General features: G+C 45.9%; 4 protein-coding genes across 10 annotated transcripts; all 4 read right to left on the bottom strand.

Annotated features, from left to right (window-relative positions):
* Positions 1–12,168: 12,168 nt before the first annotated feature.
* On the bottom strand, positions 12,169–51,794 carry SLC34A2 (solute carrier family 34 member 2). Of its 2 annotated transcripts, none has more exons than XM_038753013.1 (13): positions 51,759–51,794; positions 35,224–35,335; positions 34,995–35,132; positions 33,345–33,473; positions 30,326–30,469; positions 27,944–28,055; positions 25,309–25,504; positions 23,378–23,473; positions 22,014–22,134; positions 19,496–19,663; positions 17,178–17,294; positions 16,955–17,079; positions 12,169–15,701 (listed from the first exon to the last, which is right to left on the bottom strand). In XM_038753013.1, exons 1-13 carry the CDS (start codon positions 51,762–51,764, stop codon positions 15,081–15,083), a joined length of 2,085 nt encoding a protein of 694 aa, XP_038608941.1. In that variant the 5' UTR covers positions 51,765–51,794; the 3' UTR covers positions 12,169–15,080. The 2 variants fall into 2 exon arrangements, with proteins under 2 accessions (XP_038608941.1, XP_038608942.1); XM_038753014.1 differs by lacking the exon at positions 51,759–51,794 and adding an exon at positions 47,331–47,374.
* Positions 51,795–141,747: 89,953 nt separating this feature from the next.
* ANAPC4 (anaphase promoting complex subunit 4) lies at positions 141,748–177,358 on the bottom strand. 5 transcript variants are annotated; one of them, XM_038752784.1, is made up of 29 exons: positions 177,299–177,358; positions 175,266–175,384; positions 170,269–170,374; positions 164,343–164,475; positions 163,297–163,371; positions 163,124–163,150; positions 162,983–163,027; positions 162,185–162,269; positions 160,490–160,600; positions 159,266–159,349; positions 158,461–158,547; positions 157,775–157,839; positions 157,463–157,505; positions 157,278–157,354; positions 156,243–156,343; positions 156,106–156,157; positions 153,327–153,382; positions 152,495–152,544; positions 151,829–151,885; positions 151,168–151,224; positions 150,533–150,626; positions 148,555–148,652; positions 147,993–148,054; positions 147,872–147,910; positions 147,677–147,778; positions 145,425–145,499; positions 144,075–144,248; positions 142,490–142,613; positions 141,748–142,120 (listed from the first exon to the last, which is right to left on the bottom strand). In XM_038752784.1, exons 2-29 carry the CDS (start codon positions 175,371–175,373, stop codon positions 141,872–141,874), a joined length of 2,436 nt encoding a protein of 811 aa, XP_038608712.1. In that variant the 5' UTR covers positions 175,374–175,384; positions 177,299–177,358; the 3' UTR covers positions 141,748–141,871. The 5 variants fall into 5 exon arrangements, with proteins under 5 accessions (XP_038608712.1, XP_038608715.1, XP_038608713.1 ...); XM_038752787.1 differs by having other exon boundaries at positions 152,498–152,544; XM_038752785.1 differs by lacking the exon at positions 177,299–177,358 and adding an exon at positions 177,054–177,094.
* An 8,525-nt stretch (positions 177,359–185,883) lies between these two features.
* On the bottom strand, positions 185,884–226,064 carry ZCCHC4 (zinc finger CCHC-type containing 4). Its single transcript, XM_038751944.1, is given in 15 exon segments — positions 185,884–185,992; positions 185,995–186,021; positions 186,024–186,049; positions 192,309–192,453; positions 193,032–193,083; positions 195,205–195,280; positions 195,489–195,610; positions 199,255–199,355; positions 200,338–200,488; positions 204,087–204,159; positions 211,213–211,293; positions 212,091–212,366; positions 219,444–219,526; positions 223,386–223,504; positions 225,995–226,064. Coding segments are annotated over 15 exon segments (1,482 nt in total). The 3' UTR covers positions 185,884–185,912.
* An 8,085-nt stretch (positions 226,065–234,149) lies between these two features.
* On the bottom strand, positions 234,150–263,867 carry PI4K2B (phosphatidylinositol 4-kinase type 2 beta). Of its 2 annotated transcripts, none has more exons than XM_038752363.1 (10): positions 263,536–263,867; positions 254,187–254,344; positions 248,717–248,917; positions 247,057–247,188; positions 245,898–246,051; positions 245,612–245,679; positions 244,635–244,734; positions 242,900–243,033; positions 241,544–241,603; positions 234,150–236,668 (listed from the first exon to the last, which is right to left on the bottom strand). In XM_038752363.1, the coding sequence occupies exons 1-10, from the start codon at positions 263,780–263,782 to the stop codon at positions 236,489–236,491; spliced, it is 1,434 nt and encodes a 477-aa protein (XP_038608291.1). In that variant the 5' UTR covers positions 263,783–263,867; the 3' UTR covers positions 234,150–236,488. The 2 variants fall into 2 exon arrangements, with proteins under 2 accessions (XP_038608291.1, XP_038608292.1); XM_038752364.1 differs by lacking the exon at positions 263,536–263,867 and adding an exon at positions 258,661–258,732.
* Between the last annotated feature and the right edge of the window lie 2,673 nt (positions 263,868–266,540).

Raw genomic sequence — 266,540 nt, 5'->3', positions numbered from 1 at the left:
TTTCAAACGTATTCATTAAGCGCCTATTACGTGCCGAGCACTCCACTAAGCGCTGGGGTAGATACAAGGTAATCAGGTGGACACCATTCCTGTGACCCATGGGATTCACAGTCTTAATCCCCATTTTACAGATTAAGGTAACTGAGGCACAGAGAAGTTAAGTGATTTGCCTAATGTCACACACCAAACAAGTGGCAGAACCAGTATTAGAACCCAGGTCCATTTGAGTTTTTCAGCCTCAAATTCAAGTGCACTAACTGAAGGATTGGCTGCTGGAGTTTCTTTTACCAGCTGGAAGCCATGTGTTTGTGGCTATACAGGCAGGGTTTTGTTGGGGGATTTTTCCCCTCGTATGTGAGATTGTATTCTTGTGGATGGTTCCTGGAAACCACTGCCCAAGGATTGGTTCCCCCTCCCTTTATTTACAAAGGAAATGTTGTGAAACTCAAAACATACCTTGACCTTTCTTCATTCAGAATTCAACTGTTTCATTGCACCCAGACTCTCCATCCAAAGATCACCTAGATTAGAAGCAGCATGGCTTCGTGGAAAGAGCCTGGGCTCGGGAGTCAGAGGTCGTGGGTTCTAATCCCGGCTCTGCCGCTTGTCAGCTGTGTGACTTTGGGCAAGTTGCTTAACTACTCTGGGCCTCAGTTACCTCATCTGTAAAGTGAGGATTAAGACTGTGAGCCCCACGTGGGACAACCTGATCAACTTGTAACCCTCCAGCACTTAAAAAATAATAATAGTAAGTGCTTAACAAATACCATCATTATTATTATTAAACTTCTGGCAAAACACTTGGAGCACCAGAATCTTTTTAACTTAGGAAAAAAAGGGGTGAGATCAAATAGGAGGATATCTAAATTGCAAATGAGATTATTAGCCCTTTCCATTTTTCTGTGAAGGCAGTTATTCTTCCCTAGGATGCTTCCTGAGAGCAGATTCTCCAGTTTTTTTCCTTCCCTCCTTCCCACTCCACTCTCTTCCCCTTTCTCCACTTTCCAGGCAGCTCGGCCACCGTGATAGGTGAAGTAAAGTGAAGGAAGGAAGGAAAAGGTAAAAAAAAAAAAAAAAAGCCAACTGAAACTATTGTCTGCAGTATTAACCCACAACGTGACCTAAAGGCAGAACAAGAAACTAGTCAGAGTTGGGGGTCCTCTGGCAATAAAGCCCATTGTGGGCAGGGATTGTCTCCCTTTATTACTGAATTTTACTTTCCAAGGACTTAGTACAGTGCTCTGCACACGGTAAGTGCTCAATAAGTACGATTGACTGAAAGAATGAATAATTAAGCGCTCAATAAGTACGATTGACTGAAAGAATGAATAATGCTGGAGTGCCAACAGCCAGGTTCTGGAGGCAGATTTGTCATATGCTCCTCCAAAACCATTTTCCTCATCTACATGACACTATGAGTTGTCCTTTGTCCCAGAGAGATTCAGGTCAAAACCAGATGTTCCCCCAAAAAGTTCTTTTTTTTATGGTATTTGTTAAGTGCTTACTATATGTCAAGGACTGTTCTAAGCAGTGGGGTCTCGTCTTATGCTGTCGAGTCATTTCCAACCCTTAGCGACTCCATGGACACATCTGTCTCGGAACGCCCCTCCTCCATTTGCAATCGTTCTGGTAGTGTAGCCATGGAGTTTTCTTGGTAAAAAAATAGGGATGTGGTTTACCATTGCCTTCTTCCGTGCATTTAACTTGAATCTCTGCCTTTGACTCTCCTATGCAGCTGTTTCCTGGCACAGGTGGGTTTTGACTTGTAGCAGATTGCCTTCCACTCGCTAGCCACTGTCCTAGGAATGGAATTCCTCTGCTTGACTCTCCTTCCCATAGCCGAGACTGGTAAAGTACTGGAAACTCTCCAGGTGCAATCCTTAGAGGGGAAGTAGTGGGGTAGATATGAGAGATGAGTTTATCAGGTTGGACACAGTCCCTATCCCAGTTGGGGCTCACAGTCTAAGTAGGAGGGATTAAGATTTAATCCCCGTTTTACAGTTGAGAAACTGAGGCAAAGAGAATTTAAGTGACTTGCCCAACGTCACACAGCAACCTGTTGGCAGAATCAGGATGAGAAACCAGGTCGTCTTACCCCCAGGCCCTTGCTCTTTACATTAGGCCATGCTGCTCTTCTCACATAAAGGGTTGTCTTGTGTAATCCTGGCCATCGTTTAGCAATAGTGAGGCTGGGTTGTTCCCACTGGTGATCCCCAATATATTTCAGGACTTTTGACCTCAGGAGTCCACAGAGGAAGGATTTGAGAAGATCAGTGGCTGGACTGGCCGTATCCCTCAGGAGCCCAGAAGTGCAGGCCTGAGGGATCATCTCTGGTAGCTGTAGATTGGAGACTCCTGGAGGGCAGGGATCATGTCTACCTTTGATTGAGAGTGGCCCCAAGAGGCCAGGCTGATTCCAAAGCCACCAGCGTTTGTATCTGCTCCGCTGAGGGCCCATGGACCAGGTTAGGTCTTTTGCCACCTGACGCTGCCCTAGCATGGACCCAAGCCCCTGGGTGACTCTGGCACTGACCGCTGGCTGCTCCAGACCAGAGTGACCCTCACAGTCTTGTCGGCTGGGGGCCGGGGGGAGATTTAAGATATTCAAATTGGACACAGTCCCTGCCCCACGTAAGGCAAAGAGTCCACATTTTACAGATGAGGAGACTGAGGTACAGAGAAGCTGAAGTTCACGCACAGGCCAGTGGCGGAACTGGAATTAGAACACAGGTTTGTGCTTTTTCTACTAGGCCGTGTTGAGTTCAATTCTGACCTCTCCCCCTGAAGGTTTCTTTGAATTCTAAGATCGCTCCACTCTACCTGTTTCTGTCATCCTTTAGCCTGAATTTAAGGTCCCAGAGGGAGTGCTGTGTCAACGAGGCGTGTGAGCATATGGCTTGGATTCAACACTTCCTAGGTCCATTGGTCTTGTTCTTTCAAACCTCTCTCTTCCTTCCTCCTCCCCGGATTTGGCATTTAAGAAGGCTTCAAGTGTGGGCTTCAGTTCACAGGAGAAGGAGCAGAGGCTCAGAGACCCTAGGTGGCTTGTGAGACATCCCAGGGCACCGGCACCACCCCAGAATCCCAGAATCCCAAGTCTCCAGAGTCTCCAGAATTTCCAGTCTCCAGTCTCCAGAGGTCAGGCCAAGTCCCCCTGTCCTGCTCCCAAAACCACCAAAGGCAGCATGCCCGGGGCCTGCTTTTTAACCGCTTCAGCTTTCAGCACTTCCCCCACGTAATAACATGCAGCCGTGTAAGGTTACCGTACTTCACAAAGCTCTCCGTTTCAGGTCGCTGGGGTGAGGCTGCACTTAAAAGTAGCTGAGGGCCGGCAGTGCCAATCTCCTGGCCCAAGAAGTTCCCCGAGTCCGGTGGTACGTGGCGGATTTCAGCGCCAGGCAGGCAGCAGGAACAGCGGCTGGTGGGGATGGGTGTCCTTTTTCCAGTTGTTAATTTCAGGGAGTTTGGCTGAAATGACTGGGAGTTCCCATCGTCATTGGCAGGAGGGGACTGGAGTCGGATGTCCTGGAAAGATCTGCCCCATCAACCCTCACACTGGAAGACCCCCAGGTGAGACAGGGACTGTGTCCGACTGAATCATCTGGTATCTACCTCAGTGCTTAGTAGAGTGCTTGGCACATAGTAAGCACTTAAAGATACCACAGTTATAATTATGTGCTCAAACACCTCAATGTTCAGCCTCTCTTAACAATGTAGGATGGTACGAAGATGGGGGAGGTCCCTCGTGCAAAGGAAGGCAGTGAGTATAGACCCCAGATATGAGGTTCCTGCCGTCGGCTGCCACTTGAGCAGTCCAACCAGAATGGGCCGACTTTCCGAAACAAAGTGGGACTACAAAGACACCTTCCTTGAAAGACTTGAGCAGCCCAGCCAGAAGAGGCCGGCTTTCCAAAAAGTCAGACTACAAAGCCAACTTCATTGAAGGACTTCAAAGGGCTGCTTGGGTCGGTATGTATTACTACAGGGAAGCACTCAAAAAAGCCATCCTTCTCAAGCGTAGAGTCAGTCAATTAAAGGGAATTAGGGACAATAAAGAGTGGCTGCCATCCAACACTGAGGGAAACAGCTTAATTATTCTTCCAAATCATGGAAACTTGGGCCTGTGACCCACTTACCCCAGGAAAAAATTTTCAGAATGACTGCTGGCTTGCTTTGATTCAATGGTTTCACTATCATCACCATCCTCAGCAATGGTATTTATTGAGCACTTGCTGAATGCAGAGCACTTTACTTAACGCTTGGGAGTGTACAGAGCTAGTAGACACATTCCCTGCCCACAGAGAGCTTACAAGCCTAATTGTTCTTTTTTCAAAAAGACTGGGAAGAAAAAGTGTTCTTCTAAATGACTGGTTCTTGACAAAGGATAATCATCATCAGTTGAGTACTTACTCTGTGCAGAGTACTATACTGAGCACTTGAGAGAGTACAATGCAACAGAATCAAAAAGATTCCAGCCTTTTTAACACCCTCCAAGACACAGATTGTTGGGGCATTAGCTAAGCACTTACTTTGAACTACATGATGGGGTAGATACAAAGTTCCCATCCCCCATGAGGCTCACAATCGTCTCCCCATTTCACAGATGATGAAACAGGCTTAGAGAGGTTAAGTGATTTTTCCAAAGTCACACAGCAGGTGTAGGCAGATCTGGGATGAGAATCCCTGTTTTCCTACTCCCATTTCCTTGCACCTTCCATTAGGCCACACTGCCTCCCCATGTAAAATATGGGGGCCACCACACTCACTGTTTCCTCAATGGGACTTGGTCTAGGAGGGAGAGATGGACAGATTGAAATGCTTCTGTCTGCCGAGACACCTGAGTGAATTTGGGGAGGAAATGGACGCTCCCAAATTCACTGAACACGGATGGAAATCAGTCTAATTCCGTCTTCAGAACTTCTGTCATCCTCCTCCTCAAGTCTCGAAAGAACACCTACCGTTTGGAGAACAATTTAGTAGGCAGTTGGGGAGCATATAGTAGAAGTAACAATTGCCTAGTACCATGCTAAGCACTTAGTACAGTGCTCTGCACACAGTAAATGCTCAATTAATATGATTGAATGAAAGTATCAGAAATTACCTTGTCCCACAAGGAATTAACAGCCAAGCAGACATAAAGTGGCCACTAAACAATGGTATTTTGAGAAAGAAGATTACACTTGTGTGTGTGTGTGAGCAAAATATTATATATTTTATAACAAAATAAATATAAATATATAAATATAATATAAAATATTTCTATAGAATGTATAATATAAATGTAATAAATATAATAAAATATAACATAAATTGATAACAAGGCAATCAGTACAGAGGAGTGCCAAGGTGGTTGATCGGATTGAATGATCAAAACTGTGGGATCGATCAGTGGTATTTATGAGCACTTTATGTGTGCAGAGCACTGTACTAAGGACTTGTGAATACAATAAATCAGGGAATGCTTTCCTGGAGGAGGTGTTTAAAAAATGGATATGAACGAGGGAAACTGTTATGAGCTGAGTGTCTCAGATCCCAATAGCTTTGATTCCTCTCATTACCACTCACAAGCCTAAAGGAAATTGGAATGGAAAAGTTCCATTTGAAGGCAGAATCACTTACAGCATCATGGCCGATTCCTGGTTGATACCAGCATTATGGGTCAGAAGGTTTTCTCACCTGTAAAAATAAAAAGATAAGATACCTGTTCTCTCCCTTGCCTAAACTGGTGAGCCCCAAAGTTGAGTGGGGACAGTGTGCAACTTGTTTATATTGTATAAACCCCAGTGCTTAGTACTGTGCTTGGCACATAATGTGCTAAACAAATACCACAATTATTATTAAAGCCTGTATGAAGCATTGCGTATGCCAAGGCAATCATGAGAAATAGTGAGAAGCAACATGGCCTAGTAGATAGAACACAGGCCTGGGAATCAGAGGACCTTGGTTCTAATCCCATGTCCGCCACTTAATGATGGCATTTATTAAGCACTTACTATGTGCAAGGCCCTGTTCTAGGCGCTGGGGAGGTTACAAGGTGATCAGGTTGTCCCACAGTCTTAATCCCCATTTTACAGATGAGGGAACTGAGGCCCAGAGAAGTGAAGTGACTTGCCCAAAGTCACCCAGCTGACAAATGGCCGAGCCGGGATTTGAACCCGTGACCTCCGACTCCAAAGCCCGTGCTCCTTCCACTGAGCCACGCTGCTTCTCTACTTGTTTCCTATGTGACCTTGGGCAAGTCATTTAACTCCCCTTTGTCTCAGTTTTCTCAACTATAAAATGGGGTTTAAGACTAAGCCCCATATGGGATATGTACTGTGTCCAATCTGATTAGCTTGTATATCCCAGCATTTAGTACAGTGCTGGGCACATAGTAAGTGCTTAACAAATACCATTTTAAAAAAAGGGACAGACAACCCTGGAACAAAGCAATATGGGACCAATGTATTAAGACATCTTGGCAATTGTGGTCATGAAAATAGTTAAATCTGCTCTGTTTTCAGTGCCAATGGCAACAAAACTTTAAGACGTTTTGTTCAAGTCCAGAAGTATTAATCAGTCAGTCAGATTGATTGATTAGGAACACTCCATCCATCAATTACTGAGGGCACTGTAGTAAACATTTGGAAAAATATAATAGTAGTCATGAGCCCTCCCTCAAGGAATTTAAAATCTAGCAGGGGAAGAAAGGAACTAAATGAAATTTCAGTTAGGTGGAAGCAACCGAGCTAATGAACCGAGCTAGAGAAGCAGCGTGGCTCAGTGGAAAGAGCCTGGGCTTTGGAGTCAAAGGTCGTGGGTTCAAATCCCATCTCTGCCAATTGTCAGCTGTGTGACTTTGGGCAAGTCACTTAACTTCTCTGTGCCTCAGTTCCCTCATCAGTAAAATGGGGATTAAGACTGTGAGCCACACATGGGGCAACCTGATCACCTTGTATCCCCCCCAGTGCTTAGAACAGTGCTTTGCACATAGTAAGCGCTTAACAAATACCATCATTATCATTATTATTATTATTAATGAAGAAAGCCCAGGAACATTACTATGTCAGCTCCCAGCAGCTGTTGGATGCCACCTGAGCCAGCCCAGCCAGCCTGTCCCCAATCTGCTACCCACCCCGGCCTAACTGCTCTTGCTGAGAGAACTGGTTCCCCAAGTATGTCGGCCGGACAGATTTTCACCCGCCCAAGCCCAGTTTGGCAGGATTTTTATGCAGTTCAGCAGGAGGAGCTCAACCAGCCCAGCTCCACGGTGATCCCACAGCCCGGAACTCAGCAAGAAAAGGTGTCTCCTCCGCTTTCCTCCCTCCTCTTCCAGCAGAGTGTTCCCTCTTCAGGTGGACACGTCTTACCTGGTCTCCTCCCTGGAACGACTGGGGAACGGTTCGCCCTTGGATGTGGGTGCTATGGCTATGTTTGATAAGATTAGGGTTTATTGAGAGCCATCAAAAGAGAAGTCAAGCACAAAGTCTTAAAGAAGGCTACTCTTTAAGAGGCCGGACTCATTGACCTCAGAGCCCCAGGTCTAGAAGCTGCCCGACTGGAGCCATGTGGAGAGAGGATCCTGGCCTCAGGGACGGGAATTTCACCCCTTGTATCTGTTCTCCTTCCTCACCGTGTGTGACCCTACCCAGGTTCAGGGGCCCTGAGGAGAGTGATTAGCCAGCTGAAGGGATGTTAGTGCCCTTCATTCAATCATAGTATTTATAGATCACCCACTGTGCGCAGAGTACTGTACTAAGCACACAATAGAATTAATAGACATGATCCCTGCCCTCAAGGAGCTGACAATTTATTGGGACACTTGGGAGCTTTACCTGTGCCTTTACTTGTAGTAGAGGTAGTAGAAATTTTACTTGAGTGCCCTCTGGGTGCAAAGCACAGTTCTAAGTGCTTGGGGGAGCATGATAGACTACAAAGAATTGGTAAACAAATAGAATCGGTAGACATGCTCTGTGCCTTCAAGGAACTTACAGCCTAGTGAGGGAGAAACTCGCAATGGTGGAGAGATAGCTCCATATATATAGACATATAAAGATAGAAGTCCTGACCTGAAGAGGAAATGGCAGGAGCCATTTTGGAGTGGCCGGTGGGGTTCAAGGAGTGACCCACAACTGAAGAACCATTTTGGAGAAGGCATTTGGGGGTTCCCACTCAGCTGGCAGGCAGAGAGCTTCCAAGTATGGCATTTCCCCGGGCCAAAGATGCCCCATGAGGCCCGGGTTGCTACCTTGAGAGTGGTACAACCAACCATCAAAAACATCAGCACTCAATGCCCATGCTGTGCCCCTGGGAAGCAAGATGGCGGTGGGGCAATGAGGTAGGGAGTTTGGTGGGATGCTGGCTCCATCCGCCCGCCAGAGTTTGGGGTAGTGGAGCCAGTGCAGGGCACATTCAAGCTTTGACTTCCATGTCCTCCGCAGAGGGAGGGGTGTAGGAATCTTCCCCTCTAAACTGTAAGCTTGTGATAGGCAGGAAATGTGTCTGTTATACTTTATTGTACTCTCCCAAACTCCTAGCACAGTGCTCTGCACACAGTAAGCTCTCAATAAATACATTTGACCGACTGACTTCCCCTTCTTCCTTCAACCAGGACCTCCAATCCCACCCCTTCCTTCAGGCCTGGACAAGGCAGCCCACCTGTTTACCATTGTGCCTCATCCTTTCCCTGCTGAGGAGTTAGAACTAGGCCTGGAATTCCTTAGGGGGATTGCTACCTTTATGTAGTCTTGTAACTCCAAATCCTTCAGGTTAGGAGAAGTCCCGTCTGATGTGAACTTTATCCTTGGGTGGCCGACGCCAGGCTCCACTGGTATGGGTCTGTACCACAGTCACCATCCTTATCATCATCACCTGCAGGATTTGCCGAGCACATACCGGGTCCAGAGCACCGTCCTGGTCACTTGGAAACATACAGGAAAGTGAAGAGAGCACAAGCCTGGACATCTGGAAACCTGGATTCCAATCCTGGTTCCATCACTTGCCTGCTTTGTAAGCTCTGACAAGACATTGAAGTTCTCTGTGCTACAGTTTCCTCATCTTTAATTGGGGATTCAATACCTAAAGGACAGGGACTGTGTCTGACCTGATTATCTTGTATCTGCCTCAGTGCAGTTTGGCATATAACACTTAATAATTACCATAACTATTATTACAGTAAAAATGGAAAATCCGGCCCTCACCCTCAGAAGAGTTGACAACCTGAAGGCCAATACCAGGGCCCCGGTTTGTGCCTAGACTGGGGCGCTTTGCCAAAATCTGGGACGGTAGAGGGTGGAGGGGGAGGAAGGAGAGGCGAAGGCTGGGTCACCTCACTCAGCTAGCCCACAATTCTTTCCTATCCTGCCCCCAACCAGCTCTGTCTCCAAACTCTCACCTTCTGGGCCCCCCGGGAGCCCTGGTTCCCAGTTTAAGGCACACAGGCTGGGAAGAAATGTCTTTCACATTAGGTCCACCCGCCCTGGTACAGGTTTGGTGTGAGTGATTAGGACTGTGACCTTGTTGTGGGCAGGGAATGTGTCTACCAACTCTGTGGTATTGTACCCTCCTAAGCACTTAGCACAGTGCTCTCCACACAGTAAGCACTCAATGAATATGATTGATTGACTGAATCAACCACACACACAGCAGCGAAGTCAACGGCTGCCCCGTCCCTGAGGAACACCCTCAGCTCGTCCCCTGACCTCACTCAAAAGCCCCACCTTTCCAGCGCAGTGCAGGTGGAGCGAAAGGGTCCACAGCCACCTCCTAAGAGTCTGACATCAGGCCAGGTCTGAAAGCTGGGTCTTGAGCCTCAATCGGCCCTTGAAATGGAGACAACATCTTCCTCCTGGCTGGCCCTACGTGGTGATTCAAACCCGTCCCCTTGAGGGAAATCTACACTGCACAATCAGAACTTCAGTCCTCCGCATGTGGTCACACTTAGAGTCCTCTAAGGGGAAGAAGAAACAACCCCTGATGAGGGAGGAGAAGCACTTGAGAGGTTGAGGGAAATGTGTGTAAGGAAAGATGAGCAGTGGTGGGGAAGACACGCAGAGTGAGGAGAGCCCTCGGGAAGAGGAGAGTACTGAGGAAGGAGCCTTCTGAGGGGAAAAGAATATTAAGGGGTAAATACTGAGGCGGGGTGGGTGGGGACACGGAGAGTGCAAGAGCTCTGAGGGGAAGAGTGTTGAGAGGAAAGCACAAAAAGGGAGAGGAGGTGCTGATGGGGAGGAGAATTCTGAAAGGAAGGAGAGCTCTGAGAGACAGAGGAGAACATGCTGAATTGGGAGGAAAACATGCAGAGTGGAGGAGCTCTGAGAGGAAGAGAGTGTTGAGGGGAGAGCATTAAGGAGAAGGAGAACAATAAGGAAGAGAACACTGAAAGGGGAGAAGAGAAGGCTGAAGGGAAGTAGAGCAATGAGGGAGAGAGGAGAATGTTAAGGGGAGATTGGTGAGGGAGAAAGGTAACGGAGAGGGAGAGCTTTGATGGAGTGTGTTGAGAGCACTGAGGGAGAAATGGAGATGGCTGAGGGGGAGGAGACTGCTGAAAGGGAGAAGAATGTTGAAGGAAAAACCCTAAAGTGTAGGCAAACATTGAAGGGGGAGAGAGCACAGATTTTGGCAAAATACAGCTCTGAGAGAGCAACTGCAGGAGATGATTGACAGGACCTTATGGATGGGAGCAAAGAATGGACAAAGGCATGGAGGCCTGTGGGGGAACAGCCAGCAGGAACCAGAGTTGGGGCAAGCCAGCTGGACAGGTATTCAGCAACAACCAAAGTATTGACCGAGGACCTGACAACCTGGAAGTAAACTCTCTGGAACACTGCCAGGAGGCTTGCTGAGTGCCCACTGCAAACCTGCTGTGTGCCCACTGCAAACCTGCTGTGGGATGAAGAGATAGGGGGGCTTTCCATTTAGATATCCCCCTGCCACTGAATACTTACTGTGTCAGAAACTGAACCCCTCACCTAATGAAACAAACATTCTACAAACAATCCCATCCAGGTCAACAGCAGTCCCTCCACCCTCCCTCTTTCCTGGCTCCTCTGATGACTTCATTAACCTCCTATTCATTTATTAGTGTGGATCAGATGGGAGGTTCCTGCTCATAATGGACAATTAGGGGAATTTCCCAATAGTTTTGATAAGCAGGAAAAAGGGGTGGAGATTCATCTTCCTACTACTCTACAGCTTCGCCTACCCCACCCAGTCCACCTCCCCCTCTTTTTTTTTTTAATGGAATTTGATAAGCATTTACTATGTGCCATTACTAGTGCTGGGGTAGATATAAGATAATCAAGTTGGACACAGTCCAGTCCCACATGGTACTCACAGTTTTAATTCCCATTTTACAGATAAGAGAAGTTAAGTGATTCACCCAAGGTCACACAGCAGATAAGTGGTGGAGCTGGAATTGGAACCCAGGTCCTTCTGACTCCAAGGCCTATGCTCTATCCATCAGTTCATGCTGCTTCTCTCTTTCCAACCCAGTCGTGGGCTACTGACTAATCCAGAGCAAATGACCATTCCTGCAGGTTCTCCAGGCTACTTACCCCGGGACCCTCCAGTTAAAAATCCCAATGTTAGAGAAGCAACGTGGCCTAATGGATAGAGCATGGGCCTGGAGTCAGAAGGACCTGGTTTCTAATCTGGTTCCGCCATTTGACAGCTGTGTGACCTTGGGCAAGTGCCCTGCACACAGTAAGCGCTCAATAAATACGATTGATTGATTGATTCACTGCTTTGGGCCTCAGTTCCCTCATCCATAACATGGGGATTAGGACTGTGTGCCCTACGTGGGACAGAGACTGTGTCCAACCCAACTATCTTATATCTAACCCTGTGCTTAGAATAGTAGCTTGCACCTAGTAAGCACTTAAATGCTGAAATTTTTATTATTATTGTTATTATTAACATACTGTACAACAGCCACGCAGATTAGTGCAGGCCCCCAGCCCTCAGACCAAGGCCCAGGCCCTGGGAAGAATTTGAAGCTACCTGCCCATAGAAAGTGAAGATGGGTCTGGCCAGGGGTGCCTCTATTTTCCCAAAATGAGGACAGCCCCTGGGCTCCTTAAGTCTCAGATCTAGAACCGCTCTCTGGGCAGGCATTTGAAGAGAGAGGAAGGGGAATCGTGCCTGTTAGCCGGGGCACCCTTGTCTCTGAACTCGAAAATCCGCACGCCCTTTTGGTTGGAGTATTTTGTTTATTGTTTCTCTCATCACTAGTATAAAAATCAAACTGTGTCCAAGAATCAGATTTATGATCCTCTGGGGAAAGATACCTATAGTGCAAACAGGGCTGTTTCGTGTGATGTTGCTTTAACTTAGATATGTACATAGAGCAGAGTGTGTGGAAACACAGATAACAAGTTTAAAAGATATTACAAAATATACAGGGTTTCCCTTTCGTTTACATTTTCCTTTTCAACGAAGCAATATAAAACAAGGATCGTACACGCTATTTACTATATAACTTATGAAAAATGCTGTACAGGTAAGGGGGGCTATAAATACAGAGTATAAATGGCTCTCTTGAGAAATCGGTCTATGCCCGGAAGAGGGGGGCAGGAATAGTGGCAGGAGCTGGGGTAGGGCAGGGGTAGAGGCAGGACAGAGAAAGGGGCAGGGCAGGGGAAGGATGAGGGCAGGAGCTGAGGAATTGGCAGTGGTAAGTACTGGACGACGGGCAGAGGCAGAAGCAGGGGCAAGGACGGGGCCAGGAGTTAGGACATGGGCAGGGGCAGCCTGGCATCTATCAGGATGCAGGGATCCCAGCAAAGAGGGGGTGATCTGAAAAAAAAAAAGGCTGGGTCCTCTTTCTGCTGGGAGTTGGAGGGGGGAGCTAAACACGAAGTAGGGGTGAGAATGGTGTGAGGGAAACGACTGTTTTGGCTAAGTAGCTTCACAGTTTTTAACATGGGGTTCTGCAAGTACCACATAGCTCTGGGCTAGAAAAAATGGGGAGAGGAGAGTTTGAGGGGAATGGAAAAGAGAGAGGTTGCTCCTGGGCACAAGCAATAGGAGGAGGTATGGAGAGAGCGTCTGGATTTCCTTCGTTGAGGAGTTAAAAGTATAACAGGCTGAGGAAGGCAACGGAGCCAGGGACAGGCCGGAAACAGGGCCTGTTTTTCTCCAGGGCCAAGGGAGCTGGCAATTGGCATGGACAGCGGTCCCAGGAGGCAGACAAACTCCAATATCCACTGAGGACTCCCACACATCTCCTACAGAGACACCGGTCCCAGGAGGCAGACAAACTCCACCATCCACTGAGGACTCCCACACACCTCCTACGGAGACACCGGTCCCAGGAGGCAGACAAACTCCACCATCCACTGAGGACTCCCACACACCTCCTACAGAGACACCGGTCCCAGGAGGCAGACAAACTCCACCATCCACTGAGGACTCCCACACACCTCCTACGGAGACACCGACTCACTCAATCTGCCCTTCCTGTCTTTGCCCAAGCACCTTCCAACCCCCATTGCCTGCACCCAACTGCACAGATCTACTCCCCACTCCACACCTCAGTCGGGAACAGTGAGGCTCCCATGGATTACGGATTCCGCTGAAACTCTTTAACTTGAAATCTCAGTGGCTTTGACAAGCTCCCCACACCTCCCCTCAACAAACACACACACAAATAAACAGTGCAAGGGAGTCAGCGAATGGGGATGCTTCCAGATCCCAAAATGTCCAGTGGGGTCTGGCGTAATGAGACTTGTTAATTGCCCATGGCCAGAATCCTAAGGGCTGATCTCAGGCGCCCAAAGTCCAGAGACCAGGCTGGGGGAAAAACACAGAGACACTGAAGCAACAAGAGAGCAAAACAACGAACCCTAAGACTGCAGGAAGTACAGCTCGGAGAACATAAAATAAGTTTGTGATGAGAGCCTGGAGGCTTCTAGAGAGCAAGCCAGAAGGCTTTTCCCCTTTTCTGGGGCCCAGAGGATTAAAGTCTGGGTTCACGGAAATATCCGCGTGCCTGGACTAACCGTCAAAATGCCACCTGTGGCTGGAATCGGCTGAGTCCCAAGCTGGCTGCCTCCCCGCCCGGGGGGGACCCCGCCCCGCTCCTGACCAAGAAACGGTTGAGAGGCAGGAGGCCGAGACCCGGCCAACCCGCTGTGTTTTTCTGAGTCTCTGATAGTGTTTCTGCCATCTCAGCAAGCTCGCTTCCCAAAGCAAAAACCGTCCCGCCCGTTGTGCCGCAGCCTACCCGAAAGCTGAGAGACAGTGAGGATTATGAGGCGGGGGGCAGGTGGGGGTGGGAGGCCAAGAAATCAAGACTTCCTGGGACTCCTGGGGTTTGACTCAGGGTGGGCGGTAGCAAGTTGGGGTGCAGGGGAGGGGGACGTCCCTGAGATGACCTCAGCTCCCGCCGCAAATCCACACCCAACAAGACCGGCAACCCCAGCCGTGCTGACCCAGTTCCTGCAGGGGATCGATTTCCCTCCCTGCCCCTGCCCTCTTGACTCCAGGTCCCTCAGCGCACCGGGCTCGGGCCAGGTCTTCCTGTCAGAAAGGGAAGGCTGCCTATCGTTGCCACCTGGGCCCTGGGGAGAGCAGTTCCAGCCTTCCTCCCTCCCTTGTAAGCTTAGAACGGCCACCCCACCCACCCCTCGGCATTTTCAGGGGTCCTTCACTGGGGCACCCAAGGCCTCTGCTGTTTGTCAAGAAATAAAATGTCCGTCAGAGAAAACGCTCCCTCGGGTCAGCTTCCTTTCCCCCAGGCTGGGGTCCTGACGGCCATCTGCCGTGGAGGGAGGAATTGTTGGCGTCAACCAATGTCCCTAATAAGCCTGCCAGCCCAGCTAGCCGGTCCAGGGCTTCCAGGGGCCAAGGCCAAATCAACACCCTGGAGGACTGGAGGTTGGAGGGCGGGGGGAGGAGTCCAGGTCCTGGCAGTTGGTGAGAGGAGCTGTTTTGGGGCCACTGAGCTCAGCTATGCTTCAAGAAGGGTAGGCAGGCAGGCAAGCAGGTAGGCAGGCAGTCCACCCTCCTGGGGAGAAGGCGGGGAGGCAGCAGTGGGGCAGCGGTGAAAACAAACTGCCCTCCCATCCCTTCCTTCTCCCACTCCCCTGGTCCAGCTGCCCCTACAAGGCCGTGCTGCTGGAGGTGGCCTTTGTCCCCGGGGCGGGGGCTTGGTTCCCTTCCTGGGCCTCGGTGGCCAAGGCAAGTGTGTTCTCGTACACCTCGCATGCCTCGATGGGGATGTCCTTGGTGGGCTCCTCGTCTTCCGCGTTCAAGTCCCGGCAGCACTTACTGCAGCGGCAGCACATGGGGCAGCCGCAAAGCGTGCAGCAAATGCGGCAGCAACAGCAGCACTTCCGGAAGGAGCCGGTTAGGGAGGTAACCACGTTGTCCCAGGGCTTCAGCGAGTGCATCCACTTGGGCAGGAAGTCCCAGTCCCGCAGCTTCTGGGGCAGGACGTTGCTGCAGCGGGACTGCAGAATCCGTAGCACCACCACCAGCAGCAACAGCAGGACGATGGGGCCACCCACGCCCACCAGCACCAGCCAGCCGGCCAGCGACAGCCCAAACACCGCCAACGGCGCCACAAAGAAGCAGCCGATCAGGTAGAAGACGGCGAACCAGCGGTACTTGGCCGTGATGTTCCCCAGGCCCTTGGCCAGCCGGATGGGCAGGCGGGTGAATGGGATCGGGTACCACAGCAGGATCCCCGAGATGTTGAAGAAAAAGTGGCACAAGGAGATCTGGAAGCCAAGGGGTTAAGCCCGGTGAGGGGGTGCCCGACTCGTCCAGCGAGGCAGGGGCTGGGTGCCCAGGGTTGTGGGGGAGAAGGGGCCCACTGCCTGCCCTCTTTTCTCGCTTCCCACTGGTCAGCGTGTATCAGTGGACCCTGTGGTGGACAGTTCCTGGCAAGGAGGCCAGGAGCCCCCGATGTAGATTGGTTTGTGGAGGATGGTAAGAAGAGCAGAGGAAGGGGCTTGGTTCCAGGGGCCTCACCGAGCCAAGCTGACTCACCTGGAGCCACAGCCCCCATCCTCAAACTGCTTCACCCTCGAGGGTCACCCCACTGCGGGGACCCTGGGCAGAGGCTGCTGAGGGTCCTTGTGGGCTGGCCGGCTTCTCAGTCGGATCTACAAGGCTGGCCCAGTGGGTGCCTCTTCCTAGAGGTGGGCATGGAACCCACCCTGGCCCCTACCCCCTGTGCAGGTCCACTCTGCCCATGGCTTTGGCCTGGGCTTGACCACTGGTTATCATTAAGAACGAGGGATGATGGAGCCCCTCCTCTCAGGTGGGCGGTAGCCGGGGGCGGGAGGGAAGGGAAGTGGTGCGGCCCACCTTCCTTCAGCATCCTGCCACCTCTTTAGGCCTGGGGAAAACCCAGGCTGGGCATATCTCCAAAGTGGCGACACGGACAAAGCCCAGCCAGGAGAAAAGCACCCCTGCTGAAATCCTCTGTGTCTGACAGAAATCAGGCAGTGAGCCTCACGGAAATCAGGGAGTGGGCCTAAAAGAGGTCCTCTGCCTCACCTCGCTATTTCCCGTGGATGAGGAACTCTGACGATGCTTACCACCTTGGGCTCTGTACTCCTAATGCTTGGGGAGCTGCTTTGTCTCACCTCACTATTTCCTGTAGATGAGGAACTCTGATAAGGTTTATCGCCAGTAGGCCCTTGGGTTCTGTATCCTTAATGCTTTGGGAACTGTGGGAAGGATGAGGCTGACGGGGGTGGAACTGGTCCACCTGAGCAGGGCTGACGCCCATCCTCAGGACCACGTAGAATTTAATGGTGCTGTTTTTTATAGTCCCCTGAAAGCTGTGTCTGTTGGAAACACAGTTTCCTCTCCCCTTCATTCTGGAGTGGAGCCTCAGTGTCCCTGCTCCCTATGGGGGTGATTGATAGTTCTCCACCCCAGAGAACCGGCCCGAGTGTCTGCAATGGGTGGATTTCCCCCACCCACCGGCCCCAACTTGGACACCCCTGACTCCACCTCTGACCTGTAGTGAATTCTTCAGAGTGTTCCCCGGGCTGGCCAGAGCTGCCAGGATGGCCGTGGTGGTCGTGCCGATGTTGGAGCCCAGAGTGAGTGGATAGGCTCTCTCTATGCTGATCACGCCGATACCTGGGGGGAGAAAAGAAGGGGCCGGGCTGAGCCGGAGAGGGGCTGGTGGGCCGGGGATCGGTGACGGAGAGAAAGACTAGGGCTGGGGTAGAACTCACCAACCAGAGGGGTGATGGCCGACGTGAAGACGGAGCTGCTCTGCACGATGAAGGTCATCCCCGCTCCCACCAGGATGGCCAAGTAGCCCGTGACCCAGGCGAAGGGGAAGGGGAAATCTGGAACACAGAAGGGCAGGGGTCCCGGGTGGACAGCTCCCCCAGGGCAGGCAGTGGGCAGGCCTGCCTGAGCCTTGTGACTCAGGGAAGAACAAGGTGTACAGGAAAATCATGGAGGTTGGATTCAAACCGTGGCTAGGCCGAGATTTCAGCAACAGAAAATTCATGTGGCAATTGCTAAGCGTTTACTATGTTCCAGGCACTCTATTAAGTGCCGGGGTAGACGCAAGATTGGACGCAGCCCATGTCTCACATGGGGCTCACAGCCTTAATCCCCATTTTAAGAGATGAGTAATTGAGGTCCAGAGAAGTTGAGTGACTGCCCAAGGTCACAGAGCAGACAAGTGTCAGATCCGGGATTAGAACTCAGGTCCTTCTGACGCCCAGGCCCCTGCTCTATCTACTAGGCCATGCTGCTGCCCTATTGTCCAATTCCCAAAAGCAGCATGGCTTAGTGGAAAGAGCCCGGGGTTTGGAGTCAGAGGTCATGGGTTCAAATCCTGGCTCCGCCAACTGTCAGCTGTGTGACTTTGGGCAAGTCACTTCACTGGGCCTCAGTTACCTCATCTGTAAAATGGGGGTGGAGACTGTGAGCCCCCTGGGGGACAACCTGATCGCCTTGTAACCTCCCTAGCACTTGGAACAGTGGTTTGCACAAAGTAAGCGCTTAATAAGTGCCATCATCATCAAATGCTGGGAGTTTTCCACTCTCTTGATGATAGTGTGAGCAGTTCTGGAAGTGAAGTATGAGAAAAGAGGGTGGGACGTGGCCACTGCTAGACCTTCCCAGCTCCTTCCTCTCCGGCCCCCACAGGGCTCTGAATATTCTCAGCATCTGCCCCCACCCAACCCCATATTTTCTCTCCAACAGATCCTGTGCACCTTCCCTACTCCCGCTCCTGTCAGCACTTCCACCTGGAAGGGGAAGGTGGTGAGGAGGGAGAAGGGGGCTCGACCTTCCATCGACAGGCACTGCCCAGGTGTCCCTGCTGCCTCCTACTCTCTACCCAGGCAGAAGCTCCAGTCATGGCATCCTAGGCCTCAGTGTTGGGGCGATCGGGGAGCGAAGTAGCATCTACAATATCCCCATGATACTGAGCCTTGTTGAAATGGTGCCAGCCCATCCAGAAGAATCCCCCCCACTGAGAAGCAGCATGGCCTACTGGACGGCGCACGGACCTGAAAATCAGAAGGACCTGACTCTGAACCTGGCTCTGTCCATTCATTCATTCAATCGTATTTTTTGAGCGCTTACTGTGTGCAGAACACTAAGCACTTGGGAAGTACAAGTTGGCAACATATAGAGACGGTCCCTACCCAACAATGGACTCACAGTCTAGAAGGGGAAGACAGACAACAAAACAAAACATGTGGGCAGGTGTCAAGTCGTCAGAACAAAAAGAATTAAAGCTAAATGCACATCATTAACAAAATAAATAGAATAGTAAATACATACGAGTAAAATAGAGTGATAAATCTGTACAAACATATATACAGGTGCTGTGGGGAGGGGAAGGAGGTAGGGTGGGGGGGTGGGGAGGAGGAGAGGATAAGGGGGCTCAGTCTGGGAAGGCCTCTTGGAGGAGGTGACCTTGGGCAAGTCACTTCACTTCTCTGTGCTTCAGTTATGTCACCTGAGAAATGGTGAGTCCTTATCCATCTGGGATAAGGACTGTGTCCAATTTTGTATCTACCCCAGTGTTAAGAACAGTGCCTGGCACAAAGTAAGTGCTTAACAAATACCATGAAAAAGAGAAAAAAACAGAAGATGTGTTTGATGACCCAACAGGGGGAGGCAAGACCAGGGTCTATGGAATATGTATCTACCCCAGCGCTAAGTACAGTGCCTGGCACAAAGTAAATGCTTAACAAATACCATAAAAAAGAGAAAAAAACAGAAGATGTGTTTGATGACCCAACAGGGGGAGGCAAGACCAGGGTCTGTGGAATTACCGGCTCAAAGAAGCCTGCCAATTTGCAAATATTTCATGTCTGTCTTCTTCGACAGCTCTCTGTGGGTGTGGAACATGTAGTATCCCTGTTGGGTTTTTCCCAGGGGCTTACTACAGTGCACCAGTGGGCACTTAGTAAATACAATGATTACTACCTCCGCCACCACTTCCACCTCAATATTCCAGGAAGGCCCACTGGCAGGAGCGGCGGGAACCCATTCCAATGAGCCCAAGGGGCCGAGCCGTTACCTGTGTTGAGGGTCTTTTTGATGACGTTGGCGACTTGCCCCTTGAGAACGGAGTTGAGGACCTTGACGATCATGATCAGACAGGTGCACAGGACCAGCAAGGACAAAGCCAGGAGGATGAGCCCCACGGCCAGATCCGGGAGGCTGGCGTTCACAAAGATGTGATTGCCTGCAGGGTGCCAGAGGGTGCGTGTTAGGGGTGAAGGTCGGGAGTGTATATCGGCTCGTCACATAGGGCTGAGCCGGGGAGCCCTTGAGCCTCCCTCCAACACCCTTCAACCTCACAGTCATCCTATTCTCAGCCACCTCAACCCTCTCTTGCATCTAGCCATTAATCAATCAATCAATCAATCAATCGTATTTATTGAGCGCTTACTATGTGCAGAGCACTGTACTAAGTGCTTGGGAAGTACAAATTGGCAACACATAGAGACAGTCCCTACCCAACAGTGGGCTCACAGTCTAAAAGGGGGAGACAGAGAACAGAACCAAACATACCAACAAAATAAAATAAATAGGATAGAAATGTACAAGTAAAATAAATAAATAAATAAATAGAGTAATAAATATGTACAACCATATATACATATATACAGGTGCTGTGGGGAAGGGAAGGAGGTAAGAGGGTAGGGTAGGGTAGGAGGTAATACTAAGAATTAGTATTCTCACTGGGCCTAACCTCGTCCTTCTTGCTGCTGAGCTCTCATTCATACCCTCCCTTCTTCCTGGAACTGTCCCCGTTCACAGTCACTAGGACCACTGATATCCCCATCTTCAAGGCCCTTCTGAAATGACATCTCCCCCAGCAGACCTTCCCTGAGTATTATTATTATTCATAATAACAGTTACAAGATTTCTAAAGAGCTTTCTTTGTGCCAAGCATTGTACGGATTTCTGAGGCAGGTAAAATATTCGGGTCCCGAAGCAGCGTGGCTCAGTGGGAAGAGCATGGGCTTTGGAATCGGAGGCCATGGGTTCAAATCCCGGCTCCGCCAACTGTGTGCTTTGGGCAAGTCACTTAACTTCTCTGGGCCTCAGTGACCTCATCTGTAAAATGGGGATTAAGACTGTGAGCCCCCCCTCGTAGGACAACCTGGTCACTTTGTAACCTCCCCAGCGCTTAGAACTGTGCTTTGCACATAGTAAGCGCTTAATAAATGCCATCATTATTATTATAATTATGGGGCTCACAGTCTAAGAGGGAGAATAGGTATTGAAGCCCCATTTGAAGATGAGGAAACTGAGGCACAGAGAAGTTAAGTGACTTGCCCAAGTTTGCAAAGGAGGCAGAGCCAGGATTAGAACTCAGGTCCTAGGCCTTTCCACTAGGCCACCCTGCTTCTCTCCTTCTCAGCTCCCCAACAGATTTCCTCCACTCCTGCCACTTCAGCACTTCTGTGTCTCCCAAACTTTTGGACACTCACTCAATCCTTCCCCTTCCAGAAACATTCTTCAAACTCTATGCCCCTTGCTACCTGTAATTTGTTTTCTTGCCTGTCTTTCCTCCTAGAATATAAGCTCCATGTGTGCATTAAACGTATTTGTACTCTCCCAAGCAATTAGTACAGTACTCTTGTACCTACAGTAAGTGCTCAGTAAATCCTACTGATTGATTGATTATTTGATGCTGATTTATTTCTCTGTATGGATTTATCACTCCGGTCTGCTCATATTGCTTTGAACTACTCCATATGCACTACTTTATATCTGCTTTCCTTCCTCAATGTACTCTAAGCTCCCTGAGGGCTGGGCTCATCTTTTATATCTCTTCTACAAATGTCCTCAAATGCCTAGTAAAGCGCTCCGCACACAATAGATGCTCAGTGAATATCGATGGCGTCAATGGGAATCGATGACATGGGTTCTAATCCTGGCTCTGCCACTTGCCTGCTGACTTTAAGCAAGTCATTTTCTCTGTGTCTCAGCTTCCTCATCTGTAAAATGGGGATTCAGTACTTAGTGAGCCTCATGTGGGAAAGGGAGTGTGTCCAACCTGATTAACATGCATATATCCCAGGGTTTATAACAGTGCTTGACACACAGTAGACACTTAAATATCATTATTATTATTATTATTATTATTATTATTATTCTGCTCTTCTCTTCCCTGCTCACTACTTGGCCAAAGCCCGGCTGCAGACACTGTTTAGGAGGTTCACCCACAAGGCCTGGTTGCCCCCAGACCTCACCAGACAGAAAAGAGAAGCGGAGTGCCTCAGTTTCCATTTACTCCCAGGATTCCTGATGCTTGTTAACCTGCAGGTCTGCTCAGATACTCCCATGCAACCCCGTCCCCTCCCAATCCAGCTTCTAAAGATGCCATGACCTAGGAACACACTCCCCAAAGTCTCTGGTGGAATCTGGCGATGAATTGCTTCTTCCACCCCCTTGGTTTCTTGCCCACCAAGAAGGGGGCACCTTGAGAGAACCAGTGTAAAAATCTTTCCTTTGGTGACCAAGGGCATCCTCCCCTCTGCGGTGCAGAGCAGTCTGCTATGTGCTGCCCATGTTCTACTCACACTTAGCGATGTTCTCTTTAACGGTCACATTCTGGATGGTCCAAGTCACGTTTCCATTTGTCCAGCAGAGCTGGGGAGAGGTGCAGTTGTCTTGCAAGGGGACAGTGACATTCTGCTCGGTCTAGAGATGGACACAGAGACTGCCATTCAGCCCACGCTGTCCTATCAACCCAGAGAGCCCGGCATCGCAATAAAAGGTGAATCCGGGCCAAAGACAGCATCAGTTAGAAGAGCGGATGGTTCAAATAGAAGCCAAGCTCAGACTCAGCTTGGCATGGGGTGGGCAAGTCCAGGAAGGCTTGTTGTGGCTGTCAGAAGAAGCTGGGGGAGAGGGGTGTTTGCTCTATGGATGGACAGAGTAACCATTCCAACCAGGAGGCCTCCACTCCCAAACCTAAGAAGCCAGGTCCAGGGTCCAACTCCAAGCAACTCTGAAAACCAGGGCCAGCCCTCATTTGCATTGAAGACAGGGTAGTAGGGAATTTCCCCCTTATTAAAGTAGAATTGCAGGATCCAAAGCTACATGAGGACCACTTGCCTACTTCTAAAATTTACTCTGAAATCAATCAGTGGTATTTACTGAGTGCTTATTATGCACAGAGCACTGTACTAAGCACTTGGGAGAGGACAAATAACAGAATTAGCAGGTACATTCCCTGCCCATAACAAACATATAGTCCAGAGGACGAGTTTACCATTAGAAAGGAAAAAGCACCTTCTCTCTTTCTTCTCCTTCCAAAGAAATCCCACAGCAGCCAGGCAGATTTTCAAGTAGATGTTTCAGCCCAAAAGACTGAGTTTTGCCATCGTGGGAGGGTGAAGAAGGGTCAGGATTTCCCTCAACATTTCAGCCCAGGAGACTGAGTTTTGCCATCGTGGGAGGGTGAAGAAGGGTCAGGATTTCCCTCAACAAATAATAGAGCCAATATTTTGCTTGGATTTAAGAGAGCTTGAATTAAATGGGGGTTTGGCTCATTTTCAGACTGCAGGGCAGATTCGTTGGACAGCCAAGCCTCCTCCTCTTCCCTGGGAAAGCAAGCTAGAAGCAGTGTGGTCTAGGGGAAAGAGCACAGGCCTGGGGGCCAGAGATCCTGGTCTCTAATCCCAGCTTCTCCCCTTGTGGACTTATGTGACTTTGGGCAAGTCATTTGACTTCTCTGTGCCTCAGTCTCCTCATCTGTAAAATGGGTTTTAAATATCTGTTCTCCCTCCCCTTTACACTATGTGTGAGAACAGGGCCTGTGGCTGACCTATCTTCTATCTATCCCAGAGCTTAGAACAGTGTTTGGCACATAGTATGCATTGTAGAAATTCCTTCATTATTATTACTTATTATTATTGGGATGGGCTGACAGGAAACTTACCGTGTTTTTCAATGTTTGGCACCAGATCTTTATCAGGCTCTTGTTCCTGGCTGCCTCATCTCCGGTAGCAATGTCGTTGATGACATTTTTATCGAGCTGAGGAAAGAAGCAAATACAGGAAAGAAGTTACTGGGGATGTGTGTGGGGGTGTGTGTGCGTGCGTGAGTGAGTGTGTGATTTAGCAGCCATCACTAGGATGCTAGTAGGGAGAGGGGGATGCCCGGATAGGGTATTGTTAGGCTTGGGTAGGATAGGGGCTGGTTAAAATACCTTGGGTGCACTGTACTCTACTGCTCTTGGTCTGTGTGGTTCACAAGACTCCACGAGGGGAGGGTATTAGGAATTAGGTCCCAGGAAGAGTCTCAGAGGGTGGAGAAACAGCAGCACGTCCTTGGCTTGGGGGGATTTTACACCACCAGAGGTCTAGGAGATCCCAGGCTGGGTCCAGACTAGGCCCAACACTCGTTCTGAATCTCTGAAGGGCCGGGTTAATCAGTCAATCAATCACTGGAACCTTCTGAGTACTTAATGTGTCCAGAGCACTGTACTAAGCACTTGGGAGAGAACGGTGGAAGCAACCAGAGAGGGTGGCCACTGACACATGAGGAACCACCTTACTGCTTCCAGCAGACAGCCACAGCCTGGAGTCTCTCAAACTGGGTGGGGGTCAGGACCGTGACGGGAGAAATCAGAGGAGGCTTTGAGGGGAAGAGATGTGGGACTGGGAACCAGTGCTTATTTATTTATAATGGCATTTATGATATTTGGCATTTATGATATCAGTGCTTATGATATCTAAAGCAGAGAATGCCATGGGCTGGAAGGAGTCCCACCTGGCTCCTGGCCGCACTTCTTAATAATAATAATAATAATAATGGCATTTATTAAGCGCTTACTATGTGCAAAACACTGTTCTAAGCGCTGGGGAGGATCCAAGGTGATCAGGTTGTCCCACGTGGGGCTCACAGTCTTCATCCCCATTTGACAGATGAGGGAACTGAGGCCCAGAGAAGTGAAGTGACTTGCCCAAAGTCACCCAGCTGACAAGTGGCGGAGCCGGGATTTGAACCCACAACCTCTGACTCCAAAGCCCGGGCTCTTTCCACTGAGCCACGCTGCTTCTCTTAGGTCCTGCCTCCTTTCTGTTCATTCTTTCATTCATTCAGTCATATTTATTGAGCGCTTACTGTGTGCAGAGCACTGTACTAAGTGCTTGGGAAGTACAAGTCGGTAACATAATGTTCATCCTTCTCTCCTCGGCCCCTCCATCTCAAGTCAATCAATCAGTGGGTATTTATTGAGCACTTGAGTGCCAAGTTCTGTACCAGGTGCTTTGGAGAGTACAGTGATACTTGTATTTGTTAAATACTTACTACATGGCAGGCACTGTACTAAGCCCCAGGGTGGATACAATCAAATTGGGTTGGACATAGTCCCTGTCCTGCATGGGGCTCATAGTCTTAATCCCCATTTTATTGATGAGGGAACTGAGACACAGAGAAGTTAAATGACTTGTCCAAGATCACACAACAGACAAGTGACAGACTCGAGAATAGAAGCCAGGTCCTTCTGACTCACAGGCTCGTGCTCTAGCCACCAGGCCATGCTGCATCACAAGATATACATTCCCAGCCTTCAAGAAGCATATAACTTTTCCCTCCTTTCTTCTTTCTCAGCCCTCAGACTCTAGATTGTAGAGTCTAGATTGTAGACTCCTTAAGTGTAGGGATTGTGGCCAGTAGTTTTGTAGAGTGCTCTGCACACAGTAAGTGCTCAACAGATACCACTGATCGACTGATTGGGGATTTTTTAGTGGAGAAGGGATATAGAACCCGGGAAGAATTTCTCTCAGTGTCAGTCACTCAGCAAAATCACTCCTCCTCGCACCTCTCCCCAAATCTCCTCAGAAAGCCCACCCTCTGCGGGCCCACCTGGATGATGAGTTTGGTGAAAGGATCCGTGATAACTTTCAGGAGTTCGGGGGCATCTTCCCCACTCTGGATCTGGAAGGTGTTCACCAGCGCGCTGGTGAGGTGATAGAGATAATGGGTGGCCGCCTCCAAAGGCAGGAGCACCAGCACCGACAGCCAGTTAAAGAAGTCGTGGACGGTCGCCCCGGCGAAGGCCCTGCAGAGCCAAGATGGCAGGAGGGAGGGTTAGTCGAAGGGGCCGTGATCTGGGGCCTTGGGGCCCGCAGTCCCTGGCCGAGACCCCCGGTAGGAAAAAGACTTTAGCCGAGGTCAGGGGAAGGAGGCAGCTGCAGGAAACTCCCCTCCCCAAAGCCCTTTGATGTCCTGCCATGACGGTGGCAGAGCACAGGCAGGCAGGCATGTGGGGCGTTTCCCAGCGTGTTTTGGGCATGTAATTGGCCCCAGCCGAGTAAGCGCCCGAATGAACCCTGAAGCCATCCTGCTGCGCCGTGGAACTGGCTGGGCTGTCATTTCCTGACGCACGGGCAGTCCCCTGCATCTCCGCCAGACCAGCCAGTCCAGTCTCCCACCCAGCTCCACCTCCCCGGGGCTTCGGGGCCAAGGTCCGTCAATTACAGCCACATTCAGCCAGCGAGCGTTGCAGAAAGAATGCGTGCTCATCACTGCTGACGCTCTCTGGGCTCGAATGCCTTGCCCGGCTCGCTCACTCATTCGCTCTGGACTGTTTGTGGGAGTTGGTCTGACTGACCCAGAGGCAAGACAAGAAGCAGCGTGATATACTGGCCTTAACCCCCAGGCATGTGGGGAAAGGGAAGGCTTCTTTGGCCTCTGGATCATCACCCTCAACCCCAAAATGACCTTTCTGATGAGTATTTCTGAATGGTGCCCACCTTGACGTCTCAACAGGATCCAGGTGAAGGATAAAGGGGAAGTGATCCCGATCCGGTCAAATGAGAACTTTACAAGTTGGAATTCTTTATAATTAAGAGGATGTTCTGGGATGGGGTGGCCTGGACCAAGTCATTCAAACAACTCAACTTCCGATGATGATAGCAAAATGATCTGACCAGGCTGGGACCTATCAGCTTCAGGAAGGTCTTTCCCGGCTTTAGAAACAATCGTTCATTCATTCAATAGTATTTATTGAACACTTACCGTGTGCAGAATACTGTACTAAGTGTTTGGGAGAATACAACAATAAACAGTAACATTCCCTGCCCACAACGAGCTTATGGTCTTGAGTAGGGGAAACAGACATCAATACAAATGAATACAATTACAGATATGTACATACGTGCCGTGGGGCTATAAGAGGGGAAGAGCAAAGGAAGCAAGTCACAGTGACCCAGAAGGGAGTGGGATATGAGGAAAGGTCTGCGGGAAGGCCTCTTGGAGGAGATGTGCATTCAACAAGTCTTTGAAGAGGGAAGAGTAATTGTTTGTAGGACTTCAGCAGGGAGGGCTTTCCAGGCCAGAGGCAGGACATGGGCTAGGGGTTGGCAGGGAGACAGGTGAGATCAAGGCCCAGTGAAAAGGTTAGCACTGGAGGAGCAAAGTGTGCGGGCTGGGGTTGTAGAAGGAGAGAAGTGAGGTGAGGTAGAAAGGGGCAAGGAGATGGAGTGCTTTAAAGCCAATGGTGAGGAGTTTTTCTTCGATGCGAAGATGGATGGGCAACCACTGGAGTTTTTTTGAGGAGCAGGGTGATATGATCTGAATGTTTTTATAGAAAATGGTCCAAACAGCAGAGTGAAATATGGACTGGAGTGGGGAGAGAGAGGAGACTGGGAGGTGTTTCTATATATTGCCAATTTGTACTTCCCAAGCGCTTAGTACAGTGCTCTGCACATAGTAAGCGCTCAATAAATACGATTGATGATGATGATGATGAGCAAGGAGGCTGACGCAGTAATCCAGGTGGGACAGGATGAGTGATTGTATTAACATCACTGCCAAGTACTGAGATAGCTATAAAACAATCAGGTCAGATGCAGACCCTGTCCCACATGAGGCTCATATGGGAAAACAGAGAACACAGGAACTGAATCCCCATTTTTGAGATGAGAAAACTGAAGCACAGAGAAGTTAAGTGACTTGCCAATGTCACACAGCAGCCAAGTAGCTGACCTGGGATTAGAATCCAGGTCCCCTGACTCCCAGTCCTGTACTCTATCCAGTAGGCAACACTGCTTCTCTGGCCCTTTCGGGCCCTAAAGCTTGGTAGCAGTTTGGATTGAGAGGAAAGGGTGGATTTTATCTATGTTGTGAAGGTGGGCCCGACAGGATTCAGTGATGGATTGAATATATGGGTTGAATGACAGAGAGGAGGATTCAAGGATAATGTCAGGGTTATGGGCTTGGGAGACAGGAAGGATGGTGGTGCTGTCTACAATGATGAGAATCCCTCCTCGTTAGACCGTGAGCCCCACATGGGACAGGGAATGTGTCCAGCCTGATCAAACTTTACCCCGGCACGGAGCACAGTGCTTGACATGTAGTGAGGGCCTGATAATTATTATTATTCAGGGAGGGAGGGAGGGAGAGGGAAAGGCTGGGCAGTGGGTTATCATTTGCAAAACCAAGGCATACAAGAGAGGGGTATGCAAGACAAAAGCAGAGGAAAGATAAAGCCTCGTACCTTCTAAATTCATTCCGGTCTCCAGCCTGCATGAGGGCCACCACTGTGTTGGTGACGGAGGTGCCGATGTTGGCACCCATGATGATAGGGATGGCTGCCTTGACGGTCAGTACTGTCACGGGAAAGGAAAATTAGCCAAGAAGCCCACATTTGTTCTCAAGAAGTCTCACGACATCAAACAGTTCATCGATGGTATATTTATTGAGCACTCATTCTGTCTGTATGCAAGACCAGAATGGGACAGACCAATAGTCCATCCAGTCGGGGGTTCCGTCTCCCACCTCTGACATCCAACCACTGGTTAGGAACGGATCGACTAGTGTCTCCATTTCCCTAGCTTTCCCTCTAGAAACTCTGGTGGACCTCCCAGATCTCCCCGTGAGCCCCACGTGGGACAACCTGATGACCTAGTATTCATTCAATGACATTTATTGAGTGTTTATCTACCCCAGCACTTAAGAACAGTGTTTGGCACGTAGTAAGTACTTAACAACTACCATAATCATCACCACCTCCCAATCTGGTCCCATCTACTGGGCCCAGAACATGTTCTTGTCCTAGTTCCAGCTTCCTGAAGCTCAGAAAAATGCACTGTGGGATGATTTCCTGGGAGAGTCAGGCCAAAGGAATTGTTGTGTTTGAACTGTCCTGCTAATTGGGGTAGCCTTACTCTGCCCCACCTTGAAGGTCTGCTCTAGAATGGGAAGTGAAGGGAGAGCAGGGCTAGAGTAGAGAAAGAGACAATTGCAGGAATCTCAGCTCCCCAAGCTGATAGTTCATCTCTGGCCCTTCCTCCTCCCCCTCTTCAAAAGACCCTCTTAAGAGTCCATCCAGTTCTATGTGGAGGATGTTTCGAAAGCAACTCAAAAGGAAGTCAAAAGACAGTGGAATGCAAAAAGAAATAGTCCACAAACCAAGAACTGACTTCCGAGTGCATATCGTACATACTCTACAATTTCGCCACTAACTCATTTATAGCGCTCCTTTTCCTTCTTCCTCTTAGCTGAACATTTTTTTGTGTCTCTCCTTACGGATAAGCACTCTGGACCTCAAATCCAGGGATCCAAATTAAAATCTCCGTGAGACCTCATTTATCTTCTAGACTGTAAGTTCCTTGTGGGCAGGGAACCTGTCTTCCAACTCTGTTACGCTGCACTCTCCCAAGCACTTAGTACAGTGATCTACATGCGGGAAGCACTCAATAAATACCATTGATTGGTTGCTGGATATATGGTTTCCTCAGATGTTGCCTCCTGATTAGTCTCTCATCTCCCCACTTCAGCACTTCCACATCACCTAAGTACTTCATTCATTCATTCAATCATATTTATTGAGCTCTTACTGTGTGCAGAGCACTGTACTAAGCGCTTGGGGAGTACAAGTTTGCAACATATAGAAATGGTCCCTACCCAACAGCGGGCTCACAGGCTAGAAGGGAGAGAAAGAAGTACTTGGCTACACACCCCCTCCAGGTAGAAACTTTTGTACTTATCTTTCTATTCTACTGCTGTCCCCTCCCTGAAATTTATTTTAGTGTCATCTCCTCCACTAGATTACAAACGTCATGAATTCAGGGATCTGGTCTACTAGTTCTATTATAGTCTCCTAAGCACTTAGTACTATGTTTCTGCATTCAGTAGGCACTCGGTAAACACTATCGATTGATTGACTGATATTGTCAGGTCTTTAGGATCCTGGATTGGCCTGGGCAGATGGAATGTGTGCAGAAGCATCACTCAGACCGTATTTCCCAAAAAGACATTTAGCCATTACTCAGCATTAGGGTTAGACTACCTCTGTTCGGCAAGCAGGGGACTTTCTCAGGAGACCAGGGCTTTTTGATTGTGAAATTCTGAGGAAGGAGGGGAAAGGACAGGGTTTCTAAGGATTAGTGCTCTCTGTTGAGGTGGCCAGGGGTAGAAACAGGGCTCAGCAGCCAATTTTTACATCAGCAGAGTGCTGGCTGCCCCATGGTGCCTAATTCCTTCTAGGGAACTCCAACCTTGCCTGGCTAGTCGACGTCTTTGAACTAGCCTAAAGAACAGTGGAATCTCAACTCCGTATCATGATGGCAACAGCAAGATTTTCTATAGCAATGGCAGGAGTGGACATTACAGGGAGTCTGACAGACAGACAGACAGGTGAAATAGGACAGCATGAAATAGGAGCTTCATTCATGTGACAGCTATAGCTGCTGCCACCACCATCAACAGGACAGGGGGAACGGCAAATGGAGAGACTAAGTAGCTATGAAGGGGCCCAAAGGCTAGGGCATATTTGGAATAAATGACCCACTCGTGGGATTTAAAGCAAAATAGCTGAAGGCAACCGGCCTCGGGGGGGACCCAACCACGGAGCTCTCGGGCATGGGGCCTGACTCACGCGAAGAGGACACCATGCTGACGATGATGGAAGACGAGGTGCTAGAGCTCTGCACCATCACCGTCACCAGCACGCCTATCATCAAGCCGGCGATCGGGTTGGAAAGCACGGACCCATCTCGGAAAATATCCCCAGCGGCTTTCCCTGCGGAAAAAGAAAAGACGAGCGGATCTGGTCAGTAGGGTAGAAAGAAGCACAGACCAATTGTAAATCACAGAGTGTGGCAGAGGCCTGACAGCTTCCAGGCTGGGCCAAGACTTCATTCACCTGTGGCACGATGACCTTCTTGGGGGTCCAGCCTCTCCCTATTCCAGTAGCAGCATGGAAGGAAGCTGCTTATGCTCCTAGGTATCTCCTCCCATCTGTGAATTGCACCCCCTTTCCCCTGTGGCTGATATCTGGGTGGTAGGATCGAAGCAGTCACTTCGGCTTTTCTGTCCCTCATTACCTCATCTATAAAATGGGGATTGAAACTGAGACACCCATGTGGTACAGGGATTGTGTACAACATGCAAGACTGTCAGCCCATTGTTGGGTAGAGACATATCATCTCTATATGTTGACTATTTGTACTTCCCAAGCGCTTAGAACAGTGCTCTGCACACAAGTGCTCAATAAATACAATTGAATGAATGCTTGTAACCACACCAGCTCTTAGTACAGTGCTTGGCATATAGTAAGCACTTAAATACCATCATCATCATCATTATTATTATTAATAACCCTTCTACCCTCTCAGGGTGGGCACCTGGGCTGAATGCCATCTTGCCAACCTCTCGGCATAATCCTGATGGTCTGATGGCATCAGACCTCTAGACTGTAAGCTCAATGTGGGCAGGGAACGTGTCTACCAACTCTCCTATATTGTTATATTGTAATAATAAAGATGGTATTTGTTAAACACTTACTATGTGCCAAGCACTGTTCTAAGTGCTGCAGAAGCTAAAAGGTAATCAGGTTGTCCCACCTGGGGCTCACAGTCTTAATTTCCATTTTACAGATGAGGGAACTGAGGCACAGAGATGTTAGGTGACTTGCCCAAGGTCACACAGCAGACAAGTGGCAGAGCTGGGATTAGAACCCATGACCTCTGACTCCCAAGCTCATGCCCCTTCCACTAAGTCATGCTGCTTCTACTTTCCCAAGTCATCATATACTGCTCTGCACACAGTAAGCACTTAGTAAATAAATAATCAGAAATAATGTGCCAGGAATAGCACTGAGACAGAGGAAAAGAAACCAAACCAATTTTGCTTTAGGGCCCAATAGGACCAGAGAAGCAGTGTTGTCTACTGGAAAGAGTACAGCACTGGGAGGCAGGAGACCTGGATTCTAATTCCAGGTCTGCTACTTGACTGCTGTGTGACATTGGCAAGTCACTTAACTTCTCTGTGCCTCAGTTTTCTCATCTAAAAAATGGGGATTCAATTCCTTTTTTCTCTCTTTTCCCATATGAGCCTCATGTGGGACAGGGTCTGCATCTGACCTGACTGCATCATAGCTATCTCAGTACTTGGCACATAGTCAGTGCTGAGAAAATACTACTATCATTATTATTATTATTATTATTATTAGAAGAGCAGCCAGATTAGTCCATCAGAGGAAATAAACCTTTCACACTCGCTGGTGATGCCTGGGACCACACTGATGACCTTAGGGAACAGGATTCAAGTTGATCTCCCAGTCAGGGGGCTTCATACATAAAGTAAGGGTTCCACCACCCTCCTCAGCCAGCACTGCCTCCATAGCCCAGAGTTCAAGCAGCCTCCAGAAGGGAAGAAGCAGAGTGGCCTAGTGGGTAGAACACGGGTCTGGGAATCAAAAGGACCTGCTTTCTAAACCCCAGCTCTGCTACTTGTCTGCTGCGTGACCTTGGGCAAGTCACCACACTTCTCTGTGCCTCAGGTCCTCATCTGTAAAATGGGGATTGAGACTATGACCTCCATGTGAGACATGGACTGCGTCCAACCTGATTAGCTTGTATCTACCACAGAGCTTGGCACATAGTGAGTGTTCAACAAATACTATTTAAAAAAAAAAAAAGAATGCCAGCTTGTGAGGAGGATGGACTCTTCTGGAAACTGATTCGCCTCCATGGGGTTCATTCGGTTAGACACACTGAAAGAGATTGAACATGCCAAAGAAACCGTGGTCAGTGGGCCAAGCAAGGCAGGGCGATCCAGTGGCCTTGGAATGTCTTAGCTGGCCCAGGGCATTCTCAGAGCTCACAGGGTCTAAGCCTTTTTAAATCAACAGCGAAGAAATCACTCTGCTGTGGGAAAGGGTTGGAGGGCGTTCAAAGGCTAGCCCTGTTCTTTGACCCTCTTAGAAGCTTGGATCTTGGAGTGGAGGTTCGACTTAGTTACATCTACATGAGCACTGTGAGGCTTTGAGTGTACTCTCCAGGTATTTCAGCCCCTCCCAAAATCACTTTAGCCCAAAATATCTGGATTACTGCGGAAAAAGTAGAGGTTTTACTTGAATTATTGTTAGCATTTAAGCTCCTTGTGGGCACAGAACAGGGCACTTTGTTAGTCTGCATTCTCCAAGCACTTGGTACAGTGCACTGCACCAAATAGGTGCTCAATAAATGTGACTGCTACTACTTCTTGAAGAACGGTCTCAACTCTTCATTCCAAAAGCTCATCTGGATCTAACCGGATGTTTTATATAGAGCCCTTTTGCTCCAGAGCATTTTATTGTTTTTAAAAGATTCCTCAGAAGGGAGAGACTTCTCCCCTCCAGTATGGTGAAAGTAAACAACGTCCTGGGTGAGGAAGAACTAAGGCAACAGCAGTCTCTGAAGATAAAAGGGGATTCCCAGACTCTCATGTTCACAACTCCCAGGAGCCTGAGCAGGTGCAATCAGAGCTTGGCCTGAGGACAGACCCAATGAGTTTTGGTAAGAAAGAGGAGTCTGGAGATTTGGAAATCCTTGCAGTTGAACCAAATGAGATTGGCTGGATTGAGCCCCCATCCTGTCCAAGGCTTGGTTCCTCTAAGGAATAAGTTTTCCTACCTCCAACCAGCTGGAAAGCAGAACTCAGGATGTCCAAGGAGCAGACAAATAAGTAGAGAAAGCCCAGCAGGAAAATCAACTTCCCGATGCCTTCGAGGATGCAAAGTAATTTCCCTTTGGTGTCTCGTTCTGCAAAACACACAGAAAGCTCAGTTGAAGTCCAGCTCGAAGCTCGTCTCCGCTTTTCTTGAGGCAGGGTGAGAAGGGGGACAACTAGGAGTCTGCAGAGAGTTCAAGGCAGCCAACCCAAGCCGCAGCAGCCAAGATCGAGGCTGTGGGTGCGGGGGGTGATCGGACCAGGGAACACAGCGGTCGATACAGCCTCCAAATGGTCTCTGGCAGAGACCGCTGGTTCTCTCCAGTTACCTGTGAAAAGCCTCGGTGAAGTACTCGTGTCTTGTGGAGATGCATTTGAGAGAAAGCTTTGGGGCAAAGGGGCCAAACCACGCGGCAAGGAGTCGCAGCTTGGGGATGTGATCCTGAGTGGCACCTCTGGCTTTTTAAAGTGTTGGGGCTAGTCATCCTGGCCACCTGCTTGGGAAGCGATCAGGCAATAATGGCTGTAAAAGCACTTTGTTCTCTTCAGCGGAACACTAATGGTTATTTTCTAATACTGGCTTCCTTTCTGGGCAGCAAAAATAGCCTTGTGTTTTTCAGAGCACTTTTCTCCACCAAAACAGACTACAGATGAATCCAGCCAGACCAATGCGACTCAGTCCTCATTCGGCCCATCATCTCGCCTCCTCCATAAAACCCTACGGTGATGTCCCATCCAAGTTAAGCCAAACCCCCTTAATATCAATTCCAAAGTTCTCCACTAACCCTCATTCTGCTCCTCCAGCCCCACCTAAGGCTATCTTTGCCCACCCTTTTGCCCAGTTTCCCACTGGTTACATGAGTGGCCTTCCTCTTGAACACCCACCAAACCCCCTCCCCACCACCTCATTGAAGCATTCACTGAGGATCTCGGGTGAGTCAAATTGACACCCTCCTCTCCCAACCTTCGTGATGACAAACACGTCGGCTACAGACCTGTAAGAACCCCTCCAAGAGGTGAACTATGTTTGATTCTTATTTTTACTGGCACTCAAGTTGTACCGTCTTAGCTCCACGTGATACACATTGTCTATGTTGAGTCGTACATCTTATTCTGTCTGCCCGGGTAGCTGTCAACTGTTAGGACATGAGAGTCTGTAAGCAGGGCCCAGGCCAGTGATGACTTGCTCGATTTTGGGCCTGTCAGAGAGCCTTGCACATGTGAAGTCCAAGTAAACATGGCTTGATGGTGTTGATGACGATGGCAATGCCCAACAGTGGTCCACCCTAAGCCTACGTGCGGCTATCTCCGGCCTCCCCATCACCAACCCCATCCATGGCAGGGAGAGACAGAGGATTTGGGGGCACCCACCCAAAGAATGTCAGGTATCGCCTCTTTCCAGAACCAACCTGAGGCTCCCGAGAAGACGGAAATGTGGAGAAATGACCAGGAGAGACCACAAGGATCCACCATGAGAAGGATTCCCAAGAAGGAAATGGAGGAAGCAGCAGCGGAAGTGGAAGCGGAAGTGGCGGCAGCAGCGGAAGCGGCAGCGGAAGCAGCCAATCAAGAGTCCTGCATTGGGCCGGGCCTGGCGAAGTTGTTGGCGTTACCTGACCACTTGATCCCTGTGTCCTGAAGCTCCGGCAGATTCCATGGGTCATCCTCAGGGGGCGGCTCGTCTATCAAAGCGATGGTGGAGTAAGAAGGAAGCAGTTCTATTTTCTTCACCGAAGCAATGGTCTCATCTCCTAAAACAAGCAATAACAAAAGCGTTGTGGGATGTGCCCGTTTCTCCAGTCCCCTTTTGCGGATGAAAGTCTATGGGAGGACAGTACTTACTGGTGGGGTTTTCTCCATCTTTTCCAGGCTTGCTGGGTTGTTGGCCGATGGAGCCGTCGATGAATTTACTGGGATCACGGGGGTTTCCCAGTTCGGGCCAAGGAGCCATAGTCTGTAGATGGGAAACACACAATGTAAAACATATGGCTGCTTTAAGGTCATAATTTGAGAAGTTGTATTCACAACTATGGTATCGACAGAACAATCAACCTTTGGTCTACCAGGAGTTCTCTTTTAGACACTGCCTTCTACATCCAGGATCCTGGAGTTCCCACTGTTCTTTCCCTGGCCCCTCAGCCATCTTGTCACCACATCCATCTATCCATCAATCTGTGGCATTTATTGAGTACTTGCTCTGTGCAGAACACTGAACTAAGGGCGTGGGAAGGTATGATACAACAGAGTTGGCAGACATGATCCTTGCCCACCAAGGAGCTTACAGACACTTCTTCCTTTACAACATCTATTAAACACTTTCTTCTCCATCCCTAAGTCCAATCATTGATCCAAGGCCTTGGTCAAAATCCCGCCACTAATCTTCTCCTCACTGGGCTCTTCCAGTCAACTGAAAAGCTGGCTATCCAAACTATCTTTTTTAATGGTATTTGCAAGCAATTTCTATGTGCCAGGCACTCTACTAAGCACTGGGGTAGATACAAGCTAATCAGTTTGGACACAGTCCCTGTCCCACATGGGGCTCACAGTCTTGGACGCCATTTTACAGATGAGGTAACTGAGGCACAGAGATGTGAAGTGACTTGCCCAAAGTCACACAGTAGACAAACAGGATTAGAACCCAGGTCCCTGCTGTATCCACTAGGCCAAGCTGCTCTTTTTTCTCTGTTGATTCCCCTCTCCATCACCTCTTCAAGATCCTCCAATGCCCCTCCACAATTCACATCAAGATGTGTCTGCTAATTCTGTTGTATTATGCTCTCCTAAGCCTTAGTACAGTGCTCTCCACATGGAAAGTGCTCAATAAATATGATTGATTGGTATTGACTATCTTTCTCACTGAGCACTCACCAGTCCCTGCTGACTCACCAAGCCAATTTCATCTCCCCCTCTGGAGATGGATGATGTGCTCGGCATGAAAGTCCTTGGAGGTTTCCCTTCTCAGAACCTCACCACACTGGTGACAGTATTTAACGGGAAGGGCCCTGCGGATCTCTCTGGAAGTCTTCTTCCCAGTGTTGTTTGGCTTTGGCTAACTACAGTTTTTGTCTCCTGCACCTGAAGCTTTGGCCCAAGTCTCTTAATCTTAATGTTGCTCTGAAGCCTTCATAGATTCGCAGTGCATTCACGGGGAGGGAGGGGCAGGAGCTGCCCTTACAAATGTAAGTGACATTGGAAGGTATAGGAATCCCTTTCCTGACATGGACAGAAATTAAGAAACCTCTAATAGCAAATGCAAAGGAGGGCACAGCTAATGTCTTCTGGAGAAGGTGCAGAGGGCTTCCTAGTGACTCATGTCTGAATGTCACAATAACCCCATTCAGTCCTTTTGATATGAAGACTGTAGATCAAGGGGGATAATATAGAGACTATGGATGGTTCACAGACCAACCATCCCACTTTTTTTAAGCACTTACTATGTGTCAAGCACTGTTCTAAGTGCTGGGGTAAGTACAGGTTAATTAGGCCGGATACAATCTCTGTCCCACATGGGGCTCTAAGAGAGAGAACAGGTATCCCCATTTAACAGTTGAGGAAATTGAGGCACAGAGAAATGAAGTGACTTGCCCAAGATCTCACAGCACTCAATTGGCAGGGCCGGGACTGCTCCACTAGGCCACGCTGCTTCTCCACTTCTAGAAAACCAAGTCGAACATGCCCTACAGCCTGTGGGATTCTCAAACTATGTAGGTCTGTGGGCTGCCCAATTTATTGGCAAAGACTTGATTGCTAAAGAGGCAAAACCTTACGGACATCTGAACCACAGGGCTATCCTGTTTCCTCCCCATTCAACCCATCCAATTTCACAGAATGGTTGACAACAACTGCAAGGTGTTGACCAAAAAGTAACCACGATGAACAAACACAACCAGAAGCAGTGTTACCTAGTGGATAGAGCATGGGCCTGGAGTGAGAAGGATCTGGTTCTATTGATAGCTCTGCCACTGGCCTGCTGTGTGACTTGGGGCAAGTTACTTAACTTCTCTGTGCCTCAGTTACCTCATCTGTAAAATGGAGATAACAACTGTAAGCCTTTTGTGGACTGAATCCAGCTTGCATCCACCCCGGTACTCAGTACAATTCCGGGCACATAGCAATCACTCACCAAATACAAAAGCAAAACAAAACAAACAAAAAACAACAGGATGCTCTGAGATAGCTGAACGGCAGTCATCCAGGAAGGAACATAGCCAAATTGCACATGAACTTCCCAGACACCCAGCTGACAGCGCTGGCCTGGGTGAAACCTAGCAAAGAACAGTTTCCTGGTAAAGAACAGCTCACAGAGAAAGATTCCGGCTACTCCTTCTTTTGGAAAGGTCTTCTCACTTCTGAACAAGGGATGTCACACACTGATTTGGCAATCGGAGCGTCACTTGTCTCAAAGTTCCGAGCCTGCCAGAGGCTTGAGTTTGACAGCTCTCTGCCATCAACAACAGTGGAACACACCCCTGCTGTGACAAGTGTCAATGGGGATTTCACACAAAAGCCCAACAGCTCCATTCCCACTAACCACCCTCCTCACGCTGAGCGAATGTCCTCGGCGTTGGTGGATGGAGGTGACCACAGGTCAGCTGGTGAAGCCCATTTCAGCACTGAGGATTGTATTTCTCATTTTTAATCAAGCTTGACTTGCTTGCCATCAATCAATCAGTGGCGTTTATTGAGTGCTTACTCTGTGCAGAGCACTGAACTGAGCACTTGGGAGACTACAGTACTACAGAGTCAGCAGACACATTCACTGCCCTCATCAAGCTTACAGAATAGAGGGGGAGACAAACTATGCTAAAACAAATAAATATTATATTTACGTCACCTGATTCCTCAGTTACCTATGCCAGACCCGAATCTGCAGGCAGTGGATGGAATCAACTGGCCGGATGGTACCTTGGAGCCTGGGATACCGTGGGGGCACAGACTGGTTTGGACCACCTGGCCATTGTGAAGTCCCACCCACAGAAACCGCTCTTCACCCCTCCACAGCGAGCTATAGTTCAAGCAACACTGTCCACTTGCCGGACTGTATCGGAGAAACCAAAAAGCTCCACCTCTTTCTGGCCCCTCATCCTGTGTGGGAGTCAAAGTGACCTTGTCAGGAATCTGTGCGAGAGCCTCACCTTCCGTGACTCTGACCCTGTCATTGTTTTGGTGCTCATTTGTGTGGCTACTGAGGAGGGCCTGGAGATCTTGCAGAAGGTACCATTAGCCTTGGTCATATAAGTCTGTCCACACATCCCATCTGGGGAGTCAAGCTTTCTTCACCTCACGGTGCCTTCCGGGAGGGTACAGGCATTTTCTTAGGTAAGGTATTTTCTGAGTCAGAAGAGCCCAATTTAGGGTAACTCTGGGCTTCTTTTAAAGTCACTAGATGCTTAGCAAAAGCCAGTGTGATTTTGGAAAAAGTCGCAGGATATGGTTGTTATCATTACTGGTGATTTCATTATGATTCCTAGTGAAGCATCCTGGGAGGACCAGGCCGGGGGCAACTTTCAACCAAATGCTATAGAGTCCATGGCCAGGCCTGGCAAACCCACTTTCTGGGACTTTGAGAAAGGGAACGGCTCAATCCTGGCAGAGGGGTCTCCAGCAAAATCCACGCCATGCCCCACAGATACCCACCCACCACAGATGCCTATTCACAGGGAATCCCAATTCCACAGCCCCAAGGTCTTTGACAAGACCTAAGAGTTTCCCATCAGGATTGAAAAAGGCCCCAAATGTTGGCTTTCTAGCCTATTTGGCTCTTTTCAAATCCTGTCCCTACCCAGTCCTTATCTCCCCTGAAATCCCTACCTCTTTTCGGCCCGGTGCTCAGAATGAAACATTTTGAGCCGCCCTCTCAGGTCGGAGTGCCCTGTACCACCTAACAATGTTGCCGTCTCTTATTACCTGAGGTGCCTTGATGCATTGAGTGAAAGTTCAAGGAAAGCGATAAGGAAGAAATCCTCTGCCACAGGATCCGTGGCTCCTTGGATTTTGGAAGGAAAATGGTGGTGACGTGAAATATTATATGTCTCAGCCGAGGCCAGGGATTTTTGATTTAGAGGGACTGGCTCACTTTCCTTACTCTTAAGGTGTCATGGAGAAGGAAGGGGGTGAGAAGTGACCCCAGTCAGGGCCCAGGAGAGGCTGGATGCTCCCCATCTTCCTCGGGAAGGGAGAGGGTTTTCTGGTCTGTTTTTGTAAATGGATCCAGGGTGATGGTTCTAGGAGGAAAATCCCCAAGCAGCCCAGCTTCCTATTTACAAAAATACCAGGCTAAAGAACCCCTCTGTCTCCCCGAGTTTGCACCGATTCCAGCCTGCCCCTGGGATGGGTGATCCCCATCTTTCCCTCCTGCCTTCTGATGGTTTGGGGAAAATATTTCCCACTCCGGGAGGAGATCCCAGGGGCAGCCAGGCAAGTAACTGACCTGATTGTTTCTCTCTTGGTCCTGGAATGATAAGAATAAATGGAACAGCATAGGCCTGGGAGTTAGGTCATTGGTTCTAATTCCAGTTCTGCCACTGGTCTGCTGTGTGACCTTGGGCAAGTCACTTTACTTCTCTGAGCCTCAGTTACCTCATCTGTAAAATGGGGATTGAGGCTGTGGGCCCCACGTGGGACAGGGACTGTGTCTAACCCGATTTGCTTGCATAATAATAATAATAATGGTATTTGTTAAGCACTTCCTATGTGCCAAGCACTGTTCTAAGTGCTAAGTTGGGGGGGGGGGGTACAAGGTGATCAAGTTGTCCCATGTGGGGCTCACAATCTTCCTCCCCATTTTACAGATGAGGGAACTGAGGCTCTGAGAAGTGAAATAACTTGCCCAAGGTCATATAGCAGACATGTGGTGGAGCCAGGATTCGAACCCATGACTCCACAGCCCGGGCTCTTGCCACTGAGCCACGCTGCTTCTCTTGTATCCACCCCAGCGCTTACTACAGTGCCTGACACATAATGAGTGCTTAACAAATACCATAATTATTATTATTATTTGTTCAGCTTATTAGATGCTAAGTCCTGTACTAAGCACAGAGGTAGATACAAAATAAGCAGATTGGATGCAGTCCCAGTAGCAGATAGGGCTCACAGTCTAAGGGAGTGGGATAACAAGTATCTACTCTCCATTTTTCAGATGAGGAGACAGAAGAAAAGGGGAGTTAGTGACTTGCTCCAGGTTGCAATGCAGGTAAGTGGCAGAGCCAGGATTAGAACTCAGGTGCTCTGAGTCCCAGGCCCATACCCTTTATATTATTGAATGAACTGAATGAATATTAGGCCATGCTGCCTCTTGGCACACAAATCTAAGAGTTTTTTATTCCCACCCCTTCCCTTCCCTTGAGGCCCTTTTGAAACTGAAATCAGGCCAATCCTAGATCAGCTTTTCGCAGATCGGGCATCTTTATTCTACTCAGCTGGTTCGCCTACTCGATGCCTGAACCCAGATGAGAGGAAAATAATAATAATTACGGTATGTGTTAAACACTTACTATGTGCCACGGACTGTACTAAGTGCTGGGATGGACGCAAGCAAATCGGGTTGGATATAGTCCCTTGTGCCACGTGGGGCTCACAATCTCAATCCCCATTTTACAGATGAGGTAACTGAGGCCCAGAGAAGTGAAGCGGCACGCCTAAGGTCATACGGCAGACAAGCGGCGGAGCCGGGATTTGAACCCATGACCTTCTGACTCCCAGGACTGCGCTCTATCCATACAGCATGCTGCTTCTCACCAAGCATAGGGTGATGTGAGTGGAATTACCTGGATTTTGGCTAGACGTGATTTAAGGGTGTGGGCAGCCTGGGGTCGGGTGTGAGACCTTTTCAAATAGGTGTTTCTATTTGTCTTGGTGAGCTGCAGTGGTCCCAGCCGGATCTGAACTCCTTCCCAACCGCTCCAACCAGCAGGGTTCCACCACCTCAGTAACCCCCTCCCTGGGGTGGGACAAGAAGCCCAAGGATTTTGGAGCCCAGCAGTGAGGGATGGGAGACGGCCCAAAGGCCACCATCGTTCCAGGACTGTAAGCTCCCTGTAGGCTTTAAACTCCTTGTGGGCAAGGATCATACCTACCAACTCTGTTGTACTGAACTTTCCAAAAACATCTGCACACAATAAGCACTCAATAAGTACCACTGATTGATTCCTCCTCCTGCTCTCACTATTTGTAAAACATTTATATTTGCCTGGGCTCCACTGTTAGACAAAGTTCCATAAGGGTAGAGGCCAGGCTTATTGATTCTGATGCACTTCCCCAAGTGCTTTCCACAGGCTCTGTGCCCAGTAGGCGATCCCTGAATACTACTACTCGACTGATTGACTGGGGACATGAGAGCTGGTCCCCGTGTGGCACAGAGCCTAGGATCGCTGTGCTGCCCTCCACCCTCCTCTACAGTGCCAACCCCAGAAGTACCTACCGGCATTGCTCAGGGGGCAGTGGTGGCAGGTGGGCCCAGGGTGCTGGTGGCTGGAGGCTTTTGCAGGCTGAAGGAAGAGGCCGAGGTGGGGTAAAGGAGGGAGAAGGAGAAGAAATGGAAGGGTGGGAGGATGGTCTTAGAAAAGGGACCTCGGTAGCCACTGACTTGGAAATAGCGGTAGCAGTCCGGCAGTCCTCACTCTGCTGAGTTTCCCAATGGGGCAGCCCAGCCGAGAGTCCCGAAACAGCAGGACTCTCGGGTGCAGGGGGGCCTGGGCCAGAGCTCCCTGCTCCCTCTTCCCATTCCTTCCACCTGCCCTGAGTGGAGCTCCACAGTTTGGCCCTTTCTAATTCCAGGGCAGAACCAATGATCATGGGTGCTCATAAACCTCACCTGGAAAACCAGCTGGGAAACCTAATGAATGACATCAGCAGCTCACATGGGGCACAATGGCCCTTTCAGAAGGTGGGCACTGGGCCCTCAGCGGGACAATCAGAGCCTCTGGGCAAGGGCGTCACTCACACTGGGCTGGCCCAGCCTCTGCAGAAATGGGGGGGGCAGGGGGAGAGCGGAGGGAATAGCAGGAGCAAGAACATGGGCAGTAGGGAGGGAGGAAGGGTTTGGTGAATACAGCCATGTAGTTCATCCGAGTGTTCAGGACTGTTCTGAGAGTGCCTCTGCTGCAGTTCTGTAGCCTGGAGGGCTCCAAAGCCCCCTTTCCTGGGTTTTAAGGCCTATTCCTGGAGCCCCTTTTGCTCCCTGCCACCCCCCAGAGTGGTATCCTTGTGTCTGGCTCAGGACCCGGGACCTATTCCATCGTGGGTTCCCAAAATCTCATCCTTATTTAAGGAGGAAAATCGGAATTTGGACACCTCCAGTGCAGGTTGGGCTCACCCTTTCTTTCCCACAGGGATCTTGAAGCAGTATCTTCTCACAGCCCCAAGCAGAGCCGGGAGGTCTCCAGCAGTAGCCAACTGCCCCGGGGGAGGGGGGACCAGCTGGCGAAGCCAGGCCTTGCCAGACAGAGGTGGGTAGGGCTGCCAGAAGAGCCACCCAATTAATGGAGCGGTTTCCGTGTGAGGGGAGAGATCGCAGGCCGAAATGAAGTTTACAAAAATCACAAAGGGTGTGGACAGGACAAACACGGAACTGTGGTTTGCCACATCCCACACCATCCGGGCCAGGGTGGGAAGGGGACGGCCCCATTGGTCGGCTCAAAGCCAACCACAGGAAACGCTTCTTCACCCAGAGTCAGAGAAGGATGCTATATGGGATTTCAGCAGGGTCGAGGAGTTTGGATAAATTCATATATGAGTGCTCCATTAACGGATCACTTGAGGGAGAGCTAGGGATGTATAGGGGAAGGTTAGGGGTGTCAGAGGGCACACGGTTGTTGTCCATGGTATACACCCAAAAGCAAGTGTGAGGGGTCCAAAGGATATGTGAAAAGGTAGCCTTTCAAATGACAAATCTCATTAGTTTACGGAGTTTCCCTTTCCCCATGCCCATTGGGCTCAGGAAGCTCTTCTCGGAAACTTCCACGAGGAATTAACTGGTGATTCCCCTCCCGCCCCCTCACTCCTGCTAGCCAAAAGGCCTTCCCAGAGCACGTGAAAAGCCTCTGTGGGCAGGCACAGATTGAGGTGGCAAGCAGGGAAAGATCAAGCTGGCCACTCGCCAATCCATACAAATTTCTGCTGCTGCACTGCCTCTGGCGTTCTCAGGGCTGGCTGGAACTGTCCTGCCCCGTCAGCTGATCGGCCCAGGTTCGAAAACCCAGGGAGGAGCCTCCAGAGTGGGGAATTCACCGTGTGGACTCTAGTTCAGCCCGCTGGTCCCTTCGGTGATACTCTATGCCAAACACCATGGCACACTGCACGTCGGCCACGAGGGCCGTCAATCAGGGGCCAGTGCCTATCACCCATTTGCCCCTCCGTGGAGCTAGAAAACTAGGGCCTAGGGGCTCAGGGCTGAGAATTCAGAGAGAATTTCTGCTCAACACTCTCTCCCTTGGGGATGACCCTCTGATGGCCACTGAAACATACCCGGACATCCCCTACTTTCTGTGCGACCAGACACTGGGGGCTGGGGATGAGGGCAGCCCTCAGGTGGGGCAGCGAGAATAGTGCTATGACGTCAAGAAACACCGCTGCTCTCTCAGAAATCCCAGGGACGCAGTAATTGGTGGTGAGTAGAAATACCGGGTAGAAACCTTCACATCCAGGACGTTTCACAGATTCAGGTTTCTCTGAACTTGGGAGCCTCCTTTCCTTTCTGGCTTCCTCCCTTCAGGGGTTTCCCTGTTGGCTGGGTTCTCCTCCAGGGAGTGGGCAGGGACTGGGGGAGTTTCCATGCTAGTGAAAAGTTTGGTGAGAGGTGCTGAGGGGGAGGATCGAAACTCCCCGCTAAACTGGAATTTGCAGGTAGTGACCTGTGGGTTTCAACTGACTCAGTAAAAGTACCCATTTTCTGGGTACTTCTGCTAAGAGTTGCATCATTTTGGCAAAGGAAGAAATCAATTGTTTCTTTGTATATATGTTTGTACATATTTATTACTCTATCTTGTACATATCTATTCTATTTATTTTATTTTGTTAGTATGTTTGGTTTTGTTCTCTGTCTCCCCCTTCTAGACTGTGAGCCCGCTGTTGGGTAGGGACTGCCTCTATGTGATGCCAATTTGTACTTCCCAAGCGCTTAGTACAGTGCTCTGCACACAGTAAGCGCTCAATAAATGATTGATTGGTTGATTGATTCTGGCCCGGCTGAGCACCTGAGTTTTCTATCCCCTCTTCTGGGCCTTCCCATACTTGACGGCTCCTCCCAAGGACCAACCCGGTCTCCCAGCCAAAACTTTAAAGCAACATCACATGGAGACACCAGAGGAAGAGGAAACAGGTGATAAGCAAGTGGAAGAAGGAGGAGGAGGAGAAGGAGGAAGAACTCTGGGGAAGGAGAAGAGCCAACATTCCTTGCTTCACCACCAGACGGTGAATTTTTCAGCCCCTCTGGGTTTCTTGAAAATCCCAGAGCAATTCTGAGCAGGTGCGACTCAGGCAGTCTGTTTGTCTGCGGTCTCTTTCACCTACCACTTTGTTCTTCAGACATTTCCCCACAAGCCCTCTGTGAGTGCTTTTAGTAGCAAAATGATCTCCATTTTGCTACTAAAGTGAGAGGAGCCTTATAAAGAGAAGGTCATCTCCCTCTCGGGTTGAGAGGAAAGAGTATGGGATTCGAAGTCAGGAGATCCGGGTTTGAGTCCCAGCTCTGTCACTGGCCTGCTGTGGGACCTTGGGAAAATCACTTAGCCTCTCTGGGTCTCGATTAATCAATCAATGGGAAAGCAGCGTGGAAAGAGCTAGTGGAAAGAGCACGGGTTTGGGAGTCAGAGGACCTGGGTTCTAATCCCGGCTCCACCATTTACTGCTGTGTGACTTCGGGCAAGTCACTTAACTTCTCTGTTGCCTCAGTTCCCTCAGCCACAAAATGGGTTTTCAAATCCCTGTTCTACCTCCTACTTAGATTGTGAGTTCCATGTGGGACCTGATTATCTTGTATCTACCTTGCATTTATTACAGTACTTGGTACAATCAATCAATCAATAGTATTTACTGATTTATTTATTTATTGATTGATTGATACAAAGTAAGGGCTTAACAAATACCACACTTAGTACTGAAGATGCAGCCTGGCCTGGTGGACAGAGCAGGGGTCAGGGAGTGAGATGACCTGGGTTCTAATACTGGCTCTACCACTTGTCTACTGGGTGACTTTGGGCAAGTCACAACTTCTCTGTGACTCAGTTCCCTCATCTGTAAAATGAGGATTAAAATTGTGACCCCTACGTGGAACAGTGACTTTGTCCAAAATGACTGGCTTGTATCCATCCCAGTGCTTAGAACTATGCCTGGCACATAGTAAGCACTTAATAAATACCATTTTAAAAAATCAGTGTTATTCATTGGAAGCTTCCTGTATGCAGAGCTCTGTACTTAAGTGCTTGGGAGAGTACAGTACAGCCGAGTTGGTTGACACATTCCCTGCCCACAGTGAATGTTGCCAACTTGTAGTTCCCAAGCGCTTAGTACAGTGCTCTGCACACAGTAAGCACTCAATAAATATGATTGAATGAATGAATCTGTAAAATAGGGATAAAATGGATTGTGAAGCCTGTGTAGGGTAGGAACTGTGTCCAATTTCCTATCTTGGGTCTACTCTGGTACATAGTACTCTAAGTACATAGTAGGTGCTTATTATTATTAATAATAATTACAACAATAACAATAAATCAATGGTATTTATTGAGCATTTACCATATGCGGAACACTGTACTAAACACTTGGGAGAGTACAATTCAACAGAATAAGCAGACACTTTCCCTTGCCCATAACAAGTAATAAAACAGTAAACTCAAATTTGGACTGGCATCCTGCCACCTTCCTGCCCCTGACACTAACAGAGGCTGTAGAGCAATGGCAAGGCCAGGGGAGGGACCTATGGTTAGCAATCACAATGTGTATCAAAGCTTCTCCACAAAGCATTACCCTCCTGCCAATAGCACCATGCAGTGCCATCCAATCATGACTCCATGGTTTCGGAGGTGGGCGACTGGCCAATCATTGCTTCGCCACTTGCGGCCCAGCTGTGGGCTTCAAACACCACCTTTGGGCTGAAGACCCCTTAACTCTCCCGGGAGACACCACGCAAAGAGGGTTAAAGAACAATCCAATCGACTCCTCTGCCAAGGGAGAACGTTTCCCAAGAATCCCGGACTCTAAGCGAACTAGAAATCACATCCAGCCCGGAACCAACGAGAGAAGGAATTCAACAGGTTTCTGTCTGACCTTTACATAGCAACCCAGATGGTTTCTAACCCAAACAGCATAGCCGAGAAGCAATGATGGTGAGGAAATGTGCTCCTCTGAGAACCCTTGAAGTTCCTCAGCTGATAGGGACTTTCGCTTTCACTAGGAGTTTGGATTGACAGGAGGCGCTTAACAGATACTCTCACTCTTACTTTACTTTCTGCCATGGTCCAGATGGGTGAATCAGTGTAACCAAATTCCACTCCCCCCAAAACTCAAAGATGCTCCATCCAAGCCTGCATCTGCCTCAATGCCGTAAAATTTCCTTAGTAAACAATGCGCCTGAGCCCCCTGCTCCTGTCACTGCCCTACACGATCCTCTTTCATTCATTCATTCATCCATTCAATTGTATTTATTGAGCACTTACTCTGTGCAGAGCACTGTACTTAGTGCTTGGGAAAATACAATACAGAAATAAAGAGTTACAGTCCCTGCCCACTACCAGCTCACAGTCCAGGTGTGGGGGGAAGACAGACATCAGTATAAACTTGTCAGATCAAACATTGCTTTCCACACTAATGGAATCATCCAACAACATTTTCCTTTAGGCAGGTAGCACATTTTCGAATGAACCCACTATAACGTGCTTGAAACCACCCCAGGAGTCAGTACCCCAGATAGAAAGCAAGTCCTCCCCGAGTATTGGAAAATCTCAAAGACAAACCGTCTGAAAGCGGGGAGGCTGGAAAATTTGGTTCCTGTGCCCTCGGAACCGGCCTGGGCACTCCAGCAGCCAGAGGTGACTGGGGAGAGCTAGGAATGTAAACTCGTTTAGAATCATCATAAAACTAACCTTTGCTCTCCTCTCCCAAGTCGCTAGTACTCACCAGGTCTTCCCTCCTCTCTTCCCAGACAATGAATCGAAGGAATCAACCAGGTATGTTGGGTATATATAGAGGGAGGTGTTGCGTAAAGGGCTGCTGCTGCTGTCATCACCCTCACTCGCATTCCAGCCCCGCACTCTGGAAGGACTGCCTACCTGTCTGCTTAATGATCCCATCAGCTCTTTCCAGCCACAGTGGGCTCTCTGAGAAAACCTCAAACGATTTTTCCCAGACTTCAGGAAACTCTCTCTTCCCTCAAACCTCGCCCGGTGGTTGGGGCAGTGGGGTGTGAACCCTTCTGTCAACTCCAGTTTGCCACCTGCTCCCTGGACAGGATATTGTTTCCAGTCCAAAAAGAAACTTTAGCCAAAAAGTTTGGTGGGATGGGGATCGGGTGGGGGAGGGAGGGAGGAAGCGAGCCTCTCTGTTTCTTCACCTCCACTATCTCCTAATCTATCCTGCATCTGTAGCTTGGGAGACCAGCTTGAAGAGGGAGGCAGAGGTGATTCAGATACAAATCAAAGCCCATTAGAAACCCTGTGACAAATCCCTCGCAAAACAAAGACAAGAATTTCACTCTTATCAGGTCGCTCAGGTGCTCATAATAGGGGAAGTTCAGCCTCCCGAGGCTAACTCAGCTGCTGGGTCAGGAAAGGAACTGGGATGATGGCAAAGCTGGCCAGATGAATCCAGTGTTACAAACATGATGGTCCTTTGATCAATACATCAATCAGCGGTATTTATTATGGTCAGTGGAAGGTCACTGTACCCCAAAGAGTGCAGTAATTTTATAGTTTAGACATTTATTGAGCACTTATTATGCACCAAGCATTACGCTAAGCCCTGGGGTTGACGCGGGATAATTCCCAACCCTCCCAGGATCCTATGGAAGGCCAGACCAACTAAAGACAGTGTTCCAACCTGCATTGCTAAGACAAACCGGGTGGGACACATTTTTTGTTCTGATCTTATGTGTTCTCGGCCTATTTGTGAAGCCTCTGTTCATTCCTGCTGCAATCCTCTTGAGGGTAAAGAGCTATCTTGCTATCTTGGGGGAGAAAGTGGCCCTACTGGATTCAAGGGGGCACTTTTCCCTATGGGGCCAAGTCCAGGCTTGGGGAGGATGCCCGGGGTTATGGTCCCAAGGCATAAGGGGGGTTTTCTGCAGTGCTTGCCTCTGTTGAAGGCCCACTTAGGGCCAAAGATCTTGGTAAGTGGTCCAAGTCAAAACAGACTTGGCCAGATGAACCACTGAACTAAAAAAGGCAAAATGGGGCTTTGTGGAATGAGACGAAACTGGGAGTCAGGAGTCCCGGGTTTCAACCCTGGCTCTGCCACCTGTCTGCTGCATGAACTTGAGAGACTCATAACCTCTCTGTGCCTCTGTTTCCCCTTTAAACTGTAATCCCCAGGTGAGAATAGGTCTGCATCTGACCTTATTTCCTTGTACTTACCCAAGTGCTCAGCACAAGGTAATGACTCAGTGTATGTCACCATTATTATTACTAATAATGATACTAATTACTAATAATAATAATAATTCTGCACATAATCACTATTATTATTATTACTAATAATAATAATTACTAGTACCTGTTCACCTTTGTTCTTAGACTATGTAGGACAGGGATTATGTCTATTCTGATTATCTTGTGTCTACTACAGTGTTTGGCACATAGTAATTGTTCAATAAATGGCATTATTCTTCGTTGTAGTAGTAGAAATAATGATAACAGCAGAGGGCAGTGAAATCTAGCCCGGTTTTCACTCAGTGCTCAATCATGGCCCTGGCACACCAAACCTACCCTATCCTGCCAAGATTGGGCTGGGATGATTTTTTTTTAGATTTCTGCATGAATTTGATCCCTCAACCATTGCTGAACAATGGCCATGTGCCCGGTGGCTAGAGATATGAAAAACCCAAGCAGTGAGGGCATTTTCCAGGTGACCATTTTTTTTCCCCAGTGGAAAAGTAAAGTGTAACAAGCTTGGGTTAAATGTTCGCCCCATCCTGAGCAAGTGCCGGGCTTGGTTTCTGAGAGCCAATTTGGGGCTCATGCTTTCTGATGTCATCCTGGGATTTTTCAGAACCCATGAAGGGTAGACATAAAACTGGGGAAAGCTCTCAGTTTCCCCAGTGAGTGTTTATTTCCCAGGGTATTACCTGACATTCACTCAAAGGTGTCTCTTGAAAAGATGAAGAAATTCTTTTAGCTGTCTACCCTCTGGGGAGGTTTGTGCCTTGGGCCCTGGAGGCTAGAAAGGACTAGAATAATAATAATAATAATGGCATTTATTAAGCACTTACTATGTGCAAAGCACTGTTCTAAGTGCTGGGGAGGTTACAAGGTGATCAGGTTGTCCCACGGGGGGCTCACAGTCTTAATCCCCATTTTACAGATGAGGTAACTGTGGCACAGAGAAGTGAAGTGACTTGCCCATAGTCACACAGCTGACAAGTGGCAGAGCTGGGATTTGAACCCATGACCTCTGACTCCAAAGCCCGGGCTCTTTCCACTGAGCCACGCTGCTCAATGTGCCCCAAAGCCCTGTCCAGCACCAGTTCAGTGAAAAGATTACTGGTCCAGATCAGTGACTCGGACCAGCGAAGACCGGAGTGGCTGGTCCACTTGTACTTGTAACTTGTACTTCCCAGGTGCTTAGTACAATGCTGTGCACGCAGTAAGCGCTCAATAAATACGATTGAATGAATGGTCCAGCCCCCACAGTTTGCCCAATTCTCCCATAACCATCCCGACCTGAACTTATAGGCTTCTTCTCCAGGATAGAGTGACCCGATGCCAGGTCGGAATTTCCAGATCTCTTGTAGCGTGGAGAAGCGGACCCCCAGGCTGGTTCAGGGAAAACAGGACAGGGGGCTACAGGTTTGTGCCCTTCTGTCTCCTGTTTGGGGCCACCCATTCACAAACGTGCCCTAGAACTGGCCCTCTGGCCCATAGCCCTGTCTGACCTCAGACTATCTGGGACAGGGTTTGAGCTGGGGCAGGACACCCGAGTCCTCAAAGGGTAAGAGATGGAGTGGATCCAGTGATGAGAGATAAGACCCCTCTCCCCACAGTGGTCCTATAGGTGAGCTTGGTGGGGTTGAATCCCACCTGACGAGGCTTACTGACCTTTGTCTGAGACCAGGGAACATTCGGGGGAATACTGGCCACGATGGTGGCTAGGGGCAGAATGGTTCCGGCTTCCCACAGACCCTTCTTCCAGGGTGATGTCAGCGGTGTCAGGTTAAAGTGAGAGACTTTGCACCCGTGCATCTCCAAGTGCCAATATCCTTTTTAAGGCAAAGTGAATCAGATGATTGGCCCTGGCTCCGGTCATGGAAAAATGCAGCTTTAAAAATTTTTAACCACGGGGATTTGGTGCTCTCTGTGAGGGGTTGGAGAACAGAATTCTGCACATAACTTTCCCTCTCAAATGCTTTACTCATTACTTAAGGAGAGAGATAGTGACAGCTAAGCTCCATCTGGGGGACAGCCAGCAGGCTGGGTCTTGATCCTACCTGGGCCATTTCAATCAAGCAATTGAAGGAATTTATTGGGTGTCTGTTATATTTGTAGCACTGTACTGAGTGCTTGGGAGTACAGTACAATAGAGTTTTTATGGCATTTGTAAGCACTTACTATATGCCAGGCACTGTACTAAGCACTGAGGTAGATTCAAGCTTAATCACGTTTAGGCGTCGTCCATGTCCCTCATGGGCTCACCCTCTCAATACCCATTTTAGGAACAGAGAAGTGAAGTGACTTGCCCAAGGTCACACAGCAGACAAGTGGTGGAGCTAGAATTAGAATCTAGGTCCTTCTGACCCCCAGGCCCATCCACTAGACCAAGCTGCTTCTCTACAAGGGTTCTAAAATAGAGATGGTAGACAAAATCCCTCAGCAGGGGAGAGAGATACTAAAATAAACTGCAGGCAGGGGAAAGGAGGTGACCAAAATTTCTGAGCCCCCAGACTCTTAGCTCTGTTGAGCCTCCAACTGGGAAGGAAGAGCTTATTGGATCCCTAGAGTCTTTGAGCTATAATCCCACCCTTACAGCGGGGTGGAAAAGCCATACTCCCAGGAAAAGATGAGCCCGCTAGAAAGGGCCTCCATGCTGGATGTTTCTGGAGGAATCTGGAGAGAGGGTGGTGTCCCTTCTTCTCCTTTCTCAGTCCATCCTGATATCACTCTCTCTCACCCTTCTTCTCCTCCTCCTTCTTCCCAGACACACACTATCTCTCTCCACTCACACTCCCCTCTTACCTGCATCTCGCTTCCCAGCCTCTGCAAAGAAGGTAAGCAAACAGGTTAAGGAGGAAGACCAGGCAGGACGAGACAGAAAAGGAAGATAAAGAGAAAAGTTAAAGTCGATATCAACTCCTGGACAGATCCCTGTCTGGTCTGTCTAACCTGGATTTTGCATATAACCTAGGCAAGGCACTTCCCTTGGTGAATCCAGGCCAGGATTTCCCACGGGTCCCTGTTCGTGCTGGGGCAACACTTTGGCATCTTCCAGCTGTGCACTGCCCTGGGGCTCTGTGGGGCCTCTGGGTAATGTAAGCAGTAGGAACATGCATCCTCATTCTTCCCAGGTTAATTCTAAGAAAGTACACTACTATCCTGAGACAGGTGGCAGCGAGAGGGGTAGGAGACAGAGAGAGTGGGAGAGCGGGAAAGTCCAGCCTCAGGGGCACCAACGCTCCTATAGCTGGGATGCCAGGACTGGCAGCAGTAGGGGTACCGACCTTTAGTGAGGCGGGCCCTTCCCTCACCCCCAAGCTGTGGCATCAGGGGCAGCCTGATTGTTGGCTGCCGGCCAGCCAGGGTCTCGAGCCAAGCTTTGGATTCCAGCTGGTGCCAGCACCAGAAGGCCAGACTTGCCAGGAGCCTCTGAGGAAGGAAAGAGAAAACTGTGGAGAGGCACAGTGATCTGCACACAGTAAGCGCTCAATAAATGCAACTGAATGAATGGAAGCTCCATATGTGAGCAGGGAATCGTGCCTACCAACTCTAATGGACGTTCCCAAGTGCTTAGTACACAGTAGGTGCTCAATCAATACCACTGATTGAGAAGGGGGTGGAGGGCAGGTCCTCCTGGAGCCATACCTCCCAGCCGGGCCGGAGCTGAGCCCTCAGTTTCCTCAGATGTGGGCAGCCGGGGTTTCTCTCTGGCCCTACGGCCCTCCATGGGAGAAGGCAAGCCATCTCTGGAAGGCTCATTTCCATACAGCAGGAAGCAGAGCCCCCCAAAACAGAGCTGCTGGGAGGAGTCTCCCAAAAATTTTCCATTCACTGATCTGGGATTGCTCCTACTGCCCCTGCCAGGCTTCTCATCACATGGCCGGGGCCACCAAGATAACTGGGTGTGGGGCAAGGATCTCCCCTCTGTCCCCACTCCAGGTCCCCAGAGGAGTAGGTTGGGGAAGGTAACGACCCACTGGAGGGCCCTTCAGTAGGGAGAGGTGGGGTGAGGGATCCCAGGAAAATCCAAGCGGGAAGTTCCTCTGCAGGTAATGTGTCCAGTGGCTCCCAGAGCAACGGACCCCTAGGGTTACTCTGTGGGTCCACGTGGTGGTTCAGACATCAACCAGGAGTGGCAGCTTCCATGTGGGAAGGGCTGGGGAACAAAGTTTGAGGGTCACAACCAGAGAGAACATCAACATGGCCTGGAAAAGCTCCCTCTCCCCACAATACCCCAAGGCCCCCGCCCCAAGTCTTCCTTCCCTGGGACCCAGTTTCACCTACTGCCTCCTCCAACCATGCGGGGAGGCTTAGGGAGGTGGCATCTCTTGTAGCAGTCTGACTGGGACGTCCAGGGTGTGCGGTTGGACATCCTGACCCCCAGGGCTGGGCAGGAGAACTAGGCACGCGTGATTGATGAATCTGTCATCGCGCGACTGCAGCCGCGGTTTCTGGAGGATTGAGGCCAACCCCGGTCATGGTTTTTGATGGATTGGGAAGGGGGTCTGGAACCCGGGATCCCTCAGGGGCATTGGCCTTTGTGCAGGCCAATCCCTCCCCTGGCCCCCTTCTCATCAGCAGCAAACAGCATTTTTGAAACACCTGGACATTAGCCAAGTCAGAGACAAGCCTATTAGGACTCAATTCAGCAGAGAGGAGATAAAACGATAAATATTTACTCCTCCGGCAAGCTTTGCTGGGTGGGATGCTGAGGGCGGCCAGGCTGGGAGATAGAGAGGGAGATTAAGGACAGAAAAGCCCCAGGAGAGCCCCAGGCAGGGAGGATGGGGAAGCAAGCATCTCCTGCACGATCTGGTCTGGCTGGTGCTGACCCCTCTGTGTCCCCCCTCCACCCCTGTTCCCTCCCCGAGCCGGCCTGCCTCGTGGACCAACCACTGGTTCCTTCCAGCTCTCTGGGTCCTGCTCTCCAACCTTCATGCCTTCATCCAGGCCTTTGCCCCCACTTCCCCGCTCTCAACTCAAACCAGAAATCCACTGCATGATAATAATAACTGTAGTGCTTGTTAGGTGCTTACTACGTGCCAAGCAATGTGCTAAGTGCTGGGGGGTAGATACAAGATAATCAAATCATACGCAGCCTCTCACCCACTGGGAGCTCACAATCTAAAAGGGAAGAAGAGTATTTCAACCTCATTTTCCAGATGGCACAGAGAGGTTAATTGACTCACCCAAGTTCACACAGCAGGCAAGGGGAGGCACAGAGGAGGCATTAGAATCCAGGTCAGCTCATCCAGGAAGCCCTCTCCGTTCCCATGCTGGTTATCACCAAAATCATCATCATCATCGATCGTATTTATTGAGCGCTTACTATGTGCAGAGCACTGTACTAAGTGCTTGGGAAGTACAAATTGGCAACATATAGAGACAGTCCCTACCCAACAGTGGGCTCACAGTCTAAAATCTATCTTCCACCACATCCCCACCCTTCCTCGAGATGCCAACTTTACGTCGTCAGGAATTCCAAATACCCAGGAATGGGTCATTCTCGATACCACACATGCATGCTCATCTAGTACCTTGGAGGACTGGGGACCAGTCTACGTCTTAGAAGAGCACCTGACACTGTCCAAAACCAAGCAGAGAGCCTGATGCCCCCACTAGTCTATATCTTCAACTAAAGGCCTGGCTGATTCTAGAATTGTACTTTCCAAGCGCTCAGTACAGTGCTCTGCACACAGCAAGTGCCCAGTAAATAAGAGAAGCAGCGTGCCTCAGTGGAAAGAGCCCAGGCTTGGGAGTCAGAGGTCATGGGTTCCAATTCCGGCTCCACCACTTAGCTATGTGAGTTTGGGCAAGTCACTTCATCATCATCATCATCATCAATCGTATTTACGTGTTTACGTAAATACGTATTTACGTAAATTTACGTAAATTTACGTATTTATCGTACTTCACTTCTCTGGGCCTCAGTTCTCTCATCTGTGAAATGGACATTAAGACTGCGAGCCCCACATGGGACAACCTGTTAACCTTGTATTCATTCATTCGATCGTATTTATTGAGCACTTACTGTGTGCAGAGCACTGTACTAAGCACTTGGGAAGTACAAGTTGGCAACAATCTACCCCAGCGCTTAGAACAGTGCTCTGCACATAGTAAGCACTTAACAAATACCATCAAAAAAAAAATAAAATCTCAGCTCCGCCGCTTGTCAGCTGTGTGACTCTGGGCAAGTCGCTTAACTTCTCTGTGCCTCAGTTGCCTCATCTGTAAAATGGGGATTAAGACTGTGAGCCCCACGTGGGACAACCTGAGCACCTTGTATCCTCCCCAGAGCTTAGAACAGTGCTTTGCATATAGTAAGCGCTTAACAAGTGCCATCATTATTATTATTATTATTATTATTATTATTATTGTTAAATATGATTGAATGAATGAATGAATGAAAGGACAGGGCCCGGCTAGCCTACTGGTGGGGCAAGGGAGAAGACAGAGGTTGGCATGTGGGGTTGGGGCTAAGGAGGAGGGAGCAGGGAGAGAGTCTAGGAGGGGCGGTGGGAAGAAGGACCATTAGGACCCACGGCACCTGTATATATCTATATATGTTTGTACATATTTATTACTCTATTTATTTTACTTGTACATATCTATTCTATTTATTTCATTTTGTTAGTACGTTTGGTTTTGTTCTCTGTCTCCCCCTTTTAGACTGTGAGCCCACTGTTGGGTAGGGACTGTCTCTATATGTTGCCAACTTGTACTTCCCAAGCACTTGGTACAGTGCTCTGCACACAGTAAGCGCTCAATAAATACGATTGGTTGATTGATTGATTAGGAGGGTTTTTGAAGTTTTGGACATCCTAGTTCTAATCTGTCTCCTGAAGGCTGATGGCCTTAAGAGACCGGTGCTTGGAAGCAGCAGTCCGGGGTTAACCTCCAAGTCCCTCTTATACTTGGGGCAAGAAATTGGGCCTCTCCCAGGTGCCTTAGTCTCTACATCTGTAAAATGGGAATGATGACAATTGCCACCAAGAAGGGTTTTGAATGTCTCAATGGACAGGAGTCCCATCGACAGAAAGGGCTAGAATGAACCCATCTGGGAGCCAATAACGTTGTCCCGGGTTCCCCAGGGGGCAGAGGGGGCCCTGCTCGCAACAGGAGAGACAGCCACCATCATCACACACGCTTACAGTCCCATGTAAGGTGTATTTCTGGGGTGGATCCAGCTCTTGCTGACCAGAGAAGCAGCCTGGTCTAGTGGCTAGAGCATGGGCCTGGAAGCCAGAAGGACCTGGGTTCTAATCCTGCTCTGATGTTTGTGTGCTGTGTGACCCTGGGCAAGTCACATCACTTCTCTGTGCCTCAGTCACCTCCTCTGTAAAATGGAGATGAAGACTGAGCCCCATGTGAGACTGTGTCCAACCTGATTAACTTGTATCTACCCCAACTCTTAGTATTCATTCATTCATTTGTACTTATTGAGCACTTACTGTGTGCAGAGAACTGTACTAAGCACTTGGGAAGTACAAGTCGGCAACATATAGTGACGGTCCCTACCCAACAACGGGCTCACAGTCTAGAAGGGGGAGACAGACAACAAAACATGTAAACAGGTGTCAAAATCATCAGAACAAATAGAATTAAAGCTATATGTACATCAACAAAATAAATAGTAAATATATACCAGTAAAATAGAGTAATAAATCTGTACAAATATATATACAGGCGCTGAGGGGAGGGGAAGGAGGTAGGGCGGTGGGGTGGGGAGGAGGAGAGGAAAAAGGGGGTTCAGTCTGGGAAGGCCTCCTGGAGGAGGTGAGCTCTTAGTACAGTGCCTAGCGTGTAGTAAATGCTTAACAAATACCATTAACAAAAAAGCCTTCTTCCTCTCCAGAGGGACTCAGGGCTGGGCCAGCAGCACCAGATAGATGTGACTGCCACCAAGGGTGAGGACACATCTCCTCAGGGCCCTCCACGGAGGAAGGGGTGGGAAGGGGAGAGAGGGCAGGAGCAGAGCGTCGGCTTTAAGCCTTTATCCTGGAATCTGGTACTCTCTCTTCCAGGCCTGCCTATGCCAACTTTCTTTACCACAGCCCCGACCACAGAGCCAACTCCACTCAGAAGCTATTGTTGCAGCCAAATCATCCGAGTTGTGGCTTTCTGACAGGTAAACCCTTCAGGACCTAGTCCTCTGCATTTCTCTCCACTTCTCAAAAACCTTCATTGTTCCCTGTCCATCTACACATCAAAAGAGAAGATCCTTATCACTGACTTTAGGGCACTCCAGTATCTCTCTCCCCCTTATTAGTGCACTCTCTTCTCCCAGTATACCCCAGCTTGTTCTCTCCATCCCTCCCAAGTGCCCCTTCAATCAATCAATTAATCATATTTATTGAGTGCTTACTATGTGCAGAGCACTGTACTAAGCGCTTGGGAAGTACAAATTGGCAACATATAGAGACAGTCCCTACCCAACATTGGGCTCACAGTCTAAACTGTCTGACCCCCTAACCCTACCTCCCACCCTTTCTCCTGCCCTGAACTCCCCACTTCTTCAAATCTGCCAGACCTTAGCTCTCCCCCATTTTCGAAGCCCTCCTGAAACCCTACCTCCTCCAGGAAGCATTCCTCAGTTTTTTTTTTCTTTTCCCTAGGTCATATCCTTTCCAACTGCCATCTCAGGACTTCTGCTCTCACAACCTCTCATTGTGCTTTTGTGTATATTGTTTAAATTATTAGTTGAGCACTTTTTCCTCCTATTTGTAATTCAACCCTAATGGGACCACTCCCTTCCCCTTGGCCTATCTGAGTGGGGGTCTCTAATGGGGAGAGAGGAAGTGGTCCCCTATACGTTGTGCCCCAGCCCCCATGGGCACCCTCCTGGCCCTCTCCAGCTGAAAAGGGGGATGAGAATCTATTCCCCACCCTCCCCAGTAGAAAGGGGTAGGCCACCTTCAACACCATACTCTCTCTATCCTCCGGACAGCAAGGAGATTTAGCAATGGGAAGCCCTTCGGGGACAGGAACCTTCTATCTTATATTCCCCCAAACCCACTGCCCTGAACACAGCAGGCGCTCATTACAGAGCTCTTAGTACTGTGGTCGACACAGCAAACGCTCACAGCAATGCTCTGGACTTTTTTTCTTAACTGTAAGCTCCCTGTGGGCAGGAATTTGTCTAGCAACTCTGTTCATTCATTCAATCGTATTTATTGAGTGCTTACTATGTGCAGAGCACTGTACTAAGCACTTGGGAAGTACAAGTTATATTGTACTCTCTCGCAAGCACTTAGTACAACGCTCTGCAAGCAGTAAGCATTCAATAAAGTAGTGCAGCGTGGCTCAGTGGAAAGAGCACAGGCTTTGGAGTCAGAGGTCATGGGTTCAAATCCTGGCTCTGCCTATTGTCAGCAGTGTGACTTTGGGCAAGTCACTGAATAATAATAATAATAATAATGGCATTTATTGAGCACTTACTATGTGCAAAGCACTGTTCTAAGCGCTGGGGAGGTGACAAGGTGATCAGGTTGTCCACGTGGGGCTCACAGTCTTAATCCCCATTTTACAGGTGAGGTAACTGAGGCCCAGGGAAGTTAAGCGACATGCCCAAAGTCACACAGCTGACAAGTGGCAGAGCTGGGATTTGAACCCATGACCTCCGACTCCAAAGCCCGGGCTCTTTCCACTGAGCCGCGCTGCTTCCCCTAGTTCCCTCATCTGTAAAATGGGAATGAAGACTGTGAGCCCCCCGTGGGACAACCTGATCACCTTGTAATCTCCCCAGCGCTTAGAACAGTGTTTGGCACAGAGTAAGCACTTAGTAAATGCCATCATTATTATTATAGTGGGTGTGCGGTACAAGACTCTGCATACTGTATAGGTGTGCAGTACAGTCCTCTGGACCCAGGAGGTGTTCAATTCAGTGCTCTGCAGCCAGTAGGTGCTGAGAACAGCGCTCTGCACACTGTAGTCATTCAGTATTGTGCTCTGCACCCAGTAGTTACCCACAGCAATGCTCTGTACACAGAAAACACTCAATCATCAATGGTATTTATTGAGGGTTTACTGTGGGCAGAGCACAGTGCTATGCGCTTGGGAGAGTACAACACAACAGAGTTGGTAGACGCTATTCCTGCCCACAACACACTTCCAGTCTCGAGGATGCAGTGCTCTGATGATGATAACAATGATTAAAGTCCTGGCTCTGCCCAGAAAGCATATAAGGGGACTATTGGTTGGGTGACCTAAGTAACACCGTTTCACTGTCTCGGATTTAAGTCAATAAAATCATAACCGCCTTCTTGAAGGTAACCACGGGCTAGTGGCTTTAACAACTCTGGGAAAAGACGGAGATGCTTGCCAATATTTAACTTTTATGTTATTTCAGTGAAACACCTTTGAAATAGTTCCTGCTTTGAGCCAGACATGCTTGAACATTATATGTGGGCTGACGGTCCTGGGAAGGAGGGGTAGGAGACACGGTGCTGATGGTTCCAACAAGTTTCATTGAAACCTGATTTCAGCAAGAAGCCTGCTTCTCCTTCTCCTGACCCATTCCCCCGTCTTCTAGACTGTGAGCCCTCTGTTGGGTAGGGACTGTCTCTATGTGTTGCCGACTTGTACTTCCCAAGCGCTTAGTACAGTGCTCTGCACACAGTAAGCTCTCAATAAATACGATTGATTGATTGATCTTGGAATGACCTTCCTGTTCCTCTCCATCAAATTTGACTCTTCCCTGCCACTCTCCCAGCCTCTGTCCTCCTTTATCCCCACTCCCTCCTCATAACTCTGCTATCATTATCACTGTGTTATTAGCACCATTATTGATACTATTATTATCATGTGCCCCAATCCAGCAATATTCCAAACCCCTGGGCTCCAATCACTCCAACCGTTCAGAGCTGAAAGGGGGGAGAGATTCAGGTTTGGGTCAAGAACAGTTTGGGCTGAGTCGGGGTGAGGACAGGAACACCAAGTTGGCCCACTCAATGAAAAGATTTTCCACAGACAAAATTATCCTCTGACAGTCCTGGGGGTCTGAGGAAGGCCTGATTTGGCTATATTTGCCTATTCTAAATTCAAGCCTGCATCTCTGGGGGAGTCAAGGGGAAACAGTATCTCAGGACCCTGCTGAATTCTCTGCCCATCAGTTGGGCTCTGAGGAGGGAGAGGCTGGGGAACAGAGATAGTTCCTCTCTCTCTCCCTGAAGTTTAAGGGTAGTTATGGATTGCCTTCAAAAACATCAGCCACCCCTTTGTCAACTTGGAAGCAGCCAACTTGCGTTGCTTTACAAAACCTGAAGAACGTGACTCAATAGCATTATAAACACAAATGAAAGAATTTTTTTTTTGGAAATACATGGACCCTAGAGATCGCTGTCTGCTCAGCCCCCATCTCTTGTTCTACAACTACTGCTTTTCCTTCCCAGGTCCCGGTAAACACAGGCACCATTTGCGAGCCTCAGGACTAGGAGGCAGGAGCTGGGGCTGATGAGGCAGGGGGTTAAAAATTTAAGTACCTGGCAAAAGGCATCTGACACCATAGCAGTTTGACACAAGGGATAGGCCAGCTGATAAGTGGGTGAAAAGCCATGTACTGTGCTCCTGAAGCCGGATTTTCAGCCTCTTGCCTTTCTCTTTCCTTTTCAGGGGATAAATTGGTCAGAGGAATCAGGAAAGCCATTGAGTAAATGTTCCATCTGTTCCCACCACCTCTGAGGGGTTTGAAGGAAGAAAGAGGGACCTAACGGATACCATGCTGGTGGTTGTGTCCAAAAATGGGGAATTGGTGCTACCACACTAATAACAATAATTCTTAGATGGAGAGAGTTGATGGAGTGCCTTAAAGCCAATGGTCAGGAGTTTCTGTTCAGTGTCAAGATGAATGGGCCTAGATGAATCAGTAACTGTGGCAGATTGGTGAGGAAATGTGTCTGTAGAATGACATTTTAGAAAGATGATCCAGGCAGCAGAGTGAAATACTGTCTGGAGAGGGGAAAGGCAGGGGGACCAGCAAGGAGAATGATGCAGTTGTCAAACCAGCCTATGACGAGCACCTAGGCTAGGGTGGTGGCTGCTGTTTGGATGGGGAGGAAAGGGAGTGTCCAGGAAATGTTGTGGAGGCCAAACCGGCTGGATTTAGCAACAGGATGGATGAGAGAGTTGAAGGACAAAAAGGATTCAAAGATAGTGCCATGGTTGAGGACTTTGGAAACAGGGAGAAAGGGTGTGTTGCCAACTGTGAAGGGAAAAATCGAGTGGAAGTGAAGATTTAGGAAGGAAGATCAGTCCAGAAGGAGGTTTAATGTGCTGGGGAGGCCAGTTGGTTCCCATCCCATCATTACCACCTGGATTCTCAGGACTTCACAGCTCCTCTGAGCATGACTTGCTGGCCATCTTGCCTCTAGACAGAGCCAATATCCGAATCCTGGCCTCCAAGGGAAAAAAAATCCCAGCTCCATAAATCAATTATATTTATTGAACACTTACTGTGCGGAGAGCTCATGCTGTGAGAGAATCCCCCTGAGAAAGAGGGAAGAACCAAACGCACAGAGCATTTCTCATTTTTAAAGAGCAGATTAGCCGTCAAGTGTTGAGCCCTTGGAAAATGGTTCCTGAAAAGTGTGAGGGGACGAAGGGCAGAAAGGGTGGCAGGGAAGGGGAAGGTGGAGGAAGAGGAGGACGAGGAGGAGAACCTCCGGAAAGGGAAGGCTTACAGGGGCTCCATCCAGAATAGGAAGGTTTACAGAGGTCCTTTATCCAGAATGGGATTTTTAAAAAAACCCTCATTGTTTGGAGAGTCACAGTATTAAGCGAGAGCCCTTAACAACAGACCAGAAATCCTGAACAGAGAAGTCTGCTTCAAGAGCACTGTGTCTCCTGCTGACTGGTGTGTTTAAGAAGACAAGAATTGACTTGCTAACCTGTATCAGAGGAATAATTTTTACCTAAGGGCAACTGGTGTGATTTGGCATATATTAATAGCTAAATAGCTGTCGCTGAGAGAACTGATGTGTAACTAAAGACTTGTAAGTGGGAAACCAGAATATGTGCACAGTATCTTAATGCTAATTAGAGTCGGAGAAATTTGCCTGCGGTGTTTGGTATCGCTGTATTCTGGAGTTGAAAACCTTAACCTGATGAGTTCTTACTGTAATGTTTCTCCATAGTCTGCCCAGAACCCTTCTAGAATGGGAATTTCACCACTTGCATTATCAATCTTTTCTTCAGTTAATCATTTCAAGCCTTCACTTGAGACCCAGGATCAGGATTAAGCAATTAAACCATTAAGGGTACTTTAAAACTTCAAGATTTAGTTATATTATGACAGATTCTGTTTTTCTCCTGAGATCTGAAGTTTGGCTCCAAGATTAACATCTGCTAAAAGTGTGAAGGAATACATTTAGTAACAACCAGTCAGGTAAAACCTTTTAAAATCATAAATTAATTTTTTTAAAGTTATTTGCATTAGACTGAGTGCTTTGTAGTGCAGAACTAGGTATAATTGAAAAACTTAAATTTCCATTTCACAGCGTAGGCTGTTTATTTTATTCCCTTTGATTTCCTGTAGACTGCAAGCCCCATGTTGGGCAAGGGCTGTGTCTGACCTGATTATCTTCTATCTACCCTAGTGCTTAGTATGATGCTTGACATCTCTCCCCCTCCTCGTCCCCCCTGCCCTACCTCCTTCCCCACCCCACAGCACCTGTTTATATGTTTGTACAGATTTATTACTCTATTTATTTTACTTGTACATATTTACTATTCTATTTATTTTATTAATATGTGTTGTTTTGTTGTCTGTCTCCCTCTTCCAGACTGTGAGCCTGCTATTGGGTAGGGACGGTGTCTATATGTTACCAACTTGTACTTCCCAAGCGCATAGTACAGTGCTCTGCACACAGTAAGCACTCAATAAATATGATTGAATGAATGAATCACACAGTAAACACTTGACAAATACCAGCATCATCATGCAGACTGACCAGCCTGCTCACAAGATTTCACTCCCTACTTCTCAAGCACTGCCATGGAGGGAATGACTTGTTTCTTGGGAGTTGTGAATGTAGTATTTAAAGTCTCAAACCAATTCTCCTTTCACCTTTTTGGGGAGGTCACATAATCACCCAGACTTCCTTTCCATTGACACAATCTATGTTGGATATTTAACATGATCGGTCTCTTTAACAGTAGGAAAGCCAGAGAAGGAACAAGGGGTTAGCCAGAGCTGGGCCTGTGAGGTTAGCCATAATCGTCCCTCTTGCCTACACTTACTTCACTCTTTTCTCCCAGCCATTCCCACAGCTCCTGGAGAAATGGCTATGCCTCTCACTGCTTTATAGACAAGAGACTGTAGACAGTAAATTCCTTGAGGCCGGGGATCACTTCTACCAGCTCAGTGAATACCACTGACTGATAAAGTTGTGTGACCTTGAGCAGTGGGAATAATTATCCTTTTCTCATTCGTTGGGGTGTGTGCCTGTGACAAGCCCCACCGCCACCACTTCCTCATCATGTTTGGGTCTGGTAGGTTAATTCTCACACTGTTTTAAAGCTACAGGGTGCATCACTGTACCAGAAAAACTTTAAATGTGACAGAACCACGCATACACTACTCCCCTGTGGACACCTTGAGTCAGGAATGGAACACCGTATTTACTATCCAGCTCCTCTGCTTACCTACTGTGTGGCCTTGGGCAAGTCATTTACCCTCTCTGTGCCTCAGTTCCCTCATCTGCAAAACAGAGATAAAATAGCTGTCCTCGCTCCCTCTTAGGCCACTGTCCCAGTGTTTAGCACAAGGCTAGGTACTCAGTAAGTGCTTAATAAATGCCACCACAATTATTTTTATTAAATATTAAAGTATTATAGTCTAAGGAATAAGGACCCAAAATAAAAATGAGGCTTGGCATTTAAGAGCTGTGAAGCCACTAACTGGGAAAACCTCACTTCCTATAATTGCATTCAAACTCAGAACCCACTTGGGTATGTTCCTCCCTGGATTCCTCCTTGGAGCCATGAGGGGGACTTCTGTGGAGGAGAAAGGCTACTCAGGTGGGACCTTATCCCATATGTGGAGAGGAACAACCAGGAATATTGTAGAGCCTGACTTTGGGATCTTTCCACACCTAATTCTCCCAGGGAAAAATCACCTTTTAAGTGCATGGCATATCCGAGGCAGGGGGTGCCTCGGGAGAGGGGGTTGCTGGGACATATCTGGGAGGTTTCCCAAACAAGATCTAATCTACAGGAATAAACATCTGGATGGATCTACCCTTTCCCAGCTTGGACTTCCATCAGCCTGCAGAGCCTGCTCTCCCAAGCCCCGGGAAAATGCTGGCAAGCTTGCTTCAACTGTCTGATTGAAGGGAAGTCCAGATGCCTCTCCCTGGAGGAATTCCGGCTGAGCTCCACGCCTCAGCCAAGGAAATTCAGTGGAGAGTGAATCAGTCATCAGGGCTTCAAATTCATTTGCTCACCCAGCTGAAGCTACTGAATCAGAAATAATGGAGATGAAGATAGGCCCTGAAGTCATCAGAAATCTCAGGAATGCTTTTCTTCCAGTGCCGCTTCTTGCATGGCTCTCTGGGTCTCGCGAAGACCGCCGACCCCAAGAAAGCATGGTTTCCTCGGCCACCCACAGGGTGCTCTGTCAGTTGACCTTGGGATCTGGGAAGCCTCCTCTGGGCTCCCTGAACCTTCATTTCCCCTTCTGAAACCAGTTGGCCTCTGCCAACAATCGATAGTATCAACCACCTTCTGAGTGCAGAGCACTGTACTATGCCCTTTTTATGGTATTTGTTAGGCACTTATTATGTACCAAGCATTGTTCTAAGTGCTAGAGTATATACAAGCTAATTAAATCAGACACAGTCCCTGTCCCAAATGGAGTTCAAACTCTTAAGTAAGCAAGAGGACACACCATTGAATCCCCGTATTTTACAGTTGAGAAAACTGAAGCACAAAGAAGTGAAGTGATTTGCCCAAGGTCACAGCAGGAAAGTAGTGGATTTGGGATTAGAATCCAGGACTGAATCCTAGACCCAAGCTCTTTCCACTAGGCTATGCTGCTCCTCACAGCAATCCCCCTGTTGGGTAGGGACCGTCTCTATATGTTGCCAACTTGTACTTCCCAAGTGCTTAGTACAGTGCTCTGCATACAGTAAGTGCTCAATAAATATGATTGAATGGCCCCTGCCCTCAAGGAACTGAAAGTCTAGTGGGTACTAGGGTGTGGGAGAGCTAATGAAAATAAACCCAATTGCCAACGGAGCCCAAAATGATGCCGGAAAGGGTACCCCATCCCAGGTGGGCTGAGATTGTTGCTTCTCTGTTCCAGTAGGAATCTCTCATCCCCAATCCCCCTTCCCCCCACATTCACTCTCTTTAATCCACACTAAATGATTCCACTCCCTCATCTTTCACTCCACTCAGCAGCAGCAGCTCACCCTAACCTCACTGAATACAAACCTTTCCTGTGTGCCTGCCACCAGTGTGAGTTAGGCACGATTTTTGCCCTCAGAGAATTTACCACCCTCATCCTCCAGTCCTGGCTTAGCCAAACCGCAGGCACCTTGACTCTTGCTCCCTTCAGGAATATTAGTATCAGGAGGATTGACAGGGCCCTGTACTAGGAGCTTGGGGGTTATACAATAGGGATAGCAGGCACAGCCCCCTGCCCCGGAGGAGATACAATCTGACTGGAGAGACAAATAAACCCGGTGTGGGGGGAAGATAGGGTTAGGTGAAGGGACTGCTGCCAAAGGCAGAGGGAGAAATTAGGGGAGCCTTCCTGAAGGCCGAGGCGGTCTTTTAAGGAAGCCATAAAGAAGGGAATAAGTGTAATTTGGTGAAGCTGAGGGGGAAAGGCGTTCCAGGTTAGTTAATGCTTGTATCTGATCTTCAGCATATGCAGTCCTTTCTGTAGGGAGGAAACTCAAATTGAATCATTCATTAAATGCCCTGATGTTCATACTGCCAAACAAATGAATAGGTGACTAGACAGATCTATACTGGTAAATAGACAGCTGGCTCCTAGATACTCTTTTGCCTCAGGAAGCAGTGTGGCCTTATGGAAAGAGCATTGGCCTGGGAGTGAGAGAACCTGGGCTCTAAATCCCTGCTCTTCCATTTGCCTGCTGTGTGACCTTGGATAAATCACTTCACTATGCCTCAGTTTCCTCACTGGCAAAAAGGTGATTCAGTACCTGTTCTCCCTCCTAGACTGCAGACCCCATTTTTTTTTCATTTATTTTTTGTTATGGTATTGTTAGGTGCTTACTCTGTGCCAGGCACTGTACTAAGCACTGAAGTAGAAACAAGCTAATCAGGCTGGATGCAGTCCCCATCCCACATGCAGCTCACGGTCTTAACCCCATTTTGCAGAGGATTCATCTGTTTATTCATACTTATTGAGCGCTTACTGTGTGCAAAGCACTGTATACTAAGTGCTTGGGAGAGTACAGATAACAACAAACAGGCACATTCCTGCCCACAGCAAGCTCACAGTTAAGAGGGGTAAACAGATTGTAATATAAACAGATAAATAAATTAATGAATAAATTATAAATATATACAGATAACTATATATACAGCTGAGGTAACTGAGGCACAGAGAAGGTAAGCAGTTCAGAGACTTGCCCAAGGGCACACAGCAGACCAGTGGTGGAGCTGGGGTTAGAACCCAATTCATTCTGACCCCCATGGCCCATGTTCTAGCCACTAGGCCATGCTGCTTCTCTGCCATGACTTTCTTCTATAATAATAATTGGCATTTGTTAAGCGCTTACTATGTGCAAAGCACTGTTCTAAGCGCTGGGGGGATACATGGTGATCAGGTTGTCCCACGTGGGGCTCACAGTCTTAATCTCCATTGTGCAGATTCTATCTACCCTAGCACTTAGTAGAGTGCTTGGCGCATGGTAACAATAAACACCATCCTTATTATTATTAGGAGGAATCCTCTTCAACGGCATCTACCTCTTTCACACAGGTCAGCTAGTGTCATGAAAGCCAGAAACCAGAGGAGACAGTGCCCGTTGTCACAGGCTCCAGACCAGCGGACAGCCCTCTGGTCTGGGTCTGGGGTCCTCACCCAGGCTGCCAGGCTGCCCTACCTTCCAGAAAGCTCTACCCCCTGTGACTTCATCCTAGGTGGGGATCCACCTGCTCCCCTTCCCGCCCCCCATACCTCTTCCTTGCCCAGGCCACATCCCACACGAGAACTGACAAATCCTTCGCAGCATAGCCTAGTGAATAGAGAGCACAGACATGGAGCCTAGCTAGCTCTCTTCCTCCCTTTAAAGCCCTACTGAGAGCTCACCTCCTCCAGGAGGCCTTCCCAGACTGAGCCCCCTCTCCTTCCTCTTCCCCTCCCCACAGCACCTGTATATATGTATATATGTTTGTACAGATTTATTACTCTATTTTATTTGTACATATTTATTCTATTTATTTTATTTTGTTAAAATGTTTTGTTGTTTTGTCTCCCCCTTCTAGACTGTGAGCCCGCTGTTGGGTAGGGACCATCTCTGTGTGTTGCCCTCTTGTACTTCCCAAGCGCTCTGCACACAGTAAGCACTCAACAAATATGAATGAATGAATGGAAGTCAGAAAGAAGTGGGTTCTAATCCTGACTCTGCCACTTGTCGGCTGTGTGATGTTGGGCAACTCACGTAACTTCTCTGTGCCTCAGTTACCTCATCTATAAAATGGAGATTAAGACTGTAAACCCCATGAGGGACAGGGACTATGTCCAACCTGATTAGTCTCTATCTACCCCAGTGCTTAGTACAGTGCTTGGCACATAGTAAGCGTTTAACAAATAGCATTTTAAAGAAAAGGACCCATGGAGTGATACAGTCACAACTGAGAGGCCTCGAGTCACAAATACCCCATCCCTGGAGTTAATGGGCCATCCATATGTCAACTTCTGGCTCTGGGGCAAGGCATCCTGAGAAGGGCAGATTTGGATTCAACTGAATTTTAACTAGCTCTCTAGCCAAACTAGCTCTCTTCCTCCCTTCAAAGCCCTTCTGAGAGCTCACCTTCTCCAGGAGGCTTTCCCAGACTGAGCCCCCTTTTTCTTCTCCTCCTCCCCATCACCCCCGCCAGCACTACCTCCTTCCCCTCCCCCCAGCACTTGTATATATTTGTACATATTTATTACTCTATTTTACTTGTACATATTTACTACTCTATTTTATTAATGATGTGCATATAGCTATTATTCTATTTATTCTGACAGTTTTGGCACCTGTTTACATGTTTTGTTTTGTTGTCTGTCTCCCCCTTCTAGACTGTGAGCCCATTGTCGGGTAGGGACCGTCTCTATATGTTGCCCACTTGTACTTCCCAAGCGCAAAGTACAGTTCTCTGCACACATTGAGCGCTCAATAAATGATTGAATGAATTTGAGCTCTCACTGTGTGCAGAGCAATTACTAAGCACTTGATCTGACTGGTCCTTTGATAAACCACTTTCACTGGGTAGACTGTTGTATCATACTTCCCCAAGAACTTAGTAGAGTGCTCTGCACACACTAAGTGCTCAATAAATACCATCAATTGATTGTCTCAAATTTCCTTTGGGCCACTTAAAACCTTTGGCTTATGATCTATTACCACACCCTGGCTTCTTCCAGAAGCCAGAGTCGCCTCTGCTGTCATGATGAATATTATTGGATCGATCACTCCCAAGATTCTCATTCTTGGGATAATCAAATGTTCATCGGGCCCCCACAACATTCTGGCCACCTTTGGTGGCCAATGCCATCAATCAAGGAACTTATTTTCTATACAGAGCGGACTTCCTTATTTTTCCTTTCCATGAGGTAAGAAGTGTTAGAATTTCACCCTCAGGCTTACAAACAGCCCATGTTCAAAACATGAGCGCCAGGGAGGCTGAGCTACTGCTATCCTGGCTGAATTGCTGGGTAGAGGAGAAACAGCTTTCCTGGTTATTTTTAGATACCCCTGGGGAACTGCTTATCCAGCAGCCAGCTGGCTGCCGAAGAATCCTTTTGGCAATCAGGAAGGAATTCTCCTTGGCGGGCTTAAATTCCCCTGCTGGAAATCTGTGTCACTTGCCATGGGAAAACAATCAGTCGATGGGCAGAGCACTGGACTGAACTCTTGGGAAAGCACCCTAGAGGGAGTAGACATAATCCCTGGCCTCAAGAAGCTTACAATCTTTCAGAAGTGTGGGTGACAAAACAGTCTTGCCTAATGATTCCAGGTTGGTATCCAGGAGAGTGAAGATTTCCAAGAGATGCTTGGGAAGGGTGAGGGAAGGACCAGCCCCATTACCCTATCCTTAGCACAGTATTTAGATCAGCTCTGCCCATCACTAACCCCTCCACCATGTGACCATCCGGGTGGGGCAGAGGGTTCAGCAGTTTAAGACAGGGTGGAAGAAACTTCAACAATTCACGGGGCTGATGTGGGGGAGGATCTTGATGTGGTGCCAAAGGGCACACAGAGTTTTCACAGCTGGGTCAACGAGGAATAAGTCTCCATCGGTCTCTGCCCCTAAATGTCCCCAGGCTTCTGTGAGCGCTTGGTTTGTAGTATATGCAGTTGTTTGCACATGCTCTGTGGACTAGAAATCCCATACATGCCTTCACCATCTTGTTCTGCTCTCAACCAGAGGATATGGTTGGCATGGGACCCTCCGTCAATACTTCATCTGGCCCTACAGCCATATTCATCATGAGCCCTCATGAAGGGGTCAGGCAGGTGGCATCTGACTGGCAAAGTTTTCCACTTCCTGGCCTTTCCTTTCAAGCCCTCTCTCTCCAAGGAAGGATTCTTCCCTCCCTCCCTCCCTCCAGGTCATCTTTCCCTTCCATATAATGGTAAATTCAATAGGGATTGATTGATTGACTGGATTTGTTAGTTCCTTGAAAGCAAGGATGGTGTCTACTATTTTTAGTGGTATTTGTTAAGCACTTACTATGTGCAAGGCACTGTTCTAAGTGCTGGGGTTAATCAAGATGGACACCGTCCATGTCCCACATGGGGCTCACAGTCTTCATCCCCATTTTACAGGTGAGCTAACTGGGGCACGGATAAGTTAAGTGACTTGCCCAAGGTCACACGGCAGACAAGTGGCAGAGCAGGGATTAGAGCCCAGGTTCTTCTGAATTCCAGGCCTGAGCTCTAGCCATTATGTCACCCTGCTTCTCTCCCAGGTGGTTAGTACAATCCTCTTCACAGAGAAGGTGCTCAATAAATACTCTTCATTATTCTTCAAAACATTGATGTGGTTTCCTCTGTGGCCTGAATTTTCTAAACTGGTCCAAGGTCCCTGATCCTAGCCTGAAATCAACACTGCTGCCCTCCTAAAAAGCTGATAGGGCTGTTAGCACTAAAGCTCAACCTGACAGGTTGCAATATATCTGTGAATGATTTTTGTAGTACTCTGTAATCCCAGTTGAAGAGGCCCTTTTCCAAGTGTGACACGTAACTAACAGTCTCTGGCCAATGTATTCAGACAACCAATTCCAGGTTCCTAAACCAATCGATTCAATCACCCCCAAGGTAGTCAGGCAGACACAACCAAGGGTACCCAATGACGTCCATACAATCCTGTCATTTACCACCTTCATTTGTAAAGTTCTACCTGCAGAAACTGGCAGACATATCCTCACACACTGAGAGAGGGAATCCAGGTATTTGCACAGGTGCAGATTCCTGCTCTTCAACTCTTACCAGCAGGAAGCCAGGCAATGCCAAGGAGACCAGCAGTCTGAACCTCGCTTATCTCCACAGGGCCTGAATTGGAGTCTTGACTAGAAGTTCCTGTCCCTCCCCTACCTCCTTTCCTCTCTGCTCCTTGCCTTTCAGTGGGGTCCCTGAACAGATTTGGTGAAGAAAGAGAGCGTTGTTATCCCCTTCAAGACTTGAATCAAGAGGCACAAGTAGAAACCTGTATCTGCCCAGTCCATAAACTCAACTTCTCTTCCTCTCTGTCTCAGCTACTCCACGCATCTGATTGCAGATTTGAACCGGTAGCTTCCGATCCAGTGGACACCACCACTGGACCGGGGAAACCTATGACACATTCCATTTTTGCCACGGACCAGCTGTGCCCTGGGACCAGTCAACCTCTCTAGTTCAAACGGGTCCTTCCCACAGTGGCGAGAGGGCAATTCTCGGAGGGCATTTAGAGATTCTCAGACGAAAAGCACTGGGTAGTTCTGCATCTAAAATGGGGGTCTGGCTTTTCTGTGGGATCCTCAGAGATTCCTAAATGAAAGGTGGCAGGGAAGAACACTATTATGATTTCTTTGGCTGCCGGAGGCTCTACGGCTGCAGCTGGCTCCACGGTTCTCTCCCTGAGGTTGTGGATTTAGCTTCCCTCAAGCCCGCAGGCCCTGGGTATGTGGATGATCGATGGTTAGACAGCGTTCACAGGCAGACACCTGCTGTTACAGTCCGACAGTCCTGCCTGGGTCCTATTGAACAACAGCAACCGGGTAGGGGTAGGGCCTCGAACGGCACAGGGAGAGACCGCAGGCAGAGAGATGTAAAATGTGGAGACCCAGGAGATACAGAAGTGGAGAGTTCCAGACCAAAGGCAGCAGGGGAGCCACGCTTTAGCTCTGTATACTCATAGGAAGCAGCCCTATATTAATCATCATCATAGTATTTTTTAAGCACTTACTAACTAGGTCAGACACAATCCCTGTGCCACAAAGCGCTCACAGTCTAATGGGGAGGAAAAACAGACATCTTATCCCTGTTTTAGAGATAAAAAAAACTGAGGCCCAGAGAAGTTAAGTGTCTCACTCAAGGTCACACAGAAAGCAATTGGTAGACTCCAGGTCCCCTGACCCCCAGGCCTGTGGTCTTTCCTCTAGGTCACACTGCTTCTCATGTGGAAGAAGAGGAAAAATCTCCAACTCTGGACACCAGTGATTTCTCCACAAAATGTATCCTGGCATCTTTTCTTTTTCCCATCTGATGCCTGCGGACTTTGGGCCTCCTGAAAAGAAGTTAAGCATGCCGGCGATAAGATAAAAAAATTCTGCACTGAAGACGGAAGAGTTGGCAAGACCAGAGGCTTAAACTCAAACCTCCAGAACAATGTTTAACTAGGACTAAAGGGTCGGCACCAGACCAGAGAGGCCCTGGGAGGGCTCGAACTTGCGCCAAAGATGGGGCCCAGACCCAGGCACCTGGTCATGTGATCTACTCTTGAGCACAAGGGAGGTTGAGGTGGGGAGAGAGAGACAGAAGGAAGAGGGACTCTGGGGAGCTGGAACATTCCCAGTGCCATAAATGGAAAGGTCCAGAGCCAAAGACTTGGCCCAGGTCATCTTGCTGGGGGTGTCAAACACAGTTGAGTCACGGCCCAGTTCCCAGTGGGGGGCCGTCATGGGAATCCACAGAGGGGCTGAGGGCATGGAGAATGGGGCCAATAAATACCAGCGAGGAAGTGACGTAGCATGGCCTAGTGGAAAAGAGCAAAAACCTAGGAGTGGGAGGACCTGGAATCTAATCCCAGTTCCGTCACCTGCCTGTTGTGTGACCTTGGTCAAGTCACTTAACTTCTCTGTGCCTCAGTTACCTCACCTATAAAATGGGAATTAAGACCGTGAGCCCTGTGTGGGACAGGGACTGTGTCCAACCTGATTATCTTCTATCTGCCCCAGCACTTAGTACTGTGCCTGGTATATAGTAAGCACTTAACAAATACAATTAAAAAAGAAATAGTGACCCAGAGCATGCTGGGCCCAGGTCTACGCTTCCCTCCCAGAGGGAATAACCTGAGTTGGGACCCTCATAAGATTGCAGATTTTTTTAATGGTATTTGCTAAGCACTTACTATATGCCAGGCAGTGTACCAAGCTCAGGAGGAGAGTCTTACTCCCCATTTTAGAGATGACATAAGAGGCACAGAGAAGTTAAGTGACTTGCCCCAGTATTACACAGAAAGTGATCAAACTGGAATTGGAATCCAGATCCTTCGGAATCCCAGGTCCATACTCTACTCCCTAGGCCGTGCTCACTCACTCAACTTTTCTCCAGTGGTGTTCACTGAGCACTTCTCATTGCATCTTATGGAGAACTCCCTTTGTCCTAACTTGTCACTTCTCTACCACAGTTCCCTCATCTGTATAATGGTGACTCCATATCTGTTCTCCCTCTTCTCCCTCCTAATTAGACTGTGAGCCCAACGAGGGACCTGATCATCTTGTATCTACCAAAGTGCTTAGTACGTCTTGGGCACTTAACCACCACAATTATTATTATTATTTGGCTCTTAATCCCCAAGGCCACAACCACAACCGATTTTTCAAACCCTGGAAGGAGTTACAAAGTCAGATCAGGGTTTGGACAGAGGGGCCTACCTACTCTGTTGTATTCTCCCAAGGGCTTACTGCAGTGTTCTGCACTAATTAAATGTGTTGTTTAAATGTTTCTTGCTGTATTGCACTTTTCAAGCCCTTAGTATAGTGCTCTGCATATAGTAAGCGCTCAATAAATATGATTGAATGAATGAATGTGTCCAGAGTCCTGATTGATTGATTGAGAGGGGCACGAGCCCTCTTGCAACCCAGAGAAAACCACAGGGAAGCTTGGAGTCAGGCAAAGCTTGAACCTTTACCAATTGGTAATTACTGAAGTGCCAGGCGTTGCTAGCCCCAGACCTAGAGCTATAATCCTTTCTTCTTCCTCCTCCTCCCTGTCCATGTCAAGAACCCAAGCAAGCTCCAATCCCGTAGTCTCTCCCATCTATGATTAACCCTTTTTTTATTTTAAATGGTATTTGTTAAGCACTTCTAATCCCAGTTCTGCCACTTGGCTACTGTGTGACCTTGGGCAAGTCACTTAACTTCTCTGTGCCTCTGTTACCTCATCTGTAAAATAGGGATTAGGACTGTCAATCCTATGTGGGACAGGGACTGTGACCTACCAGATTATCTTTTATCTACCCCTGAGTACAGTGCCTGGCACATAGTAAGCGCTTAACAAATACCACAAATAAACACTATGAGCAGGCACTGTACTAAGTACTGGGGTAAATATGAGCTAATCGGCTTGGACATAGTCCAGGCCATTCATTAATTCGATTGCATTTATCAAGCGCTTACTGTGTGCAGAGCACTGTACTAAGAGCTTGGGAGAGTACAGTACAACAGTAAACAGACACATTCCCTGCCCACAATGAGCTTACAGTCTAGTCAGACCCAGGTTCTTTCCACTAGGCCACACTGCTCTCAACCCTTTCCTTTCTAGTGGGACTTCCATCTCCCTCTGTTCAAGCATCAGTGTGTGACTCCATCTTAGTACAGTGCTCTGCACACAGTAAGCGCTCAATAAATACGATTGAATGAATGACTGAATCTACTACAAACCCCCTTCAGGCTTCCACTCTCCCTCCTCAAGCCCAATGGAGGCAGCTTTTCATGTCTCCTGAAGTCTGATTTACAGACTTATCTTAATACCTCAAGCACTGCTTCAAAGCTATCAAATTATTAGTAGCCATTCCAGCAGTAAATTAATATAAGGTACTATGCGACTTTCAAAACTAAAGAAAGGTGTGGGTTTTCAAGTATCCGGATATTGCAGCAGAGGTAGTCAACAGGGAAGCACTGAAACATACTTCAACCAGCAGTCATGAATGGCTCGCTAATTTTCATAACTACATTAGCGTAGTGATATATCCATATTAATGTCAGTTGAGGAAACTGAGGCCTAGAAAGGTTAAGTAATAATAATAATGGTATTTGTTAAGCGCTTATTATGTGCAAAACACTGTTCTAAGCGCTGAATGATTTGCCTATGGTCACAGAGCAGAAAAGTGGCAGAGCTGGGACTACAACCAGTCCTCGGTACTTTTCAATAAACCTCACTGCCTTCTACAGGGATGGTCAAATGTAGGTACTTTAGGAATCAAAATGCTCTTGAAAAACCAGGAGGAACGTTAAGTAGGAGCAGAGGCTGGTACCCCCTTCCACTTCAAATTTCAAGTGGAACTCAATTTCCTAGGAAGCTGGATACAAATATTTGATGTCCTCGGGGCCTAGAGCGTAGAGCCCTTCAAGGCCAACCCTTGGTATCCGGGAACACCGAGAGTGTCCTGAGATGCCACAGCTTTGGGAGGGAGTGAGGGACCAGAGGAGAAAGAGCTCAATCAAGTTTCCTTCATCATCATCACCAGTCAATCGCATTTATTGAGTGCTTACTGTGTGCAGAGCACTGTACTAAGCGCTTGGGAAGTACAAATTGGGAACATATAGAGACAGTCCCTACCCAACAGTGGGCTCACAGTCTAAAAGTTTCCTTGACAAGGGGGCACTGGCTGAGGTCCCAGCAATGTGGAATTCCGCAGGGCCAAGCGTGACGCTGGGACCAATAAATTATTCAGTGGTATTTATTAAGCACTTAGTATGTACAGAGCACTGTACTAAGCAGTTGGGAGTGTACAACAGACATGTTCTCCGCCCACAATGAGCTTAGAGTCTAAAGGGAGAGACAATATAAATGAAAAATTATGGATAACTTCTAGTTGGTCACTTCCAACGACCCTAATGGATCAGGTTGGGGGATCCCTGCTCTGGAAAGGGCTCCCCAAAATAATCCTTCCAGGGCTCCTCCTTCAAGCCTCAACTCTCTGATGAGACAGCAAGAAAATGATTTAACTGCTAATCTGATAGTGCAGCATTACTGAGCAGCCTTGAGAAGCAGAACAGTTGTAGCAGAGACAAACCACTTCCCCTCCCTGATTTCTCTTTGTCCATTACTGGATTCTTCCTTCTAAATCATGTTGGGTTTGGACAGACATGAGACATATTTCATATGGTTCGATTTCAAAATTCAGAATAAAGGAATGGAAATGTAGAGTGATATTTATGTTTAAAGAGATGCAGCAGAATCAATGAATAAGCTACATCAGACAGGGAGATGACACTCAGAAATGAATCCTTGTCATTATTAGAAGTAGCCCATCCATTCAACGGGGCAGATGGGTTTTTGAGTGTGGCATCATGTTCAGTTTATCAGTGAGCAGCTTGGACTGTACTCTCCTAAATCCTCAATACAGTGATCTGCACACAGTAAGCATTAAATGCCACTGATGAAATAATTTTATTGAATAGTACATTATTAATCATTTTAATTTCCAAGTGCATTTCTATCATAAGATGTGGAGGTAAAACTCCACAGGAGCGCTTTCAAAACATTGTTGGATTCATTCTTATAATATGCTATAATCTGTTCTATCTCTAAACCTCGATCCATTTGGGCAAAGAGCAGAGGAGTGTGGAGGCAATTATTCAATATTTTAGTTGGAGAAAAGCCTTCCAGAATCAAAGTGGGCTTTGACTTGACCAGAATATCTGCCTGCATTGATCAAGCTCTCCAGATCACCTTTTTTTTTCTTTTTATGGCATTTAGTAAGTGCTTACTATGTGCAAAACACTATTCTAAGTGCTGGGGAGGTTACAAGGTGATCAGGTTGTCCCACGGGGGGCTCACAGTCTTAATCCCCGCTTTACAGATGAGGGAACCGAGGCCCAGAGAAGTGAAGTGACTTGCCCAAAGTCACACAGCTGACAATTGGCGGAGGCGGGATTTGAACCCATGACCTCTGACTCCAAACCCAGGGCTCTTTCCACTTAGCCACGCTGCTTCTCCTGCTGTGTTCCCTCTGTATCACCCAGGGCCCCTGCTTCTGATACTCTCCACGTGTTCCAGGCTGCGAGGATTCAGGGGGCAGAGTGCCATTGATGTCCCTTCCACTGCCCATGACTACCCACATCGGTTCCCTGGGAATGCTCACCGGCTCTCCTTCGCATCAGAGGGATTCCACCCCATCCTGTCTTCCACCAGCCCAGCAGGAACAGGAAAAGCAGGAACTTATACTTCCCAAGGGCTTAGTACAGTGCTCTGCACACAGCAAGCGCTCAATAAGTATGACTGACTGACTGAATGAATGAATAAAAAGCAGCATGGCCTAATGGATCGAACACAGGCCCAGAACTCAGAAGGTTATGGGTTCTAATCCCAGCTCCAACACTTGCTGCTGTGTGACCTTGGGCAAGTCACTTCATTTCTCTGGGCCTCAGTTACCTCATCTGTAAAATGGGGATTGAAACTATGGGACCCTTGTGATGATGATGATGATAATGGTATTTGTTAAGCGCTTACTATGTGCAAAGCACTGTTCTAAGCGCTGGGGAGGTTACAAGGAGATCAGGTTGTCCCACGGGGGGCTCACAGTTTTAATCCCCATTTTACAGATGAGGTAACAGACACAGAGAAGTGAAGTGACTTGCCCAAAGTCACACAGCTGACAATTGGCAGAGCCGGGATTTGTCTAACCTGATTTGCTTGTATCCACCCCACTGCTTAGTATGGTGCCTGGGACATAGTAAGCACTTAAATGCCACATTTGTTATTATTATTAATAGTAATAATAATAATAATAATAATAAAAGCACACACTGCACAAGGCCTCTTCAAAATCCCATGTAGATTGGTGGCCTCTGGGGCCACTGCTATGACTCTGGCTGTGCCTTAGACTCTGAGCTATGGGGAGCCTGAAACTCTGCTCCTCTACCAACAGCACCCTACTGATTTTTGTCTTGGTTGTATGGCAGCCCTTGTCTTCTATGTGGCTCTAGTATTTTACTGTTTCAGCACATCTTATGTGTCTGCCACCAGTTCTTTCCTCCCCTCATGTTCTTAGCCTGTGAGTCCCATGAGGATCAGGGACCCTGCCTAATTTCTACCTCTGTGTACTTTCCCAGCCCTTGATTCAGTGCTCTGTACACTGTATGTGCTTAATAAAATTACTATTACAACTGCTACTACTATTAATAATTATTCCTGAGCTGAATTTTCCCTTTGCCCGTTTGTCATTGAGGGAATGTGAATCTGGTCCCCTGCCCTAGAGGGCCAAATTCATCTAGGTCAGGGGAATTTCCCCTATCCCTAAGCTATTATAATGCCTGCCTCTCCCATTAGATTGTAAGCTCCTTGTGGGCAGGGATAGCATCTACCAACCCTGTTGTATTGTACTTTCTCAAGGTGTACAGTATAGCACTCTGCATGCCACAAGTGCTCAATAAATATCATTGACTATTTGATTGATAGGAGCCACCGGGGAGAGCTGGTACCCAACTGGTAATGTCACTGGCAGAAGACTAAATCCATGCCCCATAAAGAAGGTGGATGGTAGGGACACCACAATGGGGGTGGTAATCCCATTTGTGGCACAGGAAGATGCCAGATTACTCACCCAACAGCTAAAATTGTCCCTCTACTCCTCCCCAGGGAGATGACACACTTCCGTACTGAATCAAATCAGCCCAACTGAAATATGCTTCCTACCAGTTCCCGCAGGTTAGGCAGGAGCAGATTTCTATCCTCTGCTCTATGTTGCAGGAAAACCTCTGGCCTGGAGAGTTTAGCCACTTGCACAAGGCCAGAAACTGAGGCAGCCAAGAAGAGGTCCTAAATTCTTCAGTGTGATTTCAACCCATGGGACTGTGCTTTCTACCCCAGAAAAACCAAGATGGGCTGCGAGGTTCCCCGAGGGGAGAGACGGAACTAAGCAAGAGGTAGAAAGAAAAACAAATGGCAGAAAGAGAAGGTGTGGCTAGCTGTGATTCACATGTGGAGATGAGACATCTCATTTCCTCAGCACCATCGGAGCTCAAAACACTTTCATTTTGCCTAATAACAGGCCTGTGAGGTACATAAACACTGTCCTAATTCCAAAGAAGAGGAGAACCAAGCATAGAATGTCAGATGACTGAGTCAAAGCCAAGCTTCTCTCTGCCTGGCATTTTAAAGAACTGTATCACCATCATCAGTGCTATTTACTGAGCACTTTACTGTATGCAGAGCACTCTACCAAGCACTCAGGAGAGTACATTGCAACAGAGTTGGCAGACATGTTCCCTGTCCACAAGAGGGGAAGACAGACATTAATATAAATAATTTGGAATATATACTATAGGCTGTAGACACCCACGCCCATAGCTGAATTAGCCCCCTGAACAAAGAGGAGATCCAAGCAGATACCACCATTGCTGCTGCTGTTGTCAACTCCATCTCCACAAGAACTTGACTTGTCTCTTCTAACTCAGGGGTGGACACTTCTGTTGCAACTTCATTTTAGGCAAGTTTGAATCTTTTCCCTCCAAGTAGCAAAAATTGATTTGACTTGCACCTTATTAGTACTTTTCAGTGTGGCTCAGTGGAAAGAGCATGGGCTTTGGAGTCAGAGGTCATGGGTTCAAATCCCACCTCCGCCAATTGTCAGCTGTGACTTTGGGCAAGTCACTTTAACTTCTCTGTGCCTGTTACCTCATTTGTAAAATGGGGATTAAGACTGTGAGCCCCCAGTGGGACAACCTGATCACCTTGTAACCTCTCCAGCGGTTAGAACAGTGCTTTGCACATAGTAAGCGTTTAATAAATGACATCATTATTATTACTTTTAATAGAAGATGACTCAAAAAGCCAAGCAGCTTTGGTCTATTTTAACCTTTTCTCTAATTTCCTCTTCATAACAAAAAATTTTTAGGCTACAAACAACCCTCCTAATAAAATATACCCTGGCCTAAATAACTTATTTTAATATGCATCTCCCACTTGTGGGCAGGGAAAATGAATACCAACTTTTACATTATACCTCCCCAAGCACTTAGTACAGTGCTCGCACCCTGTAACTGCTAAAAAAAATACCCTGATTGACTGGAAATTCCTCATACCCACCTCTCTCTCTCTGCCCCACTGCTAAACCCCACCCACTCTAGACTTCAACTCAAGCCTCTGAAAACTCTGGTCCTTTAGAAGGAGATGGAAGTCTTCTCAGGTGTCCTGCAACCTGCACCTCTCAGGGCCCCTTCCAGGCTACAAACCCCATACCCACCTGCTCTCTTCACCAATCTTATGGGGGTGTTTGTTAAACCTTTACTAGGTGCCAAGCACTGTACTAAGAGCTGGGATCGATCCAAGCCCATCAGGCTGAACACAGTCCCTGTCCCACATGGGGCTCAAGGTCTCAATCCCCATTTTCCAGATGAGGGAACTGAGGCCCAGAGAATAATAGTAATAATTGCATTTGTTAAGCACTTACTATGTGCAAAGCACTGTTCTAAGCACTGGGGAGATTACAAGGTGATCAGGTTGTCCCACGGGGGGCTCACAGTTTTAACTCCCATTTTCCAGATGAGGTAACTGAGGGCTAGAGAAGTGAAGTGACTAGCCCAAAGTCACCCAGCTGACAGTTGGCGGAGCCGGGATTTGAACCCATGACCTCTGGACTCAGAAGCCCGGGCTCTTTCCACTGAGCCACGCTGCTTCTGTACTACTAAGAAAAATAGGCAGCCTCATAATAATAATAATGATGATAGCATTTATTAAGCGCTTACTATGTGCAAAGCACTGTTCTAAGCGCTGGGGAGATTACAAGGGGATCAGGTTGTCCCACAGGGGGCTCACAGTCTTCATCCCCATTTTACAGATGAGGGAACTGAGGCCCGGAGAAGTGAAGTGACTTGCCCAAAGTCACACAGCTGACAATTGGCGGAGCTGGGATTTGAACCCATGACCTATCCCAGGGATAGTACGACTACTACTACTGCTACTACTACTAATACTAGTACTTTTTAAAGTGCTTACTATGTGCCCAGCGATAATAATAATAATAATGGTGCTTTTTAAAGCACTTACTATGTACCCAGCACTGTCCTAAACGCTAGAGTGGATACAAGTTAAAGAGAAGGGAAGTGACTTGCCCAGGATCACACAGCAGACAAGGGGCAGAGTCAGAATTAGAACCCGTGACCTTCTGACTCCCAGATCTGTGCTTTATCCAGCTGTTTCCTTTCCTGAAGCTGTGTGGAGGGGCAAACATCCATTCTGATGTTGAAATGAGAACTGATCTCCAGGAATATGTGTTGCTATATTGGACTCACCCAAGCACTTAATAGGTGCTTTGCACACAGTAAGCACTCAGTAAATACAAGTGAATGAATCTCTGCAGCCTTATTAACCCATAGCTGCCCTTCAATCTATTAATGGCATTTATTGAGTACAAAGCACTGTACTAAGTGCTTAGGAGGGTGTAATATAATTGAGTTAGGTAGAGACAATCCTTGCCCACAAGGAACAGTGAGGCGTATTAGAAAGAACACAAGCCTAGGACTTAGAGAACCTGAGCTCTAATCCCAATTTCACCACTTACCTGCCCTGAGACTTTGGGCAAGTCACTTCTCTGTGTCTCACTTACCTCATCTGTAAAATGAGGATGGAGACTGTGTCCAACTTGATCAGCTTGTTTCTACCCCAGCACTTAATATAATGCTTGGCACATGTTGCTTAGCAAATACCATCCAAACAAACAAACAAACAAACAAAAAAAGAACTTACAGACTAGAAGGGGGACATGGATGGATACATCCTGCATCCTTCCCACCGCTGAGGTCCTCTACTACCTACCCAGAAGGTCTGGCAAGAGAAGAGAAAAAAAGAAATCATCCCCTCAGCTGGTCAGCTTCATTCCACCCAGTGGATAAGCCCTTTTGGGGCGATGACTCCCACCTGTGTCTTAGTCAAACAGCTGGCCTCACCCCACTCTAATCTGTGGTGAGCCAGATGTAGCCTCCCTTGAGCCATCCCTGCCTCCACAAGACAGAAGCTACTATTCGAGGAGCAAACAAAAGAAATAACTGTTACAGGCCATGGCCTGTTTCTCTAAAGACGGACACCCAGCGGCCCAATTTCCTTTTTCAATTGTTTCTCTGGCCCCCAGTTCTAAGGTCATTTGGCTATTTAACAAGCTTGGATCTTTCTCCCTCTTCAGAGAAACGGCAGAGGGGCACTCCAGCTGCTCCTCATAGCTCTTCAGGTAAAAGAAGGAAGTGGTTGATATGTGCAAACTATACCTGCCTTTGAAATGCTTACAAATAGGTAACTCTTTAAGCATTTTTAAAGCAGCTTCTGGATTATGAGAATTCTCCATGACGCATGGTCGAGGAAAAGGCCTCTACGGTAAAGAGAGACTTTGCCAAGGGCTTTATTTCTTGCTCAAAAAGCATATATTTGTCTTTGGACTAGTTTCCATTTTGGCTTGGGGCTGATTATGTAATTCTGGAGGATGCTTTATCTCAGAACACTGTATGGATTTTGAATTATCGTGTGTTTTTTTAAAGGTTTTTTAAAATATCACCAGTCTGGAAATAGGCTGAGAGAGACAGACATCACCAGGTGAAAACACCCACATAGAAAATGAAAAATGACTTCACTGGGCTCTTTCCCTGGAGAAATCAGAATTTCCAATTCTCAAACTTTCCCACCTACTTTTTCTGCTGTTTTGGGTCTTTTCCATTGTGATTGATGATTATTCTTATATACACACGCACCCCATCCCCCACCCTCTGCTGATCGGTAAGAATTCTAAGGTGAGGGGGGGATGAAGAGAAACTTTCTCGATCTGAAAAACTCTTTCTCCTGCAGGGCTCAGTGATCAAAATTCCTAGGTTTAATTTGTAATCTGCTGTGTAAAACTGGGAAAAGTACCTTAACCTTTCGGAGCTTCCTGAATCTTAATTCAACATTAGTGACCCACTGCCAGCTGCCTTCATTTGCATGTACAGTCTCCTCCTTTTGAGCTAATGCCTCTTTCTCTTTGTCTTTCTCCTCTTTTACATCTCTAGACTCCATTTTCCTTTCTCCCCTCAATCAATCCAAAGTATTTATTGCCTGCCTATTGCCTGCAGAGCATAGCAGCAAGCTTTTGAGAGAGTCCAATAGAGGCAAAAGACACAATTGTTGCTCTTAAGGGGTTTGAAATATGAAACTATTAATTATCCCAAAGTGCTTACAATTGAATGGGAGAGATACATTTAGGAGGAAAAGAAGAATTGGAAAAATCATAGGTGAGTGTTTAAATAGAGTGTGTAAACTGATATTTACCAAAAAAAAATGCTGTAGGTGGGTGCATCGGCACTGAGATTGTAATCTTCCCGACTGGACTGTAAATTCCTTTAGAGCAGCGATCAAATCTACCAACTCTATTGTATCAATCAGTTATTGTGAGCTTACCGAGTGCAGAGCACTGTGTTAAGTGTTTGAGAGAGTACAAAAAAACAGAGTTGGTAGACACATTCCCTGTCCACGATGAGCTTGAAGTCTGGAGGGGGGAGACAGACATGAAAATAAGTCAATTAATTACAGATATGTACATGAATGCTTTGGGGCTGAGAGACAGGTGAATAAAGGGAGCAAATCAGGTTGACAGAGAAGGGAGTGGGAGAAGAAGAAATAAGGGTTTTGTCAGGGAAGGCCTCTTGGAGGAGATGTGCCTTCAGTAAGGCAGAGAAGCAGTGTGGCTTAGTGGAAAGAGCGCACACTTGGTAGTCAAAGGACATGGGTTATAATGACTTATTAAACGCTTACTATGTGCAAATCACTGTTCTAAGCACTGGGGAGGTTACAAGGTGATCAGGTTGTCCCATGTGGGGCTAGTCAATCCCCATTTTACAGATGAGGTAACTGAGGCACTGAGAAGTGAAGTGACTTGCCCAAAGTCACACAGCAGACAAGTGGAGAAGCTGGGATTTGAACCCATGACCTCTGACTCCAAAGCCCATGCTGATTCTGATCCTGGGTTCTGATCCTAGCCCTGCCACTTGTCGGCTGTGTGGCCTTAGGCAAGTCACTTAATTTCTCTGTGCCTCAGTTACCTCATCTGTAAAATGGGGATTAAAGTGTGAGCCCCATGGGGGACTACCTTATGACCTTGTGTCTATCCCAGAGCATAGAACAGTGCTTAACAGAACATAGTAAGCCCTTAACAGATACCATTAATATTATTATTATTATTATTATTAATGTGGGGAGAGAAATTGTCTGTCGGACATGAAGACGGAGGCATTCCAGACCAGAGGCAGGAAGTGGATGAGAGGTCAGCGGTGAGGTAGATGAGCTCAAGGTACAGTGAGTAGGTTGGCATTAGAGGAATAAAGTGTGTGGGCTGAGTTGTAGTAGGAGAGCTGCAAGGTGAGCGTTTTAAAGCTGACTGTACTCCCAAGGGCTTAGTACAGTACTCTGCACTTAATAAGCACTCAATAAATACCCTTGATTGGTAGTTGGGAGGATACATATGGGAGTAGAAAATTAATCAGGGAAGGTCTCTTGGAGCAAGTGAGACTTTAAATGGGCTTGAAGACAGGAGAGCTGAGGTTTGGCAGATTCAAAAGGGGAGAAATTTCCAGCCAAGGGGAGGCGGAAGCAAGGGGCTAGAAAAAGGAGAGGTGAGAGTGAAGGTTAGTGAGAAGATTTTCTGGGGAGAGCAAAGGGCATGGGCTCCAGAAGAGCAGAGGGAAATGGTCAGATAATAATAAAAATAGTAATGTTGTGATTGATTAAGCTCTGATTATTAATAATAATATTTATTTTATTTTGTTAGTATGTTTGGTTTTGTTCTCTGTCTTCCCCTTTTAGACTGTGAGCCCACTGTTGGGTAGGGACTGTCTCTATATGTTGCCAATTTGTACTTCCCAAGCGCTTAGTACAGTGCTCTGCACATAGTAAGCGCTCAATAAGTACGATTGATGATGATGAATAACAATCATCATAATAATGGCATTTATTAAGCACTTACTATGTGCAAAGCACTGTTCTAAGCGCTGGGGAGGTTACAAGGCGATCAGGGTGTCCCACGTAGGGCTCACAGCCTTAATCCCCATTTTACAGATGAGCCAACTGTGGCCCAGAGAATTGCGCACAGTCACACAGCTGACAAGTGGCAGAGCCGGGATTAGAATCCATGACCTCTGACTCCCAAGCCCGAGCTCTTTCCACTGAGCCACGGACAAATTCTCCCCGGGGGTCAGTCCCTGATTAAAGTACAGAGCCGTGGGCTGCAGAACAATAGTGGGCTTGGAGGTTTTATCAGCAACTCTGCAGAGAGAACAGATTATCTACGGGATGGCAGACATTGCCCTCCGTCTTGGGAAGGCTGCCCGTGTACCCGCCATGACCTGCAGAGTCACAGGAAGTCTGGGTCAGTGAGTTCACTCCACCCGGGGAGACCCAGCCAGCCATGGCACAAAGGACAGCAAGGCTGCTTCAGAGGGAAGGATCAGTTTGGGAAGGATCAGTTTGGAAAGAAAGCAGCTGCCAGAAGGGAGGGCTCACCAACGGAGTCCAGCAGGATCGCTGAACATGGTGGCTAGGAAAGCTGTAAATCCCAAGCCCCCGAAACTCAATCTGTCAATCAATAGTACTTATTGAGTGCTTTCTGCGTGCAGAGCATTGGACTAAGAATATTCAAAAGCAAATGGGCCCCAGAGCCCTAGCAAAGGGACTCCGGGGAGATGTGAGAAGCAACACGGCATAGTGGATAAAGCACGGGCTTCAGATCTAGAAGACTTTAGGCAAATCTCTTCTCTCTGCTTAAGTTCCTCTGTGGTTAAAGTAAGCTTAAGTTGAATTCCCACTGTTGGGTAGGGACTGTCTCTATGTGTTGCCAATTTGTACTTCCCAAGCGCTTAGTACAGTGCTCTGCACATAGTAAGCGCTCAAATACGATTGATGATGATGATGTTCGCCCCCCTACTTAGTTTGTGAGTCCCATGTGGAACTGGGACTGTATCTAGCCTGTTTAACTTGTATCTAACCCAGTGCTTGACACATAGTAAAGTGTTTAATTAATACCATTATAAAAAAAGTGGGGAATGGATGGAGGGACTAGGCAGAGATTCAGGGGGTTTCATTAAACCTGGATCGTTGGGCTCAGATTAATATTTTACCAGGGCAAGATTAGACGAGACTGAAAATGAAACCAAAATTGAGACCCACAGGTTTATTATTGTCTGTCCCCCCAACTAGACTGTAAGCTTCTTGAGGTCAAGGATTGTGCCTACCAACTCCATTGTATCGTGCTCTGCCCCCAGTAAGTGCTCCATGAACACCATTGATTCACTAATTGAAAAGAACTGTGAGGAAGGGGCCTTGCCAGAATCAGCTATAAAAACACCATGCATATACAAATGGTCATCATGACATCCAAGAAAGTGACCCTGGTCACTCCAGTTCTCCATAGACCTGGCCTTGCCTGGAAATGGTACACACTCATGATAGGATATCAGCATCTGCGGAGAAGCAGTGTTGTCTAGTGGTGTCTATCCTGGGAGTCATAAGACCCATTCCATTTCACCCTTCCCCCAGCATGGAGTTACCTCCGTTCCCATATCTGACGGACTCCAGGTCTCTCCACATTGAAAGTCCTCACAAAATCCCACCTCCTCCAATAAGCATTCAAGCATTCCCTGATTGATTTCCTAGCACCTAAGCCTTTTATCAATCCCTTTAGCTAACTGTAGCAGATAGTTTACTTATGCCCTCATGTACACATATATGCTCAGTGATTTATTTGGCCACTCTAGTTGTAAATGTTCTGGTGGTTTTTTCCCCCTTCAGCTCCTTGTGGACAGGGAATACATCCCTTCTTTATTAAGTGCCAGGTGGGAATGCAGTGTATCAGGTAGATACACTGTTCAATAAACACTACTATTCCTTCTACTACTACTACTAAATGTTTTTACCAAATGAGACAACAAATTGACAATGGGCCAATGCTCAATGAAGTTCTACGACCCTAAATTACCCATATAAATTCTTCTGGATGTGACATCATCAGTTTTGGGCATGGAATCATGCTGCCCACTGGGAACCGACCAACTCATCAGCTACAGAGGTAACAATCAGCTATGTCAGCCTGCAATGAAGCTCTTGGGAACAGGTTTGCCTGGGAGAGTTTTAACTAATACCAACACAGCCAGAGGGTGGCAAACCACGGACCCCCGATAGTATAAATCACTGGTCCCTGAAGAGCTGCAATGAATGAATGCAAGGAATGATGACTAAGATAAATGTGTGGTTTGGTTGCCGCTCTCACAGCAGGGAAGGACACGCAGGCACTTGGTGTTACTCTTCCAAGCACTTAGTGCAGTGCTCTGGACACAGTAAGCACTCAGTAAATACCACTGATTGAGCGACTGATGGAATCAAAGCCAGAACAGAAGATGTGTTCTGAAAATAATAATAATGGTATTTGTTAAGCGCTTACTATGTGCAAAGCACTGTTCTAAGCGCTGGGGGGATACAAGGTGATCAGGGTGTCCCACGTGGGGCTCACAGTCTTAATCCCCATTTTACAGATGAGGGAACTGAGGCACAGAGAAGTTAAGTGACTTGCCCAAAGTCACACAGCTGACAATTGGCAGAGCTGGGATTTGAACCCATGACCTCTGACTCCAAAGCCTGGGCTCTTTCCACTGAGCCATGCTGCTTCTGAAAAGAGTTGCAGCTCAAAAATGGCCTAAGATGAAAAGCTTGTGGGGCCAGATTTGGGGAGACTTTGAGGTTCTAGCCAGGAACACACAGAAATAGAAGGGGTAGTTTTACAAGGAAAAAGATTATCATTTCCAGAAGCCCCCAAGAGGCAACACTACCAAAGATCCATGAAAGTCACCTAGAAATTGAGGTGACTCCATGGGATTCAAGGGTGCAGCTAATCTCCACAGAAGAGGGTTCTTCTTACTTGAAATCAGCACACTCCCCCCACAAACAGCAAGTCAGGGTGAAGAGTCTGAGAGAGGCATGGCCCCGGCTTGGGTTTCACAGTCAAACAGTCATTCAATCGTATTTGACTATTCACTATGTGTGGAGGGCAAAATCATTCCCTTCACCCCCAAACTCTGGGGAAAGGATGGACAGCTGCAGTTATCCCGCCCCCCCTCACTCCTCGGGGTTAGAGGAGAGCTGAGAGTCAGGATGGTGGATTCTTGTTTGGTCCCTATGGGCAGGCTCTCGGACTCTGGCAGGTGCCCCCGGGGGTGGGCACAGGGTCCTCCAATCCAAATGCCTTCCCTGTTTGTGCCCACCCCTGCCTGAGGGTCTGAGCTATCTCTTCCCTGGACTCTGGTCTCAACATTCAAAGCTTTAAATTGAATTCTTTTTATGTAATAGCGGCTCTTTGGGGGATAACATCTGTTGCAAAAGCTTCAATGGTGTGAAGAGGAAAGAAGTAGCCAACTCACTATGTATGGATAATAATAATGATGGTATTTATTAAGCACTTACTATGTGCCAATCACTGTTCTAAGCACCGGGGTAGATACAAGGTTATCAGATTGTCCCACATGGGGCTCACACTTTTAATCCCCGTTTTACAGATGTGGATATTGGATATGGATACTTTACAGATACTGATGGTTCTTTGCATGGGATTTGGGAAATGGTACCTACAGTGTTATATTTGTTGAGCACTTACTGTGAGCACAGCTCTGTACTAAGCGCTTGGGAGAGTACTATACTACAATAAACACATTCCCTGCCCACAGTGAGCTTATAGTCTAGAGGATGAGCTTACAGTCTAGAAGACAGGCTGCTCCTCTCTCCCTGCAGGACCATTCACCCTAAAGGTGAACTGTCACTTCTCCTGTCAATAGCTGAACTCTAAAATCTTACAGGGAGCTCAGAAGATGAAGTAGGGAAATCTAGGGAATGACAGGGACTCATAAGCTCAATGTGGGCACAGAATGTGTCTGTTTATTGTAGTATACCCTCCCAAGCACTTAGTACAGTTCTCTGCATACAGTAAGTGCTCAGTAAATACAATTGACTGACTGATTGGGAGGCCAAAGTTAAGCTGCGCATTTTAATGAGCCTGAAAGTCAGTGTTCAGGCTTTTCAAGGCGTTGGGGAAATTTGAGGCCTACAGTTTAACTTCTGTTAATTACACTGACAGTTTACAGTTTAACTTCTATAAGTAGTAATAATAACAGCATTTTATTTAGTTCTCACTAAATACTCAGATAGATACATGGTTATGAGATAAAATACAATCTCTGTTCCACATTGAATTTACAGTCTTGTTTAGCCCTATTTTACAAATGAGGAAACTTAGGACCAGAGACTTTAAGTGACTTGTCCAAAGTCACACTGCACGGTAGTGGTAGAACCAGAGCTAAAATTCCTTTTTTCCAGGCTCTGTCCTGTGCACTTTCCACTTGCCATTGGTTGCCCAATGTAGAGACAATTTCAACAGAAAAGCTTTTCCTAGAATTGGTCAGAAAGGGGGAAAGAAAGAAGCTGGTAAAAATGTTTTTAAGACTGAATTAACCAAAAAAAAGAAATCACTTCATGAAATCGTCTAAAGCATCGCCTTAACCCAATACACAACCAGATCCTGTTTGAATTCCTTTTCAAGAAATGCCTTGTTCATTTAATTTCTCAAACAATAGGCTTTCACCTTTTTATCCCAAAAATAACGTAAAGAGGAAATCGAAAGAAAGGAATAAAGAATTCACCTCCGCCGGCGGTTCGTCCCCGCCGCGAAAAGGGCACCCAAGAGTTAAAGGCAATTCAGAACTGTTTGTAGTTGGCAACCATGACATCTTCAAATCTCAATTGATAAGGAAACTGGCCAATGGCAAAGTCTAAGGGGACCTAAGGAAGGGCTATTGGGTTCAGATAATGGAAAGATTGCTGACATGTTCGTGCTAGTGGTAAACTGGGGCCCCAGCCTCCAAGTCAGGCCCAAAGTCCCTGGAGAAAGGAGAGGGAAAAAGAGTTGAGAGAAGCATCAGGAGAGAAGGCGCGATAAAGGGTTGGATAACTATGAGATGCGGACAGGGAAGTGCAGGGCCAGGTCAAGATAATCGAGAGTTACACTGAATGCCTTCAAACCCCCATTCAGAGACCCCAAGCAAGTTCCATTTCTATAAGGAAACGAATAGTCCTGCAGACAGACCTCAAACTGCCCCACATCTGGTGTCTACTGATTTCTATGTTCACTCACTTCTTTCTCACCCTTGACCTCTTGCTCACACCCTCATTCCGGCCTGTAACTCCCTCCCTCTTCACATCTGACAGATCACTCTTCTCCCCATCTTCAAAGCCCTACCAAAATTATAACTCCCCCAAGAAGCCTTCCCTGACTAATCTGTCATCTCTCCACCCTATTTTTCTCCCTGCTGTGTCACCTGTGCATTTGAGTACAGAACCCCTAAGTACTTGGTCATCCCACCCTATCTCCCCACAGCACTTATGTGCAGATCTTTACATTTGGTTGCTTCCCTACCTGTAGTTTACCTGAGTGATCTTTGCTAAGTCACAGACTAAGGGTATCTCTCCTCAGAATTCATCCTCCTTCATACAAAAGCCCTAACTGTTTTACTTTTATGCCCCTTCTTTGTTCCCTCTGGATCCTTTCCTTCTGGAAATCTTGGCTCCAGGCAGAAAGATGTCTACCTTCTTCTCAGGCTCTGGGCCCAGTTGGTCTAGTGGAAAGAACACGGGACTTCTTTCCCGTGTTAGACCATGTCAGTTCTTTCCCATATTAGTTCTTTTCCATGTTAGAGGCCCCAGATTACACTCTTGCTTCTTCAAAGCTGTGTTTCATTTTTGGTTTTGTTTTTTTTAATGGTACTTGTTAAGCTCTTACTATGTGCAAGGAACGGTTGGAACAAGATGATCAGTTTGGACAGAGACCCTCTCCCATGTTAAGGCTCACAGTCTAACTAGAAGGTAGTAGGATTTAATCCCCATTTTACAGATGAGGTAACTGAGGCACAGAGAATTCAAGTGACTTGCCCAAGATCATACAGCAGAAAAATGGCAGGGCAAGGATTAGAAGCCAGGTCCTCTGATTCCCAGGCCCAAGCTCTTTCCATTAGGCCACGTCACTTGATGTTTAGAGGGAGGATTCTCAATGGGGCAAAACGAAGAGCTGGTGAAATAATTTACAGCCAATAGCAAGTCATGAGGGAGGCTCAGGGTTCCGTTTGGTGCTGAACTCGGAAGAGTGAGAAAGGATCTGATTGTTGAGGGTCATCCTTTTCCAGGTGGAGAAGCCACCTGAACGGGGACAACTGAGCGAGGACAACTGGCCAGGACTGAACAATGAGGTTCTATAGGTGTCGTGGCCATTGTCTTAACAGTATTGCCTTTGCTATGTAAGAACTGGGTTTTAAATAACTCAGTTCCAACTGAGGGAGTACCCACAGGCCAGCTAAACCCTGGCAGAACCCATAGATTAATGGGTAAAAGGTTACATGCATTTTACCTGTCTGGCCACCAGTATCGATCACTCACTTAATCAATATTTATGTGGGAGCACTTGATGGCAAGTTAGTCTGATTCTGACCCACATATTATCTGAAAACTGGAAACTGGACGAAAGCCACTAGGCTAAAACATGATCCACCTGTGCAGCCAGCTTCTGTCTGTGTGATGTAAATACAAAATTTGAAAGGTGCAAAGCTACCTGAGGCACGCAAAACAATGTGGGACTCCTATCCACTATCCACCCTAACTACTATTCAATCAATCAGTGGCATTTTTGAGCACATACCGTGTGCAGAGCACTGTACTAAGTGCTTTGGAGAATGTAATAGTTCTCTGTCCTAACTCTCTAGTTGGGGAGATAGCCATTAAAATAAATTATAAATTATTAATAATATAAATATATAATTATATACAATATATCATATAAAATATGACATATACACTTTTATATTTATTTATAAAAATATTATATGAATAAACGTGTTTATTTATGAATGATATAAAGATATAAATATAGAAAATATAATATATAAAGTAAATATAATGTAAATAATATAAATATGAATTATTTATGATAAAGAAATTATAGGTAGAGGAAGCCGCAAAGTATAAGGATAAGGGGGTGAAGATACGGTGGGTACCATAGTTCTTAGGGAGTATGGACCCAAGCTCATAGGCAACATAGAAGGAAAAGAGAATAGAGTGGGGAAATGGAGGTTAGTTGAACTACTACCTTCCCATCATGCAGTTTGTGAGAACTAAACCCAAGCGCTTAGTGCTCTGCACATGCTCAAAAAATATGATTGAATGAATATTAATGGGAAATGATTATATGGTCATAACTTCTGGCCACCATTTGCAATATTTAATAATAATAATCATAATGGTGGTATTTGTTAAGCACTTACTCTGTGCCAGGCACTGTATTAAGCACTTGGGTGGATACAAGGAAATCGGGTTGGACACAGTCCCTGTCCCACGTGGGGCTCACAGTCTTAATCCCCAGTTTACAGATGAGGTAACTGAGGCACAGAGAAGTGAAGTGATTTGCCCAAGGCCACACAGCAGAGAAGTGACGGAGCCGGGATTAGAACTCATTACTTTCTGACTCGCTGGCCTGTGCTCTATCCATTATGCCATGCTGCCTCCTTATGTGTCTCCACACACGTTTCTAACCTGAGCCACTCAGCTCCTAATTGTCAAGCTGTTCATAGTCAGCCTTCCAAGGCCCCTTAGCAAAGGAAGGGAACAGTGATGCGATGGGAGTACCTAGATTTTTTGGTCAATATTTCACCCGGCATTTTCATTTTAACAGTGAACAAGAGGAAATTATGTGTTGGGGTATGAAATTTGGGACTTTGACTGTCCACTGAACAGAATTACTCAAGGCATTGAAATCTTTCCATTGTAGCTTTAATAGGCTCTGTCCTTACTTCAGATTTTCTCTCATTTCCTTTCACTCTCAAAATCAAGGGTGAGTAAAGGACTGCATTAAAAATTTAGGTCAACTGGATTCTAAAGCTCTAAGTTAACCCTTCCACCATCAGAGTGATGAAGACAAGTCCCGCAATAATCCAAGTATTAAGGGACACTTCTTAGGGATAGAGTCCCCCTCGGAAACAGCCAAACCTGGGTATTTCCCACCTTCAAAGTCCTCCTCCAACAAGTCTTCCCTGATTAATTCTCAACATCCTGAGTTTTATCAATTCAAGAGCCACTTCTAGCACTTATGAATTTAGCACTTGTCTCTACATTCAAGTGTACATTCAATTATTCATTCTAATTCTTTTTTTTGTAAATATCATTATATCTGTCCCCATTAGAGTGTAAACCCCCAGTGGGAAAGGAAATGCCTTGTTCTTCTGCTGTAGTTTCCCACGGGTTTAATACACAGCATTACACTCGATAGTGTATACTCAACAGGTTCTTAATAAATAGCATTATTAAAAATGCTATGTAGCATTATTAAAAGTACTACTCTGGATGAGAAGCAGTGAGGCTTGGTGGAAAGAACAGTCGTAGTAATAACATTTATTAGTGTTTACTGTTTGCTAAGCACTGTACTAAGGGCTGGGAAGAAATACTCCAGTGGGAATTACACATAATCCCTGTCCTTTGTGGGGCTTACAGTCTAAAAGAGCACAGGCCAGGAATCAGAGGGCCTGGGTTTTCATTCTGGCTCTGCCTGCTATGATCATAGGCAAGTCACTTAACTTGTCTGGGTCTCAGTTTCCTCATCTGTAAAACGGGGTTTACATGTTCTCCCTGTTAGACGGTGAGCCCCATTTGGACCAGGGACCATCTCCAAGTATATCATCCTTTATTTACCCCAGCACTTAGTAACATGCTTGGCACATAGTAAGTGCTTAACAAAAGCTACAGTTGTTGTTATTCTTCTCGTTATTATTCCAATGACAAAAATAGAGTGGTACTATCAAATGCACCAAGATAAATGCGTACTATTACTACCCTATTGCCTGTTGACCCCGGAAGGGCAGAGAGTGGATGTTCTTGGGAACAGGTGAATAGCAGATGGGAAACTGAGTCACTGCCCAAGGACCTAAGATAACAGAAGGGAACCATCAGGCTGACTCAACCCACTCTTGGAATTACTGATACTCTGTCAGCTGAGAAGGATCCGCCTCCGTGTGCTGGTGACTGATCATTCAGCTATCAATTGACAACAGACCCAGAGATAAGGGGGTGGTAGGTGGATGGCGAAGGGACCCCCTCCCCCTAAAAATGGGACTGAGACCTTGTATCCCAGTGTTACAGAAAATGGCTACACCCTTCCAAATGAAATAGAGGAGAGAGGTTCTAGAGATAACACAGCAGGGACCACAGTAGGAGCAAAAATAATTAGCAGAATAGAACTGTAAACAAAAATAAGCATCCTTTTTATTAGTTGGCTTTATCACGATCGTGCTTTATTGGTTTACTAAGTTGAAAGAGGATAAAAGCCCTGGATATAAATTCCCTAGGGAACTTTGAAAGCAAGGTGTTCTGGAAGCAGAACAATCTATCTGATCACCATGTTTGGAAGACAGATTAAGTATTAAATTATAAATCTAATCTGCTCCAATAACTTGAAATAATGTCGACTTTGATAAAGCTTGGCTGGCACTGGAAATTGCTTTCAAAATGAACCGATCTGGACCGATGAATAATTTAAGAATTGATTTTCTGGCAGGGAGACTAAGGAATGGGAAGACCTCCCTCACCTGCCACGTGATTTCGGTGAGATGACTCGGTGAGGAGAGGTTTTACTCTGCCATATGGCTTTCTTTCATTTGGGGCTCATCTTGAGCGCGGAGAGTGGTGACCTTGCTTGGACATTACCGTTGTGCAATCCGTCTCTATTACTGCCCTGATGGGACTAATAGCCCTGGGTTGGCCGTCCAACCATTCATCTTGTTCCAGATAAAGACATGCCCCAGGAGTGTCCTTAGCACCGCTGAGGATGGAGGGATGAGACAGAGGAGAGGCAGAGATACGATGCCACCTTTTCGACCCTCTACAAAGCCATCACACGGACCTGGTCTGCCAGTCAGAACATGGGCAACAGTAGTCACAGAGCTTGGGGGCTCAGGCCAGATGTTAAGGGCTGCCTCAAAGACATCCTAGGGTCAGTGAGAGAACTGATTCTGAATAAGTGCCCTGGCCTGAGTGGGACACAGCAATTGGCTGTTTTTTGGACTTAATCAATCAATCAATCATATTTATTGAGCGCTTACTATGTGCAGAGCACTGTACTAAGCACTTGGGAAGTACAAATTGGCAACATATAGAGACAGTCCCTACCCAACATTGGGCTCACAGTCTAAAAATGGTATCAAATGGTATCAAAACTCACCTGCGCTGGGCAGCAGTGGCATGGGAGGGAGTTGAAGGCGGAGACTCAAGTTTCCTGCGTGGAAGGAGACAGTGGTAAACCACGTCTGTATTTTTACCAAGAATACTCTACGGATACATTCCCAGCACGATTGCAGATGGCGGAGGGGCGTTGTGGGAGAGTCTCTGTGGGTCAGAAACAACTAGACAGCATAAGACAAGAATTTATTAAGTGCTTACTATGTGCGAGGCACCGTTCTAAGAGCTGGGGTAGATATGAACTAATCAATTAGTTCACATAGAGAGAAACAGCGTGACTAGAGAAGCAGCGTGGCTCAGTGGAAAGAGTACGGGCTTTGGAGTCAGAGGTCATGGGTTCAAACCCCGGCTCCACCAATTGTCAGCTGTCACTTCACTTCTCTGTGCCTCAGTTCCCTCACCTGTAAAATGGGGATTAAGGCTGTGAGCCCCACGTGGGACAACCTGATCACCTTTTATCCCCCCTAGTGCTTAGAACAGTGCTTTGCACATAGTAAGCACTCAACAAATACCATCATTGTTATTATTATTAATTAGGATGCAGTCCATGTCCCACATGGGGCTCACAGTCTTAGTCCCCATTTGACAGATGAGGTAACTGAGGCACAGAGAAGTTCAGTAACTTGGCCAAGGTCACACAGCAGAAAAGTGGCAGAGCCAGAATTAGAACCCAGGTCCTTCTGACTCCCAGCCACAGTCTCCATCTACTAGGCCACGTTGCTTTACTTTGGCCTTCTACCAAATGCGGTAGGGAGACAGTGTGGCCCAGTAAAAGGAGCATGAGACATGGAATCAGAAGAGTTGGCTTCCAATTCCAACTTTGCCCCAGGCCTGCAAATCCTGTGACCTTGGGCAAATCCTCTAGACTGTAAACTCCTTATGGGCAGGGAATGTATGTGCTAATTCTGTTGTACTCTCTCAAGCACTTAGTACAGTACTCTGAGCATTGTAAGCACTCAATAAATACAATTGATTAACTGATCACTTAGCCAGCCTCTATGGGCCTTGATTTTCTTACCTGTGAAAGTTCCCTGGTCACCTCAGAATAAAGAGGACCAGCTATAAAGTGTCCAAGGGGACCTCAAGGATCCAGAGAAACCAGATCGCCTTGGCCACAATCCCCAGAGCAGCTCGGAAAATGCCCAGATTTCCAGGTTCTGTGATGGGAGTTTAGGACTCTGTCATTCCTCCAGATACCACCTTAGGACTGAAGACCTCAGGAGAACCATCCTTGTTTCTCATGCCTGCTCTGACACAAAACAGGTAGTGGGGGAGGCGATACAGTAATTCTTGTCCCAGGGTTGTGAAGCAATTTGTTTTACCCCAGACTTATCAATAATAATGATGGCATTTATTAAGCGCTTACTATGTGCAAAGCACTGTTCTAAGCACTGGGGAGGTTACAAGGTGATCAGGTTGTCCCATGGGGGGGCTCACAGTCTTAATCCCCATTTTACAGATGAGGTAACTGAGGCACAGAGAAGTGAAGTGACTTGCCCAAAGTCACACAGCTGACAATTGGTGGAGCCGCGGTTTGAACCCATGACCTCTGACTCCAAAGCCCGTGCTCTTTCCACTGAGCCACGCTGCTTCTTATCCTGCCTCTCCCACCTCTCCCACAAGACCCAACGTTTCCCCACAGTGGGAATGCTTAGGATTTTCATAAATAAAACAGAATTCATACTCTAATTTGGTTTTCACAAATAAAACAGAGTAAATTCATCGCCCAATTTTCTTCTCCAGCATCTATCTCTGGCTGAAAAATCACATCTTTGCTTCATCCCACTGGGGCCCAATAAGTGTCTGCTGTGCTTCTAATGTTCATTTCGTCTAAAAAATTGAGGAGTAAAACCAAGCCCCTTTGTTTTAAGGTGAGTCCCTGGGACTGTTTTCATTTTTTTCCTTTCAGAGCTGATATGTTTTCAATGCCTCTGCTCTGCGGCCGTCAGTCACCCTCATTACAGTTTTCTGCTCTCCGGGCTGGTTTCTCCTCAAGCCGCCCCCAACGCTGAACTCTAATGCCTCCCAGCTCCACTGCTTGTCTGCTGTGTGACCTTGGACAAGTCACTTCACTTCTCTGTGCCTCAATTCCCTCCTCTGTAAAACGGGGATTGACACTGTGAGCCCCACAGGGGACAGGGACTGTGTCCAACCCCATTTGCTTGTACCCACCCCAGCACTACGTACAGTGTCTGGCATATAATAAGAGCTTAACAGAAAAGCAGCATGGCTCAGTGGAAAGAGCCTGGGCTTTGGAGTCAAAGGTCATGGGTTCAAATCCCAGCTCCGCCAAGTGTCAGCTGTGCGACTTTGGGCCAGTCACTTCACTTCTCTGGGCCTCAGTTCCCTCATCGATAAAATGGGGACTAAGACTGTGAGCCCCCCGTGGGACAACCTGATCACCTTGTAACCTCCCCAGCGCTTAGAACAGTGCTTCGCACATAGTAAGTGCTAATAAATTCTATTATTATTATTATTGTTATTATTAACAAATACCATATTTTTATTATTACTTCACTTCTGTACTTCAGTTACTCCATCTGCAAAATGGGGATTAAAATTGTGAGCCACATGTGGGACAGGGACTGTGTTCAACCTAATTAGCTTGTAATAATAATTATAATAATGGAATTTATTAAGCACTTACTATGTGCAAAGCACTGTTCCAAGCACTCAGCACTGTTTGAAGCACTTGTATCTGCCCTAGAGCTTAAAACAGTGCTTGGCACGTAGTAAGCGCTTAACAAATACCATCATCCCATCAGCACCCCTGGGCCCCTTCCCAATAGCGATCCAAGGATGGTAATTCCCCAGAGATGCTTCCCCAAACCTCAGGGACCAATCGGCTGCCTGGCTCCTCTCTTCTCCACAGCCCTGTTAGTATTTCTTGGAAACGGAGTGAAGCTCACTTTGGAATGAGGACAGAGGCAGACAATCTCACTTGGTTGATGGAAATTTAACGATAGAATCAATCATCCTAATTGTGTATAAATAATCCAAAAGGCAGAAGGGCAATTAATATGAATCAGCTGGCTCTTCTGGGCCTGGTGACCAGCTCTGTCTGAGAAATGGAAAATCAATTATTTCTGCGGATGATCCTCTAGCTCTGAAGTCACCAACGGGGCTGCAGACTTGAATTCTTTCAAGGAATCTCTGAAGAAATGTTGTCGGTTTAATCCTCTAGACCGTGAGTTCTTTCTGGGTGGGGAATTTGGCAGGTTGTTATATTTTACTCTCCCAAGTGCTTAGTACAGTGCTTTGCACACAGTAAGCGCTCAATAAATACGGTTAAATGAATGAAGAATGCTCATTCTGGGGTTCCCAAAGAGCAAACACAGCTGGTTTTCTGTGCTTCCAAGGGCCTCCTCCTCGATGGTGGAACTGAGTTGGAATGATCCCAGCCGGGTTTCCGCCATCTCTGCAAGACTCCTTCTTTGTCTGTGATGTATCCAGTGACCCTGTCCAGGGGTGCTAGGATGGGTGGTGTGGTTGGGGCCTTATTAATTGTTATTATTATTATAGTTGTTAAGTGCTTACTATGTGTCAAGGACTGTTCTAAACACTGGAATACATACAAGTTAATCAGGATGGACACAGTCCCTGTCTGACGTGGGACTCAACAGTCTAAATAGGAGGGATTAGGATTAAATCCCCATTTTACAGTTGAGGAAACTGAGGCTCTGAGAAGACAAGTGACTTGCCTGAAGTCACACAGCAAACAATTGACAGAGCCAGATGCCCAAGCCCATGCTTTATCCACTAGGCCATACAGTGGTAAATAAAAGTCCTGCATTTGGTGGCAGTTAGCACAGTCTTTGATCTCTTTAGCTTTGGTGTCTTAGACCGCACATGTTTCTTAACTTGATTGGCATGTCCCATCACAGAGATAAAACATAAACACAAATGGAACATCAAGTGGAATTTCTGACCCCTTAACCCAAATGTCAGTAAAACAATGAAATCACAATTTAGTGTATCACAGGCCCAATTTAAGCTCCCAGTACCAGGAGGACCTGGTGTTCTGGGACACGGGACTATAGAAGCAGTATGGCTCAGTGGAAAGAGCACAGGCTTTGGAGTCAGAGGTCACGGGTTCAAATCCCAGCTCCACCAATTGTCAGCGGTGTGACTTTGGGCAAGTCACTTCACTTCTCTGGGCCTCAGTTACCTCATCTGTAAAATGGGGATTAATACTGTGAGCCCCATGTGGGACAACCTGATCACCTTGGAACCTCTCCAGAGCTTAGAACAGTGCTTTGCACATAGTAAGCGCTTAATAAATGCCATTATTATTATTATTACATGTCTCAGGAGCACTTGGGGCTCTGAATCCTGAAATCCATTGCCTATGATTTCTTTTCCACAGAATTGGAAATATTCCACCTCAAGACATTTTTAGCTGACTGAACAGCCTGGCTATCAATGGACTCTCAGTTCTACAGAGAAAGCCTAAAGGCTGGGTGTGTTTGGGAAGAAAAACTGGTCTGGTCTGTTGGCTGAGATTTGCAGTTCGACTTGATGATGGCATCTAATCATAATAATAATAATGGTGGCATCTGTTAAGTGCTTACTATGTTCCAGGCACTGTACCAAGCACTGAGATCAATATAAGAAAATTGGGTTGGAAACAGTCTCTGCCCCACATGGGGCTCATAGTCTTAATCCCCATTTGACAGATGAGGGTAAGTGAGGCACAGAGAAGTCAAGTGACTTGCCCAAGGTCACACAGCAGACAAGTGGCAGAGTAGGAATTAGAACTGTGGTCCTTCTGACTCCCAAGCCCATGCTCTACCCACTAGGCCATGCTGCTTCTCTTTCTAGATGGAATTGTAGAGGTGGCCCAGTGAGAATTTCAAAAACTCCCTGTTACCCTATTTATTTATTTATTTTACTTGTACCTATCTATTCTATTTATTTTATTTTGTTAGTATGTTTGGTTTTGTTCTCTGTCTCCCCCTTTTAGACTGTGAGCCCACTGTTGGGTAGGGACTGTCTCTATATGTTGCCAATTTGTACTTCCCAAGCACTTAGTACAGTGCTCTGCACATAGTAAGCGCTCAATAAATACGATTGATGATGATAATGATGACTGTGGGCACTGGGAGAGATTTAACTAATGAAACAGTCATTTTATTCCCCATTGGAGACAAGAAACTGATACGAATTTTGGCTGGGAGAGTCAGCTGTCCGAAAGAATTTCAGAATGGTGAATCCCTCAATAGCTAAGATCAGTTCACCTTGCCCAACCCCAAGACGCACAGCAAGGAGATGGTGGGACACTATGGAAGCTCACTATTCCTCTGCATGGTGGAGAATGTCTAAAACATCCACCCACCCGGGGGAGGATTATGTCTCGTCTTACGCTGCCGAGTCATCTCCGACCCATAGCAATTCCAAGGACACATCTCTCCCAGAACGCCCCATCTCCATCTGCAATCGTTCTGGTAGTGGATCTTGGTAAAAATATGGCAATGCTTTACCATTGCCTTCTTCCATGCTGTAAACCTGAGTCTCCGCCCTCAACTCTCTCCCATGTTTCTGCTGCCCAGCACGGGTGAGTTTTGACTTATAGCAAATTGCTTTCCATTCACTAGCCACTGCCCAAGTTAGGAATGGAATGAGTATGTTTCTACTTGATTCTCCCTCCCATAGCCGAGACTCGTAGAGTACCAGAAACTCGCCAGGTGCGATCCTGAGAGGGGAGCATTATGAGAGCATTATGTAACCATGGGGAATCATAGTGACAATGAGGATCATTCTTCTGCTAGGCCTTGTGGAAAGAACAAGGGCTGGGGAATCATAGGACCTGGGTTCTAATTCCTCTCTACCATGTGCCTGCTATGTGACCTTGGGCAAGTCACTTAATCCTCTGTGCCTCAGTTGCCTCATCCGTAAAATGGAGATTCAACTCCTGTTCCCCTTTCTACTTAGGCTGTGAGTCACATGTGGAATTGTGTCCTCCTGATTATCTTGTATCTACTTCAGTCCTTGGCACAGAGGAAGCACTTTAATACTGCAATTACTTTTATTATTCCAGCAAACAGCTCCAACCCTCACAGGTGCCTAGGCCATCTAGGGAGTCCTATTACTATATGGCCCCGGGGGTGCCCCTCCTTGCTAACCCCACTAAATATAAAAAGAGAGGAAATTTGAGGCACTGTGAGAACGGAACAGAGGTACTGATGTTCTAGGTGTTTGATCCCAACAGACTGGTTTGGTGCTCTGCTTGTTGCAGGTTGCAAATGGTGCTCAGAAAACCCTGATGATGTTGCTGAGCTGTTCCCCTCACATTATCCAATCCACCAAGTGAGATTTCTCTAGGGCATTTTCTTTATCTAATGTTCTAGTCAATGTCTGCACAGTTGTCCTTTGTCCTTTCTGCAATGCCTTAGATGCAATCCCCAGTGAGGTAGGGAGCAGGTCCTTTATTTTGCTGTCTGGTCTCCAATCAGGGCTGTCTCGAGGACAGTTTACCCAGACTGGCACATAGTAAACACTGAACAAACACCACAATTATCATTCATTATGATTAGGAGGACTAAATATCTATATACGTAGAAAGATAAAGAGGGAGAGATACAGAGACAGAGATCTTCCCCCACCTCCACAAAATGCCATCCCCTTCCCTGACAACTTTCCTAAGAAGCATGACCCAGAAACACTTGGGGTGTAGAAGCTGCCTGCTCCTCTCCCCTGGATCCATTCTTACTCGCCAGGCCCAGCATTCCACTGATGTGGGCCAATAAACAGCCTCATGGGCATCTAAAGAGGTCCCTTTGCCCATCTGCTTCCACGTTCAATCTCAAGACAAACTCTGAGACATCCATCTTCTCTAGAACATAAATAAGAATGGCAATTCCATTACAGACACACACCTATTAGGCAGAAAGGGGACTTTCCTCCACACCCCAATGTTTCCTTAAAGAACAACATTTTAAGCAGGGCTATCTGTGTGTCCATGTTCCTGCATACCTAAGCTCCCACCTCCAATCTTGTTCCTAGTTGAAAAAGCATTTCTATGCCAACTTAGAAACAGTGTGGCCTAGTGGAAAGAGCACGGGCCTGGGAGAAAGCAATATGATAGAGATGGTAGACGTGATCCCTGCCCTCAAAGAGCTAACAGTCTATCTTCCGCTGGAGCACTCTACAGAGGAAGAGAGAAACTCCCTCTCAGCAGGAGGTTAGTCATCCTAGAGTCAGGCAGGACTTCAAGACATCGTCCAGTTCATCCCCGCTGCCTCACAGGAGGCTTTAGGCATCACAGACCTTTCAGTGTGCACTGAGAGAGCGAGTTCTTTCTTCCAGGGGGGGAAACCAGAGAAATGAACATCACTTGTCTTCTGTATGACCTTGGGCAAGTCACTTAACTTCTCTGTGCCTCAGTCACCTCATTTTAAAGTGGGGATTAAAACTGTGAGCCCCATGTGGGACATGGACTGTGTCCAATCTGATATCTCACATCCATCCCAGTGCTTAGAACAGTGTCTGGCACATTGTATGCACTTAACAAATGCCATTAAAAACAAAACGGGGGGGGGGGGGCAAAGGGGAGTGTCATTTGGGTTTAATTCGGTACTGCCTCTAGTATAGATTCTCATGCACCTAAGTATTAATCAGGCCTGCTCAAATAGACAAAATAGTCATAGAATTCCTCCTGATGAAATTGGTGGTTGAGATTTGATGCGAATATAGAACTGGGGAGGGTCACGGGACAGTCTGTGAAGCTTTCAAGAGGGAAAATACACTCGTTCTGAAGATAATCTTAATGATCACCCCATTGAGCATTCATTTCTCTGGTTTCACTCCCTGGTAGAAGAGTCAGTCAGTCAGTCTCTCTCTCTCTGCACATTGAAGGTCTGAGATACCCAAAGCATCCTGTGAGGTAGCAGGAATGAACTGGGCAGTGTCTTGAGGGCCCACCTGACTCCAGGACCACTCCCCTCCCTCCGAGGGGGAGTTTTCCTCTTCCTCTGTAAACTCCTTGAGGTCAGGGATCGTGTCTACCATCTCAAGTGTATTGTCCTCTCTCATGTGCTTAGTACAGTGCTCTGCACACAGTGAGCGCTCAATGAATACCATTAATCAACTGATTGCTCATTCAAGGCTCTGGTGTCCATTAGCCCTTTCATTCCACTTTAAGATATAAGCCCTCTAAACTGTAAGCTCCTTATGACATGTTCCCTGCTAACTCTGCTGTATTGTATTCTCCCAAACTCTTAGGACAGTGTTCTGCATATAGTAAGTGCTATGATGGTGCTTTGAGCGAGGTTGTTTCCCCTCCAACTAATTTGGTTCCTCCGCCAGCACAGCTTGGCCCCAGGAAATGATTCACAAATCTTCAGGCTGCCCCTTGCTTTCTGAAAGTAGACCTAATCCACACCTCTCCAAAAGTGCCCACCTTGGGAAAACCCCGAGTATTCTGCCTGACCCGGTTTTAAATGATTTCCCAGCACCCAGTCTAACTGGATGATGGGAGCCAGCTAGAATTACCTCACTATTAAAACATTTGTCCTGGCCATCCGCCTAAGATTTATTTTGCTCTCACCTGTTCCTCTTACTTAGAGATCACAAGTCCCCTCCATACAAGTCAGTCAGTGCTGCCTCCCTTCCTCTCCTCCAGTGTTTACCCTCTTTCCACTGCTTACACAATACATTTAAAATTGCCCAATGACTCACCCTTGCTCTGGAGGAATTGAACCAGAGGCAGAATGGGGAGCCATTTTCATATCTCTGGGCATCCGGCTGATGCCAAGGAAAAAGTCCTTTAAGGATCTCGCCCACCAGCACAGACGTCAAACCAATTCTAGTGTCGAGTGTAAACCTTGGAGACAAACTGCTCTTAAGACAAGAAGACAAACCAGATTTCTTCCTGAAAGATCTATTTTGGCTTCAGTGACCGGGAAAGGCAATAGGCCCAGCTCTGCCTTAATATGCTCCTTGCTGAATGAGTGGTTGTGCTTTGAACTGGTGACTTCATGGGCCCATTACCCATCCCCAGTGGAGTGAAATCAATCAATTGTATTTATTGAGCACTTACTGTGTGCAGAGCACTGTACTAAGTGCTTGGGAAGTACAAGTTGGCAACACATAGAGACGGTCCCTACCCAACAATGGGCTCACAGTCTAGAAGACTGAAATGCCACTGAACAACCACATCACCACCACCATCATCATCAGTGGTATTTATTGAGCTCCTACAAAATGCCACATACTTTTCTAAATGTTTGGGAGAGAAAAACAGGAGCGAGACACATGACCTCTGAGCTTTGGAATCTTACGAGCTAATGGAGGAGACGGGCAGACAAAACTGTTTTCAGGACAAATAGGGCCAAGTCTTAATCACTATATAGGGGAAGTGCCGTGGCCGAGCGGAAAGACCACGGGCCTGGGAGTTAGAGAACCTAGGTTCTAATCCTGGCTCCACTGCTGGTTGCTGCGCTGCTTTTGGCACGTCACTTAACTTCTCAGTGCTTCGGATTCCTCATCTGTAAAACGTGGATTAGATCCTCCTCAGACTGTGAACCCCATGTAGAACAGGGAATGTGTCAAACCTGATTACTTTGTTTCTACCCTAGTGCTTAGCAAGTGGTTGGCACTTTAATACCAAAAATATTAATATATTTTGTTCAACCTTACACAAGGATTCAACGAGGAACCAGAATTTTGCTGTGTTAAATTTTACTTCCTTTATGAAGTCTCTGAACTTAACTTACAAACATTTAAAGTCATTAAAATCATCTTTCAGGAGCTGTTGTGTTGATATCTGCACTCTCAAGACACCTGTAGAAAACATTCAGGGGATCTGGGATCACTCAAGTCAAAAAAATACTCTGGACTATAAAATAAAACTCCAAAGAAACCCCTTATGACAAGCAAATATTTTCATTCACCAAAGGAGGTTTTCCCTGGAAAACTCTAGACTGTACTCATTGTGGTCAGGGAAATGTCTACCAACTATATTATATTTTGTTCTCCCAAGCATTTAAAGATGCTTGGGACCACAGTTTTAGACTGTGAGCCCAATGTTGGGTAGGGACTGTCTCTATATGTTGCCAATTTGTACTTCCCAAACGCTTAGTACAGTGCTCTGCACATAGTAAGCGCTCAATAAATATGATTGATTGATTGATTGATTTAGTACATTGTTCTGCACACAGTAAGCGCATAATAAATACAATTTATTGAATCTGTTCCTTAGGAGAAAATGGCCCTTGGACAAGTCACTTAACTTCTCTGTGCCTCAATTACCTCATCTGTAAAATGGGGATTAAAACTGTGAGCCCCTTTTGGGACATGAACTGTGTCCGACCTGATTATCTTATATCTACCCCAACGCTTAATACAGTGCGAAGTACATAGTAAGCACTAAACAAATACCTTATAAAAATTGGAAGGTATCTGAGAATCCCATCTCTTAGAGCAGGAAGCATTGCTGCTGAGGTTGCAAGAGTCCTGTTTAATAAGGCTGTCTTTTTCCCAAAACACTTATGCAACCGCCCCTCCCTGCCAGCTCCCAGAATCTCCCTGCGGTGATGTTGACCCCAATCTTCCTTGGCACCAGTGATGATGATGAGAATTTGAGAGCGAGGGGGTGTCCTTCAAGGGCTAGAGAAATCCACAGAACAGAGGAAGGGATAGGTTGGGCTCTTTCCAAGGAGAATTCAGAGCAGAACTGATGGAGAGAAGAGAAAAGCGAAGTATGGCCAATTTTCAATTTTCCACATCTCTCCCCTCCTCTCTCCTGTGGTCTAGCCTGCATCCAAGCAGCTTCCCGCAGCCTGCATCCAAGCCAGCCTGCCCATTGTGCCCCAGGCCGATCCTCACCCTGACATGATCGTTTTTTACAACAAAGAATCTTTGCCAGCGGAATTGCTCCCTTCTAAGGGGCCCAGGCAGGATGGAAATGTGTCATTTGGCTCCCGAAATAACTAAGCCCCCCAGAACCTTGAAAAATAGAGTTGGAGGGTTGGTCTCTCCTGTAGTTGCCTAGGAAGTGAATGTTAAAATTCAAAAGGTGCTAACGGTCGGGAAGCCTCAGAGGGCAAGGATGGAACAGATTTCATTTCTGGGCCCGCAGAGAGCTGCTGCTCCATCCCCATGGCAGCGTCCCCTCTCTCTCTGCCTGGTGCTGAAGACAGGCCTGGGCTGGAGCTGGTAGTCTGCCCGTCGAGGGAGGGCATGCATGTGCCAGAGATTTTTCTTTTTAAAGAACCAAATGTGGAAAGTCCTAACAATGAGACCCAACGTCTCTTTGAAGGTAAAGTGCCAGCCGGGAGGCTGTCAGTCGGTCAATCATATTTATTGAGTGCTTACTGTGTGCAGAGCACTGTACTAAATGCTTGGGAGAGTACAATAAAACAATAAATGGATACACTCCCTGCCCACACTGAGCTTACAGTCTAGAGGGGGAGACAGACATTAACATAAATAAATAAATTACAGATATGTACATAAGAGCTGTGGAGCTGGGAGAGGGATGAATAAAGGGAGCAAGTCAGGGTGACGCAGAATGGAGTTGAAAATAAGGAAAACAGGGCTTAGTCAGGGAAGGCCTCTTGGAGCTGTGTCTTCAATAAGGCTTTGAAGGTGGAGTGAGTGATTGTCGGATATGAGGCGAGAGGGCATTTCAGGCCAGAGGCTGGATGTGGGTGAGTTTGGTGGAGAGATAGAGGAGATCGAAGTACAGTGAGAAGGTTAGCATTAGAGGAGCGAAGTGTGCCTTCTGGGTTGAAGTAGGAGAGTAGCGAGATTAGACAGGAGGGAGCGAGGTGATAGCGTGCTTTAAAGCCAATGGTGAGGAGTTTCTGTTTGACGTAGATGTGATTAGGCAGCCACTCGAGTTTCTTGAGGAGTAGGGAAACATGGCCTGAACGTTTTTGTAAGAAAAATGATCCAGGCAGCGGAAAGAAGGCTGGACAGGGAAGTTGGATGATCGTTATTATTACCTTCACTCTGATGACCACAGAATCAACTCAGGTCCTAGAGCCCCCTGGTTAGTTCATTCATTCAATCGTATTTATTGAGCGCTTACTGTGTGCAGAGTACTGTACTAAGCGCTTGGGAAGTACAAGTTGGCAACAGATAGGTATAGGTATAGAAGTACAAGTTGGCAACATATAGGGTACAGATCCATATGCATGAGTGACATAGAAGGGAGAGTGAATAGGGAGAATAATTATTCTGGGTTTAGTAAGGGAAGACCTTTTGGAGGAGATATGTGATTTTAGAAGGGTTTTGAAGGCGAGGAGAATGGTGGACTGTTAGTATTGAACAGGAAGGGAGTTTCAGGCTGCTGACTCCAAATGGGTCTAAGAAACTCACATACAGGGAAAAAGCATCCGAATCTTCCCTTCCCTCTCCCAGCCAAGTTTCCAGTGGTGCAATGCTAAGACTGCGGAGGTAGGATGGATCAGTGGAAAGAGCATGGGTCTGGGAGTTGAGACACCCAGTTCTAGTCCCAGTTTGGCCCTTGGCCTGCTGTGTGACCTTGAGCAAATTGCTTAAACTCTCTGCACCTCAATTCTGTCGACTGTAAAATAGAGATAAGATACTCTTCATACCCATGTCCAATCTGATTAACTTGGATCTACCCTAATCTCCAGCATATAATAAGCCCTTAATAAATATAATTCTTATGATCCACTAACTTTTTTATGGGACTTTTAAGTGCTACCTGTAAGCTAAGCACTTTACTAAGTGCTGGAGTAGACACAAGATAATCAGGTTGGATCCAGTCCCTGCTTCCCATGAGGCTCACAGTATAAGCCAGAGGAGGGAGACTTAAATCCCCATTTTACAGATGAGGTAACTGAGGCACAGAGAAGTGAAGTGACCTGCTGATAGTTACACAGCAGAAAAGTGGCAAAGTCTAAATTAGAACCCAGGTCCATGCTCTTTCCAGCAGACCACACAGTTTCTTTGGTGCCTCCTTACCAGAGCCTCAAGACTTCCAGGCTACAATGAAAAGCAAGTGAAAAGAAGGCAAAAATGGGCAGAAAGGGAGAACTTGAGTCTGCAAAGAAGAAGGTGCAAGTAAGGGTTTGGTTTTCCAATGGTGGATCGATCTCAGGGCTTAGCACGGAGCTTGGCACTCTCATGTCCCCTGATCACTTTGTAACCTCTCCAGCGCTTAGAACTGTGCTTTGCACATAGTAAGTGCTTAATAAATGCCATCATTATTATTCAGCGCTTAGAACAGTGCTTTGCACATAGTAAGCACTTAATAAATGCCATCATCATTATTATTATGTCCAATATCCCCATGTGTTCCTTCATCCTGCCTGTAAATTATTTTAGCATCTGTCTCCCCCATTAAACTATTAGTTCCTTGAGGGTAGGGCCCATGTCTACTGACTCTACTGTACTCTTTCACGCACTTCATATGGTGCCCTGCACACAGTAGACTCTCAAATACAATTGATTGATTGATTGGCATAAGGTAAGCAGCTTAATAAATACCCTCATTATTCAAACGGGCCTGGATGGCGCACAGCCTGAGCCAACTCCTGCATAGTACCACAGTGGGCTGCTGACATTCAATCAATCAAAGGTATTTACTGAGCTGTTAGTGCGCAAAGAGCACCATACTGAGCCTTGGGGGCAGAACAATTTAAGGAAGGAAGAAGGCCACTGGGCTGTGACAGTCATCCATAACGCACTGCGAAGGCAGTCAGGGTGCACCAAGGCTCGGCCCGCGGGAGGCAGGCGAGCAGGCCAGACCCATTTGGCGAGAAAAAGGGGTGGGTGAAAGGCAGGATCAGGTGGGGAAGAGGAAACGGACGGGTCAGACTAGTCAGACTGGAGAAAAGAGAGGGCTGGCTGGCCCTGAGAGTGATGAGACCCCTTCAGGAACTTTTAGCAGCTAAGCACACCCCACCCACTTCAACTTGATCTCCCATCAACTGGAAGCTCAAGGAGGGCCTTTCAAGTCCCCAACTGACAAGAAGACTTGGTGAAGTTTCCTCCACACTTGAGGAAGTAGGTTTGTCCTCCCCTAATGAGTGTCAACTGCTTTCCTCCACTCTGTCAGCATGTTGTGGGCAAGGAATGTATCTACCACCACTGTGGTGTTGTACTCTCTCAAGTGCTTGGTTCAGTGGTCGACACCCTATAAGCACTTGATAATCACCATGGATTGATTTCTTGACTGAAGCATGTAGCCAAGTGATGGTATTAAGTACTCGCCATGCACAATAATAATAATAACAATCACGGTATTTGTTAAGTGCTTTACTATGTGCCAGGAGCTACTCTAAGCACTGGGGTAGATACAAGATAATTGGGTTGGGCACAATCCCTGTCCCATATAGGGCTCACAGTCTTAATCCCCATTTTACAGATGAGGGAACTGAGGAATAGAGAAGTGAAACGACTTGCGCAAGTTACACAGCAAAGTGGCGGAGTCAGGATTAGAACCCAGGTCCTTCTAACTCCCAAACCAGTGCTCTACCCATTAGACCATGCCGCTTCTCACCAAGTACTGTGCAAAGCACTGGGGTAAAAACAAGATAATCAGGTCAGACACAGTCTCTGTTTCGCCGGGCATTTCTCAACTCTGCCTCCCCTCCCCTCCCCTTCCCGCAGAGACCTGACCTGCAGACAGGAAGAACTCTGAGTGTGGGCTGGCCGCTCCTCCTGCAGAGGTTGAGGCCGCTCAGGGTGTTCAAGAGATGCTATCGCACCAGAACAGGATCTAGATGAAAGCCACCATTAATCAAAACCACGATCTGCATCCTGCTTCTGTTTGGAGTTTTCAGGACTCGGCTGGTGAGAAGGCAATGGCCATTGTCAAACAGATTTATTTTGGCGGAACCGAATGGTCTCGCCAGGCTGTTCTGGCACCTTCCTGGGGGGCCCAGGATATGTGTCTGCCTGACCTGACATGTTGCCAGGACCTTCTCCTAACTTCCACCTTTCCACCTTTCCAACTTCTCTTCCTCTTTTTCCTCCACCGCCTCCTCCTTTCTCCTCTTTGCTCTGCTTGCGATTTGGGGCCCAAGCCAGTCAGCACTCCTGGCTACAAGGGGTAACCCTAACTGCAAAAAACACCCACACATATGAACATATGCACCTTGGGAACCACCCAACAATCTGGTCTCTCTGGGGCCAACCTGGTCTAGAGGAAAATCATGGGGCTGGGGTTTATGTTTAAGCCCCACCTCTGTCCTCGTCTCCATGTGACCTTTACTACTATTTACATATATGCACGCTCAGACCACGCTGATAAATCCAAAACTCTTACGAGAAGTTCTTTACTAACCCATGGGCTGTTTGTATGAATCTTGTCAATGGAAAGGTTAGTGACAAATGAAAGATAATAATAATAATAATAATAGCATTTATTAAGCGCTTACTATGTGCAACGCACTGTTCTAAGCGCTGATAAATTTGGGGTATTACCACTAGGGCACAGAAGTCATCAGACCTGGCCCTTTCCACTAAGCCCTACTCCTGACACACAAATACTTCTCAAAATCCTTAAATCTCAACATCCTCCACACTCACCCTCCCCTAGCGAGAGTGTTTTTCTCCACCTCAAAATTTTCAGAGCTTGACAATAAGGACATAAAACAAGGAAGCCCTAGATTATAAACTTGGGGGTGGGGATCATGTGTTTGTCTTTTACCATACTCTCCCAAATGCTTAGTACAGCACTCTGCACATGGTTAAACACTCAATAAATACTACTAATTGCAAACCCCCAAAAGAGACAACCTACTGTCCTGTTGGTCCCAGGACTAAAGTAGATGCTTTTAACCCATTTCCCATTGCCAGGCTGAGGTACCAGACTCCAGACTCCTCAACCATCAGCCCCAGGACCCAGGCAGACTGGGATGTCATCGTGGTGAATGTTCACTGAATTGCAAAGTAGATCCACCTCCACTCCCTGAGAGCCCTCTGATACCCCTGAATCAGGCTTGCAAGTGTGGATAACTACCTGAGTTATCGTTTCCTCCCCAGCCTCTCTGACTGGAAAGAACTGATTCAGCAGGGCCCTGGCCAGGAAAGGGCATACTCCTGCTGACACGTTTTCCACAGGATGATTGGGCATGATATATTTTTGGACTAGTCTGGAGCCCCAGGTGTTCCCTAATCTCACTCCTTTCTTTTTGTTGGAGCAATCTGCATAAACAGAGGAGATTTAAAGGGGGCCTGTCCCTTCCTAAATCCTCAATTTCCAAATGAAACTTTTCCAATGCACTGCTGAGGCATGTTCCAGACTTTGTTTCAGAGAGGATCTGATTCCTACTGACCTGGAGTTGGGGAGAGGAACCGCTCTCGACTCAACATCCTGGAGAGGTCATCCCACCTCCCAAGTTGACCTCCTAATAATAATAAAACATTATTATTAGGTATCTGTTAAGTGTTTACTATGCACCAAGCACTGTTGTAAGCACTGGGGTAGTCAGGTCGGACGCAGTCCCTGCCCCATATGGGACTCACGGTCTTAATCCCCATTTTACAGGTGAGGTACCTGAGGCCCAGAGAAGCTAAGTGACTTGCCCAAGGTCACACAGCAGACAGGAGGCGGGGCTGGGATTAGAACCCATGTCCTCTGATTTGCAGGCCTGGGCTCTTTCCACAAAGCCATGTTCCTCCTTGGGGTCTTGTTGGGAAGCCCTACTCCTCTCACCTTGCCAATCAGCTGATTGGGTGTTTACCAACTCTACTGCATTGTGTTCTCTCAAACACTTAATACAGTGCTCTGCACACAGTAAGCGCTCAATAAATGCCATTGATCGATGGATCCACCATGACGGAGGCCACCGAGAAAGAAGAGAGGAAACAGACCCTCGCCCTGTGATATGTTACTCAACTGATAACGAACCGTGGACGTGTGGATTTTACATAACAACAAACAACCGGTTTCTTGATATGCTCCAAACGGTCTATGTGTCATCTCGTCCCGGCTGCCCCTGCTCCCAACTCTCTGCTCCAGAACTTCCCGGTCTGCTGCTGGCGATACCCTGAAGTTCAAAGGTGTCCAGGACCTGTTCTATCTCCCAACCCACCCTGAACTTGATCCTGACTCATCCGTGTTTTCACTGCATCCACAGATCATTACACAGCCTACATTCCTTTAGCTAAAAATAGCCTCAGGCTGACCTACATCTACCCAATCTCACCTCACCTTGGCAGTCAGAAGAGCCCAGGAGACATCCCTCACCTGGCAAATACTACAAAAGAAAGCCTGAAGAAGTAAAATATCCCACCTAAATTCCTCCCCAGGACTCTATCCAGATGTCAGGTTTCCTGTTTTATCAGTTAAACAGAGGATCCCCCATTAGCTTACCGCAGACTGACGAATGCAGTGAATGAAAATAACCAGCACCTCACAGCCAACAACCAACACTTTACTGGTTTGCCTTGCCCTGGGCTTCTTGCTTCTGATCAGAACATCCTTGGTTGAGGCTTACTTTAAGCAGAAAGCTTTTGTTCCTCTTCCTCCTAGGACGTTGAGTTTGATATCTCAGTCATCTTTCCCTTCAGTGGTGACTCTCCAGCTGATGATAAATTCCTTAAAGGCAGAACCTGGGTCTGATCCAAACCCAGTCAGCTCTCCCCTGTGTCTTAATGAAGTTGGTAAATTGCTTCCAGGTCTTCTAAGAGTCAGTTCACTCACCTAAGATCCTTGAGGAGCTGCTAATTTCCTACAGGTTGTGGTGAGGAGGCAGTGTTCACTGGGGGCTCTGCGTTAATAGCAGCTGATGGAAAGAGGCTCTGGAGCACCAGCTGTTCTTGATTCTTAATCCCCCACTAGACTGTGAGCTCCTGGTTGGCAGGGAACATGTCTACCATCCCTACGACTACTAATAATAATTGTGGTAATTTGTTAAGCGCTTACTATATGCCAAGCACTGTCCTGAGGGCTGGGATAAATACAAGATAAGCAGGCTAAACATGAAACTCACACTCTAAGTAGGAAGGAGAACAAGTACTGAATCCCCCTTTTGCAGATGTGGGAATTGAGGCACAGAGAAGTTAAGTGACTTGCCTAAGGTCACACAGCAGACAAATGGTGGAGCTGGGATTAATCAATCATATTTATTGAGCACTTGCTATGTGCAGAGCACTGTGCTAAGTGCTTGGGATACTACAATATAACAGAGTTGGTATTAGATTGGTATTAGTTGGAATAGGTCCTCTGATTATATGTTGCCAACTTGTACTTCCCAAGCGCTTAGTACAGTGCTCTGCACTCAGTAAGCACTCAATAAAAACGATTGATGATGATTCCCAGGCTCGTGCTTTTTCCACTAGGCCACGCTGCTTCTCCCCAGCTCCTAGTACGGCGCTCAGGCACATAGCATATGCTCAATAAATACTATCGATTGATTGGTGACTCTTCAGGAAAGTTATGCTGTGGTCCGTACTGCCCCTGAAACTATATGATCTTCAGCTCTCAGCTCCTCTCCTCCCCCAAGCCTTCCCCAAATACTGCCCAGCCTCTGAAAAATCCCAAAGCCAATGCAGCGTGGGAGTCTCTCATCTGTGAGGATTTTGCCAAACAGCAGCACAAGTCCAGCGAGGCTAGAGTGATTTCTTCCTAACTCTTGGCTTCTCACCATCGAGGAAACTAGCTGGATGTGAGCTGCCGCACAGCACACCTTTTAGGGTTTGTTCAAAGGTCTCTAGCGTATGTGCTGAAGAGTTGGCATTATTGATACGTACACGGTCAAAACAAGACACGGCTTCGTTTGTTTTCGAAACCCTCTTCCTCTCCTGCTTCTAAAACCAAATTAAGATGTAAACAGAAGGAAATTCTAATAATAATAATAGGCATTTATTAAGCGCTTACTATGTGCAAAGCACTGTTCTAAGCGCTGGGGAGGATACAGGGTGATCAGGTTGTCCCACGTGGGGCTAACAGTCTTAATCCCCATTTTACAGATGAGGTAACTGAGGCCCAGAGAAGTTAAGTGACTTGCCCAAGATCACACAGCAGACATGTGGCGGAGTTGGGATTCGAACCCATGACCTCTGACTCCAAAGCTCGTGCTCTTTCCACTGAGCCAAGCTGCTTCTCTAATGCAACAACCCAACCAGCAGGGATAGGAAAGTGATTGAGTATTTTTCTGCCGCGTGGCTTAGTGGAAAGAGCACGGGCTTGGGAGTGAGAGGTCGTGGGTTCTAATTCCAGCTCTGCCACTTATCAGCTGTGTGACTTTGGGCAAGTCACTTCACTTCTCTGTGCCTCAGTGATCTCATCTGTAAAATGGGGTTTAAGACTGTGAGCCCCATGTGGGCAACCTGATTACCTTGTATCTATCCCAGCACTTAGAATGGTGCTTGGTACTTAGTAAGTGCTTAACAAATACCATCATTACCATTATTTGTTTTTTCTAAGAGAAGTTCACCTGCATTTCCCTGATGGAGGAGCAAACAGGAAACCTTGTCCTTCACCCCGACGGTTTTGACCAGAGTCCAAAAGAGACAGACAACAAACCATCCTTACAACTCATCTTATCCTGGTCATGACCAGGAATGAGGCTTAGTGCTTGCTTGTTGAAGGGTAAACAGACACTTCCCCGGCCAAAGTTTAAATTAAAGAAAAACTTGATTTTTACAGGCGCAAACAAACAATGCATCATCCCAGAGCACTGCGCAGGAAAGATGGGTCCTTGAGAAAGAAAAGAAACCCAGTGAGAATTGGCTCGACAGAGTGAAAGAGAATTGGGTGGGCAAAGCCAAACAGAATTACAGCTCCAATTTACCACTCAAAACCTCCTCTTGCAATAATTGGGACCACCTGGGTCACAAGACCCTGAGGATCAGCTGGAAACACTGACTTTGCAGCATGTTCCAAACACGCTACAAACACTGTAATAATAATAATTAATAATAATAATAATGATGATGATGGCATTTGTTAAGCGCTTACTATGTGCAAAGCACTGTTCTAAGCACTGTAAGAATCCACTCCTACAGTACCTTCCCCTCCACTGCATCCCCAAAACCCAAAAACTTGGTATCATCCTAAACTCTGCTACTGCAACTCTGACAGTCAGTCCCCTGCCAAATCTGCCAGGTTTTCCTTTTTTATGGTATTTATTAAGCACTTATTAAGCTCCAGGAACTGTACTAAGCACTGAGGTAGCTACAAGATAATTGAGTTGGACACAGACCCTGTCCCACATTGGCCTCACATCTTAATCCCTATTTTACAGATGAGATACCTGAGGCACAGAGATGTTAAGTAACCTGCCCAAGGTCACACAACAGACAAGTGGTGGAACTGGAGTTAGAACCCAGGTCCACTGACTTCCAGGATATGCTGTTTCCATTAGGCCACACAGAGATTACTCACTCTAGTTGATATTTATAAAAATATCCTGAGTCTAAACTCAATCAATTTGTCATATTTATTGAGCAATTACTGTGTGCAGGGCATTGTACTAAGCTCTTGGGAGAGTACAATGTAAAAGAGATGACAGACACATTCCCTGCCCTCAGTGAGCTTACAGTCTAGTGGGGGAGACAGATGTTAATATAAATAAATAAATTGCAGATAAGAACATCAGTGCTGTAGGGCTGAGGGAGGGTGAATAAAGGGTGCAGTTCTGAGTACAAATATAAACTCATAGTAGAAAAGGCATTTGCCAGGTAATTTTCTTTTTATTAACAGTATTTGCATTTGCCAAGTGCTTACTTTGTGCCAATTGCTGGACTAGTGGAGGTCACCTTTCTTATGCCTTCATTTATCCTGTTTAATTGTTTCATACTTAATTGCTGATATAAATCCATTAGACCCATTCTTATGCACCGGGCACTGAAAGCATTGTGCAGATCTCTATGAAGTTGTCCTTTGGGTTTGAAGATGATGGTGAAACATCTCTGGGGGCAGCTGAAGAGATTAACAGTCTCTTTTAGTCTGCCCCTTTACAATGGGGTGATGCGCTAGCCTGTCATCTGGCACTGGGTTCCAATTCTGCTCCTTCCTGCCCCAATCTTCATTCATTCATTCATTCAATTGTATTTATTGAGTGATTACTGTGCAATCTTGTGAGCCAGAGGGGCCAGACAATGGCTATTCCCTCCCAGTTTTCTCAGGAAGGGAAAGGTGGCTGTGAGAGGAGGAATGGGTTGGGTGGTCCAGGAGGCAAGTGGTGGAGTGGAGAAATGGCCTGGGAGTTGAGGTGTTTCCTCCCAAACACTATTAGCCCCAGGAACTGGGGAGCCCATGCTGCTCAGGCACCTCCCCGCAATCAATCAATCGATTTATATCAATCAATTTATATAGGGGAAGCAGCGTGGGTCAGTGGAGAGAGCCCAGGCTTTGGAGCCAGAGGTCATGGGTTCAAATCCCTGCACCACCACTTGTCAGCTGGGTGACTTTGGGCAAGTTACTTCACTTCTCTGGGCCTCAGTTTCCTCATCTGTAAAATGGGGATGAAGACTGTGACCCCACCCCCGTGGGACAACCTGATCACCTTGTAACCTCCCCAGCGCTTAGAACAGTGCTTTGCACATAGTAAGCGCTTAATAAATGCCATTATTATTATTATTATTGTTAATCGAGCACTTACTAAGTGGTGAACACTGTAGTATAATAATAATAGCTATTATGTACTTGTTAAGTGCTTACTACATGCCAAGCATTGTACTAACAGCTGGGGTAGATACATGATAATAAAGGTGAACACAGTCCCTATCCCGTGTTCACGGTTTAAATGGGAGGGAGAACAGGTACTGAATCCCCATTTTACAGATGAGGAAATTGAAGTCCAGAGAAGTTAAAATGACTTGTCCAAGATCACACAGGAGACAAATGGCAGAGCTGGGAGTAGAACTCAGGTCCTCTGATTCCCAGGTCCGGACTTTTTCCACTAGGCCATGCTGCTTTTCATTCAAGTCATTCAATCATATTTACTGCATACTTACTGTGAACAGAGCACTGTACTAAGCACTTGGGAGAGTACAATACAACAATAGACACATTCCCTGCCCACGCTAAGCTTACAGTCTTAGAGAAGGAGACGGATATAAATAAATGAATTATAGGTATGGGCATTACTGCTGAGGGGTTCGGAGGTGGGGATGAATAAAGCTGGGGGAGCAGGTCAGGATGATGCAGAAGGGAGCGAGAGAAAAGAAGAGGGCTTAATGAGGGAAGGTCTCTTTGAGGAGATGTGCCTTCAATTAGGCTCTGAAGGCAGGGAGAGACTAATTGTCTGAGGGATATGATAAGGGAGGGCATTCCAGGCCAGAAGCAGGATGTGAGTGAGAGGTCAGTAGTGAGATAGACAAGATAGAGGTAGAGTGAGAAGGTTAGCATTAGAGGATCGAAGTGTGCGGGCTGGGATGTAATAGGAGAATAGCGAGGTGAGGTAGGAGGGGGCAAGGTGATGAAGTGCTTTAAAGCCAATGGTGAGGAGTTTTTGTTTGATGAGGAGGTGAATGGGCAACCAGAGGAGGTTCTTGAGGAGTGGGGAAACATGTCCTGAACGTTTTTTTTTAAAAAAAAATGATCCAGGCAGCAGAGTGAAGTATGGACTGGACTGGGGAGAGACATGAGGAAGGGAGGTCAACAATGAGGCTGATACAGTAATCAAGACAGGATAGAATAAGTGATTGGATTAATGTGGTGGTAGTTTGGACGGAGAGGAAGGGGCGGATTTTAGTGATGCTGTGAAGGCGGAATCAACAGTATATAGTAATGGATTGAATATGTGGGTAGAATGAGAGAGAGGAGTCAAGGATAACATCAACGTTATGGGCTTGTGAGACAGGAAGGATGGTGGTGCTGTCTACAGCGATGGGAAAGTCAGGGGGAGGACAGGCAGCTCTTCGGAGAGTACAGTATAGTAGACAGAGAAGACATGATCCCTGCCTTCAAGAAGGTTACAGCCATGAGGCCTCAATGGGCTTCAGCCCCATCAGCTGATGCTTTGGAGGGAGATGGCAGGTTCAAAATAGTCAAAGCCTCACCATTGCTCACTGACCTCCCACTTGGGCCCAGGCTGAGATGACAGGTGACACTTCTCATTCTTCAACTCTCATCGGGCATGCTGTCCTGGAAAGAAAGGCCTTTGGATTAGGGCCATGATCTAGTTGAGAGAGGTCAGGAGTCAGAGGGGGCAAGGGCAAGGGCCTGGCTTCTAGTTCTGTTTCCAATAGACTTCCATATGGATTTAGTTCAGTGTTCTGGACCCAGCAGGTACTCAATAAATACTATAGATTGATTATGGTCTCTGCCCTTGGCCTGCTGTAGAACCGCAGACAAGTCACATAGCCTCTCTGTGTCTCAATTTCCTTATCTGTGAAATGCCTGTCCTTCCCTCTCAGGGATGTTGTGAGAATAAAATGAAATAACTGATGATGTGAAAGCATGTTGGAAAAATAAGGGAATTATGCAAATTCAAAGACATTATAAAAACAGCATGGCCTGCGGGAAAGAGCAGGGACTTGGGAGTCAAAGTTAGTCAGTCAGTCAATCAATAGTTTTTATCGAGTGCTCACTGTATACAGAATATTGTTCTAAGCACTTGGGAGAATACAGTAGAACAATAGAACAGGTGCATTCCCTGCCCACAGAGACCTTACAGTCTAATGGGGATCCAAGTCTAAGGATCCAGGTTCTAATCCTGACTCCACCACTTGCCTGCTGTGTGACGTTTGGACAAGTCACTTGACTTACCTGGGCCTCAGGTCCTTCATCTATAAAATGTGAATTCAGTATCTGTTCTCTCTCCCCCTTAGACTATGAGCCCCGTGTGGGACAGAGACTGTGTCGTACCTTTTTATTTTGTATCTACCCCAGTGCTTAGTATAGTGCTTGACACATAGAAAGCCCTTAACAAATATCACAGTTATTTGTAGTATTCGCCTAACAAAATATAGGTGACTATTGACCGACAGCTATCTTTTTGATTCCTAGAACATTTTTTTTCTGAGGTCCTCGAAGCCCCAAACCATTTCTGACTTGGCCCTCCTCGCTCTTGCAGAACCCAGAGGGTGAACTCACAAGGACTCAGGTTTTCTTTCAGCACCTTCAGGGCCATGCCAATGGGAGCGTGGGTTCAGCCAAACCCCCTAGCCTCCCCTCAGGGTCTGCCCCAGGCCTGCTGACATCCTCATTCCTGCTGGACAGACAGAGACAGGAAGACTGCAATGTGGGAATTTTCCAGCCCTGTGCTCTTACCCCCAGGAGTTCCTGGAGTCCCCCGTAGTTTGTTGGCAGGGTGGGAGATGTGGAGATGGGTTACTGGAGTCTTAGATCAGGCAAGACAGTCCTCTGGGGCTGCTTCAGTTCCATCCGCTCTCGTATTACCACAAAACGGGAGAGCTGCTGAATTGAACAAAACAGGCTCCCCGCTTCCTCTGAAGACTTCCCCTGTTTCTGAGTAGACTTTGCTCACTGAGCAGACCAAATCTAAATTGCAAATCATTAGCAAATAAAAGCACCCACCGACAAGCCCCTGACATTGGACAATAGGTGTCCATCAGGTAGGCCCTCAGATCAATCAGGACCGCACCTTGCATGAAACAAACCCAGTCCACAGGACCTCCACCTAGACTAATCATCGTCGTCATCATCATCATCAGTGGAATTTTTTATGGCATTTGTTTAGTGCTTACTATGTGTCGTTCTACGCACTGGGGTAGATATTAGGTAATCAATTTGGACACAGTCCATGTCCCAAAGGCTCAAAGCCTTAAGCAACATGGCCTTGGGAGTCAGAGGATGGGGGTTCTAATCCCAGTTCTGCCGCTTGTCTGCTTTGTGACATTGGGCAAGTCACTTAACTTCTCTGTGCCTCAGTTACCTCACCTGTAAAATGGACATTAAGACTGTGAGCCCCATATGGGACAGAGGCTAAGTCCCCCTTTTAGACTGTGAGCCCATTGTTGGGTAGGGTTGGTCTCTATATGTTGCTGATTTGTACTTTCCAAGCGCTTAGCACAGTGCTCTGCACACAGTAAGCACTCAATCATTACGATTGAATGAATGAATGAATGTCCAACCTGATTGCCTTGTATCTACCTCAGCCCTTAGAATGCTGTTTGACACATAGTAAGCACTTAACTAATACCATAATATTATTATTATTATTACTATTAATAATAATAATCCCCATTTTACAGATGAGGTAACTGAGGCACAGAGAAGTTAAGTGATTTGTCCAAGGTCACACAGCAGACAGGTGGCAGAACCAGAATTAGAACCCAGGTCCTTCTGACTCCCAAACCCATACTCTACCCAGTAGACCACGCTGCTTCTCTGGTATTTATTGAGCACTTACTGTGTGTAGAGCACTGTACTAACTGCTTGGGAGAGTACAGTGCAACAGAGTTGGTAGACACATTCCCTATCCACATTGAATTTACAGTCTAGGAGGGGCTAATGATACAACCATAATGGAATTGATTAGCAATATGCCAGCACTGTACTAATTTTAGAGGTAAATTGTAGATAATCAGATTGGACAGAATCCCTGTCCAACACCAAGCTTTCATTCTAAGGGGGAAGTAAAACGGCTATTTTATCCCAAGTTTACAGAGGAGGAAATGGAGGCACAGAGAGGTTGAGTGACTTGCCCAAGGTCACCCAGAGCTGGGACTAGAACCCCAGGTCTGCCAGTTCGTAGCCCTGGGATCTTTCCACTAGACCACACTACCAGCTCCCTAGAGGAAATCCCCCTTTTGTTTTGTTGGGAAAAGGCAACAAACACGAGTGCTGCTAAATTATCTGTGTATTCTGCCATTTGTTTTTCAACTAGTTGTTTGTTTGGAGATTCTGCAGGTCTTGTGGAGATAGTGCTGGTCTGAGACAGCTGGATTACAGTCCCAATCCCATGTTCTGATCCTGACTTCTTTGTGACCTGACGAGAGTGACTCACTCACTCGCTTAGTGCTTCAGTTTCTCCATTTGGGAGAGAATACCTCTTTTACCCTGCATCATAGCAGAAATCCTCTCAAATCCAAGCAGAACAGAGAAGAGAAGCAGCTTGGCCTAGTAGGAAGAGCACAGGTCTGGGTTCTAATCCCTGCTCTTTCACTTATAATAATAATAATGATGGCATTTGTTAAGCGCTTACTAAGTGCCAAGCACTGTTCTAAGCGCAGAACACCACTTATCTGATGTGTGACCTTGGGCAAGACACTTCTCTGTGTTTCAGTTACCTCAACTGTAAAATGGAGATTAAGATTGTGAGCCCCATTTGGAACATGGACCGTGTCCAACCCGATTAGCTCGTATCTAGAGAAGCAGCGTGGCTCAGTGGAAAGAGCATAGGCTTGGGAGCCAGAGGTCATGGGTTCAAATCCCAGCTCCGCCAATCGCCAGCTGTGTGGCTTTGGTCAAGTCACTGAACTTCTCTGGGCTTCAGTTACCTCATCTGTAAAATGGGGATTAAGACTGTGAGCCCCCACCGTGGGACAACCTGATCACCTTGGAACCTCCCCAGCTCTTAGAACAGCGCTTTGCACATAGTAAACGCTTAATAAATGCTATCATTATTATCTACCCCAGTGCTCAGTGGTGTTTGACACACAGTAAGCACTTAACGAATGCCATCAAAAAAGAGCAAACAAAAATCTGATCTCTTGCAGTGACATGAGCCTGAAAGCACGTCAAGAGCTTTGCAATTAGGCGCTGAATATCACGAGCATTGCTGCTCCTTCAGTTTGGCTCAGAGCACTGGACCAGGTCTCGAGAGGGGATGTGGTTCCTCTTGGGTCACACAAGGACTCTCATCGGGGGCTCTCAGGATGAGGTAATCCCGGTTCCTCTCAAGCACTGTGTCAACCGCCAAAAGAGCCAAGCAAAGCCACGCCGCCGCCTCATTCACTAATGCTTTTGGAGCAATGACTGTGGGTGGACTACTGTACTAGGCACCTGAGAGAGTCCAGTGAATGTAAGAGACATGATCCCTGCTCTCGAGAAAGGTACCCATGATGAATATTCCTTACCCCTCCTTGGCCAGGTCCTGCTGAGATCTCACGCATGCCAGTGGCTTCCCACATACGGTTAGTACCAAACAGCCCTCCAAGAAACGGTTAGGACAGCACGGTGTCTTTGCTAGTTTGTAAAAGCACAAGGGTGATCGACCCACCAAATGTCGTGCTGAGAAAGGTCTTTTCTTAGCAACAAATCAACCATAGGGGAGAACTCTCCATGGTAAACTATGGGGCTACTGTTGTCCTGAGACAAAGGCAATGACTAAAACAACAATGGCTAAAACAACGCTCTGACCAATCAATCAATCAATCAATTGTATTTATTGAGCACTTACTGTGTGCAGAGCGCTGGACTAAGCGCTTGTGTAGTACAAGTTGGCAACATATAGAGACAATCCCTACCAAACAGTGGGATCACAGTCTAAAAGGGGGAGAGAGAGAACAAAACCAAACATACTAACAAAATAAAATAAATGGAATAGATATGTACAAGTAAAATAAATTAATTAATTAATTAATAGAGTAATAAATGCGCTGAATGTGCTGGGTGAATGTGCTAGAGGGGCAAGGAGAGAGTTGGGTACGATTTTGGTTAATTTTTGTAATTTACAACCCTGCAGTGCACAGCATCATTCTCTAGTCTTCCCTTTGGGGTCCAGGCAACTGAGTCTCTTTAGGAAGAAATTGAGGGTCTCCCCAACTCCTCTGTCCATCTATGTCTCAAAATAGGAAACGGCAGGAATAATGGCAGTCCTTCTAGACTTTAAGCTCATGGTGGGCAGGATATGTGTCTGATATATTGTTATATTGTACTCTTCCAAGTACTTAGTACAGTGCTCTGCACACAATAGGAGTTCTGTAAATTCATTCATTCATTCATTCAATCGTATTTATTGAGCGCTTACTGTGTGCAGAGCACTGTACTAAGCGCTTGGGAAGTACAAGTTGGCAACATATAGAGACAGTCCCTACCCAACAGCGGGCTCACAGTCTAAATGTGACTGAACAACAGAGGATGAGAACTAGAGTTCTTATTCCTTCTCAATCAGTGGCATTTATTGAGTGCTTACTCTGTGCAGAGCCCTGAACTAAGCACTTGGAAGGATTTATTTTACTTGTACATATCTATTCTATTTATTTTATTTTGTTAGTATGTTTGGTTTTGTTCTCTGTCTCCCCCTTTTAGACTGTGAGCCCACTGTTGGGTAGGGACTGTCTCTATATGTTGCCAATTTGTACTTCCCAAGCGCTTAGTACAGTGCTCTGCACATAGTAAGAGCTCAATAAATACGATTGATGATGATGATGATAAAATAGGTTGGCAGACATGTTCCCTGCTCATAAGGAGCTTACAATCTAACTTACAATCTTCTCTTCCCCGGTCCTAAATTTATTTATATAAATGTCTGTCTCCCAGTCTACACCGTAAAGTCCCTGTGGGCAGTGTATCTATTATTCTACTATACTCTCCCAAGCTCTTAGTACAGTGTTGTGCACACGGTAAGCACTCAGTAAATAGAAGCAGCGTGGCTCAGTGGAAAGAGCCCGGGCTTTGGAGTCAGAGGTCGTGGGTTCAAATTCCGCTCCGCCACTTGTCAGCTGTGTGACTTTGGGCAAGTCATTTAACTTCTCTGGGCCTCAGGTCCCTCATCTGGAAAATGGGGATGAAGACTGTGAGCCCCACGTGGGACAACCTGATTACCTTGTATCTACCCCAGCGCTTAGAACAGTGCTTTGCACATAGTAAGCGCTTAACAAATACCAACATTATTATTATTATTAAATACAATTGACTGACTAACTAAATGTCTTCTTGGTGACAGTGGCCCTTAGTATGCCACTCTGGGCCCACCTATGCAGCTGTCCTCCTCTCCTCTGCTCTCTTGGAGCCACGCTGGTCTCCCTTTCAGTGAAGCAGCTCTCCCTCGGGGGCCCCAGCTTTTCCCCTTCTATTGGGGAAATTCACCCCACTTCTCTTTAGTATTCTTTCCTGGCCCCTTGGAAACAATCCCCCTCTTCCTCACGCTCACAATCTCCCCAAACAGGCAAGAAGGGGCGTCCGTTTCCCCTCAGCTCCTCCTCCAGGAGAGGACATCACCCTTGCCCAGATCCTCTTTGGCTTCCTTCAGTCTAAAGGTAAATCGCTCCAAGTGGCAGTGTTCCAAGTGGAGGATTTTTTAAGAAACATTTATGCCACCCTGGCCAGAGAGCTCTTGAATGTTTCCTGCCAAACTCCTCAGCCGCTTCGAGGATGAAAACGCAACCGGCAAAATCCCTGCAGTCTGCTACCCTTTTAGACTGTGAGCCCACTGTTGGGTAGGGACCGTCTCTATATGTTGCCAACTTGTACTTCCCAAGTGCTTAGTACAGTGCTCTGCACACAGTAAGTGCTCAATAAATACAATTGATGATGATGATGATGATGATGATGATGATGCTCCCCAGCCTTGGACTGGCCACGGGGCCTGTGAGACTGTGGGAAGTGAGGCCAGGGACAGATCTTCAGAACCCTCTGAACCCTCAGGCACAATTCCAGCTCGATGGGCCGGGTCATCGAGTTGAAGTGCAATTCTCCTTCCAGCTTTGTTCCCACCTTATCTCAGGCCGGTAGTCTTCCAGAATTGCCTTGGGCCCGGGCCTATGTAAAAATCGATTCAAAGTTATCTCCCTTGCCATGTGCTTCCAGTCTGCGTGAGAAAGGAGAAATCCCCATCTCCCACTCCAGCCTCTGACCCCTCCAGGGGAAACAGATGGAGGGGAAAATCACTGGAACACACAGAACTTTGCCTGGAATGAATAATAATGATTGTTAATTACTTAACAGCTTGCTAAGCACTGTGCTCAGAGCTGGGGTACACACAAGACCGATGGATAGGCAATCTGAGCATTGCCCTTAACTTTGGGCCTCTTGCTCCATAGTCATTGCGTTCCTCTCCCAACCCCTGCCTCAGGCCCCATGGCCACTTGAGTTGCTGTGTGGGTGGTCTTAGTTTTGGGCCTGTAGGGATAATAATAATAATAATGTTGGTGTTTGTTAAGCACTTAATATGTGCCAAGCACTGTTCTAAGCACTGGGGTAGATACAAGGTAATCAGGTTGTCCCACATGGGGCTCACAGTCGTAATCCCTATTGCAGAGATGAGAGAACTGAGACCCAGAGAAGTTAAGTGACTTGCCCAAAGTCACACAGCTGACAAGTGGCAGAGCGGGGATTAGAACCCTTGTCCTCTGCCTCCCAAGCCCATGCTCTTTCCACTAAGCCATGCTGCTTCTCATCATCATCAATCGTATTTATTGAGCGCTTACTATGTGCAGAGCACTGTACTAAGCGCTTGGGAAGTACAAATTGGCAACATATAGAGACAGTCCCTACCCAACAGTGGGCTCACAGTCTAAAAGTGCATCTAAAAGTGCTTAGTTGCTTCTCGGCAACTAAGGCCACCCCCCAGACCACCCATACGGAAACCCGAGTGAGGGTCATGGATCTTGAAAAGAGGGCAAGTTCCAGAGACAAGGTGGGCTGTGCACAGCCAGGCGGTCAGCAGAAGAAAAGAGCAAGAGAAGCCTTTCCTCCTAGAAAGTTAAATTATTTTAAAAAGTTATTGTTGTTTAATAAGACGTGCAGTGACTGGATGGATTATCAGTGAAGATAAAAGACAAAACTGCTTCCAGAAAAGGGTCCATACCTCAGCCTGCAGTGCTCAATCACCTTGCCCTCTTCTACCTCACCTTCATACTCTCCTACTACAAACCAGCCCACACACTTGGCTCCTCGAATGCCAACCTTCTCACTGTATCTCGATCTTATCTATCTCACTGCCAACCTTTCACCCACATCCTGCCTCTGGTCCGGAATGCCCTACCCCTTCATATCTAACAGACAGTTACTCTCCCCAACTTCAAAGTCTTATTGAAGGCATATCTCCTCCAAGAGGCCTTCTCTGACCAAGCTCTCCTTTCCTCTTCTCCCTTCTGAGCTGCCTTGACTTGCTGTCTTTATTCATCTCCTCTCCCAGTCCCAAGGCACTTAGGTACATATCTGTAATTTTATTTATTTATATTAAAGTCTGTCTCCCCCTCTAGACTGTAAGCTCTTTGTGGGCAGGGGATGTGTCTTTTATAAGGTTGTATTACACTCTCCCCAGCACTCTGCACTCAGTAATAATAATAATGGCATTTATTAAGCCCTTACTATGTGCAAAGCACTGTTCTAAGCACAGGGGAGATTACAAGGTGATCAGGTTGTCCCACGTGGGGCTCACAATCTTAATCTCCATTTTACAGATGAGGTAACAGGCACAGAGAAGTGAAGTGACTTGCCCAAAGTCACACAGCTGACAAGTGGCAGAGCCGGGATTTGAACCCATGACCTCCAACTCCAAAGCCCGTGCTCTTTCCTCTGAGCCATGCTGCTTCGCTGCTTGAATAAGCACTCAAATACAATCATTCATTCAATCATATTTATTGAGCGCTTACTGTGTGCAGAGTACTGTACTAAGCGCTTGGGAAGTACAAGTTGGCAACATATAGACTGTCCCTACCCAACAGCGGGCTCACAGTCTGGGAGGGGGAGACAGACAACAAAACAAAACATGTTAACAAAATGAAGTTGGCGGAGGGAGGGCATTCCAGGCCAGGGGGAGGACATGAGACTTCCTGACTCCCAGTTCTGTGTCATCTGCTCTTCATTTTTCATCTTTGCTTTACTTGTAACCTGTTTCAACTGCAATCGACTGACTAAAACTGCAGGGAAACAACTAGCGTGGATGCGAAACTCCACAGAGGAAAAGGTTTGCTGATGTCATACTCGTTCACAGAAGACAGAATGTCTGGTCCTGGACCAGAATCTGGGGACCAAAATCCTCCGGGAGCTTTCTAAGTATCCAACCCACACGCTCCAAGCCCCACCGCTCTAAATCAGCTGAGCTGGACACATTTTTCCCGGTAGGGAATCCGCCCACAGCCGCCTAGGGTGGGGAGGAGATGAATCTCCAACCCTGTTTGGGCCTCTTGCTATCAGAATGGCCCTTGCCACAAGCCTCTGGGAGGGGACCCAGAGCAGCCAGCAGAGCTACCCCAGTGGCAACTCCACCCCTGCTGACCCTCAGCTGAGACAGATAAATCCCTAAATCCTCCTGCACCGCTCAGCCTTGAAACCAACCAGTCTGCTGCCCCCGCCCCGGGTCGGCCACCAGCCCTAGCACTGCCTCGGATTCTTGCTCAGCCCCAGGAACTTGGAGAGGCAGAGAGCAGAGCCCCAGAGGGGCAGAACCCAGCCTTATCATGTGGGGATGTTGCGTAAGTTGAATTTCCCCGGGAGGGGCAAGAACACAATTACCAGTAAATTGGATTTGCTGAAGTGGAATGTTCTGCCTCGGGTCTTATCAGAGCCTCCCAAAATAAACAGATCTTTCTCAAGCTCCAGTGTCTTTATAGGGCAGGCATGGCCTTGATGGCCCCCCAGACTTGGAAATAAAAGGCACCTGTGGTGGAGGCCCAGCTGGGAAGCTGGGAGGGCTGGCTTGGTGGCTCTCTCGGTGGCCTGTTGGGAAACCTGCTCTGCAACCTGCTCCATGGTCTGAGCTTAGTGCTTAGTGCCTTCCCCTTTTAGACTGTGAGCCCACTGTTGGGTAGGGACTGTCTCTATATGTTGCCAACTTGTACTTCCCAAGCGCTTAGTACAGTGCTCTGCACACAGTAAGTGCTCAATAAATACGATTGATGATGATGATGATGATAACGACACACATGGAGGCCTGCTCCAGTGCCTGCTCCGAAGGCTGCCCTGAGCCCAAACCCTCAGCATTGCCTTCCTCACTGGCCTCCCTCTCACTGCACCCACCTCCCTTCAGGCTCATGGCCTCCCTACTTGCCCGAGGAAGAGAGGAAGGAGAGGAGATCTCCCTGACAGGGTGAAGAGTTCTCTGGTTCTGTTATTTCTGTGAGGAGGGGATAGGAGATAGGAGGCTCTAGACTGTAAACTCGTTGTGAGCAGGGAATGTGTCTGTTTATTGTTGTATTGTACTCTCCCAAGCACTTAGTACAGTGCTCTGCACACAGTAAGCACTCAATAATAATAATAATGGCATTTATTAAGCGCTTATTATGTGCAAAGCACTGTTCTAAGCACTGGGGAGGTTACAAGGTGATCAGGTTTTCCCTTGGGGGGCCCACAGTCTTCATCCCCATTTTACAGGTGAGGTAACTGAGGCCCAGAGAAGTTAAGTGACTTGCCCAAAGTCACACAGCTGACAAGCAGCGGAGCTTGTCAATTCAATACGATTGAATAAATGAATGAATGAAAGAGACTTTGTCTGATCTGATAATCCTGTATTTACCCCAGTGCTCAGCACTGTACTTGGCCAGAGTAAGTGCTTAATAGTATTATTATTATTATTCAGTTGAGATTTCCCCCCCGCCCCAAGAAACAGACCTAGGAAATGGTCAAAACATAACTAAATAGCAGACAAGAGAGGGAGAAGGAGAGAAGGGAGAGGAGGACATGGCGAGTGAAAGAGGAGGGAAAAAGGAGAAGGGAAGAAACAGGCGGGGCGGGGAGAAAGCTATGGGAGAGATGTCCTGCCATATTTCTCCAGGACATTAGCACTTGATAAACATATAGCGATTCACCCTACTCAACACACTGGAGCCTGCTGTCTTGGGCAGCCCCACTGCTTTGCACTCTGAGGTGTGAATCAAGGCTTGGAGGGACGTCAGCCCCGAATGTCCCTGTTAAACTGGCACCTCCTCCTGCCTCCACATGGCCTCCTGCTCCCCCAATTCCCCAGTTCCCCAAATGATGCGGAACTCAGGCAAGAGCTCAGTACAGTTCTCTGCGCCCAGTAGACGCTCAATAAAGACTACTGATCCATTGATGTTCAGATGATTATGGACCAACGGAAAGTAATGTGGAATAGGAAAGTCCACGTTTACAGTCCAAGGCAGCGTGGCTCAGTAGGAAAGAGGCCGGGCTTGGGAGTCAGAGGTCATGGGTTCAAATCCCAGCTCTGCCAATTGTCAGCTGTGTGACTTCGGGCAAATCACTTAACTTCTCTGGGCCTCAGTTACCTCATCTGTAAAATGGGGATTAAGACTGTGAGCCCCACGAGGGACAACCTGATCAACTTGTAACCTCTCCAGCGCTGAGAACAGTGCTTTGCACATAGTAAGTGCTTAATAAATGCCATTATTATTAATTATTATTAAACCCAAAATATTCTCCCGAGGCACTGTATTAAGCGCTGGGGTAGATGCAAGCTAATCAGGTTGGACACAGTCCAAGTCCCACATGGAGCTCCCAGTTTTAATCCCCATTTTACAGCTGAGGGAACTGGGACACAGAGAAGTGATTTGCCCAAGGTCACCTAGCAAACAAGTGACAGAGTTGGGATTGGAACCCAGGTTCTTCTAACTTCTGGCCCTATGCTCTATCCACTAAGCCACTCTAGGATCCCCTTTCCAGTTACTATCACAGAGCCTACGACTTTTGACGTAGGGACACTAGAACTGTAAGTGGCATCTCAAAGCAGACTCAAAGCAAAAGGTTTGGCCCAAGCCCCTCAAGTAAAATGACAGATGCATTTGTCTTAGAAAGGGAGGATAATAATAATAATAATAATGATAATAATGGCATTTATTAAGCGCTTACTATGTGCAAAGCACTGTTCTAAGCGCTGGGGAGGTTACAAGGTGATCAGGTGTCCCACGTGGGGCTCACAGTCTTAATCCCCATTTTACAGATGAGGTAACTAAGGCACAGAGAAGTTAAGTGACTTGCCCAAAGTCACACAGCTGACAATTGGTGGAGCTGGGGTTTGAACCCACGACCTCTGACTCCAAAGCCCGGGCTCTTTTCCACTGAGCCGCGCTGCTTCTCTGGCCGTGGGAGTCAGAGGACTTGGGCTCTAAACCCGGTTCTGCCAGTTGCCTCCTGCGTGTTGTCTGTCTCGCCCTTCTAGACTGTGAGCCAGTTGTTGGGTAGGGACTGTCTCTATAGGTTGCCGACTTGTACTTCCCAAGCGCTTAGTACAATGCTCTGCACACAGTAAGCGCTCAATAAATACAACCGAATGAGTGAATGAACTTCACTTCTCTGCACCTCAGTTTTCTCATCTGTAAAATGGGGATTAAGACCGTGATCCCATGTGGCTGTGTCCAACCCGATTACCTTGTTTCTTCCCCAGCGCTTAGCAGTGTGCCTGGCACAGAGCAATAAGCGCTTAACAAATACCACAATTATTATGGGAGGTAGGGCATGGCCAAGGCTCACTGTGCCATGCCATGGGGGTGAGGCACGGGGGCAGGATCGGGGTGCAGGGGCTGCAGCGGTGGGAGTGGAGGAAAGGGCTGTGGCTGCTGACGGACGGCATTCCAGGCCTCGGGACAGATCGGTTATCATGGGGTTGGGAAGGTCAGGAGGGATTCAGGGCCTCCAGGAGGGCCGCTGGAGACCAGGTGGAATCACTGAAGAAAAAAATATTGGGTTCAGTGGTCAGTGGTCTACAGGACCGGGCAAACCAGCCATGCTCCAGGCCAGCTCCCGAGTCCAAGAGTCAGGTGCCTGGGGACCAACTTCACCGTCCTAGTTAATCAGTGCAGGAAATCTGGGCAGGGATGGCGGCACAGATCAGCTTCTGTTTACACATCCCAGGGGCATGTGCTCCTGCCACTAGGCTGAGGGAAAAAGCTCTCTGGAGGAAGACAAGGCAAGCCTAATGCTCTGTTCCCTAGCCCTGGCAAAGGGCAAAACTGTCCTTTGGCCCAGTAAATGGCCGAATGCTAGGATGCTAATAGGGCTAGTGGAAGCAGCGTGGCTAAACGGCAGAGCGTGGGCCTAGGAGTCCGAGGATCTGAGTTCTAATCCTGGCTCCACCACTTGTCCGTTGTGTGACCTTGAGCAAGTCACATTAGTTCTCTGTGCTTCAGTCACCTCATCTGCAAAATGGGATTAATCAATCAATCAACCAATCAATCGTATTTATTGAGCGCTTACTGTGTGCAAAGCACTGTACTAAGTGCATGGGAAGTACAAGTTGGCAACATATAGAGACAGTCCTTACCCAACAGTGGGCTCACAGTTTAAAAGGGGGAGACAGGACAAAATCAAACATACTAACAAAATAAAATAAATAGAATAGGTATGTACTAGTAAAATAAAAAAATAAATAGAGTAATAAATACGTACAAACATATATACATATATAAAGGTGCTGTGGGGAAGGGAAGGAGGTAAGGTGGGGGGATGGAGAGGGGGACGAGGGGGAGAGGAAGGAAGGGGCTCAGTCTGGGAAGGCCTCCTGGAGGAGGTGAGCTCTCAGTAGGGCCTTGAAGGGAGGAAGAGAGCTAGCTTGGTGGATGGGCAGAGGGAGGGCATTCCAGGCCCGGGGGTCGACAGCGGGACAGGCGAGAACTAGGCACAGGGAGGAGATAAGCGGCAGAGGAGTGGAGGGTGCAGGGTGGGCTGTAGAAGGAGAGAAGGGAGGTGAGGTAGGAGGGGGCGAGGTGATGGACAGCCTTGAAGCCAAGGGTGAAGAGTTTCTGCCTGATGCGCAGATTGATTGGTAGCCACTGGAGATTTTTGAGGAGGGGAGTAACATGCCCAGAGCGTTTCTGGACAAAGACAATCCGGGCAGCAGCGTGAAGTATGGATTGAAGTGGGGAGAGACACGAGGATGGGAGATCAGAGAGAAGGCTGATACGGTAGTCCAGACGGGATAGGATGAGAGCTTGAACGAGCAGGGTAGCGGTTTGGATAGAGAGGAAAGGGCAGATCTTGGCAATGTTGCGGAGCTGAGACCGGCAGGTTTTGGTGACAGCCTGGATGTGAGGGGTGAATGACAGAGTGGAGTCGAGGATGACACCAAGGTTGTGGGCTTGTGAGATGGGAAGGATGGTAGTGCCGTCAACAGAGATGGGAAAGTCAGGGAGAGGGCAGGGTTTGGGAGGGAAGACAAGGAGTTCAGTCTTGGACATGTTGAGTTTTAGGTGGCGGGCAGACATCTAGATGGAGATGTCCTGAAGGCAGGAGGAGATGCGAGCCTGGAGAGAGGGGGAGAGAGCAGGGGCAGAGATGGAGATCTGGGTGTCATCAGCGTAGAGATGATAGTTGAAGCCATGGGAGCGAATGAGGTCACCAAGGGAGTGCGTGTAGATAGAGAACAGAAGGGGACCAAGCACTGAACCTTGGGGAACCCCCACAGTGAGGGGATGGGAGGAGAAGGAGGAGCCTGCAAAAGAGACTGAGAATGAACGACTGGAGAGATAAGACGAGAACCAGGAAAGGATGGAGTCTGCGAAGCCAAGGTCAGATAGCGTGTTGAGGAGAAGGGGGTGGTCCACAGTGTCGAAGGCAGCTGAGTGGTCGAGAAGGATTAGGATAGAGTATGAGCTGTTGGATCTGGCAAGCAGGAGGTCATTGGTGACCTTTGAGAGGGCAGATTCCGTGGAATGTAGGGGACGGAAGCCAGACTGGAGGGGATCGAGGAGAGAGTTGGTGTTGAGGAATTCGAGGCAGTGCGTGTAGACAACTCGTTCAAGGAGTTTGGAAAGGAATGGTAGGAGAGATATGGGGCGATAACTAGAAAGTGAGGTGGGGTCAAGAGAGGGTTTTTTTTAGGATGGGAGAGACATGGGCATGTTTGAAGGCAGAGGGGAAGGAACCAGTGGAGAGTGAGCGGTTGAAGATGGAAGTTAAGGAGGAGAGAAGGGACGGAGCAAGATATTTCATGAGATGAGAGGGAATGGGGTCAGAAGCACAGGTGGCCGGAGTAGCACTTGAGAGGAGGGAGGAGAGCTCCTCTGAGGATACTGCTGGGAAGGATGGGAGAGTAGCAGAGAGTGTTGAGAGCCGGGGGGTTGGAGAAGGGGGAGGAGTGACTTTGGGGAGGTCGGACCTGATGGATTTAATTTTGTTAATGAAGTAGGAGGCCAGATCGTTGTGGGTAAGGGAAGGAGGAGGGGGAGGAACCGGGGGCCTGAGAAGGGAGTTGAATGTACTGAAGAGCTGGCGGTGGTGATGGGCATGGGTGTCAATGAGGGAGGAGAAATAGTTTTGTCTGGCAGAAGAGAGGGCTGAGTTAAGGCAGGAAAGGATAAACTTGAAGTGAACGAGGTTGGCATGGTGTTTAGACTTACGCCAGCAGCGTGCAGCAGCTCGAGCATAGGAGCGAAGGAGGCGGACAGTGGCAGTGATCCAGGGCTGTGGGTTAGTGGTGCGAGAGCGGCGAAGGGAAAGGGGAGCGAGCGAGTCTAGCTGAGTAGAAAGGGTAGAGTTGAGAGCAGTAATCTGATCATCAAGACTGGGTAGAGAAGAGAGGGAGGCGAGGTGGGGTGTGTGGCGCTCAGAAAGACGGATGGGGTCAAGAGAGCAGAGATCTCTGTGAGGGAGTAATATGGATTTACAGGGGAAAGGAGTGTGAGTAAGGAGGCAGGTGAGAAGATTATGATCAGAGAGAGGGATCTCAGAGTTGGTGAGGGTGGACACAGTGCAGCAGTAGGAGATGATGAGGTCGAGGGTATGACCAAGTTGGTGAGGTGGGGTGGAGCAAGAGGTTGGCAGCGTCGAGGAGAGATAGAAGGCGGGCAGCAGAGGAGTCATCAGGGATATCCATGTGGATGCTGAAGTCTTCGAGGATCAGAGTGGGCATGGAAAAGGAGAGAAGGAAGGTGAGGAAGGGGTCGAAATCGTCAAAGAAGTTGGAGGTGGGGCCGGTGGAGGGGGGGGGCGGTAGATGACGGCTACAAGAATCTGGAGGGGGTGGGAGAGGTGAATAATGTGGGCTTCAAAGGAAGGGAAGGAAAGGAAAGGGGGAGGAGGGATAGTGCGAAAGTGACATTGGGGGGCGAGAAGGAAACCGACACCTCCTCCTTTTCAGGTGAGTCTGGGGGAGTGGGAGAAGAAGAGGCCTCCACTGGAGAGAGTAGCAGAAGAGACCGTGTCGTCCGGAGACAACCATGTTTCAGTTAGGGCGAGGAAGAGTAGAGAGCTGGAAAGGAATAGGTCCAGGATGAAAGGGATCTTACTTAAAACGGAGCGGGGGGTTCCAGAGGCCACACTTGGCAGCAGCTGTCGAGGGAGGGGAGGGAGGGGGGAAGGGTGCGAGGGGTGGGGAGGGTTTGGATTGGGATGAGTTGGCGGGGGCCTGGGCGGGGAGAGTGGGAAGAGGGGTGGCGATGGGAAAGAAGAACTGGGATGGGGTGGGGGCGGGGAGGAGGGGAGGGAGGGGGCCAGGGGGGAGGAGTGGCGGACTGGCGCTGGTACAGAGGGATCCTTGGTAGGGGGTGAGGGGGAGTGGTCTTGGTGGGGGAGAGGGAGGGAAAAAACTGGGTGGGAGAGGGGAAGGGGAAGGTGAGGAATGGGAATGGCAGTTGGGAGCAAGGGAATTGAAAGTTCATGGTGAGTCAGCAGGGCGAGTGACAGTACAGCAGGAGGTTAACAGTTGAGATGAAGAAGCGATAAAACAGTAGCAATGATTTAAGTAGGCAATGGCATCACAGGGGGTAGTTAAACAATTAACATGCTATGGCAATAATAAAATTGGCAGATAATGATTTCACAGAGAGCAGATACAAACTATTATGTGCTGGAGTAGGGTGGACCTGTTAAGGGGGTCAGGGAGCAGAGATACCTGGGGAGCCAACTAGCATGGGAGGGCTGAGGAGGTGCCAATGAGGTTGTCGTTAATGCAACTTGGTGCTAACAAGGGCCTTTTTCCCGGGGTGGGGTGGGGGGGAGAGTCAGTCAGGACCAGACTGGGAAGGGGGGTTGGGGGGCACTTTAAGGAAGGTCGCTTAAATGGGGGGGGGGGGTGGAAGCAGGGGGCGTCTATGGGGGCGCTCTGAGGAGAGGAGCCTTCCGGGAGCAGCAAGGCCGTGAACCCTGTGTGGGAGAGGGACTGTGTCCAATTAGAGAAGCAGCGTGGCTTAGTGGAAAGAGCACGGGCTTGGGAGTCAGAGGTCATGGGTTCTAATCCTGATTCTGTCACTTATCAGTTGTGTGACTTTGGGAAAGTCACTTGACTTCTCTGTGCCTCAGTTACCTCATCTGTAAAATGGGGAATAAGATTGTGAGCCCCAAGTGGGACAATCTGATTACCTTGTGTCCTCCCCGCCCCCCACAGTGCTTAGAACAGTCCTGGGCACATAGTAAGCACATAGCAAATGCCATCATCATCATCCAATCTGATTATCTTGTACACACCCCAGTGCTTAGTACAGTGCCTGGCACCTAGTAAGTACTTAACAAACACCGTTAAAAAAAAAATAGCACCCAATGTTCCCGAGGTGCTCAGCACCCCGGTTGGCTCCCCACTTCCTCCCCAAGCACTGCTCCCATTTCCCCAAGCTTTGCCTCTCCCTTCCCCACCCCCATCGACCACAAGGTAACAATAACTGCAATAATTATTGCAGTATTTGCTAAGCACTGACTACATGCCAAGCCGGATCTGCTTCTTGTGTTCTCTGGCCTTTCCACGCTTTTCCTTTTTCCCCATCCTGGGGCTTGTAGGACCGGCTTGGAAAAGGCCCGAGTGACTCTAGTAGCCCAGTCCGGCGGAGGATTTCCTAGAGCAGGTTGAAACTCTCGCCTGCCTCCCTCCCACCCTGCTGCCCTCACAAGCTCCCAGATCCCTTCGGTCTTCTGAGCAGTCTATCCCCCGAGTGGGAGCCCTCTGCCTCAGAAGCCGGTCGGACACGGAAAGGTTTGTCCCTGGATCCGCCCGGCCCGGCCAGAGGGATTCTGGCAGGTTTAATCCGAGGCCTGCCGCAGCTCCTGGGAGGATGCTGGCGGGGAAGAGACCCCCGTCTCTCTGCCTTATCTCCCCTGGAAGTCTCCCCCGGGAATTCTGGTGCTCTGACCCCGCCACCTCCCATGACGGGAAACTTCTTCCTCCTACCTGGGCTCAGGTCTGGACTCATCTCTGCACGTAGCTGATGCCTGTTTCCTTGTTTTGATGGGTATATATCTATAATCTGTATGTAGATATAAATACAAACCTATATCTACATACAGATTATAAAATCTATAGATATAGATTATATCTATATCTAGAGAAGCAGCATGGCTCAGTGGAAAGAGCACAGGCTTGGGAGTCAGAGGTCGTGGGTTCTAATCCCGGCTCCGCCACTTGTCAGCTGTGTGACTTTGGGCAAGTCACTTAACTTCTCTGGGCCTCAGTCACCTCATCTGTAAAATGCCCCATGTGGGGACAACCTACCTTGTATCTCCCCCAGCGCTTAGAACTGTGCGTGGAACATAGTGCTTAACAAGTGCCATCATTATTGTTTTTATTATTATTATATGTATATATGTTTGTACATATTTATTACTCTATTAATTTATTTATTTTACTTGTACATATCTATTCAATTTATTTTATTTTGTTAGTATGTTTGGTTTGGTTCTCTGTCTCCCCCTTTTAGACTGTGAACCCACTGTTGGGTAGGGACCGTCTCTATATGTTGCCAACTTGTACTTCCCAAGTGCTTAGTACAGTGCTCTGCACACAGTAAGTGCTCAATACGATTGATTGATTGATTATAATTCTATTTATTTATATTGATGCCCGTTTACTTGTTTTGATGTCTGCCTCCCCACTTCTAGACTGTAAGCCCGGTATGGGCAAGGATGGTCTCTCTTTGTTTTTTTATTATTATTATATGTATATATGTTTGTACATATTTATTACTCTATTCATTTATTTTACTTGTACATATCTATTCTATTTATTTTATTTTGTTAGTATGTTTGGTTTTGTTCTCTGTCTCCCCCTTTTAGACTGTGAACCCACTGTTGGGTAGGGACTGTCTCTATATGTTGCCAACTTGTACTTCCCAAGCGCTTAGTACAGTGCTCTGCACACAGTAAGTGCTCAATAAATACGCTTGATTGATTGATTGATTATAATTCTATTTATTTATATTGATGCCCATTTACTTGTTTTGATGTCTGCCTCCCCCCTTCTAGACTGTAAGCCCAGTATGGGCAAGGATTGTCTCTGTTGCTGAATTGTGCTTTCCAAGCGCTTAGTACAGTGCTCTGCACATGGTAAGTGCTCAATAAATGCGATTGAATGAATGAATGAATCTCTCCAAAGGGCTTTTTCCTTCCATAGAGCCACCCAGGGGCTGCAGTTTCAGCTTCCAGGAGCAGGGGAAGGAGTAGCTCCCATTTCCTCTGTGGGGGACAGAGCCAGGTTGGGGGGAGCAAGAGGGCTGGGAAGGGGGTGAGGAGGAGGGAGAAGCCCCATCCCAGAGATGCCGGGCCCCTCGACTGGAGCCTGGGGATGCAGCAGGTCTCAGAGCTGGGCTGGGTTGAATGTTGAGAGCAATGGTTCCCAGCAATCAATCATCAATCGTATTTATTGAGTGCTTACTGTGTGCAGAGCACTGTACTAAGCGCTTGGGAAGTACAAGTTGGCAACATATAGAGACGGTCCCTACCCAACAGTGGGCTCAACAGTCTAAAAGCCATCACTCTTTCCAGGTGGGGGCCCGAGAACCAAGGAGCGACAGTCTCTGCGAGGCCTGGTCAGCAGAATCAATCAATCAATCAATCAATCGCATTTATTGAGCGCTTACTGTGTGCAGAGCACTGTACTAAGCGCTTGGGAAGTACAAGTTGGCAACATATAGAGACAGGCCCTACCCAACAGTGGGCTCACAGTCTAGAAGGGGGAGACGGAGAACAAAACCAAACATATTAACAAAATAAAACAGAATAGATATGTACAAGTAAAATAAATAGAGTAATAAATATGTGCATACATATATACAGGTGCTGTGGGGAAGGGAAGGAGGTAAGATGGGGTGGGGGGGATGGAGAGGGGGAGAGGAGAAGCCCAGAAGCCCAGCCCAGAATTAGTTCTGGGCAAGAAGGAAGAGGTATTTGAAGCATTTTTAGAATTTCTCATCCTCCTTCCCTGAGGCAGCGGGATTTGAATAATAATGATGGTATTTGTTAAGTGCTTACTATGCATCAAGCACTATATGCATGGCCCATACTAAGTGCTTAAATACTGCTAAAACAAAAACTGTTCCAAGCGCTGGGGTAGATACAGCCTAATCAGGTTGGGGACAGTCCCTGTCGCATGCGGTGCTGTCTTAACCCCATTTTACAGATGAGGTAACTGAGGCACAGAGAAATTCAGTGACTTGCCCAAGGTCACAGAGCAGACAAGGGCAGAGCCGGGATTAGAACCCAGGTCCTGCTCACTCCCAGGCCCAAGCTCTATCTACTAGGCCACGCTGCTTCTCTACTGATTGATGACACAGGGAGGACTAATCACCGATATCGTGGCCACCACTGTATTCTGCTCATCTCTCACGGTTTTAAGTTGTTTCTCTGCACGCACCAGACTACAAGTATCACTCGGGAGCTTTAATGGCATTACAGAGCTGCCTAAATACCCCCAGCTGTTTCAGTCATCAACAACTCATCCAAAATCAGATCATCACTGAGCCGAAACTCGGCCTTCGGGGCTCAATTTCCAAATGCTATGGGCCAGGCAGGGGACGGTTTGGTCACGCTCTTTGCTGGGGTAAACAGAGTCATAGAAAGGAGAACGCTTTGCGTGTATAATGAAACACCATCACCAAAGCCCAAGTGACACATTCCAGAAAAAGAAATCAATTTTCGAGAAGCGTCGGCATATTTAAAACCGAAGCCGGATCAACACGCCGACTGCTTTGATTCCCAGAAGTTCAGTCTTGCTCAAGCGATGGCCTTGATACCAGAAATAAAGGAAGCAGCAAAAGGTTACTTATATCGACAGGGACTGAGGCAGCAGTTCTCTCCAAATGGAAATAGGGAAAAGTTTTCCCACGATATCCCTTGAACGCGAAATAGGTCTGAATCCCCGCTTTGGGCTCAGATACTAACCCCTCTGTCAGGAAGAAATTGCCATCAGCGCGATGAAAGGATCATTTAGAAACTCAATCCCTTCCCCGAACCCATCATTCCTAAAACATTTTAAAACATCATTTGGCCTGAAGAGAGGCGACAAGATTGTGGTATTTCTGATGTATGCGACATCTATGGGAATTGTGCATTCCCAATCCCAGCGAGTGTTCACTAACTGGGTATTGCGAATCTGGTGGGATTCTCTGAAACCACACAGGAGTTTTGTGGCAATCGAGTTGGAAGGGGCCCTGACTATTTTCCCCCTGTTCCAGAGTTTCTCGTGAGCTGGATGTCTCCATCTTCAAAACCTTATTAAGGTCACATCTCCTCCAAGAGGCCTCCCTCAACTAAGCCCTCTTTTCCCCAACTGCCTCTCCCTTCTACATCATCTATGCCCTTGGATTTGCATGCTTTGGACATTTAGTATTCACCCCACACATCTGTAAATTATTTATTTATATCGATGTCCACCTCGCCTTTAGACGAAGTTCCTCATGGGCAGTGAATGTGTCTATCAATTCTTTTATATTGTACTCTCCCAAGCACTCAGTTCAGTGCTCTGCACACAGTAAGCACTCAATAAATACAATTGATTGATTGACTGAATCTGTGAAACAATGAAGTCAACATTCTTAAACAACCCAACATGTAGGCATATAAATTCAATTATTAATTTGGCTATTTCATCCGCATATACTCTTATTAGTATCCACTAAACCATGCTCCATTTAGCATCTACTAAACCATGCTGCTTTTTGAATAATTATTCAAATTATTCAAATAATTCAATAACAATAATAATCATACTAGTATTTGTTAAGTACTTACTATGTGCCAGGCACTGTACTAAGCACTAGGGTGAATACAAGCAAATTGAGTTTGACACAGTCCCTGTCCCACGTGGGCCTCACGGTCTTAATCCCCATTTTACAGATGAGGTAACTGAGGCACAGAGAAGTGAAGTGACTTGCCCAAGATTAAACAGCAGACAAGCGGCTGAGCCGGGATTAGAACCTTTGACCTTCTCACGCCCAGGCCCGTGCTCTATCCACTAGGCCATGCTGCTTCACTAATTCAAATAACAATGATTCAAATAACAACTGAATTAGTATTATAATAAGACCATTATTATTTGGGCATGACCATAACTTGGAAGGCCACCAAATTTTTTGAAAATGATTCTTACTTAAAGGGTAGGGAGACAGGGAATTTAGACTGGAAGCGGAGAGTTGCAAGGAGAGACAAAGCGGTGCTTCTGAGTGATCTCGAGTGTTTCAAAGTAGCCACTGGCTTAACCAATGCTCTGGACAAGGTAACACTACTCCTTATCTGAATTTGGACACCCAATATTATGTCCACAAGCCCACAGCAACACAATTTCCTCTTTCCCCTTTCATAAACTGTTAAGTCTTCGACTTAAGATGACCACAAGTATGTTATCCCTTCCAGGGAACTAAAACAAATAAACTGTTTAAACATGAAGTTCACCAAATGGCAATAGGCTGCTTAGCAAACAGCAGGAACTTAAAGAATCTGCTTTCTTCCTGCAGCAGGTGGTTCCAGGTATTAAATCCTGGGACAAATCAGACTTGAGCAGGGGGCTGCCTGCTGGACTTCTGTCAAGAATGAAAGACTGTTCATTAACATTTTATCCTTCTTTAGCAGATGCCCACATATTGGTTTACCCTCAGTTCTATTTTATGGGCTCATAAACTCAATTAATGTTCTGTTATAATTCTTGTTTCAATTAGCAGTTTTCTTCACAACTGTGAATTTTAAATGTGCTGGAGAGAAAGGATAATTAAAGGTGGGTTGAGAACAAGAACTTCTTTTGAAACTTAAATATTCCAAGAGAGCCAGAGACATGTATTCAAGCTGATTGAAGGTTAGGAAGAGAAAGTAAGATGTTCCATTGGAATTTGCTGTACACGCAATGAAAGCAACAACAGAGAATTTTTGCAGTTCTTAGCTGTATCACAGAATCAAAATTAGCTCGCCAGTTTTTTGGTTGAAGAGGAAGGTCAGACTTAATAAAACACACTTCTTCATGTACTTAAATACCAGTCTTTAAACAAGGCACCACCATAAAATGTGCTTCCTTGAGTACAGTCTGTGATGCCATGTACCCAGAAAACATAGTGACGGGGAGTATTTATTAGTTACCAAACTTTCGTCAAGGGACTAGAGGTAGAACATGGATAAGAATCTGGGAAACCTGAGTGAGAGCCCACCAGCTCCCAAACCACTCTTCCTCTCCTGAACCGAATCCAAATCAGGCGCAGCTGTCTTTCTGCTTCAGAAAGAGAAAAGCAAGAGTTTCAGTCACTTGGGAATGATGATGAGCGTGACACTGGTTCAGCGCTTCTTATGGGCCAAGCACTTTACTGTGCACTGGATAGACCGAGAATAGTTTGGATACAGTCCCTGCCTCACTTGGGGCTCACAGTCTAAGTAGGAGGGAGAATGGGCATTGGTACTAACGCTAATTCCATCTTGTTGAACCCAGAACCTCTAACGCCCCTAAGGAATCCCACGGTGCAGTTGCCCTCATCCTCCAACCTTTCTATCGCTGATTCAAAGAAGTAAGCGTTCAGGAACCGAAACAGAGGGAGGAGAGATTTTTTTTTTCTCAGGGCCAGAGCAGCTCTTCTGGTATGTAACGGAGAGGACAGTATAGGTCATTTTTGCAATTTTACAGGCTCAACACAACAGTTCCCAGCTTTTCGTTTATAACGGACATATTACAGTAACATATACAAAGTACATGGGGGGAGGGGGGACAGATTTTTTAAACAGATATCTGTGTCATGTACCACCGAAGGCTGCTATGCAATCATTTAATGAACCTGAAATGGAATAGCTTTCCTGAATAATGGGGCTGCTCCCTGACAGTTAACTTTCTGGGGACAGCACATACTGACCCCACCTCCCTCACCTCCAATTTTCCCTCAAGAAAAACCACAAGTAGACATTAAGAAGAGACTTCAGCCAACAGAGATCCATCCAACACCCCTAGTGTGAAAAGAAGACCAACCCAGCTATTAGATGATGTCCACTAACATCGGCGACATGAACAATTGTTTATTTCTTTGGTACAAAGAAACATAAAGACCAACTGAAGAACACCCTAGGCCCTGTTCCGATCTGAGGAGGGGCAGGGAGGGCACCGCTCACCAGAAGCTCTATTAAGTGTCCAGGTTGGATTCGGCTTCCTCGGCCTCCTCGCCAAGCCCCGCGGACCCACCGCACAAGCTGCTGTCCTGCTGGTCTGCAGACTGATTCAGCGCTTCCTGCTCTCTGGGCCCACTGCGGAACTCTTCTTCTTCTTCCTCCTCTTCTTCCTCCTCCTCTTCCTCCTCCTCCTCTTCTTCCACCTCCCCATCATCTTCCACATCCATTTCAAACACTCGGACGTGACGGAGATTTGAACTCAGCTACGGAGACACAAAATCGTTGTGGCTTTCAGATGGCGAAAGTGAATGTCCCTAAAATAGTATGATAGCAGAATCGCAGATTCTGTAAAGGGTATAAGGCTACTAAATAGGAGTACAAATTCTTAGCTGGAGTACTTATTTGTAAAACAACCCTAATGAAGGTCCATATCCAGCTCTAGCATCCACGGATACTGCTGAGGCAGGCGTCTCCGACACACTCCGGGGAATGGTGGAGGGCGGAGATGAGCGAGTTAACCTCCAGAAGCCCCCTAGTAATCTCCTACTAAGCCCTCCAAGAGCTTAGAGTTACCCAAGTAGCCGGAGATGGAAAGCCTTTATTTCCCCAAAAGACAACCTGTAAACACTTACCACGCACGAGACTTTTCGAATACCATTCACAGCAACGTACTGTGCTTTCATATTCTCCAGGACTCTCCACTGACTCTCCAGAAGGACGGTATGTGTGGGGATAACATCGCTCTGTTCATCCAGCCTAAATAAAGTAAAAACCACAACATAAGGGTACGATTCTCTTTTACTACTGTGGGAGAGTGTGGAAAAGGAGGCAACGCTTGGATCCACCATTTCCCCGAGATGCAGATGAATTTTAGAGAAGTCACTTGGCCCACTTAACGACCCGGTCACTCCTTCCCAGAGGAAGACAGGTGTTTCTTTCAAACAGCAGGAACTTGGTTCAGGCTCTGGTCACCTGAGGAGGTAGCAAACCCATGCAGGCAATGTGGTGCCCGCTATCTTCTCAGTGCATAAAGAGTCTCGGGAGATGAGACCTACCTGGTAAGTTCACTGTGGGCAGGGAACGTGTCTGTTATATTGCTGTGTTGCACTATCCCAAGTGCTTAGTGCAGTGCCCTGCACATGGTAAGCGCTCAATAAATATGACTGATTGCCAATTTGTACTTCCCAAGCGCTTAGTACAGTGCTCTGCACACAGTAAGCGCTCAATACAATTGAATGAATGAATGAATGAATGAATGAATCAGGGGATTCCTGCTGATGGCTCTGTTTCCCCACCCAAAAGGGTAAGCTCTGTCTGCCAGGAATCCCTAGAGGCAAGACTCTGAGCAACTAATCCAGCCCGGGTGACACTGTCTTAACCTAAGTTTAACCCCTTTCTCCAAGATGCTGGGGGGTGGGTGGGTGCAGTGTGTGTGTGTAGGGGGGCAGGGAGTAGGGAACTGCACAGATGAACATCTTACATCATTCCCCACTCCCAGGACACTCCCTGCCCTCCTGCAGCTCCTTCCTCCTCCTATCACCCATGAAGGGGTCAAGAAATACTTCCTTCTCCCACAAGTTTTTCTGCTAACAAAGGTTACCTTGGACCACAGTCCCTGCCAGATAATCGGCCTAAGCAGCACGGCCTAGTGCATAGGGCACGGGCTGGGAGTCAGAAGGACCTGGGTTCTAATCCCGGCTCTGCCACCTGTCTGCTGTGTGACCTTGGGAAAGTCACTTCACTTCTCTGTGCCTAAGTTACCTCACATGTACAATGGGGATTAAGACTGTAAGTCCCATGTGCCCAACCTGATGATCTATTTATTTTATTTTGTTAGTATGTTTGGTCTTGTTCTCTGTCTCCCCCTTTTAGACTGTGAGCCCACTGTTGGGTAGGGACTGTCTCTATATGTTGCCAACTTGTATTTCCCAAGTGCTTAGTACAGTGCTCTGCACACAGTAAGTGCTCAATAAATACGATTGATTGATTGATTGATTGTCTCTACCCCAGCGCTTAGAACAGGGCTTGACACATAGTAAATGTTAAACAAATATCATTATTATTACTAATAAACCAGACAGAATAAGCAATCAATTGTCATCAGATGACAATAAGTTTATTAATTCAGATCCCCTGACTGCATATTCTCCCAACAGAACCATTCCTCCACTTTCCAACCCTTAAATTGCGAGGCAACCAATGCAAGCAGCTCAGTACCTTTTCCCAGGAGTCCCACTGAACTCCTTCTCTGCATGTTCTTCATCAGGATATACCGAAGCCAGTGGCAACTGGGCCAAGACTCTCTCCTTTCCTTCTAGTTCTGAGTTCTCCTTAAGAATGACCGTTATCGTTTCGTCGTCATAGAAATGCGCATCTAAACAGCTGTAGAAGCTGAGGGAGAAATAAACTGTCCATTGATGTGAAATCATACACCAGGAACTAAAATGAAAAGTTTTATTTCATCCTGTTCACGGCTCGGCTTGGAGATTTGTATTGTACTTTCCAAGGCACTTAGTACAGTGTTCTGAATATGGTAAGTGCTCAACAAATAATAATAATAATGATGATATTTGTTAAGCGCTTAGTATATGCAAAGCACTGTTCTAAGCGCTGGGAAGGTTACAAGGTGATCAGGTTGTCCCACGGGGGGCTCACAGTTTTAATCCCCATTTTACAGATGAGGTAACTAAGGCAAAGGGAAGTTAAGTGACTTGCCCAAAGTCACACAGCTGACAGTTGGTGGAGTAGGGATTTGAACCCACAACCTCTGACTCCAAAGCTCTTTTCACTGAGCCACACTGCTTCTCCATACGACTGACAGACTGATATTCTTAGACTGCCTTAGTTTTCTCCAATTTCCCTGGGTCTGGAGTGGTCTGATGGGATATGGAGATATGCAACGATGATCTTAATAAGAGAGGAAGCCTTGTTAAGGGTGTCTTGGTTAAACAGCACACTTGAGATCAACGTTCAGAATATGCAAGAGATCAATGTTCAGACCCTACCTAAGCCTTTTTGTTCTCCCTCTTCAATCAGGACAGCCCTAGAAATGCCACAAATAGCCTTAGGGGAGTGCTTCAGAGGAAAGGTGTTATGCTGACTGACTGGGTTTTCTCAGGGAAGTAGAGATAAGGAAGTACTCGGGAGTTTCTCATCAAAATATAAAAACCACAGTCCAAAAATCTTTCCCTATAAAGATAATGCTCCCCTCATCATTAATTTCAAGAGACAAGTGGTGGAGCAAGAAAGAACACAAGAAGTGCCTTTAACCCATCTCTAGTACCATTTCTCATTTCTCAAGTTCATTGCTAGCACTTTAATCACTTGATCGGTGCTCCCCTCTGAATAGTACGTTCATACTGGTTGGCCCAGTTTTATACCTACAGTAACTGAGGCACAGAAGGGGAATAATTCCTTTGCCCAAGGAGCTAGAACCCCCAACCTCTCAGCTCCCTCAGAGACTTGGTCTTTTCAATCATTTCCCGACAGCTCACTTCATTCCAGGGCATACAGGAATACTAGCACAAAATGATGATTCCCACCATCAGAACAAGGTTCAGGACTAACCTTCCTTCCAAATTTTCACTGGTAGTGTTCAAGAAATTTCCGAACTCAAGAGCAAGTAATCCATGATTGGCAGACCTTGGAAGAGGAGGAAAAAAAAAGAGAGAAGGTAGAACTTTTAAAACCAATCTAGAGAACGAACTCTACTATAGTAACTTCTCTAACTGCTTAATACAGTGCTGTCTACACACAGTAAGTGCTCAACAAATACAATTGATCGAATGGCTGAAAGCCCAACATTTTTTAACGGCTTTAAACAACTGTAATGGAAACACTAGCAAATGACTTGGATAATATGTCATAAACCAGGTCTTTTTCCCACCACCGGTGAGACTAAGCCCCAGTCATCTGTTTGTTTTTTTATGGTATGTTAAGTGCTTACTCTGTGCCAGACAGTGTTCTAAGTACCAGGGTAGATACAGATCAATCAATCAATCAATCAATTGTATTTATTGAGCGCTTACTGTGTGCAGAGCACTGTACTAAGCGCTTGGGAAGTACAAGTTGGCAACATATAGAGACAGTCCCTACCCAACAGTGGGCTCACAGTCTAGAAGGGGGAGACAGAGAACAAAACCAAACATACCAACAAAATAAAATAAATAGAATAGATATGTACAAGTAAAATAAATAGAGTAATAAATATGTACAAACATATATACATATATACAGGTAATCAGGTTGCACACAATCCATGCCCCACCTGGGACTCACAGTTTTCATCCCCAATTTACAGACTGAGGTAACTGAAGCATAGAGGTGAAGTGACTTGTCCAAGGTCACACAAGCAGACAAGTGGTGGAGCCAGCATTAGAACCCAGTTCCTTCTGATGCTCAGGCCCATACTCTATCCATTAGGCTGCACTGCTTCTCTATTTTCTTTGGTATCTTACAGCTCCTGATTGGGATGAAGGTAGTTCTTCACAATGTCACAGCCCAACCTTTTTTGGGGGGCGGGGCGGGGGTTGCCCTCCGTGGTCTCATCTTGGCCCCAAGAGTTAAACTCCAATTCGAGACTTATGTAATAGTAGTAATACTATTTATTAAGCACCGGGAGAAAATACACATATGGAAATTACACATGGTCCCTGTCCCTTTGTGGCAGGGAGAGGCTCACAATATTTGTTGTGGAACTGTACTTTCCAAGAGCTTGGTGCAGTGCCCTGCACACAGTAAGTACTCAATAAATACAACTGAATTCATGAATCTACCACTGTGACTCTCTGGAGCCCTGGCTGTGACAGTGATGTTACTGATTCTCCTGGGATTATTACCAGGCAATAGGTAGATGCATTTACTATCAAGGTGGGATTTTAGCCCCTTTCCTGCTCAGAGTTACACTTCCAAAACTCAATACCAATAATAAAAAGTGTGGTATTTGTAGAGAAGCAGCATGGTTTAATGGAAAGAGCCCCGCTTGGGAGTCAGATGACTTGGGTTCTAATTCCGGCTCCACCACTTATCAGCTGTGTAACTTTGGGCAAGTCACAACTTCTCTGTGACTCAGTTACCTCAACTGTAAAATGGGGATTAAGACTGTGAGCCCCAAGTGGGACAACCTGATTACTTTGTATCTACCCCAGTGCTTAGAACACTGCTTGGCACATAGTAAGCACTTAACAAGTACCATTATTATTATTATATTATTATTAAGTGTTTACAATGTCCCAAGCACTCTGCTAAATGCTGAGGTAGATTTAGGATAATCATATAATAATAATAATAACAATAATAATCATCATGGTATTTGTTAAGTGCTTACTATATGCCAGACACTGTTCTAAGCACTGGACACAGTGCCTGTCCCTCACAAGTCTCACAGTCTAAGAAGGAGAGAGAACAGGTAGTTGATCCCCATTTTACAGGTGAGGAAACTGAGGCACAGAAAACTGCCCAGAGCCATACAGCGGATAACTGGTGGAGCCATGAATAGAACTCAGATCTCCCAACTCTCAGTCCTGTGACCTTTCCACTAGGCCACCCTGTTTCAATAAGTACAGCAATCTTTGGGAGTTAACGGAGTTTGGAGGGGAAAAAATAGCATGATCTGGAGCTCAAGTTGTTAGAGCTTCTCCAAGGCTATAAAAAACCTTATACTGAATAACTAGAGGTAGCACTTAGCATATAGTTAGTGCTTAATAAATGCCTTAACTCAAATTAGAGCCCTTTGTAAAAGGCAAAGTGTGGGGAAATGAAACAGCAACAGAGGTTCTGTGGGTCTTAATCAATTTTTGAAAACTGCCATTAATGCTTACCGGGAAATATCAGTGTGTCTTCTCAAAATATAAATTTTAGAAACTGAACTTTCCAACATGGTGAAGAGAACATAATGAAGGTTTGAAGACTTGTCATTCCACCTGAAGAAATAAGAGCAAAATAAAACGTGTTTGGAGTCCAAAAAAAACAAAAAAAAAAGGGCAACGTACACTCAAATTTAGAGAAACACTTACAAGAAGGGCAATTTAAACAATCTAGGGATGGAGTCCTCACTGAAAAGGAAGAGAAACACATCAGAAAAAGCACTAAATTCACTGCTAAATTACCCCCTAAAAATGGAGGGAAGGAGAATACCTCTTAGCTGTTTTGTACAACGGCATACAGATGGCTTGATGCACGGATTTGCCAATAACATCCTATAAGAAAAAGATGAGCATTAAAAATCCAACGATACGCCAGAAGTTTTTTTTTAAAACACACTGGCAGTGGCCCTAGTGTTCACAGTCGCAAATCCTAGTTTGCAGGTATCTCTAGGATGAATTTTCTTTCACATGTAACTCTGACGAAGTCACAATAAACAGGAAAAACATGATAGATCTTGGGGGAAGCAAGGCCAACCCCTCTTGCCTAGCGGGACCCTTATTATCTGTTGTTTTAAAGTACAAAAAAAGAACACTAAAGAAGCAATGCAAGAGACATTATCCTACCACTCCTCATTCTGCCCCGGTTTTGAGAATAATTAAAACGCTCAGTCCCAGTGTGGTCAAGGCCAAAATCTTCCACCTGTTCTAAACCGGGAAACTGTTTAATCACAACACATCTAATATAAGAACTATGACCATTTATACAGGAATGAGCAGAAAATAGTCCAGACTGCTACTCCTAAATCAGTACCTGCATTTGATTGGAAACTTACTGCTGGCTTTTGCAAACAATGATCAATGATCTCCTCCATCCTTCTTTTAACGAAGTGCAATGACTTTTGGGGGAAACAGGGAAACAGCAAAGGGCTTTCTAGAAACAAAGTTACAAATTAGTCCAATTAGAAAGATGCTTGCAGCACCTGGTGGGCCGTCAAACTCGACTCTGGGGGAGTCTCCCCATTCCCCCCTCACCCTGCCCTCCCCACCAAGATGATACGAGGTTAGAAATGTGATATTTAATATGAAAAAGCTTTGTAAAGTGGAAGCACTGAACAAAATCACAATGAATGTTGCTTATTAGTAATACAGGGGTCACACTGACTCTTCTTCAGACAATAGGATTGAAGTCATGGGGGTTTTCTCGCCCAGCCTTCTACTTTTAGAGAACCGAATCCAAAAACACCAGCCCAGCCTTCGCTTATTCTTTCTGTGCTTCATCCCCTCCCCTCCTTTATATTAGAAGCAGCGTGGCTCAGTGGTAAGAGCCTGGGCTTGGGAGCCAGAGGTCATGGGTTCGAATCCCAGCTCTGCCACTCGTCAGCTGTGTGACTTTGGGCAAGTCACTTCACTTCTCTGGGCCTCAGTTCCCTCATCTGTAAAATAGGGCTGAAGACTGTGAGCCCGTCGGACAACCTGATCACCTTGTACCCCCTCAGCGCTTAAAACAGTGCTTTGCACATAGTAAGTGCTTAACAAATGCCATTATTATTATTATTATTATTTGGATGGTAAGCCCCTTGAAGGCCAAGGGATCTTGTGTAATTTTCACCTGTGTCCAGTACTCAGGACAGTGTTCTGCACAAAATAAGCATTTGATAAATACCATTACTATTACTCCCTATTTAATCTAAGTAGCTTTCCTACTGGAAATTCTCCAACGGCTTCCCACCCATGGCTCGCCAAAGCAGGCCTTTTCCTGCCCCTGACAGGGTCAGCATGGAGCTGGGCAATCTGATCCATTCCTTTCTCATCGAGCTGCGTTTAGCAGGAGTTTCAGAACAGTACAACCAAGAATTTATCTTTAGCTACGTTTCCTGGAAATCAGCAAGGGTCCTTGGAGTGGTGGCCCTGCCTGCCACGCAGCTTGCAAACAGAAAGAGAGACGGTTAGATGGAGGACAGCTGAATGAAGGAGAGAGGGCATTCTCTGACCGGTTGAAGTCTTCCTTCCCTAATCAATCAATGGAAAGGAAGACAACAGAGTGGAAGGTGGACAAGAGAAGGCTAAGGGGAGGCAGCATGGTCTTGCGGAAAGGACAAGGGAGGAGACCTGAGTTCTAGTCCCATGTAAGCCACTGGCCATTGGGAGATCTTGGCAAGTCACTTAACCACCCTGGGCCTCAGTTTCCTCATCTATAAAACGAAGATATAATAGATGGTAAGCCCCGTGTGGGGCAAGGACTGTGTACAATCTGATAATCCTATCTACTCCAGTGCTTAGCACATAGCCAGAGCTTAATAAATACCATAATTATAAAGAAACTGGACTATGAATTGCTCATATCTGATGCCCTTGAAGAGGGATGGGTGGACTTGGAAAAAACAAAACTTAGAAAAGACCCAATTCCTGTGCTTAACGTAGTTATATTTACAGATATGATGATCCACACAATCATAATACACCAACACAAATGATTAACAAACAAGTCCCCAGATATAAGACCTTCATCATTTTTTATAGCAGGCTCTCAGCCTGCCCCTGGGAATCTGACTAGGGGTGGCGAGGAAGCGCTGACCACCGCACTCCTCTTTCAACTCAGTGACCACAGGGGAAGGCCATTTTACTATTTTGGGGAATACATTATTAATACCACTCAGTGGCAAAACGTTTTCTAAATCTGACACTCTTTTTTTAGTGCTCCCTGTATCTGGACCAAAAGTTTGAGAGCAGGAAAAACACTGCAAGGGAGGAATAAGATGAGAAACCGGTTGAATGGAGCCCCTGGCCATTGTTTTCCCCGCTGATTATCACCTTTAAGATGTGTGCTATTTTGAAGAAAGTCAAACCACTGGTTTCCTTCTGTGTTTGGGGGTGAAACAAGATCATCATCTTCATCTTTCAAATACTAGAAAGAAAGGAACGAAGTGAAAAATTCAGGAACAAAGGGATTGTGTCAGGGGAGAGCCTAGCAAGTTTGGTTTCCACTTCATTTGATTCTCCCTGACAAAGTCTCTTAAAAAGTATGTGGCTTAGGTTGTCAGGTGACCACCTTGCACAAAATGACACACTATTAAGCAACACAGAGATTCCCAGAGATTACAGCCCTGTCGATGCACAGGCCGGGAGTGTAAAATTGAATGCTCTACTTCCCTGTACCCGGCCAACAGAAGAAAGCAAAATTTCATCCTGGCCCCCATCGCTAGTGATAATCTAGTTTTACCTGTGTTAATCAACATTTATGAAGGGCAGGGGCGCTCCCTAACCCAGCCTGCTGCCAGCATTCAATAATTATCAGCTTTTATTGAGTTCCTCTAATAAAGCAGGGCAATTCTGAGATCGATTCATCAATATACTTGATCTAGAAGCTCTGTACTTGCAAAGTAGAGGACTAAATATGGATGGTATTAAATTTCATTGGTGTTTATTCGTTAAGAAAAGTTACAAACCTGACCAACCCGTTCTACATTGAAGTATTTTCCTTTTCGATTGTAAAGCTCTGGTGCCTAAGGGAGACAAACAGATTTTAATGTAAAACCTGTTGATTTTTCCTTTTGAAAATAAACCAAATTTGATTTTCAATACTGAATGTAGTTTTCCAAAGTACGTTTTTGTTTTTTTTTGATGGCATTTATTAAGCGGTTACTATGTGCAAAGCACTGTTCTAAGCGCCGGGCAGTTTACAAGGTGATCAGGTTGTCCCACGGGGGCTCACAGTCTTAATCCCCATTTTACAGATGAGGTAACTGAGGCCCAGAGAAGTTAAGTGACTTGCCCAAAGTCACACAGCTGACAAGTGGTGGAGCCGGGATTTGAACCCATGACCTCTGACTCCAAAGCCCGTGCTCTTTCCACTGAGCCATGCTGCTTCCCAATAGCAGTTTACTGCACTTTACAGGACCCACGTTCCAAAATATCATAAGACGAGCTTTTTAAAAAATAAAATATAGGTAAAAAGGCCCTCAAATTCACGTATTTAACAATTTTTAAATGGCCATTAATATGACTTTTAATTAGACTAACCGAACCTTTTTATAGTCTTTTTATAAATTGTTTTGCAGCTTAGAATCTCCATAGATAGTATTACTAAGACTCACAACTCCCTCTTACCTCATTGAAATGCTCAGTAAGAAAATCAGCAACAAATGTGATATCTTTTTGGGTCATCTACCAAAAACAGAGGCAAATGCAGACACAGACAGAGAGACAAGTTAAAACCAAACGCATCACCTAGGCAATATATACAAACTCAAATAAAATCAACATTGGATATCGACAAACGGGACAATCTTGCCCTCTATTGAACAATTTGGAAAAATAGGTGATTTTCTCCCCCTTTGGAGAAAGAGCAGTAGAAATCCAACGACAAAGATTAGAACGACTGCAGCGATCATGCAATCTTAGGTCTGAAGAAACCTCAGGAGATGACCTAGCCCGGCCTCGTAATTAAAAGTTAAAAATCCCCCCACTTCACATTTCACCCATTCGGCCCTAATGGGCAGGAGAAGCCGGAGGGGCCTCTGGGGAGCCTTCAGGAGTGAAGTTATCTGAGGAAACAAGAGGAGAATCTATCTCCTGGCAAAGGATGCCTGAAGTCTCTCTCTCTGTTGCCCTGTACAGAGGAAACTTGCTGGAAACTTGGAAACAAGGAAACTTGTTTGTTTGTGTTTTCCTGGGCCGGCTGGGGGCCCTTGCTGTATGTGGGATGCTCTAACCAGGCAACAAAATTACAACAGGTCCAGCTTCTTTATTCCCTTTGCTGGGAAGAGTTACGACTACCTTGTTCAGTTCCGGAAGAACATGGTCTTCGGACATCCTCAACATAGCTGGCAAAATTGGAAGGAAAAACCAGTTTTAAAGAGGAAATCCATCAGCCTTATTCACCTAGCAGAGAAACAGTTTGCTTACATTATCTAAAACTCAAAGCTTCGTTAGCCGCCAGGAAGCCAGAGGTTAGCTACTTTACCTAACTAGAAAACAAGCCTAGAATTTTGACCTTCACTGTGGCTCTGTTTATTCACGCAAAATCCCTTGACAACTCAGACCCCAAATTACTCTTTGCCCTCAATTATCTGGATCTTTCAAGTGGATTGGGCTTTGAGGCCTGGAATATTCTGAAAATTCACATCAGGTGCAATTTTGTCCCCAGGTCTCTGGAGGATTATCTCTAGAAGGGTACCTGCCTGTCTCTTGTAGGGGAAAACGCACCTGCAATAAAATGATTTGCCTAATGTCATACCCCGTGGCCAAAGTGAATCAAGAACACAAGCTTTCTGCCTTCTCTAATCACTGGAACATTTGCCTCCTCTTTCCAATCATTTGCACAGACATTATCAAATTTCCAATGAGGTAACAAACAATAATGCCCCAGAAAATAGGCAGTAGCCCAAACCCTTGATAACATACGCAGATCTCTTTATGTTAAAAATTTCACATCTCTACTCCTTTGCAAAAAATAAATCCCATGAGGGAGAACTTATTTCAATCATGATAAAAAAGCAAACGGTAACATTTTAGCAGAAGAATTTTAGCATTCTAAAATTTTATTCCCACTCTTAGAGAAATACCAGAGTTAGACTAAGAACGGAAAAAACCCAGATAGGCTTACCCACATACAGCCACCGGAAAAAAGCTTTGAAGTTTTTCATACTGCTGTCAATGACTCTAAATAAACACAAAAACAAATAAACAAAACCCATGCTTAACATTTTTTAAAACATTTTACACTATAATGAAAGTAAAAAATTTGATTTTAACTATAATCATAGGCAACTCTCAATGTTAACTGTATCGCATTTGGATAAATCACAGGTTTAGAAAATCATACATTTCCCCTAAGCAAAGGCCCAGAAACACATTCTAAAGGAAATAACTGACCCATTTGTAACATCAAAGCACATTAGTCAGGTTTCACAGTGAGCTGACAACACTGTGACATCTTCAAAAGCACGCTGAAAGCTGGAAGATTTCTTAAGACTTTAGTCAGCAAAAATATTCAGTACTAGTCTCATAATCATGGAAATACTCACTGCTCCGTAAATTGAAAAATCACCAGGCTCAATGGGTGACTAGTTATTAAGAATTTGTTCTATACCAGTCATTTTGGAATTACAGAATGCAATTTGCAAGAACAATTACCAATCCTCACAACTGGTCCACAAAACCTAAATGTCATTGGCTTGTACTCATGTAACCCTGAAATACATGCAAACAATCTTAATTTTGAGGGCAATTATTTTGCGATGTAGATGAAGGGTAATCATTTAAGCAGTCCACAAAATGTATCTGAAATATTACTCAGAGTAAATAATACACGAGGCTTCCATTGCACCTCTAACCCCCAATTCTCCAAACCTTTTGAAAACATTAAATCTCATCAACCCGCTGGGAGGTAGGTCAGTGTTATTAACCTTACTGAATATAGTAGGACACGGGAACAAGAGACTCAGTGAATTGTTCAAGAACCTGAGATAACAGAACCGGGTCCAAAAAGGACTAATTTCTAAGCCTCGGTTCTGGGCTCGCTGCTTTTTCAGGATTTTTTTTGATGCCTATGAGGCTTAAAAACTTTTTTATTAACGTTAACAATGTGAACTCACTTCATTTCGCTTACTCTAGCCAGGCTATTTAAAGATTAAGGGCTACTTTCTGAAAGTACCGTTGTATGGAAATGGCTTATACAACCCAGGGCATATCGGGTTAAAGGTATTTATTCTTCGATTGAAAATGAAATTCTCGTCTGACGATTTATAATAGGGCACTGTACAACCCAATGGAAACTGTTGGGAGTATGTAAGGTAGGAAGGCTCTCTGTGGATGGACTGATTTTGGTGTAGACTGCCCAGGAGGGATTAGATTTCCTTCTTTTAGGTCTTCCCCACCCTAGAAGGTGACTCGCCATCCCACCTGACAGTTTTCCCATTCCCTCGCTAAAAACTTACCCCTACACCATGGCAGCAGAATTCCCATTTCGGATCCCTCACTAGCTTTGCCTACACCACTTGGAAGAAGTCACTGAAACCCCTGGGCCCAAGCACCTCTAAAGGTCTCTGTGAGTTTATACAATGAACTAAAATTCCAGGGAAGCAGTGTGGCTTAGTGGAAAGACCATGGGCTTGGGAGTCAGAGGTCATGGGTTCTAATCCATGTTTTGTTCTCTGTCTCCCCCTTCTAGACCGTGAGCCCACTGTTGGGTAGGGACTGTCTCTATATGTTGCCAGCTTGTACTTCCCAAGCGCTTAGTACAGTGCTCTGCACACAGTAAGCGCTCAATAAATACGATTGATTGATTGATTAATCCCTGCTCTGCCATGGATCAGCTGTGTGACTGGGCAAGTCACTTGACTTCTCTGTGCCTCAGTTACCTCATCTGTAAAATGGGGATTAAGCCCACGAGGGACAAACTGATTACCTTGTATCTAGGTAATAAGCGCTTGGAACAGTGCTCGGAACATAATAAGCACTTAACAAATGCCATCATTATTATTATTACTGTAGGATAATTTACTCAGTTATTATTTCAGACTTTGGAAAATTGCTGAGTAAAATTGTTGAAGATGCCCATACAAGTAACCAAGTTTCCAAGACACCAACTTTCCGTTCTCTAAAGAAATCACCACAGGAAACTGATGATTAAATGGACATTCACGGGCTCCTTAGACTTCCTACTCCGAATACCTGCTGTGCCCTGTTCTTTTTGGCTTGTTCCATGAAGCAGAGCAAAGTTACCAGTGGAGTGATGCTAAATGAATTGAAAAAGAAGCAATCTTCGACACAGTCACAAGCTCATCTCACTCCTCATCATGATGAAATCTCATCATCTCTCTGGGATCACCACAGCTCGGCAGTGGTGGACCAGGACAATGACTTGGTAGACAAAAATCAATGTTTAAAGTGTCACCATTCTATTTGGTGAGTTTTTCTCTAACTTCCTTCTTCAATTAGATAACAGGGCTCAGAGGACAGAATACAGACTGCTGAGTGGCTTCAGGCAAGCACTTAACCTCTTGCTGTCTCAGTTTCTCCATCTGTAAAATGGAATGACACGCTGTAATATACCTACCTCCCAAGAGGGCTCTGAGGTAACGAAGGGATGAAATGCATTTCATTCAACCCATTTCACCTACTGAATTCTCCCGTGACGTAGTGAACCACACTTAGCAAACCCAGTTTTAGAATCATGCTGAACAAATCAAATACTTTAAGTTTTAGGACAATCACCCCTCACCTTGGGTTTTTTTTTTTTTGGCTATTAAGCAGACAACTAGGATTGGGTTTTTAATATCTGAATTGCATTGTGCGAAGGAAAATGGTTTGAACTTCACGTTCGGTTCAGTTTAGAAAAACACCCCAAGATTTTTAGGATCCCTATTCAGCTTAATACTTACTGGAGAAGTTCATTAGCTTTCAGTATAAATGAACCCACAGCAGTAATGGCATCTGACGAAAAAAAAGAAACATTTATTTATTAGCAACAGCAACAGCAGCCATTTTAATATTCTGTATTGGAGAGCAAACTGATTACCTTCAATTCCAGTGGCATCTAATCCAAGAGGTTCATATTTCTGTTTCCACAAAGCCATTCCTTTTAATTCACTTAAGTGGTACAATAAGGCCTCAGATCCACTAGGAAGACAAAGTCGAGAAGCATAATTTCTCTATTAATCCCATCACTCACTCTCCTTACCCTGGTTACCAATTTGCCCTCCAAATTCCAGGTAGCCAGCATTAAATTTCAGACTGATGGGACATTCTCAAATTAACTCGCCAGAACTTCTTGCAACATCAGTCACTGTCTCACAAATAATCCCCATTGTCTCTACAGAGATTGCTGAAGGATGAAATTAATATACCATTGTTGTTCCCAATCTGTGCTGCCACTATAGACCTATCTTTAAGTATTTGAGTCTGGAACTGTAGTGAAGTAAAAGCCATCTCTGAACCCAAGACCTCAGCATCATTTAAGGCTGGAACATCAACATTCAAACCCAATCCAAATTTCCATTCACTGGTCTCCTGGCCAGGCCAGTGATCAATCCTAAAAACACTTTCTGCAACCTGACCAAGGCCGGTTAAATGTAACACCGTACGCAAGCAAGACTCAATGAGCAGGGTTCACCTGCTCTGCGTCTCTTGAAATAGCCCAGCTTTTGATTTAACAACGAAGATCAAGAACCCCAGAATGGGAACACTGAGATTGGGAAAAAAAGGCCAAAGTTAATGTTGGCAACGGAGCTGAGCCAGAAGCCAGGAGGGTAGATTGGCAGGGAGGAGAGGTGGGATGGGCTGGGGTGGGGTGGTGCGGGGGAGAGAAAGTCTCAAGGCAAGGGGCGCAGGGAAAGGTTGATGACTTACAATTATGTTGTGACCCTGCTACATAAAAACTTATGGGCAGAAAATAATAGCAAGAGCCTTTTTCAGTTCTACCTGTCCTGAAAACAATATCCCTTCAACACAATCTATTTTTCTGACAACCTCATACGACTCCTGACAATTTATGAAAGCTTTTCTCTGGAGTTCAACAGTGTCAATGTCAAAGAGGCCCAAACCAACATCATACCTCTGTAAGTGACTGATGACCAATTTTTGTATACTGGAGTATGAAGACTCTATGGACTGACCAAGCTTTTTTAAACCCTAGATAGAAAGAAGAAAAGAAATTAGAATGGAATATAATGTGCAAAATAGACTTTATAAAATACATCCATCCCAAGGCACACACATACATGTATATTTTCACAATACCTTCACTGTCAACTGGTTCATTAATAGAGCCTGCAGTTCGAGGCTAAAATATTAAAAAAATAAATTTTTAATATGCTCCCCTTATGTAATTATTGAAATTCAAATGTAAAATTATGAAAATCCAAACAAGATCAAGCAAGGGTCTTAAAGGAATCTTAAAGGGAATATAGTGAAATCCCCATAAGAAGGCTACCCAAATTGCCAAAGGAAAGAGGGATATAGGGATGTCATTTTCAGACGCAGGCTGACACCTGTTTAAGCTGTCATCTAAAAGCACTGTCAAATGTCCAAGTTGGCCATCTGCCTTATTACCTCGCTTTCCCCCACAATAGCAGCTGCATGAACTCATCTTGCACGGAGGTGGTGGTGTTCTTTTCCTAGTAGTTAAATATCATTGAGACACGATGAATTATTTCACTGAGGAACAACAGTTTAGAACTAAAGACATTTTACTCCGGAGCGCAGGAATGAATTCACTCCACCACCCCTGCAGGTCCATTCCACTCTGTAGGTCAGTTGATTTCTGCCACCTAAATGACTAAAACAGAACTGCTTAGCTGTATGAACAATTACCCTGCCTAAAATGTTTCCAATCCATCTGTCCGACTTTTTATTCTGCCTCTTTGGAAATGAACTCTCTGTGTAAATGTCCCACAGTCAAATAACATTAAGCTGCTACCACTGAATAGTTTGGTCCTCAGCTGGCTGAGTTGGTGGATGGGGAGAGTGGTCCCATAGTTTAATAGCTGCACTACATCGATCGTTTTGCTATATAATAAAGCCACTCAAATTATTCTTTGAAACTGGGGCTTACTCTCTTATTTTAACCTTAATTGGAGATGTTAAAGGAAACCACTTCCTTTGACGATTTTTATCTTCGCTAATTTTTAATAAATTCCAGTGTGGGATTTCTTAAGTATATAGGAGAAACATGCAGAAAAACAATGATGAGACATGCCATCGTCAACTTTCTTTGTTGGAAGCTGCAGAAACAATACCTGGACAAATTTGGTTAGGCGGGAGTCCATTTGCATCAGAATTTCTTCCCATGCTTCACACATGCATGTCAGGGACAACTTTATATACTATCAAGCAAAAGGGGCAAGAAATTAATATAACAAAACAGATTCAACCAAGCCAAATTACAACTATTCATTTTATCTGTTCCACTATTAATTTAACTTTCCAAAAGGGATCCGAAATTCACTCATGAATAATTATATGGATTTGGTCAGAAAAGCACCAGTGTCTTTATTACGTTTAAGGGTTTTATCTTTGCCCTCCAAATCAAATTGCTTAAAATTGCAAAGAAACAATATTAGATGGTTTTTAAGTCTATATTTTGCCGAGATGCTTGTTTGTTCAAATCATCAATTTTCATCAATTGAGCTTTTAGAGGAACAGGTATAAATTGGAAAGGTCCAACTACCAAAAGCCTCCCTCATTCAGCTACAAGTAAAATGGCTGCTCTGTAGTATTTGATAACTTTGTGCAGTCCCTTTCAAATCCTACCAGAACAGTTGGGGCAGATGAAAAAAACTCAACATTTCTCAAAAGCAGTGTCTGGTAAATTTCAATCACATCTTCTAAAGTGTGGTACAGCATTGTGGAAAAGCATGGAAAGGGGTGTGGGGGGCATGGAGGGAGAGAGAGAAGAGAGTGTGTGTTTGAGCGCATGCTTGCGTGCACACTCTCTGGATCTTAGAGCATCAATTTTCAGAAGTGAAAACATATATTTAGGAAATAGGTACATCAGAATTCTATAAGGTGAGAGGCTTACACAGTAAACCTCTTAATAAATACCTGTAAGAGAGTTGAAATGTGAGTAAACTTTCTGGCCATCCGAGTCACTTCAGGTAAGTAAGATGACAATAGGCTAGTATCAAGCTGTAAAACAAGACATATAATTTGCCATTAACCAGATCAGCTGACCTTTGACTTTAATGAAAATACTACCAAAAAATAACGTTTCCAAGGGCAGAAAGAAATATTCAGAGGTAGAAAGTACAGTCCCTTACCATCCAAAAGACATCGCTTGGTGATTAGACTCTGATGTCCTCCTTTATGGCCATAGTGAGGTTTGCTTAATTGCACTTTAAATACATTCACAAGATAGTCTTCTATTTACTACCCCCTTAAGTGTCTTCTGGAGCTCCTGAAGAGAAACGGGGTGGCCTCCGGCCTTCCCCTACCCCACTTCCAACACTAAGTAGAATTGAATTTTAACAATTTTCAAGAACCAAGATGCTCTGCCTCTATGGCAGCCGTTCCAATAGGTGCAGTGCAATCTCCATAAGAGGACACTGCCTGTTGCTCAGATGCTCCCAGTTCTATTAAGGGCCCTCCTCTGTTTTTTATCTGCTAAATCCTTCAGTGGGAGCTAATTATCTGGGAAACATTAGCATTCCCTAGTGGTCAATGTTTATTTTGGAAGAACAAGTCAAGTGGCAACCCTGACTGGAAAGATGTTGAAGCACCTCCCAATCAATCACTGGCACTCATTTAGCATTTATTGTGTGCAGAACATATATAAGTAAATGCTTTGTGGCTGAGGGAGAAGTAAATATCGAGTGCTTAAAGGGTTCAGATACAAGTACATAGGTGACACATAAGGGAGCAGTGTGGCTTAATGGATAGAGTACAGGCTTGGGAGTCAGAGGACATGGGTTCTAATCAATCAATCAATCAATCAATCTTATTTATTGAGCGCTTACTGTGTGAAGAGCACTGTACTAAGCGCTTGGGAAGTACAAGTTGGCAACATATAGACACAGTCCCTACCCAACAGTGGGCTCACAGTCTAAAAGAATCCCGGCTCTACCGCTTGTCTGCTGTGTGACCCTGGGCAAGTCACTTAACTTCTCTGCACCTCATCTATAAAATGCAATCTAAAGGAGAATTTGTCAAGATGGTACTGAGCGAGGTATTCTAACCACATTCTAGTCCAACTAAGGATATTATAACCAATTATACACAATGTAGTGACCAACTCTCTGTTTAGAATTTTTAATTTAAAATGCTGCTTACCTGAAAATACGTAATTTCCGGAGAACAGTCTCCCGAAACCTGTACCTCTGTAATAACTGATAAGGATTTCAAATCACTTGATAAGCATAATCCAAGACAGGATCCAGCAACCTGAAAAAAAGTTCAATCCCCAAATTATTAAATTTACTCATTTATTTCACATTAGTTGACTATTCTGTTTGGGCTCAAATGATCATACCTTTGTATGCTATATATGAGGCGAAACAATCAACCAGCACTTACAACAGTGCTTTGCAGATAGTAAGAGCTTAATAAATGCCATAATTATTATTATTATTATCAAATTTGCCCTTGCAGAATGATCAATGGTATTTATTGAGCACTTACTGTGCGCCGAGTATGGTAATGAGCACTTGGGAGATTACAGTGTAACAGCTTTGGTACCCACGCTTCCTGCCCATGAGTTTATGGTTTCAAGGGCAAGTCTTCAGGATAACAAACACTTGCTGCTCATGCTCCTGTCTCTTGCCAGGATTAAAGTGGGTAATGTTTCCAAGTCCAGAACCAACAAACGGATTCCGCTTTTTCCCCTCTTACCCTTCCTCCAGTTCCAACCCAGCCAATCCCTTCTGAAGGGGAACAGAAACCCGGAGTCACTCAGTGGACCAACAACTTCTGCAGATGCCAGAGTCTCTTATTGCTAAGCCCACACACTTATAGCCAATTTTTTCCTCCATTGATTGGCAAGAAAATTAGGTACATTCTATACGCTCCTTGAAGGCAGGGATCGTGTGTACTTATTCTATTGTTCTTTCCCAAGTGCTTAGCACAGTGCTTTTTTAGACTGTGAGCCCACTATTGGGTAGGGACTGTCTCTATATGTTGCCAAATTGTACTTCCCAAGCACTTAGTACAGTGCTCTGCACACAGTAAGCGCTCAATAAATACGATTGATGATGATGACGATGCTCTGTATACAGTATGTGCTCAATGAATACTACTGGCTGATTGCTGGAGAGGACCGGAGAAGTTTGCAAAAGAAGTGAAGCTGGAGGAGATCAGAGCTACTCTTCACTCATTGGATTTTAGACACCACAGACAAATTCAATTTTTATACGCGCTCCTGATTCGGTTGTACCCCAAAGGCTACTGCAATTTTTGTCGGTAAATATGATAGCTAACTCTAAAAAAAGGCTCCACGCTGAAGCAGCGTGGCTCAGTGGAAAGAGCACGGGCTTTGGAATCAGATGTCATGGATTCAAATCCCGACTCCGCCAATTGTCAGCTGTGTGACTTTGGGCAAGTCACTTCACTTCTCTGGGCCTCAGTTCCCTCATCTGGAAAATGGGGATTGAGACTGTGAGCCCCCCGTGGGACAACCTGATCACCTCGTAACCTCCCCAGCGCTTAGAACAGTGCTTTGCATGAAGTAAGTGCTTAATAAATGCCATTATTATTATTATTATTATAAATCAAAGCACTCTTTTTTTTATACAACTGTTTCCATTTGATGGACCTAGGATGTGGGATGCATCGCTTCAAAAAAAAAAACCTCATAGGTCACAAACTATGGCTTATTAATCATTCTTTCCAGAACACTAGCCTGTTCGCACTTGAAACACTGTTAATAGTACAACTAAAGTTAGATGCAAACAGAAGGGTTTTTTCCTCATTAATCATATGGTTGAAGTACCTCAAGAGAGAAGCTAGAGAAGATTTAAAAGAAAAACTTACCCCAGTCACCATAGCAATTTTATACATTCCATAAGCATAAATCTCTATAAATCCAGCATCTCCCCCAAGGACAAGAGCATTAAGCCTAATTAAAAATAAGGGAACAAATCGAGGACCATTAACATTAGGAACAATGGAGCTCTACATAATTAAGATCTTAATTTTCTTTACCCGGCAAGAAGTACTACTTGTTTATAATTTACAAACTAAGGCCCACCTGCAGTGGGGAATTCACCATCGAACACTCAAAATCCAACCAATTTTTAACTGTCTAACTTTTTAACAGAATTATATTAACATAATTACGTAAATTCACCAAGACCCATACCCTGATAAACTGTTCGATCAAGCCTAAATGCAATCAAGGCTGGAAGTGAGAATTAAAAATATTAAAACAAAAATCTAGCAGCAGTTTAACGGCATCAACTGCATGCATCCTTCTTATGACAACTCTTAAAGATGTAGATAAAAGTTGGTGAGTGTGGAAAACTTTTCCTGAGCCTGAAGATTTTTTTTTTAATAAAATCAAAATACCCTGGATTTATTTTCCCTTTGTATTTTCTGGCATTTAAATTAAAATGAGAAGGATGATACTATTAGAGGTTGAGACATGAACGACATTTGAAAAAAAGTGATGGACATTCACGACAGTAAAATGCTCAAGGTTTGCTAATGTCAGCAAAGAAATAGGATCACCACAAGATAGAATCTTCTCCTACCACTCTTCAAAACTGGCACAACCATCAACTTATTTGCTATTAGAGGGTTGCTACTAAAGAAAGGTCAAAAATGATTTACCTGACGTCACCCAAGAGCTTCATGATTTCATCAGATTTTTCTTCACTAAATTAGAAAAATAATTAAGTTATCATTTAGCTGTGGAGTAAATAATAATTCTTTAATTTGAAAGAGTGTCAAGAGAATGGAGCTGTTTCTTACCTAAATATTTTTGCAGTGGTGCTATAGCTACATCAAAACATAAATTGGGAAGAGGAATGCTTTCAGGTGCAATTATCGAATGTTATCTATGAACATTTTCTTGGACACAATTAATTTAGAAAGAAAGTGGAAATGGCCCCACGTGAAAAAGGACATCTAAAGCTGACACTTACTTTTTTGGCAGGGCAGGGAGTTTAGGGAGGAGAAGGTTTGATTCATCTTCAGCATTATAAAAGGATGTTAGAACACTAGGGAATAAAAATGTTATAGAACAATAAGTACTTAATCTTTTCAAAGAAAGTGCATTCTTTTAAAAAGAATAAAAAGAAATGGAGAAGTCGTTTTTCGAAGAAAAGAGACAAGGTTCTAAATTGGTGAAATGCTTCACTTCTCTAGACAGTAAGCTTGTTGCGGACAGGGAACATGTACACCAACTCTGTTGCTCTCCCCAAGTGCTTAGTACAATGCTCTGCACACCATAAGTACTCAGTAAATATCACTGACTGATTAACCCCCAAATAGTCAAAACTTTTGACATCATTTACTAGGTACCTGACATGCTCCTTTCATAATCTAGGACTATCAAGTATATAAGTATATCGCAATATAGTCTGACCATTCATGGAGAAGGCAAATCGAGCCGCAACTAGTTACACATCTTGTTACTGCCTGACATAAATGACTTAAAGGAGAAACAAGATCCTGAAAATGTGTTTTCTTTAAATACAGGAAATAATAGAGGTCTATGTGACTCTATTTCACCATTAAAACAATATTGCCCCCAAAACAGCCATTCAAAAGGAGGGTTGAATTGCATTTCTAAGCAAATTTATTTCGAGTCCGAAATATGTAAATTGTTCAATTACGTTTTTAGGTTAAATGCCACATGAATTTTGACTTTATTTAATTCTTAATCTACCTGCTTTCTTCCGTTACTTCCATCCAGTGCATATAAATAATGGTCGTATCCACAGAGAACGAATGCAAGGGAACAAGATCCTGAAAATGTGTTTTCTTTAAATACAGGAAATAATAGAAGTCTATGTGACTCTATTTCACCATTAAAACAATATTGCTCCCAAAACAGCCATTCCAAAGGAGGGTTGAATTGCATTTCTAAACAAATTTATTTCGAGTCCGAAATATGTAAATTGTTCAATTACGTTTTTAGGTTAAATGCCACGTGAATTTTGACTTAACTATTTAATTCTTAATCTACCTGCTTTCTTCCGTTACTTCCATCCAGTGCATATAAGTAATGGTTGTATCCACAGAGAACGAATGCAAGCTTTCAGGTTTTTCTACATCACACAAAATCACCTTCTTGGTATCAGCAAGACCAAAGGCCAGAACTATAAGAAATAGAAGGCCAAGGGATTAGCATAAATCAAATGTAGCCTCCTCAAAATAATTATCAACACCCCAAATCATATCAAGCCATCAGAACCTCTAGCAATTATGTATTTGTTTATCCTCTGCACCTGCATATACATGAATATTCAACTGAACATTCAATGTTTTCTGATTCCAACACTTACTAATGTTTTTATGTCTGTCTCTTCCATTGGAGTGTAAACTCCTTGAGGGCAGAAGTGTGCCTTGTGCAGCGTGACAGTGGAAAAAACACAGGCTTGGGAGTCAAAGGACGGGGTTCTAATCCCGGCTCTGCCGCTCTGCTGTGTGACCTTGGGTAAGCCACTTGACTTCTCTGTGCCTCAGTTACCTCATCTGCAAAATGGGGAGTAAGACTGGGAGCCCCACGGGGGACAATCTGATGATCTTGCATCTACCCCAGTGCAGTAAGCACTTAAATACCATAATTATTACTATTATTACTATTAGGTTGTACTTTCCCAAATGCTTACCACAGTACATTGCACTTATAGGCATTCCATAACTACGATTATTCCTACTGCTACTAGAGCAAGTATATTAAATGAATTTGTTGTTTCCCCCTGTATAGCTCAAGTGAGATGAACCACACAAATCATCATCATCATCAATCGTATTTATTGAGCGCTTACTGTGTGCAGAGCACTGTACTAAGCGCTTGGGAAGTACAAATTGGCAACATATATCAACACAAATCAACTCTGATTTGTGATTCACTTTAATTTGGGGCTCACTGTTCAACAAAGTTTATTGTTTATTATAGAGAAGCAGCGTGGCTCAGTGGGAAAGAGCACGGGCTTTGGAGTCGGAGGTCATGGGTTCAAATCCCGGCTCTGTCACTTGTCAGCTGTGTGACTTTGGGCAAGTCACTTAACTTCTCTGTGCCTCAGTTCCCTCATCTGTAAAATGGGGATGAAGACTGTGAGCCCCACGTGGGACAAACTCATCACCTTGTAACCCCCCAGCGCTTAGAACAGTGCTTTGCACATAGTAAGCGCTTAATAAAATGCCATCATTATTATTATTATTATTCATAGCTGGTCCCTGAGACAAAACAATGTTTACACTAACAGAGAGTTTGTAAGGGAGGGATCCTATCAAAATATTTAAAAATGTTAGATTTACAAATGCAAATACCGCAGCTGTTATTATTAGACCTTTCACCCATGATCTAACCCCCTTCTAAGCCACTGTATTTAGTGTCTTGGCTAATTGTATACTTTCAAACAAGAGTCCCGAGGTTTAGTCTCACACTAGAACAAAACACACAGTCAGTACACGCAACAGATAACCAGCAATAATGTCCTGCTGCACTAGCAGGGATCTTTATCGTCAAGGTGTACTGAAATCTATAAAATGACATTAAAAAAAAATTATGGGACTACCAAGTCCTAAAAGCTTTCTCATTCGTGTTCTTTTAGAAATTGAAGGAAAATATTAGCAACAGAATCCGATGTATATCCCTGTTCAACTGCAATTAAATCGGCACTGTCGACTTTTATTAACAGAATCCACCTGCTCAACAAATGTGATTTTATAGGAGAATCTCCAGATATGGACCCAATTAGACAAGGAGCCGAGCTCTCTCAGAGAGTCTCCTAGTGTACTGGGCACTAAACAAGACAATATAAACCCCATTAATTCAGATCTCATGAAGGAGCTAATCATAAATACTGGATCATAAATACTGGATCATAAATCATAAATACTCGATCAGGGAGCCAGAGTTAACCCTCTGCTACCAGCAACCCTGAAGAGTTGTCAGGGGCAAGAGATTAGACTCTGAGCCCGCTGTTGGGTAGGGACTGTCTCTATGTGTTGCCGACTTGTACTTCCCAAGCGCTTAATACAGTGCTCTGCACACAGTTAGCGCTCAATAAATACGATTGATGATGATGATGATGAAGAGAGGCAACTGCAAGCCACCACCAGGAATCCAGGGGGGCCACCTGCAGCCAGGTTAGAGAAGCAGCGTGGCTCAGTGGAAAGAGCCCGGGCTTTGGAGTCAGAGGTCATGGGTTCGAATCCCGACTCCACCACATGTCTGCTGTGTGACCTCGGGCAAGTCACTTAACTTCTCTGCGCCTCAGTTACCTCATCTGTAAAATGGGGATGAAGACTGTGAGCCCCACGTGGGACAACTTGATCACCTTGTATCCCCCCCCAGCGCTTAGAACAGTGCTCTGTACATAGTAAGCACTTAATAAATGCCATCATCATCATCATCAGAGAGCAGTTGACACGGTTGGAAACAAAACACATCCCATTTCAGGATTAATCAAACACATGCCCTCTAGGCTGTAAACTCATCATGGACGGGGAACGTTGTCTATCAACTCTGTTATAGCATATTTTATTATTATATTGTATTAGTATACATATAGAAGCAGCGTGCTTCTATAAAGCAGAAGTGCTTTAGAGAAGCAGCGTGGCTCAGTGGAAAGAGCCCGGGCTTTGGAGTCAGAGGTCATGGGTTCAAATCCCGCTCTGCCACTTGTCAGCTGTGTGACTTTGGGCAAGTCACTTAACTTCTCTGGGCCTCAGTTACCTCATCTGTAAAATGGGGATGAAGACTGTGAGCCCCCCGCGGGACAACCTGATCACCTTCTAACCTCTCCAGCGCTTAGAACAGTGCTTTGCACATAGTGAGTGCTTAATAAATGCCATTATTATTATTATATTGTATTAGTATACACTTTATACTTTATTGTATTAGTATATTTTATGCTTTAGAGAAGCAGCATGGCTCAGTGGAAAGAGCCCGGGCTTTGGAGTCAGAGGTCATGGGTTCAAATCCCGGCTCCGCCACTCGTCAGCTGTGGGACTTCGGGCGAGTCACTTCACTTCTCTGGGCCTCAGTTACCTCATCCGTCAAATGGGGATTAAGACTGTGAGCCCCACATGGGACAACCTGATCTCCTTGTAAGCTCCCCACCGCTTGGAACAGTGCTTTGCACATAGTAAGCGCTTAATAAATGCCATCATTATTATTATATACTAATCATTCATTCAATCGTATTTATTGAGTGCTTACTGTGTGCAGAGCACTGCACCAAGCGCTTCGGAAGTACAAGTTGGCAACATATAGAGACGGTCCCTACCCAACTGTGGGCTCACAGTCTAGAAGGGGGAGATAGGTACTATTAATTAATATTAGTACTATTAATATACCTATAATATAGTATTATACTGTACTCTCCCAAGAGGTTAGTACAGTGCTCCACACACAATAAGCGCTCAATAAATATGATTAACACAGGTAACTAATTCCTCCCCAAATCTTCTCATCCTCTGCATAATCCAATGGGAGATTCCATCATGCCAGAAACATCTGACTAATCAGCATTTGAGGACCCACTGTTGGGTAGGGACTGTCTCTATGTGTTGCCAATTTGTACTTCCCAAGCGCTTAGTACAGTGCTCTGCACATAGTAAGCGCTCAATAAATACGATTGATTGATTGATTGACATCCAGATGAATGAGATACGAAGTGACGTTGTAGGGTGGGAAAGAAGGGCTGGGTGTGAGCCCGCTGTTGGGTAGAGACTGTCTTTATATGTTGCCAATTTGTACTTCCCAAGTGCAAAGTACATTTTTACTGTGTACATATTTACTATTCTATTTATTTTATTTTGTTAATATGTTTTATTGTCTGTCTCCCCCTGCTAGACTATGAGCCCGCAGCTGGGTAAGGACCGTCTCTATATGTTGCCAACTGGTACTTCCCAAGCGCTACAGTCCTCTCCCTCTCCATCCCCTCCACCTTACCTCCTTCCCTTCCCCACAGCACCTGTATATATGTATATATGTTTGTCCGTATTTATTACTCTATTTATTTATTTATTTTACTAGTACATATCTATTCTATTTATTTTATTTTGTTAATATGTTTGGTTTTGTTGTCTGTCTCCCCATTCTAGACTGTGAGCCCACTGTTGGATAGGGACCGTCTCTATATGCTGCCAACTGGTACTTCCCAAGCGCTTAGTACAGTGCTCTGCACACAGTAAGCACTGAATAACTACAATTGATTGATTGATTGGACTTCCCAAGCGCTTAGTACAGTGTTCTGCACATAGTAAGCGCTCAATACGATTGATTGACTGATTGATTACAGTGCTCTGCACACAGTAAGCGCTCAATAAATACGATTGACTGATTGATTACAGTGCTCTGCACACAGTAAGCGCTCAATAAATACGATTGATTGATTGATTACAGTGCTCTGCACACAGTAAGTGCTCAATAAATACGATTGATAGATTGATTACAGTGCTCTACACACAGTAAGCGCTCAATAAATACGATTGATTGATTACAGTGCTCTGCACAAAGTAAGCGCTCAATAAATACGATTGATTGATTACAGTGCTCTGCACACAGTAAGTGCTCAATAAATATGATTGATTGATTGATTGATTGATTGATTACAGTGCTCTGCACACAGTAAGCATTCAATAAATATGATTGATTAATTGATTGATTACAGTGCTCTGCACACAGTAAGCGCTCAATAAATACAATTGATTGATTGATTACAGTGCTCTGCACACTGTAAGCGCTCAATAAATATGATTGATTGATTGATTACAGTGCTCTGCACACAGTAAGCGCTCAATAAATACAACTGATTGATTGATTGATTACAGTGCTCTGCACACAGTAAGCGCTCAATACGATTGATTGATTACAGTGCTCTGCACATAGTAAGCGCTCAATAAATACGATTGATTGATTGATTGATTACAGTGCTCTGCACACAGTAAGCGCTCAATAAATATGATTGATTGATTACAGTGCTCTGCACACAGTAAGCGCTCAATAAATACGATTGGTTGACTTATTACAGTGCTCTGCACACAGTAAGCGCTCAATAAATACGACTGACTGACTGACTGAATGAATGCTCTGCAGACAGTAAGTGCTCAATAAATATGAATGAATGAATGGGGAAAACCCGCAAAATTTCCACTCATGCCCCTACCTGTTCCCTTCCCGACTCCGCTGGGGATTGGAAGAAGTCTACTGAGCTAGAGAGACTCTCTCAGAGTCAGGAGGCATTCCGGTCTGTTTCCCATCTCCTCTCCCATTTCCCAGGGCCAGGTTTTCCCGGCCCGTTCAACCACAATCAATCAATCAATCAATTGTATTTATTGAGCGCTTACAATGTGCAGAGCACTGTACTAAGCGCTTCGGAAGTACAAATTGGCAACATATAGAGACAGTCCCTACCCAACAGTGGGCTCACAGTCTAAAAGGGGGAGACAGAGAACCAAACCAAACATACTAACAAAATAAAATAAATAGAATAGATACGTGCAAGTAAAATAGAGTAATAAATCTGTACAAACATATATACATATATACAGGTGTTGTGGGGAAGGGAAGGAGGTAAGATGGGGGGATGGAGAGGGGGACGAGGGGGAGAGGAAGGAAGGGGCTCAGAGCTACCTTTCCCGCCTCTATCTATTTTTTGGTCTCAGAACTACTTTAGAAATCAATCAATTGTATTTATTGAGCGCTTACTGTGTGCAGAGCACTGTACTAAGCGCTTGGGAAGTACAAGTTGGCAACATATAGAGACGGTCCCTACCCAACAGTGGGCTCACAGTCTAGAAGGGGGAAGACAGAGAACAAAACCAAACATATTAACAAAATAAAATAGAATAGATATGTACAATGAGATGAGACTTTTACATAGCACCTTAATGCAGTGTGACTGTAAATGTGTTCATAATAATTCTCTCCGTACTTTTGCCATCGGGTCGCCACGCTAGCGCCGTCACTTCCTTCCCCGTGTTTTCGTTCGGTGGTAAACTCCAAACCCGCTGAAAGTTTGCAAGTCGATGGAGCAAAACCTGAGAAACGGCAATAAAAGGTCGGAAAATAAGAGGTTCTTCTTCAAACTCCGGTTTCTAAAATAAGCATATAATAATGATAGCATTTGTTAAGCGCTTACTACGTGCAAAGCACTGTTCTAAGCGCTGGGGAGGCTACAAGGCGATCAGGTTGTCCCACGGGGGGCTCACAGTCTTAATCCCCATTTTCCAGATGAGGGAACTGAGGCACAGAGAAGTGAGGTGACTTACCCAAAGTCACACAGCTGACATGTGGCGGAGCCGGGATTATGACTCCTGGCCCTAATAATGTTTATATTTGTATCTTTCTCCCCTAGGGGAAGCAGTGTGGTCTAGAGAAGCAGCGTGGCTTAGTGGAAAGAGCCCCGGCTTTGGAGTCAGAGGCTGTGGGTTCAAATTCCGCTCCGCCACTTGTCAGCTGTGTGACTTTGGGCAAGTCACTTAACTTCTCTGGGCCTCAGTTCCCTCATCTGGAAAATGGGGATTAAGTCTGTGAGCCTCACGTGGGACAACTTGATTACTTTGTATCTACCCCAGCGCTTAGAACAGTGCTTTGCACATAGTAAGCGCTTAATAAATGCCAACATTATTATTATTATTATTAGTGGATGGAGCGTGGGTTTAGGGGTCTAATCCCGGTTCCACCGCTTGCCTGCTGTGGGACCTTGGGCAAGTCACCTCACTTCTCTGTGCCTCAATCACCTCATCTGTAAAATGGGAATTAAGACTGTGAACTCCATTTGGGACAGGGACTGTGTCCAAACCGACAAATTTGTACCTAGCCCAGTGCTTATCACGGTGCCTGGCACGTAGTAACTGCATAACCAATTCCACAATAATCATGATTTTTATTATTATCACGTAGTAACTGCATAACCAATACCCCAATAATCATAATTATTATTATTATTAAACTCCTTCAGGGTAGGGATCATGCCTTTAACCCTGCTGCACACTACCAAGTGCTTAGTTCAGTGCACTGCACGTAATACGTGCTCAATAAATACTGCCAATTAATTAACTGATGACTGCCAGGGCCACTACATACCATGGAGCACACCAACAACTAGGAAAAGGAGAAAGGTGGCAGAGTGTACTTAGAGGAGACCCTAGAGTTAATTGACTGTTGACGCTCACTAAATACGGCTGATTGATTGATTGATTACCTCAATGAAACGGGCAGTTCACCAATATACCCTAGGAAGCTTGAAAATAGTCGAAACCTAGATCGGATCACGATGTCGACGAGCAGACCCTGGCTACGCTTCAACTGCAACAACCGCGTGAGTCCGATGTCAGAACGAACGTCTTAAAAAGTGAGGTTTCGGGGTGCGGTGAGCCCAGAAGCAAAGATGTGCGGTTGGAAGAGGTGAATCAAAATTGGGCTAGGCCATGCAAACGGGATTTCCAAGCCGTTTCCCAAAAAAACCTGGGCAAAGGGAGGGCATGGGGGCCAGGATCCAAGAGGGAACCGTGATTCTGATGTAGCTGATGCCGCCGGGTTCGGATTATCACCAGATTGCATGACAGTATCTCCACCCACCTCTGCCTGGATTCATTCATTCATTCATTCATTCATTCATTCAATTGTATTTATTGAGAGCTTACTGAGCACTGTACTAAGCGCTTGGGAAGCCCAAGTTGGCAACATCTAGAGACGGTCCCTACCCAACAGTGGGCTCGCAGTCTAGAATCAATCGTATTTATTGAGCGCTCACTGTGTGCAGGGCACTGTACTAATCAATCAATCGTATTTATTGAGCGCTTACTGCGTGCAGAGCACTGTACCAAGCGTTTGCGAAGTACAAGTTGGCAACATACAGAGACAGTCCCTACCCAACAGTGGGCTCACAGTCTAAAAGGGGAAACAGAGAACAAAACCAAACATACTAACAAAATAAAATAAATAGAATAGCTATGTACAAGCAAAATAGAGTAATAAATATGTACAAACATATGCACGTATATACAGGTGATGGCACTTAATAGTAACTCTTAGGTTTACTAAGAACTGAATTACCGTTTTTTCCATCTGTTTCCAGTGGATAGCGCATTTATTCTGCTTAAGTTGTTTTAAAATTATAAAGTAATAATTGACTTAAAAAGCACGTTTTAGTCCAATATGTTATCGTGAACCTCCCACCCCGGTGCTTTATTAAACACTTATATATAATCATTATTATACATTTTTAAACAAGGCCAAGGTAATCAGGTTGTCCCACGTGGGGCTCATAGTCTTAACCCCCATTTTACAGATGAGGGAACTGAGGCACAGTGAAGTTATGTGACTCGCCCAAGGTCTCACAGCAGACGAGTGGCAGAGCCGGGATTAGAACCCACGACCTCTGACTCCCAAGCCCGGGCTCTTTCCATTGAGCCACGCTGCTGCTGTCTAGAAGGGGGAGACAGACACCAAAACCAAACGTATTAACAAAATCAAATAAATGCAATAAATCTGTACAAAGAAAATAAACAGATAAATTTATCTGGGAGTGAGAAAGGCGTGGGTTCTAATCCCAGCTGTGCCACTTGTCTGCTGACCTTAGGCAAGTCACTTCACTTCTCCGGGCCTCAGTACCCTCGTCTGGAAAATGGGGATTGAGACTGTGAGCCCCAGGTGGGACAAGGGGCTGCCTCCAACCCGATTTGCTTGTACCCATCCCAGCGCTTAGTACAGTGCCTGGAACAGAGTAAGTGCTTAACAAATACCACCACCATCATCATCGTGTGTGTCCAGAGCAGTGGCTCAAACCTGGAGGCTTGCTAACGGCACGGGCATCATTATTCCGGCCACATGTGGCCAGAATAATCATGATGGTATTTGCTATTATTAATAATAATAATAATAATCATCATCATCATCAATCGTATTTATTGAGCGCTTACTATGTGCAGAGCACTGTACCAAGCGCTTGGGAAGTACAAATTGGCAACATATAGAGACAGTCCCTACCCAACGGTGGGCTCACAGTCTAAAAGGGGGAGATAATAATGGCATTTATTAAGCGCTTACTATGTGCAGAGCACTGTACTAAGCGCTTGGGAAGTACAAATTGGCAACATACAGAGACAGTCCCTACCCAACAGTGGGCTCTCAGTCTAAAAGGGGGAGATAATAACGGCATTTATTAAGCGCTGACTATGTACAAAGCACTGTTCTAAGCGCTGGGGGAGATACAAGCTGATCAGGTTGTCCCACTGGGGGCTTGCAGTCCCAATCCCCATTTTCCAGATGAGGTAACTGAGGCACAAAGAAGTGACTAGCCCAAAGTGACGCAGCTGACGACTGGAGGAGCCGGGATTTGAACCCGCGACCTCTGACTCCAAAGCCAAGGCTCTTTCCACTGAGCCACGCTGCTTCAGCTGTTGAGCGCTTACTATGTGCCGAGCACTGTTCTAAGCGCTGAGGGGTCCTGCCAAGCAGAATAGTTTGGTGTATCCCGGTATGGGGGGTACGGTCAGGGTTTCTGATGCCAATGTTGTGTTGGCACCACTGTCCGTTAACAGCACGGGAACCCTGGACTGAAAGGAGGCACGGGGGGGTAATACATTCATTCATTCAGTTGGATTTATTGGGCGCTTACTGGGTGCAGAGCGCTTAGTACAGCGCTCTGCACCCAGTAAGCGCTCAATAAATATGATTGATGATGAAAGTAAAATTCGGCAACGGATAGAGACAATCCCTACCCAACCACGGGCTCACGGCCTAGAGAAGCAGCGTGGCTCGGCGGAAAGAGCCCGGGCTTGGGACTCAGAGGTCACGGGTTCTAATCCCGGCTCCCCCACATGTCTGCTGTGTGACCTTGGGCAAGTCACTTCACTTCTCTGAGCCTCAGTTCCCTCATCTGTCAAACGGGGATTAAGACGGTGAGCCCCACGTGGGACAACTTGATCGCCTTGCGTCCCCCCCAGTGCTTAGAAATGGTGCTTTGCACATAGTAAGTGCTTCCTCTCCTCCTTCCCCTCCCCACACCACTTGTATATATATATATATTTATACAAATATATATATATTTGTACAGATTTATTACTCTAATTCTTTCACTTGTACATATTTACTATTCTATTTATTTTGTTAATGATGTACCTGTAGCTTTAATTCTATTTGTTCTGACGATTTGGACACCCGTCTCCGTGTTTTGTTTTGTCGTCTGTTTCCCCCTTCTAGACCGGGAGCCCGTTGTTGAGTAGGGACCGTCTCTATCTGTTGCCGACTTGGACTTCCCAAGCGCTTAGTCCAGTGCTCTGCACCCAGTAAGCGCTCAATAAATACGATTGAATGAATGAATGAATGAACAAATGCCATCACTATTATTATTATTAGAAGGATGGTCTGGAAGGGGTCAATCCATCCATCCATCCATCCATCCGAAAGAGCACGGGCTTTGGAGACAGAGGTCATGGGTTCAAATCCCAGCTCCGCCACATGTCTGCTGTGTGACCTTGGGCAAGTCACTTAACTTCTCCGAGCCTCAGTTACCTCATCTGTAAAATGGGGATTAGGACTGTGAGCCCCACGTGGGACAACTTGATCCCCTTGTATCCCCCCCAGCGCTTAGAACTGTGCTTTGCACATAGTAAGCGCTTAACAAATGCCATCATTATTATTATTATTATTATCATCATCATCATCATCAATCGTATTTATTGAGCGCTTACTATGTGCAGAGCACTGTACTAAGCGCTTGGGAAGTATAAATTGGCAACATATAGAGACAGTCCCTATCCAACAGTGGGCTCACAGTCTAAAAGGGGGGAGACAGAGAACAAAACCAAACATACTAACATACTAACAAAATAAAATAAATAGAATAAATAGAATATATATATATTTATAAATTATCCATCCATCCATCCATCCCTCCCTCCCCTCCAACCAGGGTGTTCTTACCTCCCCAACTTTGTTGGCCAAAGCGATGAGGTCCCTCTTGGGGGACCAGGCCATGTAAATGATCTCCTGGGGAAGCTGCTTCTCGCCCACCTGTCGGAAGGCCGGCATCCTGCTCAGGTCTGCAAGAAGGACCAGAGGGTTAGTACAGTGCTGTGCACATAGTAAGCGCTCAATAAGTATGATTGAATGAATGACAGGCCAGGCCAGGCCGGGCGTGATCGGTGAGGGGGCGTGGATCAGTGGAAAGAGCCCGGGGTTTGGAGTCAGAGGACATGGGTTTAAATCCCGACTCCGCCAATTGTCAGCTGGGTGACTTTGGGCAAGTCACTTCTCTGGGCCTCAGCGACCTCATCTGTAAAATGGGGATAAAGACCGTGAGCCCCCAGTGGGACAGCCTGATCACCCTGTAACCTCCCCAGCGCTTAGAACAATGCTTTGCACATAGTAAGCGCTTAATAAATGCCATCATTATTATTACTTTTATGGGGCGTGATCGGTGATGGGGCGCGGCCCGTAGGGGGTGTGATCGGTGGTAGGAGAAGCAGCGTGGCTCAGTGGAAAGAGCCCGGGCTTTGGAGTCGGAGGTCATGGGTTCAAATCCCAGTTCCGCCAAGTGTCAGCTGTGTGACTTCGGGCAAGTCACTTCACTTCTCTGCGCCTCAGTTACCTCATCTGTAAAATGGGGATTAAAACTGTGAGCCCCCCGTGGGACAGCCTGATCATCTTGTAACCTCCCCAGCGCTTAGAACAGTGCTTTGCACATAGTAAGCGCTTAACAAACACCATCATTATTATTACGAGGCGTGGCCTGTAGGGGGCGTGATCGGTGATGGGGCGCGGCCTGTAGGGGGCGTCATATCGGCGATGAGGCGTGGCCTATAGCGTGGCTCAGTGGAAAGACCACGGGCTTTGGAGTCAGAGGTCATGGGTTCGAATCCCGGCTCCGCCACCTGCCTGCTGTGTGACCTTGGGCAAGTCACTTAACTTCTCTGAGCCTCAGTGACCTCATCTGTAAAATGGGGATGCATCAGCATCATCATCAATCGTATTTATTGAGCGCTTACTGTGTGCAGAGCACTGTACTAAGCGCTTGGGAAGTCCAAGTTGGCAACACATAGAGACGGTCCCTACCCAACAGTGGGCTCACAGTCTAAAAGGGGGAGACAGAGAACAAAACCAAACATACTAACAAAATAAAATAAATAGAATAGATATGTACAAGTAAAATAAATAAATAGAGTAACAAATATGTACAAACATATATACATATAGATATATTCCAGGATTTAGAGTAACAAATATGTGTATATATATATATATATATATATATATATGTATATTCCGGGATTAAGACTGTGACCCCCTTCCTTCCTCTCCCCCTCGTCCCTCTCTCCATCCCCCATCTTACCTCATTCCCTTCCCCACAGCACCTGTATATATGTTTGTACATATTTATTACTCTATTTATTTATTTATTTTATTTGTACATATCTGTTCTATTTATTTTATTTTGTTAGTATGTTTGGTTTGTTCTCTGTCTCCCCCTTTTAGACTGTGAGCCCCCTGTTGGGTAGGGACCGTCTCTAGATGTTGCCAATTTGTACTTCCCAAGCGCTTAGTACAGCGCTCTGCACATAGTAAGCGCTCAATAAATATGATTGATGATGATGACCCCCACATGGGACAACCTGATCACTTTGTATTCCCCCCCCAGCGCTTAGAACAGTGCTTTGCACATAGTAAGCGCTTAACAAATGCCAACATTATCATTATCATTATTATTATTACAGGGGTCGGGATCCGTGATGGGGCACGGCCTGTAGGGGGCGTCATCGGCGATGGGGCGTGATCGGTGATGGGGCGTGGCCTGTAAGGGGCGTGGCCTATAGGGGGCGTGGCCTGTCCTCGGCCCCGCCCCCTCGCCCAATCCCGCCCCTTCCTGGGAGCTCGTCAAAGCCGTCCGCGCGCGCGCGCGCGCCCCGCCCCCCTCCTCGCGCCTCCAGCACGCGGCCGACTGGGCCGCTTTACCGCACCCGAAAGAGTCCCGCCGCTTCCGCCGAACCGCCGCTCTCCCAGCCCCGCGTCAGGGAGGCCAATCCGCCAGCGCGCGCACGCGCGCCGGATAAAGCACTTCCGGGCCCGGGACTTCTTCCGGGAGAGAGCCCTGGCGCCCGCCCCCTGCAACTGTCACTCCCTCATTCATTCATTCATTCATTCATTCATTCATTCATTCATTCATTCAATCAATCAATCAATCAATCAATCGTATTTATTGAGCGCTTACTATGTGCAGAGCACTGTACTAAGCGCTTGGGAAGTACAAATTGGCAACATATAGAGACAGTCCCTACCCAACAGTGGGCTCACAGTCTAAAAGGGGGAGACAGAGAACAAAACCAAACACACTAACAAAATAAAATAGAATAGATATGTACAAGTAAAATAGAGTAATAAATATGTACAAACATATATACATATATACAGGTGCTGTGGGGAAGGGATGGAGAGGGGGACGAGGGGGAGAGGAAGGAAGGGGCTCAGTCTGGGAAGGCCTCCCAGAGGAGGTGAGCTCTCAGCAGGGCCTTGAAGGGAGGAAGAGAGCGAGTTTGGCGGAGAAGAGAGCTAGCTTCATTCATTCATTCATTCAATTATTACTCTATTCATTTATTTATTTATTTATTTTATTTGTACATATCCATTCTATTTATTTTATTTTGTTAAGATGTTTGGTTTTGTTGTCTGTCTCCCCCTTCTAGACTGTGGGCCCACTGTTGGGTAGGGACCGTCTCTAGATGTTGCCAATTTGTACTTCCCAAGCGCTTAGTCCAGTGCTCTGCCCATAGTAAGCGCTCAATAAATACGATTGATGATGATGATGATGATTCACTGGTATTTATTGAGCAATTACGGTGTGCATAGCACTGTGCTAAGCGCTTGGGAAGTCCAAGTTGGCCACACCTAGAGACGGTCCCTACCCGACAGCGGGCTCACAGGCTAGAAGGGGGAGACAGACAACAGAACAAAACATATTAACCAAATAAAATAAATAGAAAAACATGTACAAATAAAATAGAGTAATAAATCCGTACAAACATATATACAGGTGCAGGCTAGAAGACAACAAAACAAAACGTATTAACAAAATAAAATAAATAGAATAAACATGTACAAATAAAATAGAGTAATAAATCCGTACAAACTTATATACATATATATAATAATAATAATGATGGCATTTGTTAAGCGCTTACTATGTGCAGAGCACTGTTCTACGCGCTGGGGGGGATACAAGGTGATCAAGTTGACCCACGTGGGGCTCACAGTCTTAATCTCCATTTTACAGATAACTGAGGCTCAGAGAAGTTAAGTGACTCGCCCAAGGTCACACAGCAGACATGTGGCGGAGCCGGGATTCGAACCCATGACCTCTGACTCCAAAGCCCGGGCTCTTTCCACTGAGCCACGCTGCTTCTCTATATATAGGGGCTGTGGGGAGGGGAAGGAGGTATGGGGGAGGAGGGGGCTCAGGGTGGGAAGGCCTCCTGGAGGAGGTGAGCTCTCAGTCCGTTAGTCCATCGTATTTATTGAGCGCCCACTGTGCGCACAGCACCGTATACACTGCTTCTCTAGAAGCTTTCCTCAGTGGAAAAAACCCGGGCTGTTGGGGGAAGGGGGTCAGAGGTTGTGGGTTCTAATCCCGCCTCCGTCACTTGTCAGCTGTGGGACTTTGGGCAAGCCATTTCACTTCTCTGGGCCTCAGTTCCCTCATCTGGAAAATGGGGATGAAGACTGGGAGCCCCCCATGGGACAACCTGATCACCTTGTGTCTACCCCAGCGCTTAGAACAGTGCTTGGCACATCATAAACGCTTAAATACTGTCATTTATTATTATTATTATTCTCTGGGTCTCAGTTCCCTCATCTGTAAAATGGGGATGAAGACTGTGAGCACCCCCATGGGACAACCTGATCACCTTGTGTTTACCCCAGTGCTGAGAACAGTGCTTGGCACATAATACGCGCTTAACAAATACCATCCTTATTATTATTCTTATTCTCTGGGCCTCATTCATTCATTTATTCAATCGTATTTATTGAGCGCTTACTGTGTGCAGCTCCCTCATCTGTAAAATGGGGATGAAGACTTTGAGCCCCACGTGGGACAACCTGTCAACCTTGTGCATACTCCAGCGCTTAGAACAGTGCTTGGCACATAATAAGCACATAAATACCGTCGTTATTATTATTATTCTCTGGGCCTCAGTTCCCTCATCTGGAAAATGGGGATGAAGACTGTGAGCCCCACGTGAGATAACCTGTCGACCTTGTGTCTACCCCAGCGCTTAGAATAGTGCTTGGCACATAATAAGAACTTAACAAATACCATCGTTATTATTATTATTATTCTCTGGGCCTCAGTTCCCTCATCTGTAAAATGGGGATGAAGACTGAGCCCCGTGTGGGACAACCTGATCACCTTGTGTCTACCCCACTGCTTACAACAGTGCTTGGCACATAATAAGCACTTAACAAATACCATCATTATTATTATTATTATTCTTCTCTGGGCCTCAGTTACCTCATCTGTAAAATGTGCTCTGCACATAGTAAGCGCTCAATAAATACGATTGATTGATTGATTGATTGAGGTAAAGTAAATAATTAATTACACATACACACTGAGGATGGTATAAACAAATGAAGAGCTGGCTGATAGGATATGACTCCAGGTTACATTGTCCTCTCCCAAGCACTTAATACAGTGCTTTGTACATAGCATTCAATAAATACGATTGAATTCATTAATCGGGGAAGGCTTTTTTTTAAGGTTTTTATTATTAAACTGTAAATAAAACTAGATTGTAACCTCGTTGCGGACAGGGAACGGGTCTAGCAACTCGTATATTGTACTCTCCCAAGCGCATAGAACTGATCTGAAAACAGTTAAGTGCTCAATAAATATGATTGATTGATGGATGGAGAAGGTGGGACTTTTTAGGAGGGCATGGTGTGTGGGGAAAGCTGCGGTCTGTCAGATTTGGGGTGGGAGGGAGTCCCTAAGTGTTTAACTAGCTCATTTACAATTGATTGATTGATTGATTTAGCTGTGATGCTAATTAAGACAGCATTAATGCTAATTAATGCAGCATTTCCTGAGGAGGGAGGAGCCCACTGGAGACCAGGGATAACAAGCAGCAGCCCCCTCTGAATACAGTTCCTGCAGCCATCACCCCTTTCTCCGGGTCAGATGGGGCTATTCCCCAGAGAAAATACTGACTTTTCTCCGCTCTCCATCCTCAATGGGGGGATGCAAGGGGTGAGTCTATAGCATCTCACCTAAAATCCCAATTTTCAAAAATCTTTGCCTTTTCCATCATCATCAATCGTATTTATTGAGCGCTTACTATGTGCAGAGCACTGTACTAAGCACTTGGGAAGTACAAACTGGCAACATATAGAGACAGCCCCTACCCAACAGTGGGCTCACAGTCTAAAAGGGGGAGACAGAGAACAAAACCAAACATACTAACAAAATAAAATAAATAGGATAGATATGTACAAGTAAAATAAGAGTAATAAATATGTACAACCATATGTACATATATACAGGTGCTGTGGGGAAGGGAAGGAGGTAAAATGGGGGGGATGGAGAGGGGGAAGAGGGGGAGAGGAAGGAAAGGCCTCCTTTCCAAAAAGTTGAGTCATCACCTGTAAAAATCCTTGATGACGGGGATCACGTCTGCCAACCCTACCGTGTGGTATTCTCCCAAGTGCTTAATATAGGGCTCTGTGCCAGTAAGATAAGGGTTCAGTAAATACCCTGATAGATTTGTGCTCAATAAATATCACTGATTGAATGTGTGAAGTCCTGGAGAAGTTATTAGGGTTAAAGATAAAAGGGGGTCGATAATTGGTTTGATTAACGAACTGTTAGATTACTGACTTGTCAACTTTTATGTGTTTTTAACGGGATTACCATAATGGCATTTGCACAGTGTATGTTTTTTCATTTTCAAGACCGAATGGTAAAGGTAGGCATTTCCCTAGGATTCTTCCTCGTGGAGTACCACAGAACCCTGTGACCGTTTCAAGTGCCTGGCATCCCTGAAAAAATAATTCAGGACCAGAATGTGGAGTTAAGATGATGTGACAACTTGATTCTCTAGTGACTTTTTTACAAATCTAGTTGGCCTTGAGTGAGGCACACCTAATGTAACCTTAAGCCAAAACGCTTAAAATTTATTTTGAGGACTAATGTTGTGAAGTGGTAAATAGTCTTCGAGTGATGTGGAAGGCAGTCTGTAATAATACAAAAGTTGGTGGCAGCATTTGGAACAGGTTTAAGAGTGACTCCATTTCCGCACACTCTTTTCCTCACATTAACGGCGTCTCATTTTCACACCAAACCTAGGAGTTGCTGAGGGGAGTAAAATTGGTCCTAGGGCAGGGAGATTCCTGTTTAGAATGTAGTTGAGAATTAAAAAGTTCTAAACCAAAGGGCTTAAAACATTAAAGGATGTGAAACGGCATGTTTTCTTGAAAGTTACGTTTATTCAAAAATATCCCATTCACATAAAATTCAGCAAGAATATTTTATTCCTTTTTGGTCTCCTACACCACCAAGTTCAGAGGGCTGCTGGTAGAAGTGGAATTGAGAAGTAAAGCACACATGACAGATAGTCCTCAGCACTCTCTCCAGAAGTAAAAGTGTCAGCATTTATTGAGCACGCACTAATAATAATAATGATGGCATTTGTCAAGCGCTTACTATGTGCAAAGCACTGTTCTAAGCGCTGGGGTGGGGGATACAAGGTGATCAGGTTGTCCCATGTGGGGCTTACAGTCATCATCCCCATTTCACAGATGAGGTGACTGAGGCTCCGAGAAGTTAAGTGACTTACCCAAGGTCACACAACAGACATGTGGTGGAGCCGGGACTCGAACCCATGACCGCTGACTCCAAAGCCAGTGCTCCTTCCACTGAGCCACGCTGCTTCTCTAAGCATTTTAGAAGTATAAACAAGTGACATATTCCCTGGCCACAAGGGGCTTACACTCTAACAGGAAAGACAAACATACAATACTTACAATGAGAGTGATTAAAGTTCACATATCTACATAAATACAAGGACGGTGGAAGTTCATAAGCGATAATATGTTTGGTTTTGTTCTCTGTCTCCCCCTTCTAGACTGTGAGCCCACTGTTGGGTAGGGACCGTCTCTGTATGTTGCCAACTTGTACTTCCCAAGCACTTAGTACAGTGCTCTGCACACAGGAAGCGCTCGATAAATATGATTGATTGATAAAGCTGGCTGAAGAGACAATGTGGCTCAGGTTACTGGGCAATCCATCAGGGAAACCTTGTTGGAAAAGGGGGAACTTTAGGAGGGATTTGAACATAGAGGGAGTTGTCTGGAATCAGATCTTTCATTCAGAACTCTCCAACTCTGTTCACTCTTTCAAATCCCAGCAGTAACTAGTTCTATCTCCCTTCCTTGCCCCATAAAAATCATTCATTTATGCACTTGGATCTGTACCCTTTGAACATTTGATATTCACCCCACCCTCAGCCCCCACAGCATTTATATACATAGCTGTAAATTACTTATATTAATGTTGTCTCCCAGACTGTAATCTCACTGTGGCCAGAGAACGTGTCTACCAGCTTTTTCCCCAACGTTTAGTATAGTTCTCTGTACACAGTAAATCCTCAATAATACACTGATTGATGTGATGCTACAATCCACCTAATTAATTGTATTTATCGAGTACTTACTGTGTGCAGAGCACTTTCCTAAGAGCTTGGTAGAGTACACTGTAACAGAGTTGGCAGACATGTTCCCTGCCCACCACGAGCATATTAATATAAATAAATTATGGATATGTGCATAAGTGCTGTGGGCTGAGGAAGGGATGATTAATGGGTGCAAGATCCAAGTGAAAGGGCGACACAGAAGGGAGTGGGAGAAGATGAAATGGGGGCATAGTCAGGGAAGGCCTCTTGGAGGAGAAGGGCTTTTAATATGGTTTTGAAGATTGGGAGAGTGAAGGGCTGTAGGATGTGAAGAGGGTGGAGAGCTTGCACTTAATACTCTTTCAAAATCACATAAACTCAATAAAAGCATCAATTGTACGTTTTCCCCTCTCACTTCCTGTGACTGTGCTCCCTCAATATAAACAAATCCGATCCGATACGCAAGGACCTCAACTGTGATTACACTTGAAAGTATTCAAGTACGTAACGCTGGGGATCCTTGTGGATGCTGCTGGAAAGAAATGCTAAGAATTCTGCAAGAATTCTGCATTTTCACTTGCAGGTTTGGAGGACGTAATTAGTGCCTATAAGCCATTTATAACCATGCGTTTGCTGACAAAAGGTCTAGCATAATAAATAACACCATCAGTTGGGGGACATACAGCCCAATGATTACCTCATTGTCTTCATATTTATATTTAGTGTCAGAATTATTCCAGCGAAATGACCTGAAGATGGCATTAAATGAAGCATAGTGGGCAAGGAAGGCACAGGGCATGCACTTGTAGTCGACAGTTGCTCCCAACATTGCTTCTATTTGAGTGAACAGTCCCATCCGCAACCCCCACGTTTATTTTTCTCCTTGCTGTTTTTATATCGAAGCATTTACTAAGTGCTTACTATGAGCCAAGCACTAACCTAAGCACTGGGGTCAATACAGTTGGGTCATTATAAGGTACCCACTAGGGTAGGCTGGTGATGGAAAGTAGCCAGAGCAATTCTGATCCATAGAGAATATCTGCATAGACAGCAAAATAAGATTCCGACACCATAGGATTCACTGTTGCTACCAAATGAGCGAAGACGGATTTATGTTGCCAATTTGGTCCTGGGAACGTGCTCCATTAAGATTTTTAAAAGAAGTGTTGCCAAATATAGGACTAGAATTCTAAACCACCATTCTGATCTGGTTTAAGCACATTCTTCTCCCTGGAGCAGCAATAACTAGAAACAGATATAGACTCTCAATATCTTCATGTCTATGTTTCTGAAAAAATGGATTAAGAGCCCTCTTCCTAGAGCAAAGTCACAGTGTCTGTGTCTGTACAGGAAAGACCATTGGCAACCCTAACGGTCCTCAGGGTCAACCTTGCTAGCCATAGCTAACGCATTATCAAATAAAAGGGACATTAGTTATTAATCCTTTTGGTCAAAGATCAGCACCAGCAGGCCGAAGAGCAGTAGGTTGAACTGGTGTAGAGAGGGTAATCTTCTTGTGTATGTATGTGGGAGTCAACCCAATTGGTACCTGCTCTCTGGGAGTGATGAAGGCTCTCCTGCCTTCAGCCTGGATTCTGGGAACTGCCTTGAGCCAAGAGGGATAACGAGGGCTGAGTCGGACAACTTAGCGGCCTGAACTGCAGTCTAGAATGAGGTAGCCATGGTGACGTCAAGGTTTCTGGGAAGGGCTGAAAAGTTGGGCTAGTGGTAAATGGCTCCCTGCCTGCTGCACAGACCATGCTAGGTTGGTGTTTAACGTTAAATTTATCACGGGCAGCTTTGACCTCACAGTGAAATTTCCCACAGTTAAATTATCATCAAAAAACCCACCACATCTCCCTGCCAATCCTGGGGAGAAATGAAAGTGAGTGACTGAGATAGAAACTTGCCGAGTTAGGGGAACGGATGGAGAGGCGGCCCCTCTGAACCGCTCCCTCAACTGCCTCCCCAAGGTAAGCGGGGCTGGCTGGTCGTGGCACACTATACACAAAAGACAGGGGAGGGCAGTTGTGGAGAGGGTGGTAGACACTGTGTGTAGCAACACTCCCAATTAACATGCTGACAGTCTAGGTGACGATGCTACCAAGGGTCTGAGAGAGGGAGGAAAAATGAAAGGAAAAGGACCAGGGGATTGGATGTGCATCATCAGCATTCACAAAATTGAGTTGTCTCTGTGCAACTGCAAATTCCAAGAAATCTACGAGCCTAGTAGGCACCAATAAACCACTTAATACTAATATACCAAAAACATCCTGAAAGTATTAAAAAAATTAAATATTTAATGGTAATGTAACCATAATATTCATGGAGGTTTTACCTGCCAGGAAACCTAAACACCTAGGCATATCCACCCCAAGAAAAAAAGCAATTAATTTTTACTGTGCTTTTCAAGCAGGTTGAAAACAACTCTGATCTATTATTTGGTTTTAATAATAACGCACTGTTTAGCAGTCTCTCATTTTAAGCTGGTCCATTTTTTTGGAATTTGATTCTCAATAAAACTAGCACCATGATACTGAAGTAAATATCCGATTACTGTGTGGCTTATAGCCTCTGCAGACACAACCTTATACACATTTTAATTCATTCTCTCAAAATCCTTGAGAGTAAAGTGGAATCCAGGAATTAGTTATCCCCACTAACAAAAGGGGAAGGCCAAAGAACTAAAATGTTAGGTGATTCTGGATCGCCAGTAAGATAGTTATAGAACCAGGCATAAGATCTAAGTCTCCTGCTCTCTGGGCCTGGTTCCGTCTACTCCAGGACCAGAGCAACCTGTTTGCCCTTATATTAAGCTTATCGCTTTGTAAAAGGACAGGATTTAAGTCCAGTACGGCACTCACAGAAAATGGCATCAGAGGTGTATTTATAAATCTTTCTTATTCTTTGGTCACTGAACATTCAACGGCAAGAATATCGATAGGTCTTTTTCTTTTTTCCTTACAATGGTAGTATGACTCATAGAATGTCTTTCAGGGTCTCCATTTTCATCTTGTTCCCTTTTTTTTCTTCTGCTTTCTGACAGCTCTGAAAAACAAGGTGTTAAATTATGCTAGAGGAAAAGCACCAGGAATTGCAGATGATATGCTAAAGCCCAATTAAATGGCTTACAAAATAAACAAATACAAGAGCTGCAAGAATTTACAGTAGTGTAAGAGTAAGTCCATAAATTCCTGAAGCATAATAACAAGAAGTTAAGTCAGAAGCCTGACCAGGCAAAATGTTGTTCAGGAAAACAGATTTCTTTGAACGATGGCTACTGTGATTCAGCTCGGTCTATCCAGGTAAAACACATGACCGAGGTAAACGGACAGGCCAATGAGAAATCAAGTTTTTGGGTTTTTTTTTTCATCTGTTCTGCTCAGCACAGCATTTCCGTCTTCAAATCCTTGAGTTACAATTTCTGGAAAAAGCACCAAGCTCTGGGAGGTACCATAGGTGTGTATATATAGCTAGCTAAAATGGAACAGATGACACTAATTGCAGATCCTGTTTTATAAGCTCTGGAGTTCATTTCTCTGTCCTCAAATTAAGCAAATCTTCTTAAATCCAGAACCCATGGCAAATGAGATGTGGCTGTCCCCTGAGCATTTTATCTGTTTCTTTTGTGTGCTTTGCAGAACATAAAAAAACCTCTGCCTTCTGTTACCTTGTGCCATTTAAAGCAATCAATCAATCAATCATATTCATTTAGCACTATTCATTCATTCATTCAATTTAATTTATTGACCGCTTATTGTGCGCAGAGCACTGTACTAAGTGCTGGGGAGAATACAATGAAACAATAAGCAGACACATTCCGTACCCACAACAAGTTTGCTATGTAGAGGGGGTGAAAGACATTAAGCACTGTACTAAGAGCTTGGGAGAGTACAATAAAACTGAGTTGGTAGATAGGTTCCCTACCCACAATGAGCTCAAAGTCTAGAGAAGGCAGTTCATTCATTCATTCAATCGCATTGATTGAGTGCTTACTGTGTGCAGAACACTGTACTAAGCACTTGGGAAGTACAAGTTGGCAACATATTAAATCTACCATCTACAATATACAGTCTCCAGTCTAGAGAAAACAGTGAGTTTGCAGGGACTGAATGAATGAGGTCTCAGAGAAAGCTCACCTTAGAAAGTTAGAAATAACACACCAGGAAGGTGAAGATGCTTGGCTCATACCACTGATTTCATTCATTCAATCGTATTTATTGAGCGCTTACTGTGTGCAGAGCACTGTACTAAGCACTTGAGCACTGTACTAAGCGCTTGGATTTCTAGTTGGCCCATTTTGCTTGGCTCTCAGGAATGAGAGGTTTATTACCATGTTCATGAGAAAGGCCATCAGGTCTTGAATATGATAATAAAAGTGTGCTGCCTAGGACTGTCACTCAGGTTTCTTGGCAATGCACTGGCTGAAGAAGTGGGCTCTGTAGTACCAGAGGCCAAATATCCTGACACATCGGGGGTTAATTCGTGCTGGGGCTCAGCCCCGGGGCCTATCCCAGATTCTCAGCACCTCTTGGAGAAGGCTCCGCAAGGTTGGGGAGAAACCCTAGGGCACAGGATATAGATTCCTGACAGAAGGAGGGTAACTTATTTTTTATGAAGTGCTTACTATGTGCCAAGCATTGGAGTAGACATAAGGAAACCAGATTGCACAGAGTCTCTGACCCACATGGGGCTCACAGAGGCAGAACAGATAATATATCCCCATTGACAGCTACAATCAAGAGACACAGAGAGGTTAGGTCACCTGCCCTCAATGACACAGCAGGCAAGGCCCCTGAGTCCCAGCCCTTTGCTCTCTCCATTCCACTTTAGCAACCTAAAGGGGAACAATGCAAGTTTTAACTAAAACTTGCTCTGTATGCATAGAGGTATAAACACATTTTATCTTTTTTAAAATCCACTTAGGCTTATGGCTCTTCTACCTTTGCTACACACCTAGCTCTGACTTGGGAAAAGGCCAATAAAAATCACTGGTCTAGACTGCTTTCCAGTAGTAGTAATAGTAGCAGTAGCAGCAGCAACAGCAGCGGCATTAACGGTATTTACTGAGCACCCGATGAGTGCCAGAGAAAGCATACAACACGTTTTCTGGCCTCAAGGAACTTACACTAATATGGGAGAAAAAAGAAGGCAAGACAGAGACCGAGGCTCACCTCTGGGACATAAACCTCCACTCTCTCCATTCTAAAATAGGACCTTCTCAATAAAAAAAGAGCCCTCTCCTCTCCCAAGTCTTAAAAAAGGAGTATTCTGAGACGCCTGCTTACTTTGGGAATGTCAACATGGGAAATATTTCTAGTACCCGGCAAAGGCAGCATGAAAAATCATGCAAATACTTTCCAAAAACCAATTCACCTCTCTCTCCCCATTTACTCTCGGGTTATATCTAGACTGTGAGCCCACTTTTTAGACTGTGAGCCCACTGTTGGGTAGGGACTGTCTCTATATGTTGCCAATTTGTACTTCCCAAGCGCTTAGTACAGTGCTCTGCACATAGTAAGCGCTCAATAAATACGATTGATGATGATCTATCCACATGAAGTGGGAAGCAAGGGACTGAAGTCAGGAGCAGCAGAGGGCCAGGAATGTGGGTGAAAGTTGAAGAGGCTATGAAATGCTCAGGCTGCACTGTGGCAGATACACTCCTATGGATGGTGCGGACGGCTCTAGAGAAGAGTACCAAAGACCAATAAGCATGAAGGCCCTGGCTCAAAATTTGGGACTCTGGCAACCTTCAGTGGGGAAAAAGATGGGGTGCTGAGGCCAACAGCATGCCCACCTTCCTGTCCCCTGCTGGGCTGTGACACATCTGCCATCTTGAGTTTAGCGGGTGGGGGGGATGACTAGACAGCTTGGTGGGTTGTCACGAATAAGAATCACAGGTTGTTTTAAGGGGATAGGTATGTAGTGGTCAATCAATCGATTGTATTTGCTGAGCACTTCCTGTGTGCACCTTTTAGACTCCCCCTTTTAGATTGTGAGCCCACTGTTGGGTAGGGACTGTCTCTGTATGTTGCCAATTTGTACTTCCCAAGCGCTTAGTACAGTGCTCTGCACATAGTAAGCGCTCAATAAATACGATTGATGATGATGACGATGATGCACAGCACTGTACTAAGCACTTGGGAGAATGCAACATAATAGAGTTGGTAGACACATTTCCTGCCCACAGTGAACTGTCCCTGGAACTGTGGACCTCCAAATGGGTGGAAGTCTAGGGCAGCAGATCCTTAACCCTGTTCTGATTGTACCTCTGTCTCTTTATTCGCTTGGTTGGTTTCATGCCACCGCAAGTCCTCTGTTTGAAAAAGGGTCCCAAAATAAGGTTCTCCCTTTGCAGCAAATCTTCCAGAGCAGCATCACCAAACTTACAGAATACTGTTGATCGGGTCTAACTGGGAGCCCATTTATTTAGGGTCTTGCCTATAACCGGACTTTGACTTCCTGATATCATGTTGGATGGACATTAAAGTATGAAGTCCAACATTTTGAGGACTGAACAATAATTCTCACAGTGATCATTCTAGCTTCCGGCTTTGTAATCCCCCATTTAGTTTCTGTTATGAAAGGGTTACTCCTCTGATGAAGACTGATGATGATTTAACACACCTACTGAAGTCTAGGAAAATCTCTGAGACAATTTAGTGAAGATTCCCCGATACACAAAACTAACACCTCCCTCTGGCTCATTCACTCAGAAACCAGGTAATTAGACTGCACAGAGCGATTCCTTCAGAAGACAACCTGAAAAAATAAAATGAGTTCTGAAGGAAAACGTCTCAGACCTGTCCAAATATTCAAAGGAATAATGCTGCCACGCAAAATGGCCACCGATTCGTAAAGCTGAACCACGCTGGTTGTCAGAGGATACAATTTTTCCCTCCAAAACAGAACTTATAAGGATTATGGAAAAATAAATTATAAATTAATTAATCATTCATCCGAGGAATTCAATTGCCCCAAGATTCATCCTTCAAATTGCATGGGGTTTTTGGGCAAATGTTAAAAATCTCAGAGTCATTACCCACAAGAGGGAGCCAATATCATTCCAGTACACAATAAAAACAAATGAATAAATAACAGCTATAAAACTATTGAGCACAAAGCCTATCCCTTGCACACGCTGAAGCCTATGGATGTGCCAAAGAAGGGCCAGAAAATGTATTTCAATGAGTGTTTCATCTGAGAAAAACCAAATATCTTCAGGTTTTGCCTGCAAATTTCACTGATTAAAATACTTTCAGAGTAATACGTAAGGGTGATTGTGAACAATAACCTATGTAAGAACCACTATGCAACACCACAGGAAGAATACAGAGAACACTATTTGAGCCTGCTTTTGCAAGGACAATTTCCCCCAAGATATTAGCTCACTATACTGAAGTGATGAGATTTAGAAACTGTGATAAAATGGAGAACCCTGAGATAACCAGTGTACGAATCTACATGGTTTTAGCAAAATGAACCCTTGGGGGGAAATTCAAAGGAAGGCCTGATTTGCAAGAAAAGATTAAGAAAATTATTGTTGAAGGGCATGAGGGCTGTTTTCATGTGACCTGCTTGTAAGAGAACCATATAACTGCTTACAGTGCACATAGTACTGTTGATGTTGGTTTTCATAGAAAGTTTTCAAAGTACAAGGAGTCTTTCTTTCTGACTTTCAACAGGGTTCGGTTTAACAGAACTCAGTCAGATATCTATCCTATTCTTACAAATATCGCTCACCTTTCAGTACTTGCTCTAGCTAAAAAGAAATGCCCACCAGCTAAAGGAAGAATAGACACAAAGAGTGATTATTTAAAATATTACCAAAAATTCAGGGGAAAGAAAATTTAGGTGACATTCACAAGGTTAGACTATGACTCAGAGAAATGATAAAAAATTCACTCTAAGAAAATAAAAATGAGTATGGACAGGGAAGAATACAAACTATTTAAAATACAACTCTGATCCTTGGTATTCTCCTTCCCTAATTCCTGTGTTTGTACCTGATGTTGGTTAGCCCAGCTGGGATGTTTGACCTTTGAAAACTGCTCATCTCCCCTACTCCGTCTCCATCTGGCATTGCCTATGCACTTATATCTACATTACCCTTTAAGTAGTTGGTATTCATCTCACCCTCAGCCCCATAGGACTTACATATATACCCGTAATTCACTTTAATGTCTGTCTCCCCTTCTAGACTGTAAGCTCCTGATAGGCAGAGAAATCATATCTGCTGTAGTGTACTCGCCCAATGCTTGGTACAATACTCTGCACATATTAAGAGCTCAATAAATACCACTGATTGATTTGATTGATTGGCAATAAACCAGGGCCTTCAGGAAGTTTAGCTCTTTTCAAAATTATAATATTATTTTCAACTTTGCTGGAATCATCGCTACAAATGTTGGCAGTACAGTCAGTTCTATAACGTGGGGGTTGTGCACCTCAAGATCCTTGCGTTCAGGAAAACTCACTTTCCGGTCCGGTCCCCACACCGTGACCGATGCCAAACCACTTTTTCTGAATTGTGCGGTGCTGTGTCCATGCTTTTGGAAAGTTCCCAATAGCACTCCATCGAAACACATAATGAAACGTATTACGGAAAAAACGACTAGAATCTGATTCATCTTCCACTACAGAAGGGTATCAGATTGAAAAATAACCAGAACCAGACTTTTAAAAAGTCATTTCAATGACTTTCTACAAACGTCTGTTCACTATGACAAAACAGAAATGAAATGCCATTGCTTTACTTTTTGCTATATTTGTGTTGGCAATTCTTTCTTGTTCCGCTCTCTCACTACTCTGAATGTGCATCTGGAATAATAATAAGGATGGTATTTGTTAGGTGCTTACTATGTGCCAAGCACTGTACTAAAGACTAGATGCAAGAGAATCAGATTGGGCACAGTTCCTGTCCCACATGAGATCTGTCGTCTAGAAGGAAAAGAAAACAGATATTTTATCCCCATTTTACAAATGAGTTAACTGAGACGTGTGAGAAGTTAAATAACTTGCCCAAGGTCACACTACAGGTAAGGCACTGCAAGGAATAGAATCCAGATAGCTTGACCTCCAGTCCTAAGCTCTTTCCACTAGCCCATGTTGCAGCTTAAAAAAATAAGTTTAGTGTCTTTCCTGTCACGTTGAAACGATGCTAGAGATAGTTCATTTGCCACGCACGGATTCCCCTAACTACTCACGGTTAGAGCGGCAACTTTACCGCTCACCCTTTGAAAAAATCACTGAGAAAAGAATGCCTCCTGGCATTGCTTCTCGTAAGTAAAACGACGATACTCACTTGTTGGTCTTCTTAAGTTTGGAGCGATTAGGACACGTTCTGCACTTGTGATCTGCTTCACCACAGATGAAGCAGCCTCCTTCGGCACGCTGGCAAGCGTGACTTGGAAGAGCACAGTGACCACAAATGCTGCAGTGAGTCCAGGCTGCGAAGCAAGAATTGGATTTTAAGAGGCCACAAAAACAGATTTAATTTTATCATCCAATTTTCAGGACTGCTTGTGTTGTGGGAAAATGCTTAAAGCAGCTTATAACAGCAAATAAAACATAGAAAGAGGGCTTGGAGTTTGTACTTATGTTTTATTTGTTTAATAAACACATTAGTCTACTGTTCAAAGTAAAACTCTAAATGTTTGATAGGGAGATTGCGGTCCAACGTGGTACAATCCAACAAAACTGAATTGTGGAAAGCAACTTACTCTTTTCATTTGAAAATGATTTCTGTTCATTTCACCTTATCTACTCAAAGCATTTCCTTATGATGCAATAAAATGAGCTCCACAATTCACTTGGGTTCTGACTTTAAAAATTAAAGACTGTCAAATTCTCATGCCAGTGTGCTAAAAAACTGATTTTTAGTCAAATGAAAGCAACTTGTATTTTTGTTTTTCCACTTCTTTTTAACTACATTTTCATTTCTGCCAGGCTTCATTCACTACATGGTTGTGAAACTAACAAATATGCATGTATTTCTATCCTAAGATAAACATGTTTTAATACTTACAAGGCTTCACACATTTTTTGCAAAGGAAGCAATGATGCCATCGTCTTCCATCCTATCAAATATTGGGGGGAAAATCATGGGTAAATTGACACAAGAATTTGTAATTCTACAAACGTAAGTTAAAATAAACTTTGCAAAATACTATTTATTTCTCTGTCCTGCTAAGTTTCTATATTTAGCAATGAAATATTTTGGTGAGTATAATCAAATGCCTATGACACAAGTTTTATAAATAAAGCATAATTTAATTTGGAGATGAATTTGTTCTCTTTTTTTTCTTATGGCATTTATTATTTACTGTGTGCATAGCACTGTACTGAATGCTTGGGAACGTACAAAACATCAGAGTTGGTAGATGTGATCCGTGCCCTCCAGGTGCTTACAACCTACAGGAAATAAGTATAATAGATTGGGTTGTACCCTGTTTTCAAAGATGCTAAAACACAGGCTGAAATTAAATTCTAAATCAACTGAAAGACTATCCAGGAGCTTCGTGGTTGGAGTATACAATGGATACCTCCAAAAAGTGGCATAAGCCATCTTATGCAAGGTATTAACAGCCATAAAATTATGGGAATCGTCGCAAAGCACACTTCCCAATACATACGTCAATGAATTGGGCAGGAATCATGTCAAACAAATCTATACCATTGTACTTTCCCAAGAGCTTCACTACCGAGCTCTGAACACTCTGAGCACTCAGTAAACATGAGCCCACTGTTGGGTAGGGACTGTCTCTATATGTCGCCAACTTGTACTTCCCAAGTGCTTAGTACAGTGCTCTGCACCCAGTAAGCACTCAATAAATACGACTGATTGATTGATTAACACCGACTGTTTGATCAACAGGAATAAGTTAAACTCACTTTCTCCCCCTTTCCCAAATTCCCTCCCGTTGATAGCACTCATTCAATCATATGTACTGAGCACTTACTATGTGCAGAGCACTGTACTAAGCGCTTGGGAGAGTACAAGAATAAACAGACACATTCCCTGCCCACAACAATCTAACAGTCTAGAGGATGAGCATACTCTAATTTTTCTACTTTCCCACACTTTTAACCTTAAAGTTGATGTCTGGTTTTTCTTTTTCAGGCTTCATTCTTATCCCAAAACTTCATGGCTTCCAATTACAGCTCACATTCTATGACAATCCCTCTCCATGTCTCTTCCTCTCCTAACCAAACTGCTTTTGTAACAACCCTCCCGCCTGTCTTCTCTGCTCCAGGTAAGTAAGCCTTCATTCTCTGTTATTCAACAAACTATAGTACTTCCCTATTTTAAAACCAAATTAAAAACCCATCTCTTCCAATCGGGTCTTCTCTGATTAATTGCTCCTTCATCACTCCAATATCCCTTTAGTATATTCATTAAGCACCCAATAATGCAGATTCTCTGGATAATTGAGTTGTAATCTGACACCCGACCAAGATCTTGTCCAATTTCACCTCTCCCAGAAAATGTATGACACTCATTGTAAACTGCTCGAGGGCAGGGAACTTATGTCTTACTTCTGATGTTGTATATCAAGCGCTTATTAAAGGGCTGACTACTTAGTAGGTGCTCAATAAATACCACTGATAACTAAATTTCCAGACATGTATGGATGTTTTTGTTAATTACCTCAGTAAATGATGTTTCTTTTTTTTTTACGTTCATCTGTTTTGATCATTTGTTTCACCTCTTTCTATACTTGTGTATTTGTTCTCTCACCCCTACTCCGATTACAAAGAAGCTGCTCAAGGGCCTGGACCTCATCTTCTTCTTCCTTCGACCCTCCCCGTGGCGTGCAGTCAGTGCTCTGCGCAAGGTGAATATTTAATAAGATCCACCTGCTGACTGCCTGACAATAAACTGCTTTTACATGCCTTTTACTATTCTATCGAAACTATATAGAGACTACAGATCATTCTACCTTTAGATATACGGCAGAAATGGTGCACTAGGAGCAGGCTGCTTCTGGAAGAAAAAAATCGAGCTGTAATATCTTACCATCTGCCCTAGATCAGAGCCAGAGTGAGTGCGCAATAAGTACATGCGGAATACTAGGATTTGCAAAATCTTGATGAGCTTCCCAAAACAGAAAATGTAATAAAAAAAAACACCAAGCTATAGAAACTGTATCCATTTTTTCCTCAAAGGTAAAATAGCACTTGGACTTCTGTCACAGTACCTTAGATGTGCATGAGTTGCAGATCTCGCAATGCTGATTCTCCAAAGAAACATATCGCTGACATACGGGACAAAACCTGAAAACGGGCATCGTTAAATTAGTTTGGTGTTTACACCAAATGAGTTTTCCGCAAATCAATTTAAAGCATAAAATTATATAAAGAATATAAGTTGTCCAGAAAATATCTACAATAAATGAGTCAGCGATGACAGTCTTTGGTTTCAAATTTGTGTCACATTATTTGAAATGGATCAGGTACATTAAAGATTTTCTCAGCACCTCACCTGTAACCCTCTTCGGCAGGAAGAATGATTTTGTTTGGAGGGATATTACTGAAAATGCGCACAGGTGACTGTTTTCGACCTGTCTTTCCATGTTTATAAAGTGCATGATTATCATAGTCAACCTGGGGAGGTGAAAATGTAAAAAAAAAAAAAATTGTTTTTAATAAACATACTTAAAACACAACTTCAGGGTGTAAAAACCCACTCACATTCCAATTTACACGTTAAAGCAGGGTAGTTAAAATACACAGCATCTTTGTTGCCAGAAAATGACAAAGGACACATTCAATCGATCTCTTCTGCTCAAATGTAGGTAGCTCCAGAAAGGCTGACAAAATCGTGAGATGAACTAGAAAGTGGTGAAATGTAGTCTAATGATTTTTCCCCATCTATTGCTATTAAATGCAGCATCCTTTTCTCTAAATTTAAAATCTTTATCAATATAGCATGCTATTTTATGAGCCAATACTACAGTTAAAATTATTTCAGTTGCATATTTTGTCTCTTGATTTTCTACATGCCCTTCAAGGCACCTACCTTTTTTTTGAAAATGGCATTTGTTAAGCACTTACTATGTGCCAGGCATTTAAAGCGCTGGGGTAGACACAAGATAATCAGGTTGGACACAGCCCACGGGGCTCACAATTTTAATTCCCATTTTACAGATGAGGTAACTAAGGCACACAGAATTGAAGTGACTTGCCCAAGGCCATGCCGTTTCTCAATGAATGCTCATTATTTTATCATTTTAAAAGAACATTAATTGGGCAAACCTAGCAAACCTCTGTAGCTTGTTGGAGTTTTTTTGAGGGGGGGAGGGTTGAAGGGGTGCTAGAATGAATAGAAGTAGAAAAAACTGTCATGTGGGGGAAACGAGACAGCCAGTGGTAATAAGTATGGAATAGACTATCCAACCCACCAAACGATCAAGTGTTTATATGAAATCACAGTGCATCAATTCAGCTGCAGCTCTGATACTTAAGTTGGATTTGGTTGAAGATTTGCAGTGCTACTCATGATGCCCATGGGACTGGTTTGAAAAAAGAAAAAAAACACCCAACAAAGTCAGCAACCTGCTACTAGTAGCTTCAGTCCCCTGCTAGAATGGAGCAAGACCTCAGTGATTTTTGCTTTAATTATTTAAAAAAAAATGATTTAGAAGTTCCATGCTTGAAGGTTCAATTCCCTCGCACTGCTGACATCACTGTTCCTGTCCCGAAACCATCTTGTTTCATTTGGGATGAGAAGGGGCTGGTATCCTGATGGGCTCCTTTTCCCTTTCCCCGCCAGATAACCCTGGCATCAGTAGCACAGTGCTGCGGCAAAGATGGTCACGATAGAAAACCTGGGCAGGTTTGACTAATATGGGGATGAGCAGATTCCTCTGTCCCAGGGAATGTCCGTGTCAATAGCTACGGCAGGGAAACAGAGGGCCAGTCCTTTAACTTAATTCCTCGTGGACATCTCACTTCTCATTAGCCCCTCTGAGTGAGGAAGGGAAGGAAAAGAGGGGAAACTGAAATTACTTTCCGTCTTTTTTGCAGTTCTGGTAAGAGCTGGTGCGCAGAAGGTGAAAACTGATAAGGAACAAGCGACTTGGACATTTTTGTGGATTTCAATTATCTTAACCCCTAGTACTATGGATGCTTTGACCGCTACAATCAATTAATACTACTTACTGAGTGCTGTGTGCAGAGCACTATACCTGAGTACAAAATAGTTGGCAGATACGTTCCCTGCCTACAAGCTTACATTCTAGAGGACTCAAACAGCTCTGAGGATAATTCTTTGAGTATTACTGAACGAAACGGTGAGACGATGATCAGGTTTTAGGCTTAAGGCAGAAACACACAAAACAAGTCAACACAGTCAAAGCGGAAAAACAAAACAGTTGCCGCTATTCAGACAATGGGAGAAAGAGGGGAGAGATTCACATTTTACTCAGATACAAATTTCTCGCTTTAATCATGTTTTGGGGGTTTTCAGGTGGGGGGGCTTTATTTTTTAATAAAATTGTACCTGACTGCTATTCAGATGCAACACAACTGATGTTCATCATTCAGAAAAGAGAAACGTCATTTTAAATTAAGACCCAAAGATGCACTGAAAGAATTCAAACAGTGTTTGGGGTTGGATAAGCTAATTAGAGCCAAACAGAAAAGCTAATTAGAAATGACTTCAAAAGAGTATTTTACACTAAATAAGTCTGAATAAATCTCTGGATGTTTTTAGGCACTAAAGAATAGTATTTTGAAGAGGAACGGTTACCATTTCTATGACAAGTCTTACACAATATAAAAGACAGCAGATGGAAGAGCAAGAAAGGGAGATTCTTTACGGTTACCCTAGGAGTTAGAAAATGCTTGTGACAAGAAGGTAGTTGATGGCTTGGTTTACGGAGCCTAATTGAGATGATTATTATTTTTAAATGTGGGGCTGTTGTGCTAATCAACCATAAACATATGGTATGTAAAATGCATGCTGTTAGGGTTAATTAATGTATTTCTACCATGTATCTGTATTTCATAGCTTCAGTCTCCCATATAGCCCTCTTATGAAGTGCAGTAAAGCGAACACAATTTTGCAAATTGCACCTCTCTCCATTGGTGAAGCCGATACACCATTTCCCCTTCATTATCTCCGATATTTCATTTGCAATGATAATGAGAGGCATTTCCAGCAACGACATTTCTCCCAATGGAGCTGATTAATGGGAAGAAGCACCGTACAGCACTGAGGAAAACAGAGAATCTCCCAAATAACTTTTAATCCATAAACAAACAAGATTTTTTGTTTTTTGCCACGGCATCTGGATGGGTTAGGTTGACTGTGGTGTGTCTCTGACATCAATAAAAGCCTAAATCATGTGTTATTTTTTACCTTCCACATCCCCTGGAGCACAGCACAGCACAACATAGAAGAAGTTTAGCCTAGTGGATAGAGCAAGGGCCCGAGAGTCAGGATCTGGGTTCTAATCCTGGCTTGGCCACCTGTCTGCGGTGTGACCTTCGATAAGTCACTTCACTTCTCTGTGATTCAATTCTCTCATCTGTAAAATGGGGATTAAGACTGTGAGCCCCATGTGGGACAGGGACTGTGTCCAACCTGATAAGCTTGAATCTACCCCAGTGCTTAGTACAGTACCTGGTACATAGTAAGCGCTTAACAAATACCATTTTTTTAAAAAAATCTACCAAGATTCAATTTAAGGCTGCCTGTTGGAAGCCAACTCCTCTATTTAGCTGGATCGATGACTTCGTTGATGTCCACTGAAAGAGATTTATGGTAGCCACAGGGTTCTATGGATTTCTGTCAGCATGGGCCGTGATAGAGGGGAGATTGAGGAGAAGGAGAAACCTTCAAGGGTAGGATGCAAGATTTCATTGAAAAGATTTGAATGAAGGGAGAGAAGCGTCAGGCACAAAGTGAGGAGGGAGATGAGGAAAGACCTGAAAACCCATGCATTCACTCCTCTGGACACAAGCAGGAGTTTTGCAAAGCCTGGACACTAGAAAAACTCTCTTACTCAATCGTGGGTGCTGGAATATTCCCTGCGTACCCTATCCCCCATCCCTCTGGGAGTGAGGCCAGGTTCCCCTTTGGATTCTGACAACACTGGGCCACAAATCGTAGCCTGGGCCACCAAATTAGTCATATTTTCCCTCCCTTGAACTGTCCCTCTCCCTCTTGGCCATTTTTGGCTTCTGATTTTCACGGCTCCTGGTCATTCTCCCTCAATCCTCACACGCCTGCCCACCATGATTACCTGATAATCCAGCATGCTGAAGGTTGGGAAAAACTGGAGTATGCGAGATTCAAAGAAATAGGGGAAAATCCAGAAAATGGGTAGCTCCTCACTATTATCACCTATCACACACAAAAAAGAAAATAAATGTTACATGAATATTAAGGACAAACAAAATGAATAGGATAAAGACCACCCAGCATTTGTAGGATGAAAAAGTCTTTGGGCTCAATAGTTCAACAGATACCATTACTCTTCTTCTTACTGTTATTATTATTGTTATAATTAATAGTAGCCCAAATATTCTAAGATGGGGAATGCTGAATCTGCATAGCAGTTACAACTTGCTGTTTGCTAAAGTGCCCCAGGCTTTTAGCTAATCCCTAAATAGTTCCCAAAAGTGGGTGAAGTCTACCTGAATACAGAGCTAATCTGCCTTCTGAAAAAAGGAAACAGAAATATTGAAGGAAATGTATAAAAAAGAGGAAAACGATCTAGATGCACTGAGTCATACTTTTCTTTGAAAAGACCGCTGATTACTTACAGTGTGGAAGTTTAATTGAGGCCACTAAGAACATGAACCATTCACGTCTCAAGAATTTGAAGTTGTTTCAAATTTCATAGGCTCTCATCTCCAACTCCACTATGGAGTCTAGAGCTATAGCTACCCACAGACAACCAATTAGAGGTTAATTGGGATCCTTGAGCCATATGGCCCTTACATCTGAGTTCTTCAATGCACTGGTTCAAGAGCTAACACCTACCTGTATCTTGGAAAAAATGTATGGACTCAGATGGCAATATCTGTGAAAATTTGGAAACTTACAGTGACCTGCACTTTAAGTTTCTGAAATTGGTGGACTGAGAGTGTCTCCATTTATACCACAATGCCTGCCACACACACACAAAATATCCCACTAACATTTGCTATTCACCACCTCCTCAGATAAGTTACCTATGGACAAGAAGTTACTAATATTTCAGTTCCCTTTTGTTGATTATTTCATGGATGCGTCGATTCAGTATTTTCCTCTGTTTAGGTTCTCACATGAATCTAGAAGCAAACAGTATTTACTTTCCTTCCAGGCTATACGGAATACCTACCACTGTCACAACCCTCTCTCCACAGAGCAATCAGCTTCCTGAACGTAAATGCCAGAGGCTCCACCAAACCACCGAAAGGAGGGTCCGTCACCATAATGACTCCTGAGCCTTTGTCTTCCTGTAGAAATTTTCGGCAGATTTCCAAGGAAGCCTAGAAGAGAGAAGGGTAAATTTCCCCAAATTGAAGGACAGGTTAGAATGGACACTCTTTGAAGACGACAGGAACATCGGTGGTGGTAATCAATCATATGTATTGAGCACTTACTGTGTGCAGAGCACTGTACTAAGTGCCTGTGGCAGCATATGTTCGGTTCACCTAGCATCTATACAAGCTTCGACAGTAGTGGGCTGAAGGATTCCCTTGGCTAACATTATCCGAGAACCTCCAAAGGCCATACCCATTGGAGGGCCACATTTTTCAGATCAAAATTGGATTTTCTCTGCTAAGCTAGAAGTGAATTTTATTGGCCGTAGCACATCAAAAATATTTGCTTTCCGGTTTCCTCATTGCCACGAATCAACTGTATCTTATCTAGACTTAAGATTAATTTGTCTTCAGTGCATCCTGGATCAATGAGAATTCTAAAATTAACCAAAAAAAACCCCACTCACTTGAAATACAATGCCTGCATTCTACATTAAATCTTTCACTCATTGTACTACATTAAGGAAGATTTCTGTTTATCCTGTGCAGGCACATAAAAATACATGAACTCACGGTTTTATTTGTCCACAAAACTATGTTTCAGGAACAGGGCACTACCCATTGCAACATCATTTCACAGCACTTTACACAGTAGTTTCCTATTAATTACAAAGTTAACACTTGACGTGCATTGTAATATTTATACAGCGGAGAGTACACTTAACGGGAAAAGTTACGCATTAAAAGCTGCACCTGTATTAAGTCCTTGATCAACTTACTTTACAACACTTTTCCACTCTCCAGCATAAGGGTGAGCCAACATTTAGGAATCTACAAAATTGGGCTTAAGTTTCAGAGGACTGGGTACACACTGTACATTACAACAGGAACCGTTCAAAGCTGAAGCAGATTTAGAAGAGGCACTTGATCAAAGGAGAAACTTCACGATTCCTCGGCTGCTTCCCAGAGGAGGCTCCTTGCTACCAGTTGTGGGAATGCTAAATCGGGGAGGTTAATTATTTTCAGTCTTCCGAAAGGACTACAGAGTCACTTCTCTGCACACCCCTGGCTACGTGACCTAGATAGAACAAAGATGATGTTGGAAACCCTCCAAGTTCCACGGGGTGTGAAAATGGGCAGCCCTGGCTGTTGCCAAATTGTACTTTCCAAATGCTCAGTACAGTGCTTTGCACACAGTAAGCGTTCAATAAATATGACTGAATGAATGAATGGCTGGAGTCAAAAAATGGACAGATGTTAGTGGGGTGAATCTGGGGGAAACAGCAAGGGTTACTGTCCTCTGATTAAGGGCAGCTGAAAGGGGACATTCTACCCCCACCCTCTAGACTGGAAGCTCCTTGTGGGCAATGAATGTGCCTGTTATGTTGTCATACTGTACTCTCCCAAGCGCTTAGTACAGTGCTCTGCACACAGTTATCGCTCAATAAATATGACCGTCTGACTTGTCCTGGCACTGCCACTGGCCTTATGTTCATTGTTAGCGTGGCAGGTACAGGTTAACCCATCCCATGCCAGCATGCCAACTGCTCTTCCGAGGCCTCTACTGGTGCAGGAGGCCTGGCCAGAGCTGAAAACTTTGGCAGAACGGAAGCTCGTCTCTTTCGTTTCAGCACTCTCGCAATAACTGGGGGCGTAGAGTAAAGAATCTGGAAAAGGGCGAGGAAGCAGCCCCAAATCCTGATGAAATGACCTCGTTTCAATGATTCTGTCATTCTTTCTCATAGCTAATCACCCTGGAATACTTGAGTTTAATTTTATCCTTATATTGTTTTGGGATTCAGATTAATGGCAAAAAAAATTTTAACAATCCAGATGGGAAGGCTTTCTTTGTGTGTGTGTGTATATGTATGTATGTGTGTGCACAGCATATACACATTATACACCTATCTTTACACATGTGTATATATATGCACATTCACACACATACGAGTGAAAGAAAGGGCACTATAATCTTGCCTCAAAACATTTTCAAGTGTTGGTTTTTATATGTGAAAATGAGAACATAAATGAAATGAGTTTAGCAAACAGCTGTGAGGGAGATGACCACCAGGCAGAAATCTTCCCACTTCATCTAGCCCTAATTGCTTTTCTCCGGGTTGGGAACGAAAGTCGGCTGATGCTGTCACAGAAAAAAGGGAGCTGATGCCACAGAGTAGCTGGAAAGTAAAAGGGAGACAGGAGATCCAGTGGAAAATGTGAGGTGTGGTATGGAGTTTATTACGAAATTCCTAGCTGTCTCCCCTTACAACATAAAATAATCTCTGGGCAGCTGCAAAATGAACTCTACCATGCCTGTAAATAGCAACGTCCAGGCCTAGCCTATTCCACTGATGGTAGCTGATTCAACGGGAATTACAAATATTGTAATTGACCTGGAAAAAGATGAAAAAGTGATTTCCCAAACAAGCTGCTAGATATCAAACATATATGCCAAGAAGGAAGAGCTAGGAAATTGATTTAGTTCCACTACAAAAAAAATATGTATTTCATAGATGATCTGATTTAATCATCTTTCAAAAGTAGAAAAACAAGAGATGTCTTTTAAACTCTAAATACTGTATTCTGGATCATCAGAAGCAAAATCATTCAAGTCTGTTACTCTGAGAACACACTACTGAACAGACAACTAGCACACACAATAGTTACTTTTCTTTCACTATCATTAAGATTACAGGGTTGCCTATCCATGTGATTTTATAAACTACAAATGGCTTTAAACTATACTTTGAGATGCTCAGAAATATACAAGATATACTGCAGTAACTATTAATTTGAAAAATGTTTCAAAGAAGCAGTATCAAGTAAATAATCTGATGACTACCATACTAAGTGACCTTTGTTTCTCACCTAAAATTTCTACTCAAAGTGAATTTAGTTCTTCTGAAAGGTGCTAGTTCATGGCTGCCATCAGTAATATTTTTCCTCCAGATTTGGGCTTTGAAATATCTGGGAAAAAAAACAGTCATTTTTGCTATTCCACACTAGTTGCAATTTTGAAGAAACTTGTAGTATGGGAAAATCATCATGGATAGGGAATGTGTCTGCCAACTCTGCTGTACTCTCCCAAGTGCTCAGAACAGTACACAGTAAAGCACAGAAATAAACACCACTGATTAAATAACTGATTCAATGAGAATTAATGGGTTGGGAGAGAGATGGGTCGAAGAGACCCCCATGAATAACAATCTCTGACAGATTCCTATATTATATTATCAGTAGCATATAGCATAATGCTTTTTTAACCTTTGCCACTCACTGTTTCTTTTACTATATTAAATACTGTAAAGTTGCAAGGACCCAAAGAAGCACAAAGTCCCGTATGGCTCTGTCTCAGTGAGGCTGAGACAGAAAGTGGAAAACCTCCCGTGATCCAGCTTGGCTGACCCCATGGACATGGGCATAACCATTTCTTCCCACACCACATCTCCTTTGTGCTAACACACGGATCGTGTCAACTGGAATGGTCTCGTATTGTGGGGAGAATTTTCCACAACAAACAGGAATCCCACTTGAGTCGGGCTCTGGGTCCCACCTGATCATCTTGTACCTAATCCCGGCGCTTAAGATGCTTGGTGAGCCTTACCTTCCCATCAAAGAAGTGATGGTTAAACATATTGTAATGACAGAAGTCGTCTTCGGCATAAAACTGTGAATATCTGTAAAATAACAGGAATGTTGAAGAATTTTTAAAAGCAGACGCAGCGACATTTACATTGAGCTAACGAATCAAATCAATTTTCAAAAAAGAACTACAATTACCTATTGAAAGATTTTTGGTTGTTCGCTTTCTCTTGGGGAAAACAAAAGCGCTCTCCAAATCTCTCGTTGATTTTTATTATTATTATTATAACTGTTAAGTGCTTACTATGTGCCAGGAACTGTACTAAGCACTGCGGCAGATACAAGCAAAGTGGGTTGGACACAGTCCCTGTCCCACATGTGATTCACGGTCTTAGTTCCCACTTTACAGATGAGGTAACTGAGGCACAGAGAAGTAAAGAGACTTGCTCAAAGTCCCAAAGCAGGTAAGTGGCAGAGCAGGGATTGGAACCCAGGTACTTAATAATAATAATGATAGCATTTGTTAAGCGCTTACTATGTGCAAAGCACTCTTCTAAGTGCTGGGGAGGATACAAGGTGATCAGGTTGTCCCACGTGGGGCTCACAGTCTTCATCCCTGTTTTACAGATGAGGGAACTGAGACACAGAGAAGTTAAGTGACTTGCCCAAAGTCACACAGCTGACAAGTGACGGAGCGGGGATTTGAACCCATGAGCCCTGACTCCCAAGCCCGGGCTCTTTCCACTGAGCCACGCTGCTTCTCACGGCAATGCTCTATCCTCTAAGTCACGCTGCTTCTCCACAGTCTGTTCCACAATCAGGTGGAGCACCTACTTGTAACCCCTCATTTACAGATCAATGAAAAGGCACACGGAGCCTGGGTGGTTTGCTTATCTTCACGTGGTCAGTGGCCAAGTGATGGGCACTTCTGAAACTCAGGAGTTTCAACTGGGTAATAAAGTCCCTGTGGTCCAATACCTTCTGCTTTATGCAAAATGGACTGGTTAGTAGGCCTGGATAACTCTTTACACCTTCCGCATTTAATCATTTCAGAAGATGACTTGTCAACATTTATGCTAAAAGCAGGTAATCTATTCTGAACTGGTTAACTGAAAAAATTAGTCTTTTCTGAAGAATCTAATTTTCCAAAGCTGATCACATTCTAGTGTGATCAGGGGGGCCAGGAGGTGCCACAGGCCCGCGGCACTGGCCCCAGTGAAGCTTCTCAGATGAGCAGGGTCAAGATGCAAAGGCACCTTGGGATGCAGGGAGAGGTTAGAGGGCTGGCCGTCAAGGACCCCAAAGGGAAATGGGAGTTCCTGACCCTCAGCGGGGTTCCAGTTGGTTCCAGGATTAGCCTGATCTACTTGTGGCGGGCAGGGAACGTGTCTACCCACTCTATTTTATTGTTCTCCCCCAAGTGCTTAGTACCCACGGCAAGCACTCAATAAACACGACTGACTGATTAATTTGGGCCCTCGCCAAAGCCCTGGGATTGGGTTGAGGCCCAAAGGCGGATTGCCATCTGGCAGGTATGGCAGGATCAAAAGCTCTGGAATGCTCCTGGTGGGCAGGGAGCCCATCTCCCAACTCTGTTGTATTGTGCTCTGCACACAGTAAATGCTCAATAAATACCACTGATTGATTAGTCCACAGCCACTTACCCCTTGAAGGGCCCTAATCGGTCACACCTCCCTCCTACCCTAGAAAGCTTTTAAGAGTAACAAGAACCAGGTCAGCTCCATCCATATTTGTTGATGGGGTCATTTTACTTTCAAATGAACTCTCTAGTTCCTTTAAGCAAAGCATACGTAGGAAAGTTGCCGACATAATTTCAGCCACATTTGAGTAACAAAGGCTATTAAAAAACACAAGTGAACACATGGATAAATCATTCATTGAAGCCAGTTGATTTAAATCTATTTTCTTCACACAATAAAGGACTACCCGGTTTCTCCGAAGAACAATCAAGATATCACAGATGGGGATATTTAGGGGTCCATTTTATCATCTATGAAATGCTGGCCTTTCAAAACTACAGATAAATGCCTACTGTGCTTTCTTCAACTTCGTTCATGCAGAAATTACGATAATAATCTATGAGGTTTCCAATTTTAAAACCTTGAAATAGTTGCTGAATAAAATGCTTCCTTTTGGACACTGAAAACACCTTATCATTCTTTTTGACCTAAACTTCATGGCCAGGATCATCACTGTCATCATCACCAATATTTACTTAGTGCTTTCTCTGGGCAGAGCACAGCAGTTTCCCATCCATGTGTTCCTTCTGCACTTCGTACAGTGATTTCCACACAGTAGGCATTTATTTATTACTACTACTAAGCACTCGGGAACATAAAACCTATTCTATTTATTTTATTTTGTTAGTATGTTTGGTTTTGTTCTCTGTCACCCCCTTCTAGACTGTGAGCCCACTGTTGGGTAGGGACTGTCTCTATATGTTGCCAGCTTGTACTTCCCAAGCGCTTAATACAGTGCTCTGCACACAGTAAGCACTCAATAAATATGATTGATTGATTGATTAATAAAATAGAGGAAGAAAAAAACAATCCCTCCCCTCAAGTAGCTTCCAGCTTGATGGGGGATGTCAGAAAGCTGCCATCATATGGAAGCAGTGTGGCCTCGTGGACAAAGCACAGGCTTCGGGAGCCAGAGGACCTGGGATCTAATTCCGGCTCTGCCATTTGCCCTTAACTTCTCTGTGCCTCAGTTTCCTCAACTGCAAAATGGGGATTCGATCTCTGTTCTCCTTCCTACTTACACTGGGGGCCCCATGGGAGACCAGGACTGTAACTGGCCTGATTAGTCTGTATCTAACCCACTGCTTAGAACAATACTTGACGTTTAACATATACAAAAAAGAAACGAACAAAAAACTGGGATGTGCTTCCAGAAGATCTCTACCTACAGGAACCCCACTAAAAAATCCAAGGAACACTGGCTATTTCGGCAGGTCGAGTCCCACATCGCCCTCAGAGCCAGAAGTTACCTGCCATCCAGGAAGAGAATCACCAGGGACAAAGTGGGCAAGTCTAGAGAGTCGGGGGCTGGGAAGGGGCACATGGGCATATAGAAGGTCCGAGAATTGTGAAAGTGGGAAGGCACTGGCGTGTCAGGGATTCAGGGAGCAAAAGCACAGTTGGGTGGGCAAACACAGGGGAGCTGGATGAAAAGATTCCCTGAGTGAATGTTCCGGAGACGATGATGACGACGACAGGGGCGATGTGGAGGAATTTAAATTTTGCAAAGAAATAACCAAAGAGTTATGGTATGGTACCTGGAATAATGGCCCCCTGCAAACTTTTCTTGGAAAACTAATGTACCTTTTTTAAAGGAAGGTACATCCAAAAAAGGAAACTGCACAACTCCCCTCAACAACACTTCCAATCTGGAAATGTTACCCTCCCACAATTTCAGCTCATTTCCTCTTCTACAGCAGTCACTGAAAAAGGAGGATAGTTGGTCACTGTCTTCTACAAATATCCCTTGACATATTTGCCAAATAGGTGGAAATCGAATAATATTCAATAAACATACATTTGTACCAAGGGGACTCAGAAGTCTATGATAGGAAAATATTAAAAAAGCTGGTTTCAGGCAAGGCTCATGCCAGTGAGGAATTGACTATAACTGTAAATCAGCACTCTATAAACCCCTGCTTCCTTAAATTAGAAAAATTCTCCACAAAAAGAACCCCCTAAAAAATGAATGGTCAAATAATTTTGCACCTGGAGAACTCAATTTGAAAACCAAGGGCTCTAGGGAAGGAAGGACATCAGACATAAGCTACTTTTGTTTGCAAAGTCCTGGCGAATGGGATTGTTTCGCTGCGTTCTTTTACTTCATCAGCACTTCTCTATCTTCCTCTTTCCAAACCCCCAAAGGCAGTAAATGCCATTTTTATGAATGATCAGATTCCTTAAAAATCCCAACCCTGGCAGCTTGAGACACCTGGACTGGAAGCCACAGCAGGCAGTGACAGGCCAAGAGCGGAGACTTCAACATTGAGCTTTCATCAAGAAATAAACAAGTGAGCATAATTACTCATATTTTAAATTATGACAAATCTCCCAGTAGTGCCCTCTTCAAATGAAATTGGCCACCAAGAATTATTCTCTCCACTGAATAAGCCAAACAAAACCAATCAAGGATGAATGCACTACAAAACGGCTCCAAAGGACGTCCATTCATTTAATTTGGCCATTCGTTCTCTTTAAATAAGAGTCGGCTCCCGAATGTGAAACCCGCATTCGGCTCAGGAAATGTAATCAGGAACTGAGTGGAATTAGTTCACGAGATCAACCTAAGAGATTCGTCTTTTTAAAATAACTATAGTCAGTTGATAGTTTGCAAAATATGGTTTCGTATCCCCCGTCACCAATTTGTGAGTCACCAATTAGAGTCTGAGGAAATCAGTCTTGGCCAATATTAGCCTTTCATCCTTTCCCCTAAAATGGTGTCTTTATGCCACTTTGGGATTGAGCCATCCGGCCTCTGTGGTGGCCCACGGAGCTACCGGTTGTGGGGGGCAGCAGCGTAGTGCAGGAGGGTCTCCATCCCCACTCGGTGGTGACCCTCTCTCCCTCCCTCCCCTTCTCCCCACAGATTCTGGGGTGAATGTGAGGTCCGCAGATTGTGGAGCTGCCATCTCCAGCCCGATTGTGGCAGCAGACGGTAGACTGCAAGCTCCTTGTGGGCAGGGAACTGGTCTACCAACTCTGCTGCACTATATTCTCCCTAGCGCTTAGGAGAGGGCCCTGCACAATTAAGCACCCAATAAATACCAGAGTTTTTCCTGATCGACTGCCTGGCGGTTGGGTGGGCAGCCAAATGGGGGCGGCTGCTGTGGGGCTCCACCGTGGGGAAAGCGAAGTCATCGGAAGCGCTGCCGGTGCTCATCCTGGGGCTCCTGAACAAACAAATCTGAATGCTCCAGGGAGGGGAGATCGACGTTGGAAAGGGGGAGGAACTGGACAGATGCTTGGGAAGCAAGCCAGCCTGCAAGGCATGCTATTAGGAGACAAGCGACCCCTTGCACCTCATAAAAGGGCTACTTTGCGGACAAAAATGGATGCTGAGGGCCCTAGGAGAAGGAAACTGAAGCCAAAATATCATTAAGCAGTGCGGCTGGAAGTCCCCAATCCAACAGCCCTTGACACCTGTCCACATGTTTTGTTCTGTTGTCTGTTTCCCCCTTCAAGACTGTGATCCCGTTGTTGGGTAGGGACCGTCTCTATATGATGCCAACTTGTACTTCCCAAGCGCTTAGTACAGTGCTCTGCATACAGTAAGCGCTCAATAAATACGATTGCATGCATGAATGAATGAATGAATCAGCCAATCAATGGTATTTATCGAGCACCTACTGTATGCAGAGCACTGTACTAAGCGCTTGGGAACACTCAATACAATGGAGTTGGTAGATATTATCCCTGCCCACAAGGAGCTTAACAGGAAGTTCCTGCCAATTTGGGATTTCTCATGGCACATTCCTGGGGGTGCAGTCTGGCTTCTAGAGCATATCTTCATCTCAAGTCTGATTGGTGGGGAAATCAGAATCAGAATCACACTCAAAACTCAGAAAAGCAATGTGGTCTAATGGATAGATAATGGGCCTGGGAATCAGAAGGACCTGGGTTCTAATCCTGGCTCCACCACTCTGCTGCGTGACCATGGATAACTCACTTCACTTCCTTGGGCCTCAGTTAGCTCATCTGAAAAATGGGGATTAGGACTGTGAGCCCCATGTGAGACATAGACCATGTTCAACTTTATTACCTTATATCTATCTCAGCTCTTAGTACAGTATCTGGCACATAGTAAACACTTAACAAATCCATAAAAAAAACAAGCAACACAAAAAACCTCACTACACAATTGCAGCCATCACTAGCAAAGACATTACGCTGGGCAACACAAGCTTAGAAGCAGATGCCCCTCACTACAGGACTCAGGCATTCCTGGGCAAGGACCCTGGTTCTGTTACTGATATTATACGGTCCTGAAAAAGTCTCTTAACCTGCTACAAGAAACACTGCTACTGAGCAGCCTCAAAATGACACTGAGGGGATCCATCCATTCTCTTTAGACCAGAAGCTCGCTGTGAGCAGGGAATGTGTCTTTCAACTCTGTTATACCATACTCTCCCAAGTACTTAGTGAAGTGCTCTGCATACAGTAAGCGCTCAATAAATATCACTGATTACTTACAATTGATTGATATGGACTTTGAAGTCCTTTTAAAAAAGGCCAAAGAGTCACCTGAAAGTCACTCTTACCTGCAGAGGGAGAATCTAATTTTTGAAAATGTTTGGACAGCCACTGACAGCTGAAAAAGGAAAAGCCTAACCTGTTCGAGACAGATTTATGAAAACCCAGATACAACTCTCCAGTGGCATTTTCCAGATGGGAAAATGGGGGTGGAAGGAAATCATCAGTGCAGACCGCCGCAGAACGCTGGGCGTCAGGATGAGAATTCTGACTACATATCTATTCTATTTATTTTATTTTGTTAGTATGTTTGGTTCTGTTCTCTGTCTCCCCCTTTTAGACTGTGAGCCCACTGTTGGGTAGGGACTGTCTCTATATGTTGCCAATTTGTACTACCCAAGCGCTTAGTACAGTGCTCTGCACATAGTAAGCGCTCAATAAATACGATTGATGATGATGATGATTACGGGGGCGGGAAAGGGTGTCAATAGTGCCAATCCACCTTCGGGTGGAACGACGGCAGTCTCACCCCACCAAACCCAGTGCTAATGTCAGGAGTAACTGAAGAAGAAGAAGAAACCTCACTCGGTAGGAATTAAACTTCAAGATAAATGGAAACGGTCAACAAGCACGATTAGCTTGAAAAACAGAATGCGGCTGGATTGGTCGGCGGGGCAGGTTAGGGAAGGTCCAAAAATCTACTCTGCTGCCTTGCGGGATTTAAAATACAGTAGGGCAAGAGCTGGGCATTGCATCAGACACCAAAAAGCTTTCGCTCATGAACAACCCCACCCTCTAAATCACAGCTGGGATGGGGTATGCAGATAATACAGAACTAAGTCAAGAAACACTGTGCAAAACAAGAGGCGAGGAGAAAAAAAAACCCAACAACTTAAATATTACACCTTGTAAACTTACCTAAAATCAATATCCAGCAGGAGGCTTTTTACGCCAGACTCCTTGTCGCCCGATGCTTTCAATCTGATCAGCTCGTGTAGCCTGAAGCAATTAATGAAAACAATTTAATAATAAATTACAAACACCCATCAGCTGGGCCCAGCAAAATAGTCAAGAATGACTGAGGCTCTTCTTCCAACCACATCTGATTCGCTGGAGCTTTCAGATGAAATAAGCACTGGAATTTGGCAAGCTCACTTTACAAAAATCAATCTCCATTATCTTAATGCTTAAAGGTGACCGTATTTCCTGATGTGAAAAACAAAACCCCCAAATTGGAAACAGGAACAAGCTTTTTTTTTTTTTTAAAAAAAAAAAGGCTATTCAGTAAAATGCCTATTTTGTTTATTAATACTCTGCATTTTCTAGGCTTTCTTTCTTTGGGTCGAGGTGGCCACAGCGTGCCGTGTAATTTCACATCATGCTGTGCCAGCTCAGCATGCCTTTTTTTTAATGCTTCCACTATTATCTTGCTTTCTTGAGGGACACCGAAGCCTTGCCTGGGAAATATAGTTCAGGCCCTGCTGGGTTAAAATATTTTAATGCAGAGCATCCTGGACTATGTCTTCTGTGGGCAATGGACTGAGAGGGGGGAGAAGGGGAGGGAGAGGGGGGTGTAAAATGGAGATTCAACACCTGGTCTCCCTCCTATTCGGACTAGGAGCTTCCCGTGGCCTGTTCCAGCATTTAGAACAGTGCTTGACACATACTTACAAGTGCTTGACAAAGACCACATCACAATAACCATCATGACTTCCTAGAAAAGCCATTTGTCTTTTCCCCATTTCCCCGGATCTCTCTAAAAGGGAGACGACAAAGCGGAATTTGGGGTGTTGTACCTTGGTGTTCCCACAGAGAGAACTCTTTTGAATCCGAGGGTAGAAACTAAGTCTACCAAGAACTGACAGCTTCTGTCAGCAAACAAATACTGAGCGTTTGTCTTCTTGTTCTCCAGAGGATACAGTAGTTGACTGGGCCTTTTTAACTGGGCAGTAGAAATGTCCCCAAGTACATGATGCTCTGAGTGCGTCTCCCAATCATCCGGCAGCAGCAGCTGTTGACAATTCTGGCAAAACTTCCTTCGGGAAAGGGGTAGTTGAATAAATTTCCAGTACCTTCAAAACCAGAAGTATGAAAAAATAGTTAGGCTTGTACTTCTCTAAAAGAGAATATATTTTTTCCTATTGTGAATAGTCAAATGCTCAGAGTTTGCTTTTTAGTTCGTATCTGTCTTTTCTCTGAAAAAGTAGAACAGCAAATAGCAGATAAAGAAGAAAAGAAATCTGAGAAATATTGGCCTCGGTTTATGGCTGAGAAGAACTACACGGTAGAAAAGAATCAGCAATTTTATAAGAAAGGAGATGCTCCAATTTAGCCAGTGAATGACGATCAATATCCATTTCAAATGTGAATTTAATATATTAGTCAAACAACATTAAGGTCACCATTACTACTATAATGTTAGGTCTATTGACAAATCCATGGATTTCTGGCTTTAGAGTGTTAAGCAGACTACCTCCATGGAATAGTCATTACAAAATGAAAAGTTAAGATCATTCTTCAAATTCTTACGATGCACCAGCAAGAAAAATCACCTTCTAAGGAAAAGATGCTGGCTACAAAGCGATTCTCTTCTCAGCGATGTTATACTGATGAAGACCAATTAAAGCATGATCATCCCGGCTCCTTCCAAAATGAAAGGCACGGTCCATAATCTAGAAATATGTCAGAAGACTTTTTTAAAGATATGGTCTTGACCAGTAGTCACGAATTTGATTTCTTATTTTCCTCCTTATACGGTTTACCAGAGTCAGCATGATTCCTATTGAGCTTGGGTGAAGAAAACTGAAGAAAGAACACATCAGTCAATGAGCCCAATTCTCCTAGAGACTGAAGCTGCTCTCTAGGCATTTTGGGGAGAGTATTTATTATTAGCAACCTCAGGGAGGGGGTGTTTAGTGCATTGCTCTAGTGTGTGCCCCTGAAACCAACAGAGGGGCACAGGTGGCCACGAGGCACTAGATAAAACAACTTAAGCGACCTCTCATTCAGTCTCTGACAATGACACCATATGAAGGAACTATATGACGGCTGCTCTTTTCCATCCACCTTCACGGTCTGGGGTGCTCCATGCCATCTAACATGCCTAACACTCCTCATCTAAGGAAGGAAAAGGTGATCTGAATGATTGAGACACCCCCATCTCTCTTTCTCTCTCTCACATAGCCACGTCACAAGCATCGAAGTGTTCTGAAAATTCCTGTGATTTCAGTGGAATCAATTCCCGAAACCCCATGGGGAACAAAGGATCGGGGAACTTCTTGTAGAGTCAATCAATCAATCACATTTATTGAGTGCTTACGATGTGCAGAGAACTGTACTAAGTGCTTGAGAGGGTATAATCAGAGAAGCAGCGTGGCTCCGTGGAAAGAACACAGGCTTTGGAACAGAGGTCATGGGTTCAAATCCCGGTTCCGCCAACTGTCAGCTGTGTGACTTTGGGCAAGTCGCTTAACTTCTCTGTGCCTCAGTTACCTCACCTGTAAAATGGGGATGAAGACTGTGAGCCCCCCATGGGACAACTTGATCACCTTGTAACCTTCCCAGCACTTAGAACAGTGCTTTGCATTTAGTAAGCGCTCAATAAAAGCCATCATTATTATTATTATTATTATAATACAACATAATTAATAGACACATTCCCTGCCCATCATGAGCTTACAGTCTGGAGGGGGAGACAGACATTAATATGAATAAATAATCTGTAATATATAATTTCTAGATATGTACATACGTGCTGTGGGGTTGGGGGTGGGGCAAATATCAAGTGCCCAAAGGACAAAGTTTGAAGTCCATAGACAACGCAGGAGAGCGAGCCGAGGAAAAGAGGACTTCATCGGGGAAGGCCTTTTGGAGAAGATGTGACCTTAACAATAATAATAATGGCATTTATTAAGCGCTTACTATGTGCAAAGGGAAGGGGGAGAGAGTGGTGGTCTGGCATATATGGAGGGGAGGGGACGGAGTTCCAGACCAGAGGGATGATGCGGGAAAGGGGTCGACGGAGAGATAAATGAGATCAGGGCATAGTGAGTAAGCTGGCGCTAGAGGAGTGGAGAGTGTGGGGCTGATTGAGTGCTTTAAATCCAATGGTAAGGAGTTTCTGTTTAATGTGGAGGTGGATGGACAGCCATCAGTTCTTGAGGAGTGGGGAGACATGAATGGAACATTTTAGTTAATAAATGATTTGTGCAGCACAGTGAAGTATAGATTGGAGTGGGGAGAGATGAGAAGCTGGGAAGTCAGCAAGGAGGCAGATGAAGTAGTCAAGGTGGGATACGATAAGTGCTTTGATCAGCATGGTAGCAGTTTGGATGGAGAGGAAAGGGAGGATTTTAGCAATGTCGTGAAGGTAGAACTGACAGGATTTGGTGAGAGACTGAATATATGGGTGGAATGAGAAAGACGAGTCAAAGACAATGCCAAGGGGATGGGTTTGTGAGGTAAGAAGGATAGATGTGTTGCCTATAGTGATGGGAAGGACGGGGAGGACAGGGTTTGGGTGGGAAGATAAGGAGTTCAGATTTGGACGTGTTTAATTTGAGGAGTTGGCGGAAAACCCAAGTAGGTATGTCTTGAAGATAGGAAGAAATGCGAGACTACAGGGAAGGAGAGAGTTCAGGGCTGGAGATGCAGATTTGGGAATCACCAGCACAGAGATGGTAATTGATGCCATGGGAGTGAATGAGTTCTCCAAGGGAGTGGGTGTAGCGGAAGAATAGAAGAGGACCTAGAACTGAGCCTTGAGGAATCCCTACTGTCAGAGGGCGGGAAGCAGAAAAGGAGCCAGCAAAAGAGACTGAGAAGCAGTGGTCAGAGAGATAGGAGAAGAACAAAGAGAGGACAGTGTCAGCGAATCCAAGGTTGGATACAGTTTCAAGAAGGGGTTGGTCTAGAGCATCAAAGGTAGCTAAAAGGTCTAGGAGGATTAGAATGGGGTAGAGACCATCAGATTTGGTGAGAAAGAAGGTCATTTGTTACCTTAGAGAGGGCTGCTTTTGTGGACTGAAGGGGGCAGAAGCCAGATAGGAGGGGCTCTAGGACAGAATCGGAGAAGACGAAGTGGAGACCGCGGGTGTAAACAACTCTCCAAAAAAGTTTGGGGGGAAATGGTAGGAGGGAGATGGGGTGATAACTGGAGGGAGCCGTAGGATCAAGGGAGGGGTTTTTTTAGGATGGGGAGATATAAGTGTGTTTGAGAGCAGTGGGGAAGAAGCCATTGGAAAGTGAACATTTGAAGACGGCAGTCAAGGACGGAAGAAGGGGGTGTTTTAAAAAGGAATGAAGGAATGGGGTCAGAAGCACAGGTGGAGGGGGTAGATTTAGAGGAGAAGACATGTGATTTCATCTTGAGTGACTGTAGGGAACATAGGGAGAGTCAAAGAGGGTGGAAGAGGAGAGGGGGATAGGAAAGGGGAGATTTTAGAGAGACCACGCCTGATGGTTTCAATTTTGTTGATGAAGTAGGTAGCCAAATCATTAGGGGAAAGAGATGGTCGGGGCAGAGGAACAGGAGGTTTGAGAAGGGAGTTAAATGTCTGAAACAACTGGAGGGGACAATGGGTATGGGAGTGAATTCAGAAGTCGGTGAAATGTTCTCTTTTACTTTCTCCCGGGTACTAAGGTTCACCTCAAGGCACCTTGGAAGCGACAGCTTTTAAGTCTCCTGAAGGTCTAAGATAAAAATAGGTTTATCTTGAAAATAGCACAAAAGTTCCTATTCATATGATAACAAATCTTTAGCTGCTCTTACTCAGGACAAAAGCAGAAATTTCTGCAATTTAAACCCCAACCACCGCAGTCAGTAGAAAGGGAGGAGGGAGGGAGCTAGCGTCTGGCTTTCTTCACCTCAGTTTAACCCCAGCCAAGGCCAGGGTAAGACAAGTAGCACCGTAGGCACCTCGTCTCAGACCCTGGCAGGGTGATCTCCTTCCTCAGCATGGAGGCTAAATTACGTTGACTATACTGGAGGCAGGGGACAACTGGGAAGGATTTGAAAAACAAGTTCTGCTCTGTCTGCTGCACGCATAGAGGACCCAGGATTGGTGGGGCGCGGCAACTGCTTTGCCCAGAGGACAATGACTTCCAATGATAATAATAATGAAAATAATATTAAGCACCTTTTTTAACGGCATTTGCTAAGTGCTTACTATATGCTAGGCACTGTACTAAGGGCTGGGGTAGATACAAGGTAATCAGGTTGGGCATAGTGTTCTACCTGGGGCTCACAGTCTTCATCCCCATTTTACAGATGAGGTAACTGAGGCCCAGAGAAGCTAAGTGACTTGCCCAAGGTCACACAGCAGAACAGTAGTAGCGGACCTGAGATCAGCCCCCAGGTCCTTCTGACCCCCAGGCCCGTGCTCTACTCACCAGGCCATGCTGCTTCTCTATTTACTATGTGCCAAACACTGTACTAAGCAATGAGGCAGATGCAAGACTCTGAGCCCACTGTTGGGTAGGGACCGTCTCTATATGTTGCCAACTTGGACTTCCCAAGCACTTAGTACAGTGCTCTGCACACAGTAAGCGCTCAATAAATAAGATTGAATGAATGAATGCAAGATAATCAGGCTGGACAAAGTCCTTGTCTCACATGGGGCTGGCAGTCTAAGGAGCACAGGTACTTAAATCCCCATTTTGAAGCTGAGGAAACTGAGGTCCAGAGAAGTGATGGGACTTGGCCACAGTGATGCAGCCGGAATTAGAACCCAGGCCTCCAATAACTCCTTGTGTCCACTCTTCAGGTTGGACGTAGTCCCTGTCTCACAGTCTAAGGCTGTCCACCACCTTGCCCCCTCCTACCACACCTCACTTCTTTCCTTCTACAGCCCAGCGTGCACCCTTCGCTCCTCTGCCGCTAACCTCCTCCCTTTGCCTCGTTCTCGCCTGTCCCGCCATCGACCCCCAGACCACGTCCTCCCCCTGGCCTAGAATGCCCTCTCCCTCTGCCCATCCGCCAAGCTAGCTCTCTTCCTCCCTTCAAAGCCTTACTGAGAGCTCACCTCCTCCAGGAGGCCTTCCCACACTGAGCCCCCTCCTTCCTCTCCCTCCCATTCCCCCCGCCCTACCTCCTTCCCCTCCCCACAGCACCTGCATATGTGTTTGCACAGATTTATTACTCTATTTTACTTGTACATATTTACTATTCTATTTATTTTATTTTATTGATATGTTTTGTTATCCGTTTCCCCCTTCTAGACTGTGAGCCCACTGTTGGGAAGCGACCGTCTCTATATGTTGCCAACTTGTACTTCCCAAGGCTTAGTACAGTGCTCTGCACACAATAAGTGCTCAATAAATACGATTGAATGAATGAACTTGACAAATACCATTAAAAAAAAAACCAACTGATTTCCTCTAATGGAAGTTTAGAATACTACACATTCCTAGTCAGTAGAGAGTCAGTAGTGTGTAGTGTGAGCCCACTCTTTTAGACTGTGAGCCCACTGTTGGGTAGGGACTGTCTCTATATGTTGCCAATTTGTACTTCCCAAGCGCTTAGTACAGTGCTCTGCACATAGTAAGCGCTCAATAAATACGATTGATGATGATACTAAAGGACATAAGAGGATGTTGGATCCTCGCTCGCCTTTTTCTAAATTCCACGTTATCCAGCTTAACAAAACTTTATAGGGTTCTCCCTTCCAGGACCTATAGTTCTTCAGCAGATACTCAACCATTAAATTAAACAAATTATTTAGTCCAATCTCAAAATTGCTAGCTACTCTTCGTCACGGCCTAGCAGCACTGTCTAGTGGAAAGAGCACGGGTCTGAGGACCTGGATTCTAATTCCGGCTCTGCCAGCTGCCTACTGTGTGACACTGGGCGAGTCACTTCACTTCTCTGAGCCTCAGTTACCTCATCTGAAAAATGGGGATTAAATCCTCCTCCTTCCAATTTAGACTGTGAGACAGGGACTACGTCCAACCTGATAAGCCTGTATTTGCCCCAGAGGTTAGAGCAGTGTTTGACTCATAGAAAACGCTTAACATAATACCACAAAAAATTATAGGCCTTGAAAAAACATGAATCAAGACTATGGATTCATTTTTCCTGATTGGTAGCAAACGGGTTTTAGCTTACTTCATCAGGAAATGTCATTCGTTGTTCTTAATGGTGCCAAGTTTAGGGTGCTTCGCTTGGAAGGTATGAAAAAGGGTAAAGTTTTTTCCTCAGTGAGACGATAATCGTTCAACCTAAGTTTTTAAATCTAAAATAATTAGATGCAGAGATTGAAAATGTTGGTAGGAACAATGTGAAGATATGAGAGCCTGCCGATTACTCAGTTTTGTGCCTTAGTCCCATTTGCTACATATAACTAGTGAAAAAGCATTTTGACTGCTCAGCGCAGCAGGCTCACAAATTGCAGGCTAGCATTTTGAAATGTCATTTTTATTGATCTCCGTTTGATGTTCCATTTGCCTTTTCTAGAGTAGACAAATTATGTTTGTGGCATTTCCCTAATAGCAGACTTCGTAAATCTGAATTAAAATGAGCACTGAAATAACACAACCAAAGGAAATATCAACTAGAGCAATATGGAGGCACAGAAATTAATGCTGATTTTAGCATTCAAATATGTTTTCTAAAGGACTCTAGGGCCCATGGGAAGGAAAGGGTCATCACGTTTCGGCCCAGATTTTGGAAGAGTATCTAATGGGAAAACAACCACTGGATTCTAAGCCTTTAGGACAGCAAATATTTTGTTTTAGTGAGAGGCAAAAGCTTTCTGCAAATTTCCAAGCTGTACTCCCAAGTTCCGTGAAGACAATAAGCAGGGAAAAAAAAAATTACATTTAAAGGCAAACAGTACAACAGTTTGTACATACAGGAATTAATTTCTTCTCACTCTGGGAAGCATTTTATTAGCTTCCTCTCTAGACTGTAAGCTCATTGTAGGTGGGGAATGGGTCTATTTATTGTTGCATGTACTCTCCCAATCGCTTAGTCCAGTACTCTGCACACCATAAGCGCTCAGTGAATACAACTGAATGAATGAAAAGCTCGTACTATTTTTCAAACCAAATCACACCCATTTTCCTCCTTCCCAAACATATCCATTAGCCATATGTTCATCGAGGGGCAGTGAGAATTATCAGGATGTGCAAAGTAATAATAGGCTGAGCACCTTTCCACATACTGCACGTGAGACAGAGGAGGTTGGCAACTGCGGTTGTAAGCTTCTCGGGCAGCAAGTCTTGCTTTTGACAACTGAAAAAAGAAGCAGAGGCCACGTAAACGCACATTCTCAAAGAGGTATTGAAAAGAAAAAAACCCATTAAAACGGAAATGTAAAAGCTCAGTTAGTTGACACGCTTTCCCCAGAAAATCACTTCAGAGAACTGTGATGCCGCAAGAGAATTCAAAACTGATTTCTGGGTGGTTTCTGCTTTCCAGCAATTTTAAGTCCCGAGACTGGTGCTTTTCAGAAGATCTTGACAAGGGCAACGGGACAGATCACTCGTTCCAACAATGCTTTAAAAAACAACTCAAAAATGTTCAGAAACATTTAGCTGCCTCCTCCAGATCCCTGATTTGTTTGATTTGGTGCTTCTGAGCCCCTACATTTTCACATTCAAATTGTATCACCTTTTAATATCATTTAATAATAATAATGGCATACATTAAGCGCTTACTATGTGCAAAGCACTGTTCCAGCGTTTAACAGCTTATTATACTCTATCTGTTCCTTCTCCCTACCCGTACTTCATTTTAGTGCCTGTCTCTCAAACTACACTGTTAGATTCGTGAGCACAGGGATCGTATCCCCCTACAAGCTCTACCGTATTCTCCCAAGAGCTTAGTAGGGACAGTGCTCTGCCCGGAGTAACCGCTCAATAAATACCACTGATTCCCAATTTCACTGACGAATATTTGTAGCAACTCTGCCCAAGACCAAATCAATCAATCGATGGTATTTATTGAGTGTTTACTGGGTGCAACAAAGGAAAAAACACCCCAACTGTAACTCTATCTTACTGCACTTATAGGGCTGTACGAGACAACTAGGAAATAATTGAAAAACACATTTAGCCTGACCTTCAGCAGTGCTTTCCCTTATTTTTGACTTGTTTTATTGGCTTTTGAAGGCACATCTCCTCTAAGTGGCCTTCCTTCCCTGACTAAGCTCTCCATTCCTCTTCTCCCACTCCCTTCCACGTTACCCTGACTTGCTCCCTTTACTCTGCCCAACCCCACAACATTTATGTACATATCTGTAATTTATTTATTTATCCTAATGTCAGCCTCTCCCTCAGGACTGTAAGTTCGATGCGGGCAGGGAACGTGTCTGTTTATTGGTATACTGTCCTCTCCCAAGCGCTTAGTACAGTGTTCTGAACACAGTAAGCACTCAATAAATACGACTATCACCTACCCCAGATCTCAGGATGGTGAGGAAGGCTAATCTTCAGGGCAGAGGTTCACCAAAGGGGAGTGAGGAGGAAGAAACAGGGGACTGGACTGAAATGGATCTTAGCCCAGGGACTTTTTTACACAGGTTTCCAGGGTGCGAAAGTCCTTACTCTGTTCAAAAGTACCTACCAAAGCTAATTTCTTTTAACACATTTACCTAACGTTGGTACTCAAAGATTCCCCTTCCATTATTGCAGGCAGAGATTTAAAGAGCTGCTTTTTTCTTTTAAACCAGTTTTATCTTTTTAATGGATACGGCAAAAGGAAGAAAAAGGACAGATCTCAGACTACTAAAAGCACCGAGCATGACAGACTAAAAGACATGTCGGGAAGGAGCGTGGCCTAGAGGATAGAACGTGGGCCTGGGGTCCTAATCCAGCAATGCCACTTGTCTGCTGTGTGATTTGGGGCAAGTCACTTACCTTCTCTGTCTTCAGTTCCCTCAACTTCAAAACAGGGATTCAAAACCCGTTCTCCCTCCTACTTCATCATCATCAATCGTATTTATTGAGCGCTTACTGTGTGCAGAGCACTGTACTAAGCACTTGGGAAGTACAAATTGGCAACATACAGAGACAGTCCCTACCCAACAGTGGGCTCACAGTCTAAAACAACGAAGTTTTAGAAACAACAGTCTACTTAAACAATGAACCCCCTTATGGGACAGGGACTGTATCCAGCCTAATTAACTTTTATCTCCCCTCATGCTCAGAACAGTGCTTGACACACAGTAAGCACTGAACAAATACCATTAACAAAAACAACAACAACAACAAAATAAATAATTCTCCTCAATCCCAGGGCACTTTTCGTTGATTTCCAAATACTGATTTTCCTCACGATTAGGGATTTTGAGTATTTTTGGTTGGAGGATAATTGTTGACTGAAATTAGTCTTGAAAATGGTTGGCAACAATTAGAAATGGATCATTATGCTTCCCTATTTATTGGGGGTAAAGAGGAATCCAGAGCACTATGTCTCTGTAGTTCACATTAAGCAGTTTTTAGTTATTCGATTCACCCAGTAATTCTGAGATAACAGTGCCAAGAAGATGTGGACTGGGCAGGCACCCCGTGAAAATTGTTTGGGTTTGACTTAGGACAATGGAGAACGGAGGAAACTAGTGAAGGATCAGCTGCAAAATGCCGGGGTCACCCACTGCTGGCCTGAGCCACGGACTTTGGTTCTCGGCTGATTTTTTTATCGGTGGAAGCTCCTCTCAAACTAGAGTTCGTTTCACTCCTCTCAAAGGTTCATTTGTTAAGTGCTTACTATGTGCCAAACACTGTGCTAAGTTACCAAACGCCCCAGACAACCACAGCATAATCCTCCGACCAAATATGATGACAATAACGGTGGTATCTGTTAAGCGCTTACTATGTACCAAGCACTGTTCTAAGCACTGGGGGCGATTCTGCGGCACTCACGGTCTTAATCTCAATTTTATAGATCAATCAATCAATCAATCGTATTTATTGAGCGCTTACTGTGTGCAGGGCACTGTACTAAGAGCTTGGTAAGTACAAGTTGGCAACATATACAGACGGTCCCTACCCAACAGTGGGCTCACAGTCTAAAAGGGGCAGACAGAGAACCAAACCAAATATACTAACAAAATAAAATTAATAGAATAGATATGTACAAGTAAAATTAATAGAGTAATAAATATATACAAATATGTACAGATAACAGGCACAGAGAAGTTAAGTGACTTGCCGAAAGTCCCACAGCTGACAAGTGGCGGAGAACCCATGATCTCTGACTCATTCAATCATATTTATTGAGCACTTACTGTGTGCAGAGCACTGTGCTAAGCGCTCGGGACTCCCAAGCCTGGGCTCTTTCCACTAAGGCACATTGCTTCTTAAAAGTGGCAGCAATCAATCAATCAATTAATCGTATTTATTGAGCGCTTACTGTGTGCAGAGCACTGTACTAAGCGCTTGGGAAGTCCAAGTTGGCAACATATAGAGACAGTCCCTACCCAACAGTGGGCTCACAGTCAAAAGTAGCAGCGTGGCTCAGTGGAAAGAGCACGGGCTTTGGAGTCAGAGGTCATGGGTTCGAATCCTGACTCCACCACGTCTGCTGTGTGATCTTGGGCAAGTCACTTAACTTCTCTGGGCCTCAGTTACCTCATCTCTAAAATGGGGATTAAGACTGTGAGCCCCACATGGGACAACCTGATCACCCTGTATCCTCCCCAGCACTTAGAACAGTGCTTTGCACATAGTAAGCGCTTAACAAATGCCAATTATTATTATTAGAAGGGGGAGACAGGGAACAAAACAAAACATATTAACAAAATAAAATAAATAGAATCGATATGTACAAGTAATAGCAGTGGGGCCTAGTGGATAGATCATGGGCCTGGTAGCAGAAGGACCTGGGTTCAAATCCCAGCTCCGCTGCGAGTCTGCTGTGTGACCTGGGGCAGGTCACTTCACTTCTCTGTCCCTCAGTTCCCTCGTCTGTAAAATGGATTGAGACCGGGAGCCACTATGTGGGCCAGGGGCAGTGTCCAACCCAATTTCCTTGGATCCACCCCAGAGCTCAGCACAGTGTTTGGCACACAGTAAGCACTTAACAAATGCCACGATTATTATTATTATTACAGGGAAAAACGGAAAGCCGTCATATGAAAACACTGACATACCTTTTCATCTTCCCACTGAAAAAAATGGCAGTCTTTCCTATCCCGACAGGCTGAGCACGCGTAAAATCTTCTTGCGGCTTCTTCTCCTTGATTCCCCTTGACGAACAGGAGAGTGGGGCCTGGAGAGGAAAAACAGGAACGGTGATCATCGGGGCCGGGTCTCTCCGCTTGGTCTGCGAGTCCTCGCCGCCCTGAGATATTTAAAGTTTTGCTTTCCAGCTTCTAAGGCCGTGAAGCTGGTTGTGTGGTGTTTCCTGGAACCATCAATCAGTGGCATCTATTAAGTGCTTCTTGTGTGCAAACCACTGGACTGAGCACTCGGGAGGGGACTGGGGAAGGACTGAGAAGCAGGGTGGCTTAGTGGCAATAATAATAATAATAATGGCATTTATTAAGCACTTACTATGTGCAAAGCACTGTTCTAAGCGCTAAAGAGCCTGGGCTTGGAAGTCGGAGGTTGCGGGTTCTAATCCCAGTTCGGCCACCTGTCAGCTGTGGGACTTTGGAGGCCTTCCCAGACTGAGCCCCTTCCTTCCTCTCCCCCTCGTCCCCCTCTCCATCCCCCCCATCTTCCCTCCTTCCCTTCCCCACAGCACCTGTATATATGTATATATGTTTGTACATATTTTTTTTACTCTATTTATTTATTTATTTTATTTGTACATATCTATTCTATTTATTTTATTTTGTTACTATGTTTGGTTTTGTTCTCTGTCTCCCCCTTTTAGACTGTGAGCCCACTGTTGGGTAGGGACTGTCTCTTTATGTTGCCAATTTGTACTTCCCAAGCGCTTAGTACAGTGCTCTGCACATAGTAAGCACTCAATAAATACGATTGATGATGATGATGAAGTCACTTCACTTCTCTGGGCCTCCGTTACCTCATCTGGAAAATGGGGGTCAAGACTGTGAGCCCCAGGTGGGATGACCTGATACCCTTGAACCTGGGATAGCCCGGTGCTTAGAACAGTGCTTGGCACATAGTAAGTGCTTAACGAATTCCATCATCGTTATTATTATGACGGAATAGAGTTGGCAGGCAAGTTCTCTGCTCTCTAGGAGCTAACAGCCTAGGGTTTCTGGGGTTCAATTCCACTCCACCACTTGTCTGCTGTGTGACTTTGGGGAAGTTGTTTCACTTCTCTGTGCCTCAGTTACCTCCTCTGCAAAATGGGAATTAAGACTGTGAGCCCCATGTGGGACAGGGACTGTGCCCAACTTGATTAGCTTGTAATAATAATAATAAGAAGAAGAAGAAAGGCATTTGTTAAGCGCTTACCTTGTGCAAAGCACTGTTCTAAGCACTGGGTGATCAGATTGTCCCACATGGGGCTCACAGTGCTTAGAGAAGCAGCGTGGCTCAGTGGAAAGAGCACGGGCTTTGGAGTCAGAGGTCAGGGGTTCAAATCCCTACTCCGCCAACTGACAACTGTGTGACTTGGGTCAAGTCACTTCACTTCTCTGTGTCTCAGTTCCCTCATCTGCAAAATGGGGATTAGGACCGTGAACCCCCTGTGTGACAACCTGATCGCCTTGTAACCTCCCCAGCGCTTGGAACAGTGCTTTGCACATAGCAAGCGCTTAATAAATGCCATCATTAGTATTATTAATCCCCACTTTACAGATGAGGTCACTGAGGCCCAGAGAAGTTGTGATTCGCCCAAGGTCACACAGCATTCATTCATTCAATCGTATTTATTGAGCGCTTACTGTGTGCAGAGCACTGTACTAAGCACTTGGGAAGTACAAGTTGGCAACATATAGAGATGGTCCCTACCCAACAGCGGGCTCACAGTCTAGAAGGGGGAGAAAGAGAACAAAACAAAACATATTAACAGAATAAAATAAATAGAATAAATATGTGCAAGTAAAATAGAGTAATAAATACATACAAACATGTATACATATATATACAGGTGCTGTGGGGAAGGGAAGGAGGTAAGGTGGGGGGGATGGAGGGGGGAGGAGGGGGAGAGGAAGGAGGGGGCTCAGACATCAATCAATCAATCGTATTTATTGAGCGCTTACTGTGTGCAGAGCACCGTATTAAGCGCTTGGGAAGTCCAAGTTGGCAACATCTAGAGACAGTCCCTACCCAACAGTGGGCTCCCAGTCTAAAAGGGGGAGACAGAGAACAAAACCAAACATACTAACAAAATAAAATAAATAGAATAGATATGTACAAGATAGAGTAATAAATATGTACAAACATATATACATATATAGAGGTGCTGTGGGGAAGGCCAAGATTAGAACCCATGACCTCTGACTCCCAAGCCCGGGCTCTTTCCACTGAGTCACGCTGCTAATAATAATAATAATAATAATAGCATTTGTTAAGCGCTTCCTGTGTATGAGGCACTGTACTAAGGGCTGGGGTGGGTCCAAGTCACTTCACGTCTCTGTGCCTCAGTTCCCTCACCCGTCAAATGGGGATGAAGACTGTAAGCCCCATGTGGGACAACCTGATTACCTTGTATCCCCCTCCCGGTGCTTAGAACAGTGCTTGGCACATAGTAAGCGCTTCACAAATATTATTATTATTGTTATTATCCTGTCCCTGTCCCAGGTGGGACTCCCAGGGCCTGCCCCCCTGGGGCCCCACGCACCGTGCGGACAGTGGGGCGCGGGGACCCCGGGATCCTGGGACACCCGCAGGCCGGGCGGGGCCGGGGCCATGGCGGGGGGGGGGGGGGGGGGGAGGAGGAAGGGGAGGAAGGGGGGGAGGAGGGGGAGGAGGAAGGGGAGGAAGGGGGGGAGGAGGAGGAGGGGGAAGAGGAGGAGGAAGGGGAGGAGGGGGGGAGGGGGGAGGGGGAGGAGGAGGAGGAGGAGAAGGAGGAGGAGGAGGAGAAGGAGGAGGAGGGGGAGGAGGAGGAGGAGGAGGGGGAGAGGAGGAGGAGGAGGAGAAGGAGGAGGAAAAGAAGGAGGAGGAAAAGGAGGAAGAGGAAGAGGAGAAGGAGGAGGAAGAGGAGGAGGGGGAGAAGAGGAGGAGGAAGAGGAGGAGGAGGAGAAGAGGGGGAGAAGAGGAGGCGGAGAAGGAGGAGGAGGAGAAGGAGGAGGAAAAGAAGGAGGAGGAGGAAGAGGAAGAGGAGGAGGAGAAAGAGGAGAAGGAGGAGGAAGAGGAAGAGGAGGAGAAAGAGGAGAAGGAGGAAGAAGAGGAAGAGGAAGAGGAAGAGGAGGAGGAGGAGGAGGAGAAGGAGGGGGAGAAGAGGAGGAGGAAGAGGAGGAGAAGGAGGAAGAGGAGAAGGAGGAAGAGGAGGAGGGGAAGGAGAAGGAGGAAGAGGAGGAGGGGAAGGAGGGGGAGAAGAGGAAGAGGAGGAGGAGGAAGAGGAGAAGGAGAAGGAGGAAGAGGAGGAGGAGAAGGAGGAAGAGGAGGAGGAGGAGGGGAAGGAGGGGGAGAAGAGGAGGAGAAGGAGGAAGAGGAGAAGGAGGAGGAAGAGGAGGAGGAGGAGGAGGAGGAGGAAGAGCAGCAGGAGGAGGAGAAGGTGGTGAAGGAGGAGGAGGAGAAGGTGGTGAAGAAGGAGGAGGAGGAGGAGGAAGAAGAAGAGGAGGAGGGGGAGCGGCGGCAGGAAGCAGACGGGACAGGACAGGCAGGCCAAGCCAGGGAGGCCAGGCCAAGTTCCGTCGGCCGCCCGCCACCGGCCCGAAAGCCTCCGCGCGACCAACGAGTCGCGCCCGGCCCGCCTCCTCTCCCCCGCCTCCGCACCCCGACGCCCGCCGCCGCCCACAGCGCCCCCGCCTGGACGGGGTGGGGCACCGCAACCTCCGCCTCCTTACCCTTGCGTGGCCCATTAAGCGCTTACTATCAATCAATCAATCAATCAATCAATCAATCAATCGTATTTATTGAGCGCTTACTGTGTGCAGAGCACTGGACTAAGCGCTTGGGAAGTCCAAGTTGGCAACATATAGAGACGGTCCCTACCCAACAGTGGGCTCACAGAAGCACTGTTCTAAGCACTGGGGTGGTTACATGGTGATCAGGTTGTCCCATGGGGGGCTCACAGTCTTCATCCCCATTTTACAGATGAGACAACTGAGGCCCAGAGAAGTGAAGTGACTTGCCCAAAGTCACACAGCTGACAACCGGCGGAGCTAAGATTTGAACCCGTGACCTCTGACTCCAAAGCCCGGGCTCTTTCCACTGAGCCATGCTGCTTCTCTATAATAATTTTGGTATTTTTAAAATAATGATAATGATGATTCATTCATTCAATCGTATTTATTGAGCGCTTACTGTGTGCAGAGCACTGTACTAAGCGCTTGGGAAATACAAGTCGGCACCGTATAGAGACGGTCCCTACCCAACAACAGGCTCACAGTCTAGAAGGGGGAGACAGACAACAAAACAGAACATGTAGACAGGGGTCAAAATAGTCAGAACAAATAGAATGGCATTTGTTAAGCGCTTACTACGTGCAGAGCGCTGTTCTAAGCGCTGGGGTGGGGGGAGATACAAGGTGATCAAGTTGTCCCACGTGGGGCTCACGGTCTTCATTCCCATTTTATATATGAATATACCTGTATATATGTATATATGTTTGTACATATGTATTACTCTAGTTATTTATTTTACTTGTACATATTTATTCTATTTATTTGATTTTCTTAATATGTTTTGTTTTGCTGTCCGTCTCCCCCTTCTAGACTGTGAGCCCGCTGTTAGGTAGGGACCGTCTCTAGACGTTGCTAACTTGTACTTCCCAAGCGCTTAGTACAGTGCTCTGCAGACAGTAAGCACTCAATAAAGACGATTGAATGAATGAATGAATTTTACAGACGAGGGACCGTCTCTATATGTTGCTAACTTGTACTTCCCAAGCGCTTTGTACAGTGCTCTGCGCACAGTAAGCGCTCAATAAAGACGATTGAATGAATGAATGAATTTTACAAATGAGATAACTGAGGCTCAGAGAAGTTAAGTGACTTGCCCAAGGTCACACAGCATACATGTGGTGGAGTCGGGATTCGAACCCATGATCTCTGGCTCCAAATCCCGGGTTCTTTCCACTGAGCCACGCTGCTTTGTTAAGCACTTACTATGTGCAAAGCACTGTTCTAAGCACTGGGGAGGTTACGAGGCGATCAGGTTGTCCCATGGCGGGGCTCACAGTCTTCATCCCCATTTTTACAGATGAGGGAACTGAGGCACAGAGAAGTGAAGTGACTTGCCCAAAGGCGTTCATTCATTCATTCAGTCGCATTTATTGAGCGCTTACTGTGTGCAGAGCACTGTACTAAGCGCTTGGGAAGTACAAGTTGGCAACATCTAGAGACGGTCCCTACCCAACAATGGGCTCACAGTCTAGAAGGGGGAGACAGACAACAAAACAAAACTTATTAACAAAATAAAATAGAATAGTAAATATGTACAATTAAAATAGAGTAATAAATCTGTACAAACATATATACAGGTGCTGTGGCGAGGGGAAAGGAGGTAGAGCGGGGGGACGGGGAGGGGGAGAGGAACGAGGGGGCTCAGTCTGGGAAGGCCTCCTGGAGGAGGTGAGCTCTCAGCAGGGATTTGAAGGGATTCATTCAATCGTATTTATTGAGCGCTTACTGTGTGCAGAGCACTGTACTAAGTGCTTGGCAAGGCCAAGTCGGCAACATATAAAGACGGTCCCGACCCAACAACGGGCTCACAGTCTCGAAGGGGGAGACAGACGACAAAACAAAACGTGGAGACTGGTGTCAGGTGTATTTCTTGTGTGCTTACTAATAATGGTGGTATTTGTTAAGCGCTTACTATGTGCAAAGCACTGTTCTAAGCGCTGGGAGGTTACAAGGTGGTCAGGTTGTCCCACGTGGAGCTCACAGTCTTCATCCCCATTTTACAGATGAGGTCACCTTGGCCCAGAGAATAATAATAGTAATGATAATGGTATTTGTTAAGCACTTACTAGTCAGAGGACAAGAGTCAGACGACAAAACAAAATGTGGAGACTGGTGTCAGGTGTATTTCTTGCGCGTTTACTAATAATGATGGTATTTGTTAAGCACTCACTATGTGCAAAGCACTGTTCTAAGCGCTGGGAGGTTACAGGGTGGTCAGGTTGTCCCACGTGGAGCTCACAGTCTTCATCCCCATTTTACAGATGAGGTCACCTTGGCCCAGAGAATAATAATAGTAATGATAATGGTATTTGTTAAGCACTTGCTATGTGCAAAACACTGTTCTAAGCGCTGGAAAGTGAAGTGACTTGCCCAAAGTCACACAGCTCATAAGTGGCGGGGCCGGGATTAGAACCCACAACCTCTGACTCCCAAGCCCAGGCTCTTTCCACTGAGCCACGCTGCTTCTCTATAATGATGGTATTTGTTAAGTGCTTACTATGTGCAAAGCATTGTTCTAAGCAATGGGCGGTATACAAGGTGATCACGTTGTCCCACGTGGGGCTCACAGTTTTAATCCCCATTTTACAGATGAGGTCACTGAGGCCCAGAGAAGTGAAGTGACTTGCCCAACATCACACAGGAGACAAGTGGCGGAGTCAGGATTAGAACCCACGACCTCTGACTGCCAAGCCCAGGCTCTTTCCACTGAGCCACGCTGCTTCTCTATAGTGATGGTATTTGTTAAGCGCTTACTATGTGCAAAGCACTGTTCTAAGCCCTGGGGGGATATAAGGTAATCAGGTTAATAATAATGGTATTTGTTAAGCACTTACTATGTGCAAAGCACTGTTCTAAGCACTGGGGAGTTACAAGGTGATCAGTTTGTCCCACGTGGGGCTCACAGTCTTCATCCCCATTTTACAGATGAGGTAACTGGGGCCCAGAGAAGTTAAGGGACTTGCCCAAAGTCACACAGCTGACAATTGGTGGAGCCAGGATTTGAACTCATGACCTCTGACTCCAAAGCCCGGGCTCTTTCCGCTGAGCCACGCTGCTTCTCTGAAGCTTCAGCTCTGAAGCTGAAGCTTGGTTGTCCCACGTGGGGCTCCACCAACTTAATAATAATAATAATAATAATAATAATAATGGCATTTATTAAGCACTTACTATGTGCAAAGCTCTGTTCTAAGCGCTGGGGGGATACAAGGTGATCAGGTTGTCCCACGTGGGGCTCACAGTCTTAATCCCCATTTTACAGATGAGGTAACTGAGGCCCAGAGAAGTTAAGTGACTTGCCCAAGGTCACACAGCTTACTCCCATGAGGAAGCTGGGGAGGTTCATTCATTCATTCAATCGTATTTCTTGAGCCCTTACTGTGTTCAGAGCACTGTACTAAGCACTATTGACACCTGTCTATTTGTTTTGTTGTCTGTCTCCCCCTTCTAGCCTGTGAGCCCGCTGTTGGGTAGGGACCGTCTCTATCTGTTGCCCACTTGGACTTCCCAAGCGCTTAGTCCAGTGCTCTGCACACAGTAAGCGCTCAATAAATACGATTGAATGAATGAATGAATGAACGAATGAATGAATGAATGAATGAACGAATAAATGAATGAATGAAGAGTAAAGGGAGGGAGAGCTGAGGATGAGGGGGCTTAGTCTGGGACCCAAACCCCTGCCGTCCCGTCTCTCCAGCTCCAAATCAATCAATCAATCAATCATATTTATTGAGCGCTTACTGTGTGCAGAGCACTGTACTACTACTACTAATAATAATGATGGCATTTGTTAAGCGCTTACTATGTGCAAAGCACTATTCTAAGCGCTGGGGAGGTTACAAGGTGATCAGGTTGTCCCACGTGGGGCTCACAGTCTTAATCCCCGTTTTACAGATGAGGGAACTGAGGCTCAGAGAAGTTAAGTGACTTGACCAAGGTCACACAGCAGACATGTGGCAGAGGCGGAATTTGAACCCATGGCCTCTGACTCCAAAGCCCGGGCTCTTTCCACTGAGCCACGCTACTAAGCACTTGGGAAGTACAAGTTGGCAACATATAGAGACAGTCAATCAATCAATCAATCAATCGTATTTATCGAGCGCTTACTGTGTGCAGAGCACTGGACTAAGCGCTTGGGAAGTACAAGTTGGAAACATATAGAGACAGTCAATCAATCAATCAATCAATCGTATTTATTGAGCGCTTACTGCGTGCAGAGCACTGTACTAAGCGCTTGGGAAGTACAAGTTGGCAACATATAGAGACAGTCCCTACCCAACAGTAGGCTCACAGTCTAAAAGGGGGAGACAGACGTCTTCAGAGGTTCCTCCGAAGGCCAGGAACCTCATTCATTCAGTCATCAATCAATCAATCAATCAATCAGTCAATCAATCAATCGTATTTATTGAGCACTTACTGTGTGCAGAGCCTTGTACTAAGCACTTGGGAGAGAGCACTTGGGAGAGAAGCAGCATGGTTCAGTGGAAGGAACCTGGGCTTTGGAGTCAGAGATCATGGGTTCAAATCCCATGTCTGCCAATTGTCAGCTGTGTGACTTTGGGCAAGTCACTCAACTTCTCTGTGCCTCAGTTACCTCAACTGTAAAATGGGGATTAATACTGTGAGTTCTACATGGGACAACCTGATCACCTTGTAACCTCCCCAGTGCCTAGAACAGTGCTTTGCACATAGTAAGCACTTAATAAATTCCATCATTATTATTATTATTATTACCATATAATAATGGCTTAGTGAAAAAGAACCCAGGCTTTGGAGTCAGAGGTCATGGGTTCAAATCCCAGCTCCGCCACTTGTCCGCTGTGTGACTTTGGGCATGCCACTTAACTCCTCTGTGCCTCAGTTCCCTCATCTGGAAAATGGGGATGAAGACTGTGAGCCCCAAGTGGGACAACCTGATCAATCAATCGTATTTATTGAGCGCTTACTATGTGCAGAGCACTGTACTAAGCGCTTGGGAAGTACAAATTGGCAACACATAGAGACAGTCCCTACCCACCAGTGGGCTCACAGTCTAAAAGGGGGAGACAGAGAACAGAACCAAACATACCAACAAAATAAAATAAATAGGAAAGAAATGTACAAGTAAAATAAATAGAGTAATAAATATGTACAACCATATATCCATATATACAGGTGCTGTGGGGAAGGGAAGGAGGTAAGATGGGGGGATGGAGAGGGGGACGAGGGGGAGAGGAACGAAGGGGCTCAGTCTGGGAAGGCCTCCTGGAGGAGGTGAGCTCTCAGCAGGGCCTTGAAGGGAGGAAGAGAGCTAGCCTGGCGGAGGGGCAGAGGGAGGGCATTCCAGGCCCGGGGGAGGACGTGGGCCGGGGGTCGACGGTGGGACAGGCGAGAGCGAGGTACGGTGAGGAGATTAGCGGCGGAGGAGCGGAGGGTGCGGGCTGGGCAGTAGAAGGAGAGAAGGGAGGTGAGGTAGGAGGGGGCGAGGTGATGGACAGCCTTGAAGCCCAGGGTGAGGAGTTTCTGCCTGATGCGCAGATTGATTGGTAGCCACTGGAGATTTTTGAGGAGGGGAGTAATATGCCCAGAGCGTTTCTGGACAAAGATAATCCGGGCAGCAGCATGAAGTATGGATTGAAGTGGAGAGAGACACGAGGATGGGAGATCAGAGAGAAGGCTGATACAGTAGTCCAGACGGGATAGGATGAGAGCTTGAACGAGCAGGGTAGCGGTTTGGATAGAGAGGAAAGGGCGGATCTTGGCAATGTTGCGGAGCTGAGACCGGCAGGTTTTGGTGACAGCCTGGATGTGAGGGGTGAATGAGAGAGCGGAGTCGAGGATGACACCAAGGTTGCGGGCTTGTGAGACGGGAAGGATGGTAGTGCCGTCAACAGAGATGGGAAAGTCAGGGAGAGGGCAAGGTTTGGGAGGGAAGACAAGGAGTTCAGTCTTCGACATGTTGAGCTTTAGGTGGCGGGCGGACATCCAGATGGAGATGTCCTGAAGGCAGGAGGAGATGCGAGCCTGGAGGGAGGGAGAGAGAGCAGGGACAGAGATGTAGATCTGGGTGTCACCAGCGTAGAGATGATAGTTGAAGCCGTGGGAGTGAATGAGGTCACCAAGGGAGTGCGTGTAGATCGAGAACAGAAGGGGACCAAGCACTGAACCTTGGGGAAGCCCCACAGTGAGAGAATGGGAGGGGGAGGAGGAGCCTGCAAAAGAGACGAGAAAGAACGACCGGAGAGGTAAGAGGAGAACCAGGAGAGGACGGAGTCTGTGAAGCCAAGGTCAGATAGCGGGTTGAGAAGTAGGGGGTGGTCCACAGTGTCAAAGGCAGCTGAGAGGTCGAGGAGGATTAGGACAGAGTAGGAGCCGTTGGATTTGGCAAGCAGGAGGTCATTGGTGACCTTTGAGAGGGCAGTTTCCGTGGAATGTAGGGGATGGAAGCCAGACTGGAGGGGGTCGAGGAGAGAGTTGTTGTTGAGGAATTCTAGGCAGCGAGTGTAGACAACTCGTTCAAGGAGTTTGGAAAGGAATGGTAGGAGGGATATGGGACGATAACTAGAAGGTGAGGTGGGGTCAAGAGAGGGTTTTTTTAGGATGGGAGAGACATGGGCATGTTTGAAGGCAGAGGGGAAGGAACCAGTGGAGAGGGAGCGGTTGAAGATGGAAGTTAAGGAGGAGAGAAGGGATGGGGCGAGAGATGATGATGGAGGGATGGAGAGATGGAGCGAGAGAGATGATTGATGATGCTTAGAAACCTTAAAAAAAATCAAAATTAAAAAAACCCCCACAAAACTATAAATAATGGAGGTTACAGGAGACACGCCCTATCTGGAGGGGTCAGTGGCAGTGTAATGGCCGGCAATGCTACACACATGATTCTAGTCTAAACCCTCCGCCAACAGTTTAGCCCATCCACACACAGTTCAGAAAACGGGAGGCAATATGTAGGTTTTTAAAGATATATTTGCCACGTTAAGTTGATCATATCTGATATATTAAATATATTCATTTACAAAGTTTTGACAAAATATTTAAACAAACTGGAATGCTTAAAAAAAGTGATTGGTTTACTCCAATCTAGTCAATTTAAAAAAACTAGAAAACAATGTACGGCACATTACTTTTAAGGCTTGACCAGTTGACCGAAAACATTTGTCCACAGACCGAGAGCAGCAGCACAGCGGCAATTCAGAAGTTCTCAAATATTTGGGGGAACGATAAAACACAAGCATTTGGAAAAACTGAAGAGGCTGTTGTACTTGATTCTCATCAGAAAAGTGCATTTCCTTTTGGCCCCAACTTTTGAAGGTCTCAACTTTTGAAGGTCTAAACAAGTGATTGTGGCGATTAGAGTGTAGTATAGGATTTCAGTTTGCAACTTTAAGGCCTCCAAGCCCAGTGGTGATGCCCATTGTGGAGTGTGGTTTACTTTCCACTTTTCCTTTTGGTGAATGAGTAGGTTCGTGCAATGAATAGGAAGGAACCCTTACTAACTACTTCAGTGTTCAAGTACCCAGTGCGCAAGATGGGGGGGATCTTTGGTGCTGGTCGGTAAAACATAAGCAGTCCCCACATGTCCTCCTGATGATTTCTTTACCTCAGAAAGAAAAAAGGGAGTCACGTTTGGATGCTCTTCCAAGTAAAGCATGCAGAGTTGGCCGGAAGCCATCGGTTCTCCGCTTCTCTCTCCCAATGACCGCACGGTGGGTTGTCAACGCAGGCCCGGCCGGCCTTCCCCTCTCCCCACCACTGCTACCCAGCTGGACCAGGAAGGAGCTCTTGCCCTCTCCAGCCCTCCCACCCCACCCCGGGGGGACGAGAGCCCAGCCCTGCAGCCACGGCAAAACAGCAGCCCCCACACCCTGCTGCGCCCAAGCCTCTTTTCCACCATGAGTGTGGCCCACGCGGGCCATCTCCACTCATCTCTAACACAGATCACCACTGACCAACGCTCCCTGGCCCGCCTCTCCTTCCGTCCCGCGGCATCGGTAGTTCAACCTGAGTCCCTGAAGCTGTCAGTCATGGGGGAGAGGACCCTGGTCCTTCCCTTTGTGAGGCCGAGACCAGAGTCCCCTCCCCACGGAACCCCATAGCTCAGCCCCCAGCCCTCTTCTCTCCGGGCCGCGGAAGGCCGCTCGGCCGGCCTCAGGCTCTCCCCGCAGGGCCTTGGCCAGTGCTGGCAGAGCTAAGCAAGGCAGACCCAAGCTCAGAAGGAAACGGAAGGGTCCACGCCTCACGGAGCCTGTTATCCCACCCTTCTGCTGCCTCGATGAACTAAGCAGAGGGGACGGAAAGAGGTGGGCAAATGCTGCATCCATCTCAGGGAGGAAGATCAGAGAAGGGGTGAACTCCCCAGGGCAGGCCTGCTGTCCAGCGGGAAGAAGACACCCAGCGATTGAGGAAAGGGGCTCCCGCAATAAGAAGTCGAAATTGTTCGAGTGGATGCCAACGGCAATAGCTGATGACAGCAGAATCGGGCTGGGGTCGGGCCAGACTGAGAGGAATGAGTCCCGGCAGAAACATAAAAACAAAGAATTTCCAGAAAAACGTGTGTCGGGGGGATCTCTGAGTATAGAGGACTGTGTATTAACCACTCTTTCAATTATTCTTGCGCTGCTTCTCCGAACAGAGGATACAGTCCCCAAACAAGCACCAAAGGAGTGGTTTGTGCTATCTCCCATCACAAAATAATTCCTCTGAGGAATATCTTTCAATTTTCAGAGAGGGCAGCTCTTTTCTCTCACAGCAGAATAAACCAAGGTTACCAAAGCCCCTCAGGCTAACGTCAGGCAGAGGCGGTCTCAAAGACCCTTTCATTACCAGAGGCAATTTAACCTGCGTACTCCTTCGCTCAGAGCGGATGAAAAAAGAAACAGCAAAGTGAAGCTGCGTGTTCTTGTATGCTCTGTTCTTGAATTCACTCAGCAATAAACCTCTCATTTTTCCACTTTATACTCCGAAGCGATTACAGTCATTTCAGCAAATGTAAACTGTAAACTTTCCCTTTAAAGTAGTAATGACCCACAATAAAATATTTACCTTAGAAAAATACGATATTGACAATAGGTCCTTGCTTATTCCCTGACAGAGAAGTCACCATTTTGGGGCACAAAAACTGTAAACTTCGATTACATTCAACATCAAACTGTCTAAAGATTTCAGGTCTCTGAGGTTTTGGCAGTTGGAGCTCGCGGGCTACAGCAGGTCTACGTTATTGCAAAAGTCTGAAATCAACAGATGGCTGAATTCCAGACAGCGGTTCCTTTCTTCGGCCCACGGGTCCACTACCAGGAGGAAAAGAAAGGTTTCCTGCAATGGACAGTCTGAGTGAAGGCGCTGGAATTGCTCAGCTGGACGATCCGGCCCTGGCTCCCGCTCTGACTTCGCTCCACGACCACTCGAGGCATCTGCACGAGCTGTATGGGACTCTTCCCATCCTTCAGGGCCTGGGTGAGGTTCAGGATCTACAGAGCACATAAAAGATGATCATGAGTCCGCGAGTCCCCAAGAAAGCGGAGACTTCTCTGAATTTCAGCGTGCCCCGGTGCCTCAGTCCTCCTGGTGTCGGCGATCTTTATTCTGGTGGTCGCCTCTTTTCAAAAATGGAAAGATCACCCATGTGGATGTTGGAAACAGCGATGGGCGGTCAGGTGTAACCGAAGAGGACTTTAAAAGAGTCCCTTGCAAGGGATGCCAAAACTAATAATACAAGAGTCTTCAAATTATACCCCAAGTTGGAAACCAAGCTAGGGAATCGGTGGGGCCACTTGAGACTGTGGGAGGAACAATGCCCTCAGGGAGGAAAAGGAGTTAGTCAAGAGGTTCAATGAATGCTTTTGTTCACTTTTTTTTTTTGGTAGCAGATGGGTCAGAGGAACTGGAGCAAACAGAGGAAGCCTCAGACTGTTTTGGACTAGCTTAATAAACTAAGCGTAAACACATCACTAGGCCTGGGTAAGATACGTCCGAGAGCTCTAGAAGAATTTGGAGGGGACGGCTGATAACTCCTGGTGAAACCAACGGTCACTGGACTGGAGGGTTGGTGGATTGCTAATGGAGCCCTCATCTGTAGAAAAGATTCCAGAGGTGTTGCTCAGAATTATAGACTGTATGCCTCATTCCTCTACCTGGAAAATTGTTAGAATCTATAATTACCTTGAGGATCAAAAAGCCCTTAAAAAAAACCCAACAACAGTATTTTGGGGTTTCAGTCGGGGGCTAAAAACACCTCACTAATCTGCTAGAATACTTTGAGGGCATCAACACATGTGGCAAAACAGAATCGGTTGGCCTAATATATTTAGGCTTTCAAAAGGTCTACAAGTTACCTACCGGACTAAAGAGAATACTCATCGTGGAGAGGAAACTGGCTAAGAGTTAGAAAACCAAAGGCCACTTTTTGGGATAAAGTTGCTACTCATCTTACGTGGGCAGTTTCATTTCATTCACTCCACTGTTTCTCCCAGAGGGAGGCCAGGCCGGTTTATTAAAGAAAAAAAAAATTGAAAAAGGGCTGAGAATTTTTTTTTTTGCCCCAGCATGACAGTAGTATCATTTTGTTTTAAAACCAGTGGAGAGATCAAAGAATCTCACACTACTGCCCATACCTGAAGCTGCAGTGTTACCATCCAGCAGCTGAGAACAGTGCTTTGCACATAGTAAGCGCTTAACAAATGCCATCATTATTATTATTATGAGTGGGCTTGGGAAGTCTTATCGTGTTATTTGTAGCTTTTAAAAATGCTGGATACACATTCAATCACAAGTTTTTGAGAGGTGGAGAAGAGGACACCAAATGAACCCAAACCAAAACTTGGTTTCCAGCTTTTTAAGTCCCTTAGACAGTAATCTCCTTGGGTAAGGCCCATATCTCATCTAAATTTTGCCTCCTTTCTAAAGTGCCTAATGAAGTTCTATTTACCCAGTGGGCACTCATTAATTCTATTTAAAACCACACAAATCAAAGAGAGTTTCATCTACACCAGTCCTTTCCCCAATAACACTGCGGGTTGATATACATTTTTAGGACAGCAGCCCAGTGGGACCTAGGCAAATGTAATTAGTTTCCAAGGTTAACAACTACTCGAACTCCAGTATCCCAAGATAGATGGAAACTAAGTCACAGAAACTGCTTCCAAATTCACCGTACACTGCATAAGGTCTTTGTTTTAATGAAATCCTAATGCAACACCTAAGCCCACAAGGTTATTGTAATTAATTTGAAAGATGGATGAGAGCTATTAAAATCGCTTACAAAAATGCAGTTCTTTGTCTTTCGGAGGTCGTGCTTAAAGGACCGAAAGGTTGTCCATCTGTCAGCCCAACAGACACTCCCTAAGCCCTAGATGTCCAACCCATCCTCGGTGATACCTTCCTGATAATGGGTTGCCCCTGACCTAAAGGATCCACGCCAGCGTGAGCCAGTCATTCCATCTCCCGGCCCCCACCTCCTGACAACTATTAAAAACCCTGGCACCTAAAGAGAGCTTATTAGCTAAGATATAGTTAGCTAAGATATAGTCTTTTAGACTGTGAGCCCACTGTTGGGTAGGGACTGTCTCTATATGTTGCCAATTTGTACTTCCCAAGCGCTTAGTACAGTGCTCTGCACATAGTAAGCGCTCAATAAATACGATTGATGATGATGATGATAGTTCTGAAATGGTACACAGCTAGCCTCACAAGAACAAAACAGATAATGAGCTTTGATCACCCCCCTTCCCTGGACCCACCGCAGAATCAGAGGGCATAAAATAGCCGATGCCATCCAATACCCGAACCAGCCCGATGCCAGGCTGCAAAATGACCAGTCGGGTTACGTCAGAGGGAAACGTTGTCAGCTGACCGATTCCAATGGCCCCCGCTGCCAATTTGTACTTCCCAAGCGCTTAGTACAGTGCTCTGCACATAGTAAGCGCTCAATAAATACGATTGATGGTGATTGATGATAAAAAGAATAGTCTCTCCCAAGCGCTTAGAATAGTGCTCTGCACAGAGTTAAGACGCTCAATAAATTCCACTGACTGACTAACCTCCCTTTAAAGACACCAACATGCTCTGCTGGGATTTGTCGATTATCACGTAAAACCAAACATCATCTATGGTCTGCCTAGCCAGCAGGCAGCAGGAGCAGCAGCTGCTTCCAAACCCCAACCTAGTCCTTGTCACAGGTCCTGCTGCCTTTCCAGTGAGCTACTAATTTTTTCTCTTACCTCCCACCTCCCACCTCCCAGTTTCCTGATGCTGCGATGCCAAACCAGGAGGAAGAGCTGCCTGGGAGCGTTGGTGGTAGGATGGGCCCTGATACTGCTGGGTCAGTCCTGAGAGAAGCAGCACCGTGAGCATCCCGCAGAAACGGTTAACTCGCTGACGGTGGTTGGGGCAGTGTGGCTGGCACTCTCCCCTACCTCTCAGCAATCAATCAATCAATCAATCGTATTTATTGAGCGCTTACTATGTGCAGAGCACTGTACTAAGTGCTTGGGAAGTACAAATTGGCAACACATAGAGACAGTCCCTACCCAACAGTGGGCTCACAGTCTAAAAGGGGGAGGCAGAGAACAGAACCAAACATACCAACAAAATAAAATAAATAGGATAGAAATGTACAAGTAAAATAAATAAATAAATAAATAGAGTAATAAATATGTACAACCATATATACATATATACAGGTGCTGTGGGGAAGGGAAGGAGGTAAGATGGGGGGGATGGAGGGGGACGAGGGGGAGAGGAAGGAAGGGGCTCAGTCTGGGAAGGCCTCCTGGAGGAGGTGAGCTCTCAGTAGGGCCTTGAAGGGAGGAAGAGAGCTAGCTTGGCGGATGGGCAGAGGGATTGGGGGCATTCCAGGCCCGGGGGATGACGTGGGCCGGGGGTCGATGGCGGGACAGGCGAGAACGAGGTACAGTGAGGAGATTAGCGGTGGAGGAGCGGAGGGTGCGGGCTGGGCAGTAGAAGGAGAGAAGGGAGGTGAGGTAGGAGGGGGCGAGGTGATGGACAGCCTTGAAGCCCAGGGTGAGGAGTTTCTGCCTGGGGTCTGTGGTGAGACACGGGGTGCCACAAACCAGTTGGCAGGCAGGGGATTTATTTATTTATTTTACTTGTACATATCTATTCTATTTATTTTATTTGGTTAGTATGTTTGGTTTCGTTCTCAGTCTCCCCCTTTTAGACTGTGAGCCCACTGTCGGGTAGGGACTGTCTTTATATGTTGCCAACTCGTACTTCCCAAGCGTTCAGTACAGTGCTCTGCCCACAGTAAGCGCTCAATAAATACGATTGACTGATTGATTGAAGTGCCTGTGAGAATTTCATGTGTAGAACGCTTTTACATCCAAGTGACCAGAGCATCTGACTGGACACCAGGAACAGATAAAAGCTGGGCAGCCTTCCCCGCCCAAGTGAGCCTGCTCTGTTTTAGGATTCTGTATATATGTTTGCACATATTTATTACTCTATTTATTTATTTATTTATTTATTTATTTTACTTGTACATATCTATTCTATTTATTTTATTTGGTTAGTATGTTTGGTTTCGTTCTCGGTCTCCCCCTTTTAGACTGTGAGCCCACTGCTGGGTAGGGACTGTCTCTATATGTTGCCAACTTGCACTTCCCAAGCGCTCAGTACAGTGCTCTGCGCACAGTAAGCGCTCAATAAATACGATTGACTGATTGATTGAAGTGCCTGTGAGAATTTCATGTGTAGAACGCTTTTACATCCAAGTGACCAGAGCATCTGACTGGACACCAGGAATAAATAAAAGCTGGGCAGCCTTCCCCGCCCAAGTGAGCCTGCTCTGTTTTAGGATTCTGTATATATGTTTGTACATATTTATTACTCTATTTATTTATTTATTTATTTTACTTGTACATATCTATTCTATTTATTTTATTTGGTTAGTATGTTTGGTTTTGTTCTCGGTCTCCCCCTTTTAGACCGTGAGCCCACTGCTGGGTAGGGACTGTCTCTGTATGTTGCCAACTTGTACTTCCCAAGCGCTTAGTACAGTGCTCTGCACACAGTAAGCACTCAATAAATACGATTGATGATGATGATTCGCCCTGCTCCCACCCACCTCAAAGAAGGCCTTACGTGGTTCTTCGGGCAAAAACTTCAGCGCTAAAGGCAGGGCCCCAGCAGTACTTCCTCCTTACTAATTCTCCAATAATGTGCACTAGATGCTCACCTCTCACCGACCCCGGAGTCTTATGAGCTATGTGTTTTTTTTTAAGCCACCACAGGCATGCAGATGACAAGGAATCAAAAAATGACACAACATTGACCTTAAGCACTGTGTTAAGACGTGCCCGTCTTAAAATTATAAGAAGCAAACGTACCTGCCCTCTCATCACAGACATCTGATTTTCGAAGGTAGCCTTGTCAAATCCTTTATCGGTCTTTAAGAGGGAAAAGGGAATTATGAGATCTTAACATTAAAATCTTAGAGACAAATATTTCTGTGAAGTACTGTGATGAAAAAGAGCTACTTTTCAGAAAAGCAGAAAAGCCTTCCTCTGGCAAAGATTTCATGGTTTATCTAAATTAATTCACCCACAAGGTATTTAACTGATGAAGCTGAATTTGAAACAATGTGGCCTAGTGGAAAGAGCACGGGCTTGGGAGTCAGAGGCCACGAGTTCTAATCCCAGCTCCGCCACTTGTCTGCTGTGTGACCTTGGGCATGTCACAACTTCTCTGTGCCTCAGTTACCTCACCGGTAAAATGGGGATTAAAAGTGTGAGCCCTACATGGGACAACCCGATTACCCCGTATCTACCCCAGCGCTTAGAACAGTGCTTGGCACATAGTAAGCGCTTAACAAATACCATCATTATTAGTACTTCTTTAAATTGAAGTAACCGATGTATTTTGGTTTCAACACACCATTCAAAAGATCCAGCCGCTCAATGAAAGTATTGTAAAATACAACCAAATAAAGGACACTACTGAAGAACTACGGAATGATCTTTGAACAGGGGAAATCTGTCTGGACACAGCCTGATCCAATGTAAATGACATGGCTGTGTGGATCTGAGTAGTATCAGTCATGATCCTACTGGATTATAAACTCCCTGAGGGCAGGGAACATGCCTACCAACTCTTTAATACTTCCCAAACCTTTGGTACGGTGCTCAGCACACAGGAGGCACCCAAAAAATACCACTGATTGACTGATTGATCAAGCCATGAGGAGTTAAAAAAAATCCTCAAAATGAAGCTAAGGACACAATTACCGTGTTAGAGGACTGACTGTATTTAGTTTTTAAATATATTAAACATTTTGATATGCACCTAAAATAAGAAATCCACGGCCTGGGGGACAGGAACTAAGAGTCAGGAGACCCACGTTTTAGTCCCAGGTCTGCTCTTGGTCTACTGAGTGACCTGGGGTAAGTCACAAACTCTCCAGGCCTGTTTCTTCATCTGTAAAATAGGGACAAGATAGACTGTAAGTCCTATGGGAGGCAAAGGACTGCGTCTGATCTAATAATCTTGAATCTATCCCAGGACCTGGCAAATGGTAAGTGCTTACATACTATTATTATTTTTAATAACAAACAGAAATAATCAAAGTCCTATTCTTAATAGGTCAATGTTTTCCTTAAGGTAGTATAAGAGCACTCAAAAATACAAATGAGTGAAATCTTAAAAGTAAATAAAACGTGACTAGCTGTATTTCAAAACCTGCTCACCTTAAAAAGTTCATAAAGATCTTCACAGAGATCCTGTACAAAGTTCATGTCAGAGATTCGTGGCAGGATAAGGTCTCTGGTTTCTTCAGAAAAGGGAACTTTTGCTTGAGAAAGCCAAGCCCAGTGAAATGGATCTAATGAGGAAAAAAACCCACAATTTTTGTTCTTAACCTGGAGAAGGGGGAGAAGGGGAGGGACATATGCTTTTAGGGAGCGTTTCTTCTTTCCTCGATTTAAAGGAAGGAAGATTATGAGCTGGAAATGACAGCTACTAGGCCCCTGCAAGTCTGTCCCTCTAGCTGCACTTAGTATAGTTCAGGATTCATTTCCTAACTGGAAGGAAGGGTTGACAGGAGGATAATGTAATGCTGCCGAGTCTGACGTGCGTACTTGGAGAAACACCACGGGTGTTTTCGGGGTGTGTCCTGTCTAAAAATAACCAGGTCCCTCTCTGGGCCTGCAGCTTAGTTTACAGCTGCACAACATCAGGGAAGGGCTTAGCTATTTTTAGCTACAGGTCAGAGACACTGGCAACACTTCTTTGCCTCTGCAAATGAACTCGGTGCCACTTCTGCAGTCTCGGCCCCGGCCACCTCTCCCTTCCGCTCACCCACAGGATGCCAATGGCTTGGAGACTCATTCTAAATGACCCGTTATATAATCCATAACTGGTTTAACAGGAATCTGGTGTTCAATAACAGACTCTGAGAAGGCTTGGTTCCAGCACGTATCTATTGTGCTTTCTCAGGGAATAGAGCAGGAGGAAGTAGAGAGGGTTTGCTGGTGGGGATAGGGCCAGTGAAAGTTCTGAGGACGGGGACAAAAAACAAAACTGGAATAGCTTTCTCCCGGGTGGTCCAAGCCATGGAACTGGGCACCCTTCAAGGGCAAGCCCCCCTGGCACTACACTGCTCTGCCTCCCTTCTCCACTGAACCATTCTACTTTCTCCCAGCCAGGCGAGGGGGGTGAGAAAGGAGAAGAGGATTCCCTGAAGTAGGACGTACAATGCAGCCCCGCCCTTCAACTGGGATTTCAGCTCTGTGGTTTGGGTTAGCCACAGATCAAATAACTAACATTTCTAGGGAATGGACCCTAATTGTGCTGCATGTCATACCCGCATCCACATTTAGAGGTCACGGCTGCAGCAGCTAACTGAACAAAGGAAACAACTTACAGCTTTACCAGTAGTTGCTTCCCTGTGGCAATGAGAGGTTTTTCAAGGTTGATTGAGCAAGTAGCCCTGGGGATTTGGATCTGCACGGGTGCTGTGGTTTGGGTCCTGGAAAAGTGTCAGGTGGCACTGCCTTGGAAGCTGCCGCCCACTTGTTTTCCCAGGGCTGAGGACAACTCTGAAAATACTAGATGGAGGGGGGCAGGGAACGATGATTTGGGGGTAGGGTTAGGGTTTATGCTTCATCTGACCTAGGGCACTTGTATTTGAAGAACTTTTTTATAAGGAGCTACAGTGAGTGCTCTGGCCGGCCTTGCAGTGAAGACTTCAAAGCCACCATCGCCCAGGTGACTGTGGATGAGATGGCAAGGCAGGGGAGAGGTGCCCCGGCCCCAGTCTCCCTCATTTTTTGGCTCTCATCATTGAGCACAGGAGCAGGACACTGAAATGAGGTGTCTCCTTCCACTGACTCTTCCTCTCAGCCCCTTCCACCCCCATTTAGCGCTCTGCCCTTTGGGGAAGGAGTGAACGACCGATATTAGGAATAGCCACAAAATACTTACACGCTCTCCACTCATCTGGATGTTTAAAAGGAAATGCTAGACCATTATCAATTGCAGCAATTTTAATAAGCGATTCTTTACTACCCATCCACTCTTCGTCCTAGGGAAGAACAAAACGGTTTCACAAGAAGACCCTCACTGAGTCCTTTCAAATACTTCACTTTGCAATAATTAACATTAGATCAGGCTGGGTTTCCACTCTGAAGATCTGAATATACTAGAGTCCCAAGTGGATTTTTATTCCTTCAGATGAAGGAGGGAGAGGAATCTGATGGTCATCTGGTGGGGAGGTGGGGCGAGGGGGCAGGTTAAATTAAAAACAAAAAAAAAACAATGAAAAAAGAAAACTCCGGGAACCACCAAAATTGCTTAAAACTTGTAAGGTCGTTCTATGAGCTTTTCCAAATAAAACACCAGTGAAAAGCAGTCTTATACATTACGTGTTACATAATGGTTATTTATGTTATTGCCATAATTACCTTGAAATTGGTGAGCGAACAGAAACTGGCTAGGTAACGGCTCAGAGACTCGTGTCAAAAGTATTAATCAGTTCAACTGAGTACAGTAATGAGTCACAGATAAGGTACCCTGGACCTCAGCATATTTCAAATAATGGTCTAATTCCCAACAGAAATGATTGTTAAACAGAGCTGGCCAGTCATTCCAGTCCACTGAAATGGGGCTGGGGTGGGAGAAATCCCAGCTCCCCAAGGAGCAGTCTGAGCTAGCTTCCCCTTCTAGAATAGAACGGGGGGTCGGGAGGGTGCCCAGGGGAAGACAGAAGGGAAGGAATAACGAGATCTAGGAAGAAAAAAAGTGAGGTTCCAGAAAAGAGGGAAACTACGTCAGGCGGGAAACGAGGCTAAAGAAAGGCGGAAGAATGCCTGAGAGTGGAGGAAGAACTAGGCGTGGGTCAAGCCAAAGAGGCACTCGCAGACATTATAGAAACTGACAAACAAACCTGCCTGTTTTCTTACCTTGTCAGAAAAGTGGCTCCCATCACTTTGTTTCTCATAACGGACTAACCAGTTATCATTGCCCCTGTCTTTTAATTCAAAATAAGAAGTCTATTACTTCATTGTTTGGACCGATAGATTAACTCGCTTAATTTCAGCAAAAGATCGCATTTATTTAGGTTTGAACTATCAATGTACGAACTATGACCTAAGACAGTGATCGGTACCTGAGAGACATTAAGTTAACATGCCAAAAACATCGCAGACAACATTCTTATTAGTGGGTGTTAGGAGACTGATACGGTACCAGTATTTCTGGTGATATAATCCAAGACAACCAATCTCTCAAACTGCGACTGAAGTTGTTTCCTGGTATTTTCAGGTAAAGGATCGGCTTCAAATTTTCTAAGCCAGTAATCAGCCTCCTTATAACCTTCTACAAACATCTGGAAGGAGCCAACCTGCAATTTTATAATATTTAGAGAGAAAAGGTAATGAATCTAAGATTGCTTTATATGCTGGACAGCAACAATGTTAACAGAAAAACAGAACAATGAACTTTAATTTACATAAGCTCTATTCAGTCAGGCACAAACAATTAAGTTATTTTTCTTAAACTGCATAAAGAACACTGAGCACTCAAAAGTGGACCTCAGGAGCCCAGTCACATGATCAAACTTTTAAACAGGACACCAGTTACTTTAAGACAACTGGAAAAACAAAATTCATATTTGCTCTGTAGTTTTACATTAAGTAACCTATAAATGTAGTCCCTGAAAAGAATCAAGTTATTGAAGCAGTAAGTGCTTAACAAATACCATAAACAAAACAACCACAAAAAAATGGAGTTTTACTATTGTTTAGCTAATTCAAGCTTCAGTATATCAATCAGTGGTATTTACTGAATGCCTACTCTGGGCAGAGGGCAGTACTAAGTGCCTGGGAAGGTAAAACACAACAGAGTTGGTTGATGTGATGGCTGCCCACAAGAAGCTTACAGTCTACGGGGGGAGAGAGACATTAAAAGAGATTATATACAGAGATATTAGTACAGCATAAGAATATTTACATAGGGTGAGTACGAAAGTGTTCATGGAGTACATAGCGAAGTGCACAGTCAATACAGAGGGGAAGGTGGGCAGGAGAAATAATAGGCTTAGTCTGGAAAGGTCTCATGGAGGAGTTGTGATTTATGTGATTATTATAATTGTTTCAGATAGGGTTAAATGAAATATAAAACATGCTTTTCAGTGTATTATTGAATTGAAACCACAAACTACTTGAAATTCAGATAACATTAATTGGGACAAAGTGATTTAAAGCATTTTCATTCTTGTGAAGGCATCTGTGTTCCAAAACCATTCATTAGGCTCCAGACCAAACCCACATCTCATTTGGGTTATTCCCTTATAGAAAGAGGCCTCAGGGCCCAGGTCATACACAGCCCTTTCATACGACAACTTTACCTTAGGAGGCAGTCCTATTCGATGAAATTTTCTACCCACTGTTGGCACTTTTTCTAAAGCATATTTTTTGCCTCTTGATTTGGCACGATCTATTGCACTATAGTTGAATGTTTCACTGACAAGCCAGACGATCTGGAAATACACAAATAAGAACAGAGCTAAAGACACAGAGAAGAAGCTTCACCTAGTGGAAAGAGCACATGCCTGGGAGTCAAAGGACCCGGGTTCTAGTGCCTGCTGTGTTATCTTGGGTAAATCAATAATTTCTCTGCACCTCAGTCACCTCACCTGTAAAATGGGGATTAAATCCTACTCCCTCCTACTTAGACTGTGAGCCCCACGTGGGACAGAGAATGTGCCGAACCTGATTACCTTGAATCTAGCCCAGCGCTTGGCACAAAGTGCTTAACAAGTACCATAAAAAAGCCATTATTATTCTCCATCATAAAACTGAATATTTCTACAAATATAAATCAAGATATCTCAGAGCACTGCATATGTGGCATATCATGCCACAGGAGACCTTCACCAAAGGACTCTAAAAGGAAAATAAAATAACCAGGAGATTGTTAAATAGTAAGAATTCAGTTTGCTGATAACTGGAAGACAGATCTTTGTTGAAGGACACATAAGAGTAATTCCACAATACTGAGTGGGGGTAAAAAAAAAATCAGTGGAACAAAACCCTTGAGCACAGAGGAGTATATGGGAATGATTTTGGAAAGAAAGATATAGGCAGGGAACATTTTGAAGGCACTCAAAGTGAAAAAGAGCAAGCACATAAAGAAAAAGTAGGCAGAGAGCAAAACCAGCAGGTGAGTCAAAATTAATGGCTTACAAAATAACTGTCAGTGTAGAAAAGGAAAAATTAGTTTTGCAAACTTAAAAGTATGTTCATTCTTAAAATATTTTAACAAAAATTAAATGTTCTACTGGGAAATTGCGAATATAGATTTAAAAATCCAAAGTTTCAACTTAATGATCATTCTTACAGGTTGTATTTATCCCTGAACAACAGGGCCACGATTGTTTCTTACAAGAAACCAGTTTAGCCACTGATAACTTTCTGGGATCCCCTTTGAGCATCGTGACACATTTTATTTCCCAGTGTGATGATTACTTCACGTCTGACCCTAAAATATTTTTCGTACCTGTCAGATTAAAATAAAGAGGTCACCAATTTATTGTTCTGATGTGTAAAGTGAGCCAGTAACCCTCAGTTAAAAAAAGGGCCAAAACCAGTCAGTGTGCAGCTATTCACTTTATGCATCATCATCATCATCATAATAATGAAAGGCTTAGGCTACTAGACTTCCAAAGAGCCCTCATACTCCTTTCACTCATACCCCCACTGTCAGCTTCTTTACTTTTCCCCAAATCTTCAGACCTCTGCTTTTCCTTACAGAGTCAAATCACCCATTTCCTTTCAGGCCTCATTCATGCAGACCATCCTTCAGAAGCTTGGTCCCAAGAACCTTCACTCATCATAACTCCCAGAGCTCCCTAAGCCCTTAACACAAGTTTTAGACAATGTGAGGATATTTTTATTTCTCCTCCCATTTCCCATTCTCTTCCTCCCTCACCCCTAGTCTGCTGCAAAAGTAGCCCGGCAGGCTAATTCCCACAGGGGACTTCATGCGGTGCATCTATTTCCATTTACCTTAGTTTTAGGGACAACTCCCAGACCGAGTTTGTCATCCACAAGAGAGGCACCGGCCTCGGAAAGGTATCCCTGATTAGGAACAAGGCAGCCTCGGCCAAAACAGCATGGGCAGCAGACTTTATGAAAATATTTGGTCCATTTGGGGTTCAGGTGACCATAAGGCTCTTCAGATTTTGGCTTAAACACTCCAATAATTTTCTGAGGAGAAAAAAAGGCAAGGGTGAGGTATATTAGGCTTTGATAAATCAATCATCATATTTATTGAACACTTACTGTATGCAGAGCACTGTACTAAGCACTAGGGAGAATTCATTTTAACAGAGTTGGTAGACATGTTCCCTGCCCACAAGGCTGCCTGTAGTGGGGAGACTGACATTAAAATAAATTATGGATATGTACCTAAGGGTTGTGGGGCTGAGGGTACGGTGAATAAAGGGTACAAATCCAAAGTGCAAGGGTGACACAGGAGGGAGAGGGAGTAGAGGAAATGAGGGCTTGGTCAGGGAAGGTCTCTTGTAGGAGATGTGGCTTTAATAAGGCTTTGAAGGTGGGGAGAGGGGTGGTCTGTGGAATATAAAGGGGGAGGGAGTTCCAGGCCAGAAGAAGAATTTGGGTGAGGGGTTGGAGGTGAGACAAACAGTCTTAATATTTCAAATCCATCAAAAGGACATATTAAGCATCTACTTGCAGAGCACTGTATAAGGCAGTTGTGTGAGTACAACAGAGAAACAGCGTGGCTCACTGGAAAGAGCATGGGCTTGGGAGTCAGAGGTCATGGGTTCAAATCCCAGATCCGCCAATTGTCAGCTGTGTGACTTTGGGCAAGTCACTCAACTTCTCTGTGCCTCAGTTACCTCATCTGTAAAATGGGGATTAAGACTGTGAGCCCCATGTGGGACAACTTGATCACCTTGCATCCTTTCCAGTGCTTAGAATAGTGCTTTGCACATGGTAAGCGCTTAACAAATGCCATCATCATCATCATCATCATCATCATCATCAACAGAATCACGAGACACGAACCCCTACCCTCAAGGAGTCTAGCGGGGAAGAAAGACACAACAATAAATGACAAGTTAGGAAGAGGAGGTGATAAAGTCTTAAAACGTTAAGTGCTGAGGCAGGTTATGAGTACCCAAATGCTTAGGTGTACAGAAGGGCTGAAGAGGAGGGATAAAATCCATTCTTCTTCCTCTGGATCATGCCTCCTCATTCTTCAAAACCACCAGCTGAGTAAGGACTCATACACCCAGGTAAAAAACCATCTGGCTCAAGGTTAGCCTCTGAAATTTGATGCTTTGAAATGGAAAAATACACTTACATAGGCTATTATTCATGCACATTCTACTCATCTCTCTGTGGTTCTGAGGCTTTCTCCTTTCCCTCCCTTAAGAGATTTGTTGAAGAGGGGACTCCTTCGGTCATTCTGTTTGCCTGTTACTCATTCCTTCTGAATCATCATCATCATCATCATCAATCGTATTTATTGAGCGCTTACTATGTGCAGAGCACCAGAAAGAGGGTTTTGTTTTGTTTTTCATTTATTTGACTTTCTTTTATGTATTTGTTAAAGGCTTACTGTGTGTCAAGCACTGTTTTGGGTCCTGGAGTCGATACAAATGAATCATTTGCCTGGCTTTGCAGAAGAGGGAGGAAGAAGGACTCCGCAGTTTTAAGGACGGGAAGGTTCTCTATAAGGACTGAGGATCCAGTGGAAAGAGCTCTGGGACTTAGGACACCTGGGTTGTAGTCCCGGTTTAGCCACACACAGATTTCAGAGTGTGCTGCCCCCCTGCCCATCTATTTACTTACTGCCCTCCATGCCCCAGCGGGAACATGACTGGTACAGAATGAAGAACAGGGATATCCCTTCCCAATTTTTAAGAGGACCAGGTGAATGGCGATTCCACCACCAGGGATTTTTGTGAAATCAGAAAAGTGAAGCTAAACACGAATGTTAGGAGGCTCCCCTATTAACAATAAAAGGGTTCTGAACATACTGTATTTTGATGCTAATTTTACAGCACATTCAACCGCCTGCAAAAGACCAATTGGATAATATCCATGGGAATTTTAGCAGCCGTTTCCAGAGGTGTACATTCAGCACTAAACTTGTGCATTCTTGCTTATTTGTAGTTCTTGAAAAATCAGACTTGTAACCTCCAAAGAGACACGAAGATACAAAGGCACACTGCTCTGTAGAATTTTAACAGCTATTGGTGTGAACATGGTATTCACACTAAGATTCTAGTAATAAAGATAGAAAGGTTGTGTCAATTCATAAGTTAGTTTATCTGAAGCTATGTCTCCCACAGCCAAATATATAGATTGTTATGGTATAATCTGAAGGATGCCCAACTGTGGACTACCCAAATGGCTTTTCTTTTATGTTTGCCCACACTCTCCATGACTGCATTTACCTGCTTTTAGTTTGGTGGAAACATCTGCTGTAGAAAAAAGTAAGGCCACATTACTTGAGAAGCAATGCCCTAGTGGGTAGAACACTGTGGGTTCTAGTGGGTAGGACCTGGGTTCTAATCCTGAATCCACCACTTAGCAACAGTGTGTCCTTGGGCAAGTCGATTTACTTCTCTGTGCCTCAGTTACCTCATCTGTAAAATGGGGATTAAGACTGTGAGCCCCATTTGGGACATGGACTGTGCCCTATCTGATTAACTTGCATCTACCCCAGCACTTAGTACAGTGCCTGGCACATAGTAAGTGATTAACAAAAACCATAAAAAAAACCTTGGGCATTACTGTAGCCTCTGTTTTGCCCCTCAGAAGAGACAAAATTAGCCAGACAGTTCTAGAATCAAAAGGCTTTAGGCATTCACCCTTGTTAATCTGCTTCTTAAAGAAAAGAAAACTGCGACACCATCCCAACCAAGAAGCCATCTAACCTTACCTTGAAATTCTCTAAGAAGTAACTTGTTGCCAACTTTTGGCAAAGAGTATTCCCATTAGACAGAATAACTGAAAGACAAATATACTGCTCTTCCACCATGTAAAAATGTGGGTTTCCTTTCTCATTTATCCAGGCTTAACCGAGAATCGGTAATCTTATGGATCTTTCTGGAAATTCAATCAGAGGGTTCATTTCAGATCTGTGATTCTAGGATCCCCATGACAAAACCAGTTCCACGATTTACTCCAATTCACCTGGAACTAATTCCAAAGCCAACAAACTTTCAGGGAGCTGGCACAAAGTAAACAGACGCTTTCCCCTGTCCTCCAGTTTTTCTTCTCTACACTAAAGCCCTCTAGGCCAAAAAAACCCAATTGTCAATAATTTTCTCAATATAATTCTCTGGGGGAACACAGTCTCGTTTAGGGTGCTCAGTGAGAAAAGTAGTTACGGAAGCCCACTACGAGAGAGAGAGCGGTTGCCTCCCATCTCCCCCTTTACTGGTTCCAGAATTGTTTATTTCCATGTCTGAACACTGTTGTGAGAACTGGGTAACCTTGATACAATGAAGCCTGGAGAAGGGAGTTTTGAAAAGCCATCGGACACAGGTGGCTTTAAAGAAATAAATCTCCTGCCACCTAGCTCTTCTTAGCCTATACAATAGTCCTCTTGCTGTTAACATTTATTGTGAGCTCATTACCTCTCTTACTACCAGATGTATGGAAATGCAATTTCTTTGTGGTTCCTGGCAGGCAGAATGATGGTGAGTATATGTTGGGAAGATTTATATGGTGGCGACCCATTTTGCCTACAACTTTCGCAGAACAACTTAGCTGCTGAGAATTTCTCAGAAGTTAAGTGACAGGAGCTCAAGAAGTCAAGAAGTCAGCGGATTTTCAGACAGTGACACAGCAACCGCACAATAAGAGTCTCGACACAAGTCCCAATCTAATTTCAACCTAATTTCTCTAAGTGTCTGGGAATGAAAGACTTGCTCCGAGGCACTTCTGTCGAAATTGTTTAATGACCCACCATTCTTCACTCGCAGTTTACCAACTGCATACACAACTGCTGCTTTAACATTATTAATGCAGACATTACCAGGAGGAATGCATCATTTCAGTTGTGGGGTCAAGGATTAGTCATGAATACATCCGACAGGCAGAAACCTTTGAGCCATGCCCCGTGCTGATGGACCCCGTCGTATTGCCCGATGGAAGCTCGTTATGGGCAGGGAATATATCTACTTATTGTTATATTGCACATCGGGGCCATTTTTTTTTCTTTCCAGGTTATTTCCAAGGGAAGGGGAGGAAAGGGACAGGCTGGGTCAATTGTATTTACTTATTCTAACACCTACCTCTAGACTGTAAGCACCTTGTGGACAAGGAACATGTGACCAACTCAGTTGAACTGTATTCTCCAAACCTTTAAGTAGAGTGCTCTGCACACAGTAGGTGCTCAATAAATACTACTGACGGAATGCCAGCGCCTAGCTATGTTGTAGAACCTCATGGTTTTCCCTACCTTCAGAGCTTCTTAGTTGGTGCCTCGGCTGCTCTGGAGTCTGAGGCCTGTGGAGCCTTTTGTTCTCTCTCTCCCCCTTTTAGACTGTGAGCCCACTGTTGGGTAGGGACTGTCTCTATATGTTGCCAACTTGTACTTCCCAAGCGCTTAGTACAGTGCTCTGCACACAGTAAGCGCTCAATAAATACGACTGATGATGATGATGATCCAAGCAGAGGGGGAAAGCTGTGGGTGACAGGGCAGGGCCCCAGAGGCTTCAGCCCGAGGACGACTGCACGAATCCACAGAGCTGGCACCTGAGCCAAAGGTGCCAAACCTCCAGCGTGCTGCCCACGAATTGGTGACGCTACTCTAAGTTACCTGGAGGAAGGGGCCCAATTTATTTCTCCCTCCCCCTGTAAGATTTCAATGATCAGATTAATTGTATCCATGGCTTGCTCTGACCCCTCCAAATGGGCAGTAATATGGGAATGGTATAAGACAGGCTAGATATCTAATTTAAAGAACGTTAAAATCTTTGGGGCTATGCAGCCACTATAATCACATGCCATTAATTTAAAAAGATCGACACTTTGGCGACAAAGTGCTTTTAAGACGAAGTGGTTCCTCTTTACTATACAGACTATAAATACTAAGAGATCAGGGATCATAACAACTTACTTTGTACAGCACTCAGTACATTGCCATTTATATTATACGGGCCCTTCCTTAACTGCTTTTCGGTGACATGGTAAAATAGCACAAATGACTACTCAACCCATTTTAAAGTGATATAAGATAGAGAGATGCTAACCAAATAACCAAATAAATATATTTAAGAACTGCCTGAATTTCTGTATTAAAAGGGATGGGACAGGTACAGTGGAAAAACATCTCCCATGAGCAAAAAAAGTTAATAGGGAAACACTATTTAGGGTCACAGGCATTTTGACACAAGGATACAATTTTAGTGTTGATTAAACTTGCCCAAAAGAAATGTAAAAAAAACCCCCAGAGGCAATGTGATATTCCGTATGTCAAGAAAGTACTCACCCCTTTGGGATCTTTAACAAAGTAACTCCCACTTGACCCTTGAGATATTCTTTCCGGAAAGACTCCACCATCAATTGCTTGTTCTGCCCTTAGAATAATTTCAGCAAATTCTGGATCTTCCAAGAATATGTTCATCTCTGCAGTTCCTACACAATGTACTGCATGAAACAACCAAATCAGAGTACATACACTCTACCGCATCAGATATTTCTAAATCAAAACCATGGAACGCAGAAGGCAAGGAGGCCCTTGATCTGGAGGTTCAATGGGGATTGGGGTTTGGGGGCAGAAGCACAGAAAAATAGCTTGGGCAGCATTTCCAGCTTAAACTTTAAACCAGTTTTTTGTTGGCTTTTTTTCCTCCAAATAACTTCTCCAATTTACTAAATTTTGGTCACTGTCACTTATATCTAAGGCACTGTGATGCTTCCTGACATCTTTGTCTTCTCCCATAAAACTTCTCCACCCACCACAAACAGGCCTGGCTGACCCTCCTTCCTCTCTCTCTCACCTTATTTTCTGACTAGTATTCTCAAGAGGCATTGATATTAACTATTCTAGAATTAATCGCTTACTCCTGGCATTAGCCTTCACCTCAACTGCAAAAATACTTTATATTTAATGCCCGCACGGGATTTCTTTTGCCACATGAAACACAGGCAATTCTAAATTTAGTTGAAGTGTAAAGAAATACATTATCCTAAAAAAGCAACTTTCTTGCCTTAGTTCCTTGAACAAATTTTCAGATAAAATTTGGTATCAGCTTTGAAATCAGATGTGCTACCCACCTAACATATTTGACATGTGAATGTAAAAAAAGGCTTTGAACTTTGCTTTTCACACTAAAGTTCTCACTGAAGGAGGCACAGTAAGGTAGACGGGAGAGTCAGAAAAGATTATTCTTTTAACCTAATTTTGCAAATTAAGTTTTACCACTTTCATTACTACCTCGGCATCGTTCTACATAGGACTTTACATGGATCCTTACCCTTTACTTTAAAGTCCTTCAGAGGGAAGTTCAGACTCTACCTCTCTTCCCTGATTTCCTTCTCCTTACTCGCCTCTTTCAGAGCCCACTTACAACTTCAAACTTTCTCCTTAGCTGCCCTCATTGCTGGAACAATCGTCCGCAAGCCGTTACCAAGCTCTCTCCCTTCCAACAGCCATTTCAGCTTCAAATGGTCATTTTTCCGTGCCCAGGAAAATGGGCTATCAAAGTTGGCCAGTCTCAGCCCCAGTTCTGATCAACCAGGCAGGCTAGTTTCTTTTTCCAGCTTGTCTGGCTCAACACACTCATACACTATCTGGGAGATATGGCAACCAATTTTCTCTTTTAGAGAAATAAATGGGGACACAGCTCCAGAATCCACTGATGTAAAAGCAGCAAAGCTCAACAAAATGGCCCAACTGAGTCCTGGGGAAAACACTATGTCCCAATGCCTGTTCTACCAGTCACTCGCTGGCAAGTCGTTTCATCTCTTTATAGATAGAAAAACCATGCAAAAAATGTAGTTGGGGTGAGGGTGCGGCAGAGATGGCGTGAGGCCTACAAATAAGATAACTGACATTTTATGGTCAAAATATTATTATTCCACATTACCACTCCATGTTCACAAATATGATGGACACTAAAAGGAACATAGCTCAATATGTTCATTTTTAGAGATTTAAATGGGTCAACGTATCTGTCAGATTTTTACCATCTGTCTACTTGAGTGACTGCAACTGTTCAATTTAAATTGAAGATGCACCATAATGCACCTCCCCACTCAAAAAAAACCAGTTTAGGATTTTCTTAAAGTATACCAATTAAAACTGTCCAAGTTTATCAGATGCTTTGGGGAACCTGTTAAAATAGGATTAAATTAAAATTACAATTCCCCTCCTAGACTGTACACTCCTTGAGGGCCAAATTACTTCTTATTCTTGTATTGCATTCTATCATACTCTTCCAAGAGCTTAGTATAGTGCTTTGCACTGAGCAGGCCCTTAAAAAATACTAGGTGGATTGGGTGAATGATCAACTCCTAAAACAAGAGTTACATGCATGATTTGCTGACATGGATATTCATGCCTTTGTGAAACTGCTATATAACCTAGGCTACACCCACCTGATGCAAGAATCAGGGGATTCAAGCCAGGGCTCCCCCCAAATTCAGTACGGGCAGGGGAAAGAAGTTGTCATGTCAACTGGCAGTTCTGGCCCAGTGTTCTGGGCACAAGAGAAGAGGGGGTTTAAGTTCTCTGGCCCTCCCTCGCTTATTGCCAAAGTTATGCCACATCCAGGCTGTATATCAAGCAGTGAGAACATTGGCGTTGGAATCTTTCAGGCCCATATGGGTTTAGAATCATTTTATATTCCCTGCTGCATTATCTTTTAGCCCCTCTTTGCCTTCTTGTACTTCTCCTTTTCGGTAATCCTTCTTCTCGCCTTTCCCCTTGCTAGCCGGGCTTTGAACTCGAGATGTTGGATTCGGTAAGTTTTAAATTTTCAGTCCTGTGCCACGGGTGGAGCGTAAAACATTAACTCTAAAACTCAAATGTTTTCCCAAAGCACCATACCAGTTCCAGGTTCCCTCCTATCACTACATTAGAAAAATAAATGTTTTTAAGTGGAACACTAATTCCTTGATGTTCAAAAAAAGTACAACGGTCACCAATGAATGAGGTGCTCAAGAACTGCTGATTTAGGTGGGACAAAAGCTCATGAAGACTATGAGCCCCACGTGGGACAACCTAATGACCCTGTATGTCCCCCAGTGCTTAGAACAGTGCTGGGCACGGAGTAAGCGCTTAACAAATACGATGATTATTATTCTTATTATCTGCCTCAAGGCATCGCTCAGCGCTTGGCCCCATTTGTCTTAATAATAATGGTATCTGTTTAGTGCTTACTATGTGCCAAGCACTGTTCTAAGTGCTTGGGGGATACAAGTTCATCAGGTTGCCCCACGTGGGGCTCACCCTCTGTATCCCCATTTTAGATGAGGGAACTGAGGCCCAGGGAAGTGACTTGCCCAAAGTACCCCAGCTGACCAGAGGCAGAGCCGGGATTAGAACCCACAACCTCCGACTCCCAAGCCCGGGCTATTTCCACTGAGCCACACTGCTTTTCTTCCCGGAGGCCTCAGTTAAAATGGTGGGCTTCGTGCCCTGGGTGGCCGTGTTGCCTAGACTGTAAGCCTGTTCATTCATTTATTCATTCACTCAATTTTATTTACTGAGCGCTTACTGCGTGCAGAGCACTGTACTAAGTGCTTGGGAAGTGCAAGTTGGCAACGTATAGAGACGGTCCCTACCCAACAACGGGCTCACAGTCTAGAAGGGGGAGACAGACAACAAAACAAAAAAAATTAACAAAATAAAATAAATAGAATAGTAAATCTAGTAAATCTGTACAAGTAAAATAGAGTAATAAATCTTTACAAACATATATACAGGTGTTGTGGGGAGGGGTAGGAGGTAGGGTTGGAGGGGATGGGGCGGGAGAGAGGAAGGAGGGGGCTCAGTTTGGGATCTGTTGCTGACTTGTACTTCCCAAGCGCTTAGTCTGGTGCTCTGCACCTGGTAAGCGCTCAATAAATACTACTGAATGAATGAATGCGGGGAGCTGGTTTGATGATGATGATGGCATTTATTAAGAGCTTACTATGTGCAAAGCACTGTTCTAAGCGCTGGGGAGGTTACAAAGCGATCAGGTTGTCCCACGAGAGGCTCACAGAAGCAGCGTGGCTCAGTGGAAAGAGCACGGGCTTTGGAGTCAGAGGTCATGGGCTCTAATCCTGGCTCCGCCAACTGTCAGCTGTGTGACTTTGGGCAAGTCACTTCACTTCTCTGGGCATCAGTTCCCTCATCTGGAAAATGGGGATGAAGACTGTGAGCCTCCCGTGGGACAACCTGATCACCTTGTTTCCTCCCCAGCATTTAGAACAGTGCTGGGCACATAGTATGCGTTTAACAAATGCCATTATTATTATTATCGCTAATCCCCATTTTACAGATGAGGGAACTGAGGCACAGAGAAGTGACTTGCCCAAAGTCACCCAGCTGACAAGTGGCGGAGCCGGGACTTGAATCCATGATCTCTGACTCCAAAGCCCGGGCTCTTTCCACTGGTTTCCAGGGTCCGCCCCTTTTCGGGGGTTGGGGGAGGCCGAAGGCCCAGGGGAGGCTCGGCTACACAAGCAGCGTGGCCCAGTGGAAAGAGCCCGGGCTTGGGAGTCAGAGGTCAAGGATTCAAATTCCAACTCCGCCAACTGGCAGCTGTGTGACTTTGGGCAAGTCACTTCACTTCTCTGGGCCTCAGTTACCTCATCTGTAAAATGGGGATGAAGACTGTGAGCACCCCCGTGGGGCCACCCGAACCCCCTGTAACCTCCCCAGCGGTTAGCACACTGCTCTGCACATAGTAAGCACTTCATAAATGCCATTATTATTATTATTATTATTAAATGCCGTTATTATGATGGCCCACCTGCGGGTCCGGGGCTCCAGTCACCACGCCCTCCCCCCCGACGGGGGCAAAGGGGAGCGGGCCGGGGGGGTCGGAGTGGGGGGGCCGCGGGCAGTGCCCAACGGCTGCCCCGGGCCCCGAGGGAGGGAGGGGGCACCCAAGGGCGCGAGGGCCAGTGCTCTGCACACAGTAAGCGCTCAATAAATACGATTGAATGAATGAATGACGACCGACAGCAACGGGCCTGCTCGGTATTCATTCATTCATTCAACCGTATTTATTGAGCGTTTACTGTATTCTAGACTTTGAGCCCGCTGTTAGGTAGGGACCTTTCTCTCTATGTTGCCAACTTAGACTTCCCAAGCGCTTAGTACAGTGCTCTGCACACAGTCAGCGCTCAATAAATACAACTGAATGAATGAATGAATGCACACAGTAAGCGCTCAATAAATACAATTGAGTGAATGAATGAATGCAGAGCACTGTACTAAGCGCTTAGGAAGCACAAGTTGCTCTGCACACCGAAAGCGCTCAATAAATACGATTGAATGAACGAATGCACAGAGCAAGCGCTCAATAAATAAGACTGAATGAATGAATGCAGAGCACTATACTAAGCGCTTGGGAAGTAATAATGATAATAATAATGATGATGGCATTTGTTAAGCGCTTAGTATGTGCAGTACACTGTTCTAAGCACTGGAGGTGGGGGATACAAGGTGATCAGGTTGCCCCACGTAGGGCTCACAGTCTTCATCCCCATTTTACAGATGAGGGAACTGAGGCACAGAGAACCTAAGTGACTTGCCCAAGGTCACACCGCTGACGATTGGTGGAGCTGGGATTTGAACCCATGACCTCTGACTGACTCCCAAGCCCGTGCTTTTTCCATTGAGCCATGCTACTTCTCTGCATATGACTGAATGAGTGAATGCAGAGCACTGTACTAGGCGCTTGGGAAGTACAGGCTGCTCTGCACACAGTAAGCGCTCAATCAATACGATTGAATGAAGAACGAATGAATGAATACATTCAATCGTATTGCTTGAGCGCTTACTGTGTGCACAGCACTGTACTAAGCGCTTGGGAAGTCCAAGTTGGCAACATCTAGAGACGGTCCCTATCCAACAGCGGGCTCACAGTCTAGAAGGGGGAGACAGAGACCAAAACAAAACATATTAACAAAATAAATAAAATAAATAGAATATGTACAAATAAAATAAAGTAATAAATACATACAAACATATATACATATATACAGGTGCCGTGGGGAGGGGAAGGAGGTAAGGAGGGGGGATGGGGAGAGGAAGGAGGGGGAGAGGAAGGAGGGGGAGAGGAAGGAGGGGGAGAGGAAGGAGGGGGAGAGGAAGGAGGGGGAGAGGAAGGAGGGGGAGAGGAAGGAGGGGGCTCAGTCTGGGAAGGCCTCCTGGAGGAGGTGAGCTCTCAGTAGGGCTTTGAAGGGCTGTGAGCCCACTGTTGAGTAGGGACTGTCTCTATATGTTGCCAACTTGTACTTCCCAAGCGCCTAGTACAGTGCTCTGCACACAGTAAGCGCTCAATACGATTGCTTGATTGATTGATTGATTGAATGCACACAGTAAGCGCTCAATCAATACGACTGAATGAATGAATGAACACACACGGTAACCGCCCAATCAATCCGATTGAATGAACGGACACAGTAAGCGCTCAATCAATACGACTGAATGAATGAATGCACGCACACCGTAAGCGCTCAATCAATACGGCTGAATGAACGAATGAATCATCAATCGTACTTATCATCAATCGTATTTATTGAGCGCTTACTATGTGCAGAGCACTGTACTAAGCGTTTGGGAAGTACAAATTGGCAACGTACAGAGACGGTCCCTACGCAACGGTGGGCTCCCAGTCTAAAACTGTGAACGAACGAACGCACACGGTAAGCACTCAATCAATACGACTGAATGAATGAATGCACACAGTAAGCGCTCAATCAATCAATACGATTGAATGAATGAATGAACGCACACAGTAAGCGCTCAATCAATACGACTGAATGACTGAATGAACGCACACGGTAACCGCTCAATCAATCCGACTGAATGAACGGACACAGTAAGCGCTCAATCAATACGACGGAATGAATGAATGAACGCACACCGTAAGCGCTCAATCAATACGACTGAATGAACGAATGCATCACCAATCGTATTTATCATCAATCGCATTTATTGAGCGCTTACAGAGCACTGTACTAAGCGCTTGGGAAGTACAAATTGGCAACATACAGAGACGGTCCCTACCCAACAGTGGGCTCCCAGTCTAAAACTGTGAACGAACGAACGCACACGGTAAGCGCTCAATCAATACACTGAATAATAATAATAATAATAATAATAATGTTGGTATTTGTTAAGCGCTTACTATGTGCAAAGCACTGTTCTAAGCGCTTGGGGGGATACAAAGTGAATCAGGTTGTCCCACGTGGGGCTCACAGTCATAATCCCCATTTTACAGACGAGGTAACTGAGGCTCAGAGAAGTTAAGTGACTTGCCCAAGGTCACACAGCAGACGTGGCGGAGTCGGGATACGAACCCCTGACCTCTGACTCCAAAGCCCGTGCTCTTTCCACTGAGCCACGCTGCTTCTCTAATGAATGAATGAATGAATGCACACAGTAAGCGCTCAATCAATACGATTGAATGAATGAATGAACGCACACAGTAAGCGCTCAATCAATACGACCGAATGAATGAATGAACGCACACGGTAACCGCTCAATCAATCCGATTGAATGAACGGACACAGTAAGCGCTCAATCAATACGACTGAATGAATGAATGAACGCACACCTTAAGAGCTCAATCAATACGACTGAATGAACGAATGAATCATCAATCGTACTTATCATCAATCGTATTTATTGAGCGCTTACTATGTGCAGAGCACTGTACTAAGCGCTTGGGAAGTACAAATTGGCACCATACAGAGACGGTCCCTACCCAACAGTGGGCTCCCAGTCTAAAACTGTGAACGAACGAACGCACACGGTAAGCGCTCAATCAATACGACTGAATGAATGCATGCACACAGTAAGCGCTCAATCAATCAATACGACTGAATGAATGAAGGCACACAGTAAGCGCTCAATCAATACGACTGAATGAATGAATGAACGAAAGCACACAGTAACCGCTCAATCAATACGATTGAATGAACGGACACAGTAAGCGCTCAATCAATACGACTGAATGAATGAATGAACGCACACCGTAAGCGCTCAATCAATACGGCTGAATGAACGAATGAATCATCAATCGTACTTATCATCAATCGCATTTATTGAGCGCTTACAGAGCACTGTACTAAGCGCTTGGGAAGTACAAATTGGCAACGTACAGAGACGGTCCCTACCCAACAGTGGGCTCCCACTCTAAAACTGTGAACGAACGAACGCACACGGTAAGCGCTCAATCAATACGACTGAATGAATGAATGCACACAGTAAGCGCTCAATCAATCAATACGATTGAATGAATGAATGAACGCACACAGTAAGCGCTCAATCAATACGACCGAATGAATGAATGAACGCACACGGTAACCGCCCAATCAATCCGATTGAATGAACGGACACAGTAAGCGCTCAATCAATACGACTGAATGAATGAATGAACGCACACCGTAAGCGCTCAATCAATACGGCTGAATGAACGAATGAATCATCAATCGTATTTATCATCAATCGTATTTATTGAGGGCTTACAGAGCACTGTACTAAGCGCTTGGGAAGTACAAACTGGCAACATACAGAGACGGTCCCTACCCAACAGTGGGCTCCCAGTCTAAAACTGTGAACGAACGAACGCACACGGTAAGCGCTCAATCAATACGACTGAATGAATGCATGCACACAGTAAGCGCTCAATCAATCAATACGACTGAATGAATGAAGGCACACAGTAAGCGCTCAATCAATACGACTGAATGAATGAATGAACGCACACGGTAACCGCTCAATCAATCCGACTGAATGAACGTACACAGTAGGCGCTCAATCAATACGGCTGAATGAACGAATGAATCATCAATCGTACTTATCATCAATCGCATTTATTGAGCGCTTACTATGTGCAGAGCACTGTACTAAGCGCTTGGGAAGTACAAATTGGCACCATACAGAGACGGTCCCTACCCAACAGTGGGCTCCCAGTCTAAAACTGTGAACGAACGAACGCACACGGTAAGCGCTCAATCAATACGACTGAATGAATGAATGCACACAGTAAGCGCTCAATCAATCAATACGACTGAATGAATGAACGCACACAGTAAGCGCTCAATCAATACGACTGAATGAATGAATGAACGCACACGGTAACCGCTCAATCAATCCGATTGAATGAACGGACACAGTAAGCGCTCAATCAATACGGCTGAATGAACGAATGAATCATCAATCGTACTTATCATCAATCGCATTTATTGAGCGCTTACTATGTGCAGAGCACTGTACTAAGCGCTTGGGAAGTACAAATTGGCAACGTACAGAGACGGGCCCTACCCAACAGTGGGCTCCCAGTCTAAAACTGTGAATGAATGAACGCACACAGTAAGCGCTCAATCAATACGACTGAACGAACGAATGAATGAATGAACGCACACCGTAAGCGCGCGCTCAATCAACACGACTGAATGAATGAATGAATGCTGAGGCCTGGACGAAGCGCTTGGGAAGTCCAAGTTGGCAGCCCAAAGAGACGGCCCCCTACCCGACAGCGGGCTCGCAGGCTACAAGGGGGGTAGACGGACGACAAAACCAAACATATAAAGCGAATAAAAGAAATAAACTAAATCTGTACAAGTAAAATAGAGTACTAAATCTGTAGAAAGATCTCTACAGGCGGTACCTGCGGGTACCAGCGGGGGTGCGGGCGCCGGCGGCGGTAGCAGCAGCAGCTCCTCCTCCCCGGCGTCTCCTTCGGGAAGCCTGTCGTCGTCGTCTTCTTCTTCTTGTTGTTGTCGTCCCTCATCGCCATCTTCGGGTCCGGTCCCGACCCTGACGGCGCCCCCCGGGGTGTCCCTGGGGTCCCTCCCGGCCCCCCGCAGCAAGGGCTCCCGCTCTCCCGGCCCCCCGGGCCCCCCGGGCTCGGCCATGCCCGCCCTCAGCGGACGGAGCGGGCCGGACCCGCGCCCGCCATGACCGGGCGAACGGAGGAAGAGGAAGAGGACGAGGCGGCCCCTCGCTCACCTCACGCCTCACACCTCGACGCCCGGGCCCGCGCATGCGCCGCCCCCACCTGCGCCCGCGGCGGGCGGGGCCGCGCGCAGGGAGGGGAGCCACAGACCAGGGACTGCGCATGCGCCGCCCCCACCCGCGCCCGCGGCGGGCGGGGCCGCGCGCAGGAAGGGGAGCCACAGACCGAGGACCGCGCATGCGCCGCCCCCACCTGCGCCCGCGGCGGGCGGGGCCGCGCGCAGGGAGGGGGGGGGCCAGAGACCGGGGACCGCGCATGCGCCGCCCCCACCTGCGCCCGCGGTGGGCGGGGGCGCGCGCAGGGAGGGGAGCCAGAGACCGGGGACCGCGCGTGCGCCGCCCCCACCTGCGCCCGCGGCGGGCGGGGCCGCGCGCAGGGAGGGGAGCCACAGACCAGGGACCGCGCATGCGCCGCCCCACCTGCGCCCGCGGTGGGCGGGGGCACACACGGGGAGGGGGGGCCAGAGACCGGGGACCGCGCATGCGCCGCCCCCACCTGCGCCCGCGGCGGGCGGGGCCGCACGCAGGGAGGGGAGCCAGAGACCAGGAACCGCGCATGCGCCGGTGCGGCGCCCGCGGTGGGCGGGGGCGCACACAGGGAGGGGAGCCAGAGAACAGGGACCGCGCATGCGCCGCCACCACCTGTGCCCGCGGTAGACGGGGAGCACACACTGGGAGGGGAGGAGCCGGAGAACAGAGACCGCGCATGCGCCGCCCCCGCCCTGCGCCCGCGGAAGGCGAGGGGCCGGAGACCAGGGACCGCGCATGCGCCGCCCCCACCTGCGCCCGCGGTGGGCGGGGCCGCACACAGGGAGGGGGAACTAGAGACCAGGAACCGCGCATGCGCCGCCCCCACCGGCGCCCGCGGTGGGCGGGGCCGCACCCAGGGAGGGGAGCCAGAGACCAGGAACCGCGCATGCGCCGGTGCGGCGCCCGCGGTGGGCGGGGGCGCACACAGGGACGGGAGCCAGAGAACAGGGACCGCGCATGCGCCGCCACCACCCGCGCCCGCGGTAGACGGGGAGCATACACTGGGAGGGGAGGAGCCGGAGAACAGGGACCGCGCATGCGCCGCCCCCGCCCTGCGCCCGCGGAGGGCGAGGGGCCGGAGAACGGGGACCGCGCATGCGCCGCCCCCGCCCTGCGCCCGCGGAGGGCGAGGGGCCGGAGACCAGGGACCGCGCATGCGCCGCCCCCGCCCTGCGACTCCGCCCGCGGAAGAGTGGAGTCACACACAGGGAGGGGAGGAGCCGGAGATGAGGGACCGCGCATGCGCCGCCCCGCCCTGTGACTCCGCCCCCACTTTCCCCCGCGGTGGGCGGGGTCACACACAGGGAAGGGGAGGAGCCGCGCACGCGCTGACTCCGCCCCCACCTTCGCCCGCGGTGGAGGGGGGAAGCCAGAGAACGGGGTCCAATCAGCGCCCACGACCCTAGGCGCATGCGCCTCCCCGCCCCGCGACTCCTCCCCCACCTGCGCCAGCGGTGGGCGGGGTCACGCCCAGGGAGGAGGAGCCAGAGAACGGGGAAAGCGCACGGCCCAGGGCGCATGCGCCGCAGGCGGACGCTTTCCCCCCCTTAAAGGGCCCGCAGCCCGCCTGCTACCGCAGCGTCACACCAATCAATCAATCGTATTTATTGAGCGCTTACCGTGTGCAGAGTACTGTACTAAGCGCTTGGGAAGTACAAGTTGGCAACATCTAGAGACAGTCCCTACCCAACAGTGGGCTCACAGTCTAAAAGGGGAGACAGAGAACAAAACCAAACATACTAACAAAATAAAATAAATAGAATAGATATGTACAAATACCAGAAACTTGTCATTTGTATAGTCATTCAATCGTATTTATTGAGCGCTTACTGTGTGCAGGGCACTGTACTAAGCGCTTGGGAAGTACAAGATGGCAACATATATAGACAGTCCCTACCCAACAGTAGGCTCACAGTCTAAAAGGGGGAGACAGAGAACAAAACCAAACATACTAACAAAATAAAATAAATAGAATTGATATGTACAAACACCAGAAACATGTCATTTGTATATTCATTCAATCGTATTTATTGAGCGCTTACTGTGTGCAGGGCACTGTGCTAAGCGCTTGGGAAGTCCAAGTTGGCAACATCTAGAGACGGTCCTTACCCAACAGTGGGCTTACAGTCTAGAAGGGGGAGACGGACAACAAAACAAAACATTCATTCATTCAATCGTATTTATTGAGCGCTTACTGTGTGCAGAGCACTGTATTAAGCTATTTATTTTATTGTGTTAATTTGTTTTGTTGTCCGTCTCCCCCTTCTAGACTGTGAGCCCTCTGTTGGGTAGGGACCATCTCTAGATTTTTTTTTTTAATGGCATTTATTAAGTGCTTACTATGTGCAAAGCACTGTACTAAGCGCTGGGGAGGTTACAAGGTGATCAGGTTGTCCCACAGCGGACTCACAGTCTTAATCCCCATTTTTAGAGATGAGGTAACTGAGGCCCAGAGAAGTGAAGTGACTTGCCCAAAGTCACACGGCTGACAATTGGCAGAGCCGGGATTCGAACCCATGACCTCTGACTCCAAAGCCCGGGCTCTTTCCACCGAGCCACGCTGCTTCCCAAGATGTTGCCAACTTGGGCTTCCCAAGCGCTTAGTACAGTGTTCTGCACACAGTAAGC

This window comes from Tachyglossus aculeatus, chromosome 10 (assembly GCF_015852505.1).
Source record: "Tachyglossus aculeatus isolate mTacAcu1 chromosome 10, mTacAcu1.pri, whole genome shotgun sequence".
Classification (NCBI taxonomy): Eukaryota; Metazoa; Chordata; class Mammalia; order Monotremata; family Tachyglossidae; genus Tachyglossus; species Tachyglossus aculeatus.
Note: the sequence above shows the minus strand (reverse complement) of the source record. Positions and strands in the feature narration are given on the sequence as shown.

Coding starts and splice junctions, on each gene's coding strand:
- SLC34A2 (XM_038753013.1), bottom strand. Junction 23,474..25,308: donor TCACCAAACTCATCATCCAG/GTGGGCCCGCAG, acceptor TTCTTTCCTCAG/CTCGATAAAAATGTCATCAA. Junction 17,295..19,495: donor CAAAAAGACCCTCAACACAG/GTAACGGCTCGG, acceptor TCTGTGTTCCAG/ATTTCCCCTTCCCCTTCGCC.
- ANAPC4 (XM_038752784.1), bottom strand. CDS start 175,373: ATGCCGGCCTTCCGACAGGTGGGCGAGAAGCAGCTTCCCCAGGAGATC. Junction 157,506..157,774: donor CTATTGTGGGGGAAAGCGAG/GTAATAAGGCAG, acceptor TTAATATTTTAG/CCTCGAACTGCAGGCTCTAT. Junction 153,383..156,105: donor AAAGCTAATGAACTTCTCCA/GTAAGTATTAAG, acceptor GTGTTTATTTAG/AGTCATTGACAGCAGTATGA.
- PI4K2B (XM_038752363.1), bottom strand. CDS start 263,782: ATGGCCGAGCCCGGGGGGCCCGGGGGGCCGGGAGAGCGGGAGCCCTTG. Junction 244,735..245,611: donor GGAGCCACTTTTCTGACAAG/GTAAGAAAACAG, acceptor GTTCTTCCCTAG/GACGAAGAGTGGATGGGTAG. Junction 241,604..242,899: donor ATCTTTATGAACTTTTTAAG/GTGAGCAGGTTT, acceptor TCCCTCTTAAAG/ACCGATAAAGGATTTGACAA.